Source organism: Felis catus, chromosome C1 (genome assembly GCF_018350175.1).
Source record: "Felis catus isolate Fca126 chromosome C1, F.catus_Fca126_mat1.0, whole genome shotgun sequence".
Taxonomy (NCBI): domain Eukaryota; kingdom Metazoa; phylum Chordata; class Mammalia; order Carnivora; family Felidae; genus Felis; species Felis catus.
In genome coordinates this window covers 24,410,936-24,657,738 of record NC_058375.1, presented here as the reverse complement: position 1 = coordinate 24,657,738, position 246,803 = coordinate 24,410,936, and the positions used below count along the sequence as shown (strand labels likewise).

Here is a 246,803-nt window from a genome sequence, read left to right as displayed (position 1 = left end):
GGAAATTTCCTTAACCTATCTGAGGCTTAGTCTCCTCAACTCTGAAATGGGGAGGATGACCACTGACAGACCAGGTTGCTGTGCAATACCCCAGCATCACTGGGGTCATTAAGAATCTTATTTTGTAAATGAAAAAAAAAAGGGGAGTAATTTTGGAATTACACTTGGAGCTGTGGACTACGCTAGCGTTATTTTGAGGGTTTGGACTGTGTTGTAAACAGCACCAGAGCCAGATCACTGGGGTCCCCGAACAGTCCTGGTAAGCCACTTACTAACTGTCCACTTTGGACATGTTGCTTTACCTCTCTGCCTTAATTTCTTTATTTGAAGTGATGATGATAGTACTTATAGGATTGTTAAGAAGATTAAGAAATATAAATAAAGGACGGCACATGACACATAGTAAATGCTCTGTGAGGGCTAGTATTATTACTTTGACGAGAATAATAAATGCTAACAGCTCCTTACTTTCCTCCTTATTAAAACAGTCCACAGTGTTTGGTTAGGGGGTGTCACCAGCCTAGAGACAACCCTGGTAGCCGGTGCCATTCTGCAAAGGTCGGTGTTTATGAAGAAGGGCAAAAAAGCCGCTTCTTTCTGCTTCTCCCCTCTCCTGTTTTCTCTTTCGACTTCATTTTCCTTCCTGCTTCTCTACGCCAAGTTTTTCCTGTTTTTCTTTCTTCCATATGTCAGTTGAGCATCCATTTTCAAAAGCTGTGCCCATCTCTTTATGCCAAACCAGTTGCCCTTCTGAGGCGCTCCCTTCCGCTCGTCCCTTCTGGGTTTCCTTGTAGCTCACAGCATTAAACACTCAAGGGTGTATCACAAGGAGAAGGAAGATGAGCCAGTTATTGGGTGTCTTTGTTTCTGCCTTTATCATTGTTCCCCTAGGCCCTCCAGAGCCCCTCTCAGGACCAGTGCAACTCACCATCACCAACCAGCTAAGTTTACATAACTCTCCAGTTCTGCCCTTTGATTTTTTACCCAGATTGTTTTTATAACTACTTTATTGAGATATAACTCTACCATACAGTTCACCCACTGAAAACGTACAATTCAGTGGTCTTTAGTATATTTTCACAGTTGTGCAGCTGTTGCCACAATCAATTTTAGAACATTTTCACCCTCCAAAAAACCCACTACTTTTTTAAGTACACTCCCCACCCTCCTGCCTCCTAGCCCTAGGCAACCACTAATCTACTTCCTGTTCTTTAGCTCTGTGTATTCTGTTGCCCAGATTCTTACCTCCCAATCCTGTCCTTTTTTGAAATAACTGGAAACTCACCTTTTAGAAGCTATTGGGACTCATCCCACCTGCTTGATCCCAACTTTCCTGGGTTCTCTGATTTCCAAAGAAATACTTAGACTGTGTTGTAAATATTTGGATACATTGCTGCATAAAGTCCCTTAAGTAAATATATGTAGTCACAGTTCTGCTTTATATACGTTTTTTTAAGTTTATTTATTTTGAGAGAGTGGAGGAGGGGCAGGGAGAGAGAGAATCCCAAGCAGACTCCGTGCTGTCAGCACAGAGCCTGACACAGGCCTTGATCCCATGAACAATGAGATCATGACCTGAGCTGAAATCAAGGGCCCACGCTAAACCGACTGGGCCACCCAGGTGCCCCTATACCTTTTTTAAACCTTCTTCTTTTTTTTTTTTTAATGCTTAAAAAAAATTTTTTTTTAACGTTAATTCATTTTTGAGAGATGGAGAGAGACAGAGTGTGTGCGGGGAGGGGCAGAGAGAAGGGGAGACACAGAATCTGAAGGAGGCTCTAGGCTCTGAGCTGTCAGCACAGAGCCCGATGCCAGGCTCCAACCCATGAACCATGAGATCATGACCTGAGCCGAAGTCAGATGCTTAGCCAACAGCCACCCAGGCGCCCCTGAACCTTCTATCTTTAGTGGTCTGTTTCAGTGACACTTAATCCAGGTTTTCCTGGATTCCAAAGCTCCGGGCGCCACGCTCCTTAGGAAGAGATCCTTAATGTCATGTTTTCATATCCAAATTCCATATTTCTTATTTCTATCTATAGCACCCTTCGCCTCCCACTCCCCAGACTGCAGCTGTCTTGGATTCCTCTTAGACTTCTATTCCCTGCACTCATTCCGTGGTTATATTGATGTCCTTTCCATTCGAGGCACAGCTCAAAGCCAGCTTTCCTTTTCTTTTTAAATCAGCACATTATTTGTCTGTTGGGATGAATGGCCATTTTTGTTATCTATATTCGTTTTTGTGTAAAAACAAACGTAATACTCGCCCCACCCAAATAATTTGTCTCAACTCCACCTAGGGATCCGTGTGTTTGGAGGAGGCTGCAAATGGTAGATGTTCAGGTATCTGTTGAACGGACAAATTGATACGATTCTGGCAGTTGGTACTTTTCTACCTCACATCATTATTGGCCGTACGTACGCCTCCCCACCTGGAATGTAGTGTTCCTCCACCCTTTTCATTTCATTCCTCTGCCTTGCACGTGACAGGGTTCCCTGAGTCATTATAAATGCCTAATCTCCCAATATATACTTAGAAGCAGGAGCCAGAGCCTCTGCTTCCAGTTCCGTCTGGAAACTTCCCGACTGTGGTCTTCCCTAAGCCTGTTTCTTCATCTACCATAATAGCACCTACCTCACAGGGCTGGACCGTTAAAACATTTGTTGTTCAATGCTTCTCTTAAAGAGTTATGACCCTCTAAAAAATTAAGGGAACGAACGAGGGACGAGGGGTGAAGAAATAGAAAGGGCAGGTACGCCGGATAAACTGGAGAACAGCAGCGAGGTCCCGGCTGAGTCTGACCAGCAGGGCGTTCTGGAGTGGCAGGGGTTTCGGCCAACAGCGGGCCCGGCTCCGCCCCACGTGTCTTTGCCTGGCCGCGATTGGCTTAGCTGCGGAAGCCTAAGACTCTCATTGGCCGCCAAGGCCTGTCTGTCCAAGCCACCTGACCGGCGTGCGCTGCGGCCTCGGTAGACTGTTCGTGTGTGAGGGTCCCGAACTGGCAAGCGGGGAAGCGCCTGGTCGCACACCTCGCAATAATGTAACCGGAAGTCGGGATCAAATGGACTAGCTGCCCCTGGCGTGGCCACGACTTTCGGCATGCACATGTGGGTGTGCCACCGCGCGGGCTCAAATCCCTGCTGGGACATCAGTCAGCGTGGCTTCGGAGTCAGTCATTCACCTTCTCAAGCCTCAATTTCCTCCTGAGACAGGGGAAACTGAAGGACTTCATAAAATCTGCGTTTCGTTCCTTTTCCTGCTCCTATTCTTGCTAGGACCTGCACCCCCACTTTACACATGTCTCATCGTGCAAATAGCATATGTCCTCGTAAGGGACAGGGAGTTCATGATTTCTTTAGAATAGATAGCATCTAAGGAAGGACCAAGTGAGAATAACCAGCGGAAGCTATCCTATGCGTATTCCAGACCACTGGCCTAGACAGTTCCAGGTCAAGAGCCCCTGGCTCCAAAGAATAACTCCTGGCCCTCCTCTTTGTTCTAGCTGGTTTCTGGATGCCTGCGAGGAGTATACACCAGATCACAATCCTCAATAAAAACCCCAGACCCCCAGCAAAGACGAGGCTCTCTCCTTTCTGAGTCTCCCACTGTACCTGCACTCTCTCCATACCTTCAATAAACTCTCTCACCTCCTGTTGGCTCCTGTTTGATTTCTACCCTTGCGTGCATCCAGGGACCCTCTTGACTGGTTCCCTGGGATCCCCTCTGGGTCCTCACCAGGGCTGCCAGCGTCACTTTCAGTCATAAACAGGGATGGTGCCAATGCCTACCTCAGAGGACTGGGATCCAGTAGGCACTCGGGAAATGGGGGCTCTTTAATCTGGTGCCCACTTTGCAGACATTTACGTTTTTCCCCTAGAATGTAGTCTTGGGGTGTCTGATAGGTCGCGGGCCTCTCCTGGGGTCTAGCTGCGGGACTCTGTGATAACTTTCCAGGAAAAGCATTTGTGGGAAAAAGCAGGACTGAAAAGGAAAAGGAAGGTTCGTACTACTCACTGCTGTACTCCTCCCTGAAAAGAAGATATAAAACCAAGCCGTTTACCCACCTGACTGCGAATAAATGTCGCTGATCGTTAGCAAGAAAAAACAGGGTTTCATTTTTTAACATGGTCCCCAAATGCTGGAGCCTTCTAGTGCTAATGCTTATAGGTGCCGCTTTTCAGGGTTGTGTTCCTCATGGATTTTTTTTCCTCCAGGGAAAAAAAAAAGTTTTAAGTCAATTCAAAAACGCAGCAAAAAGCACAGTATCTATTTCTATTTTGTTCCAGCATTTAACCTTTTGAACTAAGCAAAAAAGTGCCACTTCGTTATTGGATAACATTCTTTTTTTGTAGGGGACCAAGCAAGGGAGTGTGTGTATACTATACTGGTGAAGGGATATACCCATAGTGTTTGAATCGCAAACACAACCTTAAAGGTGGGAATGAGGATGATACTCTACTCAAGTCTTCTCATTAAAGAAAAAAAAATTTTTTTAATGGTAATACTTGAAGAATGAGGAAGAAAATTACTTTTGTTTCCTAATTTGTCTTTAGCCTTCTTTAAATAACACATCTTAGTATTGAATCCTACCTTTCCAGTATGACATTTAACTTGAATAAAAAATGATTTAATTCAATTCATTGATGGAATTCTAATGTGTAGCAGTTAAGTTCCATAGTGCTTAGAGAGTGTTCTGGTTCCTTCTTCAAAAACAAGACATAATTTCAAGATACCGTATTTCAGTCACATATTCCTAATGTAGTTTTTATTAATCTGAAGTACTGTGTGAATTCCCAGAATGCAATACCCATAATCAAATAAAACCCAAATGTATCCCAAAGTAAAAATGGACTAGTTTAAGACTACCCAATAATTTAGAGTGTTATTATTTGTCCTAATAAAAACTTTAAGGAAACATATACGGTATCTTGACATTTCACAAAAATTAATATCTTCCTTTCAGATAAGGTTGAGAACCAGTAAGCTGGAAGGTCAAATGGTTCAAATGCCCATTGAGGCAACTATAAGGACAGAGGGAAACCTTGAATAGGGGTCCTATTTTGCACAAAAGACACTGGGAAGATTTTTAAAAAATACCTCATCAAGGTCCCATCTGCCAAAGATTGTGATTTGCTTAGGCATCTGTGTTTTTATTTTTATTTATTTATTTATTTATTTATTTATTAACGTTTTTTTATTTATTTTTGAGACAGAGAGAGACAGAGCATGAAGGGGGGAGGGGCAGAGAGAGAAGGAGACACAGAATCGGAAGCAGTCTCCAGGCCCTGAGCCATCAGCCCAGAGCCCGACGCGGGGCTCGAACTCATGGACCGAGAGATCGTGGGCATCTGTGTTTTTAAAAGCTTCAGAAGTGGAGCGCCTGGGTGGTGCAGTTGGTTAAGCATCCGACTTCAGCTCAGGTCATGATCTCACTGCTCATGAGTTCAAGCCCTGTGCTGGGCTCTGTGCTGACAGCCTGGAGCCTGCTTCAGATTTTGCGTCCCCCACTCTTTCTCTGCCCCTCTCGGCTCATACTCTCTCTCTCAAAAATAAATAAACTTAAAAAAAATAAATAAATAAAAGCTCCACAAGTGATTCTAATATGCAGCCAAGGCTGAGAACCATGGTCTAGGCAGAAATGTTCCCCTTTCTCCCCTTAAGGGTTGAATAAATATAAATGTAAATGTAAATATAAAGTTACTCTTTAATGAAGAAACTTAAGTGGTTGTAAATAATATCAACAAGGGATTAAAAGATTTTCCCAATGGGAAAATCAAGCAACTATATAATGGATTTGTATATCTAGAAATCTGAAAGAGCAAAGCAGAGTATAATAAATTCCTAGATATACTTTATAAGCTGTATTCCATTTAACAATATTTGTAAATGATCTATCTAATCAAGTCTCAAGGTAAAGAGATGACTGGCATTATCCTGGTCACTGGTTTCCAATCTCAAGGTGGTAAGTATCCAATGGCTTTTGAAACGATGTGAAAAAAAAATAAAGAGATGGAGAAAAGTGTTTATCCTATTTCAGTATTGAAAAGCCGCGAAAAGTTAAGAGGCCCTTGGCTTCTGTTGTGTGTGGTTTATCACTTATTAACATATTTGACTTTTTGTTGGCATCAATACAAATTCTGTAGGGAAAAGACTAACATGTTTGAAGACGAAGTGTATAGATCCTCCGTGGATTTCATTTTCCTGGTCTATTCATGGCTCCATTAGCATGAATAGTTAAGAAACTCCTATATCAAAATAAAATATTAATTATACTTCACAATATATAAAGCCACTGGCTAAACAGTGCTGTTTCTGTGATAACCTGAATTTTATCATTAAAACTCTTATAACTAAAGTCACATCCTTTACATAATATTTATTCTGTATAGGATTTATCCACATACAATGACGTCAACTTTAAGACAATTGACTATTATTTGTAAAAGGCATCTTATAAAATCGAGTAATACACAACACACCTCAGTGAATTAAGCTGATATTCTAGGATTCAGAAAATCCGATCATTCTAGTTCCTATCTTTGCCATTGTTTCACTGGGTTGTCTTAGGGAGGTTGCTTTACTGTTCTGTGCCTCAATTTCTTTACCTTTCATGTGAGAGAACTGTCCTATTTCATAGATATGTAAAGAATAACATAAAAATCATTAAATACTTTGTAAATATAAAATGCTATATAAATGATAAATAGTAATACTGATCCACTCTAATATAAAATAACATAGAACTTTCCATGTATAATCTAAAGTTTGGTCCTCCAGTACCTATTATTATCAGCCTTCCCAGTTAAATTATCTTACACTATGTCACTTTTAGTGATTTTCCACAGTATTAAATTTCCATGGTATTAATTAATTTAGGATATATATGTATATATAGGATATATATGTATATATAGGATATATATATATATATATATCCAATATGAGTGGAAGTTTCGATATATCTTAGCATGACTTAGCAAAATAACTTTAATGAATTCAGTCTGAGCTCTTAAGTAACTGACACACCAAACTTTCTTCATCCATTAAGCAATGCCTTGGTGGCATAAAAGCAGTAACGGTGCTTGTTTTGATTTCATTAGTCAAAAATCCAATGTTGAAAAATTTGTTCTTCAAAAGACATGCTAACTATAGAAGGAATATTGTACCGATGAAGGCTGTGATCTGCTGCTCTAGGAGACCCCGTGATTACCAGTTCATCAGCACGGTAACAGAGGTAATGAAGTAAGACCGCAATGCTCAAAGGGAATTCAAAAAGTTCCCTGGTTCCAAGGTTTTCAGTACCGCACTCCTGAGCTCTGCAGAGGTGTCTGGTGAAAGGCTCACAGAGGGCTTTAACAAGAGCAGCTCTGATTTTAGGGTTTCGCCCACCTTAAATGGTGGGCTTCTCTCTGAAACAATTCATTTGAAGAAAGGGTTTCTTGGGTTTAAAAAAAAAAATCTTTTAAACCACCGATCTAGTCCATTTTGCCTCCTCCAGCCACTAGGCAAGACGGTGGTATTGCTTTATTTTGCAACACTTCTTCCCATCGCCACACACTCTTGAGGACCACACAGTTAGAAAGGCATTCACCAGCTGATAAACAGCATTACTGTAAGAGCAAACTTTGTTCTAACCAACTCCCGCTATTTTGCTAATATGAAAAAAAGAAAAAACCCTTGGCATAAATTAAGCTTACATTAAGAGATTACACCCCTATGTAACATTTCCCCACATTTAAAAGCCAAAGACTTTTGTTTTCTCAGAAACCATTACTGGACAGTCTCACTCTGGGAAAGAACTGGTCTTTAAAGTCTTCGATACATATGATACGATAACTGGAGTTATTATTTACAACTTACAAACATGTCACAAATGTTTTTCTTTTAGGATACTAAAATGGTAGGATAGATGAGCTGTCTAGTTTGATGAGCCTGATGGCTGTTTTGTGGGGATAGCTTGTTGCTTGTTATAAACAATGAGAAAGCATTATTTCAGATAAGGTGCTGGTGGCACCGTGTCCAGTGGACTTTGCTGACATTCATGCTGATGTTCGCATGCAGAAGAGAACAGCATAAAAGAACATTTAGATCACAGACTAAAGTGCATTAGAGCATACACATGCAAGCACTAATCATCCTCATGAATAAAGCTCCCATCACTCATTTTTCCTCTTGGTTCCAAGGACTAAAAAATCAGATAATAATTTTAAAAGATGCTACCATCTGGTGAGACTGGAGAATGACAAGTGTTCCCTCCCTCATTTGGATACAACTTCATTGTTAAGACTCCTGATTCAGGAACAGTCATGTTGGGAGCGCAATGAACTCAGTGCATACCCTCCAGTCTTGAAGCAAATGGAAATTTACCGCCAGGGGAATCTTGAAAAAAGTCTCAGCATTAAGTACCATAAAACAAAAACAAATGGTTAGTCATCTATTTATAAAAAAATGTTTTAGAAATTAACCATTTTAGCCCTCAACTTGCATCAAAGGACAATCACTAATGAAAGAATGAGAGAAAGAATAAAATGAAAAGGGTCATATTGACATATGTTATGACATTTAGAAATATAGTATAATTTGATAGAGAGCCTCTCTCAATCAAAATTAAATCAGATCAAGCTTGATTGTAATAACTTGCAGTGACCTTTAGTAAGGTCAAGTTTTTTTGGCATTTAGATTTTATCTCCAGAACTAAAATAATGCTTCTCCAATTTAACTGTACGTTTAGAATGTTTCCTAATTCATACAGGGGAGGAGTTGAAACTCACCTTTGTTTCCTTGGGGAAAAGTTTGTTTTGAAAAATTACATAAACAAGATAAGTAAAAATGCTTAAAGCATCTAAGAGAAGAATTGGTTCAAATAGTGTTATATATAAAATTTACATATAAATAACTTGACATTAAAAACATGTCAAAAGACACTGTAGGGACATTACTGAGCACTCTTGGATAATTCTAGTTCAAGTTATTATATGTTGTTAGAGATTATTAAATTCTTTCATGCTTTCTGATAGGCTTCTTTTTCTAATTACTGCAGATTGGTGAGGTTTGACTTTAATTCTCTGCCATTTCCAGAGACAATACAGGGAGAGACAGTTGGAAGAGGGCTGTGTAAAATCAAAACCTGTCCGTCACAAGTCCCAAAGCTTAAACTTTCTGACCTTAATTTCGTCATTTGCAAATCAGAGGCAATTAATATTTACCTTGCTGATTAAGTGAGAAAATGTGTGAGACAGCACTTTAAAAACAATAGAGCAGAAAAATAAATGTTAGAAATCATTCTTAAGAAGTGGTAACCTCCAATTTTCTTGTGTATCGTTTTTTGTTGTTTTTTTCTCCTGTAGAGAGGAAGAGGATTACATTGTCAGATCTTCACAAACTACCTTGACTTTTAGGCAGTATTAGTTCCTGCTTTACAAAATGAGGTCTGTATGTAATCTCTGGTCTGCCTCTACTTTAGGTTTTTGTTTTTTAAAAACAACACGGACTACGTAAGAGTAATTTTTAACTTCATGACAAAACATTCAAATATGAATCGTTTCAAATATTTTTGATTTGTCTTCTGCCATGATCCTAAAACAATATGTAGCATATAGGGATAATGATAGGTTGTTTTAGATCTGAAATTAATAGAAAGACTTATCAGTTCAGTCAGATTGGGTGCCAGACCCTTAAATGTGCTCTTACCTGGTTCCCTGTGAAAATTCAGTATTCATAGTTTGTGTTTTTGCAACACCTTGAAATTCTCTTACATAAGGTTTGCTTGTGGTAAATTTATTTAAAATATTTTCTTTGAGAAAAGTTTGCTAAGTAGATCTTCCAGTATTAAAAGGGGGGAAAAAAAAGAGGATTAATTGTTCATCCATCATGCCAACTCAAGCTAGGTCTTCCTTTCCGGTGCAGCAACATATTTTAGGGCAACAAAGTTCAGAATGGATACAATGACCTGTTTGGAAAGCATGCAAGTTATATTAGGTCATTACTTTTAAGTCAGTCTGATAAATTCGTTAACCAGACTCTGACCATGGAAAGAGAGATACAGGAAGTCAATGTAAGTTGCATACACGCCACAGCTCTGTGGGGTCACACGTCAGCTACCTAATGTTGGGTTTTATTTCCTTTTCTTCTTCTTCTTCACTATCATCAACCTGTTGTATGACCAGATCAGCAGACCCATCCTCTACAATCTCCACGTATGATCTATTCTCATCTTCACTCAAGTGCCATCTGGAATCCTTATCTCCATCTGATGGGGACATAAGATGCTGTTCAGCTTCCAAATCAATGGGGAGGCTGTCTATGCCAACTTCAGCAAGGCACTCGTTACAGAGTCTGTAGCGCCTGGTTCCTTCCTGGACCACTTGCCCTGTTAGATCAGTCACGTGGCGTTTGCATTTTCTGCAGATTAGTTTGCATGCCTGGTGAATCTGTGTAGAGATTTAAATAGCGATAAAAAAATGATTTTTCAAAAGCAGCATAGTTTGAGATCTCGGTACCAGTGCATAAACTTAAGATGTCCAAAACCAAGCACTAATATTAAAATTAACGTCTAATTATTAGAAAAAGATCACAGGTTTTGATGATAAACTGACGTCACAAAAAATACCAACTTTCTCTAAATGATGGCTATAACATTTTTATGATTAATATCACATGCTTAATAATTTCACATACCCCTTAATCCAACAATATTTTGATATCTAAGGTAACAAGTGACACCTTCCAGAATAATAATAATTGCAAACACCAAATATATCACATGTACTATTCTAAGGACTTTATATACCTTAATTTTGGTGAGGGAGAAACCTCTTGTTTTGTGTGTTAATTTATTATTATCAGCTAGAGAAAGAAAAATATATTGTCCCAAATTTAAGTTTATCGAAACATTTTTTTAAAAAAGATTTTATCTTTGGGGCACCTGGGTGGCTCATTTGCTTGAGCATCTAACTCTTGATTTTGGCTCAGGTCATGACCCCAGGTCATGATTTTTGGCTCAGGGTTGTGGGATTGAGCCCCACATCAGGCTCCACACTGAGCATGGAGCCTGCTTAAGATTCTCTCTCTCTCTCTCTCTCTCTCTCTCTCTCATTCTCTTTAAAATACAATAAAAAATATACAGGGTGCCTGGTGGCTTAGTCGGTTAAGTGTCTGACTCTTGATTTTGGCCTAGGTGATGATCTTACAGTTTGGGGGAGATCAAGCCCCAAGTTGGGCTCTGCACTGACAGCACAGAGCCTGCTTGGGATTCTCTCTCCCTTCCTCTCTCTCTGCCCCTCCCCTGCTTGCTCATGCTCTGTCAAAATAAATAAATAAACTTAAAACAATAAAAAAAAATAATAAAACTGGGGCACCTGGGTGACTGAGTCAGTTAAGTGTCCGATTTCAGCTCAGGTCACAATCTCAACGTTTGTGAATTCAAGCCCCTCGTCAGACTCTCTGCTATCAGTGCAGAGCCCGCTTTGGATCCTCTGTCTCTCTCTCTTTCTCTGCCCATCCCCCACACTCTCTCAAAAATAAAAAATGAGACATTAAAAAATATATATCTATATATATATCTATATCTCTATATACATACATATATGTGTGTATATGTGTGTGTATGTGTATGTGTGTGTATATATGTATATGTGTGTGTGTGTGTGTGTGTGTGTATATATATATATATATATATATATATATATATATATATATATAAATTTTATCTTTAAGTAATCTCTACACCCAACGTGGGGCCCAAATCCACAACCTTGAGACCAAGAGTTGCATCCTCCACTGACTGAGCCAGCCAGGATACATATTTTTAGATAGAAGGATCTCTTGTCACTTCTATTAATGAAAGATCCTTTAGAAAGAGGACTAGACCAGGAACTGGAAGGCTTGGGTTCTAGACCTGCTTTTGTCATTTATTAACCATGTATCTTGAAGCAAGTAACTGAAAACAATATAAACCTGCTTCCAGGGTGATAGTCAAAATATCTAACAACTAGCAAGGTAGAAGTACCACCCAAACAGAACAGAAGCCTGAAAATCACAATGGACATTGGTCCAAACAACAACATATGTCAAAACAACACAGGCTGCTATGTGTCAGCCTATTATTATCCCTGCTTCCTTCCTTAACAACTAGTGGGAATACAACTCGGGTTGTGAGAACCAAATGAGTTAATACGTGTGAAGCTGCTTTAGAAAAAAGTTGTAAGATGAGTAATTATATAATTATACTTATTAATAAGCAGATTTCTTTCTTTCTTTTTTATTTATTTTTGAGAGAGAGAGGGTGCAAGTGAGTGGCAGAGAGAGATGGTGAGAGAATCCCACAAGAGGCAGAGAGGGAGGGAGAGAGAGAGAGAGAGAGGGAGAGAGAGAGAAGTGGGGCTCACCTGAAGCAGGACCTGAACTCACGAACCGTGAGATCATGACTTAAGACGAAGTCAGATGCTTAACTGACTAAGCCACCCACATGCCCTAAATAACTTTCTTTAATAGCTGTCAGAGCAGAGATGATGGGTTCTACTCTAAAAATCACTATAATTAATATCATAATGTTGAATTAATATTTATGGCATATTCATTTAGATAAAATCAGAACACTATGGAAGTACACCACCAAACACAAATGGCCAAAAACCCCAAGAAAACTAATGCAGTGTGGTAAAATATCTAAGAAAATGTATAGGACTACAACTCAGTATAGTTATTATTTTCTACTTAACTCCTGACATATTAATCAGTAAACACTGAAAGTACACAATTTGAGTGTACCTTTGTTTCTCCTGAAATAGTAATGTTATGGGTATCATATGTGGTACTGTTTTTGTTAGAAAGTTCTGGCACAGATTCATGTTCATCCCCCATCCCTTCAATTCCAATATGATTATGAAGTCAAAGAAATGAAATAAAACATTATGTTAAAATTGAACATATCATCATGAATTAATTTTTTTTAACTTTTTTTTAAATGTTTTTATTTATTTTTGAGACAGAGAGAGAGACAGAGCACCAGCTGGGGAGGGGCAGAGAGAGAGGGAGACACAGAACCCGAAGCAGGCTCCAGGCTCCGAGCTGTGAGCACAGAGCCCTACGCGGGGCTCAAACCCACGAACTGTGAGATCATGACCTGAGCCGAAGTCGGACACTTAACCGACTGAGCCACCCAGGTGCCCCATGAATTCATTATTTTAAAAACATATATCTTCCATTTCTGTCCACTGAAATAATCTTTTTTTTTTAATGTTTATTTATTTTTGAGAGAGAGAACGAGCAGAGGAGGGGCAGAGAGAGAGGGGGACAGAGGATTCTGAGTGGGCTCTGCGCTGACAGCGGTGAGACCAATGTAGGACTCGAACTCATGTACTGTGAGATCATGACCTGAGCTGAAGTCAGACGCTCAGCCGAATGAGCCACCACAGTGCCCCTGTCCACTGAAATAATCTAAGGGGAATGACACCATAGTAACAATGAGCACCCCAGGTGTCCAAAGTTTGGTTTCTAATTTCATTCCCCATTAAAAGGAACCACAGGTCTTTTGAGAAATGGCTGATTCCAGTTTTGTGACAGGGAAAATACAAGTTGAGCCTAGGGAAATTTGGGGGCCAGAGAATAAGGCCACCTGGGATATTTAATGGACTTATGACAAAGGGACATAAGAACCAGTTCCAAGTCGTCCAACTGGACAAAACTGAAAATTTGAGTATCAAAAAGAATAATAATTGTTGTGGTCCCAAACACAATGAACCAATGAAAATTCATGAGACTGTAATGCTATTTAGAAAAAAAATAAAGCCAGAAAAAACTCATATTACCATTTGAAACTGCTATTTAATCAACTCTTTATTTTGAAAATTGATAATTAAAGGGAAAGAATTAAATATTTATCCTGTTTCTCCTGTAGTAACTGTATGTCAAAGTAACCAAGTAGTTCCAGGTGATGAGGGAAGGTTTTACTTTATAGAATTCTAGCTAATAATGTAGAAGAAATGATAAAATCAGTAAATCATACCACAAGTAAAATTAATAATTTGGGCAGAGTTTATCAACTGCTGTTAATCTCATTAAATGAATGCTTGATGAAGAATGGATATAGCATAGGGGCGCCTGGGTGGCGCAGTTGGTTAAGCGTCCGACTTCAGCCAGGTCATGATCTCGCAGTCCGTGAGTTCGAGCCCCGCGTCGGGCTCTGGGCTGATGGCTCGGAGCCTGGAGCCTGTTTCCGATTCTGTGTCTCCCTCTCTCTCTGCCCCTCCCCCGTTCATGCTCTGTCTCTCTCTGTCCCAAAAATAAATAAAAAATGTTGAAAAAAAAAAAAAAAAAAGAATGGATATAGCATAATGCCAAAATAGTTCCACATAGATTCCTTTCTAATCACGTGGTGGCATCTTTAACTGCTCAACGATGGGATCATGGTATCATTACCTAGCTTAGTGACCAATCTTTTTTTTTTTTTAATTTTTTTTTAACGTTTATTTATTTTTGAGACAGAGAGAGACAGAGCATGAATGGGGGAGGGGTAGAGAGAGAGGGAGACACAGAATCGGAAGGAGGCTCCAGGCTCTGAGCTGTCAGCCTGGAGCCCCACGCGAGGCTCGAACTCACGGACCGCGAGATCGTGACCTGAGCCGAAGTCGGACACTTAACCGACTGAGCCACCCAGGCGCCCCTCTTTTTTTTTTTTTTTTTTTTTAATTTTTTTTTAACGTTTATTTATTTTTGAGACAGAGAGAGACAGAGCATGAATGGGGAGGGGCAGAGAGAGAGGGAGACACAGAATGAGAAGCGGGCTCCAGGCTCCAAGCTGTCAGTACAGAGCCGGACGCGGGGCTCGAACTCACGGACCGCGAGATCATGACCTGAGCCAAAGTCGGACGCTCAACCAACTGAGCCACCCAGGTGCCCCGGAAAGTATTTTTCTTGAATCCATTAAGACTTTAGATAAAAATTCTAGTTTATAGAAAATTCAGGGGGGAGAGAGGAACAAACTAAATGACACCATGTGGAAGCAAGCAGAGAAATCAAGAGGTAGGTTATTTTATAAAACAATTATCTTGATATCTCAAGTAAGTCAGTGTTATGGAAATAAAAAGGGTGGCTGAGAGTACTATGCTCTCTTAAAAACATATTTAAGGGACTTAACAGTGAGATCCCTGGGTCCTGAATCGGATACTGGCTTGGAAAACCCAGCTATAAAAGGTATTGGGAGACTACAGGGAAATGCGAAATTGACCTGGATGTCAGATAAAAGTTTACTGAGATGGCAAGGTAGATTATTCATGAAAGAGAGCAGGCTACAAAATATCACAAGTAGTATGATCTAATTTAGTTAGAAACAACCCATATATATGCATGTGATAAAGTGTTAAGAAAGGTATATTTCGGTGGTGAAAATAAAGTCTTTTATTTTTCTTATTTTTACTTTGTTTAATACTTTTTCATTGCTTTAAATAATAAAAGGTTGTTTTTAATTTTAAAAAACCAGCTTCATAAGGTTAATGAAGGTAGAGATTTTGTCTGTTTTGCTCACTCACTGCTGGATACCTAGCACTGAGAAAAGGGGCTGGCGCATAGGTGCTCAGTATATACTTGCTGACTAATTATAAAGCAATGCATGAAGAAATTGCCTTAAGTGACCCACTGTCCTTTATTTATTATTATTTTATTTATTTATTTATTTTAACGTTTATTTATTTTTGAGACAGAGACAGAGCATGAACAGGGGAGGGTCAGAGAGAGAGAGGGAGACACAGAATCTGAAACAGGCTCCAGGTTCTGAGCTGTCAGCACCGAGCCCGATGCGGGGCTTGAACTCATGAACCGCGAGATCATGACCTGAGCTGAAGTCGGTATTTATTATTTTTTAAAGTTTATTTATTTATGTTGAGCGAGGGAGAGAGAGAGTGAGCACAGGGGAGAGGCAGAAAGAGAGGGAGAGAATCCCAAGCAGGGTCTGTGCTGTCAGCACAGAGCCCAATTTGGGGCTCAATCTCACAAACTGTGAGATCATGACCTGAGCCAAAATCCAGTTGGATACTTAACCAACTGAGGCACTCAGGTGCCCCAATCCACTGTCCTTTAAAGCTAAAAGGAGATCATATAAATGGAATAAAAGTATGAGTAATACAACAGATTTTGGAACACATTCTTGCCTCAAGATGAACAGCAGAGTAATTTTCCAATGTCCTTACCCTATTAACCCACCAGAGCACTGAACAGCAAATTCCCTGAGATTTCTGACTGCTGACAATCCTGTCCCTGGCTGGAAGTGGCTCAATCTCCCACCTTCCTCCCTTCCTTGAGGAGACTACAGATAAACTAGAGAGAGACTAAAAAGGGAGTATAGTGGACAGAGGTTGAACAGTAGAAACTAGACTGAGATCCTTTCAGAAAAGGATTCGAGAACCACTAGCAGAGGCTGAGTACCTGAAGTAGTGACTCTGACCTAGACGTTCAAATATCTTTGGTTTACATTGTCTTCGGCTCTTGAAAAGACCAGTATACAAAAACATATTAGATTTTAAATGAATTATAATATATATTCCAAAAAATAAATAAAAAAGAAAAAAGTAAAATGGATATTCAAAAGAATATCTCTTACTTCAAGGTCTCAAAGGAGAATAAAAAAATGTATATATATTATATATTAAATTATGCATCACGTGTAAAGGAAAACCATTAAGTTGGAAACATTTCCAATATGGTAGAGTTGTATGAAAAGATTTCCCGCAGTAAATGAGATTTAGTAAATCCTAAAGCAGATAAATGCACACATTTCTTAAGAAGTAAGATGATGAAAAATTATATACATACTGTTCGGAAATGGCTACTTAGATGGTCCAGCCTGCTAAATCTTTTCCCACAAGCTTGACACGGATAGGGCCTTTCTCCCGTATGGCAGCGAAGGTGGCGCTTGAGGTCTGCTTTCCGCTTCACCACGTGTGTGCAGTACGGGCACTTGAACCGCATCCTGGGCAGATCATCTGTCAGGAGACAGTTTGATTAAATTTCTGGAAAGTTCATCATAACAATTGTATAACACGAAGAATCCCAAAGGAGTTGGTGAGTCCCGTCTTCGAAAGGCAGGAGAAAAGGAGAAGGAAGAAATTGCATTTATTTCTTCTATTTCTTTTCCCTTTTTTTAATTTTAATTTTTTTATTTTGAGAGAGAGAGAGAGAGAGAGAGAGAGTGCAAGCAAGCAGGGGAGAGGCAGAGGGAGAGGGAGAGAGAGAATCTCAAGCAGGCTCCACACTCAGCACGGAGCTGGACTCGGGGCTCTATCCCACGACCCTGGGATCGTGACCTGAACGGAAATCAAGAGTCAGTGGGCCGCTTAACTGAACCATCCAGGCGCCCCAAGAAAGAAATTTTATTAAGACTAGATCATTAATGTGATCCTGAGTCCAGAACTGTAACTTCAGTATTTGATATATTTACAAAGTCAGGGTTAACTGACTCTCACCCTTATCTTTCTACTCAGTGTTGTAGAGTCACTAGATTTGAAATGTCAAAAGTGGTGCTGGATTTTAAAACTGGAGATACAATCCGAAGTAAAAGTATTTAATATTATAGCTTTTAAGTGACTTTTTTATTTACCTATTTTTATCCTCTTGCCTTTTCTTTTCATACACTTGTAGTACTTTTAAAGGTGAAAAAATGACAAGGATATTTAATTTTTTGTTTTAAAACTCATGTATTCAAAAGAAAAACGAAAAAAAAGGGCGCCTGGGTGGCTCAGTCGGTTAAGCATCTCACTTCAGCTCAGGTCATGATCTCACAGTTTGTGGGCTTGAGCCCTGTGTTGGGTTCTGTCCTGACGGCTCAGAGCCTGGAGCCTGCTTTGGATTCTGTGTCTCCCCCTCTCTGTCCCTCCCCTGCTGGCACTCTGTCTCTCTCTCTCTCTCTCTCTCTTAAAAAATAAATATTTTAAAAAAATGTTTTTAATAAAACTGTATTCAAGGGGTGCCTGGATGGCTTAGTCAGTAGAGCATGCAACTCTTGATCTCAGGGTCATGAGTTCAAGCCCCATGTGGGGCATAGAGATTACTAAAAGCAAAACAAAACGAAACAAAAACATATATATACATATATATATAAACTTTAAAAAAATAAATAAAACTCATGTATTCAAGATGTTAGTTATGATTGGAGGCAAATTTCATCAATTTAATAGCTGTTAAATTCAGCTGTTCATTACTGAAGTTAGGTTAACATAGCCTAGAATTACAGAAGTACAGAGCATAAACAGAGAAAAGATCAGTCTTTTGCTGTTTTAAAACTCAATAGAGATTTCTCATTTTTGCTCTGTTACCAGTATGCCTTGGTCAATGGTCAGAGCTCAGCAGGACGTTTAGTAAGCTCTGTAATAGGATAGAATTTCATGTCTTTTCAGGTTAGTACTACAGAAAAATGTGGTTAGTAAAGATCAATCCGGTTGCCTATTATTTTTTTTAATGTTTCTTTTCGAGAGAAAGCGAGCGAGCAGGGGAGGGGCAGAGAGAAGGGGTCAGAGGATCAGAAGCGGGCTCTGCACTGGCAGCAGTGAGCCCAACGCAGGGCTTGAACTCACAAACCTTGAGATCGTGACCTGAGCCAGTCAGACATTCAACCAACAGAGCCACCCAGGCGCCCCTTGGTTGCCTATTATTTTAAGGTATCTTATCTACAACTGAATTGTTTTTTTTTTTAAGTTTATTTATGTATTTAGAGAAAGAATGTGCATGTGAGTGAGCATGGGGGAGAGGCAGAGACAAAGGGACAGAGAATCTCAAGCAGGCTCCGTGCTGTCAGCATTGAACCTGATGATGCAGGGCTGGAACCCACAAACCGTGAGAAAATGACCTGAGCTGAAATCAAGAGTCAGATGCTTAACCACTGAGCCACCCAAGCACCCACAACCGAATTATTTTTAAAAATTTATGTGACAACCCAGGAAATGTGAATACTGACTGGCTATTTACTGATGTTAAGAAACTGTTAATTTTGTTTAGGTACAATTATAGTATTGTAGTGGGTTTTTTTAAAAGACTATATTTTAGGGACACTTTCTGAAATATTTACAGATGAAAACTTATGATGTGTTATATTTGCTTAAAAATAATAAAGGGAGGGATGCTTAGGTGGCTTAGTCAGTTAAGTGTCTGGCTCTTGATTTCGGCTCAGGTCGTGATCTCATGGTTTGTTTGTGAGATCAAGTCCTGCATTAGAGCCTGCTTGAGATTCTCTCTCTCCCTCTCTCTCTGCCTCGCCCCCACTCAGGCTTTCTCTCTCTCTCTCGCTCTCAAAATAAATAAACTTAAAAAAATAATACTAAAGGGAAGGGTGAGAAGTAGTGATCCAGATGAAACAAGATTGACCATGAGTCGGAAGTTGTTCAGACTGGGTAATGGGGTACATGGAGGTGAATTATGCTATTCTCTTTACTTTTTTATATGTTTGAAATTTTCCTAAATTAAAAAAATTTTTAAATATATAATCTGAATCTTATAATCAGTAGGAGTTTCATCTTATGATTTTCCTTTAAATTCACACGTAAACTATTAAACAAATTTGCTACTTGATTAATTGATTTGCTGCCTGATTATGACATGCATTTCTGGGGCACCTGGGTGGCTCAGTCAGTTGAGCTTCTGACTTTGGCTCAGGTCATGATCCCACAGTTCATGGGTTCGAGCTCCACGTCAGGCTCTGTGCTGACAGCTCAGAGCCTGGAACCTGCTTCTGATTCTGTGTCCCTCTCTCTGTGTCCCTCCCTTACTCACAGTCTGTCTCTCTCTCTCAAAAACAAATAAACATAAAAAAAAAATGACATGCATTTCTAATCCCTGTTCTCTATGGCAGGGAGGGGAGAATTACTGAAACCAACAACCTACATAATAATCTTTCTGCATTTTACTACTATCATAAAAATGAGATGTCTCATATTATTGTTGCATATAGGATTACAGTGTCAATGTTATGGGTTGTGTGTTAAGTTTGTTTTTTTTTTTTAATTATGTATTTATATCTCAATAAAATCAGATGTAGTTTCATTTTTGGTAGGTCTTGGGTCTGTGAACCTTTGTAAGTTCACATGGTTGCTCTGTTTAACTTTTCTCTATAAAAGTACTCCTCCCGAGTGAATACTCAGAAAAAAAATAACCTATTTAAAGTGAAGCTTTGCCCCTTAGGGATTTAAACCATTTAGAAGAGAGCTTTAAACACTTAACAGTGATCTAATCATCTGTTGACACAGGTTTGGAAATCGTGGGCTTTGCACCTCAGAGGTCTGTTAAGTTTTGACTATTCTCAAATTTAGCCAATATTATTTTTAGTTAAAAATTTAAATTTATGTCTTATACAATAAATTTCATTAGAGAAGTAGGACTTAAAAAAAACCTCTTGGTTTAACTGCCTGTAACACTTCAAAGTAAGGGCATGTTGAGATAGGACTGATTTGGATAGGAGTCTTAGAAACTCATTGAGAGGACTGATGCTTTTTTGGGGTACCTGGAAAGCTTCTGGATGTGACCTCAGATCCTGGACCATACGGATAGCCAACAGGAGTAGAGTCCATGTCAGCATCAACTTGTGCTTGTTCTTCCGACTGGGAAATGTGGCCGGAAGAATCCGATGTCCGAGCTTCTCGTTTGCTAGACTTATAATGAGCAACTTCAGAAGGCTGTGACAACCTCCAATGTTTGGACTTTTTAATGGAATCTTTCCTTTGTTCATGCTTGGCCAAAGGTTGTTGGGTGTTCCTTTGGGAGGCTGGATGGTAATTATACTTGCTCCAAGATTTCCCACTTATTATACCCGTTCCTTGATCTGGGCTTAGGTGAGAATGTGGAGAACCGCTTTCTTCTTGCCAGCTACCACTATAAAAGGAGGAACGTTCTATACCGTTAGAATTAGCATCTTTATCGGAGAGACTGAAATAGCGATCTTTTTCTTTCTCGCTAATGTCTAGTGAAGATTTAATAAAGGTCTTACATACACTAATGACATCAGTCATCTGAAGGAAGCTAGCAGCTGACATCACTTCTATGACATTCTGACCAGTGAGAGAGAGTTTGCCGGAATAGACGAAGTCCAGGATAACCGTAAAAGTGTCGGGGGAGAAAGCCTGAAATGTAGCTGTAGTGGGTTGACTGGTCTCCTTTGAATTCTGAGAAAGAAGCATTTTGAAATAGCCGCTGCTAGCAAATAATACATTTCGATGCGCTTTGAAGACCTTCCCTTCAACCAGAATGCTGCAATCACAAAAGACATCTTGCCTGCGCTGCTCGTTCAGTTGTTGCAGGAGGTGGGACTGGTGAGAGGAGATCTCCATGCTGGAGGGAAAAAGACACGTGGTTAACCGAAATGACACAGGCAACTGAAATAGCCATCAGAAACCTCTCTCTTGTTTCCACTGAAAAACGCTTTCTTAGAGAATACAGTCTCCAAAACACAGGAGATTACTTAGTACTGTGCTATTAGTTACGTGATTTGGGGACAATTATTTGTTCAGTCACCAACCTTTACTGAGTATCCTCTATGAATCAGGCTTTCTGCTATGTGCTGAACTGAACAGGCTTGCTTCCTGGGTTCATGCAGTGTTCAGTCTAGAGGGGGACCAGGAACTAAGCAAACACTCACGTGAAGTCACAAATGACTTGCCAAGGGCAAAGACAGAAAGACAATGTTGTGAGTAGAAGAGTAAGTCAGTCGAGACTGGGATGCAGAGGGTTGGGAACACCTCCCTGAGAAGTAATCTTTAGGCTGGGACCTCAAAGGTGAACAGGAATTAGCCAGGGGAAGAATGAGGGGAAAGATTACAGCTTCCAGCAAAATGGTGATCTAGAAAGGGCGGAAACTCTCCTGCCACAAATTTCTAGAGATGCTGGCTAAAATATAACCAAATGTTTTAAACATATGCCAGGGCTTGCAGGGAAATGAGAAATCCCTAGATGCCTGCAGTGGAGAAGGAGTAGAGCAGCAATATGGGCTCGGGTTTTGATCAGTAACAAGTAGGAACCCTCTAAGGACCACGACCTCAATGAAGAAAGACTAGTAAACTTTGCCCATAAATCCCTGGCAAAAAAACAAAGAAAGTTTGTCTTTGTGGGACTGGGGGGAAAAAAAAGTACCTAGGTGAGATACCAAACCTTTTGCTTTTTAATTTTTTTTAATGTTTAAGAGACAGAGAGCAGGGGAAGGGAAGAGAGAAAAGACAGACACAGAATCCAAAGCAGGCTCCAGGCTCTGAGGTGTCAGCACAGAGCCCAACGCAGGGCTCAAACTCACGACCCTTGAGATCATGACCTAAATCCAAGTCAGACATTTAACCGACTGAGCCACCCAGGCACCCCCAACCCTTTGCTTTTTGAGGTTCTGGAACCCAAATTGATTTTACCTGTTTGGTGTGGCAAACCACAAGGTAAAATTTTAATGTGAAAATTAGTCCTGGGCTGGTAGGGCCCGTTGGGCGCCTGGCAGAAGTAAATGCAAAACCGCTCAGGAGGGCTGCTCTCAGGAACCAAGCCAGGTGGGAAGTAAGCTCTGCTTATGCTGAACTCAAAGTCATTCCCTTCTTCATATAAAGTGGATAGTTTCCAATATTGGATCGTCATGGTGCCTAATACCTCTTATCTTAAAAAGAAACAAGCAAACAAAACCTCCCTTGGTTTCACAATCCACCTCTGGCTACTACTCATTTCTCTATAATGGTTTTAAATTTTGTTTTAAGTAAACTCTACACCACACATGGGGCTTGAACCCATGACCCTGCGATCAAGAGTCGTATGCCCTACTGGCTGAGCCAGCCAGGCGCCCCAGCTTACTACTCATTTCCCTGCTCCCTTCACACAAAATTCATTGAAAGCGTGTTTTGGTTTGCTCTTTTCACTTGCCGTCTTCACTTCTGTTCTCTATCAGGTTTCATCCCGATCCATCAGAATCATTTTTAAAAAGCTCACTAGTAACTTGCATGTCAAATCCAACGGTCATTCCTTTGTCCTCATTTTACTGAGGCAGTGGGTCCTTCTCTTCATCCTCAAACACTTTCTTCACTTGATGCTGGGACACCAGCTCCTCCATGCTTCTTCTCCTATCAGCCACTCCTTCTCAGTCTCCTTTGCTGGGTGTTCATTTTCCTAATCTCTCAGTGCCGGGGGATTCCGGACACGCTACCCTAAAATATGGCACCTTGGTGTATTGAATATTTTGAACTAAAGAAGTTTGGGAAAACAGCAGAAGCAGAAAGGTCACTCTGACACCCCCCCTCCCTTCTCCCCTGCAACAAAAATAACCCTACTGTGAGAGGTGCCCTCCCTATACCCAGAAGAAAGAGATTCCTTATCTCAGAAAACAAAGGGACGCTGAAAAGAATGTGAACAAACAGGCTTTGGCGAGTTTCCCCCGCTTACTAAATTTATCTCCTACTCCTTGACCTACCATAATCCTCCACGACTGTCCTGTCCGCTCTTCATCCAACCTAGCATAAAAATATACTCAGTGTCTGTTCCTTCCGGTCTTCATTTCCTTATGAAGGCTTCTGGGTCATGTAAAACTTACATTAAGTAATTTGTTTGCGTTCCTCGTGTTAACTTGCTTTTGTCAGTTTAACTTCCAGACCCAGCCAGGAAGACGGTCAAGGAAAAATTTTCCTCCCCTACAGCTGGAAGGTCCCAGGCCTCAGGGCTCAGACCTCTTCTCTACTTAACACTATTCTCTGGGTGAGCCCATCTGGTCTCATAGTTTTAAATACCATCTTTGAGCTTATGACTCACAAAAAAGCCTCCAAAGGCCTCCCCCACCATCCAGCCTCAAAGTTACGACCTCAAAGGCCCTGCGTGATGGGCACCTCTCGCGTCCAGGTGTCTCTCTGCCCTCATCTGCTCTGCTCTGTCCCTCACATGCCACATTCCAGCTACACAGGCCTCTGCCCATTCCTGAACATTCAAGGCATGTTCCTGCCGTGCAGCCCTTGTCTTGGCCATTCTATCTGCTTGGGGATTCTTCTCCCAGATATACACATAGCTCACATTCTCACATTTTCAGGTCTCTTTTCAAATGTCACCTTATCAGAGATCTTTCCTTTACCATCCTATATAATCACTCCCTTCTGTTCTCTGTCCCCTTGTTTACTGTTTTCTCCTACTAGAATTTAAGGTAAGAGAGCAGAGACTTGGCCTGCTTTACTTATGTATCCCCAGCTCCACACGATACGTGCTCAATCAGTGTTGCTGAATGAATGACTCAAAAATGTTAAAACATACAAGGGAATCATTCTTTATAAAGAAGAATCAGCAGGTGGAACAAACAGGAGAATAGGAACGCCAACAACTTTAGAAAATAAAAACCCAAGAGACTATTAAATAAGCCTTTTTAAGACGGTCGAAGAGATAAAAGAGAATAAAAAGTAGCAAATAGTCATGAGCATAGACGCTAGAGCCGGGTAGCTGGATTTGGAATTCTGGCTCCACTTAATAGCTGTATGAACCCAGGCAATTTATTTAACTTCTGTATCCATTTCCTTACCTGTAAAATGGAACAAAAAAAATAGCACTTCTTTCATAGGATTATTGTGAGGATTGAATGAGCTGAGGTACACAGAGCACTCCAAATTATATGTTGGACATGTAAAAAGTACTTCATAAATGTTAGCCATTCTCCTTTTACTTTTATTATTATCCACAAAAAAAGAAACCACTGGGGGGAGGGGCGGGAAGAAGAGGGAGGTCTGAGGGGGAACCAAATGGATTTAATATATGAAAAATACAATCAATGAAATTAAAACACCTCATGTTGCAAGATAGCGGCTGCCCCATCTCCAGCCTGATGTCCACATTCCTGGCAGGGAGAGGAAAAGACAAAAGACAATTACCAGCCCAGTTTGTCTTCTTTTTTTAATCGGGGCGGGGGCTGTGTGGAATGGCTTTCCTGGATGCCTCATCCAGGGGACTTACACTTGCAACGCAATGGCCAGAGCCCTGTCACTCCCATTAACGGTATATATCAATTACTACTTCTCATTTCTGTCAGAACTTAGTATTATACTTTTTAATTTTGTCAATCTTTCAAATATGCAATGGTATGTCATTGCTTTTATTTGTGTGGATCGTACGATTAATGTTTATTGACTGTGAGTCGGAGAATTTCTTGCTCATTACAGTGTTGTTAACTAACACTGTATAACAACTAACTACAAAAAACAATGCCATACGGTAAGTATTTATTTAGCTCACATGCCTGTGGGTTGGCTAATTTAGGCTGGACTTGTTAGGGCAGCTCTGTGATCTTGCCTGGGTCCACTCACATACCTAGGAGTCAGCTGATTTAGGTAGCTTGTCCAGGTTAGTTGTGTTATTACATGGTCTCATACCTTCCTCCTGGAACCAGTTGGCTGGCTTGGCCAATTTCATCTCGTGATAATGGCAAAGGTACAAAAGACCAAGTGGAAATATATGAGACCTCTTATGGCTTAGGCTTGCAAGTGGCACACTGTTACATCTACCAAATTCTAATAGTCTAAAGCAAATGCCATGGCCAAATCTAAAGTCAAGGGAAGAAATATCTCCTGCTGCGTGAGTGGGAAGAACTGTGAAGTCACACAGCAAAGGGTGTGAATATTGGCAGGGGATGATGAACAGGGGCAATAATGCTATCTACACAATAACCTTTCTTATTTTTCAAGTTGGGTTGTCTTTTTTTTATTTATTTATAGATATCCTTTAAATAGCCAACATACTAATCCTTCATTAGCTATATGCTTTGCAAGTATCTTCTCCCAGTCTGTGGTTTGACTTTTTAACTTCACTTAAGGTGGTTTTCATTAAAAAGAAGCTTTTAGGGGCACCTGGGTGGCTCAGTCGGTTAAGCGTCTCTTAATTTCGGCTCAGGTCATGATCTCACAGTTCATGGGTTCAAGCCCCGAGTCGGGCTCCACGCTGATAGTGCAATCCTGCGTGGGATTCTCTCTCTCTCTTTCTGTCCCTCCCATGCATGCTCTCTCTCAAAAAAAAAAAAAAAAAAAAAAGAAAAGAAAAGAAAAAAAAATTCCTGTTTCAAGGACATAAAGATATTTTTTAAAGTTCTGTTCTTCACTTTTAAGGCTTTAATCTATTTATTTTGCATGTGGTATTCTAATTTTTTTCATTCAGGTAACCAATTTTTCTGGCACTTTTTATTGAATAGTCTATCCTTTCCCCATTAATTTGTAATAGTATGTCTGTTATACATTTAGTTTACATAAATTCATGGTTCTATTTCTCAGCTCTTTGTTCAGTTCAGTTGGTCTACTTGTCTATCTCTGCAGTAATACTTCACAGTATTAATTGCCAAAACTTTAAAATGAATTCCCCCACCTAATTCATCAAATAACATTTAAAAAAAAAGTGTCTCTTTCTACTTCCATGTAAATATTAGGGTAAGTTTATCAAGTTTCACTAAAAAAAAAAAAATCCTATAAGCATTTATTTTGGAATTGAATTTATAGATTATGGGAAAACTCACATCTTTATGATATTGAGTCTTATCATCCAGGAACATAGTATAATTCTCCATTTATTTAGGCCTCTTTTTGTATTCTTCAGTAATGTTTCCTTCTTTTTTCTTTTTTTTTTTTAATGTTTATTTATTTTTGAGAGACAGAGAAAGAGAGAGCAAGCAGGGGAGGGGAGGGGAAGAAAGAGAGGGAGACACAGAATCTGAAGCATGCTCCAGGCTCCAAGCTGTCAGCACAGAGCCCGACTCAGGGCTTGAATTCACGAACCGTGAGATTATGACCTGAGCCAAAGTCGAACGCTTAACCGATTGAGTCACCCAGGAGCTCCCCCTTATTTTCTTTATTAAGATCTTGCATATTTTTTTCAGATTTATTTATATTGACTAAATGGAAATGCTCCTAAAATTTCAGCATTAAGACTGATGTTTAGTATAGGTGTTTGATGGTTACCCTTTTGTTTCCAACTTGCTAAAAATTTTTATCATAAATGAGTGCTAAATTTTATTAAATGCATATGTGGTATTTACATGTTTTTTTTTCTTTCTTAATCTGTATATTAGTTTCCTGAAGCTATTGTAATAAAGTACCATAAACTGGGTGACTTAACACAACAGAAGTTTATTATCTTGCAGTCTGGATGCTGGATATCTAAAACCAGGTGTCAGCAGCGCCATAATCCCTCTGAAACCTGTGAGGGAGGAATCCTTCTTTGCTTCTTCCTAGTGTCTAGTGACCCCAGGAGTTCTTTGGTTTGTGGCAGCAAAACCCCAATCTGTTTCCATCTTCACACGGCTGTCTTCTCCCTGTGTCTCTGTGTCTTCACAAGGAACTCTCTCCTTGTATCTTCACAATGTCTTCTTATAAGGACATTAGTCATTTTCTACAGCCATTTTTTAAAAGTAAGCGCTAGGCTTGACATGGGGTTTGAACTCACAACCCCGAGATCAAGAGTCACATGCTCTACCGACTGAGCCAGCCAGGAGCCCCAGACATTAGTCCTTTTTTTTTTTTTTATTAAAAAAATTTTTTTTAATGTTTATTTTTGAGAGAGAGAGACACACACACAGAGCGGGGAGAGGGGCAGAGAATCTGAAGCAGGCTCCAGGCTCTGATCTGGAGCGAAAGGACACAAAAGGACATTAGTCATTTAGGATTAAGGGCCCATCCTACTCCAATATGACCTCATCTTAACTGATTACCTGTGCAACAACTGTATTTCCAAATAAGATACTGCAGGTTGGCACTTAGACATATCTTTTGGGGGGAACACAATTCAAGCCACAACAATCATTAGTATATTACATTTTCTGGGTGTTGAATTATCTTTGCATTCCTGAGATACTTTAACCCAGTCTTTACTTTTGTTTTTCTACCGAATCAGAGACTTTTGAAAAGACAAATTTTCTGCTTTTTCAGCATAGTCTCCAATAATACTAAGTGAACTTAGTGGGTTGAATACTGTCCCCTCAAAATTCATGTCTACTTGAAAAAAAAAACAATTCATGTCTACCTGGAACCTCAGAATATAACCTTGTTTGGAAATAGGGTCTTTGCAGAAATAATTGGTTAAGACAAGGTCACTGGATTAGGGTCTCCTGTCCTTGTAAGAAGAGAAGAGGACACATAAATACAAAGAAGAAAAAAAAAAAAACAACCTTGTGAAATAACAGGTGGAGACTGGAGTCATGCAATACTAGTCAAGAAATACCTCCCCCAGAGGCTGGAAGGAGTCTCCTCTAGAGCCTTCAGAGGGAACACCTTGATTTCTGACTTCCAGCCTCCAGAACTGAGAGAATACATTTTGGTTGTTTTAAGCACCCCAGTTTGAGGTACTTCGTTAGAGCAGCCCTAGGTAACCAGCACACACTGCATGAAATTGCCAGGATTTAACCATTCTGACCAATAAAAATAGTTATTTCGTATAGTGGATCTAAACTCTTGATTTTAAATGAACTGATGAAAGGGAAAATATTTATTTCCGCATTAACAGAAGAAGCTGCAGCCCTTTAAAAGCTGTGATTTTAGGGGGGCCCGGGTAGCTCAGTTGGTTCAGCGTCTGACTTTGGCTCAGATCGTGATCTCTCAGTCCATGGGTTCGAGCCCTGTGTCAGGCTCTGGGCCGACAGCTCAGAGCCTGGAGCCTGCTTCGGATTCTGTGTCTCCCTCGCTCTCTGTCCCTCCCCCGCTTGCACTCTGTCTCTCAAAAAATGAATGTTAGAAAAAAAATATCTTTAATAAAAAAAAATTTAAAAATAAACGCTGTGATTTTAATTCTTTCAGTGATGTTTTCGTTTACCAGCCTGTTATACAACTTCCTTTCCATTTACTCCTTATTCTATTCTGACTTCTCCCTCTTATTTTTCTGGCAGTTGCTTCCCACAACTTTTCTTGAGAGGATCACCCCTTCATCTCTTTCAGTTCTTGTGGTTTGGGAGATATTGACTTGACTCATCACTCCAGAGGTCAACCTGTGACCTAGACCTGACAAATCGGGGCACTGCATTCCCATGGCCAGTTACTGGCTTGAGGATGGACACACCAAGCAAAGCAAGGACAGGAGGTTCAATCGAAGTGAATCCTAGAATTTTTACTGGAGCAACTGGAAAGAAGACCACTCCCGTGAGGACGTATCCCTGGAGTTATATATTGTAGATGTTCTTTCTGCCACCATGACAGAGCCTCCGTGAGAAAGGGCCAACGCTGAGGAAAGCAGAGCAGAGAAACAGAGAAAGGCCAGATCCCACTGACATCATTCTGTTTCCTAGGTTGGTAATTTTTTTTTTTTTCCTGTAAAGGGCCAGGCAGGAAATATTTCAGGGTTTGTGGGTATGAGATTATTATTTATAATAAATGTATGTTTTTGACTTTGCCAATGGTCCCTGGCTCATTGCTTCCCAAACCCTTGTAATTTCCTAAGCAATAAGAGAAATAAAAGCATCTTTTTAAAAAATGTTGATTTATTTATTTTGAGAGAGAGAGAGAGAGAGCACGTACATGAACGGGGAGGGGCAGAGACAGAGGGAGAGAGAATCCCAAGCAGGCTCCACGCTGTCAGTGCAGAGCCAGACGCAGGGCTCGATCTCACAAACCGTGATCATGACCTGAGATGAAATCAAGAGTTGAAGGCTTAACCAACTAAACCACCCAGGCGTCCCCAAGAGCATGTTTTGTTCTCATATTTGGTCTTTTATCCTCAGTTCCCGAAATCACTTCAGAGCCATAAAGGTGCCACGGGTGTCTTGCTGTTCACAAAAAAAAAAAAAACCTTTCAACAGCTGAGTTTATGTTAATGAGGTGACTCTTGGAAGTTCCCTAAGATGGTTGGGGGGGTTATGCCAGGAGAACCAACCATTACATTAGATTAATTAGACTAGAGGTTTGGAACTTTCAGTCCCTCCCCATGACTTCTGGGAAAGAGGGGAGGGGCTGGAAATTGAATCAAGCACCAACAGCCAATGATTTAATCAATCACATCTATGTAATGAAGCATCCATAAAACCCCGAAAGGACAGGGTTCTGAGAGCTTCCAGGTTGGTGAACCAGAATGCATCCACTTGTTGGCCCCAAGCTCCATGGGAAAGAAGTTCTTGCATTTGGAACCTTGCCCTATGTATCTCTTCATCTGGCTGTTCACCTGTATCCTTTAATATCTTTTGTAATAAACCGGTAATCTGTGAGTAAACTGGTTTCCTTAGTTCTGTGAGCCACTCTAGCAAACTATTCGAACCCAAGGAGGGGTCCTCCAGTCAGTCAGAAGCACAGGTAACAACCTGGACTAGTGATGGGCATCTGATGTGGGGGCCATCTTGCGGGACTGAGCCCTTAACCTGTGAATCTGATGCTCTCTCCAGGTAGACAGTGTCAGAACGGAGTTGGATTAGTCTTGGAGAATTGCTTGATTTGGGGCGGGAAACCCACACATCATAGTGGGGCTCTCTCTCACAACTCCTCAGCTTCACCGCTACATTACTCACTTCTGCCACTGTGGCACAAACGCAGCCATAGGCAACAGGAGAAGCAACGGGTAGGGTAGTGTTCTAATAAAGCTTTATTTACAGAAATAGCCACAGGCTGCTTTTTGCCAACCCCAGTCCTAGTCCCAGCAATGCCTTAAGCTATATCTATCCTTGGACTTTCCAGTTACCTGTCCCAATAGATGTCATTTTCCTTAGGCCAGCGTGAGCTGGCTTTCCTTTTACTTGTAACCAGAGAATCTCGCTTTACAAGTTATTTCTGAAGGTTCTGAATTCTTTGATCACTTTCTTCTAATTATTAGTGCAGCTTTTCTTTTAAAAAATGTTTTTTTAACATTTTGTTTATTTTTGAGAGAGAGACAGAGACAGAGACAGAGACAGAGCAGGAGCAGGGGGAGGAGCAGAGAGAGAGGGAGACACAGAATCCGAAGCAGGCTCCAAGCGCTGAGCCGTCAGCATAGAGCCCGATGTGGGGCTCAAACCCACAAACTGCAAAATCATGACCTGAGCCGAAGTCACACGCTTTAACCAACTGAGCCACCCAGGAGCCCCAGTGAAGCTTTTCTTTAAAATCTACTCCTGATTCTGAAAGGAATCAAAATTGATTTCATAGAGGAATGATTAATTGACCATCCAACACATTGTCAGTTCTTTTTCAGACATGAAAGTGTTTTATACAGTTTTAGTGAAAAGTTAATTCCGTGCAGGAAAAATGTTTTGTTTGTTTTTTTAGTTTAAATTTCAGTCAGATACTGCTTTCTTTTCTAGGCAACCTGTAGACGTTCTAAGTGAGCTTCAGTATCGTCACGTGTTGCAAACGGTAGTCCCTCTGTGCAAATTTAAACAGGCTCCTGAGAGTCGATAGGGAGTGAGAAGATGTTTAACAGTGAAAGCAAAGTAGAAAACTGTCTCCTGACTGGAGACATCTGAGCACTGCCTTTGACAAGTGGAAGGAGTAACAGAGGACCTCTGAGGGAGAAGGCTGAGGCCTGGCAGGATGACCAGCAGCAGACTGTGTCAAAGGGCAGTCATAAGACTATTCCCTTGGGGCGCCTGGGTGGCGCAGTCGGTTAAGCGTCCGACTTCAGCCAGGTCACGATCTCGCGGTCCGGGAGTTCGAGCCCCGCGTCGGGCTCTGGGCTGATGGCTCAGAGCCTGGAGCCTGTTTCCGATTCTGTGTCTCCCTCTCTCTCTGCCCCTCCCCCGTTCATGCTCTGTCTCTCTCTGTCCCAAAAATAAATAAAAAAAAAAAAAAGTTGAAAAAAAAATAAAAAAAAAAAAAAAATAAGACTATTCCCTAAAGTGAAATATCCCACGTTGGCGGCTGAATTCCCAGTGCCATGTTCTCCCGTCTTGAAAGGAGGCTCTAATTCCAAGATAGGATTAAGAATAAGTTTAAGAGCCTTAATGAAAAGACTCCGATAGATAAAAAGGAAAAGGCAATTCACACGCATGTGTGCGCACACACACACACACACACACACAGGACCACAACCAGGTAACAGGTGGCAGGGAGAGCAAGAGAACAATCAAGGGTGACCCCGAGGCCAATGGCGTGGTACTGGCAGAGTGGAGTTACCGTTTACTGAAATGGGGAAGACTAGGAAAGGAACCCGTCGGGGCTGGTCTCTGCAGCTCAAGTTTGGACATGGTAAGTTTAACATGTCCTGTTATCCATCCAACAAGAGAGAAAGGGTGGGCGGTTGGACATACAAGCAGAGTTGAGGAAATAGGTCCAGGCTGGGGATGGGAACTGGGAATCAGCATTTGAATGGTATTTAAAGTCATGAGACTAGATGTGATTACCAAAGGAGGCAGGCCACATAGAATAGAGGTGAGCCCCTGGCCCTCTGACATTTAGGGAATAGAAGGATAAGGATCAAGCAAAGATACCAGAGAAAAACCAGAAAGCCAGGAAGACATCCCGGAAGTGAAGAAAGTGCTTCAAGGAGAAGCACTGGATGGATCAGTAGTGTGTGTGTGTGTGTGTGTGCGTGTGTGTGTGTGTACACATGCACATGTGTGCATGTGTGCATATGTGGTGTGTGTGTGTGACGTGCATGTTTGCATATGTTGTATGTGCCTGTGTGTGTCTATGTGTGTGCACGTGTGTATCTGTGTCCCTGTGTTGGGGTGAGTTTCACAGAGAATGGGATGGAGGAGAGAGTACATACAACTCTTTCTGCAGAATTTTGCTGTGAAGTGAAAGGATAAGGCAGATAGTGATAGAAAGGGGAGGTGTCATAAAGACTGAAGAAGAATTTGAGTATTCTGGAAAGAAAAAATTCACTGAAGAGATAAATTTCCAGATAAGGCAGGGAGGGATGAGATTGAGAACACGTTAGAATGGTTATTGTTGAAAAGGATTAGTGAGGGGTAGGAGGACAGGATACCTTCTTCTTTGCAACAGAAAGAGATAATGAAAAAGTGTACAGGCCTCTAAAGGAAGATGATATCGGGGCTCATTTCCGATGCCTTTGATCTCTAAGTAAAATAGCATTATTTGTGAAAACGATGAGGATATGGGAAATTTGGTAGAATTACAGTAGTTCACATAAAAATGTATATCTGATGTTTAATCTACTCTGATTTACACTTTCCACTTAAATCACAAGATTAAAGTATAACAGCATGAGCCCAGCTTACAGCATAGTAATACTCAGCAAATATTTAAGGGATTTCTCCTGGTGAAACTGTTCCATGGATAGACTATAGCAACTGACAGGCAGGAGAAGCTGCCATTTTTCTTTAACCTACCCATCTATGGCTGAATACATTTGTTCTTTGCCCTTGTAAGTAAGCAGGGCCTTCATAACTAAGGCAACTGATTTTGGTTTTTGTACTGGTTATCTACCTATTGTTTTTAAGCCCCCAAACTGCCTTTTTATATTCTGCTCTGTTTGGCTTTTTTTTTTTTTAACTTTTTTAAAATTTATTTTTCAGAAACAGAGAGAGACAGAGAATGAGCAGGGGAGGAACAGAGATAGAGGGAGACACAGAATCTGAAGCAGGCTCCAGGCTCTGAGCTGTCAGCACAGAGCCCGACGCAGGGCTCGAACCCACGAACCGTGAGATCATGACCTGAGCCAAAGTCAGTTGCTTAACTGACTGAGCCACCCAGGTGCCCCTGTTTTTTTTTTTTTTTTTTTTTTTAATGTTTATTTATTCTTGAGAGAGAGAGACAGAGCATGAGCAGGGGAGGGGCAGAGAGAGAGGGAGACACAGAATCTGAAGCAGTCTCTGCACTTGCTCTCCCTGCCACATGTCTGTGCTGATGGCTCAGTAGGTTCTGAGCCATCAGTACAGAGCCTGATGCAGGGCTCAAACTCACACATCATGAGATCATGACCTGAGCCGAAGTCAGATGCTTAACTGCCTGAGCCATCCAGGAACCCCATATTCTGCTCTGTTCTGATGGGGCTGAGAGTCTGCAAACTACATTACCCAGTATCTCTCACCAGCTGGCTTCCTGCAGGATAGGTACAATGGGACTTGGAGGGCTGGAGGAAGAGGGGAACTCCCTGCTCTAGCTCTCACGGTTGCTGATGGTTGCTGTAGTAGCATCTGGGTGGCAGGATTCTGGACTACAGCAGCTCAGGCAGATGTGGAATCTTTCTGGTGGTTCCAGCTCTCATCGAAGTGTTACCTCTTCAGCAGATCCTGGACTGTGTCTCCAAAAGTGCAGCAGCAGGTATATGCTCAAGGGCTCCAGCAAGGGTATATGCTTCAAGGGACATTAGCAGCTTGTGATCCCTGAGTATCATTTCCTTCTTTTTGTTCTCCCAGCCCCCATCCTCATTTGTGCTCTCCCACACCTTCCCACACCTGTATAATTTCCAAAGTATCTTTGTCTGGAATATCTAGAATGGCATCTGTTTTCTGGATAGGACTCTTACTTTATAACCTGGGTAACAGAAAAGGTCCCAGGAAACAGAATCTCTAAAATAGGGTTTGGGGGTTGGTTTGCTGTTTTGAGCTTGAACAGAATAATGGCCTTATTGCCAATGAAAAACAGAAATACTGGTAATCCATGTCCTGTAGTGGCATTCTGATTACTTATCATCATTTGCTTCGGGTGAAGTCCTACTGAAGCCAACACTTTGGAGACTAAGTGGCTGCTCTATCTCACCATGACATTAGTAATGATGACTACAAGGACACATCAGGTGAGCTGCTTCTGACTGTACTGGAGCACTTACAGAAAGGAAATGACAAGCTCCAAGCTTTAAACTCAGCTTAGGGCGCCTGGGTGGGTCAGTTGGTTAAGCACCCGACTTCGGCTCAGGTCATGATCTCACGGTTTGTGGGTTTGAGCCCCACATTGGGCTCTCTGCTGTTAGCACGGAGCCCACATCAGATCCTCTGTCCCCTTCTCTCTCGCCCTCTCTCAAAAATAAATAAACATTTAATGGGGTGCCTGGGTAGCTCAGCTGGTTAAGCATCGGACTTCAGCTCAGATCATGATCAGGAGTTTGAGCCCCACGTTTGGCTCTGTGCTGACAGCTCTGAGCCTGGAGTCTGTTTTGGATTCTGTGTCTCCCTCTCTCCCTGCCCCTCTCCCTCTCTCTTTCCCTCTCTCTCTCTCAAAAATAAATATAAGCATTAAAAAAATTTTTTAAATAAACATTAAAAAAAATTTAAAACTCAGCTCAGGTCAACCATTAGAAAACCAGAGAACTTTGACAGGGACCTTAAAGGAACCTCTGTGAAGCCACAGGGTAGATATAGCTAAAAATCAGACACTAAATGTAATTGTGTGGGTTGTAAAATTGCAGCCTAAGTTGATTTTACATCTGACCAAGTCTCTTATATGATGGGTGCTGATTGTGAAGGAGACCCTGGGACTGGGAACATTTGAATAGATTCAGACACTCTGAAAACCTTGAACTTGTAAATTCCCATGAGTCTCCCTCGTCAGGAAGCAGCCTCTCCTTTGTCTGAGGAGACTAGCCTTCCCTTTCTCGAAGACTCTGTAATAACACACCAGAGGGAATTGTCCTACAAGAGGATGCCAATTTTCCTCCAAACACACCTCACCACCCCTTATTGCCACGGACCATAACCAGAATCAGCATTTCTCCCGGGGAATAATGAAAAAAATATCATATGGGAGGAGATAATTTATAAAACCAAAACTATTGCAAGGTTTTTCTAATTTACCTTGGCAAACACGGGAATATGTTTAGTGATGGATTCTGAGGGTTACCATGTTGAAACAGGCTGGATTTATTCCTAAGGCCGCACTGGATTTTATGTGTTAGTTCAAACACTTAGGAATGGCTCTAAAAATTTGTGTCAAGGGCAGACCACAACTTGAACTCAAGGGTGGACTATTTCCAATGAAGCTGAGATGCCAGAACTCCTGCCATAATGTGGAGGAAGAAACCCAGAGATCCAGATGACACTTCCTTCACTAAGAGAATGCAGCTGTCACCTATAGGATGGAAATGACAAAGGGAGATGTCTTCACTGAAATGGGGATGACGAGATCCCAGAGTGGCAAAGGCCAAGTGACAGTGGTTAAATGCCAGAGACGATGTGTACACAATTACCATATACACAGCAGGAGTGGGTCTTTGGTGATGGCTAGTTGACCATGTTGTCTCTAAGAATTATCCAGATGAACAGCTTCCTAAAGTGTTAAATTGACCTCTATCACCAAAAAGCCAACAAACAAAAGTAAAAACAAATAAACAGAAATTCTACGTCTCTTGAGCAAGAATCTGACCTGGTTTGCCTTACTGGGGGCATGACAGCCTGTCATGTATACCACAGACCTAAACCAATGTACAGAACTGGATCTGTTGAACCTTTGATCAGAGAAGGATACTACACGACCACGAGTACATACTGGAACATTTCCTCCCTGTCTTCCTCAAAGAGACCTGAAATAATGTCCTGATAAATGATGTCCTACTAAATGAATGTAAGTGAAACCACGTACTAGGATGACTGAAGACTGAGAAAGAGTAATATCTAGAGCTCCGAGGGATTGCTAGATATTGGTTCTGAATTGATGTTAATCTCTGGGTACCCAGAACAGCATCGTGACCCACCAGTGTAGGCAGGGGCTTATCAAGGTCAAGCGTTGTGATCTTTCCATTGGAACAAACTGGCATAGCAGCCAGCACCTGGGATACAGCTACTGACTTGGAGAGATGTTTTCGTCTCTACATGGATTAGCAAGAACATGAGCTGCAGTTTGCTCTTACCTGTCAGGGACAACAGTTCACACACTGACAATGTCGTCCTGACTGGACACAACAAGCAGAAAGCAGCAACCATCCTAGGTGTCTTAGTAGGACAGATGCATGCCAGAAGGTAGGAGACAAAGACCCTGAAGATTGAGGGTCCCGCCTCCTTGCTGAAATTTTTAGGGGTCAGATGATCTGCGACAAGTTAGGATTAGCCCAATATAAAGTGAAAGACAAACTGTTCTACCTTATGCCACCCACTACAGAAAGAGAGGCAAGTTGTAGGAATCTTTTGGTTTGGGAGCAACATTATGCCTCAGTCTAGGAGCTATTTCAACCTATATCTCCTGAGTAACTCACAAGATGGACAGTTTTAATTGTGGCCCAGAGCAAGGAAAGATTCTGCAGAAGGTCCAGGCTACAGTGCAAGTTGCTCTGTTACATAGGCCTTATGACACAGCAACTCCAGTGGTGTTAGAGGATGCTTTATGGCACCAATGGCCATCCCCAGTAGAGGAATTATGGCCCTTAGAATTTGGGAGAAAATTCAATACTTCTTGTATTAGTTAAGGTTCTCCAGAAAAAGAGAACCAATAGAATGCATACACACATACATACACACACACACACACACATATATAAACATACACATACACACACATATGTATATATAAGATTTATTATAAGGAATTGGCTCAAATGAGTCTAGAGGGTAACAAGTCCAATAATCTGCAGGTGGCAAGCTGGATGGAGTAGTTCCAGTCCAAGACTAAAGGCCTGAGAACCGGGGGAGCCAATGACGCAAGTTCCAGTTCAAAGGCTGGCAGGCTTGAGACCCAGGAAGAGCCAATGTTTCAGTTTGAGTCCAAAGGCAGGAAAAAACCCAGTGTACCGGCTCAAAGTAGTCAGGCAGGAAGAAATACTTTCTTACGTGGGAGAAGATCAGTCCTTTGATCTATTCAGGCCTTCCACTGACTGGATGAGGCCGACTCACGTTAGGGAGGGCAAACTGCTTGCTTTCCTATCAATTTCAATGTTAAATGCATCCAAAATCATTCTCACAGAATCACCCAGAATAATGTTTGACCAAATTACTGGGTACACTGTAGACCAGTCCAGCTGACACGTAAAATTAACCATCATACCTCTCCACCAAATAACTATTCTCCTTTTGAAAAAGAGCTTTTGGAATGCCACCAGGCCCTCTTATTAGAGCTTGATGCCTGACCATGGACATCAAGTGGGTATGCCTGAGTTGCCTATCATGGGTGTTCCTGACGTACCAAATTATACATTTGGGCATGTGCAGCAGCACTTCATACCAAGGTCAAATGTTACGTACAAGATTGAACTGAGCAGGTCCTGAATCCAGAAATAAGTTCATGAGCAGGGGGCCCATGCCACAGTTCCTACTCCTAGCACACTGCTGCTTTTCCACCACTCACACATATGGTTGTTGGGTTCCTAAACTAGCTGACTTAGGAAGAAAAAGTTGAAGCGTGGTTTATAGATGGTTCTGTGTAATATGCTGGCACCAGCTGGAAGTGGGTGGCAGAAACATCATAACTCCAATCAGGAGTGCCCCTGAAAGACGCTGGTAAGGAAAGTCTCCCCAGTGAGCATCTGGTGCTCCACTTTGCATGGCCAAAGAGATAGACACAGGCACAGGTTTTACCTTGATCCATGGACAATGGCTAACAAGTTGGCCAAACAATCAAGGATTTAGAAAGAATTGGATAGAAGGATTGGTGGCCATGTGAGGAAGAGGCATGGGGAAAAGGCAGGTGGATATACCTCTTGGAGCGGGCACAGAGTATAAAGTTTTAGAGCTCAGGTGAATGTTTACTAAAGGGTACCCACTTCAGAGGAGGCTTTCAGAAATCAAGTGGACAAGGCGACCTGTTCTGTGGCTGTCAGCTGGCCTCTTTCCCTGGCCGCCATGAAGCTTGCCATCTACTCTGCCACCCAGAAGCAGCTCGCCTGATAAAATGGCAGAATAACCAAGTGAATATTCCATTATGACCCCATCTGAGGGATGACAGCCTGAGAGATAGGGGTGCTATCCAAATGGATGTGGTTGGGGCGCCTGGGTGGTCCAGTCGGTTAAGCAGCTGACCCTTGATTTCAGTTCAGGTCATCATCTCATGGCTTGTGAGATCAAGCCCTAAGTCAGGCTTGGGCTCCATGCTGACAGCTCAGGGTCTGCTTCGGATTCTCTCTCTCCCTCTCTTCTCTGCCTCTCCCCCATTTGTGCGTGTGCACTCGCTTTCTCTCTCAAAATAAATAAATAAACTGAAAAAAAAAACTGCAAAATGGATGTGGAATATGCTCTTAACCACTGACCAATATATAATGCTATGTTTTCCCATGGCTAGAAATCAAGGGATGGGAGTGCTTTCACTTTTATCTCTAATAACCCATTTACAGAATTTCTGCTTTCTGTCCCTGCCAAGGTCTTAGCTCCCAAGACAGGAACACTTCTAGCAGGGAAACATCACATGATTTTAATAAATTTGATTATGACTGACCTAGAAAAGGAATTAACATCACCCATTTTGGAAGTGGGTGAGGACTTTTTTTTTTTTTTTTTTTTTTTGGTATGAAGGATAGTTACATATTGTAAAACAGACTCATGAATTTATTTAGAATTTTTTTTAATTTTTTTTTCAACGTTTATTTATTTTTGGGACAGAGAGAGACAGAGCATGAATGGGCGAGGGGCAGAGAGAGAGGGAGACACAGAATCGGAAACAGGTTCCAGGCTCCGAGCCATCAGCCCAGAGCCTGACGCGGGGCTCGAACTCACGGACCGCGAGATCGTGACCTGGCTGAAGTCGGACGCTCAACCGACTGCGACACCCAGGCACCCCTATTTGGAATTTTAAAGATGGGAAGAGTGATGTATATAGATGCCAAGTTGCCCAGAGGGCGGACTGTGCTGGTCATTTACATGTTGTCTCTCAGCTCAACACGTGCCCTGCTCTACTCTACTCTCTGATGGAATTGGAATTCTGCAAATGACATTTCCTGGGCTTCCTTCCTTGCAGCTGGCTTCCGGTTCAATTCTTTCAATAGGAAGCACGATAGGAGGTCAGTAAAAGGAAAAGAAGTTTCCTGTTTTACACTTGATCTTAGCCAAAAGGCCGAGAAGCAATAGAAATGTCCTGTTTTGGGGCAGTGGAAAGGCAGCAATGGCTAGTGGCTGCTGGCTGGTGTAGTGGCCTAGGGTTGGGTGATTCTGGACTCCACAGCCTTTCTATCCTTTGGTCTTTCCATCGCTGATAAAAGTGGCACCTGTTTGGCAGATCCAGAACTGACTGTGACAGCACCAACTACACAGCAGCCAGCACAGGCTCGTGGGCTCCGGGTCAGGGACACAGCAGCTTCTGATGTATGATTAGAATCCTTCTTGCTCCCTCTGGGCCCTCCTTTCCATTTGGCTGTTCTAGCCCTTCTAAGACTTTTGGAACCAATTTCATATATTAAATTCACTCTCTCTGAAATACCCAGAGTGGTTTCTGTTTTCCTGAGTAGACTCTGACTGATAACGTTTCTAGGACCAAAAATAGATAAATCAGCTGTCTAAGGAAAGGATCTATCCCAAGACTTTCCCTTCTGGACAAGTGACATACAATCTTTCCTCTCAGTGTCTCTCTTACCTTTTATTTCTTAGAAACAATTGTAGCCAATTAGAAACTGCATTTATTTTTGCTCTTAACTTCTTTAAGCAAAATTTTAAACGCTCCCCAAAGCAGAACAGATAATACAAGGGGAGCCTGGGTGGCTCAGTCGGTTAAGCATCCGACTTCGGCTCAGGTCATGATCTCACGGTTCGTGAGTTCAAGCCCCATGTCGGGCTCTGTGCTGACAGCTCAGAGCCTGGAGCCTGCTTCAGATTCTGTGTCTTTGTCTCTCTCTGACCCTTCCCTACTTGCACGCGCTCTGTCTCTCTCTAAAAAATAAATAAACATTAAAAAAGTAAAAAAAAAAAAAAGAATAGATAATAAAAGGAGTGCTCATATATGTACTATCCATCTTTAACACTGATCAGTTTTTCTAACTTTCTGTCTTCCCTCTGCCTCCACTCCCCCCCTCCCACCAATAGTTAAAAATAACATCACAGGCATTAAGTCATGTCACCCATAACTTTTCAGGTGTACTTTTTTACATGATCCTCCTTCCATGTCTGTTATTATACTCGGACTTCTGCCATCTTCTGTGTGCACAGCATGCCTCTCTTCCTCAGCGACCCCCTGAATGCATGACCAGACTGGTCAGTCTGAGTCCTCCTTTGGTTGTGTCATGGAAATTAGAGAATGAAGTTCTCACTAGAGGCCTTAAGAATCATAAAAACCTAGGATTACAAAAAGTTACCTTCAAGAAGTGAGAAACCCACCTGAGAGTGATGCTAACACAGAGGAAAGCCAGACAAAACTGTTTTGGAGACAGTCCTGGTGACATTATTCTAACTCCTAGACCCAGCTATGCCTAAAGCCAATACTCTATCTAGATTTTTAGTAACAAGAGTCAATAAATTTCCTTATCTACTGAAATTTGAGTTTTTATAATGTGATCAAGAATCATTTATTCCTAATTTGTGACACTTTCCAAGGCTGCAACTGTAGCCCATTCAAGAACAGTCTATTTAGGGGTGCCTGGGTAGCTCAGTCAGGTAAGCATCCAATTTCGGTTCAGGTCATGATCTCACGGTTCATGAATTCAAGCCCCGTGTCAGGCTCTGCACTGACAGTGTGGAGCCTGGAACCTGCTTCTGGTTCTGTGTCTCCCTCTCTCTCTGTCCCTCTCCCCTCATGCTCTGTCTCTGTCTCTGTCTCTCAAAAATAAATAAACATTAAAAAAAAAAAAAAAGAATAGTCTATTTAGCAGAGAGAGGGGAGCCTGGCTGGCTCAGCTGGTTAAGCATCAGATTCGGCTCAAGTCCTAATCTCAAGGTTTGTGGGATCGAGCCCTGCAGCGGGCCCTGCACTGAACATGGAGCCTACTTGGGATTCTCTCTGCCCCTCCCCCACTCACATGCTCTCTGTCTCTCTCGAAATAAATAAACATTAAAAAAAATTATCAGGGGTGCCTGGGTGGCTCAGTCGGTTAAGTGTTCAACTTCAGCTCAGGTCATGATCTCATGGTTCATGAGTTCAAGCCCCCACATCGGCTCTGTGCTGACAGCTCAGAGCCTGGAGCCTGCTTCAGATTCTATGTCTCCCTCTCTCTCTCTGCCCCTCCCCCACTCATGCTCTGTCTCTCTCTCTCTCAAAAATGAATAAACATTAAAATTTAAAAATAAATAGATAAATAAGCATTTAAAAAATGTTTTGTTTTTCCCTTCATACCCGCTGAAGTCCTGCTATCCCTATAGACAGAGTTTCCTTCAGCTTGGTTCGTTCATAGCTGTGAATCGTTTCTTTGCAGGCCACAATAACTTTTATGATGCCTTCCATGACGTCAGAAGTCTTCCACCAGTCTCTAATTAACAGCTGACAAGTTTTTTGAGGGTGTTTCCCTAACTCAAGCCACTGTAAAATATCCATTTCAAATCCCAAGTAATATTTGTGTTTAAAGTAACCTTAGCCTTAACACTTGCAGACCTGTGATAAGTCATTAGGGGTCAAAATCATTCAGCAACACATGAAATAATGACAGAAGGTGAGACCATGGCCTAGGAACACAAACAGATTAGTGAGGTCTCTCAGACTCAGGAACAGTCTGTTAAATCAGCTCTCATTAGTGCTACCTGTATTGAGCAGACTGAGCAGTTATTTTAAAAACGCATTACCGGGGCGCCTGGGTGGCGCAGTCGGTTAAGCGTCCGACTTCAGCCAGGTCACGATCTCGCGGTCCGTGAGTTCGAGCCCCGCATCAGGCTCTGGGCTGATGGCTCGGAGTCTGGAGCCTGTTTCCGATTCTGTGTCTCCCTCTCTCTCTGCCCCTCCCCCGTTCATGCTCTGTCTCTCTCTGTCCCCAAAATAAATAAAAAACGTTGAAAAAAAAAATTAAAAAAAAATCAAAAACGCATTACCTACAAAAAAAATAAATAAAAATAAAAATGCATTAACTACAATCCAGTACTGTATCAAATTTATAAATATGAATGTATTTAGAGGTGAAGAGCACTCTAATAAATTAATGTTCAAGGAGTTATGTCTCTAATGAAGTTTCTTCCACGTTTAATGTAATCCAGATTCTAGCTAATAGTGGGCTTCAAAATCCAGAAATTACTTTATAAAAAACAATGAATCACTTGGTTAGAGATTGGGGACTTTGCAGTCTCATTACATGCCCAAAGACCCAGCTGTTTCGGAGTTCTCGTATGACCGTGTCTCCAGAGCACAGGCAAACGAGAGCTACTAGGCTGAAAGAAACGGAACATACTTGGGGCTATGGCATACAACTGCCAAAACAACACACCTGGGAATATTGCTAGAAAAGCATCAAATCAATACCCAATTTTTCACTATCATATCCTGTCAGTTAAAATCTAATAAGTCCTCCATTCTCATCTGAAATGTGGTCATGGGGCATGACTTTACAACTTTTCGCTATTATAAATGATGCCACAGCAAATACGCTTGCACACAGATCCTTGAGCACTTGTGAAATAATCTGGTTTCCAGAAGTGGAGTTGCGGAGTGGGTACAGAGTACCTTCCCAAAACATTTTATCAATTTATATCTTCACCAACACCATTTGACAGTGTCTGTTTCCTCCAATACTTTCATTAACTCCAGACACTGTCCTTTTAAAGTCCTTTTCCATCTACCCTTGGGGAAAAATACCAGGGAAATATTAATAACATTATTTAACATTGGCCTGGAAGCACTAGCCAATGAATTAGGCAAGATAATTAAATATACAGTATGGATACTGGAAAGGATGAAACAGTTATAGATATTGCAGGTAATATTACGTATCTTCAATGCAAAAGTGGGGCACCTGGAAGGCTCAGTCCATTAAGAGTCCGACTCTCGATTTCAGCTCAGGTCATGATCTCAGGGTCATGGGATTGAGACCTGCATCAGGCTCCACACTGACTGCAGAGCCTGCTTAGGATTCTCTCTCTTCCTCTTTCTCTGCCCCTACCCCACTCATTCTCTCTCTTTCTAAAATTAAAAAAAAAATTAATGCAAAAGTAAAATTAGAAAACTATTTTCATGGATTTTTTCTTTATTTTAGAGAGAGAGAGAGAGAGAAATAACATGAGCGGAGGAGAGGGGCAGAGGGAGAGAGAGAGAATCTTAAGCAGGCTCCACATTGAATGCAGAGTCCAAAGTGGGGCTTGATGCCACAGTCCTGGGATCATGACCTGAGCCAAAATCTAGAGTCAGATGCTCAACTAACTGAGTCATCTAGGTGCCTCCAGAAAACTATTTTCTAGAGTAAAATTCTTGGGCTTTTGCCATGTTGGAGTAACTGGTACTACACTTGGCATTTTGCTATAAACAATTAGAAAACTGAATGAAATACATGCGAAAAATGTTTGCAGGCAATAAAAAATGGCAAAGTGGGACTATGATCCCTGAGAGAAGGGAATCAAATAAGGTCAGCTAATCACTTTGGCTCTCTGGATTGGGATACAGGGAAGGGAAATCAAAATGGACTGAACAGAGGTGTCTGCTGGCTCAGTTGATAGAGCATGTGACTCCTGATCTCAGGGTTGTGAGTTGGAGCCCCATGTTGGGCATGGAGCCTGTTCAATTAAAAAAAAAAAGTGGGGGGGCAGAGAGGGAAGGGCAGGGCACAGACTGAACAGAGTTAGTGTTCAGGAGGGCTGTGGTACCTGGAAATTATAGGGTAAAGTGACAGAGGAGGCAACTACACAGGCAAAGAGGTCAATAAATCTATACAGGAATATTCTACCTCTGTGCTGAACACTAATCCGTGCAGGTGTAGTGTGAAACTTCAGGAGTCTGAGTAAAGAACTACTGTGGGCAGAAAAATTCCCAGAGCTCATGAGGAGTTAGGAAACAATTGAGTTTTGACCAGCCCAAGTAAGAATTCCCTGCTGAACACCCAGGGCATTAAGTAGAGACCCCAGAACAGTAACACCTTAGTAGAAGAAATAACTTAACAGTATTCTAGAACTGCCCCCAAAGCTCAAAAACAGGCCTCAAATCATCAGACTGATCCCTTAACAACTAAACTATCAAGTAAACCAAAATTCGTAAGTCTTTAAAGACAACGAAATTCAGACACTCAAAAAACATTTACTTTGTTCATTTCACCAAAAATTATTAGACATATGAGAAAGAAAAAAAGAAGAAAAAAAAATCATGCTAATATCAGAAGAAATGTATGAACAACTAATCTTTGACAAAGCAGGAAATAATGTCCAATGGAATACAGACAGTCTCTTCAGTAAATGGTGCTGGGAAAACTGTACAGCAACATGCAGAAAAATGAACCTGGACCACTTTCTTACACCATACACAAAAATAAACTCAAAATGGATGAAAGACCTAAACGTAAGACAGGAAGCCATCAAAATCCTAGAGGAGAAAGCAGGCAAAAACCTCTTTGACCTCAGCTGCAGCAACTTCTTATTCAACACATCTCTGGAGGCAAGGGAACAAAAGCAAAAATGAACTATTGGGACCTCATCAAAATAAAAAGCTTGTGCACAGCAAAGGAAACAATCAGCAAAACTAAAAGGCAACCGACAGAATGGGAGAAGATATTTGCAAATGACGTATCAGATAAAGGGTTAATATCCAAAATCATAAAGAACTTACCAAACTCAACACCCAAAAAACAAATAATCCAGTGAAGAAATGGGCAAAAGACATGAATAGACACTTCTCCAAAGAAGACATCCAGATGGCCAACGGACACATGAAAAAATGCTCAACCTCACTCATCATCAGGGAAATAAAATCAAAACCACAATGAGATACCACCTCATGCCTGTCAGAATGGCTAACATTAACATAACAACTCAGGCAACAATAGATGTTGGCGAGGATGCAGGGAAAGAGAATCTCTTTTGCACTGCTAGTGAGAATGCAAACTGGTGCAGCCACTCTGGAAAACAGTTATGGAGATTCCTCAAAAAATTAAAAAGAGAACTATCCTACAACCCAGCAATTGCACTATTAGGTATTTACCCAAAGAATACAGGTATGCTGTTTCGAAGGGGCACATGCACCCCAATGTTCATAGCAGCCCTATCAACAATAGCCAAAGTATGGAAAGAGTCCAAGTGTCCATCGATGGATGAATGGATAAAGAAGATGTGGTATATATATATACAATGGAGCATTCCTTGGCAATCAAAAAGAATGAAATCTTGCCATTTGCAACTACGTGGATGGAACTAAAGGGTATTATGCTAAGCAAAATTAGTCAGAGAAAGACAAATATCATATGACTTCACTCATATGAAGACTTTAAGAGACAAAACAGATGAACATAAGGGAAGGGAAGCAAAAATAATATAAAAACAGGGAGGGGGACAAAACATAAGGGACTGTTAAATATAGCAAACAAACAGAGGGTTGCTGGAGGAGTTGTGGAAGGGGGGATGGGCTAAATGGGTAAGGGGCATTAAGGAATTTACTCCTGAAATCATTGTTGCACTATACGCTAACTTGGATGTAAATTAAAAGAAATAGTAATAGCAGGTTATGAATGGCAGAATAATCCATGAATGTGAAGACATAACAACAGGAATTATCAGATGTTTAAAAAAAAAAAGAGAGAGAGAAACTGACAAAAAAATGAACAGATCCTTAGTGACACGTGGAACAATATCAAATGGTCTAATATGTAATTGAAGTTCGGAAAAAGGTGGAGGCAGAAAAAATATTTGAAGAAAAGATGAGAAACAGAAATATACTTTACTGTACATCAGAAGTTGGCAAACAAGTAAATATTTTTTGCCAAAAGGCAAAAAAGACAAGATAGTAAATATTTTAGGTTTGGAGGCTAATGGTTTTTGTTGCAACAACGGAACTCTGCCACTGTAGCACAAAATATGCCATAAACAACATGTACATGAATGGCTGTAGTTTGACTTATAAAAGGAGACAGGGATCCAAACTTGACCCTAAGGCTGCAGTTTGCCAACCCCTGCTATATATGAAGTGGTATAATATGAGATGAGTAATAAGTAAAATGCATACTGTGATGAGGGAAAATGCATATACTGTAACCCCTAGAGCAACCACTAAATGTAAAACAAAGAGATTAAGCTAATAATTAATGTGAAGATAAAACAGAATACAAAAATTACTCAATATTCTTTATTGAGGCAGGATAAGGAAAAGTCAGGAAAATACAGGAAAGAAACAAAGACAGATCACATAAACAGAAAACAGAAGGATGGTGTATTTAAATCCAACTATGTTGATAATTATATTAAATGTAAATATTCTGAACTACACTTAAAAACATTATCAGACTGGATGAAAAATGACCAGTCAAATATATGCTGTCTATAGGAAATGCACTTTAAATATAAAGATACAGATGTTAAAAGTAAATAAATGTAGGGGTGCCTGGGTGGCTCAGTCGGTTAAGTGTCTGACTTTGGCTCAGGTCATGATCTCGCAGTCCATAGGTTCGAGCCCCACATCAGGCTCTGTGCTGACAGCCCAGAGCCGGAAGCCTGCTTCAGATTCTGTGTCTCCCTCTCTCCCTCTCTGCCCCTGCCTTGCTTGCACTCTGTCTCTCTCTCAAAAATAAATAAACATTAAAAAAAATTTTTTTAAGTAATCAATTGTTAAAAAAAAAGTAAATAACTGTAAAAAAGTATACCATAAGCACACTAATTATAAGAGAGCTGGAATGGTTATACTAATATCAGACAAAGTAGACTCAAGAAAATACCAGAGCTAAAAAGAAATTTTATAATTTAAAAAAATTAATGCACTGAGAAAATATAACCAAAAGTATGTATGCACCTAATAACAGGAGTTCAAAATATGGAAAGCAAAAACTGGCAGAAGTGAAATGTTGAAATTCATATTTATTATTGTATATTTCAACACTACTCTCTCAGTAATTGATAGAAGGAATAGCTGGAAACACTGATAAGGATATAAAATAAAAACACTGATAAGGATATATACTTGACCAACACTATCAACCAATTTGATCAAATTGACATTTATAGAACACTCTACAGAACAGCAGCAAAATACACATTCTTTTTAAGTGCATTTTGAACATTTACCAAATAGACTACAGACTTGGCCATAAAGCAATTTTTTAATATATTTAAAGATTGTAATCATACAGAGTATATTCTCTCCCAACATGGAATTAAATTAGACATCAATAGCAAATGAAAATCTCCCAAATTTTGGAAATTGAAGATTAAACTTTCAAATAACCTAGGGGTAAAAGAAATCATAAGCAATATTAGAAACTGTTTTGAACTGCATGAAAACACAACATATGAAAATTTCTCATTCGTAGTTAAAGCAGTGTTTAGAGGGAAATGTATAGCTTCAAATGCTTATATTAAAAAAGAAAAAAGATCTAATACCCAATGAGTTAAGTTTCTACCTAAGAAGCTAGAAACGGGAGATCAAATTAAACCCAACATAAGGAGAAGGAAGAAAATTAAATAAAGACAAGATCAGAAATAAATGAAATAGAAATTGAGTAAATGACAGAAGAAAATCAATGAAACCAAAAGCTAGTTCTCTATATCAATATCAATAAATTGATCACTAGCAATAAAACTGATACCAATATTAATTAAATTTATCAACTTCTAGTTTGACCAATTAAGAAAAAAAAGAGGGGTGCCAAGGTGGCTCAGTCAGTTAAGCATCCAGCTTTGGCCCAGGTCACGATCTCACAGTTTGTGAGTTCGAGCTCCCCATCAGGCTCTCTGATATCAGCGAAGAGCCAGGTTCAGATCCTCTCTCCCCCCTGCTCTGCTACCTCCCCACTCACATGCTTTCTCTCTCCCTCCCTCCCTCTCCCTCCCCCCCCCAAAAACAATTGAAAAAAAAAGAAAAAAATTACCAATAGCAGCAATAAAAAAAAGGAAACACCATTAAAGATCCTACAGACATTAAAAGAGCAAAAACAAAATACTATGAACAACTCTGTCAATAAATCCAACAATTTAGATAAAATGAACACATTTTTTTTTAATGTTTATCTTTGAGAGAGAGAGCGCACACACAAGTGAGCAGGGGAGGGGCAGGAGGGAGAATCTCAAGCAGGCTTTGCACTATCAGCACAGAGCCCAATGTGGGGCTCAAACTCACGAAGGGTGAGATCATGACCTGAGCTGAAATCAAGAGTGGGACACTCAACCAACTGAGCCACCTATGTGCTCCACGAACACATTTCTTAAGAGATATAAATATTCAAAACTGATACAGGAAAAAAAAATCTGAGTAGCCATGTATCAATTAAAGAAACTGAACATATATGGGAATGCAAGCTGGTGCAGCCACTCTGGAAAACAGTATGGAGGTTCCTCAAAAAACTAAAAATAGAACTACCCTACAACCCAGCAATTGCACTACTAGGCATTTATCCAAGGGATACAGGTACGCTGTTTCGAAGGGACACATGCACCCCCGTGTTTATAGCAGCACTATCAACAGTAGCCAAAGTATGGAAAGAGCCCGAATGTCCATCGATGGATGAATGGATAAAGAAGATGTGGTATATATATGTATGTATGTATACACACACACACACACACACACACACACACACACACACACACACACACAATGGAGTATTACTCGGCAATCAAAAAGAATGAAATCTTGCCATTTGCAACTACATGGATGGAACTGGAGGGTATTACGCTAAGTGAAATTAGTCAGAGAAAGACAAAAATCATATGACTTCACTCCTATGAGGACTTTAAGAGACAAAACAGATGAACATAAGAGAAGGGAAACAAAAATAATATAAAAACAGGGAGGGGGACAAAACAGAAGAGACTCATAAATATGGAGAACAAACTGAGGGTTACTGGAGGGGTTGTGGGAGGGGGGATGGGCTGAATGGGTAAGGGGCACTAAGAAATCTACTCCTGAAATCATTGTTGCACTATATGCTAATTTGGATGTAAATTTTAAAAAATAAAAAAGGAAATTAAAAAAAAAAAGAAGTCAACACATTAAAAAAAAAAGAAACTGAACATATAATATTAAAGAAATTGAAAATGTAATTGTAAAATCTGCCTACACAAAATAAACTGCAGGCCCACATGGCTTCAATGTTAAATTCTATTAGACATTTAAGTAAGACATAATACCCATCCTATACAAACACTCAGAAAGTATGGAGAGAGGAAAACTTTCCAACTCACTTTATGAGGCCAGTATTACTGGTACCTAAACCAAGACACCATAAGAAAAGAAAACTAGAAAACTACAGAATAATATCCTTTTTTTTTTTAATTTTTTTTTTCAACGTTTATTTATTTTTGGGACAGAGAGAGACAGAGCATGAACGGGGGAGGGGCAGAGAGAGAGGGAGACATAGAATCAGAAACAGGCTCCAGGCTCTGAGCCATCAGCCCAGAGCCTGACGCGGGGCTCGAACTCCCGGACCGCGAAATCGTGACCTGGCTGAAGTCGGACGCCTAACCGACTGCGCCACCCAGGCGCCCCCAGAATAATATCCTTTGTAAAAAGAGACACAAAAAATCCTTAACATTATATTAGCAAATCAAATATATAAAAAGACTGTAGCAACTAAGGGTTACTCCAGGAAGCCAATACAGTTAAACAGTTGAAAATCAATCAGCAAAATGCACCATATTAACAGAATAGATTATAAGCAGATGTAGAAAAAGCATTTGAAAAATTCAACACACACTCATGATAAAAACTCTAGTAAAACAAGAATAGAAGGGAACTTCCCCAGCCTAGTAAAAAGCATTTACAAAAAGCTAAAGACCAAATAAATGCTTTCTCCTCTAAGATAGGGAACAGGGCAAAGATTTGTGCTCTCACCACTTCTATTCAACATTGACCTGGAGGTCTTGGTCAATGTAATAAGATGAAAAAGAAATAAAAAAAGATGAAAAGGAAGAAAAAAAAACTGTTAGTGTTTACTCATTGTACAAATGAGTAAATCCCAAGAGAAATAATGTACACAGAAAATCCCCAGAGATCTGGGGTGTTTGAGTGGCTCAGCTGAGCATCCAACTCTTGATTTCAGCTCAGGTCACGATCTCACTGTTCATAAGTTCAAGACCCATGAGGGGTTCTGCACTGACAGCATGGTCCTGTTTGGAATTCTCCCTCTCTCTCTGCCTCTCCCCTTCCCCTGCTTGTGCACATGCACTCTCTCTCTCAAAATAAATAAAATAAACTTAAAAAAAAAAAAGATCTACAAGAGTCTTCTAGAACTAATAACTGAATTTAACAAGGTCACTGGATATAAGGTCAACATATAAAAATCATTTCTACTTCTATAAGTTAGTAATGAACAATTAGAAACTGAAATTTAAGGGGCGCCTGGGTGGCTCAGTGGGTTAAGCGGCCAACTTCGGCTCAGGTCATGATCTCGCGGTCTGTGAGTTCGAGCCCCGCGTCGGGCTCTGTGCTGACAGCTCAGAGCCTGGAGCCTGTTTCAGATTCTGTGTCTCCCTCTCTCTCTGACCCTCCCCCGTTCATGCTCTGTCTCTCTCTCTCTGTCTCAAAAAAAGTAAATAAACGTGAAAAAAAAAAAAAGAGACTGAAATTAAAAAAAACAATGCATTCATAAGAACATCAAAAACATGAAACACTTAGGGATCAATTTAATAAAATATATGCACACTGGAAATTACAAAATGGGTGAGAGAAATGCCAAAGATCTAAATAAATGGAGAGACAGGCTGTGCATATGAATTAGAAGACCAAAACATTAAATATGTCAATTTATTCAAATTAACCTATGGAATCAATGCAATCTCAATCAAAATCCAAAAAGGTTCTTTTTGTGGAAATTACCAAGCTCATTCTAAAACTAATAGAACATGAAATGGACCTAGAATAGCCAAAACAATGTTAAAAAGAGTAAAAGAGAACTTGCCTTACCAGATTTTAAGATTTAATATAACTATCCTGTAGTTATATTAAAGAGAATTATATTAAATTTAATTAAGAAGACAGTGTAATATTAACATTAGGATACACACAAAGATCAATGGAATAGCACAGAGTACAGAAATATGCACACAAATATATTACCAATGAAGCTTTTTAGTCAAGTTCATTTTATCAAAAATTTTAAAAGGCATCACAATAATTCAATGAGGAAATAATACTTTAATGAAACTTGACCCTTACTTAACACCAGACAAAATTTTTTTTAATGTTTATTTATTTTTGAGACAGAGACAGAGTGCGAGCAGGGGAGGGGCAGAGAGAGAGAGAGAGAGGGAGACCCAGAATCCACAGCGGGCTCCAGGCTCTGAGCTGTCAGCACAGAGCCTGATGCAGGGCTTGAACCCAAGTCGGACACTTAACCGACAGAGCCACCCAGGCGCTCCATAAATTTTAACTCAAAATGGATCACAAAACTAAATGTAAAGTTCAATTTCTAGAAGAAAACATAGGAGGAAAAGTTCAGGACCTTGGGGTAGGCAAAGATTTCTTAGCTCACAAAAAGCATGGGCCATAATGAAAAACTTGATGAATTCTGCTCTTTGAAAGTTACTATTAAGGAAATGAGAAGCCAAGCCAGGAATTAGGATAAAGTATTTGCAATACATATATCTGACAAAAGACATGTATCCAAAATATACAAAGACCTCAAAAAAAAAAAAGGGGGGGGGGTGGAGGCACCTGGTTGTCTCAGTCCATTGGCTTCTGACTTTGGCTCAGGTCATGATCTCACAGTCTGTGAGTTCGAGCCCCGCATCGGGCTCTGTGCTGACAGCTCAGAGCCTGGAGCCTGCTTCAGATTCTGTGTCTCCCTCTCTCTCTGACCCTCCCCCATTCATGCTCTGTCTCTCTCTGTCTCAAAAATAAATAAACATCAAAAAAAAAAAAAAAAAAAAAAAGAACTCAGTAAGACAAACTACATACATTTCCCAAAAGAAGATATACAAATTAGTACATGAAAAGATGTTTAACATCACTCTTCATACAGGAAATGCAAATTAAAACCACAATTAAATATCATTACACACATACTACAATGACTAAAACTAAAAAGATGGACAGTACCAAGTGTTGACAAGAATGTGGAGAAATTGGATCTCACCGCTGCCGGTGGGAATATGAAATGAGACAGTCACTGTTGGTTTTTGTTTTTTGTTTGTTTGTTTGTTTTAATTTTAGAGAGAGAGAGAGTATGCACAAGTAGGGGAGAGGGGGAGAGGGAGAGAGAAAGAGAGAGAAACAGAATCCTAAGCAGGCTCCATACTCAGAGTGAACCCTGACTCGGGGCTCAATCCCACAGCTCTAGGGTCATAACCTGAGGCGAAATCAAGAGTTGGACACTCAACTGACTGAGCCACCCAGGCACCTTGGGACAGTCACTTTGAAAAACTGCTTAGCAGTTCTAATAAAGTTATACCTACTTTTGAGCCAATGATTTCATTCTTAAGTATTTACCCACAAGAAATGAAAACATACATCCACAAAGAGACCTGTCCAAGAACTGTCATAGCAGCTTCATTCATACAAGTCCCCAAACTAGAAAGAAAACGTCCATCACTTGGTGAATAGCTAAATTGTGGTTCATCCGTACCATGGAATAGTACTGAGCAATAGAAAGGAACAAACCTCTGATACACACAATGGCATGAATGAATCTCAAAAGCATTAGCCTCAACAAAAGAAGCCAGACACAAAGGAGTACATATTGTGCAATTCCTGTTGCATGAAAGTCTAGAACAGGCAAAACTAATCCAGAGTGACAGAATTAGGAGATTAATAGTTGCCTGGGGTTGGGAGTGAGACAGACAGGAGGGTTTAACCACAAAAAGGCATAAGGGGGGGGGGGGGGAAGATTGAGGGAAATTTTGTGCGATAGAAATGTTCTTTATCTTACTTATGGGGACTGTTACACGTGAATATATGTCAAAGCTCATTGAACTGTACCCTTCAAATGGGTGCATTTTATTGTATGTAAATTACACCTTAATAAAGTCAACTGAACACAAAATCCCAGAAACCAAAGAATTTGGTAAGGTAACTAGTTATAAAATTAATACAGAAAAGTAAATAGCTAGTTTGCAGATGCAATGGAAGATCCCTTTCACGAAAATAATTGAAACTAAGTATTTTAATCAGAAGCATGCAGGAAGTTTGTCACAAAAATGGCAAAACCCTACCAAGGATTGTAAGTGAACACTTGAGTAAACAGACTACTGTATTCACTTCCTTGCTGGTCTCTGCTTTTTCCAAAGGGATCTACTCAAACCTAAGTCAGAGCATAGCATTCTTCTACTCAAAACCTCCAAAGGCTTCTATCTTACTAGGAAAGGAATCCAAAATCTTTTACCCTGATCTAAAAGGGTTGCAAGATTTTTTTTCCTCCTACCTCCATCCCCACCCCCAGCACCAACCTCATTGGTTTTGATGTTTCCCAATGTGCCAGTTCGCTGCTGGTGGCCCTTATCTCAGGAACACTCCTCACCTGGATCTTCACATAACTTGTTCCCCAACTTTATGCAAGTCTTTGCTTCAATGTCATGTTATCAGAGGTTATCTTAACAAGCCCATCTGCTGTATGGGGAGGAGTTCTACTGTATCGCTATAGCTCACCATAGCTCAGTGGCTGGTATCAGAGAAACTATGTCCTAGGAGGCATGGTTTAGAGACCAGGGGAAAGGATGCAAAGGGAACATGATGGCTGTCTTCCAATACTGAAGGCCAGTTATGTGGAAGAAGTAGAATTATTCTTTTAGTCACTCCAATAGACAAGTCCTCTGGACCAATCGCTAGAATGCGCTCCCCTAAAGGGTGGAGACTCTGTTTTGTTCACCCGAGCATCCCTAGTACAGAGCATAATGTCTGGCACACAGGTGTTCAATCAGTGTTTATTGAGTGAACGTTCAGTGTGGTTCTGAAAGCCAAAGTGGACCAAGGATGGGACTAAAGGGAGCCAGAGTTTAGCTCAATGTGAAGAACAGCTTTTGAAAAATGAGAACTTAATGGGATTTGTTGAGCTCAGGCATCCTGATCTAGTGCCTTCATACCTATATGCCAGCAAACTGAGGTGTGGTTAAGTACTAAGCCAACAGTACTTAAGTGGTTAAGTACTAAGCCAACAGTTATCATATTGCTTGTCTCAATCCATTAGTGGGTTTTGAAATCAATTTAGGATTTTATTTTATTTATTTTTTTAAAATTGTTTTTAATGTTTATTTTTGAGAGAAAGAGAGACAGAGCTCAAGCGGGGAAGGGGCAGAGAGAGAGGGAGACACAGAATTGGAAGCAGGCTCCAGGCTCTGAGCTGTCAGCCCAGAGCCCGATGTGGGGCTCGAACTCACGAACCATGAGATCATGACCTGAGCCAATGTCCGACACTCAACCAACTAAGCCACCCAGGCGCCCCCAATTTAGGATATTAAAGAACACAGAATAGAATTTAAAATATTAGGGCTTATTTCAAGTAGTAAGAATTCTTTCATGAGTTTTTTTTTGTTTCAGATAGAGAGAGAGAGTACTACACAGAATCACAAGTATGTGTGTACTGGGTCATGATGTAAAATACATTTCCTCCTGCGGGTTTGGTAAAACAAATAGAGAAGTAGTAGATTAGGCTGTTCAACAACAGAATTTGCCCCCTTGCAAAGTAATGAGTTCTATATTTCTGCTGTAGTAGAGGCTGAGTGTCCCTGTTTTAGGATGAATGCACTTGGGGAGAGGTGAGACTGCATAATTTCAGGAATTTATATTTTTTCTTTATATTTTTCCACATTTTCTGAAGTGATTATCTATCTTTTTTAAAGCAATTGCAAGTAGTTTTAAATAAAATATATATACAACATATTTGAAAACAGAAATTAGACATGTAAAAGAAATGAGATGATTTCTATACACTTAAATTTAACAACATTTGTTCTGGAATCCAGGGCAAAAACAAACAACAGGGAAAACAAATGATTTATCTAGTGTTCACATCACCCCCCCCCCCACCCCACCCCCAGTAAAAATGAGCATTTTTCTGCCACTGACTTCTAGGAGGAATTTGTCACATGAATCCTTATATAAGGACACTAAATGTCATCATAGAGAATATTTGGACTAATACAATAAACTTCCTAATTGGTCTCCTTGCCTTTTATCTTTCTCCCTTCAATCCACCCTGAAGTATGTTATCTTTCTGGATTCTGCTGCTTAAAATTCTTTAATAGCTCCTTCCTGCCTGCTGGATAAAATCCCTATTTCTATGAATGGATTTAATACTCTTTGGGACCCAGCTTCTGTCAGTCTCGGCATGCTTATCTCCTACCACCTACCTCGCCTCCCATCCTTCAGCTACGTGCCAATTCCCAGACACACAGTACCCTTCAGGCCGCCAAGCTTTTGTACATATTGTTCCTGTGCTACAATAAAACCATCCTTCTCAATCTGAGAAGCTCTCATTCCTCCTTCAGAGTCAGCTCAAACAGAGCCTCCCTTGGGGGCTTTCCTGGACTTCCCTGGGCTGATGTTAATTTCAACTTCCTCCACACTCCCTCCAATGTACCTTATACATGTACTTCGTGGCAAGTGCTGGATTGTATTGGTCTATCTTTTTTTTTTAATTTTTTTTTTTAACGTTTATTTATTTTTGAGACAGAGAGAGACAGAGCATGAACAGGGGAGGGGCAGAGAGAGAGGGAGACACAGAATCTGAAACAGGCTCCAGGCTCTGAGCTGTCAGCGCAGAGCCCGACGCGGGGCTTGAACTCAGCCTGTGAGATCATGACCTGAGCCGAAGTCGGACGCTTAACCAACCAAGCCACCCAGGCGCCCCTATTGGTCTATCTTAAGGTGCTTCCCTGCTACACTGTAACATCCATATGAGCAGAGATCATGTCTGTGTGTATGCCTGGCCTTAGTTTAATGTTTGTTATGTTGGAGGCATTTGATAAATATTCTCACCAGTGTCCTTACTGAACTAACAAAGATTCTTCATGCAACTTTCCCTATACGTTGCCTCTGAAGTCAAGGACATCTTATAATGAATTTAATGAAAACATTTCAATGCAAACTAAGCTAGTATGTTTTAGTACCTTGTTCTTTGGAATTTTATCTTGACATGGGGCTTAAGCTGATCAGCTATCACCCTTTTTTGTGTCTCCACTGTATACTCTATATAACTTTGTTGTGACATCCATAACATGGATACACAGATGCTGCAGAGACCAGCAAGGAAGTTAATACAGTTAATACACTAATTTGTGTATCTGTCTTTCCCTGTAAACTCTTTGAAGCCAGGTAGAGTCATACTCATTTTCTTTTCTTTTTAATTTTTTTAAATGTTTATTTATTTTTGAGAGACAGAGCGTGAGTGGGTGAGGGGCAGAGAGAGAGAGAGTGGGAGACCCAGAATCCAAAGCAGGCTCCAGGCTCTGAGCTGTCAGCACAGAGCCTGACATGAGGCTCAAACCCACGAGCTGTAAGACCATTACCTGAGCGGAAGTCAGACACTCAACTGACTGAGCCACCCAGGTGCCCCCTCATTTTCTTTTTTTTTTTAAATCTCTATTTTATGGTACAGCATCTGGTCCATAATCTGTACTCAGTAAAACCTTGTGGTGATAAAATATATCTATCTGTTTCAGTCTAAAACCTAGCATCTGAATAGAACGTTCCAGCAAAGCCAGCAAAAGAACAAGGATACCCACTAATACCACTATTATTTAACACTGTTCTGAAAGGTGTTAGCCAAGGCATTTAACTTGAGAAAGAAACTAGAGAAAGGACCACTGACAAGTAGGAGGTAAAATTATCATTATTTGCAAATATTATTACTGTATACCTGGGAAATACAACAGTCTCAACTGCAAAATGATCAAAAACAAGTAGAAGGGAAAGAGATTATAAAATTAATATTAGAAATCACTAACTTTCATATATACAAAAAGACACCCACATTAGGTAAGAGATATAATGGAATAAAAGACTCCCATTTACAATAGCATTAAAAATACGAAATACTAGGAATAAATTTAACAAGAAGTGCACAAGACTCATAATATGAAGAAAACACAGGACACAAAAGAAGACTATCGAAAGCCAAGCCTTTTGAATTGGAAGATTCGACATGTTAAGATGTCAGTTCTTCCTAAGACATTTTATAATAACATGAGCATCATAAAAACACCAGCAGGTTAGTTTAAGATCAATGCAAGTTGATGCTAAGGTTTTATGGAAAAATAAACACACAGGAATAGCTAGTTAAAATTCTGAAAAAAGAAGAACAAAGAGGGGGTGCCTGGGTGGCTCAGCTGGTTTAAGCATCCAACTTTAGCTCAGGTCATGATCTCACAGTTTGTGGGTTCAAGCCCCGCATCAGGCTCTGTGCTGACAGCTCAGAGCCTGGACCTTGCTTCAGATTCTGTGTCTCCCTCTCTCTCTGCCCTTGCCCCACTCACGCTCTGTCTCTCTCTCAAAAATAAATAAACATTACAAAAAAAGAATAAAGAGAAGGAGTTAGCACCAACATCTATTCAATTATATTATACTTCCTCGGTAAAGAAAACTGTGGTGAGGGAGATAAAGCAAAAGACCAGTGGAGTATATTTGGAACTCCAGAGTGCCTGGCTGGCTCAGTCGGTAGAGTGCGACTCTGGATCTCGGGGCTGTGAGTTTGAGCCCCACATTGGGTGTGGAGATTATTACAAGAATAAAATCTTTTTTTTTTTTTAATTTTTTTTTAACGTTTATTTATTTTTGAGACAGAGAGAGACAGAGCATGAACAGGGGAGGGGCAGAGAGAGAGGGAGACACAGAATCTGAAACAGGCTCCAGGCTCTGAGCTGTCAGCACAGAGCCCGACGCGGGACTCGAACTCACAGACCGTGAGATCATGACCTGAGCCGAAGTCGGACGCTTAACCGACCAAGCCACCCAGGCGCCTCAAAAATAAAATCTTTAAAAATTAAAAAAATCCAGACACACACCCTACTTCAGGTGGGAATTTAATAGACGATAAGCCTGTCATAAAAAACTGAGCAATTTAATAAATGGCACTGGGGCAATTTTAGATTTCCAGAAAAAAAAAATTAAAGTGGATTTACAATTCCCATCTCATACAAGTATAAGTTCCATATGGATCAAACATTTAAGTGTGAAAACAAAGCCATAAAAGTTCTAAGAGAAAATATGGAAGACTACACAGTGGGAAGGGCCTCTGACTCAAAATACAAAAGCCATAAAGACTGATAAAAAAAAAAAATTTTTTTTAAGTTTTATTTATTTATTTTGAGAGACAGAGATAGCATGAGTGGGGGAGAGGTAAAGAGAGAGGAAGAGAGAGAATCTCAAGCAGGCTCTCTACTGTCAGCGCAGAGCCCAATGCAGGGCTCAAACCCATGAAACCACGAAATCATGACCTGAGCCGAAACTGAGAGTTGGACGCTTAATTGACTGAGCCACCCAGGTGCTCCCCCCGCCAAATTTTTTTTTAAATAAAAGATTGATACATTTGATTACATAAAGATGAAACATGAATAGCAAAAAAATCATAATAAAAAATACCACAAGCAAAGGCATAAGGCATATGACAACATGGTAAAAGAGTCTATCAGAGAAAAGGGTCATCTCAATACACACCAAGCTTCTAAGAAATTGGCAAGTAAAAGAACAATAACCATGAGACAAAATGAGACAAAGGACAGTCCCCAGGAAAAGAAATATGAATGTCCCTTATCATATGAAAAGTATATTTAACCTTGGTCATAAAATATAAATGCACATTAAAACCTCACTGATGTATCATTTTTTTCCCCTCTCAAGGCAGCAATCCAATCCAAAAATGTGATAATATTTATAAAAATGTGGGAAAACAGGTACCCTCAATCATTACTGGTGGGAATGTAAATTAGTATGACCCCTTGGAGGTCAGTTTGGCAACAGCTCTCAAAATTACGAATGCGTATCTTTTCTGACCAAGCAATTTCACTTCTGGGGATTTATGCTACGGGGCCACTGGTACATAATCAGAAAGACACACATATATGGTTATTCACTGAAGAACCAACTGTGACAGTGAAGGGTTAGAAAAATATCCACGAATAAGGGATAGCTATATGGAAAGATGGCTATGACACATAGTTAAGTTTTGTAAAAAGCATAGTTATGTATATATATGTATATATATATATGTATATATATATGTATATGTATATATATACGTATATATATACATACATACATACACACACACACACACACACACACGGGAAAAAAATAAGCAGAGACTCTAAACAGATTAACAAGAAACGTAGAACAGTGGTTGCCAGTTGGAGTGGAAATGGAATCTGGGAGACAGGAAACAAGAATGGGAGGGAGATTTTATATGGTAAACTTTTAAATATTTTGAGGTTTGAGTATTAAAAATATATTCAAAAATAAAAAATTTTAAAGTCTGTCAAACATATGGGTGAAATATTAAGCATGAGTCTTACATTTAGCCAGATCTAGGTTGTAATTCAAGATTAAGATATTTTGGAAGTTCTCAGAGTTAAGGATATTCTGTGTCTGTACTTAAGTCAAGATGCATGTGCTAAATGAACAAGCATGGAAAGTCAAGAGGCTGTATTTCTGGGGGAGAGAGAGAAAAAGAACCCAGCCATTTCCAAGTGAAAGAACAGCTACTTTACTGGCAACTGTGGATCTGGTTAATGGCTTGAACACCGTGATGATGGCAGGAATGGGAAGGAAGGAAAAGATGAAAAATGCTTCAATGGGAAATAAATCCACGGGTCTTGATGGCTGATTGAAAAATCCTACTACAAATGTTCACTGCAGCCACCCAGATATTTTGTAACTTACTCAATTTGCCAGATTGTACCAGAGGGTACCACAATTTGTCATTGGCTGTGGAAGGCTAGAAAGCTATAAAGAGAACATGGGGATTCTTTTAAATTTTTTTTTTTAACGTTTATTTATTTTTGAGACAGAGAGAGACAGAGCATGAATGGGGGAGGGTCAGAGAGAGGGAGACACAGAATCTGAAACAGGATCCAGGCTCTGAGCTGTCAGCACAGAGCCCGACGCGGGGCTCAAACTCACGGACCACGAGATCATGACCTGAGCCAAAGTCAGCTGCTTAACCGACTGAGCCACCCAGGCGCCCCGAGAATGTGGGGATTCTTAAAGCCTGAGGGTTTGGTAGTATCACTAACAGAAATTAGGAAGTCAGGAAGAAGAACTTATTTACGGGACAAGGAATGGCTTTGGTTTTAAGTTCATCATGTTTGAGGTGAATGGGAAATCGGGAAGCGACGGCCATGGGGCCACTGGAAATGCCTATCTGAAGCTCAGGGGGTAAGTCAGACTTGAAGACAGAGAAGTGGAAGATCTCGGCAAACAGGGATGGAGGGGCTCACAGGAAACATGGGCTGAGATGAGAGCCTGGAGGGCTGCCCTCGTCTGTGGAGTAAGATGGGGAAGAGAAGCCAGTGTCACAGAGAATTACAGGGAGAATCGGGACAGCACTGCAACCGTGAGCCAAGGTGTGGAGTTTCAAGAAGCAGTGAAGGGGTCAACCCAACGGGAAGTAAAAAGGGCCACAGACAATAATAGCAGAAGCGCAATATATTGTCTTCTTTAATCCTCACACACAACAACCCATCAGGTAGGTGGTATTATTCTCCCCACAGAAAAGGGTATTAACCCAGACAGTGACTCCAAAGCTGCGGGATGTAATTTCTGAGCTATACTCCTGCCCAAGTGTCGGGGGAAGAGCTGAGAGATCTGACACTAGCTCTACTACTCAATTGGCTCTGTGTCCGTGGACTCTACCTTCACCTTTCTAGGCTTCATTTCCTTCTCTGCAAGTTGAGGGGATGGGCCTACATAATCTCCAGCTCTAATATAATATGAATCTTTGATTAAGGCAGAATGGAAGGTATACATACACAAGAGAGGCAATGGATTAAAAATTTAGCAATAAGTGAACAGGGAGACCCGGCCAAGAAAATCAGAATGCTGAATGTTTTATACAGTGACTTTTCAAGCAATAAATCCATCCTCTGACATATAAAATCTATAGTTACAAAATTCTACTTTCTGTCTATATATTTAAGTTAGATACAATATCAAGAATTAAAATTGTTCATACCTGCAAATTTATGAACGCTGCTCTTGAAACCCTGCTAAGTCAATTGAGTGGAGTAAAAAAGGGAAGGTTCCAAGTCAAAAACACTCTGTATATGAAGGTTTGTCCTGTAGAGAGAGCAAATAGCTATTTACAATGTACTTTTACATTATAAGAGACAGAAACATCTGCTAAGGTCCTTAAAAGATACTTATTGAAATAAATTACAGGGCAGCCCTTATCAGGTATCACTTTTGAGCACGTAAAAATAGATAATCGGCACAGATGATTAATTAATGGAAATAAATAAATTTGTATTTCTAACGGAAACCTTAATATTCAAATCTGCAAGAAGAGAGCTCTGATATTAAAATGTATTATGGCAACTTGAAAGCAGACACACTTTTTAACTGTGACAATAAAATAAACTTCTTTAGACAACAGCTGTTCGAAGGCAGGCCAGCAGATGAGATACTAAAACAGCAACACATGTCTTATTACCCTTTGCCTCCAAGTGGCCTAATATGATTTGCAAGAAAACCAAACATTAGAGCTTTAAAGATTCAACTTGAAAAACGCAACATTTCTGGAAAACCGTATGGTTGCGGGAAGTGGGGGAAAAAAACATGTTCAGAAAGCCCTACTATAGTCACCAGATCTTTTTTTTTTTTTTTTTTTAATTTATTTTTGGGACAGAGAGAGACAGAGCATGAACAGGGGAGGGGCAGAGAGAGAGGGAGACACAGAATCGGAAACAGGCTCCAGGCTCCGAGCCATCAGCCCAGAGCCTGACGCGGGGCTCGAACTCACGGACCGCGAGATCGTGACCTGGCTGAAGTTGGACGCTTAACCGACTGCGTCACCCAGGCGCCCCTACAGTCACCAGATCTTGTATAACTTACTCAATTTGCCAGATTATACCAGAGTGTAACACAATTTTTTTTCCTGCCCCTCAGGGTTCCCTGAGTGTACCGTAATTTGCAATATCAGTTGTAACAATGTTATAAAATGTTCAGTTTTTATTCTATTCCAAACCTTTTCCATTACCAAAAAAAAAAAATTTTTTTTTAAATCGGTTTATGTTTTTCATTGACCATGAAGTTTTGTTAATCAAAGAGAGTGTCAGGCTTGGTGTCCACAGGCAGTGGAAAATTAATTTGATGCTTTCTAAACCAATCAGTTAAGAATTCTTGCCAAAAAACTTTTGCCTAAAGTAATGGGATCACTTTTTAAGGTAATATGTCTTTTTTTTTTTTCTGATTATAAAGGTATTATATAATTACAGAAAATTTAGAAAATACAAGCCAGTAGAAAGGAAACAAACTGAAATAATTTTTAAATGAGTATCCTGAAAACACCACCAGAGAAAGAAGAACCGTTCAAATACATTTAAATTAGTAAAGCGATTGCACGTCAACTACCCACTCATGAGGAGGTCTGAATTCTGGCAACTTAAACCATTCAAAACATTGCTGCCTCGAGGCTTACAAAAATCTTTGAGGAGAAAACTGTAGTTGGGGGAACAAAATTATTAATTTTTGAAAACTCCTTCCTACACTAAAAGCTCACCTATCACCCAGCCCAGTGAGCTAGGAGGACACTCAGTAAAGGGACAAAGGGACTTCCTGTGATAGCTTTACTATTTCAACAAAGGTACTTAACAGCACACTAACTAGTACTGGGTCTGTACTGTGGAAAGCAAAAGTTGATTCTGTAGCTTTTAAAGAGCGCTGATTTCTTTTTTTCTCTTAAAAAAATTTTTTTTAGATTCTTTATGTATTTTTGAGAGACAGAGAGAGAGAGAGAGAAAGAAACAGCACGAGCGGGGGAAGGGCAGAAAGAGAGGGAGACACAGAATCGGAGGCAGGCTCCAGGCCCTGAGCTGACAGCACAGAGCCCTATGTGGGGCTTGAACTCACAAACCATGGGATCACGACCTGAGCCGAAGTTGGACGCTTAACCGACTCAGCCACCCAGGCGCCCCAAAGAGCACTGATTTCTGAATATAGTCTGTGCCCGAAACAGTTTTTACATATGGATAAAATATCGTTTTTAGGGCTAACCACCACGTTCTACCCTAACAGATATATATATGTATATATACATGTATATATACATGTATATATATATATATGTATATGCCCAACATGGGGCTTGAACTCACAACCCTGATATCAAGAGTCACATGCTCTACCGACTGAGCCACCCAAATGCCCCTACCCTAGCAGATATTAGTTTGTGTATTAACCTTCAGCATCCTTAATTACTTCCTTTTGGTAAATGAAAAAGTACATTTCCCAGACTCCTTTACAGTTGTTTCCCCATGTGAAATAGGGTCCATCCATCAGATGTTCTTCTACGAGATTTGGAAGGCAGAAATGAGGCGGGGACCATCTTTCTGCTGCTTAGGCATTAATGCTGGCAAGCACATTTATGGAAACACTGGATTTTCCTGCAGCAGCCTTCCAGTCTCCAGAGCGTCATTCATGGCTGTTTAGACATAAGTTGGGTGGAGACAACTGTCACCAGTTGGTGGGTGCTGAGGGGCAGTTTGGGGATAGCAATTTCTTGACCCTTGAACTGCAGCTAGCAATGTCATCTGGAACTCAGCAGTGCTGTGGCGGCCTCCTGATGCCCTCCCCTAAGGGACCTGGTTGGCAGTCTGGTTCTGGGAATGATTTCTGCAGGCCCAGCCTGGAGCCCATTCCTCCCGGCCTTTCCAGGGATTTTGTAAGCACTCAATTCCCTTTAGTAAACGAATTAAAACACTGGTGTGGTGTCTTTTTCCTGCAAAAGGGCCCAGATGGCATGCATATTAGGACATCGCTTGCCTCAAAATTTAAGCAGAAGGGTGAGTAGTCTGTCTGTGAGCAGCAGTACTGGGTAGTGTGCTCAGGGGTACAGGCTCTGGAATCAGACTATCCAGGTGCAAATTCTGGCTCTGCCACACACAACTAGATAACACAGGAAGTTAACTTCCTAGAGCCTCAGTTTCTCATTCTATAAAATGGAATAATAATAATAACACCTTCTACAGTTACAGGACAGAGTAAATGAGAAGATCATCTAAGTAAAGTGCTTACAACAGTGCCTGGCTTATAACAAGCCCTTGGCAGATGTCAGCTATGATTATAGTAATAATAATAAAATCACTATTATTAATTATGCAGACCACTTTAAAACACTTTTTTAACTGAGTTGAAAAAGTAAACAGTTTATAATTTTCCTGCCATACATTTTCTTGTGGCCCGTAAAATGCTAACTTATACAAAGGTGGACACAGAAAAAAATGTGACTGAGTCCATCATATTTGTACCCAAAGAAAGTGATCTCTCCAAAACCCCAGGGTACATGAAGATAGCAAAACTCCATTCTCACTGGGCAACTAGTTAAAGCTACTCTAACTAGCTATTGTAGACCTCGCCCTAAGGAAGAGCTATTCTTTAAAAACAATTGTTGCCATTTTCCCTTTCAAATGTTACCTCCTTAATTATGCTCTAGGAACCTGGGTGTTTGCTATTCAGAGTTTCTTCGGCTTCAGTTACCAGATCATTGACAAACTAAGATATTTAAAGTTACACCGTGGTGATTTCATATACACATACACTGTGAAAGGATTCCCTCCATCTAGTTAATTAACAAATCTGTCACCTCACATATCTGTCATTGATTTTGGGGGATGTTGGGGTTTGTTTTTGTTTTTGTTTTTGCTTTTTGGTGAGAACATTTAAGTTCTACTCTCACAGCAAATTTCAATTAGGCAATACAGTGTTATCAAGTATAGTCACCACATTAGACTACAGATCTTCAGACCTTATTCACCTTAGAGCTGAAAGTTCATGCCCTCTTACCAACCTCTCCCTATCTTCTCCACCCTCCAGCCCCTCACAACCACTTTTCTAGTCCATTTGTACAAGTTTCACTTTTTTTTTTTTTTTTGAGATTCCACATTTAAGTGATAACATGTAGGGGCGCCTGGATGGCTCAGTCAGTTGGGCGTCTGACTTCAGCTCAGGTCATGATCTCATGGTCCATGAGTTCGAGCCCCGCGTCGGCTCTCTGCTGAAAGCTCAGAGCCTAGAGCCTGCTTCCGATTCTGTGTCTCCCTCTCTCTGACCATCCCCCACTCACACTCTGTCTCACTCTCTCTCTCAAAAATAAATAAACATTTAAAAAAAAAACTTTAAGTGATAACATGTAGCATTAGTCTTTCTCTATCTGGCTTATTTTACTTACCATTAATGCCCTCTGGGTCCATCCATGCTGTTGCAAATGACAGGATTTCTTTCTTTTTCATGGCTGAATGTTATTCCATTTTACGTATCTGTATCTGTATCTATATCTATATCTACATTTATATCTCACATCTTCATACCCATACATTTGTTAACACTGAGCTTGTTTTGTCATTTAGATTTTTAAACTTATTACAGAGATTTCATGAGAATAGGATCTATACTCTCCATAAGATTTACAATCTGAAAGTTAAAATTTTAGTGTTTAGGGGCACCTGGGTGGCTCAGTCAGTTAAGCGTCTGACTTTGGCTTAGGTCACGATCTCACAGTTCGTGGGTTCGAGCCCTGCGTCGGGCTCCGTGCTGACAGCTCAGAGCCTGGAGCCTGTTTCGGATTCTGTGTCTCCCTCTCTCTACCCCTCGCCCACTCACACTGTCTCTCTCTCTCTCTCTCTCTCTCTCTCTCTCTCTAAAATAAACATTAAAAAATTTTTTTCTAATTTTAGTGTTTAGGCTTAGGATACTATTTTAATGTACATATTAAGAAAGTCTTAAAAAATAAAAAAAGGCCTTAGATAAAATTATGGCCTTGTTTGGTTTGCTAGTATCTTCTTTTTTTCTTTTTTTCAGAGAGAGAGAGAGTGCGAGTGGGGGAGAGGGGCAGAGAGAGAGAAATAATCTTTTTTTAAACATACTTCTTTCAATGTTTATTTATTTTTGAGAGAGAGACAGAGTGCAAGCAGGGCAGGGACAGAGAGAGAGGAAGACACAGAAGCTGAAGCAGGCTCCAAGCTCTGAGCTGTCAGCACAGAGCCCCACGCGGGGCTCAAACTCGCGGACTGTGAGATCATGACCTGAGCTGAAGTTGGATGCTTAACTGACTGAGTCCCCCAGGCGCCCCAAAAGATAATCTTAAGCAGGGCCCCATGCTTAGTGTGAAGCCCCGTGCAAGGCTTGATGCAGGGCTCGATTCCACAACACCGCCAGGATCATGACTTCAGACAAAATCAAGAGTCCCATGCTCAACTGACTGAACCACTCAGGCATCCCCCTCCCCACTTTTTTTTTTTTTTTTTTTTTTTTTTGGTTTGCTGGTATCTTCTGTTGATGGAAACTACACTATAGATGTAGATCTTGAAATAAAGCTTCTCCCAAATATCCTGGAACCATAAAAACCTTATGTTGCACCTTATCCAACAGAAGCAGTGAGACAGAGGGAACTGAAGCAGACACAAAGGTATCTGCTGTACCCACGATGGTTCAGATGCTGCTGAGATCCAAGGAAGGATTCAACAGCAGTGGAGACTTTCTGAAGGGTTAGGGAAAAAAAAAAAAAATGGAAAGAGAGCAACTTCAACCTTTGATTGAATACTTTCACCCTGTTCTGAACTCCACATAGCTCTATATGCTTTCTTCTCTAATTTTCTTAAAGCAAAACTTTTTTATTCTATTTTTATGAGAAGGAAAGATCCTCAAACCGAAAGGATAAATGTGTTTATTCAATACATATTTATTGAGCACCAACTCTTTGGCAGTCTCTCTCTGACTCTGGGAATACAAAGATGATGACACATCAAAGGTCAGTGCTCTGGAACACCACACTATCTATGGAGACAGAGAGTCAAAGAGAGAGACAGTGGGGAAGAAAGAAACTTTTTTTCATGTGTATTTATTTTTGAGAGAGACAGAGACAGAATGCGAGTGGGTTGGGGCAAAGAGAGAGGGAGGCACAGAATCTGAAGCAGGCTCCAGGCTCCGAGCTGTCCGCACAGAGCCCGACGCGGGGCTCGAACTCACAGACTGCGAGATCATGACCTGAGCCGAAGTTGGACGCTTAACCGACTGAGCCACCCAGGTGCCCCTTAAATTTTTTTTTTTAATGTTTGTATTTATTTTTGAGACAGAGCAAGACAGAGCGTTGAGCGGGGGAGGGGCAGAGAGAGAGGGAGACCCAGAATCCAAAGCAGGCTCCAGGCTCCGAGCTGTCAGCACAGAGCCGGACGCGGGGCTCTAACTCACAAGCTGTGAGATCATGACCTGAGCCAAAGTCGGACGCTCAACCGACTGAGCCACCCAGGCACCCCAAGAAAGAAACTTTTAAATGAAGTCACAACACAATGGAAAAAATACAGTAAAACCTTGGATTGCGAGTAACTTGTTCTGCCGGTGCTCTGCAAGATGAACAAACATTTCTAATAAATGTTAACTTGACAAGCGAGCGATGTCTTGCAATACAAGCAGTACCTGACGCTGAACATCCCATGATCACAACCGAATCAATGGTTCTCATCTCTCTCTTGCGCACTCTCTCTCTCTCACTGTGGGATTGTGGGTGATCATCTCCCATGCTCAGATGATTGGTCTCAGGCCGCAGTGTTTGACAGCAATCAGTGATTTTTCAGAACGTTGGGAGGTGTCCACAACAGGCACTCGTGTATTTTTTGTCACTTCAAAGCACCTATGGACCTTTGCTTTTCCATACAAAAGTAAGCTTAGGAATGCTTTGCTTCATTCTAGGTCAGGCTGCCTGCCGATATAGACCCTCTCCTCTGCTGCCTTATTGTCAGTTACATTAAATACAGTCGATGACAAGAGTTTATTAATACCGTACTGTAGTCAGCATCCGTGTGAGCGTATACAATGGCCCCCATGCAGAAGAAGGGTGAAAAGAAAGGCGGTGAGAAGAAGGAGGTGATTACGGTGGAAGTGAAGAAGGAAATCACTGAGAAGTACGAACGAGGTATGTGAGTGGCCAGAATTGCAAGATTTGATGTCTCTGGCTGCATCTCCTCTGCAGAAGAGGAGGAGAAAAAGGAGGAGGAATCCCTCACTTCAAATGAGATTAGGGAGATGTGTAAAACGTGGGAAACAGTGCAAAATTTTGTAGGAAAGCACTACCTGAATAAGGCAGTAGCAGTGGCAGTGATGAATCCGTTTAAAGACCACGCGATGTCACATTTCTGTGAAATCCTCAAACGGAGGCAAAAGCAAGTGTCACTGGATAGGTTCCTTGTTAAAGGTGCGTGAAAAGAAAAAGATTCCATTGAGCCAATAGATAGCAGTGATTCCGTCAGTGATAGTGAAAGTCGTCCTCCACCATAACCCTCCTCTCTCTTGTCTCTCTCACACCAGCCCTGAAGGTTTTCAGAGGTAAGTGCAGGTTAATTTGTTTATTTTTCTGTATATTTTGTACTTTCTTTATTATTTGGAGGAGGAGTAAAAGTTCATTCATGAAAAAGAGGACACAAAGGACATTCCAGATACAGCACCAAGGGCAAAGGCACAGGCAGGTATTCAACAGCATGCCTTCTTCGGGGATGATAAAAATGTTGCTGTGGCTACAGACTTAAGGCCTGTGGAGGGATAGTGGGAGATAAAAAGAGAAAAGCATGTAAGCACCAGATCCTGAAGCGCCTCCACTTTTGCAGGTTCGGGGCACTTTTGAAGGATTTTAAGAAGAGTGACATGATTATAGGCCTACCGGTGACTGTGTGACTTAGTCAAGCTACTTTACACATCAGTTTCTTCTTTGTAAATGAGGATATTGACTGTTAAGAGGCTCTAAGGAAGTCTGTTAAGAGGATTAAATAAGATAATAGCTAAGATAAATAAGACTCATGGAATAAGAAATAAATTAAGACAAATAGTAACAAGCACATAAAGATATGTTTAACATCATTGGCCATTAGGGAAATGCAAATCAAAATCACAGTGAGATACCACTTCACATCCACTAGGATCGCTACAATACACACACACACACACACACACACACACACACACACACACACACACGTGTTGGCCAGGATGTGGAGGAATCAGAACCTTCGGACACTAATGTGGGAATGTGAAATCATGCAGCCATTTTGGAAAGCAGTCTGGCAGTTCCTCAAATGATGAAACATAGGGTTACCATGGGACCCTGCAATCCCACGCCTAGGTATGTGCCCGAGAGAAATAAAAACATATGTCCCCACAGAAATCTGTATACAAATGTTTATAGCAGCATTATTCAGAATAGCTACAAGGTGGAAACCCAAATGTCCACCAAGGGGAAAATGGAATATGCATACAATGGAATGTTATTCAGCCTTAACAAGGTTTGGAGTACGGGTACATGCTTCCAATAGGGATGAACCTTGAAAACATGGGGTGCCTGGGTGGCTCAGTTGGTTAAGCCTCCGACTTCAGCTCAGGTCATGATTTCACGCTCTGTGGGTTAGTCCTGCATAAGGCTCTGTGCTGACAGCTCGGAGCCTGGAGCCTGCTTTGAATTGTGTCTCCCTCTCTCTCTGCCCCACCCCCGCTCACATTCTGGCTCTCTATCAAAAATAAATAAACATGAATGAATGAATGAATGAATGAATGAATGAATAAGGGGTGCCTGGGGGGCTCTGTCAGTTGAGCATCCCACTTCAGCTAAGGTCATGATCTCATAGTGCTCGTGGAACCAGGCCTTGGGCTCTGTGCTGACGACTCAGAGCCTGGAGCCTGTCTCAGATTATCTCCCTCCCTCCCTCCCTCCCTCCCTCTCTCTCTCTCTCTCTCTCTCTGTCCCTCCCCCCACTCATGCTCTCTCTCTCTCTCTCTCTCTCTCTCTCAAAAATAAATATATAAAAAAAAGAAAACATTATGCTAAATTAAAGAAGCCAATCACAAAAGACCACCTACTATAGGATTCAATTCCTATGCAAGTCCAGAATGGGAAGATCTAGAAGACAGAGTAGATAAGTGGTTGCCTGGGGCTAGGAGGAAGGGTTGTGGGGAGGGGGATGGGCTGAGTGGCCTTAGAGCGAAAGGGTAGAGGGTTTCCTTCTGAGGTGAAGAAAATGTTCTAAAATGGACTGTGGTGGCAGTTGTACATATCTATGAATAGACGAAAAATCATTGAATTTCACCCTTTAAATAGGTGAATTTTATGGTATACAAATTGAATTTCAATAAAGCTATTTTTAAAAATTACTTAATCCAATGACTCCACTCCTAGATATACACCCAAGATAAATACAAACATTTGTCCTCAAAAAAGCGTGCACACAGATGTTCACAGAGGCATTATTCATAATAGCTCAGACATAGAAACAACTCAAATGTCCATCAGCTGGTGAATGGAGAAGCAGAACGTGACACATCCATACAATAGAACATTATTAGGCCAAGAAAAGGCACAGAAGTACTGATACTTGCTACAACATCGGTGAACCTTAAAACCCTCTAGCCAAGTGAAAGGAGCTAGTCACAAAAGACCATATATTTTATGATTTTATTTATTTATTTATTTATTTATTTATTTATTTATTTATTTTATTATGATTGTATTTAAATGAAATGTCCAGGGGAGCCTGGGTGGCTCTGTCAGCTATCCTTCGCCTGGGGTCATGATCTTGCAGTCTGAGATTGAGCCCCATGTCAGGCTCTGTGCTGACAGCTCAGAGCCTGGAACCTGCTTCGGATTCTGTATCTCCCTCTCTCTGCCCCTCCCTCTCTCCCTCTCTCTCTCTCTCTCTCTCAAAAATAAATAAACGTTAAAAAAAATTTAATAAATGAAACGTCCAGGATGGGCAGATAGGGACAGGCCAGGTTAGTGGCTGTCACAGGTCTAGGGAGATACAGCAATGGAGAGTGATGGTTAATGGGTATGAGGTTTCTTTATACTATGGTGAAAATGTTCTGGAATTTGAGGGTGGCAATGGTTGTGCAACTCTATGAATACACTACAAACCGCTGAATTACATACACTTTAAAGGGTGAATTTTATGACCTGTAAGTTATACTTCAATAAAAATAGCTTGCGAGAGAGAGAGAGACAGAGAGAGAGAGAGACTCAAGCAGGCTCTTAGAGAGAGACAGAGAGAGACAGAGAGAGAGAGTGAGTGCAAGCAGGGGAGAGGGGCAGAGGAAGAGAGGGAATGAGGGAGGGAGGGAGGGAGAGGGAGAGAGAGAGAGAGAGAGACAGAGAGAGAGAGAGAGAGACTCAAGCAGGCTCTTGAGAGAGAGAGACAGACAGACAGAGTGAGCGCAAGCAGGGGAGAGAGGCAGAGGAAGAGAGGGAATGAGGGAGGGAGGGAGGGAGGGAGAGGGAGAGAGGGAGAGGGAGAGGGAGAGGGAGAGGGAGAGAGAGAGAGAGAGAGAGAGAGAGAGAGAGAGAGAGAGAGAGACTCAAGCAGGCTCCATGCTCAGAGCAGAGCCCAACTTGGGACTCAACCCGGGGCTCAATCCCACTACCCTGGGATCATGACCTGAGCCAAAAGCAAGAGTCCAACGCTCAACTGACTGAGACACCCAGGCACCCCCAAATGGCTAATATTTGAATGTTTACTTGGCACTGTGCTAAACACTATACACTTATTGCAGTCCTCACAACAGCCTCAAGCTGCGATCCATGATGCACACTGTATAAAGAAACTGAGGCATGCGGAAAATTTTTAAAAACTTCCAAGATTGCACAGGATCAAGTGAACAGAGACTGGAATTCTGGCTGACTGACCCTAAACCAACAACCCTGAGTTTTGCACTCTTCTGTCCAGAGAGTATGCACAAGACCCAGCCTGCAGCTGGGGCTCAATAAATATCAGGTATTATTGTTACAATGATTCCATTTGTATTACCAGAAGAAAACTTGAGAGGGCATGGAAGAGAAAAGGTGGGAGAGGCAGGCCCAGGGAGACCAATTTAAAAGCTTATCGCAATGGTCAAAGCAAGACATGGTAAAGGGACTACACTAAGACAGGCAGTAGAGACATAGGCAGGAGCAAAAACAGCAACTTTTACAGGACAATAGGAATTGTCCTATAAATTGGGTTCAGTTACAACTTGGTAATATTTACATCCACAGGACATTAACATAACCTACATTCATAACTATACTCACATCATTAAGAAAGCTTTAAGTTACTTTCAAAATATGTGATTCAGTCATGGAAATGGGTAATATGCTTCAAATTTTCTTCTCTTGGTAGATTGACTTTATAAATTGAAACAGCAAATTACTTTAATTCATGTGGGACATCCAAAATTCAACGAAATATTTTAGATATCTATAAAAGAGATAGAGCTAAATATCATAAAATCCTAAGAATATTAAAGAAATCTAGATTCCCAGTTGAAAGATCTTTAAACAGGTGAATGGAAAAGTCAATTACATGTTTTAGGAACCAAAGTTCAAATGTCCTTGGAATAGAAGGAAAAAACACATATTTTATGATTGAAGATTTAGGTAACAAGTACAGTGAATTAAGACTGTGGGCTAGACGACCATCTCTTTTAAGATATATAATCATTAATCTAGAATTTAGTGTGTCCATCAGGGTCACCAAAATAAATCTCATTAGCCTCCCTAGCAAAAATCCCTGAGTCAAAGAATTTGGGCTAACTAGCATGGTAATTGAATTCTTTGGTGAATGAACATCTTTCAACCCTGGTAAGATTTAAAATGAAGCATTAAAATGTTTAAGAAAATCAAAACCATAGCTGGAAAAGTCTCATTGAGAAGTTGGCATTTAAGTCCAAAGGAGGTGAGATAGTCATGTGGTATCTAAGGGAAGAGTGTTCCAGGCAGATGAATGAAGGGCGAAGGCTCTAAGAAGGAGCAGGCAAGGAGGACTGGAGGAACATTAAGGAGGGATGGAGAGAGCAATGAGAAATGGAGTCAGAAAGGAAGGGGAGATCGTGCGGCCAGAAAGACATCACGGGACCAACTTTTACAAGGCCTTGGCTTTTACTATGAGTAAGATGGGGAAGCACTGAAAATGGGGAGGCACTGACCAATTCTGAACAAAGAAGTGACAAAAACTTCCCTCGAGAGGATCAAAAACTTACACCAAATCCTTTAAATATTATAAACATATAATTATATCACTGAAAGGGCTAATCCTATTAAACAGAAACCCAGTTTTATTATAGGAAATAAGACTGAAATTATATAGGATGAATCAAGTATCAAGGGGTCGGAAATTTATATGACCTGGAAAGAGCCCAGGTTTTCAGGATGCCTTCTGCTGACATCTTAGAGTCTAACCTACCCAAGGGCTGGGGTTAGATTCTCCCTTCCCGTTTACCACTGGTGTGGCCAGGGAGATTCCCAGAAATAGACACCTGATCACCGGTTATCAGTGGAGAACTCTTGCTTCAGGGGTTCCACAAACCCACCCATATTTGCAGCTTGGGGAAGATAACCCTAGAGAGGAAGTTTGAGCCTTGGTTCTTCTGCTGAGGATTTTGGAGTTTTTTTTTTCTGATAAAGATCAATTAAGGTTTTTAGAGCAGGAAAGCAAAGTGACTGACTTGCTTTCCAGAAGACTCTGGAAGTGCCTTTAGGAGGGAATGAAGAACAAGAACAGGAGGCAAGGGCGTTGGGAGGCTGCCATCGTTCACCTTCTGGTTTAACGGTTACATTCTGCACATAACGCATTTCCTCATCTGGAAAGTATAATAACCATCGACCTAACTGGGTTGCTGTTTTATGTGAAATTAAGTGAAATAATTCATATAGGTGAAGGCACTCCATTTACTAAAGTTCCACAAATAGAAACGTTTATTGAGAACAGAATACTGACGTGTGTAGTTAGAAGCCCACTAGGTGGGAATCTACTGCTTCCAAAGACGTCTTAAATGAAAACTAACACAAAATGTTACATATCGATTATATCTTTTTTTTTTTTTTAAGAGAGAACGAAAACCTAACACTTCTTGGAAAGATGTGGAGTCTGCCTAGGAGCACAATCAATGCTAAACAAGCGCATTTGAAGGGGAAGGGGCCAAACCGCTAACTTACAAAAGAGGCAGTCTACACATGGGTAGAAGGTGCGTTTGTGCGGTTCCGTCATAAGCCAATAATTATGGCTCAATATGTGTTAGGTGTAGCAAGTCTGCCTTCGGTTCTGAGCCCGGATCTGTTGCATCACGACATAAAACCAAAGGATGGAAGCTGGAGGAGAAACTCGGACTACTGCCTAGGGAGCCACCTTCCCGAGGAAGCGCCCGGGACGCGGGGGAGCAGCTCCGGGACCCCGGCCCGCCCGCCCCCCGCCGCCCCATTGGGCGGGCCGCCCGTCACTCGCCCCGCAGCCCGAGTCCGGCCGGCCGCCGACCCTCCGGGAGTCCGCGGCGCCCGACGGCTCCACACACGCCGGGCACCGTCCCCGCGCCGCCTTCCCGCCGCCGCCGCCGCCGCCAGGAGGCTCCGCGCGCCTTCCCGCCTTTCCCCGCGCCGCGGTCGGGCCGGGCCCGGGCGGGCGGGCGGCGCGGCGGGCGCGGGCGGCGACGGCGCGGCCATTGTCCCGCAGCCCCTCCCGGGCGCGCAGGAGGGGCTGGCCGGGCGGGGCGGCCGGGCGGCCGCGGAGAAGGGCGGCCTCGGGGTCCCGAGCCGGTGCGCCCCGGCGCCGCCCGCCTCTCCTCGCGGGCCGCCGCCCCGAGGCCGGGGGCCCCCGCCGCCAGCCGCCCGCGCCGCCTTTGTGACCGTCCCCAGCCCCTCGGAACCGGCGCGCCGCCGCCGCCGCCGCCGCCGCCGCCGCTGCGCCCGGGGCTGCAAATGGCGCCCGCCCGCCTCTGCGCCTCCCGCCGCTCTCCCGGCCCGGGGACGTCTGGGGGCGCCGCGCCCGGGCCGCATCCCGCCGCCGCCCGCCCTCCGCCCGCAGCGAGGCTCGCGGCCCGTCCCGGCAGCCCCGACGCCCCGCCCGCCCTCCGCCCGCGCCGCGCGCAGCCACTTACCGCGGGCCGCGGCGCACCGGCGGGTCGCGCGCGCGGGCTCGGGGAGGATTCCTGGTCTTCGGCAGGGGAAATACCCACTTTCGAAGCCGCTCCTTTGCGCCCTAAAACAAGTAGCCCCAACGTGAGAGAAACAAAAGGTATTTGCTGACGTGGGCGTTGGACAGAAACGCCCGAGGGCTGGGGACACAATTAAAGGGGCAACGCACAGATTTCAGGCACCAACCAGCAGCTTCGCCCACTCCCCCTGCCCTAGCCTACACCCCGCTGCACCCTCCAGAGGCTCTGGGGTGCCCAGGTTCCCTGGCAGTTGACTACAGAACCATTATTTAGGCAGGAGCTTAAATTTTAAAATTGTACTTTACGTTGAGAAAGGCGCCTCCGGAGGGCAGAAGGGCTGGATTTCTAGGATCTGGAGAATTTGGTTTAGGAAAGAGGGAGGGATTTAGGCGTGCCCACAATTACTGTATAAGTACATGTGACATTATTGTACTTAAGTTTAGCAACGTCAAATATAAGCGATTTCCACGGAATTTTGCCCTTTATTGAGGCACTCGTTTTGGTCGGGGATAATCTTTTCTAAACCTCTACAGGTCGCAAGCATTTTATTTGAAGAGGAAAACCCAGAGAGTCTGAGATATGAGAAAATAATTCTCGCTTAAGTTCAGAGAAAATATAAAAGTAGTAAAAATGGCAGGTTTTGTGTTTTCCAATACAAAGATTCATTGGACATCAAGACTTTCCGAGGACGTATTTATGACCCTAAGTACAAACAGGTTAAATATTTGCTAAAAATCTTAAATAACTGAATTTTCACTGCAACCGCAGAAATATGATTTCTGCAGAAACATGAATTCTGTAGATTAGTTTCTAGTTCCTTATGCTGGGTCAGGTACTGACAAGCACCATGATGTAATAAAACTGGGGGGGAAATGTCAAAACCTTTAGTTTTTCGATGGCTTTCTCTCCTACGTGATAGTCATATCAGGCAAAGTTTATTGCCTTGGTTCCAACAACAATTAGCTATGCATTTTGAAGATCATATGTTCTATGAGAGGGATACAGAATATCCACAACCAACTCTTGACGTCACTAACCTATTACTCTAGAGGTGTTTTGCCATTTAGCTGCATATCCTCACATTCTGAACAGGTAAACGGAAACATGTTCAAAAAGGAGGGTTGGACGTACCCAAAGTACTCTGCAAGCATCCCCATTGAGAACTCGCCAAGAAAGACCTGGGCATTTTTATAGCAAAAGGTTTTATTTCAGCCTTCGTTCATTAAAACATGCCAAGGCATTCTACAAACTTGTTCCTCAAGAGAGCACGTCAGGTGGGTGATAAACTCTTTGTTCCAAGGAAGAAGTAATGGGAATTTTTTCCCCCTCACCTTCTTTCCCCCTCCTAGCTTCTGAAACTTGTTTATATATTTGGAGAATTCCTTACGTTATGATTAATTGGTGAGAGGTAGATTCTGCCTTCTGCAATAGAATCTGGAAGTGCCAGTGTCTTGCTCTCCCAGAATCCCTGCAGCTAGGACAATGCCCATGGACTACACTTTGATAATCAGATGCATGCACCAGGGGCTTTGAAGAGGGAGCTATGACACCAAGAAGCAGGAACCTCAAAGAAGCTTTTCGTGCAGTGGTAACAGCTACAGCAAGGTAGTATCTCCAGGTGCTGTCGTGGCAAGACTGTTAGTGGCAGCATCCACATTATCCAAGGTTAGTGCTCTCACTGGTGCCAGCTGCCATGTCTCTGCTTGCTGAGAGCAGTTGTTGGTATCCTCACCAGGCCAGCCCTGTGGTATGATTTGGCTATTGTTTCTGCCTGCTTAGTGTAGACTCCAGCCCCTGTGCTCTGCTCTGCCTGGAACTCTGGGAACTTTTAATCCATTCATTTCTGCTTAAATCAGCCAAGGCCAGTCTGTGTGCAACTAAGAACCCTGACTGGTACAAAATGTTAAGAAGGCATCTGGACATATGGCATAGAGCTTACTAGATACAATAGTTAGGGATAAAGTGTTGTCACTGATGTCACATGGATGGGAATTAGAACCATGGATCTGGATAGAGAGAGAATACACAGTGAGAAGAGAAGAAGAAGACTTAGAACCAACCTGCAGCCGCTTCATCACCCAATGGCTGGTTAGAGGAAGATGAAATTGCAAACGACACCAAGAAGCAACTAGAAAGGAAGGAAAAGGCCTGGGATAGGGTGGTGTCATAGAAACTAGGAGAAGAGTAACTCAAAAATGAAGAACTAAACAATAGTGTTAAATACTTCTCTTAGCAGTCTAAGAGAGGGGCGCCTGGGTGGCTCAGTCGCATAGGCGTCCAACTCTTGATCTCGGCTCAGGTCGCGATCTCACGGTTTGTGAGTTTGGGCCCCAAGTCAGACTCTGCGCTGACAGTGTGGAGCCTGCTTGGAAGTCTGTCTCCTTCTTTCTCTGCCCCTACCCACCTTGTGCTCTGTCTCTCTCAAAATAAATAAATGAGCTTAAAAAAAAAAAAAAACCCTGTCTAGGAAAGTGTCTATTAGATTTAATAACTTGGAGATCATTGACTTCAGAGACTTAAACTTGAAAGAAAGGAGTAAAATCCAGATAAGAGGAATAAGTAGGGGATTAAAAAAAAATAGAGATGATGAGAATAGACAACTCTAGAGAGAGCTGGGTTGAAAGGGTATGTTCCAGTGCCATGTAACAAGCCAACCCAAAACTCAATGGAATAAAAGAAAGCTATATCATCATGCTTACGGACGGATTCCACGGATCAAGAATTGGACAAGTGACAGCAAGGATAACCGGTCTGTGTTTCACGGTGTCTGGAGTCTCAGCTGGGAAGACACAAATGGCTAGGCGTGACTCAAACTGCTGGGAACTGGAATCATCTGGAGGGTTCTTCACGCACAGGCCTGGCACCAAGATTGGGATCACTTGAAAACTGGCTCTGCTAGGACTGCTACCTGGAGCACCTACGCATGGCCTCTCCATGCGGCTTGGGCTTTTCGCAGCATGGCGTCTGGGTTCTGAGAGGAAGTGTTCTCTCAAGAGAGCCTACCAAGGTGGAGTATCCAAGAGAACTAGGAAGGAGCTGTGTGATCTTTTATGCCTATCAACAGAAGTTACATTGCCTCACTTGCCATATTCCATTGGGAAAGGAGTCACAACCTACCAAGATTCAAGCGGAAAGGGACATAGCTGCTATCTCTTAACAGGAAGAATCTCAGAGAATTTGGGGACATGTTTTGAAACTACTGCAGGCAGGGGCTCCTGGGTGGCTCAATCAGTTAAGTGTCCAACTCTTTTTTTTTTTTTTAAGTTTTTTAAATGTTTATTTTATTTGTGAGAGAAAGAAAGCATGAGTAGGGTAGGGGCAGAGAAAGGGAGACACAGAATCTGAAGCAGGCTCCAGGCTCTGAGCTGTCAGCACAGAGCCCGACGTGGGGCTTGAACTCACGAACTGTGAGCTCATCACCTGAGCCACCCAGGCACCCATAAGTGTCCAACTCTTGATCTTGGCTCAGGTCATGAGTTCACAGTTCATGAGATTGAGCCCTGTGTTGGGCTGTGCGCTGACAGCCCGGAGCGTGCTTCGGATTCTGTGTCTCCCTCTCTCTCTGGTCCTTCCCAGCCTGTACTCGGTCTCTCTCAAAATAAATAAATAAACATTATAAAAAAAAAATCTATTATAGGGGCACCTGGGTGGCTCAGTCAGTTAAGCATCTGCCTTCTGCCCAGATCATGCATGATCTCATGGTTCGTGAGTTTGAGCCCTGCATCGGGTAAACGTGAGCCCTCATCGGATGAACATGAGCCCTGCTTCAGGTGAGCAAGAGCCCCTGCTTCAGTTGAGCCCCACTTCTCCCTCTCTGTCTCTCAAATAAATTAAGTAAGTAAGTAAGTAAATAAATAAATAAATAAATAAATAAATAAATAAATAAAACTATTAGCAAAGAGAGAGGGTATTAGCTAGAAGGCAATATGGTAAAAGACTTAAAAATAAATGTGTTTAAATGCTAATGGAAAGCGTGAAGACAAAAGAGATTAAATATACAAGAAGAATAACTAATAGTGGCTGAATTTGTGTAATTGAGGGAGAAAGAGATCAAAATCTCAAACAGAGGAGCAGCACCTAGATAGGAAAAGTGAAAACTCCACTATCTCCATTGGAGCTAGAGGGCAAGGACAAGAACATGGATAGTCATGGTGGTTTTAAAAATTTTTTTTATGTTTATTTTTGAGAGAGAGAAAACAGAGCATGAGCAAGGGAGGGCAGAGAGAGAGGGAACACAGATCAGAAGCAGGTTCCAGGCTCTGAGCTGTCAGCACAGAGCCCAACACAGGACTTGAACTCACAGACCATGAGATCATGACCTGAGCCAAAGTAAGACGCTTAACTAACTGAGCCACCCAGGTGCCCCTAGTCATGGTGATTTTTGAATGCTTACATATTCTTTGGCACTGTTCCCTTCAAGACGTTAATCCTAATTCCCCTCTGCATGAGTGTGAGCTGGACTTAGTGACTCACTTCTATAGAATAGAATAAAGTAGAAATGATAGTGTGTGATTTCAGAGTCTTGGTGATAAAAGCAAAACAGCTTCCTGCTTGTTCTTTCTCTGTCTTGGATCTGTTGTTCTGGGAGAAGCCAGTATCCTCAGGTGTCCATGGAGATGAACTGAGGCTTTCTGCCAACAGCCATGAGAGTATGCCACCTTGGAATGGATCCTCCAGCCCCAGACAAGCCTTCAGCAGACTGCAGTCCCAGCTAACAACTTGAGTGAAACCTTGCAAGAGACCCTGAGCCGGACCAACCAGCTAACCTGCTTCCAGATTCCTGACCCTCAGAAATCTTGTGAAGTAATTAATATTTGTCCTTTTAAGCCATTAAGTTGTGGGGGCAATTTGTTATGCAGCAATAGATAACTTATACACATTGTCGTACCTAAAAATGCTACCATAACAAAAACCTAAAAAATGTGACTTTGGAACTGGGCATTGGGGGAAAATGGAAGGACTTTGAAAGATGAGTGTTAATGAAACTTGACTCTTTCAAAAAATATTAGAGTCCTGATGGCCTTTGAGGAAGCTGCCAGTGAGGGCTTAAAGGAAAGCCATACAAATCTGATTGGACACTGAAAGAAAAGGGGTCCTTGTGATGTGTTGGCAGAAATTTAGCAGCACTATTGCCTGTAGTAAGGTGAAAAGTGGAAAATGTACCTAATAAATCAGGTAATCTAGCTAAGGAGATTCCCAAGCAGAATGTTGAAGGGGCTGCCTGGTCTCTTCTTGCCACTTGTAGTAAAATATGAAAGGAAAGAGATAAGGTAAAGGAAGGACTATTTGACAAAAGGAAGCCAGAACTTTCTGGTTTCCAGAACTTTCTGGAAAATTCCTAGCCTCTCCAGGTGGCAAATGGTGCTAAAATTAAGAAATGGCTTCTGAGCAAATATTAAATCCAGGAAAACACAGTCCAAAGGTGAAATGAAAGGAGTAACATTAAAATCCTTTGCCAAGATCTAAGAAAGATTGAAGGTATTACCTCAGAGTATTGTTCATTTAGATAAAAAGCCCTTTAAAGATTTAAGGATGCGACTCAGGGACCCTCATTTAAAGAGTTGGATTCCTTTTTAAGTTAGTTTATTTATTTATTTATTGAGAGAGAGAGAGAGAGAGAGAGAGAGAGAGAGAGAGAGAGAGAGAGCAAGCAGGGTAGGGGCAGAGAGAGAGAGGGAGAGAGAGAAACCCAAGCAGGCTGTGTTGTCAGTGCAGGAGCCCAACTCAGGGCTCAGTCCCATGAACCGTGAGCTCATGACCTGAGCCCCTCAAACAGTAGAATTCTAAGAAACTTAAGCTTATTGTTCCTCAACAGAAGCTCAAGGCAGAGAAGGGTTTATCTTGAAGAGCTTTGTGAGGATACCTTTTCTCTAGTGGAGTGAACTTCAAGAAGATTCGCGAGAGCCCCATGTTTTTCAGAAGTGTTTGGAAGAACGCTGCCCACTTGGACTGAAAGGATCAGAGGCAATACAAAATGAAAAGACACCTTCTGACCCCCAAAATTCTGCTGGTAGAATGCAATCTGTGAAAACTACATAGTTGCAGGGCGCCTGAGTGGCTCAGTTGGTTGGGCGGCCGACTTCGGCTCAGGTCATGATCTCGCGGTCGGTGAGTTCAATCCCCGCGTCGGGCTCTGTGCTGATAGCTCGGAGCCTGGAGCCTGTTTCAGATTCTGTGTCTCCCTCTCTCCGACCCTCCCCCATTCATGCTCTGTCTCTCTCTGTCTCAAAAATAAATAAACGTTAAAAAAAAATTTAAAGAAAACTACATAGTTGCAAATTGGAATTGTTTCCCATGCAAAAGGAAGGATGACTCAGAGGGCAGAATCAAGAGCCCAGAGAGTAGAACCAAGAGCCATGGATGATTAACCCCAGGCCTTGAGTTCTAATCAAGGAATTTCCAACATTTGTCCAGATAGATTTCAGAATTACTATGGACCAGTGATTGATTTGTGCCTGCATTTTCATCCCTTTTGAACAGGAATGTCCATAGTGCGTATCCCATATGTACCACGACTGCCAGTTGGGTAAGCATGAAACAGATAACTTTTCTCTTTAGTTCCTGGGTCTTCAGATCAAGAGGGACCATCTTCAAGGAGCTGTATTTAAGGAACTATACCCTTGGGAGTTACTGTAAGATGTGGATTCACATGAGAGACTGGATGACATGAAAATTTTACCTAATCCCTAAATATGAACAAGGGATTAATGGGCAGAAAGGAAGGGTATATATTTTCTGAATTGGGGTGATGGCTTATTGGTCATTGATTCATTGAATTAGATTTGGCTGAGAGTGACAATCTAAAATAACAATGGCTTCAACAAGACATAAGTTTATTTTTCTCTCACATAAAAAACCTGGAGGTGGATGATTCAAGGCTAGTATAGGAGCTCCATTCTATGAAGCCTTCAGGGAACCAAGCCTGTTACCAAGTTTCTGTTCCACCATACCTAGCTTGTGGCCCTCATGCTCCTATTCTAAAATGGACTGCCAACTCTCAAAGAAGATAGAGAAAAGGAGAAGAATGGGTAAAAGGCATATATTTGCTGTCACTTAAGGAAGATTGCTGGAATCTGCCACATCACACTTTCATTTACATCCCATTGGTCAGCGCTTAGTCACGTGGTCACATCTAGCTGCAAGAGAATCTGGGAAATACGGTCTTTACATGGGGTAGTAATATGTATAGTTAAACATTCTCTTACTAAGGAAGAAAGAGAGAAAAGATGTTGAGGGACCACTAACAATCTCCTAGAGTCAGTATTGTTACTTGTAGAGAGTGGAATCCACTCAGGGTACTTTAAACTGAAAGAGCTTTTTATTACACAACATTGTGCGATTTATGAATATCCCAGTGGGCCAGAGAATCATGCTTAGATGCTGAAAGTTCAGGACAACATCAACCATGAGAAACTCCCAACCACACCACGTGACTATTGTCATAGGACCCAAAATGCTGCCACCACCTAATACTATGACATTAGGAATAGACATTGAAATCTCTGCCAAGCTGCCCCAGAAGAACCAGCCCCTTCAAACTAGGCTTACAAGAATAGCTAATATACCCAGAGCCATGGCTTTTGCCTCACATTTCTCCTTTCCTCCATTTCAGTCTCACAAGGATGCATCTATTTGAAAAATAACTTCAGGGGAATCTGGGAAATGTAGTTTTTAGCTTTCCAGCCTATGCAGTATAGGAAGGACTACAAGAAGGGGATTGGAGAGTGTGTTAAATGAGCCAATACACAGTATATGCCACAGTCCATCATTTTGTATACTAGTTATCCGTACAAACTTACCATACTTAAATTTAAAAAAAAAAGTAACAAAATGTTCCCGCCTAATATAATTCAACTGTCATAGAAAAAAAATTCTCATTATCTCAGTGAAAGGGAATACCCAATGACTCATGAAGAACTACATCATTCTCTGAGAAATATTCATGTCTTATCCATTAAATCATAATATGATATTCTGTAACCAAGAAAGAAAATGTGTATAGTTACTACAGTCCTTGTTTCTAAAACTGGTCACAGGGAATAGCTGGCATTTATAATTTCCTTCCTCTCCTTCCTGTGTTATGTCCCATAATATGTTTTGTCTTTTATGATTTGTTTTTTACTTTAAGTCCTATTTTATTACATATTAGGATTATTGGCTTCTAGATTCTTTTGATTTGTATATGCCTGGCATAGCTTTTTCTTTTTTAATATCTTTTGGGGAGAGAGAGAGAGAGAGAGGGAGAGCAGGGGAGGGGCAGAGAGAGAGGGAGACACAGAATCCAGAGCAGGCTCCAGGCTCTGAGCTGTCAACACAGAGCCCGATGCAGGGTTTGAACTCACAAACCATAAGATCATGACCTGAGCCAAAATTGGATGCTTAACCTACTGAGCCACCCAGGCACCCCTGGCATAGCTTTTTCTATCCTATTTTCAACCTTTCCATTTCTTTTAAGTATATGCTTTGATAAATTATATTGTTGGATTTTTAAAAGCTAGTCTGAGAATTTCAGCCTTTTAGTTTTGAATTTAATGCAATTATTGTATTTGCAGTTAAGATTTACTTCTGTCATATTTTACATTTGCTTTATGTTTTATTCCTTTTATTCTATTTTTACTGTTCTTCTCTTTAGTCTTGGTTAGATTGAGTTTCCTTCTCCTGATTTAAAAGTTATATATTTATATTTTGTTCATGTTGTGGTTGTCTTTATTACCTATATTCATGTTTTTTACTCCTGTGAATAATTAAATGTATCAATATTTATTTCTTCACTTTAATAAGAAAGTACTTAAGCATATGCTCATCTCTCTTTTTTTTTCAGAGAATTGATATTATTTGTTATAGATGTGTTTTCTCTTTTCACCTTATTTGATACAACCCCTTTTCTTTAAAAACAAAGATAAACTTTACAAAAGTATTTGAATACTCTCTCTCTCTCTTTTTTTTTAAGTAAACTCTAGGCCCAACATGGGGCTTGAACTCAGGACCCCCAGATCGAGAGCCACATGCTGTACCGACTGAGCCAGCCAGGCACCCCAAAGCACTTGAACACTCATATTTCTCCAATCTCTTGGAGCATCTCTGGGATTTGTATCTCATCTCAAGTTCTTTCTTCAATACTATTTTCAATGTTTGTGTGGCAAAGCTTCCAAAGCATTGTGTACCGGAAAATATTTTTATCATGCTCTAACATTTGAATGACAATTTTACTGAATATAAAATTCTAGAATCAAAGTTCTCTCCCTGTGATACTATAAAACATATCGCTCTATTCTTATCTTGCATCCAGTGTTGCTGTTAGGTAGTATGATACCAACTCACTCTTTATCTTCCCATAGAATTCTTTTTTTTTTAACTTTTTAAAAAGTTTATTCATTTCTAAGAGACAGAGAGTGAGTGGGGGAGGGGCAGAGAGAGGGAGACACAGAATTCAAAGCAGGCTCCAGACTCTGAGCTGTCAGCACAGAGCCTGATGCGTCATGATGATTAACCAACTGAGCCACCCAGGCACCCCTCTTCCCATAGAATTCTTCTTTGACAATTCCCTTACAATTTTCTCTTGTCTTTGATATTCTTGCATTTTACATTTGATAGTCTTATATTTTGTTAAAATGTGTCTGAGTGTAGATTTTTGTCTTAATGCTCCTGTTCGGCACTCTATGGGTCCTTTTAGTCTAAGACCTTTCATCCTTCTTTAATTCTGGGAAGGTTACCTTCACTATTCAAAAAATAATTTATTCCTCTCCATGTTTTTTCGCCTGCCTTCTGGAACCCCTAATTTTTCAGATGTTGGCATTTTTATTCCTGTTCTCCATGTCTCTTGACTTCTTTTTATATTCCTTATCTTTTTGTCCTTTCTTGCTATCTTATGGAAAGTTCCTCAATATGATCTTGAAATTTACTAATTTTTCTTCAGTCACATCTATCCCTCTATTTATTCTATCTTTTGTGTTCTTTCTATTTTCAATTCTCATATTTCTTCTTGGTTCTTTTTTATGATTTCTCATTACCTCATATGTTAATATAATCTGTTCTCTAAGTATTTTTATCATCCTTATTTTAAATTTTTTATTTTATTCCAATAGTTCTTAGATTATATATATATATATATATATATATATATATGTGCTTGTGTGTGTGTGTGTGAAAGAGAGAGAGAGAGAGAGACAGAGAGACAGAGAGACAGAGAGATTCAGTTTATTGTTTCTCTCATACTGGTTGTATATTGGCTCATGAATTCATGTCCCCTGAAAGTATTGGCTATTGTGTTGGCTGATGAAGTGCTTCTCAAACTGTGTTGAAGAACCAGATTGTTTTTGTTTGTAGCGTCTTTATTATATGAAACTTCTTACATTTTTTCACTTACTTTCACTTTCTGTACTTATTACAGACTGGGGACATCAGTCTGTGAACCACACATTGACCAGTATTGTCCTAATGCACAGTGGAAATGGGTATTGGTTCAGAGTGATATATTGTATTAGCCTTTCCAACTACTCCCTTCTTTTATTCTGAGAGGATTATATGTCACCACCCATTGCTGTGTGATGTTCACTGCCTCTCCGGAGACAGAGTGCAGTTCCCGGACCCATTGTCTAGTTTGGTTTTGTGACTTGCCTGGGCCAACGGAGTATGAACAGTGACAGCATGCCAGTTCTGAGCAGGAGCATTAGGGCACATCATATGTTTCCACCAGTGCTCTTGTTCTTCTTCTCTGCCACATAAATATGTGACCCAGGGGCACCTGGGTGTCTCAGTCAGTTGGGCGTCCGACTCTTGGTTTCAGCTCAAGTCATGATCTCACAGTTTGTGGGTTCAAGCCCCGCATCAGGCTCTGCACTAGCAGCACAAATCCTACTTGGAATTCTCTCTCTCCCTCTCTCTCTCTCTGCTCCTCCCCTGCTCACATGCTCTCTCTCTCTCTTTCTCTAAATAAATAAATAAACATTTTAAAAAATAATGTGAGCCAAATAGGGGCTGCTTTTATAGCCCAACCTGGGTCCCAGAGTGAGGTACTTTGAACCATGGAAGCTGACCTATAATCACCAACTTGTAAAGACAGCAAAAAATATATGTTGGTGGTTGTAAACCAAGGGTTTGCAAACTACAGCCCATGGGCCAAATCCAATCTACTGTCTGTTTCTGTAAGGTCCATAAGCTAAGAATTTTTTTCATTTTTGAAAAGTTGAAAGGTACTATATGGCCCATAAGTCATATATTAATGAGACTTACACCAAAGGAACCAAGAACACACAATGGAGAAAGGGCCATCTCTTCAATAAATGGTATTGGGAAAACTAGACAGCAAAAGATTGAAACTGGACCATTATCTTCTATCATACACAAAAATTAACTCAAAATGAATTAAAGACTTCAATGTAAGACCTAAAACCATAACACTCCTAGATGAAACTGTAGGCTGTAAGCTCCTTGACATGGGACTTGGCAATGACTTTTTGGATTTGACCCCAAAGCCAAGGTGTCAAAAGCAAAAATAAACAACTGGGACAACATCAAACTAAAAAACTTCTGCACAGCAAAGAAAATGCTCAACAAAATAAAGACAACCTACTGAATGGGAGAAAATATTTGCAAATCATATATCTGATAAAGAATTAATATCCAAAATATATAATGAATTCATACAACTCAATAGCAAAACCAAAAACCAAAAATCAAAACCAGTCTGACAAAACCAAACCAATGGGCAGAGGATCTGAATAGAAATTTTTCCTAAAAAGGCACATGGGTGGCCAATGAGTACATGAAAAGGTGCTGAACATCCGTCACCACCAGAGAAATGCAAATCAAAACCACAATGAGACATCACCTCACTCCTGTTAGAATGACTGTTACCAGAAAGATAAGAAAACAGGTGTTGCTGAGGATGTGGAGACCAGGGAAAGTTTGTGCACGGCTGGTAGGAACGTAAACTGGTACAGGCACTGTGGAAAACAGTATGGATGTTCCTCAAAAAAACTAAAAATAGAACTACCATATGATCCAGCAATTCTGCTTTAGGATATTTATCCAAGGAAAACGAAAACACTAACTTGAGGAGACATATGCACCTCACGTTCATTATAGCATTGTTTACAATAGCCAAGGCATGGAAGCAACCTAAGTGTGTCCATGCACGGATGAATGGATAAAGAAAATGTGATGTGATACACACACACACACACACACACACACACACACACACACACACACACTGGAATATTATTCAGCCATCAAAAAGAAGGAAGTTTTGCCATTTGCAACAATCTGGATGGGCGTTGAGGACATAATGCTAAGTGAAATAAGAGAAAGACAAATACCATATGACCTCACCTATATGTGGAATCTAACAAAACAAAACAAACTCAAAGATACAGAAAACAGATCGGTGGTTGCCAGAGGTGGGAGGTGGGGTGGGGGGCAAAATGGGTGAAAGGGGTCAAAGGTTACGAACTTCAAGTTATGAAATAAGTCATGGGACTGTAGTGAACATGTGGTGACTGTTGTTAATCATACTGTGTATTTGAAAGTTGCTAAAAGCATAAACCTTAAAAGTTCTCAGCATGAGGAAAAAACATGTGTAACAGTGTGGTGATGGGTATTAACCAGACTTACTGAGGTGATCATTTTGCAATATACACAAATATCAAATCATTATGTTATCCACCTGAAACTAATATAATGTTATATGTGAAGTATATCTCAATAAAACATGATCAAAAGAAGGATGAGATTTGGGACATAAAAACCATATGAAGTTCAAATTTTAGATTCATAAAGTTTCATCAGAACGTAGACACTTACTTGTTTGCATATTGTCTACTGCTGCTTCCTTGCTCTAAGGGCATAACTGAGTCGCTGCAACAGACACCATATGTCCCACAAAGCCCCAAATATTTACTATCTGGCCCTTCACAGAAGAAGTTTGCCAGCCTCTGTTGGAAGCCACAGCGATTTTGAGGTCGGTTGTTACTGGAGCAAAAATGACTAATGTAGTCGAAATGAGTTTAAGGAGAGGGAAGGGAGTAGCTTCAGAGAAGGGAGTGCCAGGCACCACCAAACTGCTCTGGATCCTTCCCATTTGCTGTCACTGTGGACCGGCAGCCCTTCTGAGCTTTTACCTTTCAACTCCTTAGCACAAGCAGCATTGGGGTAAGGTATCCTCTTAGCTTGTAATTCCTTATCCTTGAGTATTTGGAGGAGAGGCTGGCAGAGAGAATGCTCACGTGCTGTAGTCGGTTCACCCCCATCTTTAATCCCCCAGCAGGACTTGGCAGCGCCCCCATATTAGTCTTTCAGTACTGGCAGCCTGGGTTTTTGCTCTCCGCACTGCAGCCTGAACCTGTTGGAAATATTTTTATTTCTTTGGGCACTACTCAAAGTTGTCAATCCTTTGGATTACTTGGTAGGTGGATCAGAGCAGTTGGAGAAGGTAGAGGGGAACATATGCATTCTGCTATGTTTTCCTAAATGAAAGAGAAAGAGTTGGGGTAAGAGCCAGGAATTTTGTGTACCCCACAGCCTATTTTATCTATGCTATAGACAGTAAGGAGCAAGCATTACCAATGTTCCATTTCTGGATGCAGCAACTATAAATTACGGATGCTTTGTTACACCCTTGAACTAGGGGAGGGGTGTTGCAGCAAAAACCTGGCTCAGGTATGGAATTGTTGTGAATATGAATATTATCTGTGGTGGGTGTCTTCATGAAAACTAGGTTGAAAATCTCTGGCCTGGAACTCTAAATGCAAACTACTTAAAGTGGCTCACGATGTCTTTCATGTTCCTTACCATTCTCTCCTGCCTCCTGTTCCCCAGCTTCAGGAAGCTACCAGTATGTAATGTGCTTCCTCTTGCCTCTGGACATGCTTTCTCCCCTCCATCTGGAGTATGCTACTCTGTACCTTCATTTGCCTGGAAAAGTATTTTCCTTCAAGATTCAGTTCAGACATCATCCATCCTGTGAAGCCTTATGATATATCCCATGAGGTAGGTCTTCCTTCCTCTCTGCTTCTGCATGGCCCTAACAAGCATGTCCATCATTGTTCTTACGTAATGTTTTCATAGCTTTTCCTTTGTCCATTTCTTTCGACTACTGAAAGAAGGTACTGTATCTTATCTTACTATGATCATCTTCATGTGTGTGGCCTGATATCAGCTGGTATCAATCAATGTCTCGTCAGGAGACAGCACACCATGAATTTAAGCATGGAAACTTTAGTATAGAGAATTCTATTTTTTTGAGAGAGAGTGAGAGAGTGGAGGAGAGAGGCAGAGGGAGAGAGAGAATCACAAGCAGGCTCCATGCCTGGTGTGGAGCCTGACACAGGGCTTGATCTCACAACTGTGAGATCATGACCTGAGCCGAAATCAAGAGTCAGACGCTTAACTGACTGAGCCAACCAGGCACCCCACTATAAAGAATTAATTTAATTGGGGAAAGGTATATATATATTTACACACAAAAAATTTTTTTTATTTACTTATATAAAGAGATTTATTATAAGGAATTGGCTTACATGATTATGAAGGTTGTCAAGTCCAAATCTGCACTGCAGGTCAGAAGGTTCAAGACCCTGGGGCTCCTGGGTGGCTCGGTCAGTTAAGCAACTTACTCTTGATTTTAACTCAGTTCATAATCTTGCAGTTCGTGGGTTCGAGCCCCATGTTGGACTCTGTGCTGATGGTGCAGAGCCTGCTTTGGATTCTCTCTCTCTCCTCCCCCCCCCCACCTCTCTCAAAAATAAATAAGCCTAAAAAAAAGAAGAAGGAGGAGGAGCAAGAGGAGGTTTGAGACCTAGAAGAGCCAATGTTCCATTTCCAGTTCAAAGGCAGTCTGCTGGTAAAGTCCCTGTTACTCAGAAAGGCCAGTCTTTTTGTTCTTCAACTGATTGGATAAGCCCCACCTACATTATAGAGGGTAATCTGCTTTACCCAAAGTTCACCAATTTAAATGTTACTCTCATCAAAAACTACCCTCTAAGTTGATTCAACACATAAAATGAACTATCACAGGTGATTATCTACTAAAAGGGTAAAAGAGAACTTCAAAGAAAACAGGAATAACTAGTGGCAAAACAACAGACAAACAAAAAACAAGAGTGCTAGCAAGGAACAAAATTACAAGACCCTCCCATCTCTCCTGCCAAGAAGGAGATTTAGATGACTGATGATTTCTCTGCAGCTCACTGGATGATAAAGTTCACTGAGGTGCCACAGGCCTGAACTGGAGGGTCAGAGACCACCCACCTACAGGCCAGTATAACTTGCTGTAATGTGAGCACCACTCCCCTGGTTTAGGATCAAGAACAAAGATAAACCAGAGCCAGAGCCCCTGCCTCTGCTATTGCAGTGTCTCTCCAGTGCCCTCTATTAACAAGGACTAACATTGTTCCAGCTGACAAAGAAGACATGCTTACAGGGTCCTTCTCTTTTCACCAAAAAAGGGCAAAGAAGGGTAGATTTAGACAATAATGTGATAAATTGCTACACTTAAGGAACAAATGCGTATTTTCTTTTTTAATTTTTTTTAACGTTTATTCATTTTTGAGAGAGAGAGACAGAGCATGAGCGGGGGAGGGACCGAGGGAGAGGGAGACAGAATTTGAAGCAGGCTCCAGTCTCTGAGCTGACAGCACAGAGCCCCACATGAGGCTTGAACCCACAACCATGAGATCATGACCTGAGCTGAAGTCAGACGCTTAACTGACTGAGTCACCCAGGAGCCCCCAAATGAATGTTTTAATCACCAAGAACTGTAACTAAGTAGGAGGATCATGTGTTGTCTGAGATAATCAAATGAGAAAAACTTATCAAAATTTAATAAGGAGGGGTGTGGGGCTTGTTACTGGAAGAAAAAGGGGAAATAGGCTGTAAGACTCCTGGTGACCAGGGAGATCAGAGACTAACAGAGAGCTAAGAGGACAAGATGGGCCGATTCCTGTGATGTTTTACTAACTCTTTAACAAATGTGATTATGTTACCCTTATCCCAGAAGTAGAAACCTGTACTTCATATGCTTACTATTCTAGTGACCATAAATCCATACCCATGCCACAATTCAGAACACATCATCACAATGAACTATTTTCCCAGTTTTGAATTTATTTCCCTAAGACTATTTACAAAGGAAATAAAAATTAAATCTCACTTTGTTTCATTTAATGTATTACTCCACCTAAAATAATATCTTATTTAAACATTGGTTCAGGTAATATTAAGCTAGCATTTCCCTTTTTTATGTTTATTTATTTATTTTGAGAGAGGGAGCATGAGTGAATGAGCAGGGAGGGGCAGAGAGAGACTGAGATTGGGGGGGGGGGGCTCGATCTCAGGAACCGTGAGATCATGACCTGAGCCGAAATCAAGAGTCGGTGGCTTAATTGGCTGAGCCACCCAGACGCCCCTAGGCTAACATTTCCATAATTCATTCTGTTTATCTCCCTACTATATTTGGCTACAAAATATTACACAAAGACTGTCACATTTTGATTTTGTTGTTTTTTTTAAATTACACAAGCAATTTGTGAATGCAGTCTTGTAAAAGATTTAAGCAATGCAGAAGTATACATGGCTAAAAGTGAAAGTCTTCGCTTACCAAGATCGGTTGGGCTGGATCCCAATTATGCATTTCCCCAGATGTGCTCAGTGGTCTTTTCTCTCACCGTTATTGAAGGCCCCTGAAACGATTGCCTGGTAGTAAGTACATTCCTCTAGTCTGCAAGGAGGAGGCCTGTCACGCTCCTAAGGCAGAGGAGAAATTGCCTTGGTGCTCTACTGGTTTATCCTGGAGGGCTTACCATGGGGACTACTCCTGGCCCCCCATGTTGCTCACAGGCATGACCCATTCTTGCCTTGGGCCTCAGAATCACCTTTGGGGCTTATCTGTTGCTGCTAAGACACAATATTCCATACAACCTACTCAACACCCATGCTTGCAGACTGGCTGGCCAGGCTGGTTCCAAAAATGTGGGGAGAGTTGATGCCTTTGGGGGTGAATGCTTTGTCTAGTGAAATACAGCAATGAGCACATAAATTCTTCTCCCTTCCTCCCCACCATGGACAGTTGAAAGATACAGTAGGTTTATACAGCATCTCTGATGACCTCTCTTGAGACCAAATAATCACTGGTGCTTGCTATAAAGCTGGGCCAGCTCAGTGATACATCTACATCTTTATTGTCTCCCTTCCCTGCCTTACTCTCTTTTGCCCCTCACTCCTGCTTCCCTAGAACTGCACTATCCCTGAAAGTGTTAGCACATAAGCTTTTGCCCTAGGCTTTGCTTTCTAGGGAACCAAGTTAAGATTCCAACCCTCTCATTCTACTTTCTTCCCCAAAGGTCACCATTGTTAATAGTTTAATATGTATCCTCTATTAATTTACTCACAGAAGTGAAGTTTTTGTTTTGCTTAGTTGTTTTACGTGCATATCATACTATACATTTCCTCTGAGGCTTGTTTTTTAACAATATGTTTTGGATATCTCTAATATTAGTATACACGTATTCAATCTCATTTTTTCCAAATGTTATAAACATTTTCAATCACACAACAAAGTTGGAAGAACTTTACAGTGAATGCCTGTGTACTCATGACCTAGACCCTAACATTAACGTTTTCTTAGACTTGCTTTATTTCATATCTGTCCATCCCTCACTTCCTTCACCCATTCATTTTCCTTTTTGATGGATCCAAAGTAAATTGCAGACATCAGTACACTTTCCCCTAAAAAAAGCATCATACATATAATTAATTAGCATTTAAAGTTTGCATACACATTTTCATTCAAGGTAAAATATATGTACAATGAGATGTACAAATCTTAAAGTCTACTTTTGCTGAGATTTTAAGATTTCATACATTTGTGTAATCAAACCCTCTGTGAAGACATAGAACATTATCATCACCCCAGCAAGTTCCCTCTTGCTCCCTTCCAGGTCAATTCCTGACCCTAATCTTCTATAGGCAGATAAGAAGAAATAAAATTTCTTCCAATTTTATTCCATAAAAGTTTAGTTTTACCTGTTGTAAAGTTTCATATAAGTGGAATTATAAAACATGTGTTCTTTTGTGTAAGGGTTGTTTCATTTGGCATAATATTTTTGAGATTCACCCATATTGTTACATGTAGTAGTGATTCCTTTCTATCATTGAATGATATTCCACTGCATGAATATAGAAGAGTTTATATATTTGTTCTCCTGTTGATGGGCCCTTGATCTGTCTCCAGGTTGTGGCTATTATGAATATGCACATTTTTGTATATCTTTTTATGTACATAACTTTTTTTTTATCTCAGGTTTTTTTTTTTTTTTTTATGTTTATTCTTGAGACAAAGAGAGTGAGCAGGGGAGGAGCAGAGAGAGAGGGAGACACAGAATCCAAAGCAGGCTCCAGGCTCTGAGCTGTCAGCACAGAGCCCGACACAGGGCTTGAACCCATGACCCGTGAGATCCTGACCTGAGCTGAAGTCGGATGCTTAACTGACGGAGCCACCCAGGTGCCCCTGCACATAACTTTTTTGATGTTTGAAATTCAAATAACTTTTATTTAAATTGAAAACAATTCTTTTTAAAAAAATATTTATTCTGAGAGGGGCCCCTGGGTGGCTCAGTTGGTTAAGCGACCAACTTCGGCTCAGGTCATGATCTCGCAATTTGTGAGTTTGAGCCCCGCATCGGGCTCTGTGCTGACAGCTCAGAGCCTGGAGCCTACTTCAGATTCTGTGTTTCCCCCTCTCTCTACCCCTCCCCTGCTCATGCTCTGTGTCTCTCTGTCTCTCAATAATAAACGCTAAAAAAATTTTTTTACAAATATTTATTCTGAGAGAGAGGAGAGGGAGAGCAGACACACATGCGAGTGGGGGAGAGGCAGATAGAGAGAATCCTAAGTAGGCTCTGTGCTGTCTGCACAGAGCCCCACACAGGGCTGGATCATGACCTGAGATCATGACCTGAGCTGAAATCAAGAGTTGGATACTTAACCGACTGAGCCACCCAGGTGACCCTAAATTGGAAAAAAAATTCTTAAAACTGCATTTAGAGTCAAAACCCTTTTGCTATGAAAATCATGAGTATTTCTAGGTAAGACAGAAATATCTCTAGGTTAACGAGATCAGATTTGACTTTGGACTTTGGACTGTTCTTTAAACAGATTATAAGGAGTGGAGGAAAAATAGGGTATTTACAGAAAATATCTACATAGGTGCTCAGCAGTACAAATTTGGTGACAGAAGAGACTTAAGTACATGTTGGCATCTAAGAAGCATTTTGCAAAGTGCTTAATTTCATTTTCTTAGATTTTAAGAATGCCTAAGATCCTTCTCCATCCTTGATCTTGGGAGCCAAATAGTACTTTAAATGTCCCATATCAGCAATTTTACATTCTACACCAAGGGATACATCTGCAGACATACTGGGTGTCACTGTAGGAGAGAGTGGAATGGCTTTGTAAAGAAGTTCAGGTACCAGTGCAAAAAGAAGTTAGCCAAACTAGCTCATTCGTCTCTATGGTAACAGCTTCCTCCTCTTTATCGACATTACTTGTGTGTGAAAACTTAGTATTTCTACTTCCTAGTACTCCATCTTTTGCACAGGAAATTACGACAGCATCTCCAATATGACTGAGATCTCCCTATATATGTGCACATTCACCAGAAGGCATATTTACTACACAGCTATACTCCTGTTCTAGAATTCCAAGTTGTTCAACACCTAAAGCCATTACCTTCATTTCAGAATCTGAAACCTTTTCTTTTCTTTTTTAATTTTTTTAATGTCTGTTTATTTTTGAGAGAGAAAGAGAGAGACAGAGTGTGAGCCAGGGAGGGGCAGAGAGAGAGGGAGACACAGAATCCAAAGCAGGCTCCAAGCTCTGATTGTCAGCACAGAGCCTGACGCGGGGCTGGAACTCACCAACCATGAGATCACGACCCGAGCCGAAGTCAGACGCCCAACCAACTGAACCACCCAGGCACCCCTGAAACCTTTTCTTGATTTGGAGTTTCAAATACTAGTGCCAGGGTGTCCGCATGATCTTCAGCTCTTAGTGAAATGATGTCTTCGTTGCCGGCACATTTTAGTATTTTGGACATGCTGGTGAGGTTCATGTCCATGGTCAAATTGCGGTGGCAGCGACACATGTGGAAGCCCACAGGCAGGGTGAGCTGCATCAGGGAGACGTGGGAGGAATCTGTGCTCGGCAGGTTTACGCCGCTCCTGCTTCTGTCCCAGGGGGCCTCCTTGATGAGATCCTTAAGCACCCCCAGCACCTTCTGCAGGATGGAGCCCTGAACCAGGTGCTCCTGAAACATGGTGGCAGAGTCTCAAGGACACAGCTACAGGCGGAGGTAAGGGAGGAAGTCATAGCTGGCTTTGTCGTCACGGGATAGGAGCGAGCTGGCAGACACAGGAACGAAAGCCTGAGACCCAGGAAGATCACTGCACATAAATTCCTATTTCTCTTTGAGTAGATACCTAAGAACAGAATTGCTGGTTCATGGGGTAGGTGTATGTTTAGTTTCATAAGCAAATATCACACTATTTTCCAAAGTGGCTGTACCATTTTACACTTCCACAAACAACGTACAGAGTGCCCATTACTACCCATTCTTGTCAACACTTAGTATTGTCAGTTTTATTCCTGTTAGGCATTGTGGTGGGTGTGTAGTGGCATGTCATTGTGGTGATCCCATTGTTTTTTACTTTTTTAGTGTTTATTTTTGAGAGAAACAGAGAGTGAGCAGGGGAGGGGCAGAGAGAGAGAGGGAGACACAGAATCCGAAGCAGGCTCCAGGCTCGGAGCTGTCAGCACAGAGCCCGATGCGGGCCCGAACTCATGAGCTGTGAGATCAGGACCTGAATGGAAGCCAGAGGCTTAACCAGCTGAGCCACACAGACATTCCCCTCCCCGCCTTTTTTTTGGTCTCATTGTTTTTAAGTGCTGCATAGTATTTCATGGTATATGTACACCATAACTTTATTGCCCATTCCCCTAACAAAGGTCATTAAAGTTGTTTCCAGTTTTTCCTGATACAAACAATGATGATGCACCGACAGGTATCCGCTCGTATGTCCAATTTGTAATGTGTCCACTTGGCTGGGCTGAATTATACTTCCCAGAATGTGCTTTCTTCTGTTTCCTTTAGAGCGGGCCATAGGGGAGATATGGGGGGATATTTGGAGGGCGGAAGGAAAGCAGCTGCCATTTTCTAGTTCATATACATAGTTGCTGATCTGCTGGCTTACCTCCTTGGAGGTGAAGCAGCAGCTGGACTTGAACTTCTCAACCTTCCCCTGGGTCCTCCATCAGCTTCTGCAACCCCTGAGCCAAGCGCTTGTGTTTTGCTCTGTGACAAAGGGCCCTAGCTTCTGCAGGACACCTGCATCAGCAAGACTGGAAGCAGTGAAAAGCTGGCGTGGGTTCCAGCCCATCTCCATGGGGTGCTAGCTCTTCGTTGCGGTTCAGCCTGCTTCTGATCTCCCCGTTTACATCCATCTCCCTTCCCCATGGCTTTCCCACATTCCTCTAAAAGAGATTTCCTAGAATAAGAGGTGCTAGGTCAAAGGGTGTGCATATTTAAATTGCTCACATAGTGACAAATTGCCCTCCAAAGAATTACCAATTTGCACTCTCATAAATAGTGCATGAGGGTGCTCATTTTCCTGCAACTTCATCAGAACTGGATATTATGAATCATTTTAATTGTGGCCAATCTGGTTGGTTAGAAAACTAATAACCATCTATGGTTTTGATTTGTATCCCTGTTTACCAGTGAGGCTGAACATCTTTGCATATGCCATTGGGTGTTTTATTTATTTCTTCTTCTATAAGTTCCCCCACAGCCTTTTTTTTTTTATTGAGATATTTGGGCTTCTTTTAAGGAGTTCTTTATGTGTTTTTGATATTCATCTTTTCTCTTTTCTTTGCCAAATATGTGACTCCATTCATTCTTATCTTTTAACTTTGTTTATAATATCTTTCACTCTACCAAAGATTTAATTTGATATGGTGAAACTTATCCATCCTTTTCTTTTATGGTCTCTGGGTTTTATGCTCTTCCTTAGAAAAGACTTCCTCACATCAAGAATATAAAATATCATCCTTTATTTTCCTTTAATACTTTCATAACTATCTCGTTATGTTTGGAATTCTAATTCATCTACATTTTATTTTAATGTGTAGGGTCTAATTTTTTCCCAATAAGTTATCCAGTTGTCCCAATGATGTTTATATAATAAATCATCTTTACCTTCTGGGTTTAAAAAAAAACACTTTTATCATACATTAAACTTACATACAGTCAAGAGTCTTTTTCTGGTTATGGTATTCTGTTCCGTTCATCTATTATCCATTGATGTGCTAATACCATACTGCTTTTAATGACTAGCTTTGTATTATACTTTACAGCGTTAATTTTATTTGATTTTTTTAGACAGAGAGAGGGTGCAAGTGATCGAGGGGCAGAGAGAGAGAGAGGGAAAGAGAAAGAATCCCATGAGGGACAAAAGGGAGAAAGAGAGAATCCTAAGAGGGCCAGAGAGAGAGACAGAGGGAGATGGAGACAGAGAGAGAGAAGTGGAGCTCACCGGAAGTGGGGCTCATGTTTTTGTTTATGTTTTTGTTTTTGTTTTTTTGTTTTATCTGAAGCAGGGCTCGTGCTCACCCAAAGCAAGGCTTGAGCTCACCCAAAGCGGGGCTTGAATTCATGAACTGTGAGATCATAATCTGAGCTGAAGTCAGATGCTTAACCAACTGAGCCACCCAGGCTCCCTACAGCATTAATTTTAAGTGGAATAACCTTTTTATTAAGGCTTAATAAGGTACATTTCTTTCTCTCCCATTTTGGCACTCGTTGTTACACTGAAATTAAAATGTATAATTTCAGCGGTGCCTGGTTGGCTCAGCGGTGCCTTGGTTAAGCGTCATGATCTCACGGTCTGTGAGATTGAGCCCCGCATCCGGCTCCACGCTGGGAGCATGGATTCTCTCGCTCTCTCTCTCTCAATACATAAATAAATAAACATTTTTTAAAAATTATAATTTCAGCAAAGTAACCTTGTACAAAAGCACCAAGAAAATGTTTACTATTGTCATTACTTCTTTGCATCAATCGTCTTTGGTTTATTGCCAGAATTGTGTGTTTTCCTAGCAGTCTACAGTGAATGGGCTTAAGACCAAAGTCCCTTATGGGTTGGGTTTTCTAGAAAGCAGATGCTGAGACAAAATTGGGAACATAAAAGAATTGGTGGGGAGTAACGCCTGTGAAGGAAAGGAAGCAGAAGCATTGGGAACCTCCAGAGCGGTCATTGCCCGGTGGAGGAGTCCCGTGTTTTGGCCAGGCTTCTGGAAAGCTGAAGCAGTTGAAGGCGCTAGCAATCAGAGGCTGTCAGCCAGTTCTTTCATGAAGGGGGACCTCTGTAGCACATCTCTCCCTGTCTGACATCACCTTTCTCAGCTCCATGGTGGTGAACTTGGGAGGCCTTGTAGTCATTCAACAAACATTGAGTAAGCACCGCCTGTGTACCAGGCACTAAGCTAGATACTTAGTGCTACAGAGATGACTGGAATATTTTCAGTGAGCTCTTTTTCTCAAATGAATCTCATTCCCTGCAGAGACAGCTCACCATCCAGCAAAAGAAAAGCTAGCGCTGCATGTGGAGTATTTTTTAAATTCATGAACTTTTATTCATCCATAATATAAGACGAAATATGCTAAGTGCAAAACACTCAAAAGCTCTAGAACCTAACACCAGATCTGGCAAATAGCAGGCATTGAACAAGTATTGTTGACTGAAAGCCTGTGAGAATTCAGAGGAGGAGAAACTCATTTTTTTTTTTCTGGGGAGCAGGTGTTTGTCACCTATCAACCAGTCAACAATACAATGTTTAAAAATAAGTTACAATTGGGGCACCTGGGTGGCTCATTCAGTTGGGCATTCACTCTCAGTCTCAAGCTCAGGTCATGATCTTAGGATCATGAGTTCAAGCCCCGTATTGGGCTCTGTGCTGGGCGTAAAGCCTACTTAAACAAATAGGTAAAAATAAAAATAAGCTAAAATCGATTTGCTGCCGCAAAGATTCAATAAAACTCAGGAAGTAGACAAAGATTGCGTTTTTAATTAAGTCCTCCCATTCTCCTGCCTTCTCCAAGCCCACCCACCCTTAATTTTCTTTCCTTCCTCCTAATCATCATTGAAGCTCCTTCCCTAACTCAGGGTGTCAGTCTCACTATTTCACTCTAACACTTCACAGTGATTTAAGAATGATTTTTAGAGGTGCCTGGATGGATGGCTCGGTCTGTTATGTGTCTGACTCTTGATTTTCGCTCAGGTCATGATCTCATGGTTTGTGAGTTCGAGTGCCATGTCTGGCTGTGTGTTGGCAGTGCAGAGCCTGCTTGGGATTCTCCCTCTCCCTCTCTCTCTCGTGCCCCTCACCTGCTCATGCACGCACACTCTCTCTCAAAATAAATAAATTTTTAAAAAAAGAATGACTTTTAAATTTCTGCAAATTTATCTGCACTTGAAAACAGGAGGTGTTCAAACACAAATCATTCTGTGACTGGTAGAGAGGGATGGAATCAGCACCCTTGCCAACCACTGGCACTGTCACCAACACCACCTCCTCCCTCCTGCGGAAATGTCCTTTCTTCCTTAGAAGTGAGAAATAGAGTATGTGCAATTAGCCTTACATTCTCCTCTTATTGCCCTTCCCCACTGGGGGCTCGAGACAGCTGGCTTCTGTGTACATTGTTGGACGGGTGGCTCAGCCCTCAGAGGATTGGTAGATGAGGTTGCTCACCCAAGGACAAGGCCCCCTGGATTCCACTGTGGGACAATTGTTTCTTTAAAGTGGTACAGGCAGGGGTTTCCAAGGGAGGTGGCTGCTGGTGAGTTTTCACCAGGGAATGAGTCTGGTGGGAATGTATCCACATTTTAATACTAGCATAGAGACAAAGCAATCTCACCTCCGTGGTCGCTCTCCCAGTGATCTCCACTGAAGTGCCCCTCCCCGCCCCCATAAGAGTCAGCTGGCTGAGGCTGAGTAGGCATAGGGACTCATGGCAAGGCCCACCCTGTGCTGACTTCCACAGTGACCTCTTAAAGGAAAAAGGAGAGAGACTGACTGCCTCAGAGGTTGTGTAGGAAAGGCTGGCTTCCCCACAGCACCGTGCTTTGGCACTTAGCAAGCTGTAGTCGAGTCCTTTTTTAATTTGTCTGTCCTTCCCACCAGACCGCAAGATACTTGGGGGCAGGGCTGTATGTCTTTCACCCAGTATCTCCAGCACGGAGAGGGACTCAGTAAACATTGGAAGAAAGAAGAGCGTTGAGGGCCCACCATGCAGAAAAATAAGGCATGGTTCCTGCCCTCATGGAGCAGGGATTTGGGGGACAGACAGTCCACTGGGACTGGGCTGTAAAGGAGAAGTAAGTCTTCACCAGAGTGGAGAAGTGTATATGTGGGTGTGTGGAGTGAGGAAGAGATAAGCGAGCAGAAGAAAACGTTAGCAAATGCAACATGAAAGGGAATGGCATTTTCAGGGAGTATTCCAGAAGATGCAAGTGAGAGGGCAAGGTCACTTTGAAGATGATGCCAGTTTGGCTGCATCAGCAAGACTATGACTCCCTTGAGTTAATATTTATAACTTTATGTTTACCTTTTCACTATGATTGTTTTAAGATTTTTTAAAAGTCTGACCATTTTAAGCAGCGTATGCTACTTGGTGGAAATATTCTACTATTTATTTGATGATAGCTGCTTGAGGGTGGAAACACTACCCTTACTTTTTTTTTCAGATCATGCTGTAGGGGCACCTGGTTGGCTCAGTCAGTGGAGCATGCGACTCTTGACCTTGGCGTGGTGAGTTCGAGCCCCATGTTGGGTGCAGAGATTACTTAAAAATAAAGTCTTTATAAAAAAAAAAAAAAAAAAGATCATGATCTAGACCCGTGCTGTCTGATTATGGTGGTCTCGAGCCACATGTGGCTGCTGAGCGCTTGAAATGTGGCTGGTCCAAACTAACGTGGCTTGTATGTGCAACACATACCAAATCCCTGAGCCTTAGTACAAAAAATGTAAAATATCTTATTAAGAATTTCTTATATTGATTACATATTGAGATTGTATTTTTAGCCCATTGAGTTAAATAAAATGGCAAACTAATAATATTAATTTTAATATTGATAATATCTAATCATTTTTAAATTAGTCTGCTAGAAATTTAAATTTTTTATTTTTTAATTAACATAGAATAAAATTCACTCTTTCTGGTGTACTGTTCCATGAGTTTTTTTTTTCTTAACGTTTATTTTATTTTTGAGACAGAGAGAGGCAGAGCATGAACAAGGGAGGGTCAGAGAGAGGGAGACACAGAATCTGAAACAGGCTCCAGGCTCCGAGCTGTCAGTACAGAGTCCGACGCGGGGCTCGAACTCACAGACTGCGAGATCATGACCTGAGCCGAAGTCGGCCGCTTAACCGACTGAGCCACCCAGGCTCCCCCTGTTCCATGAGTTTTGACAAAGGTGTAGAGTCATGGAACTAGCACCACAATCAAGATACAGAACAGTTCTCACACATCCCCAAGAAAACTCCCTTACGCTGAACCTTAGTAGTTAACCTTCCTCCTTCCCTGCCCCTGCCCCCTGGCAACCACCGATCTGTTTTCCATCTCTCTAGCTTTGTTTTTTTCCAGAATGGCACACAAATGGAATCCTATACTATGTAGTCTGTGTGTGTGTGTGTGTGTGTGTGTGTGTGTGTGTGTGTGTGAAAATATGAATATAGCATTAAATTTGCCATAAAGCCATTGGGTGGTAACTTTTTGAGTCTGGTTTCTCTCAACATAATTTGAGATTCATCCATGTTGTTGCATGTATGCGCTTCCTTTTTTACTGCTGAGCAGTATTCCATTGTATGAATATACCACCCATTTATCTATCCATAAGACAAAGAACATTGGGATTGTTTCCAGTTTGGGGTATTTATGCAAAAACCTGCTCTAAACATTCACATATGGATTTTTGTTTAAATGTTAAGTGCTTATTTTTCTTGGGTAAATACTTAGGAGTATTTACTCGGGGTAAATATGTGGGAGGATTTCTGGGTCATATGCTAGGTGTCCTTTCTGCATTACAAAATACTGCCAAGCTGTTTCCCAAAGTAGCTGTACCATTTTGCATTCCCACCAGCAACATGTGAGAGTTCCAGCGCTCCGTGTCCTTGCCAGTGCATGGTATTACCAGGTTTTGTTTGGGTTTGGGTTTTTGGCTTTGATTTTAGCCTTTCTAATAAGTGTGTGGTATGGTTTTACTTTGTATTGTGGTTTTAATTTGCATTTCCCTAATGACTAATACTGTTGAGCATCTTTTCCTGTGCTTATTTGCCATCCATATGTCTTTTTAGGTGAAGTTCACATCTTTTGCTCGTCTTAAAAAGTTGAATTGTTTTTTTCCGGATGAGTTTCCAAGACAGCTCTAGCCCTGCCTCCAGTCTATAGCGCCACCTCCGTGTTGAGATGTTATAGGTGTTGCCACCTTCTTTTTTGTGTGTTTTAAATCATGCAAGGGACTACCTGCAATCAACATCACAGAATTCCCGTGATCCAGTTATTCACCAGAATACACATTTTTTATTTAAAAAAATTTTTTTAATGTTTATTTTTAAGATGGCAGGGAGAAGGGTCAGAGAGAGAGGGAGACACAGAATCTGAAGTAGGCTCCAGGCTTTGAGCTGTCAGCACAAAGCCTGACGTGGGGTTTGAACCCACCAAATGTGAGATCATGACCTGAGCCAAAGTCTGACACTTAACCAACTGAGCCACCCAGGCGCCTCTGGAATACGTATTTGTTAATTAATTGGATGCTGACAAGCCTTGCTGAAAGCCTGGTTGATATGATTGCTCAGAGGGTCAAAAGAATGTGCTAATCACTTGTTCCTCTGGATTTTATAAGCTCTGTCTCTGAATCAAACTACACACTTAGACAATATGAGTTTATGACTTAGTGTCGTGTACTTGGATTTTATTAATGGTCCATATTTGAAACAGCCCTTGTGAATTCTATAAAACTGATGATAAAGAAGTTACCCCTTATTTTAAAAATTTACTTATTTTGAGATAGTGAGCATGTGCGAGAGCAGACAGGGGAGGGGCAGAGAGCGGGAGAGAGAGAGAGAATCTCAAGTCACCAACCGTGAGATCATGACCCGAGCTGAAGTCAGACGCTTAACCGACTGAGCCACACAGGCGCCCCTAAATTTATTTTTTTAATGTTTTTTTTATATTTATTTTTGAGACAGAGCATGAGTGGGAGAGGGGCAGAGAGAGCGCGAGACAGAATCTGAAGCAGGCTGCAGGCTCCAAGCTGTCAGCACAGAGCCCGATGCAGGGCTTGAACTCATGGACTGTGAGATCATGACCTGAACCGAAGTTGGACGCTCAACCAACTGAGCCACCCAGGTGCCCCATTAATATTCAGTTATACTAACTACCTTTACCCTTAATTACCCCTCTGCTCTCCGTGGCTTTTGTTATTTACACTGACTTAACGATCATATGTAAGGGCCTTTACTGAGAAGGTAGTGTTCCAGTTACCACTGCTGCACAACACCCATCTCAAATGTAGTGGTATAAAACAATCACTTTATCATGCCGACTGATTCTGTGCATCAGGAATTCTGAAAGAGCACACAGTAGGGGCTGCTCTTCTGCACTCCACCCTATCCTGAGCTTCGGCTGGGAGCTAGAAGGGGTGGGGCTGCAGGAATCCTTCTAAAGTGGCTTCCTCATTCACTTGGCTGAGCCTGGGCTGGAAAGGCTGAAGGCTAGGCTCAACTCAAACTGTCATTGCAGAGCACCTGTACACAGCCTCTCCATGTGGCTGGGCTTCTCACTGCATGGTGGCTGGGTTCCACGGGGGAGCAAACCCAGAAGGAAGGCATGTCTCAGGAATCAGCATTGCTAGACCGCTAAGTGGAAGGCGCGTGGCCTCTCCTAGCCTCAGAAATCACGCATCACTCTTGCCATACCCTATAGGGTGTAGCAGTCACAAACCCACCCAGATTCAAGGACAGAGTCCAAAGACCCATCTCTCGGTGGGAGAAGGATTAAAATAATTCCTTGCCACTTTCAAAAACTACAGACATAAATAATAAAAACAACAAACTCGTGGCTGTTTTTTGGTCAAAGAGATCTACATAGGCGGTTTCTCAGCATTTATCCCTGCTCAGACCCCATGGCTGGGGGTTGGCAGGGTGTGGAGGACAATGGTAGGAGAGGTCTCTTCAGCTCCCTAGGATCTTTCCACATTTGTTATGGAGCCATTTTAAAAATTCACCAAAGTTTCTGCAAAGCTAAGGGGAAAAGCTGGCTAAAATTAGATATATTACTAATTTGGTAGCAACAAGATTATCTTGGCCCTCAATAAGTTTTTAAAAGGGCATTTAAAAAGGTATTATCTTAGCCATGAAAGACATCTTTCTTTTAAATGACTAGTGAGAAGACACCTTTTCCACTGGTTGGAATTATAAATTCTGCAGATACCTGAAAACAGACACGTCTAAAAACCGTCCCTCTTCTTCTTCTTCCTCCTATTCCCTTCCCTTCCTGGATTCTTTAGAGGAAATTCCTTTATTAAGCACCTAAAATATGCTAAGTATTGTCACTCCCATAACATTTCAAAGCACAGATTTAGCAGCCAATTTAATAATGTGACTAAGATGCAATATTTCAGGGGTTGGCAAACTTTTTCTGGAAAGGACCAAATAATATTTTATGCTTGGTTGGGCAATACAGTCTCTTTTACAACTATTTAACTATGCTGTTGCAGCAAAAAGTAGCTATAGGCAATATATAAATGAATATGCATGACTGTGTTCCAATGAAACTTAATTTATGGACACTTAAATTTGAATTTCATACCAGGACGCCTGGGGGGTTCAGTGGGTTGGGGATCCAACTTCAGCTCAGGTCATGATCTTGCAGTTTGTGAGTTTGCGCCCCGCATCAGACTCTATGCTGACAGCTCAGAGCCTGGAGCCTGCTTCTGATTCTGTGTCTCCCTCTCTCTCTGCCCCTTCCCCGCTCATGCTCTGTCTCTGTCTCTCTCTCAAAAATAAATAAACATTATTAATTTAAAAACCAATTTTAGGGATGCCTGGGTGGCTCATTAGGTTGAGCATCCCGCTTCGGCTCAGGTTATGATCTCACAGTTTGTTGAGTTTGAGGTCTGTGTCGAGCTCTGTGCTGACATTGCGGAGCCTGGAGCCTGCTTCAGACTCCGTCTCCCTCTCTCTCTGCCCCTCCCCTGCTTGCACTCTGTCTCTCTGTCAAAAATAAATAAACATTTTTTTAAATTAAAATAAATACATAATAAAAACCAGTTTTAGGGGTGCCTGGCTGGCTCAGTCAGTAGAGCATATGATTTCTTGATCTCAGAGTTGTGAGTTCAAACCTCACCTTGGGGATAGAGTTTACTTAAAAAATATATTATAAATAAATAAATAAATAAAATGTAAAAACCAAGTTTAGCTTGTAGACAAAAACAAACAGTGGACCAGGTTTGGCCTGTGGGCTGACTTGCCTACCCATACAAAATTGAGTGAAAAACAGGATGCAAAATTGTATTTATAGTATGATTTCCATAACTCAAAAAAGGGGACTGACACATAAAGAAAAGACTGAGGGGCGCCTGGGTGGCGCAGTCGGTTAAGCGTCCGACTTCAGCCAGGTCACAATCTCACGGTCCGGGAGTTCGAGCCCCACGTCGGGCTCTGGGCTGATGGCTCAGAGCCTGGAGCCTGTTTCCGATTCTGTGTCTCCCTCTCTCTCTGCCCCTCCCCCGTTCATGCTCTGTCTCTCTCTGTCCCAAAAATAAATAAATGTTGAAAAAAAAATTAAAAAAAAAAAAGACTGAGAGTAAATCTACAAAACATGGTTGTATTTTTATGCCAAATTATGGTTGATTTTCCTTTATTTTTCGGTACTTTCAAATTTTATTGAAGGGAATATTTTACTTTAATAATGAAAATAACAATTTTTGAAAGAATAAATGTGGTAGTACCAGAAATAATGAAGAAGGAGAAAATTGCAGGCACACCTTGATTTATTGCGTTTCGCTTTATTGCACTTTCCAGGTATAGCATTTGTTACAAATTGAAGGTTTGTAGCAACCCTGCTTTGAGCAAATCTATCCTGCCATATTTCCAACAGCATTTGCTTATTTTGTGCCCTGTGTCACATTTTGGTAATTCTTGCAATATTTCAAACTTTCATTATTATTATATTTGTTATGGTGATCTGTGATCAGTGATTAGACCTGCTGAAAGAGATGATGGTTAGCATTTCTTAGCAATAAAGTATTGTACACTTTTCAGACTTAATGCTATTGCACACTTACTAGACTACAGCATAGTATAGACATAATTTTTTTTAACTTTTTTAATGTTTATTTATTTTGGAGACAGAGCATGAGCAGGGAAGGGGCAGAGAAAGAGGGAGACACAGAAACTGAAAACAGGCTCCAGGCTCAGAGCTGTCAGCACAGAACCCGATGCGGGGCTCGAACCCATGAACCGTGAGATCATGATCTGAGCCAAAGTTCAAACCCATGAACCGTGAGATCATGACCTGAGCCGAAGTTGGATGCTCAACCAACTGAGCCACTCAGGCGCCCCAGACATAATTTTTATATGCACTGGGAAACCAAAAAAAAAAAAAAAAAATTCATTTAACTTGATTTATTGTGATACTTTATTGCAGTGGTTTAGAAATGAACCTGCAATATCTCTGTGGTATACCTGTAGAATGAATCCTGTGGTATTGGACTGGACCTAGAATTACTTATGTATATATCAATCTGTATCTGTGTATCTACACCTAGGTGTCAATCTAGCTATCACAGTCTCTATGTAAATGTCCACTGAGAGATCATGAAAGCAGCAACATTTCAAAATCAATGAGCATACCCAGCATGATGATATCCATTTCTAAGTAAGAGCTCTCCACTAAAAGAACCAAAGCTACTTGGAGAAGTATCTGATTCCAGGACTGGGGCAAGGATAAAACACAAGGCGAGCCTGGAACATCTTGTGGGAGAAAGGAAGCGTTCAAGTAGACATGTCAAGTAGACACAGAAGCTGGGACATGTCAAGTAGACACAGAAGCTGGGACATGTCAAGTAGACACAGAAGCTGGCTGAATGGGCTTCCACTGGCCAAATCCGGAACTGAAGCATTAAAATAAATGACAGCAACAGATTCTAGCCCAATGGCTAAAACAGGAAACCGCGAGTCCACGTGGTATAAAAAAATAAATGAATATTAAAAGGCTTGATGAAAAATGGGCGATTGCTACAGTTTCAAATACCTCTGTATATAACACTTCATAATTTCAAAAGGGAAAAGTGTCACTGTACAGTGGGGAAGCATGTGGGACATCATCTTAATCAAGCATCCAAGTGAACAGCATCAGTAATGAGACAAATTGACGAAGCTGAAATTGAGTGCCACTTGATACGACGCGCTGAGAAGGACGCAGCATCACTTCTGTGATGGTCCTGCCAGAAATGCATAGCCTGGATCCAGGCAAGACTGGACACACAAAAGCAAACAGAGGGACAATCTCCACCTTAGCTGGGACCTCGTCACTCGCCGCGCAGCCGGAGCCCGGCCGGCCGCCGACCCTCTGGGAGTCCGCGGCGCCCGACGACTCCACACACGCCGGGCACCGTCCCCGCGCCGCCGCCAGGAGGCTCCGCGCGCCTTCCCACCTTTCCCAGCGCCGCGGTTGGGCCGGGCCCGGGCGGCGCGGCGGGCGCGGGCGGCGACGGCGCGGCCATTGTCTCGCAGCCCCTCCCGGGCGCACAGGAGGGGCGGCCGGGCGGCCGCGGAGAAGGGCGGCCTCTGGGTCCCGAGCCGGTGCGCCCCGGCGCTGCCCTCCTCTCCCCGCGGGCCGCCGCCCCGAGGCCGGGGCCCCCGCCGCCAGCCGCCCGCACCGCCTCTGTGACCGTCCCTAGCCCCTCGGAACCGGCGCGCCGCCGCCGCCGCCGCCGCTGCGCCCGGGGCTGCAAATGGCGCCCGCCCGCCTCTGCGCCTCCCGCCGCTCTCCCGGCCCGGGGACGTCTGGGGGCGCCGCTCCCGGGCCGCATCCCGCCGCCCTCCCTCCGCCAGCAGCCAGGCGCGCGGCCGGTCCTGGCAGCCCCGACGCCCCGCCCGCCCTCCGCGCGAACACCTCCGGGAACCCCAGAAACGCTAAGTAAATAGACGTTTTAAAAAAGATTGTGGTGAAGTACCCATAAAACCTATCATTTTAAGGACAACTCCTTGGTATTAAATGCATTCACAGTGTTGTGCAACTATCACCACTATTTAGTTCCAGAACTTTTCCCTCCACCTCAAAGGGAAAGCTGCATTGTCTCCCACCCAGCCCCTGGCAACCCCCACTGTTTTTTATTTTTTGTGGGTTTTTTTTTTTTTTGTCTCCGTGGATTTGTCTATTCCAGCCATTTTATGTAAGTGGAATTATACAATATGATGCCCTTTGTGGCTGGTTTCTCTCACCTAGCATAATGTTTTCAAGATTCATCCATGTTGTAGGCTGTATGAGAACCTCATTCCTTTTGATGCGTGAAGAATATCCCACCGCTTACATATGCTACATTTTGTTTATCCATTCATCAGTTGATGGACATTTGGGTGTTTCCACCTTCTGGCTATCGTGAATAGAGCTGCTGTGATCGTTTGTATGTATGTACAAGTTGTTGTATGAACACCTGTTTCCAAATTCAGTTCTTCTGAATATGTACAACTGAATTGACTTTTGCTGTCCTACTAATGGAAAAACTGTCCAGCCACCTGCAGGTTTCTCCTCATTGATTCTAGGAACTCCTGGAGGTATACAATGCCTGCTCTAGTAAAATTTCCTGTCTGCCTTGATTTTGTTCATATAGGAGGCATGTGGGCCAGGAGCACCTGGATGGCTCAGTTGGTTAAGCATCCAACTTTTGCTCAGGTCATGATCTCACAGTCGAGTTCAAGTCTGGCATCTGAGCTGAGCCTGGAGCTTGCTTTGGATTCTGTGTCTCCCTCTCTCTCTGCCCCTCCCCTGCTCACACTCTGGCTCACTCTCAGGAAATGAATAAAACACTAAAAAAAAAAATTTTTTTTTAAAAGGAGACACATGGGACAATATTTCTGCTCTCTCCAACGCCCCTTCCCAGAGAATCTGTCCCCTGTACTATCACCCAGCCCCAGCTTCCAAATAACACACTCCCCATCCCACCCTAACCTCTTGATTAGAACCCCCTGCTGCCTGACCCACGGTGCCATGTGACCCCATAAAACCCAGCTTTGCTGGGCAGAAATGGAGGTGTTTTCCTTTGGAGAATTTTACCTGAAGGACAGAGCAGTGGTCAGGTCAGGGCTGGGACAGCCATTTAGAGCTCAATGAATGGACAGAAGAAAGCTAATCCTCTAAGAGTGGCTGGGGAACTTCAAGCTTGGCAGAGAGAAGCAGCCAAGGAGTATAGACAAGGACCATGGGAGACCAGGAGCAGTCTCAGTCCTAACTTGCTAATTCCAGGTGATCTGCTGATTTCTTCCCCTAGGATGTTCATAAAATCCCTCATTTGAATCTTGAAACAAATCCTTTTAAAACTGCTTTCAAATTTTAGTTTACACCAGAACGCCCCTGGGATGATGCTGATGCTGATGGTTCTGGGACCACACATTGAGAACCATTACCTTCGGCTTGCTTGAATGCCTGTTCCTTGAAGCCAAAAGCACTCTGATGTCTGCGCTGAATCTGTAGGGGCTTGGAAAAGCTGAAATCCTGGCTGCCTGCAGTGCTCACCAATAGGGCCCGTCCAGCTGGATTTAACGTCTCTTGCCTTAGCTGTGCTAAGGATACACGAGGATAGAGGATGTGCAGAGTTGCGAAATACAGGGCAGTCAGTGCCCCCACCCTCCTGCTCTGCCCCATGCTTTTGGCGGGTGTTCAAGCAGTGCAGTCTGAGCTCCCAGCATCTCACCAAGATTTAAGATCATGCTCCTTTAGTTTCTGCCTATAGCTCTCGCGCTGCAGGCTCAGGCATACTTCCCTGGAGCTGAGCCAAGTGGCCATCTTTTCTCCTGGTCAGATATTTCCAGAGACTTCCCCCCAGAAAACTTCATATGGATCAGCTGTGTCCCTTCCCTGACCCTCATGCATATTAGATATGTTTAAATCTTAGTGATGTTCACAGATTGGTCCATACGTACCAGATAGGTTTAATCCTAGTGATGCCCACTATCCTATATGAGGTATAATAGACTATCTCTTGTGCCAACCAACATTTTAGATCACTGGTAGGCACACTCTGTAAAGTACCAGATAGTAACTATTTGGGGCTTTGCACATGAAAGATATGTGTCACAACCACTCAACTTTGCCACCATAGCACAAAAGCTGGCTTATACAATGTAGAAAGAAATGGGTGTGCCTGTGTTTCAATAAAACTTTATTTTGTTTGCAAAAAAACAGGCGGCAAGCAGGATTCGGCCCAACTTCTGTTTTAGATAGTACTTTTTTTTCTATTATTAAATGAAGTTAATGAGTCTTCAAACAGATGGAAAGTGTATTTACTGTTAGCAGTTATATATTGTTATGGGGACTCTTAAAAACTATAGGTTTTCTCAAGAGCTGGCAGTAAGCCCAGCCAATCTTAAATAAACCCAGCCTAAACATTTTCAAAAAATGTAAAATTATACCAATAGATAGCTAAAACTGAACCACTTTCCTATCTTTAAAGGATAAATATTTGACACTGTTGTTTAAGCAGAAATAATTTTCAAAACAAAAATATGCACGTCTTAAAGGTTTACATTAAAAATGGAATGTCGAGACAACAGAAACAAGAAGTTAGATCTATATTATATAGATTATATCCACCAATGTATTACTTTATTCTCTCTTATTTTTAGTTCTTTATATATAAAAAGTAAAAATAGCAAATCAACACATAACCCAGACAACAATGAATCATATAAACAGACTTAGTACATAGCCATTTTAACATAAAGACCAACTTGGTTCCAAAAAGCAGGTTTCCCACTCCTTAAAAAAGATCTCAGTTGCTGTTGTTTTAATGGTCAGAATCATTTCCAACTTCATCTTCTCTCTCAATTTTTTTTTTCTGATAGCAGTTTTGACAAGTGCCTTTGTAAGACTTGACGGCCAAAGATCAAGTCAGTTTTTATTTTCCTTCTAAGAGTTGTTGCAAAGTGTGTGACTGTAGAGCTCAGGGCTTAGAATGGTTGTGTCTTCTCTGATTTTTGTGTTGCCTGCCATTAGTTTTGCCTCTTTTTTTTAAATTTTTTTTTTTTAATGTTTATTTCTGAGACAGAGAGACAGAGCATGAGGTGGGGAGGGGCAGAGAGAGAGGGAGACAGAATCCGAAGCAGGCTCCAGGCTCTGAGCTGTCAGCACAGAGCCCGACGCGGGGCTCGAACTCACAGACTGTGAGATCGTGACCTGAGCCGAAGTCAGACGCTCAACCGACTGAGCCACCCAGGCGCCCCAGTTTTGCCTCTTATTGCGTTCTGCATTACTCACTCATCAAACAGTGGGCAGTCTTCTGTCACAGAATCTAGGTGTCCTGGCTTGGGATTCTCTGCCCAGAAACTGTCTCTTTTAAGGAAGTAATTGGTCCTATCACCAAGGGACAGAAAGGTGTGAAAAGATGTTTGATGGGAGCTGCTTCTGTTTAGAGTTCTATTTAACAGCTTTCTTTGTTTTCTTAACTAATATCTTATTCATAGAATTCCTCGTTAGAATTTCACGTAAAATAATTGCACTGAGAAAAAGTTAACTTTAAATTACGACGGTTTATTAACTCATTCATGTGAGGGGATCAATCCTCAATTCATTTCATTCATTCTACAACTGCCTTAACCATTTCAAACTTAGTCATTCCAACATTCCCAGTTATCTAACTTAGGTCAATTTTAAATTCTCCAAGTATAGAAAATAGTTAAATTACATTGGTTTCTGAAGACAAAATGAGCAATGAAGAAAACAAACAAACAAACCTTTTTCCTGAACCAGGGTAAGGCTGTTTCTATTATAAACTTGTCACTAGGGTGTCTCAATCTGATTTCACATAAATCCAAAGAAAAATTTAGTTTCAGTCTATTTCCTACTTAGTCTCAGGTTGATTTAACCAAGTCACAGATGATTTGCACTAATTTTAACCCCAAACTTGGTAAATATTTCATTAATAACCAAGATCACCGGTTCTACATATTTTTAGATCATAAAGTGGCTAATCTATTTTACAAATAACTATTATATATTGTCATGGACCTTTAAATAAAATTTGCTTTTGCAGAAAGTTTATTAAAATCCACTAAATCAGGGCACCTGGGTGGCTCAGTCAGTTGAACAACAGACTCTTGATCTCGGCTCAGGTCATGATCTCACAGTTCATGGGTTCAAGCCCCAAGATGGGGCTCTGCAGTAATGTTGTAGAGCCTGCTTGGGATTCTGTTTGTCCTATTCTCTGCCCCTCCCCCACTTAGTGCGTGTGTGTGTCTCTCTCTTTCTCAAAATAAATAAATAAACTTTAAAATTTTTTAATGTTTATTTATTTTTGAGAGAGAGAGGGAGAGTGTGAGCAAGGGAGGGGCAGAGAGAAAGGGAAACAGGATACAAAATGGGCTCTGCGCTGAGAGCAGAGAGCCCAACGTGGGGCTTGAACTCATGGACCATGAGATCATGACCTGAGCCAAAGTCAGGTGCTTAACCCCGACTGAGCCACCCAGGTGCCCCTAAATAAATAAACTTAAAAAAAAATTTGGGGGGGGGGTGCACCCGAGTGGCTCAGTTGGTTAAGCATCTGACTTCAGCTCAGGTCATGATCTCATGGTTTGTGAGTTCAAGCCCCACGTTGGGCTCTGTGTTCACAGCTCAGAGCCTGGAGCCTGCTTCAGATTCTGTGTCTCCCTCTCTCTCTCTGCCCCCACCCTCAAAAATAAATAAACATGAAAAAATTTTTTAAAAAAATTTTAATACGCTAACTCAAGAAATACCCAAATTCATTTTGTGTATACCATAATATTATATGTGCTGCTGATTTCAAATATGTGGTTTGTGGGGCGCCTGGGTGGCTCAGTCGGTTGGGCGTCCGACTTCAGCTCGTGTCACGATCTCGCGGTCCGTGGGTTCGAGCCCCGCGTCGGGTTCTGGGCTGATGGCTCGGAGCCTGGAGCCTGCTTCTGTTTCTGTGTCTCCCTCTCTCTCTGCCCCTCCCCTGTTCATGCTCTGTCTCTCTCTGTCTCAAAAATAAATAAACGTTAAAAATAAATAAATAAAATATGTGGTTTGTGTTTCAGATAAGATTGTTCTTGTGGGGGCTCCTGGGTGGCTCAGTCAGCTAAGCATCTGGCTCTTGATTTCAGCTCAGAATCGTGATCTCATGGTTTTATGAGTTTGAACCCATGCTGACAGTGCAGAACCTATTTGGGATTCTGTGTCTCCTTCTCTCTCTCTGCCCCTCCCTCACTTGTGCTGTCTCTCAAAATAAATAAATAAACTTAAAAAATATCTTTAATAAAAAATCTCTATTTAAAAAGTCAAATACATGATACATATTAAATAAGTGAGCAATAGGGGCGCCTGGGTGGCGCAGTCGGTTAAGCATCCGACTTCAGCCAGGTCACGATCTCGTGGTCCAGGAGTTCGAGCCCCGCGTCGGGCTCTGGGCTGATGGCTCAGAGCCTGGAGCCTGTTTCCGATTCTGTGTCTCCCTCTCTCTCTGCCCCTCCCCCGTTCATGCTCTGTCTCTCTCTGTCCCAAAAATAAATAAACGTTGAAAAAAAAAATTTTTTTTAAATAAAAAAATAAGTGAGCAATAAAGATTTTGATTTGCCCTGTGTGTGTGTGTGTGTGTGTGTGTGTGTGTGTGTTGATGGTGGTTTATGTTGTTCAGATATGTGTAGGTATTACAGGCACAGAAATTAAAGTAACTTCCCCATTCTCAGCATGTGATTTGCCCTCTTCCTGTCTAAGCATTACAAGAATGTAAGCCATGATCACACAGAGTCAGAGCATTTTCCTCTTCTGTGATTTTAGTCTGATGGGCACCCAAGGAAACTAATGCTATCTATGGATGGTCTTTGCTGCCTGCCCCAACATGTTTATTACCAGCATTGGCCTGGCAGGAACTGGTCTCTGACCCTAACTAGCTGTGTGGGAACTAGGGACTAGTCATTTCATCTCTCTGTAAAATAGAGTTAGACTATCCCTAAAGTCCTTTCTATTTTTCTAATTCTTTGATTGAATGGTTCTGTTCCATAGCTATCTGGTTTCCGGGGTATTAACTAGTTAACATGGCCAGCCAAGACCCAATCCAGACACAATGGGGCTCCTCCACATCTGTCACAGTGACAATACCTTGTTCTATCTTATCACACGGGATGAGGATAATGGGAAGTTATTTAGTGGTGGTGGTGGTGGTGGTGGTGGGAATGGTGGGAGTGGTGTTTGAATACGAAAACCATAGCATCTGATGCATATTTTCTAAAGAGTAGGATATTCTGAAATGCTTACAATATTTGTGCATCCCTTAATAAAACAAGTAATCTAGACATTGTTGATGTCTAAAGCCACCATGTTTGGAAAAGGCAGGAAGTGTCAGAAACTATTTAAAGTGTTGGGGTGCCTGGGGGACTCAATCGGTTCAGCATCTGACTTTGGCTCAGGTCATGATCCCATGGTTCGTGAGTTCGAGCCCCATGTCAGGCTCTGTGCTGACAGCTCAGAGCCTGGAGCCTGCTTCGGATTCTGTGTCTCCCTCTCTCTCTGCCCCTCCCCCACTCATGCTCTGTCTCTCGGTCTCAAAAACAGGTAAACATTAAAAAAAATTTTGTAGGGGCGCCTGGGTGGCGCAGTCGGTTAAGCGTCCGACTTCAGCCAGGTCACGATCTTGCGGTCCATGAGTTTGAGCCCCGCGTCAGGCTCTGGGCTGATGGCTCGGAGCCTGGAGCCTGTTTCCGATTCTGTGTCTCCCTCTCTCTCTGCCCCTCCCCCATTCATGCTCTGTCTCTCTCTGTCCCAAAAATAAATAAAAACGTTGAAAAAAAAATTAAAAAAAAAATTTTGTAGTGCTTATAAATTATATCCCAGAGACAGAAGTTTACCGGATGAGAAGGACCACAATAACAGTTGCTTACATGGGGCAGGTGTTCTACCCAAGCTCTCTCAGAGCCCCCAATGCATCCTTGCCCCACTGTCACACCTAGACCTATGTTGTAGCTGCTTAATTGCTAGTCCCCCTGACCACACACTGCAAATTCCTTGAGGGCAGGGAGTTTGTTCACTGGTGTACCCCTAGTGCCTGACATACAGCAAGGACTCCATGAATAATTGTTGGATAACTATTGCATAAATAGCCAGCTATCTCCACTTACTGATCTTCCAGAAGCAACAGAAGCAAGCAAGAGTAGTACCGTGTGGCAGCAATAAGAGGCATTGTTACCAAGAGCCTAGTGTTTGTGGTTGCCCGGAGGACATAGATTCCCATCAACGTGTGACTCATGGAATCCCCACAAACATCCATTCAATAATGTCCTTTTGGAATGTCCTACTATACCTGCCTACTATTAGCACCAAAGGATGTATGGCCTTTTCGTGGGACCATTTTGACAATTTACCCAACTCTTACTCATTCCTCAGAAAACTTGCCAACTGCGTGTTCACCACAAGCTGCTAAACACAAAGAATGAATACCCTTCAAGAGAAGAAAATGAGTTGGTGTCGGCTATATTTTAATAGGACATTCCTCTGGCTGCATGTTGTAGGAACTAGGTGGGGTATCTGCTGTGCAATTGCTCAGCATACTGCTTGGTAATGGATTAACAGGATCTTTTCCCCCTTCCATATGAGAATCTGACCTTTCGTTAACTTTCTAGCTCTGTTCCCCTGGCAGCCTAATGAATAGTGCATCACATATGTTGCTGGAATCATTACATATGGTAGAGCTGACCCCTAATTGGTAAACTGCATCCAGACTGGGAGAACTATAAATGCCTGAGAGGAAGCCACAGCTCTGGGCTTCCGTGAGCACAGTGACTCTTGGAACAGACATATCTCTTGAGGGGACCCTGGAAAATATGTCTATGGAGTGGTTATAACCGACACTTGCTCCCACGAGACAAGAGGCTTTGAGCCAGGATAGGTTCCATACATGCCTGATGTGGGTCCGTCTCCTTGCACTGAAGCTACGACACACAGAGAGTTGTAGGGACTCCCGTAGAAGAGCAACATCTAGTTCTGCCCTGCTGCTGAGCTGTGCTCCTCATCCCACATCCTTCTAAGTGACTCCGATGATACCAAGTGTAGCAGTTTCAGAGTATGAATGTTTCTAAATGCTCAGTTGAGCCTAAGTAGACCCCCGGAGGGCATCGTATACTACTTGTTCGTGTTTTGTTTTGTTTTGTTTCGTTTTGTTTTGTAGTGGATGCTCCACAGGGACTACCAGAGATGTGACACTGTGTGACATGGTTTTATGCTTCCAAAAGACTCGTGATCGTACCCTTCACTGTCTGCAGGATGGACAATCCATCTCCATTAGGTCACCAAGACATATATCTCAACTTGATGCCTTCCCTTAAAATCCCCAAGCTTGTTCCTACTGAACCTTCTCTACCCAAGCACACGGTCCCCACCCTAACCCCCCAATTTTTAACATGCTACTGACAAAGGTCCAAAAATCAAATGATATAAATTTGGATCAAATGGATATAAAATTGTTCCCTCAAACGAGAGTTGTGAATGAAGAATTGGGGGTAGTAAAATAATCTACCTGGAGGTCAGAGCAGGCGCTAGAAGTCCTCCAGTTATGAAGGTTCCATATCCTCTGATCACAATAGTGTGAGTTACTGTCACCTTTTAAAACTAGGGCATGTTAGGAACCAACCAAATTCCTCCTGCCAAAAACAAACAAACAAACAAACAAACAAACAAACAAACAAACAAACAAAAAAACCTTTTCATTTCTCCCTCTAGAAGCATTATCTGAAGAAAAGAATTCAATTTTTCCACACTACAATGAAACGTTTGAGGAGCACAGTCATATGTAGCAGAAATACTGAACAAAAATCCATGAAAACATTGTCCATCATAAGCAACTGAATCAAGTGCCCCTTTTTGGACTTGGAAGACAGCACAGCCACATGAAAGCACAAAGCAAGCTACAAGAGACGAACGACGACAGGAAGTACAGTGGTGCTGCTCAAAACAGAGCACAATAGGAACTTCTCACACACCCCAACCCTTTGCCCCTCCCACCCCATGACACTAGACTTCACAGAGGTCATTCTATTATCAATGCACAAGAAACACATAAAAAAACTTATAAGTCCAATGAACTCAGTTGACCAAAGGCCACTCCAGTCTTCCCACTGCCCTCAGAATCAGCACATGCAGCCATACACAAGGCTTTTTTCCCCAAGCAGTTTATCACAACATCAATTAATGACAACAACAAAAACCCATCGTGTATTCTGAACCCCCAGAATACTCAATTTCACAATATTTTGCAAACCACCAGGTCAGTAGTTTTCTCAAGGAATATTCCAAATGTAGTGACCACCAAAATATTTACATCAAAATGGCATCTGTCTACCAAATGACCAGAAGTCCCATTGCTCTATGTCATTTCTTAGTCTATTACAGATACAAGCCTCATTTACATTCCTTTCCAACCCTTGCTATGAAGGTCTGTCCCTTTCCCCCAAAAGAAACAACTTCCCATGGATGCCATTTTTAAATTCCATCACCAATAAGAATTCTGTTACTGTCCATGCAATGTATCTAACATAAGACAAATAATCTCTTTGTGAACTTGGATTGAATGTGCCAGAAAGACACTTGTTGGGATAAGAACTGGGTGTTGTATGGAAACCAATTTGACAATAAATTATATTAAAAAAAATAAGGAGGAGGAGGAAGAGGAGGGGGAGGAGGAGGGGGAGGAGGGGAAGAAGAGGGTGCCAGAAAGACGCAGATATAAAATAAATCATTAATGGTCTGTGTTGGACCCAACTATTAATTTACTTACAGAGATGTCACCAGCCCCATTAATTACACCCCAAAGACATTGTGCAATTATAAATATTGACCGCTGTGAACATAAATTTAAAACAGAGGATGTTTATGATTCGATAATCCAAATAAAGGGGTTATCTCCATTAAAAGTGATAGAACTCTGGGGCGCCTGGGTGGCGCAGTCGGTTAAGCGTCCGACTTCAGCCAGGTCACGATCCCACGGTCCGTGAGTTCGAGCCCCGCGTCAGGCTCTGGGCTGATGGCTCGGAGCCTGGAGCCTGTTTCCGATTCTGTGTCTCCCTCTCTCTCTGCCCCTCCCCCGTTCATGCTCTGTCTCTCTCTGTCCCAAAAATAAAAAAAAAAAATAAAAGTGATAGAACTCAGTGGTCCAGTTAGTACTAAAGTCAGCATACAAACTCGAAACAGCCAATTGGAAATGCAACAATCTGAGACATTACAGAAAGAATAATTTAAATATTAAGCTTCATGTTCCATTTTCCTCCCAGTAATTTTGCTACTGTAAAATGTAATAAGGGGCACCTGGGTGGCTCAGTAGGTTAAGCGTTCCACTCTGGATTTCGGCTCAGGTCATGATCTCACAGTTTGTCTGTGCTGACAGTACAGAGCCTGCTTGGGATTCTCTCTACCTCTCTCTGCCCCTTCCCTGCTCATGTGCATGCGTGCACTCTATCTCAAAATAAATAAATAAACTTAAAAAAAATAAAATAAAATAGGGGCACCTGGGTGGCTCAGTTGGTTAAGCGTCTGACTTCAGCTCAGGTCATGATTTCGCAGTCTGTGAGTTCAAGCCCCACATCAGGCTCTGTGATGACAGTTCAGAGCCTGGAGCCTGCTTCAGATTCTATGTCTCCCTCTCTCTCTGCCCTTCCTCTGCTCATGCTCAGTCTCTCTCTCTCTCGCAAAAAATAAATAAACATTAAAAAAAATAATAATAAAATAAAATGTGCTAAAATGACGAGAACCTAGTAATGGTTCTGGGAGTATGAATCAGATCAGAGTTTCTTCCTTTCTTTCTTCCTTTTCTTCCTTCCTTCCTTCCTACCTTCCTTCATTTCTATTTTAATGTTTACTTTTGAGAGACAGAGCTCTGTCAGCACAGAGCCTGACATGGGACTTGAACACATGAACCATGAGATCATGACCTGAGCCAAAGTTGGACGCTTAACCAACTGAGCCTCCCAGGCGCTCCTAGAATTTCTAAGTTTCTACATCACAAACCTAATCAGAGCTTAGGCAAGTTATGAACAATTTAGCCTCAGCTCCTGATTTTACTAATTCCACTCTTTTCCAAGACTTGTGGGAGCATGAGGGCCTACTAAATATTATGAAGGTAAAAGGTAACCTAAAACATAACACAAAATTAAGTTCACTCATTAAAGGTCATTTTAAAAATCCAACTTTATCTGATGGTAAGGTTCCTCAGCCTTGGTACTCCTGACATTTTGGAGTAGAAAATCCTTTGTTATAAGGGGCCATCCTATGCGTTGTAGGATGTTGAACACCAACCTCATCCGGCTGCCGGCAGTACCCTGCCCTGAGTTGTAACAGTTGAGGATGCCTCCAGACATTGCCAAATGTCCTCTGGGGGACAAAATCACCCACAGTTGAAAGTCACTGTCCTAAAGTGAAATTGCTAATGTAAATGTGTTTACTTTGGACCCAGCCATATGATTAAGTCATGGAGTCACTGAAGAGGTTGCTCTACCAAAGAAAGTGGGCACAGAAGTTGAACTGGGAGGTAGAAAAGTCACATTAAAACACCAGAGATAATTTAGGTGTGCCTGGCTGGCTCAGTTGGTGAGACATGCAACTCTCGATCTCAGAGTTGTGAGTTTGAGCCCCATGTTGGGTATGGAGATTACTTATAAATAAAATCTTTAAAAAAAAAAACCCATCAGAAATAACTTAAACAGAGCAAAAATATCAAACCTAACTCCTTGCAAAGTACACCTTCTACACAATTGATTAGGTTTCCCATTTGCGAAGATCCCTCCTTTTAAACAACAGCTAATATTTCCATTTCAGGTAAGAAAAGTGTTTCTGGTCCTTGATAATTTCTAGTCTTCAACTCTTGATCTAGAACAATAATTTGCAAGCTATCTGTGGTAAAAGACCAGTTTTGAGGTTTCCAACCTACTACAGGCCAACACATGGTCCTGCTGTGTAGATTGGTATCAAAGAATTCACAGACCAGCTGTCTGGGGGCCATAGTTCGAGTAATACCATTCTGGAGTTCTAACCTCTATTGAGAAGATGATTTAAGCACATTTTGAACTGTTCAATGACTAACATTCACAAGCCAATTTATGTTTTTTTTTTATTATTATTATTATTTTTGCTCAAGAGGCAGAAAGGTGATTTCACTACCTTTGGAAACACAAGTAGACTAAAATTAAAGGAAGAAAAGGGATTTCTTTTAAAAATCCATTTTGGAGGGTGTCTGGCTGGCTCTCAGGGTCATGAGTTCAAGCCCCACGTGGGGTGTGGAGTCTAATTAAAATAAATACATAAATAATTTTTAAAAATCTATCTTTAGGTCTTTATCTTTTTGTCTTATGTCTTTAATATGAGACAAAATTATGAAAGTGCCTTGAATATCCCTTAATCCCTAATATTTCCTGCTCTTCAGCCTTTTAAAGAAGTATAGCCTCTTCTGTTAGAATAACTGTGTTGGCTGCAAAGATTTTAAAAACCTGTTCTTCTACCAATCTTCTCTTTGCCTCCAGAGGATCTTTTAAAAGGTAAAAGATGTGTCTGACTCTTGATCTCAGCGCAGGTAATGACCCCATGGTTTGTGAGATCGAGCCCTGCATCAGGCTCTGGGCTAATATCCCGGAGCCTGCTTGGGATCCTTTCTCCCCTCTTTCTCTGCCCCTTCCCTCTACTCACTCTCTCTCTCTCAAAATAAATAAATAAACTTTAAAAGGCAAACGATTTAGAAATATAACTTGTTTATACAGGCTCACACTTTCCCTCCAATTAAAGTTCTATTCATAATCGAAGTAGAAGGCCGTCAGCAGGGGCTACATTTCCACATTACACAGCAGCGGCTCTTGAAAATGGCAGGAAAACACAGGGAAGGGGTTTGAGTTTCATCCAAATGACTTGTTTTATGATCACAAAACAGGTCATCTGTGTGTGCAGACCGGTCAGATCCCAAACTAAACAGGGAAACCACCCAGACTTGGGCTCACAGTCTCCTTTCTCAGGACTAACTTAAGGTTGAACTTAGCTGGGCAAGTCAGAGGGCCCAGGAGTCTCTCAGTTCATTGCCATGCTTGCGTGCACATAAATACTCCCAGCCATTAAAACTGAAGTCTTAGAAGTATCTTTACACTCATGGAGCCAAACAGCCCTGCCTGCCTTATATCAGTGAAGCTTTGTCTTTAAGACTTCACCAGAGGGGCTCCTGGGTGGCTCAGTTGTTTAAGCGCCTAACTTCGGTTCATGGGTTCAAGCCCCATGTGGGGCTCTGTGCTGACAGCTCGGAGCCTGGAGCCTGCTTCGGATTCTGTGTCTACCTCTTTCTCTGCCCCTCCCCCACTCGTGCTCTGTCCTTCTGTCTCTCAAAAATAAATAAATGTTAAAAAAAAAATACTTCACCAGAAAATTAAAATATGGAATCCATCAGGAGAAGCTTGGCAAAGGTAAGACTGATGTCAAAATATTTTTGCCTACATTTCCAGAGAAAAAAGCTGACAAAAAAAAAGGAATCTAGAGGAATGAGACAATTAAACGTCTCAAGCATGGGGACTTTCTTGTCTTTCTCCTAACCAGAGTTTGGGTGCACAACAGGAAAAATGGGAAGCCTTGGGGCAAGCATTAATTCACTCAGAATTAACTCAACAAAGCCCTCAGAAAGCAAGGGCATTCCACTAAGAAGTCATCAGTCCTTTGAGTCACAAAATCCAACCTTCACCGTGTAATGTAACAAAAATGTAACGATAGTAACAGTGAAAACATGTTCCTCTCGGGTTTCCATAAAATTGGACAGATGGTGGCTTTCGAACATAGAATGAGCAACAACAAATTCTAAAACCTCTCCCCCTACCCACCCCCAGAATTTCCCGCTACGTAAGTGTCTCTTGATCTGACAAGTTGGGCCGAATCTGCTGTCTGCCATCAGAATCATCTCCAGCGGGGTCATTTTCCTCACCAGACTCCACATAGATTGGCCAGTCATTGTCTGTGTCACTCTTTTCTTGGCTTTCGGACGAGGCCTCCACCAGGCTAAGATTGATGGGCATCAAATCGTCTTCATCATCGTGTGTGTCTGTAACACAGGTGCAGCTGTCACACAGCCCGAAGCGCCGCAGTCCCTGGGACAGGTGACTCGTGAAGGTTCTTCTGCAGCCCTTGCAGATGATTGGACGGTTGGATCTATGGACCTAAAATTACAAGCAGACACAGTAAACGTTCTCCTGCTTGCTCTCTCTGCCACAGCCTCAGCCTCACGACGGTGTTTCCACCCCAAGGCCATTGGATATGCGAGGAACGTGCCCACCCCCCATTGCCAAGGCCTCCGCTACTACTAATACCTTTGAAGGAACTCTTCGCTGATGCTCTGGGTCAGGTTAGGTCCCCAGCTATATATTCCCACCTATACTCCTTCCTTTGTTGATTTTCTAACAAATTATTGGTAAATTCACTAGACTATAAGCTCCAAGAAGGCAGGGACCATTCTCATTCATGTTCTCTGTCACATTTGTTACTATATCCCTATGTCCAGCATATAAAGAGCATTCAGGAAACTGATGGGGATTTTAAGCATGGCTTTTTCTGTACCTGGGACTATCTAGTTATTAGGGAGCAGACTTGTTAGATGGTATCTTCTCCATATGTGGCAGATGTCTCATTCTTAACTCTTCATTGATAAATACATTCCTTACCTAGGAGAAGCACTTTGCATACTAGAAAAAGGAACCTGATCTCCTACCCCATGCAGCAACTCCTCAGGGCAGCAGCCCCAGGGCCCCCCCTCCATATAAGGGACTATCTAATGTGTGCGCTATTCAGGAGCTCCAGCCTAAAGGAGCTCTGTGAACCAAAGCCTCTCCTGTAGAGACTCTGGATGCAGGATGGACACAAGAGGTAGAGACAGAGAGAAATGGTGGAGGACAAGGACCAACAGCACTATACCCAGCTTGCTGGAGCTGCCACTACATCCTGGCCAATGTCCCTGTCTTCCATGGGGTCTTCTGGGCTTCCTACACTCACCCCACAGCACTTGAGCCAACCAGAATATGTACATGACCTTTGCAACCTGATGGTGCCTTTGAATACCACGTCTTTAGGCTGCAGTAGACTGGACTTTGTATAATGTGGAAAGATAGAGGGAATGAGGATTCCAATCAATGAAACATCTTAGGGGCACCAGGGACCTGTTGCTGCCAAGACAGACTGGAGATATAAATTGAGGAGGAAAAAAGACAAACAAAAACTTAAGACCATGGAATGAAGCTACTTTCAGACAAGTGTGCTGGGGCCAGCCCTGAGAGCAGAGGCAGTCAGTAACTTTGTACTTATCTTAAGTCTGGATTCTTTCAAACCCATAATTCACATTCTATAAAATTCACCTTTTTTTTTTTTTTTTCTGAGAGAGAGAGAGAGGAGCAGGGGAGAGGGCAGAGGGAGAGTGAAAAAGAATCTTAATCAGGCTCCATGCACAGCATGGATCCCAACGTGGGACTCGATCCTATGGCCCTAGGATCATAACCTGAGTCAAAGTTAAGAGTCAGACACTCAACCAACTGAGCCACCCAGGTGCCCCGAAATTCACCTTTTTAAAGCAAACAATTCAATGGGTTTTAGTACACTCACAAGGTTGTGCAACTATCACCACCATCTAATTCCAGAACACTTTTTTAATGTTTATTTGTTTTTGAGAGAGAGAGCATGAGCTGGGGGAGGGCAGGTGGGATGGGCAGAGGGATGGGGTGGGCAGAGGATCCAAACCGGGCTCTGTGCTAACAGCAGAGAGCCCAATGCGGGGCTCGAACTCACAAACCGTGACCTGAACTGAAGTCGATGCCTAACCAACAGAGCCACCCAGGCACCGCTAATTCCAGAACATTTTCCTCACCCCAGAAAGAAACCGTGTGCCCATTAACTGTCACCCCGCTACCATCCGACACCCCTCTCGCCCCTACTAACCACTAATCTACTCTATATGCATGAATCTGCACATTTTGTATATTTCGTATAAATGAAATCATATAATACGTGGCCTTTTGTGACTGGCCTCTTTCAAGCAGCATAATGCTTTTAAGGTTCATCCATGTTGTAGCTGTATCAGAACTTCATTCCATTTTATGGCTGAATAAGGGTCCATTGTATGGATAGACCACAATTTCTTTATTCATTCATCAGTTGATGGACACTTGGGTTGTTTTCACTTTTTGGCTACTGTGAATAATGCTGTTGTGAACATTTGTGGGCATGTACTTTTTTGTGTGAATGCATGCTTTCAGTTCTCTTGGGTATATACCTTGATGTAGAATTGCTGGGACCTATGGCAATTTTATGCTTAACTTTTTAAAGAACCACCAAATTGTTTTGTACATTGGTTACACCATTTTACATTCCTATCTGCAGTGTATGAACATTCCAATTCCTCCACATCCTTGCCAACACTTTTTTTTTTTTTTTGATGCTAACAATTCTAGTATATTTGAAGTGGTATCTTACTGTGGCTCTGATTTGCATTTCCCTAATGACTAATGATGTTGAGCATCTTTTCATGTTCTTATTGGCCATATGTATCTCTTTGGAGAAATGTCTCTTCACATCCATTGTTTAATCTGGTTATTTGTTTTTTATTGTTAAATTGAAAGTGTTCTTTATATATTCTGGTTACTAGATTTTTAGCAGCTAAGCGGTTCACAAGTATTTTCTCCCTTTCTGTGGGTTGTCACATTCTTGATAGTGTCCTTTGAAGTCCAAACCCATTTTTATGTTTGATTTCCCAAAGACTGATTGCCTTGCTCAAAGATGATCTTAAATACATGCCTTCCTAAATGGCCTGAATGCCTTTTAGCTGGTGGGAATTAACCACTCACCTGGGAGATGGGCTCCCAGGGAGTAGCCAGTGGGAGGGGAGGTCACCTTGGTCTGGAGCCACCCACCTGTGGGTTTGCTGCCCACAGGTGGCCTTATGAAGGGCAGCATATACTTTCCCTATGTCCAGGTACTGGCATTAGGTGGGAAACTGAGGATACAGCTTTCTCACCTTTAGTATCACACTGGTGAGAACAGACCCACAATCCCCTGTCCAAGCCCCGCTGTTCTCTGCCTTATGACAACCATCCCTAACTAGGATCTAAACTTTCTTGAGTCTAAGAAAACTGGTCTGTAATCATATAAGTTTTAACTTTCTCTAAGTGCTACCAACCCAGCTTTAATTTAGTAGAAACATATGTTTAAAATTCTCTGAAAATAGTCCAGTGGACAAAGACACAGAAGACAAACTGTTTTGTTCGTTTTTTAAGGTTTCGTTTGTTTGTTTGTTGTTTTTTGTTTTTGGTTTTTTTTTTTTTTAGAGAGAAACAGAGACAGCGCCAGCAGGGGAGGGGCAGAGAGAGAGAGAGAGAGAGAGAGAGAGAGAGAGAATCCCAAGCAGGCTCTACACTATCAGCTCAGAGCCTGATGCAGGGCTCAAACTCACGAACTGTGAGATCATGACCCGAGCTGAAATCAAGAGTTGGACACTTAACTGACTGAGCCACCTAGGCGCCCCAAAAGACAGGCTGGTTTACCCTTACTTCAGACAGATGTCAGGAACCCCCTCCCCTGTGTCCCCCGCCGCCCTCACCACAGGAGACCTGCCAGTCCAGACACTTACGCTTAGGGCATGACTCCGCAGGTGCTCCTGTCGAGTGAACCGCTTGCCGCACGTCTCGCAGGGGTAGGGCCGCTCGCCTGTGTGTGAGCGGATGTGCCGCTTAAGGATGCCCTTCTGTTTGGCAGTGTAAGGGCAGAAAGGACACTTGTGGAGCTTGATGGGGACCACCAGCACATCACCTGGGGAACCAAATGGGTTGATTTAGCTGCACTGTAAGCAACAATGACACTGGCCACCCTCCGACAGGTGATCAGGAGCTGGGGAATTCCTCCAGCCCAGATTGAGAGGGAGGACATCAACTCTACCACCAGCCAACGGCAAGACACTGCAAATTCCAAGTCTTTGTCTGGCTCCCCATCAGCCGGAGGGTAAAGGATGGCAAGGAATGCCATACAGTTCTTACTGGCTTTCAACCTCTGTGGCTCAGTTAGAGATACAGCTTACATCACCACCTCAGTGGTGTCTTCCAGTGGATAGGTCGAAAAGCTTCCCAAAATAACAGTCAATCTGTTTGATTTCATTTTAAGACAATGCTGATTGAGACTTTGTCATGAACCGTATTGCATCCCCCCCAATTCATACATTGAAGCCCTAAACTACAGTGTGATTATATTTGGAGATAGGGAGGCAATTAAGGTTAAATGAGGTCATAAGGGTGGAGCCCTACCCTGATAGGACTGGTGTCCTTATAATTAGAGGAAGAGACACCAGAGATCTCACTCTCTCTCTGTTCATGCACAGAGGGAAGGCCACGTGAGGACCAGCAAGAAGGCAGGTGTCCGCCAGCCAGGAAGAAAAAACCCTGCCAGCACCTTGATCTTGGACTCTGAGCCTCCAGAACTGTGAGAAAACAAATTTCTGTTGTTTAAGCCACTCAGTCTGTCGTATTCTGCTGTGGCAGCCTGAACTGACTAACACAGACCTCCTCGATTGATCTCATGACCCCCAAAAGTTTGGAAACCTCTGTTATTGATGGATCACACCCCTGGATCAGGATCCATGTTCTCTCTCTCTCTCTGTCTCTCTCTGTCTCTCTCTCTCCCCTAGGATCCATGCTCTCTTTGACAGGAGCTCCTAAGAACAGCTTCCAGGCATGTGCAGAAATGGTGTGCTATGACACAGACCGTAAACTAGAATTCGTATTAACTCTACCTGAAATCATCAACTATCCAGGGATTCACTTAAATCGTTTTCCAACTTTTTTTCCCCATCTTACTTGTACAACCATTATGGTTGGCAACACAATTAATCCCCAGGTATAAAAACTGTTCAAGTTTCCCGAGTTACCCTTACTACAGTATTCCAAGATGGGTCCCCTCTATCCACGCCCTTCAGGACTTTTTGTAGACCTTGGCCATATCACGTCACATAGGAAGGCACTAGTGACTCAAGCTTTCCAGGCACCGAAGCCTGGGTTCAGGCCCCAGCTGTACCACTTACCAGCCGTGTGACCTTGGACATCTCACGTAACTTCTCTGCGCCTTACTTTACTCGTATGTAAAACACGGATGATAATAGTTCCCACCTTAAAGGATTATGGTAAGAATGAAATGAAGTAACACCTAAAGCACGGCACCTGGGACATGGTAAGGGCTCATAAATATCAGCCATTTTTGTCACCATCGTCAATAAACACAAACACCAAGTCCTTGGTGTCCTTACTGATGAAGCAGGCCAGGCTTCTGTGGTTTCTTTCAACACTGGAGTAACTCTTTTTCTCTGGGACCTTCTCGGGATACCTAGCTGGGCTTGGTCTCTTCCAAGGTGCTACCAAAAGTATGGCAAGCTGAACCACAGGTGAGAACCCGACATCATTCTACATAAGGGTGGAGATTTTCTCTGGTTTCTAGTTCCCGTCCGATAATGCCTAACACTCTTCATAATCTATAGTGAGTCCAAAGCGGTTTCCTAGAATAAAAGCAGCAGCTCGTGGCTCATCACTATATACATATGTTAGACTATTTTAGTTCTCATTGGTCACACTGGGGCTGAGATGCCAGTTTCCTGCTCCCTCCTCAGGGGTTGTGGAACCTTCTGGCCATCTATCCTCACCGGCCTGGTGTTATACTTTACCTTTCTTCTCAATTATCTACAAAAACATTAAGTAAAATGGGTCCAGTGTTAGTCGTTGGAAAAACCAATTGTTAACTATTTCTCCACCAGAAAAGTAAGAATTAGCACGCTCCCCTTCCCCTCTCATGATCCGATTTCACCAACACAAACGTTCATCTGAATGCCCAACACTGCGGTAACAAGGTCCATCATTACCAAGACACCGGTTTCCTCCCTCAAGAAGTTAAGTTTAGCAGGACAGAAAGACATGTGAACAAATTCATGCAATGTAATGTAACACATGCAAATTTCAAAGTGATGAAGAAGTATAGACAGGAAAGTAATGAATTCTCTCTAGGAGTTCAGAAAAGGATTTCACAGAAGAGTGATCTTTGAGCAAGATTCAAAAGAATTTTTTTTCATGTTTATTTATTTTTGAGAGAGAGACAGAGCACGAGTGAGGGGAGGGCAGAGAGAGACGGAGACACAGAATCCGAAGCAGGCTTCAGGCTTCGCGCTGTCAGCACGGAGCCCGACGCGGGGCTCGAACTCACCAACCTTGAGATTGTGACCTGAGCCGAAGTTGGATGCTTAACCAACTAAGCCACCGAGGCATCCCTCTTGGACTTTATTCTTTAAGCAGCTAGAATCTTAAGGAGGGAGAGTACATGGTCAGATCTGAGTTTTAAAAGCTCCCTCAGAGGGCAATGCAGGGGAAGGATTTAAGAGAGGCAAGATGAAAGGCAGGAAGAGAGGGGGAGAGGATGAGAGATGTCATGAATTAAAGCAGAGAAGTAAAGTTAACAGCATGCAGTGACCACATGGGGGAGGGGAGAGAAGGGAAAGAGAAGATTCAAAATGACACAGATTGTGGGTCCGTTGATTTGGTAGATGACAGTGGAATAAACTGAGGCAAGGAACACAGGAGAAAAGGCAGGTACTGGGACAATGAGGGGTTCGGTTTGGCTTTTACTGTGTTTGGGGCAGCCCCATAGCATCCATGGGGGAATATCTGGGTTAGACAGATACATCTGGAACTTAGGGAAAGAAGGGAAGAATACAGTTTTGCAAGTCTTCAGCAAGTTGGACCTGTTGCTTTAATTGAGACCTGGCTCTCCCCTGAACACCCTGCTTCCCTTACCCCATAACCCTGACACCTCTGGGTCGGAGGCGAGTAGGATCCTCCTTGTGCTTCACTGTCATCTCCAGACCACTGTCCCTCCCTCCATCTTCGAAAACCTTAAGATCTTTTGAAGCTCACACCATCGAGTGATAGTGATGAGAGAGCATGAGGTGGGCTAAGGACAAAATGCAAGCTAGCACACCCTCCTCCCCAGGTGGGACGTGGGTGATATTCCTTAGGCACTCCTGGCTGCCTAAGGACAAAGGAAATGGCCAACTGACAGAGATCACAGTCTTATAGGACATGGGTTTACAAATATCTTAGTAAATTGCAAGAAAAAGGCAATCTTATCCACAGCCTAATCTCCAGAAACCTATAGACTCCATTTCCTGGAGCCCCAACATCACCCCTCAATAGTGATGTGGGAAACAAAGGCAAGAAGGAAATGGCAGGTAAAATTGCATTCCTTATAACCTGCAGCCCATTGACAAATACTTGAGGCAAATACAGAGTATAACATTTCTCCAGGAAACCCTTACTGTCCTAATGTTAATGCCTTACTTAGAGGGAAAACAACCTTGGCTTGACGATAGCAAGGCCTCAGGTATCTTAGGAGTCTGCTTTAGCATGCCAAAGTCCCTCTGGAGGCCTCCTCCCAAACTCCATACTATAAAACCAGCCATTCTTCCAACCCCAGCGCAGCTCTTTCTGCCCACGGGTCCTGTCCCCAAGCTTTAATAAAATCACCTTTTGCACCAAAGACGTCTTCAAGACTTCCTTCTTGGCCGTCAGCTCCAGACCACCCTACCATCACCCCAAAACCTCATCAGTAGCATACCAACCTCTCCTTATCATAGTCATCTAGGAGCCCCGACGTCACCTCGTCATTCCATGGAGATTTGAGCACATTGCCTTCACAACATAACTCCTAGCGTAATTCTTGGTGTGAATACTGAAAATGACCCAACACCCTGGCCTCTCTGTTCCATGACCTCCTTTCCTCCTTGTCTTCTACCCCATGTCAGCTCCCCGGTCCTAGACCAAGAGTTCTCAACTTGACCTGCATATCAGAATCACCTGGGAAAGGGGTGCTTGGGTGGCTCAGTCAGTTAAGCATTCAACTCTTGATTTCGGCTCAGGTCACAATCTCAACAGTTTATGCGTTTGAGACCCATGTCGGGCTCCACGCTGACAGTGTGGAGCCTGCTTGGGATTCTCTGTCTCTCCCTCTCTCTCTGCCCTTCCCTCACTCGTGCTCTCTCTCAAATTAAATAAATAAACTTAAAAAAAAAAAGAATCACCTGGGAAACTTAAAAAATACTGATGTCCAATCTCTGTCCCAAGCATATCTTTTAAGTTTTTTTAATGTTTATTTATTTTGGGGACAGACAGAGCACGAGTTGGGGAGGGGCAGGAAGAGAGAGAGACACAGAATCCAAGCTCCAGGCTCCAGGCTCTGAGCTGTCAGCACAGAGCCAGATGTGGGCTCAAACTCACCAACCCTGAGATCATGACCTGGCCAAAGTCTGATGCTTAACTGACTGAGCTACCCAAGTGCCTCCCAAGCATATTTTTAAAGCACCCTGCTAGTGTATAGTTGGGAGCGGAATCATGGCCCCATACCAAGATATTGCCAATAACTGCATTTGCTCCACAGTCCACATTTCAAGCACTCCACTTCCCAGTCACCATCTCATATCTTTCCAGCTCACCCCCTAAGTGTCCTTTCTTGGCTGGGACCAAGCCATGGACTATGCTGCCATTTTACTGTCCTTCACCTCCTTGGATCCTCATGCCACTCCTTCCCCAGTTTAGTACCCACAATCCATCACTGAAATCACTCCTTCACATCCACCCTCAACTGCCTGAGTCCTGCCTCTCCCTCTATCTGTATTCCCCTGGTTAAACCTAAATTCTGGGTAAATACAAATCTATGCCTATTCCATACCTGAAACAAGGCAAGCTAACATCACTGGTGAAAAATAACACAACTGTGTGTTCTAGTCTCACTTCAAATCCATCTAACCATCACTCTCTGAGCACTAATATCAGAGCCCTTGGTTCTTCAGGGACTATTCCACACCCTCCCTCTGCTCAGCTCTCCACCCCCGCTGCCCCTTCCTTCCTTTCAGCCACCGTCCTTGCTGCTTTAACTGAGGAGAAGCAATCCGAAGAGAACCTCTACATGCTCCCAGCTACCCCCAAACTCTCCTGTGAACACATGTGGTCTGCTTTCACTCCTGTTCCTACGAACGAACTGTCCTTCCTCACATGCAGAGCCAGACTGTCCCTGCCATTTGTACAGGGACCTTGTCTGCCCTCGATCTATCAACTGCCCCTCTCTTCCACCATCAATTATCCTCCCCTCTCCTGGACTATTCCCATCGGCAAACGAACATGCTTTTAGATCCTCCACCTTAATAAAAACCTAGACCTCATATGGCCCTTTGGCTACTGATGCATTTCTCTGTCCCCTTCACAACAAAACTGCTTGAAAGAAGCATCAATACTCATTGTCTTCCCGTCTATATTCCCCAGCTCTGTTTCAGGGCGTTTGGTCTCTTGCTCCACTACTTCATCGACACTGCTCTTGTCAAACCCACCAAAGACCTCCCCAGTGATCAGTTTTCAATCCGCCTACGCACAGTACTATACATAGTCAATTTCTCCTTTTTCCTGAAACGCTTTCTCCTCCTGGCATCCATCACTCTCGATTTCCCTCCTACCTCACTGCCTGCCCCCTCTCAGTCTCCTTTACTGGTCTCTCCCTATTTTTCTGACCTTGACATGCTGGAGTTCCCCAGGGCTCAGTCCTTAAATCTCTTATCTTCTCCTTCTACACCTATAAGTTCACGGGATATATAGGTTTCAAATTCCATGGACCCATTAATGACTCCCAAATTTATATCTCAGCTCTGACTGCGCCCCCTAACCCGGAACTCCAGACATACAGATGCAACTGCTAACTGAGCATCTCCACTTGGATATCTGAGAGGCATCACAAACATAACATGTCTAAATCAACTGCTCAAGCTAAAAACCTTAGGGTCATCCTTGACTTCTGTCTTTCTCATACCACTCACATAAGCCATTAGCACATCCGGTTCGTTCTACCTTGAGAGACAGTCCAGTCTTATCCAAGAAGACCACTACCCAAAGGGATCCTTTTTTTAAAAATTTTTTTAAATGTTTATTCATTTTTGAAAGACAGAGAGACAGAGCACAAGCAGGGGTACGGCAGAGAGAGAGGGGGACACAGAATCTGAAGCAGGCTCCAGGCTCTGAGCTGTCAGCACAGAGCCTGACTCAGGGCTTGAACTCACAAACTGCGAGATCGTGACCTGAGCCGAAGTTGGACGCTCAACCGACTGAGCCACCCGAGCGCCCCGGATCCTTTTAATATATGTCATTTCAAGTCACTCTTGGCTGAGAACTTCTAGTGGTATCCCTTCTTGGAGTAAGACCCAAAGGTCTTCTCGTGGCCCTCAGGGCCCTAGCTGATCCGTGCTCACCCAAATTCTCTGACCTCATCCTCCAGCACCCTCTGCCTCGCCCACCCCACTCCAGCCTCCACAGCACCCTGCTGTTCACCCGACAAGTGTGACCTGCACTTTGCACCTTGCTCTTCCCTCTGCCCAGAATGTTCTTCTCCCTGATTTACCTGCACAATTTGCTCTCTTCCTCCCTCGTGGCTTCTGCTCAAAAGCAACTTGTTAGAAAGGCCTTCCTTGTCAACACTAAACAAAATAGCATCCCCTTCACTCTCTGTCAACTTTTCCCCTGCTTTTGTTCTCTTCATATTATACACTTGTTTATATGTTTGTTGTCTGTCTCCCTGCCTTGGAACATCAGCTCCATGAGGACAAGGACTACCTTTTGTTCATGCTGATGAACAGTGTCTGGCATATAGTCAGTGCTCAATAAATATCTGTTAAAGGATTGAATGAATGGACACACAGATCAGTGGGACAGAATAGAGAGCCCAGAAATAAACCTACACTTACATGGTCAATTAATCTAGGAAAAAGGAGGCAAGAATATACGAATGGGGAAAAGACAGTCTCTTCAATAAACAATGCTGGGGAAACTGGACAGCTACAGGCACAAGAATGAAACCAGACCACTTTCTTATACCATACACAAATGTAAACTCAAAATGGATTGAAGACCTAAATGTAAAACCTGAAACCATAAAAATTCTAGAAGCAAGCACAAGCAGTAATTGCTCTGACATCGGCCACAGCAACATTTTTCTAGATATGTCTCCTGAGGCAAGAGGGAAAAAAGCAAAAATACACTATTGGCACTACATAAAAATAACAAGCTTTTGCACAGCAAAGGAAACCATCAACAAAACAAAAAGGCAACCTACTGAATGGAAGAAGATATTTGCAACTGATAAATCTGAGAAGGGGTTAATATCCAAAATATATGAAGGACTTACACGATTCAACACCATAAAAACAGTATGATTTAAAAAATGGGCAGAGGACCTGAGTAGACATTTTTCTACAGAAGACATACAGATGGCCAACAGACACATGAAAGATGCTTAACGTCACTAATCATCAGGGAAATGCAAATCAAAATCACAACGAGATATCACCTTTATTTATACTTGTCAGAATGGCTAGAATCAAAAAGAAATAACAAGCGCTGAAAAGGATGTGGAGAAAAAGGAACTCGTGTGCACTGTTGGTGGGAATATAAATTGGTACAGCCACTGTGGAAAACAGTATGGAGGTCTCTCAAATTCCACTACTGGGTATTTACCCAAAGGAAACAAAAACACTAATTTGAGGGCACCTGGGTGGCTCAGTCAGTTAAGCATTTGACTCTTGATTTCGGCTCAGGTCATGATCTCCCGGTTGGTGAGTTTGAGCCCTGCATCAGGCTCTATGCTGACAGCACGGAGACTGCTTGGGATTCGCGCTCTCTCTCTCTCTCACTCTCTCCTTCCCTGTTCCTCCCTTGCTCGTGTTTTCTCTCTCTCTCAAAATAAATAAGCTTAAGAAAACCATTAATTTAAATATTTTTGTTTTTTCAAGGTTTATTTATTTTTGGGACAGAGAGAGACAGAGCATGAACGGGGGAGGGGCAGAGAGAGAGGGAGACACAGAATCGGAAACAGGCTCCAGGCTCTGAGCCATCAGCCCAGAGCCCGACGCGGGGCTCGAACTCACGGACCGCGAGATCGTGACCTGGCTGAAGTCGGACGCTTAACCGACTGCGCCACCCAGGCACCCCAGAAAACCATTAATTTGAAAAGATGCATACACCCCTATGTCTATTGCAGCATTATTTACAATAGCCAAGATATGGAAACAACCTGTGTCCATCAATAGATGAATGGATAAAGAAGATGTGATATAAACGTGGTGCATATGCACACTTGCGTGTGCACGCGTGCACACACACACACACAGACACACACACACACACACACTGGGATATTCCTCAGCCACAGAAAAGAATAAGATCATGTCATTTGCCACTAGATGCATGGACCTAGAGAGTATAATGCTAAGTGAAATAAGTCAGACTGAGAAACACAAGCACCATATTATTTCACTCATCCATGGAACCTAAAAAAACAAATAAATGAATAAGCAAACAAAAAGCAGAATCAGACCTATAAATACAGAGAACAAACTGATGAGTTAATTAATTAGTTAGCAGCAATGATAAGATGTTGAAGAAGCAAGCCAATGATGGAGAACTGGCCACACTGGCATTAAATGACCCCGTGATGAGACTGGAAAGGAATGGGCAGAGGTTAAGAGCAATGGGTACCCACAGTGTCAGAAACCAGAGGAAGAAAGAATTTCAAGAAGGAAAGAAAGGGCAGAGTCAACTACTGAGAGAGGCCAAGTAAGGTAACACTTGAAAATCGCTCACTGGATTGACTCTAGCAAATCTATGACCGGTTCTCCTGCTTCTGGACTACTGTGAAAATCACACCTCCATCTGTCTTCCAGCCCTGGTGACTTTTCATCATGTGATGCCAATTACACACATCCCATCTCCTCTAAGACACCCTCAGTTCTTTGAGGGCTGGATCCATGTCTGACTTATCTTCGAATCTTCACCAGGAAGGTACTCAAAATATTTGAGCAAATAAGTGAACGACCAAACAAATCAGTTCTACTCTGTGCCTTGGCATTTGGAATAAATTTACCCAGGAGCCGTGTGAACGGAATCGAAACCTGGCAGACAACAGGCATGGCCAGGGTTAGGGGGTGCTGCGTTGCCACAGCACCTTGTAGTTGGAAACCTAGCTTTACAGACTGAGGGACTGGACTTGAATGAAGATGGCATAGAGCTGAAGACTATTTCTTGATACTTGTGCTTATGGGCAGAGGGCTTGAAAGATAAAACCATGGCACTGACATCCGTGTGCTGCCTTCAGAGTTTGTTTCAATGAAATGAAGCCAGCCCAGGTTGCTAGGTTTAGCTCTGCCACTTACCAGCTCTGCATTCTCAGGAAATTCACCAAACCCTGTGGGTCTTGGTTTCTCCACACTCATCTGCCAAACCCATGAGGGTCTAATGGATGTGAAAGGGTGGTCACCGTCTGTGAAGCGCTATCATGCACGGAAATGAGATTTCAACCCATTCCCACAGTGTGTTCACTGAAAACAGCCACTACCTTCTAAATGCTGGTTAAGCCAGTGTCCCTGAGGATCAGAAAGAGCATTTTCAAGTTTCCAAGCCTAGTTTTAATCAGACATAAGAGCGTTCTTGCTTTAAAAAATGAAATTAAACATCTCAAGACAGCCACTTAGTAACAAATAAAAGCAGCTGATCTCCCTTATCTAAAATACTTTCACTGCTCAGTATTGAAGGGTGAATTTAAATTGGGATTCATTAATTTCTTGGCTTGAGGTTCTGGAAGCTATAGGGTACTTTCATCAGTAAGGTAGCGGCCAAATCTATTTCTCTCTCCAAGACACTTTACAACACAATTACCCCACCTGTTCAGGAGAGTTAGTCATGTTAACTCATCTCTCAGAATGTTCAGGGGAACAACCAAGTTCTCTTAAAACACAAAAGCCTACAAAAGTAAAATATTTGATATAAAAGCTAGTTTAAGGTTGATGATTTAATTAAAACACACACATCTTTAGATGTATCAACATTAAATTTGTTTTAATTTGTTTTAATATTTATTTGTTTTTGAGAGAGACAGAGACAGAGTGCAAGCAGGGGAGGGGCAGAGAGAGGGAGACACAGACTCCGAAACAGGCTCCAGGCTCTAAGCTGTCAGCACAGAGCCCAAGTCAGGGCTCAAACCCACAAACTGTGAGGTCACGACCTGAGCCGAAGTCAGACGCTTAACCGACTGAGCCACCCAGGCGCCCCTTAAATATTTTTTTAAAAGCCTACCAAAGGATATAAGAAATTTACTCACATAAAGCCAAATGCCGACTCATTTTAGATATTCTCAAGTAGATGCACCATCGACCAAAACTGCCTGTCTACTATGTGCCAGGCACCAAGGTTAACACAGAGAAGAATAAATTTCTTAGAATATGTTCTCGTACATGAGAAAAAATTCTGAAAACCTTCTCATTTGGTCCTCAATGCTGTGAGAAAGGCAAGGCAGGGATGATTATCTCCAGAACAAAATGGGTTCAAAGAGATTTACTGATTTAACGGAAGCCCCACTGCTGGTTAGTAAAAGACAGTAGATTTTTTCCCACGTCTTCAAACTGCCCTCAACACCCTTATACTCTAGTTGTAGAGGTAAAATAGTAACACACAGGAAGAGACAATGCCCTGCACACAGCAGGTGCTCAAACTAACACCTACTGGTGGTGGTGGTGATAATGTGGTGGTGATGACAGTGGTGGAGATGGTGGTGATGACAGCAGTGACAATGGCAATGCTGACGATCATGGTGATGGGAGCCAGTAAGGCACAGGTGCGCGTGCTAAGTGACCGGCAGAGATGCTGACGGCGAATGGAGCTCACCTGAGTCCTCTCCATACCAGTCAGTCTGGACATCCATCACGGCACTCATGGCTCCTCCCGCACCCTCTGGTCTTCCCTCCAAACTTCGAGAGAAGTGATGGTCCACGTCACCTTTGCCCTGGACGGCACCGTTGCGCAGGAGTGCCTCCAGGAACTGCTTCACGTGGTAGTTACCGTAAGCCAAGTCGATGGCCTGGCCACCGGGCAAACCCTCGTCCATGTGGGCCAGGCTGAGTGGGGTGGCATACGGCTGCAGCTGTTCGCCCAACTCCACCTCCACCTCGTCGGCATCAAACTCCACCTTGGGCTCTATCTGTTTGGGCAGAATAGAGAGGTCACTGTCAGCGGGGCCACTGCCCTGGCCGTCCTTCGCCGCCAGTTCCAGGGGGTGGCAGCCTCTGCAGTCACTGCGAGGGGGCTCTCTTGGACAGTCCACCCTCTCCTCTCCCTCGGCCGGAGAGGGGACCACGCTCTTGGTGTCACAGGAGGTCCCTTCCCTGCCTGAACTGGGGCTTCCGCCGTCCACCTGATGAGCCGCCACCGCCGCCGCGGCCGCCGCCGCCACCGCTGCAGCCACGGCAGCCTCCTTCTCCATCTTCCGGCAGATATCAAGGGACGACCTGATGTAGGCCTTGCAGAAGTTCACCACGTCGTTCATCTGCAGGTAGCTGGCCGCCGACATGACTTCAATCACGTTGTCCCCGCACAAATCCAGCTTCCCAGAGTACAGGAAGTCTAAGATGGTGGAGAAGGCATCGGAGGTGACTATGTCCAGGGAGGCGGTGCTGTGCCGCCCGCTGTCCTGGATGTAGTGAATGAGCAGGGCTCGGAAGTAGCCGCTGTTGGCAAACAAAATGTTCCTGTGGGCCTTGAAGATCCGCCCTTCCACGATGATGCTGCAGTCACAGAAAAAGTCCCTCTTTCGCTGTTCATTCAACTCCCCCAAGAGCTTGGCATGATAGGACTGCATCTCCATGTCTCCACCAGCTGCTGCTGCTCTGGAGTAGCCTGAATCTCTGCCAAGATTGTTTTTTTGAAGTTAATTCACCAATTACTTTTTCCTTTTGTTTTAAAGTTTATTTTTGAGAGAGAGAGAGTGAGAAAGCATGAACGGGGAGGGACAGAAAGAGAGGGAGAGAGAAAATCCCAACTGTGCTAACAGCACAGAGAGGGGCTCGATCTCATGAATCATGAGATCAGGACCTGAGCCAATATTAAGAGTCAGACACTGGGGCGCCTGGGTGGCTCAGGTGGTTAAGCGCCCGACTTCGGCCCAGGTCATGATCTTGTGGTTTGTGGGTTTGAGCCCCATGTTGTGGGTTTGAGCCCCACATCGGGCTCTATACTGACAGTTTAGAGCCTGGAGCCTGTTTCAAATTCTGTGTCCCCCATCTCTCCCTGCCCCTCCCCCCCAAAATAAAATAAACATTTAAAAAAAATTTTAAAGACTCAAAATATAGATAACACCCAAATCTAAGACTTATAGTTCAGTCCTGATACGGAACTCAGAGACCATACTTACCAGTCTGGGCACACACCTATTACTACTTTATGGAAGCATTTGGTGGGCTAGCCAGCATACATTCATCATTCTTATGGTTTTGGTAGTTTTTCTGGCTTTGATAGAACCACCCTTCCCCCATTCTTCGCCAATGTGTTTTGAATTTTTTTTAATTTTTTAACCTTTATTTATTTTTGAGAGAGAGAGAGAGAGAGCGTGCGATTGGAAGAGGGGCACAGAGAGAGGGAGACACAGAATCCAAAGCAGGCTCTAGGCTCTGAGCCATCAGCACAGAGCCTGATGTGGGGCTCGAACTCATGAGCGGTGGGATCATGATCTGAGCCAAGGTCAGATGCTTAACTGACTGAGGCACCCAGGTACTCCATTGGCCAATGTGTTTTGCATCAAGCTGGCCCCATCCCCAGGCTCTAGATCTAATAGAGGCCACCACAATCAACGTGTCCCACCTTCTGACCACAGTGATTAGCTGAGAGATGGCCATGTGGCTTGGTCAGAGCAATGAAAAGCAATGAAATGTTTACTGGGGCACCCAAAGAAGAGCACTCTCTACTCAGTGGGCATGTGGATGTCAAAGATGCTGCCTCACAGGGGTGCCTGGGTGGCTCAGTCGGTTGAGCGTCCGACTTCAGCTCAGGTCATGATCTCGCGGTTTGTGAGTTCGAGCCCCGTGTCGGGCTCTGTGCTGACAGCTCGGAGCCTGAAGCCTGCTTCCTGAGTCTGTGTCTCCCTCTCTCTCTCTGCCCCTCCCCTGCTCATGCTCTGTCTCTCTCTGTCTCAAAAATAAATAAGAACATTAAAAAAAAATTTTTTTTAAGATGCTGCCTCACCACCAAGGGAACCGCCCAACAAAGATGACAGTTCAGTTCAGACAGGAACAACAGGTGCCCCGGGGACACCATCTGGGCCCCAACTCATGCTGTGCCAGAGGCCAGTTAAGTCCCTTTTTGCCTTAGCTGGTCTGAGTTGGGTTTTCTATCTCTTGCAACTGAGAGACTCTTAACGGATTGACTCCACTATCCTTGGTCCACTCCTCCAAACTTTAGGTCCTGGCCCTCATTGGTTAGGGGACTAAAAGCCTTGGAAGGTACAAGCCACATCTTACTTCATTTGCTATCCCCCGTAACACCTGGCAGAGTGCTTTGGACAAAGTAGGTTCGGTAAGTAGAAAGGAATACTCCTTTCTTAACTGCTAAGTAGAGCAGGTATAAATCAAGTTTACAATCCTTCTGCTACTAAGAAAGACAGATGCTGACCTTCCCCGAGCTCTCTCTCTTCCATCTTTTCCCATCACACAAACCACAGAGCCAACCTGCAACAGCACTCCAGCCTGGTCTTAAGGGTCAACCTGCTTCAAGTTAACACACTCCTTGCTTGCTGACTTAAGGCCCTTGATCTGTAACAGAACTAATTTACTTTCTTTTAAGACTTGCGGACCACTGGCCTTGGGGAATGAAGGACCAGAACTTTCCTAGGCCACAAAGGCCAGCAAGTCTGTTTGAAGCCACCTCAGCTTTCTGATTAGCCCAGAAACACTGAGCAAAATGTTTTTCTTCTTTAAGGTCACGCAAATGACTTTGCTGACCTCGCTTTACACATCTGCAAACCTTGCCCTCCTTTCCAGAAAGAACAGAGTGCTCTTGCACAACCCCCGGGTAACCAGGAACCAGACGTTCTTGCACAACCTCTGAGCACTGAGATAATTCTGTAGCTGGCATCATCAAGTCCTCACACAATCAAGAAATGTCAAAGACCATGGGACTCCGTTAACTGATTAAATCGCTTTAAAAATCCCTGGGTCAGGCAGAAGCCTCGGTGTTGGCTTTTGGACAAGAGTCCGCCTTCTCCCCAGGTCCCTGGGCTTCTGAACAAAACTCACATTCTTTTTCAGTCAAAACTCATCTCTTGAGTATTGGCCTTTAGAGCAACAAGCAGCAGAACTTCGGTTTCCGTAACAATCCATTGACTACCCCTTTTCCGTATTGACCCACTGAGCACAGGGAAGTTTCTAGAACCAAGTCCATCATCCCTCTACTGGAGTCACAAAAGGCCTGGTTAGAGCTGCCAACCACAACTCACAACTCCTTAGTGCTCTTCCTTTCTACAAATGCAATGCCACAATACCCTAACCAGCCAAAAACCAGGCACTTTCTCCCCACAAAAAGGGCTCTTCCATTGGCAAAATTGATTCCCCATAGTCTGTGTACTAACTACACGGACTATACTCAATAAAGACCCACAAGAACCTTATTAACTGGCAGTTCACACTTACTTTATACATATTTATAACAAGTGATGCATTTCACTTGTTTCAGTTTAGAAACTAGACAACCAATTAGGGAGAGAAGTAGAGAGGATCCTCTATAAGATAGTAAACTGACAAAAGTGAGAGTTGACAGCTAGGAAAAGGTAAAAAATGTTTCTTAAAAAAATAGACCCAGGAATTTTTTCAAAACATCAGCCTGAGGCCATTTAGCTAAGCAACATTAAATGCTCCTACATATTCAAAATGGCCTTAGGACAGCACTAAATTATAGCTCAGGGCTATAAGTGATGGGCTTAAGTCCTCAAGAAGATTCTTATCTGTTTATATTCATTTTAAAGTCAAGGAAGTTATATCATAATTTCTGGAATTTTTTCATCCAAAGTAGTTAAAATTAACATTTGCTTCAGAAAGGAAGAAAACCGTTAGATATCTGCAAAATTCTACGATTCCCAAATAAATCAACCCTGAAAGTTGTCACAGGACTAAGGCTTCACTGTCATTCCCACCTCTTCTGACTTTTCCAACCAAGCCTTCCCAGCAGTTCCTGCTGCTGCCTTTGGCAATCAAAATACGAAGGGAGGGGCACCTGGGTGGCTCAGGTCTTGATCTCACAAGGTTCATGAGTTTGAGCCCTGAATCCGGCTCTACGCTGACAGTGCAGAGCCTGCTTTGGATCCTCTGTCTCCCTCTCTCTGTCCCTTCCTGACTCACACGCATTGGTGCACACTCTCTTTCTCTCTCTCTCAAAATAAATTAAAAAAAAAAAAACTTAAAAAAAATATAAATGGGGTGCCTGGGTGGCTCAGCTGGTTAAGGGTCCAACTCTTGATCTCAGCTCAGGTCATCAGGTCATGATCTCATGGGTTCATGAGATTGAGCCCTGCCTCAGGCTCTGCCACAGCTCAGGGCCTGCTTGGAATTCTCTCTCTCTCTCTCTCTGCTCCTTCCCTGCTCATGCTCTCTCTCTCTCTCTCTCTCTCTCTCTCTCTCTCTGTCTCTCAAAATAAATAAATCAACTTTAAAGAAAAAGAAAAACTATGAAGGAAAAATCAAGATATAGGAAAATACAACATTTCAATACCATAGTTTACTCCCTTCCTCAGAACTGAAAGAAAACCTATCAGACTGGTAACATCACATTTTTCAACTGTCATGTGCTAATATCCACGGGTGATGCAGATGTAACTTGGAACACCATTCTAGAGAGGAATTTTGCAATATTTATTAAAACTTAAAATGCACACTTCTTTTGTCCCAGAAATATCAATATAAAAATTTACCCTTTCGGATGGGTTGCCAAAAAATATCAAATTACAAGTTCAGAGATGTCCATTCACCAGGCTTTTATACGAGCACAAAAGTATAAAGAATGTCCAACAGGGGACAAGTTAAATAAATGAGGTGCAATCACACAGGGGAATACTATGCAGCCACGTTTTTAATGAGCCAGAGTTGTGTGTGTTCGTTATGGATAGGTCATCAAGGTATATTGAGAGAAAAAGACAAGAAGCAAAACAAAATGTACCGTACAATTCCATCTGTATAAACATGATTTTTTTCAATGTAGGGTTACACAAGCAAGAGTTAATAGCAGACACCCTTGAGAAGAGAGATTAAGGCTAAGAAGTATGTGAAGGGATCTCCACTTTTCATTTTCAACCTGTTAGAATGTTTCACTAAGTGCATGTACTACTTTCATTTTTTTCTTTTTAAACAAAGGGGGTAAAGGAGGAAGGGCAGAGGAATAAGGAGTTGGCCAATCAGGGAGATAAACCGGTGTAGGCCCAACACTTCTTAGCTGAAGAACAGTTTTATCGACAGGGCACTTCCATCTTTCACTGGAAGATGCTCCTTTCCAGCGACAGTACCCCAAACCCATTTCCTTTGGCTTTCTCTCTGCAAATAATCCAGATTCTGTCCGGTCGTGTCAATACTCCTTAACTTGGCAAAGGTCTGTCCACAACCCTTTCCCCAACCCTGTATTTGGCATATACTGTGGAAATCCTTATTCATATCACTTGCCTTTGGTGCCCTGCAACCGTGGGACAGGCTGAGGATCACTACCTCTCCTTGGAAAGAAGCTCTCTGGATCTACTGCTGTCAGAAGTACATTTAGCCTCACGGGTTAGGGGAACCCCCAGCCCTCTGACTGTTGCAATTCAATTCAACAGTTACTGGTCACATACAAGGAAGGTGCCAGGAATAGAAAAATGAGCCAAGTACACCGTGCGTGTCCTCCGGGAGAGAGCAGATGCCAACACGACTCTCTACAGCACACTCCCACGTTCCCCTAGGGAATGCTACCCAGATCACATGACTGCCTTCACCCTGGCACCCAAACCAGCCTTGAATTCCACCCGCCGACTGCCAAGACTCCTTCAGTCTCACCAACCTGAGAATAATGAAAACCTGCTCACCCATTGCTAGCATTTACTGAACACCACTCTTCATGAAGCACTGTAGACAGTACTTTACAAGCATCAATTAACTTTTACCTCACAATAACCCAATGCAGTAGATATCATTGTTATACCCTCTTTTTTTAGGGGAGGGAATTGAAGTTCAGATTTATAGCTAACATGTGCAAGTCAGGACTGAAACCAAAATTGGTTTGATTCCAGGGCTGACATTCTTAACCGCTATGCCAACCTGACTCCCCATAGGGTTGAGGAAGTCACTCCTCTCCCAACGCATGGAGGGAAGGGGAACGACACGGGAGAAGAGTTTCCATTTTCACAGAAAAAAATTCAGGGTCAACTGCACCTTGGGTTCACCCGCTAAACTGTTCCCAAGACAAGGGGATCTCCACCCCTTCCCCACCTTCCAAAGACAGACGACCCTGCGCAGATCACCGGAACCAGTTCCTGGACCGGTCTTTGGCTCCTGAGGGTGGGAAACAGGGGCCCTACCCGTCTCGTTGCCTCCTGCAGACAAAGTGACCATCGCTGCGGTGGGCATTGCCCCAACCTGGCCGAGCCCTCGCGTCCCAGCACCATCGCAATGGGAGGGCGCCAGGACCACCCGGCTGGACGACGCGGCGAGACAGCCCAATACCAAGGAAAGGGGGACAGCTGCCGCCGCGCCGACGCTCCCCACTCTGGAGGGAGGGAAGGGTCGGTCATCCAGCTCAGGTTTGGGTGGCGGGAGGTCTCGGGAGCAGCCAGGGCCGGGAGGTCCGAGGGAGGCCGACCAAGAGGGAGCTCTCTGCCCGCTCCCTCCACCCAAGGCGGACCTCCTGGGGCGCCCCGAATGTTCCCCAAACCAATGAAAGAGGTAGCGCGAACCCGCTTCTCGACTCTCACCTTTCAGCGGGATCCAGCCTTGCGGCCGAGCTACCGCACAGCGACACGCCCCTCTTTCATTCACCTGTCGCCCCCTCCGTGAGAAGCGAGGCAGCTGACCAATCACAGGGCTCCTAGGCTCAGGAAGGCGGACCCTTCGACCAGCGGGTTAGTCAATGGCGCCCGAGCCCCCTCCTGAGGCTGCGCTCTGATGGCGCCAGTCCTCGCGCGGTGACGGGAGTTGTGGTCTCAGCGTTCGTTTCTCCAGCAAAGATATAGTGGACAAAACTACAAGTCCCGAGATGCCAAAAGGGGCAAGAACGGACACTAGCAGAAGGCTGGAGCTCTGTTCGGTCTTCTGAGTCCCACTCGAGGGACCTGCGAAGTGTCGGCGTCTTTGTCCGGAGAGCTGAAAACACGACGTGCATATTAAAGTCGCCCGGAGAATGAGAGCTCTGACCTATCAGTCCGCACACATTTTACTTGCCGGCGCTTCGCAGAAATTCTGGAAAGAGTGGAATGGTTTCATGTACTCAACAGGTTTTTAACGAACACCCCGACACCCTCTTCCCTTGAAAAGCTTTCAGGGTCATGTATGCAAGTGAAACAGTTAAATAGCGGTACCCGGTGCTCAGGAACAGTACTGACATGTTGTGGGACAGCTGTGAACAAGACAAACCAGCTTGCCATTCTCGCGGAGCTCAGTTCTCATAGTGGGTGTATCAGTTTGTGAGCGCTGCTGTGTCAAAACACTACAGGCCGCCTTAAACAGCAGAAATTCATTGTCTCCAATTTCTGGAGGCTGGAAGTCAAGGTGTGGGCAGGGTTGGTTCCTTCCGAGGGTTCTGGAGGATCTGTCCCAGGCCTCTCTCCTGGACTTGTAGCTGGCCCTCTTCATGTTCACCCGCGCTCTCCCTATATATATATCTGTGTGTAGATTTCCCCGTTATATAAAGTCCCTAGTCATAGTGAATTAGGGGTTCACTCTACCCCAGTACAACTTCGACTCAACAAATGAGTGCATTTGCAATAACCCTGTTTTCCAAATAAGGTCATATTCTGAGGTGCTGGGGGTTAGGACTTCAGCACACGAATGGGGGCGGCGGGGGGGGGGGTGGGGAGTGCAGACAGAGTCCAACTCATAACAAGGGGAGATGGCTAATAAACAAACAAAAAAACTAAAAAAAGGAAATATATGAAGTGCATGGCAAAGAATTAAAACAGGTAGACGATCCAACAAAGTGATTTGGTGGCTATGAGGGGCTGAAGGTCAAGGATGGCTTCTCTCAGTTGGCAACCTTCCAGCTGCCATGCTCAGGTTAAACAGATGAGCAATGCAGGCAGGGAAAGAGCTAGTAGGAAGGTTCTAAAAACAGATTGGGATGTGCCTAAGAAATAGGAGGACAGCCACCGGGGTAAGGGAGTGAGAGATAGGCAAACCAGCTTAACCGGTGTACCAACTGTGCAGGTCACACAGAGCTCTGCACTCAGAAAGCTCTACACTTGAAACTAGAAATAGATGGTGGTTGTACATCGTTGTGAATACACTAAATGCCACTGACTTGTATACTTTTAAATGACTGAATGTATATTGGGTGGATTTTACCTTAATTAAAAAAAAAAAAAAGTGTGGAGGGGACACCTGGGTGGCTCAGTTAGTTAAGCGTCTGACTTTGACTCTTGATCTTGGCTCAGGTCATGATCTCCTGGTTCATGGGTTCGAGCCCTGCATCAGGCTGTGCGCTCTGCACTGATAGTGGAGCCTGCTTGAGATTTTCTCTCCCCCCACCTCTCTCTGCCTTTCCTATTTTCGGACTCTCTTTCTCTCTCTCAAAATAAATCGATAAACTTTTTTAAAAAAATGTGGAGAGAAAGTGATCATGGGGATTATCAGTTAATTCAGTAAATCAGTTAAGTGTAGGTTAATTAAGAGAAGTTCTTCTAATAAATTTAATCTAGATTATGAGACGGGATTGAATTTCTTAGCAAGAACATAGTATTGTCTGCTGAGCTCCAAGGAAGTGTTCCCTCCTCCTTTACATGAAAAATTCCATCCTTCCTTAATTGATAAGATTGAACCTTCATTGCTGAAGAATACTTAAGTTCCTTCTTGCCCTTTGGCCAGAACCAAAGCCCAAGCATAACACGTCCTGGAGGATGAAAAGCAGACAAAAACTAGGGAAAGGGAGGCCTGCCCAAAGAAAACAATCGCAGGAATCTGCTATTTTATTTGATGAAAAAGCAAGGGACTATTTATGGAGGTGAATTTGGAGGGTACTTAAATAAGGAAAGCCTGAATATGATTTCAGACCAAAATGAATTTATTGGTTTGAATATATTCACTGGAGATTCTGCATCCAGGGAGCTTCCTCTGATGGCTGGCAGCTGTTATTCTAACAATTGAAGTGTTGGTTTATGCAAAACTGGATACAATACTGACCTGTCATTCATTTGTATGACAGTGGAAATCTTTTGCCATAAAGCAGAGGAATACATCCAAAGATCTCAGGAGTCAGGATGATTTATTGAATCTGTCTGTGCATCTTGCTGATCAACCCAATAATTATATTCCTTGAAAAGACCCAGAATTCACCTCCTTTACCAAAGCCAGAGGACAATTGATGAAGGAAGTGCCAAAATCATTAAAAGGCACTTTACTGACCATCCTCTCTAAGCCAGGAATGATGGCGGATGGGTCTATAATTGAAATGTACTCTCACTTCAGGAGGAGGAGTCTGGAATGATACAGCCCAAGTGGTGGCAGTTACCCAACAAATACAAAATGGGAAGTGTTACTAATAAGCAGCAGGGTTGGCATGAAATCAGAGTGGTTTGATCCACAGAGATTTTTGGAAACAACTAACGAATCAGGGACAGTCTACTAAATTCCCATTTAATTTTTATAACAGTAACAGAAAAAAAAAAATACTTCCATGCCCAGTGAACAAAGGCCTATCTTGATGCAATAAACAATTTTGTTCTAATTATTTTTTTGAGATAGAGATAAAGTGAGATAGAGAGAAGGAGAGAGAGAATCCCAAGGAGGCTTCACACTGTTAGTGCAGACCCGATGTAGGGCTCAAACTCATAAACCGTGAGATCATGACCTGAGCCAAAGTTGGACATTTAACCGGCTGAGCCACCCAGGCGCCCCAAAAGACAGTTTTGATTTTTCATCCAATGTCCATACTTGAGTAGGTTCAGGTGTGTCGACCACTGAATAAAAAGAAAGTTAGGGGCGCCTGGGTGGCTCAGTTGGTTAGGCAACTGACTTCGGCTCAGGTCATGATCTCACAGTTTGTGAGTTCGAGCCCCGCGTCAGGCTCTGTGCTGACTGCTTGCTCAGAGCCTGAAGCCTACTTCGGAGTCTGTGTCTTCACCTCTCTCTACCTCTCCCCTGCTCACACTCTGTGTTTCTGTCTCTCAATAATAAATAAATGTTAAAAAAAAATTTTTTTAAAGAAAGTTAAAGACCCTTAAGGAAAGACCCAACAATAACCTGCAGGACCATACCATGAGTTTTTCTCCAAAGAATTTGTACTCAAATATTCAAACCTTTTGGGAACAATCAGACAATGGCCACACAAATTCCTGGACACCCAGGATGCTTCTGCGCTGCACTAGAGTGTGGGCTTTACAGAAATGTATGAATCAATGTCTAATCAGGAAAACAGATACCACCCTACATATTTAAAGCAGAGAAGACTTTAATGCAGGGGGTTGGTCACAAAGACATTGGATATACTGAAGAATGTGGGAGAGAGAGAGCATTATCCAGAGCCCAGGAAATTGCTACTGCCCTTGGGCTGTAGCCTACAACCCCACACTCCCTACCGACAATGCTGGAGGACCCAGTGCTGTCAAAGCCAAGGTACCTCCTGAAGCAGAAAGGTTTCTCCCTTCCTCCCACCTTTAAATATAACCAAGTGCCAGGGCACCTGGGTGGCTCAGTTGGTTGAGCGTCCGTATTCAGCTCAGGTCATGATCTCACGGTTTGTGAGTTCGAGCCCCGTGTCAGGCTCTGGGCTGACAGCTCAGAGCCTGGAGCCTGCTTCAGATTCTGTGTCTCCCCGACTCTTGGTGCCTCCCCTGCTCATGCTCTGTCTCTCTCTGTCTCTCAATAATAAGTAAACGTTAAAAAAAATTAAATATAACCAAGTGCCTCCCATTGGCACAACCTAACTGGGACACAGCTATCAATGGACTTTGGGAATTTGGGAAATGTAGTTTGCAAGATTCTGGCCCTGGCAGTCCAAGGGAGATCACAGTGGGACAGATAAGAGGCTAGGCACCTAGAGAAAATATGAAGTATAGAGAGACTGGTTATAAATGGAGTTTTGACCAAAGTCCACTCAAGGATAGATCCAGCTCCTAAATCCATCTGCTAGTTTTTCCTCATTTGTATAATTAGACTAAATATCTTAAAGGGGCACCTAGGTAGCTCAGTCAGTTGAGCGACCGACTTCAGCCCAGGTCATGATCTCATCATTTGTGAGTTTGAGCCCCACATTGGGCTTGCTGCTATTAGGGCAGAGCCTGCTTCAGATCCTCTGTCCCTCTCTCTCTCTATCCCTCCCCCACTTGTGCTTTCTCAAGCAAATAAATAAACATTTAAAAAAAAGAATAAATATCTTAAACTACTGGCAGAATCCTGCATTGGCACTCAGGCCATAGGTTGGTTAACAGCTTTTATTATTGGAAAAACAAAGTGCAAGTCATTGAAGTTCCTGATTCCCATAAAATGTAAATTGAAATAAAAGAGCTTTGAGAGCATCACAAAGATTAATGCCACCATTAAAGACTTAAAATATGCGGAGATGATGATTTCTGTCACATTTATATCGGTGTCCTGGGGCGCCTGGGTGGCTCAGTCGGTTAAGCATCCGACTGTGGCTCAGGTCATGATCTTGTGGTCCGTGAGTTCAAGTCCCCGGTCGGGCTCTGTGCTGACAGCTCAGAGCCTGGAGCCTGTTTCAGATTCTGTGTCTCCCTCTCTCTCTGACCCTCCCCCATTCATGCTCTGTCTCTCCCTGTCTCAAAAATAAATAAACATTAAAAAATATATATATATAAAACAAAGACACAGATATATATATATATAAACATTAAACATACATATATGTGTTTATATATATAACAAAGACACAGATATATATATAAACATTAAAAATATATGTATATATATAACAAAGACACAGATATATATAGATATATATATATATCTATATATATATAGAAACTGGAACTGGAAAAGTCAGATAGTCTTGAAGAAGGCAGAAGAATATTGTAAACTTAATCAAATGGTGACCCCATTGGGAACTGGAAAAGTCAGATAGTCTTGAAGAAGGCAGAAGAATATTGTAAACTTAATCAAATGGTGACCCCAATTGCAAATGCTGTTTCAGATGTGGCTTTGGGGAGGACAGATATCAGTACAACCTCCAGAACTTGATCAGGCCAATGCATTTTTCTCCACTATGACAAAGAATATACGAGAAACAATTAGCTTTATAGTCCTGCCTCAGAGAAAAGCCCACCTGCTGGTCTATGCCCTAATTTAGTCTGCAGGAGCCTTGACCCTACCGTATTCAGTCAGTCCCGTGCGAAAAGCCAGAAGCTGCTCCTGGTCTTTCAAACAGATCTCGCTTGCCAGCAGCCACAGCTGCAGAGAGATGGTTTCTGCCTTAGTTCTGCTTTCCCAAGTCTCCTGTGGGTGCATCTACTTGAAGGAATTGGATTTACATCAGAACCTCCGCTGCAAGGGAGCCTGGGAAGTGTTTTTAGCTTTACACCTCCTCAGATAGAAGGAGGACGGAATAGAGGTCAAGATTCCATTCCAAGTTTCTGTCACTTCATCCCACAGGCTCTCATACTGGTGGCCCGCGATACTGATAGAACCAAAAAAAAAAAAGAGAAAGTAGCAGGTGCCAAAGGGTGGAAGATAAATCCAGTGAAAATATAGCGCCCTGCCACTTCATTAAAATTCTGGGTGTCACATATTTTGAGACACTTCAGGACATTCCCTCCAAAGCAAAGGACAGGTTGCTGCACTTTGGACTTCCCACCTCTTAGACGGAGCCCTAGGGTTTGATGGGTCATTTGGGATTTTGGAAGCACCACCTGGTGCACTGACTGCTCCTACCCATTTGCCAGTCTCCAGCTGTGAGTAAGGCACAGAGGGGGAGAGGGCAGAAGAGGCCTCCCGACCTGGTCCAGGCCATACAGTGCACATAGTTCAGGCTTTCAGCCCTGATCGTTCAGAGTGCCTGAGGCAAATCAGAGTGCTCCCTGAGGCCTACCACAGACACTGATAGAAGGTCGCTGTAAACAGGCCCTCAGGGCTTGGAGACAAAGCCATGCTTCATTCATAAGTGAGCATTTTTCTTTTGAGAAATAGCTCCCGGGTTTTCGCTGCGCTCCGGCAGACTGCACACTTGACCAAAGGGCACCCCAGGTGACCTTGTAACCTGAGCTGCCCCCCAATGAACTGCCATCTGACCCCTCTGCCCAGCAGTTCCCTCGGGGAAAGGGTCCATATAGAAGCAGGTTGTTCTCAAGGAGATTGCTTGAGAGACTTGGGAACAAAAGGATGGGGACAGAGGAGCAAGGATAGACCTGCTGGAGTGGTCCCAGACCAGTAGAATGTTCCCAGCTATGTGAGTGAGTACAACAAGGCTCCACTGTGAAGGGGAAATTATTAGAGCCTGGTTTTCTGATGACAGATTCTGAAACAGCAAGAAGTGGCCCCGAGGGATAGTGGAGAAGGAGATCCCTCAGCAGGGCAGGACTGTAAGCAGCATGTCTCATTACCCACTTTGCCTGGAAGAAAAGATGGCCCGAGGTGAGGACCTGTACCAGTTCATGGGCAATGACTAATGATTTGAACAGCTGAAAGTCTTACAAGATTGGAAGTTCATGACAAAGAGGCTTGGGAAAGATGAATTTCTTAGCATGGTCCCAGATCATGAGACAGAAGGTATGCCATACAAATAGTCACCATGGGCCTCAACTATGGGGGAAGCTTTGAATAGCAAATAGAATGTTCTGTGGATGTTAACCAGATGGCCTTTTCCCCCAGCCAGTGCAGCTCTTGTTCCATAGGTTCATTGAAAAAGGACCATGATGACCGGAGTGGAGACTAACTGCATGGGCTAAAGAAGACGGACATTTCCATCTGTGGACTTAATACGCAGTCTTGTTATCTCACAAAATATTGTTTCTAACCATGGAAATCACTTTGCAAGACAAGAAGTGGGAAACTGAGCAGGGGGTACCCGCAGGATTCATTGGTCTTACCACGTGCTCCATTAGTCAGCATTCTACCATGATGGAAAGGCCTCCTGAAGGTCCACGTAAGGTCCCAGCTGTAGACACTTCATGAACTAGAGAGCCATCCACAGGATACAGTAATGCTCTGAACCAGGGTACGTACTGTTTCTCCTTTAGCCAGAGAGCAGTTCGAGGACCAAGGGGCTGGATGTAGGAGTGGCTCTCTCACAATGAAACCGTTTTACACACTCAAACATTCTTTGCTTCTTGGCCTCATGACTATACGGAGGAGAGGTGTGTTAAAAGCCTGTAGTGTCTGAGGGACGAATGCCTCCACCAAGTGACACAGTTTTCCCACCAAACTGGAAGTTGAAACTGCCACCCAACCATTTTGAACGCTTCATGCTCCTGAACAGACAAGCAAAAAAGAAATCAAGGTATTTTCTGGGGTGACAGTGTCTGGCTATCAAGGGGAAATAGGTTGTTACCACACAGAGGGGGCAAGGAGGCTTAGTGAAAGACTTACCTGTATTCTCGAATGATCCTATTCCTAGTACAAATCCTGTGATCAGAGTCACAGCAAGACTGCTGCAGTTCCATACAAGAGGGTCCCCCGGGGCACAGATCTCTCGGGAATCAAAGCTTGAGTCTCTTCTGTGAGCTAAGAACCTGGCTGTCCCTTACTGACTGAAAGCAGAAGAAACCTGAAATAGATATAGTGAAGAAGCAAAGCCATAAATACAACATCGGGCTTAAAATGGGTTATGGAGGCGACAATTATGGCCTCTACTTGAACTTCCCTCCTTGATGTGTCTATTCACACATTTTAGATATTTCGTCTTCTCCCTTTCCCCTACTATTGTCTCCAGGTGGTTGTGTAGGGATTATTAACTTCACCATTAGTCACAGAGTGCAGATTTTTGAGAAGGGAACTTGAGAAAGCTAGAGAAGGAACATCAAGGCATTGGGGTTCCTTCCTTGGGGAGTAAGGTTGTGTGTTTTTTTAATTTTTAAAAAATGTTTATTCATTTTTGAGAGAGAGAGACAGAGCGGGACTGGGGGAAGGACAGTGGTGGGAGGGACACAGAATCCAAAGCAGGCTCCAGGCTCCGAGTTGTCAGCACAGAGCCCGACATGGGCTCAAACCTACGAACTGTGAGAACTGTCAGCTGATGTCAGATGCTTAACCGACTTAGCCACCCAGGCACTCAGGGGGTTTTTAATTACAGGAGTGATAGCTGCTTTCTGCTAATCGGGAAGCAAGTGTAAATTTGGGACACAGGGTGTATGTATTTGGCTGCAAGTGGGGTAGATATGACAGTTAATGTTTGGGCCCCCCACATGGCAGGGGAGGAAAAACTTTCCCTCAGCCATCCTAGGTTCCATAGTTGGGTCTATGAAATAGACTGATAACAGATAAATAGGAGAAAAGGAATACATATTTATTCACTTTTAATATTACATGCAGGTAGGGATCACAGTGGGAGGAAAAAGGAAATACCCCAAAAAAGCAGTAGGATTCGGAGGTTATATACCACCTTAACAGGGAAGGAGAGGGGAGGGGTAGGCCACTTAGGGGAGAGAATAAATGAAGGGCTCTTAGAAGAAAACAGGGGAGATATGATGGTTTGCCACAAAGTGTGTCTGGATGTCACTTCTAGAAGTGGTGTCAACTTCTAGTCTCTCCTGTAAAAAAGTCAATCTTTCCTGGTTGATGAAGCTCCAGGGGAGAGGATTTTAGACAACTGAGTTCCTTTTGAAGGATCTGTCATTGAGCAGAGAGGGGGAATTCAGAGAAAGCCTCTCCCCAGATTTGTTGTTTTTTCAGGTGCAAGGTTCAAAATAATCAGTACACCAAAGCATCATATTTTGTGCTGGCATTTCCTGAATTCCTAAAGGGTCCAACCCCAGTCTCCCTTTTGGGAAAAATTCTCACTGTCTGTTGTTATAGTAAGAAGGAAATGCCAGTTTTCACCTCCTACAGCTGTGACCTTCTATAGGGGCAGAGAGGGCTAGATCTTTCCTCTTTCTACTCTTAAGGTACAGCTAGGGAGCAGGCTTCTGATGTACAAGTCTCAAAAACAACACTGAAGATGGCTGGAAAGACCACTATTATATTTATTATTATTATTATTATTATTATTATTATTATTATTATTATTTTCTCAATGCAGGACAGAGGCACAGAAAGGGAATGTGGCTGGCTTCCCTGAGTCAAACCACAGTGCCACCTTCAGGAGTCCTGGGGACAGCCATCCCAGGAGTCAAAGTCATCAACTCCTCTGTGGCAACATCCTTAGTTCTTTGTACCACAATAATCTACCTCCTGGGTGGTTGTAAGAGTTACATGAGGGGTGCCTGGATGGCTCAGTCAGTTGACCATCTGACTCTTGATTTCGGCTCCAGTCATGATCTCGTGGTTCATGGGATCGAGCCCCATGTCGGGTCTGCACTGGCAGCTTGGGGGCTCCTTGGGATTCTCTCCCTCTCTCTGTCCCTCCTCTGCTTGTGCATGCTCTCTCTTTCTCTCTCTCTCTAATAAACATTTTAAAACACACCAAAAAAACTTTAAAAAAAAAAGTTACATGGGACAACAGTGCCCAGCACACAAAGAATGTCCCTTTTTTGTAAATTATAAAGTGATACACTAAGTATGGGAGGATGGAGAGAAGAGAGCTTTGCTCAAGACCACATGGCACAGCACATTAGGAGTCCAACCAGGGTGTACTGGTAAAAGTTTAACTGGCTTCAGCTGGGGAGTGGGGGACGAACATGATTTGTGGTGTTTGTAGATTTTGATGACATGAACACTCTGACCTTCGTCAATTTTTTTAAGTTTATTTATTTATTTTGAGAGAGAGAGAGAGAGAGAGAGAGAGTGTGTGTGTGTGTGTGTGTGCATGCAAGTGGGGTGGGGCAGAGAGAGAGAGAGAGAGAGAGAGAATCTGTCAGTGCAGAATCTGATGTGCGGCTCAAACTCACAAACCGTGAGATCATGACCTGAGCCGAAGTCAGATGCTTAATACACTGAGCCACCCAGGCACCCCTGACTTCTGTCAATTTTTAACTACCAGTGTGACATCACTGAATGCAAAGTTGGCAAGAAACCTGAACCAAGAAGCACACCACTATATAGTATTTTCACCATATAGGCACAATAAACATAAGTCACTTCAAAAGCATAAGTGTTCATGAAATAACTATAATTAAATATATATAAGTTATATATAAATTTAAGTATATATAAAAATATAAATATATTTGAAGAAGACACACAAAAAATGGAAAAATATTCCATGTTCATGGATTGGAAGAACAAATATTGTTAAAATGTCGATACTACCCAAAGCAATCTACGTATTCAATGCAATATCTATCAAAATAACACTAGCATCCTTCACAGAGCTAGAACAAACAATCCTAAAATATATATGGAACCAGAAAAGACCCCAAATAGCCAAAGCAATCCTGAAAAAGAAAACCAAAGGGGAGGCATCACAATCCCAGACTTCAAGATGTGTTACAAAGCTGTAATCATCAAGACGGTATGGTACTGACACAAAAACAGACACTTGGATCAATGGACCAGAATAGAGAACCCGGAAATGGACACACAAATGTCATGGCCATCTAATCTTTGACAAGCCAGGAAAGAATATCCAATGGAATAAAGACAGTCTCTTCAGCAAATGGTGCTGGGGAAACTAGACAGCGACATGCAGAAAAATGAATCTGGACCACTTTCTTACACCATACACAAAAATAAACTCAAAATGGATGAAAGACCTAAACATACGACCAGAAGCCGTCACAAAAGACATGAATAGACACTTCTCCAAAGAAGACATCCAGATGGCCAACTGACACATGAAAAAATGCTCAACATCACTCATCATCAGGGAAATAAAATCAAAACCACAATGAGACACCACCTCACACCTGTCAGAATGGCTAACATGAACAACTCAGGCAACAACAGATTGCCTGATTGGCGAGGATGCAGAGAAAGAGGATCTCTTTTGCACTGCTGGTGGGAATGCAAACTGGTGCAGCCACTCTGGAAAATAGTATGGAGGTTCCTCAAAAAATTAAAAATAGAACTACCCTACAACCCAGCAATTGCACTACTAGGTATTTATCGAAGGGATACAGGTATGCTGTTTTGAAGGGACACATGCACCCCAATGTTTATAGCAGCACTATCTACAATAGCCAAAGTATGGAAAGAGTCCAAATGTCCATCGATGGATGAATGGATAAAGAAGATGTGGTATATATAGACAATGGAGTATTACTCAGCAATCAAAAAGAATGAAATCTTGCCATTTGCAACTACGTGGATGGAACTAGAGATTATGCTAAGCGAAATTAGTCAGTCAGAGAAAGACAAATATCATATGACTTCATTCATATGAGGACTTTAAGATCCAAAACAGATGAACATAAGAGAAGGGAAGCAAAAATAATATAAAAACAGGGAAGGGGGACAAAAACATAAGAGACTCTTAAATATGGAGAGCAAACAGAGGGTTACTAGAGGAGTTGTGGGGGTGTGTGGGCTAAATGGGTAAGGGGCATTAAGGAATCTACTCCTGAGATCATTGTTGCACTATATGCTAACTAATTGTGACTAATCTTGTCACGGGTAGGGATAGCAGAGCTGGCCCTGGGGGCACAAGCCCATAATGTGCCAGTGCTGGTCTGCTGTGAAACATACAAGTTCTGCGAGCATGTGCAGACTGATGCCTTTGTCTCTAATGAACTAGATGACCCTGACGATCTGCTGTGGGAGTGAGGAGAACATGTGGTCATAGCTAACTGGCAGAACCACCCGTCCCTATGGTTGTCGATTCTGGTCTATGATGTGACACCCCCACACCCCCAGAACTGGTGGATCACAGAGCTGGGGATGATTCCTTGCAGTTCTGTACCTGTTCTACAAGTCAAGAGTAGTGACCAGTGAGTGGGGGAACACAGGGTCAATATATGACATATGCCCTAAAAATCAATCAATCAATCAATAAAAATAATTATATAGTGATGAGTTTGGGGTATTCATTACCTTTGGTTTTATATAACTTATTTCATATACTTTTTATATCATTTAATTTTTATAATGGCTGTGTCCAACAATCAGCTCATAAAATTCCTAAAATTTTTTAATTAAAATTTTTTTTAATGTTTATTATTTGAGAAAGAGACAGAGAGCAAGCAGGGGAGGGGCCGAGAGAGAGGGAGACACAGAATCGGAAGCAGGCTCCAGGCTCTGAGCTGCCAGCATAGAGCCTGATGCGGGGCTCGAACCCACAGAGCACGAGATCATGACCTGAGCTGAAGTCAGCCGCCCAACCAACTGAGCCACCCAGGTGCCCCAAAACTCCTAAGTTTTTTTTAAGTTTATTTATTTTGAGAGAGAGAGAGAGAGCAAGCAGGGGAGGGGCAAAGAAAGAGGGAGACAGAGAATCCCAAGCAGGCTCCTCGCTGTCAGCTCAGAGCCTGACTCTGGGGCCAATCTCTCGCAAACCATGAGATAATGACCTGAGCTGAAATCAAGAGTCAGTTGCTTCACTGACTGAGCCACCCAGGCACCCCTAAAATTGCTAAAATTTTAACAGTCAGCTCTAGAAGACTGAACCAGAACCATTCTGCATGCTTTTAGGCATGCGATATGCTGCCTCTAGCAGCAACTTCGGCATTTTTATTTTCCACTGGGCCCCACAAATTATGTAGTGGGTCTGCTGCCAACACTGTGCTGGAATCTCCAGTGCAGACCCAGGGTGGATTTTGGAGACTTCACCTCCCAGAATCATCTGGGGCCCATCTGCCTTCCATAGAAGAAACCAAGCTTCTCCAGAGGAGCCAGAGGGAATCCTAAGACTGCCCCCTTCCGTGCCTCCTGGAGACGGAGAGCCAGCTTCACCTGAATGAGTCCACAGCACCACCTGGTGGTACCTGGGTGTCAGGCCTTCCTGGGAGCCAAAGCCGGGAAGATCCTGGGACAAGAAATCATCAGCCAAGAGGGGTCCAGCAGGGCAGAAGGGGCAAGCTGAGGGCAAAGGGGCAAGCTGAGGGCAAAGTACAGGCTAACAGCAGCCCTCCCACCCCCTGTGCAGGTGGGATATGTGTGATATTCCTTAGACACTCCTGACTGCCTAACAACAGAAAAGAACAATCTTATCAATAGCTGATCTCCAGAAATCTACAGACTCCATTTTCTGGAGACCTAATATCACCCTCATCAAGATGTAAGGGGGTTTAAGTGCTTGCCATGGTGATGTGGGAAACTAAGGCAAATGAAAAATTAAATTCCCTTACTGCCTACAGCCCATTGACTAGTCCTTGAAACGGCAGAGTGACCTCCCTCTAGGAGCTCAGCTGCCTGCATGAAATTTTGCTACGGGCAAAAGGGAATTTTGCCTTAACATTATCCTAACCTCCCAGGATCCTGCCAGTCTCCTTAAACACAAAAAAAATTCCTTTACAAACCTCCTTTATCTTTAACCCCCAAGTATATGTTGGCAATTATACTCCAGGCTTATGGCCATTAAAAAAAAATGTTTTTTAATTTTTCAATTTTAATTTTTTTTAATTTTTAAACATTAAAAAAAATTTTTTTTTAATATATGGTATGTCAGATGGTGGTAAGTGGTGTGGAGAAAAAATTTAAGCATGGGAGAGGAATGGGAATGTGGGGGTGCAAGTTGCAACTTTAAATGTGGTCAGAGTGGGTAAAAGCTGATATTTAAAAAAAAAAATTTTGGGGGGGGCGCCTGGGTGGCGCAGTCGGTTGAGCGTCCGACTTCAGCCAGGTCACGATCTCGCGGTCCGTGAGTTCGAGTCCCGCATCCGGCTCTGGGCTGACGGCTCAGAGCCTGGAGCCTGTTTCCGATTCTGTGTCTCCCTCTCTCTCTGCCCCTCCCCTGTTCATGCTCTGTCTCTCTCTGTCCCAAAAAAAATAAATGAATGTTGAAAAAAAAAATTAAAAAAAAATTTTTTAATGTTTATTTAGTTTTGGTAGAGAAAGAGACAGAGCATGAGCGGGGGAAGGACAGAGAGAGAGGGAGACACAGAATCGGAAACAGGCTCCAGGCTCTGAGCCGTCAGCACAGAGCCCGACGCGGGGCTCGAACTCACGGACCGCGAGATCATGACCCAAGCCAAAGTCGGATGCTCAACCAACTGAGCCACCCAGGCGCCCCCAAAGATGATATTTGAGTCAAGATTTGAAGGAGGTGAAGCAAATGGGTATTTGGGGTAAGAGCTTTCTTTCTTTTTCTTTCTTTCTTTCTCTCTCTCTTTCTCTTTCTTTCTTTCTTTCTTTCTTTCTCTTCCTTCCTTCCTTTTTTGTTTATTTTTGAGACAGAGTGAGTAGGGGAGGAGCAGAGGGAAAGGGAGACAGAGAATCCCAAGCAGGTTCCACACTGTCAACACAGAGCCCAACGCAGCCCATGAAAGCCCATGAATCATGAGATCATAACCTGAGCAGAAATCAAGAGCAGGACCACCCAGGCCCCCCGGGATAAGGTCATTCTAAGCAGAGGGAACAAGAAGTTCAAAGGTTCTGAGTCAGGAGAGTGCTGGCAACTTTGAAGGAACAGCAAAATGGCCAATATGGGGGAGGCGCCTGGATGGCAAAGTCGGTTGAGCATCTCACTTCAGCTCAGGTCATGATTTCACAGTTCGTGTTCGAGCTCCACACGGGGCTCTGTGCTGACAGCTCAGAGCCTAGAGCCTGCTTTGGTTCTGTGTCTCCCTCTCTCTCTGCCCCTCCCCTGCTCATGCTCCGTCTCTTGCGCGCTCTCGCTCTCTCTCAAAAATAAACAAACATTAAAAAAAAATTTATTTTAATGGCCAATATGGTGGTGCCTGGGTCGCTCAGTCAGTTAAGGGTCTGATGTCATCTTAGGTGCCCCGTGTTGGGGCTTTCTGCTGTTAGCACAGAGCCCGCTTCATATTTATTCTCTGTCCCGCTCTCTCTCTGCTCCTCCCCCACTTCCCCACTTGCACTCTCTCTCTTTCTCTAAATAAATAAATAAACAAACAAACAAACAAACTTTAAAAAAAACGGCCAGTGTGACCAGAACAGGGTGATTAAAGGGGCCAGCAGTTTGAGGGCAGATCAACTACCTAGGGCCTTGAAGGAGATTGTGAGGACTTAGCAGCTTTTCCTCTGAATACAGTAAATAGATACTGGAGAATTTTGAGCAGAGGGGGATCACGATCTGACTTATAAATTTTTTAATGTGAGAAAACACATGGAACGTAAAACTTACAATGTAACTATTTTCAACTAAACAGTTCAGTGGCATTAAGGACATTCACACTGTTGCACACCCAAAACCGTCATCCATCTCAGGAACCTTTTTATTTTACCACACTGCAACTCTGAACCCACCATTAAACAAGAACTCCCCATCCCTCCTCCCTCTAGCCCCTTGTATCCACCACTCTACTTTTTGCTTCTGTGAATTGTGACTACTCCATATGTTATATGAGTAGAATCATACAATACTCATCCTTTTGTGACTGGCTTATTTCACATGACATAATGTCTTCAGGATTCATCCACATTTTAGCCTGTCAGAATTTCCTTCCTTTTTAAGGCTGAATAACATTCCCTTGTAAGTATACACCACATTTCATTTATCCATTCATCTGTCAATGAACACTTGAGTTTCTTATACCTCTGGGCTACTGAGAAAACGCAGCTGTGAATACTGGTGTACAAATATCTGTTAGAATTCCTGCTTTCAATTCTTTTGGGTATATACCAAGAAAGTGGAATTGCTGGATCATATGGTAATTCTGTGTTTTTTTTGCAGGAATCACCGTGTTGTTTTCCACAGCAGCTGCACCATTTTACATTCCCACTCTCTTATATTTTTTAAGAGATTACTTTCAGGATGAATTAAGGCTATACGAGAGGAAGGCAAGAATGGATACAGAGATATCAGTTAAAAAGCTCTTGAATTTATCCAGGTGAGAAACATAATGGCTGGGACTTACACAGCAGCAGTGGAGGTGGTGAGAAGTGACAGGATTCTGGTGTTGTTTCAAAGGTAAAGCTGGGGCGCCTGGGTGGATCTGTCAGATAAGCATCCCGCTTTGGCTCAGGCCATGATATCGCGGTTCAGTTCGTGAGCTGGAGCCCGTGCTGCGCTGACAGCTCAGAGCCTGGACCCTGCTTGGGATTCTGTGTCTCCCTTGCTCTCTGCCCCTCCCCCGCTCACACTCAGTGTCTCTCTTTCTCAAAAATAAATAAACATTTTTTTTTTTTTTAATTTAAAGGTAAAGCCAACTAGATTTGCTGAGGAATTAGCTCAGGTCATGATCTCCCAGTTTCATGAGTTCAAGCCCTGCGTGGGGCTCTGTGCTGGCAGTGAGGCGTCCGCTTGGGATTCTCTCTTTCCCTACCCCCCGCCCCTCCCCCACTCACTCTGTCTCTGCCTCTCTCTAAATTAGTTAATTAAAATCGCGAGACTTGATGATATCATCTGGTGAATGATTACAGACATCGAAAAGGGGAAGGTCAAGGACTAAGTCCTTGGACATTCCAGCGACAAGAGGTCAGTGAAAAAACAGTAGAGAACACAGAAAAGGAGATGCCAGCAAGGTAAGAGGAAAGTCAGGAGGGCATGGTGTCCTGGAGCCAAGTGAAGAAAGTAAAAGTTTTAAAAGGTAGATGGGGTGCCTGGGTGGCTCAGTCAGTTAAGTCTCCAACTTTGGCTCCGGTCATGATCTCACGGTTTGGGAGTTCGCCTCTGCGTCTGGCTCTGCGTTGACAACTCAGGGCCTGGAGCCTCCTTTGGATTCTGTGCCTCCCTCTCTCTCTGCCCCTCCCCCACTCACACTCCATCTCTCTCTCTCTCTCTCAAAAATAAACATTAAAAAAAAACTTTTAATAAAATAAAAAGTAGGAAGGTGATCAACTGTGTCAAGTAAGATGCTAATGGTCCAAATACGAATTGAAAATTGGCCATGGCTCTTAACATCTTAACAAAAGTTAGGTCAACTTATTGTGGGGAGGCAAAAACCTGACTGAAGTGAATTCAAGAGAGATTGGGAAGAGAGGGGAGTTGAAGACAGCGCGGGTGGGCAAGTCTTATAGGAGTTTTGCTGTAAAGGGAATTAGGGAATGGGTGTCGGGTCAAGAGACGGTTGACATTTATTTCCAAGCTTTTAATGTGGGAGAAATACCATGTATGACGACAGGAACAATCATGTAAAGAGAAAAAACGGAATGGCTGGTGGGGGAATTACTAAAGCTACGCCCCTAAACAGACAAGAGGCCATGGGATTTGACAGGTAGCAGATGCAGAAAGTTTCTGTCTCTGTCTCCCTTTCACAAGCCAATCCACATTCAGCTCCAGTTCAAAAAGTTCTGATTTGGGCTATCAAAAGTTGAGATAGGTGAATGAATGTGTGTCTATCTCCCTAACGTCCTCAGAGCCCCTCGAGAAGCCTCATGGAAGTTAACTGGGATGAAATTTTCTCCACACACCTGCAGACCGTAGCCCAGGGCTCCGCTCTGCGCTTGTTGGATTAGCCCGAAGAGACCCCAAGCAGCTGTTACGCGGCTTGTTTCATAAAGGGGGGGTGGTCCTAGACCTGAGCTCTAGGGTCCAGACTTTCGAGCTCCAGCCCCGCTGCCTCCCTTTCTCCGCTCCGCTCCCGCGCCTTCGCGGTCCAGCTAGAGGGACGAACGTGGCCCTTAGCAGCCACCGTATCCGATGTACGTTGATTAAAAAGTAGTTGTGGTGGGGGGGGGGGGTAGGGCTACCGCTGGGGAGTGGACCCTGAGAACCGAACTGAGTGAGGATTGGGCCAAGAGTCCAGAGGCGGAGTTGAAGGGCGAATTGTAGACGGACACTGGACGGAGCTCAAGGAGGCGGGGCCCAGTAGTGGACCGGAGCGGAGATTGGGCTGGGGGCGGTGTCAGCGCGAGGATTGGGCCGAGCGCTCCGGGGCGGTGCCTGAGGGGGCGGTGCCGTGTCGGAAGTCAGAGGTCAGTAAATAGTGGTGATGTCATGCGGGCAAGATGGCGGAAGGGTGAGCCCGTCATCCTGCTCTCCGGCGTTGGGGCCTGAATTCTCTGAGGGCCGGGGTGCTGGGTCAGGGTCCCCGTGGGGAGCAGGAGGCCAGCGCGCGAGTGGACGGAACTGAAAAGGCGGGGTGGAGTCGCAGTGTGAGGGGGGTGGGGAAACGGTCTGCCAAGTCTCGGCCCGCGGACCACATCTCAGGGGGAAACTGAGACCCGATCGTTGCGCGGGCAAGAGTCGCACCGCAGGGCCGCCAGATGTGTCTGTCTTCCACAGGGAGGACGTGGGATGGTGGCGGAGCTGGCTGCAGCAGAGCTACCAGGCAGTCAAGGAGAAGGTAAGCCGGGCCGGCGCCCTTCCTCCGGCAGGGCCTCGCTCCGCCTCACTGCAACCAGGTCCGAGCGGCCCCGCCCGACCTACGTGGGCGCCAGGCCTTCGAGATGAGGCCCACCGAGCTCTACTGTTATACCTTATCGGTGTAAGGGAGGACTGACCCCGACTCAGGCCAGTGTGACAGTCGCCACGGTGAAATACATGTTGGTTTAAAGGCTGGCGCGACCCTTTTGTAGGAATCCATAGGAAGAGCAGTTTATTCCAGCTCCGGAAATTCACAGCTTCGTAGAAGAGAGAAGAAGAACTCTAGCGATAGAAACTTAACTGCTCTAGTCATTCGGGTATTAGAATGGCACAGCCAGCACTCTGTGACAGGTCCTGAGGATAAGCTGCAATCCTGGGCCTCACGAAGCTCGGTCTAGCAGGGAGGCAGCAATCCCTGTGGGATGAGTGAGGCTCTGCTCCACCAATGGACAATGCTGTTGTGTGTTTCTGTTCCCTTCCGTGCTAGTTTGTCCAAGCGGGCCCCAGTGAATTGTGGAAAAAAGTTAATTACCGTTTACCTCAGGGAATTGGGGTGAGTCCTGCTTCAGGGCAGACTCGGGAGGCTTCTGATTCTGGTTAAATCAGTCCTCTACTCTGGGAGCATTTTAATACCTCCTTTAGCCTATGCAGTCCTGGACAGCCTCTCAGCTACAGCCTAGCAAATGCCCTGAGTTGTTTACGTTGTTGATCAGCACGAGGAGAATTTCACAAGGAAGTTCAATTGAAGAGACCTCAAAGAAGGTCACTTCCATTGAGCGATCTCTTGGAAGGAGAGTCTGACGTTCATTCAGCAGGTGTGCGAGGGGCTCCTGTGTGTTTCTCTCAAGGCTGGTCTTACCATAACTCATGAAAAATACATAGTTGGTTAGCTTTCTATCTTCGTTCTTGGGGAACTGCCAGTTTGAAGCAGGGGTGTGGACGTTGTTTCTGCCTTTGACAGTTACCCCATTCAGAAAGAGGACTTAATCTCCCTCTTAGCTGCTTACTGTTAGACCAAGTTGAGCAAGTTATTTAACCTTTCTAGGCCTCAGTTCCTCATCTGCAAAATGGGAGTACTGATTATACCTACCTGATAGTGTTGTAAGGATTGAGTGATAATGTGTAAAGCACCAAGGACAATGCTCAGCACACAGTAAATAGTATATAAGCTGGAGTTATTTTTATTAAGTCCTGAGGAGGGTGATGGGGAAATCCCTTAAACACCACCCATCCATTTTTACCTCCATTTTTTTTTTTTTTTTTCTTGGTCTTGCAGTGCTTTCCTGGCCTTGCCTCCTTCCCCCTTCCCATCCTGGCTCCATCTGGACCACTCAATTCCCAGGACCCTCAGTTCCCTTGCACCCCTTAGCGTACTGCCCTAGAGACAAGTTTGAGATGGTGCTATAATCTACCTTCCTGTGCATCTTCCCTCATCCTATAGTGTACGTGTGTGCTTGCATTTACCCACAGACAGCGATAGAGAAAGTCATATTGCTCTTTGGCCCAACCACAGATTCACCAACCTTACTCAGGCCTGAGCAACACCCAGCAAGCTTTTCCAGTCTCTGATATGCTTTTCTTCCCCCTTGCCTTCAGAAACTTTCCCCAGACCTAACTCTTCCTCAAGTCCACTGTTCAACTGCTTCTTCTTTTACCTCTGGGAGACAACCTCATCTCCTACTGTTTATAATTTGAGATCAACAGCGTGATCTCTCATGACTCTGTCCCCATCCCTGCAGCTACCACATACAAGCTTATCTGTAAACACAGTCAGCTTCACCTACCACTTGCCAAATCCAGTGGGTGGTTTTCAGCCCTTATCTTCCTGGACCTTTCTGCTGCACTTGACACTAGTGATCACTCCCTCTTTCTTGAAACTCTACTCCTTTGGCTTTGTGGCATGCTTCTCTCTCAGTTCTCCACATCTCCAGGCTTTTCTTTCCCGACTGTCTCATGACTTCCCCTTTCTGCGCCTTAAAAGTGTAGTGTTTGAGGGGTCTTGTCCTCCGCTCACTGCTCTGTTCACTCTACAAACGCTTCCTGGGTGACCTCCTCCATTTCCATGATGGAGTGACTCCTAGTCCTTTACTCTGAACTTTAGTGTTTGAGAATAGCTGCTGATGGACAGCTATCCAGACACACCACACATGCTACAGGACCGAAATCATTGTCATCACCCTCTCTCTAAGCGGGCTTCCCCTTTGGCATTTTCCCCCTCAGCTGGCAGCCCTGCATCCACCCAGGCACCTAGTTTAGCAGCCAGTGGCCCTTCCTTGACTCTTTTTTGCCCTCAGTCAACACATCCATTTAATCACCAAATCTACCTTTTTTGACGAATATTTCTTGAACCAGTCCCATCCTTTCATCCCGACCAGCACTGTCCTTATTCATATTCTGTTTTCTTTTCCGGACTATTGCAGCAGCAGCCTCCTGACTGGTTTTCCTCTGTCTTCTACTCTTGTCACTTTTGGACCCGTCCATGGCACTCCATGCCAGTGACTGGAGTGACCTGTGAAAAAGGCAAAGCTCATCATGTCCCACCTCCTTCAAACCCTTGGTGGCTCCCCATTACCCTCAGGGCTGACCAGGCCCTCCATAGTTGCCCCTGGCAACCTCTCCAGCTTTATTCCAAACCAGTTTTGCTTTACCTTTTATGTTCATTAGGACTGAAATGCACATGGGCTTTGGTAAGCCTTATGCCCTACTGTGCCCCAGGCAGGCTTCCTTTGCTGATTCCTGCTCATTCTTTAGGGCTCAGTCCAGGCTTCCCTTCACCAAGTCTTTCCAACTTCCTGATAATACACTGGTCACCACTCTGCCCTTGTGTATCAACACTGTTATATGAACATTTTGCCAGTAGACTACGGTCTTCTTGAGGGCAGGCACCATGTCTGTTCATATTTGTCCCCTCAGAGCTCACAGTCTAGTGACAGCCGTTTATCAAATGATCATGCTAATGGTTATTTAATTAAAATTGCTCCGGTACATGTAAATTTAACAAGCAAATTTAAGCACCTGCTCTATGCCGCGTTCTGTGTCACATACTGGGAAAGCATCAGTGAACAAAAAACACGGGTTCTGTGCTCAGGGAACTCAGTTTATCCAGGAAGCTAGACTTGGAACAGGTAATCGTAATCTACAGTATGACAAACGTTAGAGAACATTCAGGTGCCCTGGGAACATGAAGCAGGGACCCAACCTAATCTGAGGTGGCATCAGGGAAGCTTCTCCAGGGAAGTGACATTTAAGCATAGATCTGAAGGAGAAACCAGAATTAACCAGTTGAAGGGGGTTATTTGTTGTGTTTTTTTCACTTATTTGTTTGGAAGAGTTAGAACCATATGTTCTAATACCATGAAGGTAAGGAAGATGCTAGAGCATCTGAGAAACGTGTGGAAAGCCAACTAGAGCTCAGTGAGGGACGCAGTGGTAGAGGATGAGGGCCAGAGATGAGATTATATGGGCCTTGTAAGTGAAGGGAAAAATGGTATACTTGCTCATAGGACACTATGGGCACTGTAGAATGTAAAGCAGGGGCAACCTGGTCTGTTCTGACTTCCAAAGCTCCCAGCAGTGTCACAAGGAGAAGGCAGTAGAGGTATCTGATACAACCTGCGAGGAGTCCATTCGACAGAGCAGGCTGGCCTGGACCAGGATGGAGAATGGCAGAGTGGATGGAGATAGAAAATAAATGGCCCCTCCACTCCAATTACAGAGTCCTGAGTCTGAAAGGGAGACATGATTCCGACTCCCAGAGAAGCTTCTTGCTGATAGATGAGACTACCCCATTTCATCCCAGGCTGATGAAAACCAGAAAAAAGTCACCAGAACCCTCAAAAATGCAAAAAAAAAAAAAAAAAAAAAATTCAGGTGACTCTCCATGTGCAAAATGAGGGGGCTTGCCAGGGGAGTACAGAGGTAGTTTGGGAAGGTACCCCAGAGTGGGTAAGGATGAAACAAAGCAGGGCAAGACTCAGACCAGGGCCGAGGGCCTGCTCTCTCAAACCTGGTCTGAGTGCAGGGTGAGCAGCAGGTCGGTCTGACAGAAGCAAATATTCATTCTGCCCGAAGGATCTCTATGGATGAATAGAACCCTAGAATGGTAGAAGCAAGACTTCGGAGGCAATCCAATCCAGTATTTCTCTCAACACCCCCTTTGTGGAATGTAAAAACCACACACCTTTTTTCTGGTATTAAATTGCCAAGAATCGCTCATAAACGCTTTCTCAATTATTAATGTCACTAGTACAACATGTTTATTTAGTTTTTCAGACAAATAATTTCACATACTGCCTCATATTTCAACTGAACTTCCCTGTAATAAAAAATAAATAAAAATAGAAACACTTTCCCTTGATAAAAAAAAAAATCACACACCTTTTCTTCAGGTTACTTGAAATTTGAAACAAATGTCATGACTTAAAGGATTTCAGAGCAATGCATCGGAGTCTGTTTCGTTTCCGGACTGTGTGCACTCCCTTCCCCAGTCTGCTCTTGAACCACCGATTTAGTGTACCTCCCTCAGGACAAACCTGAAACTAGATGAGAGTTACTTGTGGCCACAGAGCTTATAAAGGTCAGGGCTGAGTCTCATCCCGATTCTCAGAGCTGCAGGGAGTCCCTTTGTACTCTCTGCTGTTCGGTAATCCCAGGTCATGGGATTGGGACAGGCAATCATTGTTTCTGTGCTGAGGCTTCCCATGTCACTTGAGGTTTCCATGTGTCTGTCTGGGATAGAAGCAGCCCCGGGAACAGGAACAAAGGGTAGTGGAGCCAGCTGGCTCTGTCATCCCTCTCTTGTCTTCCCCGTAGTCCTCCGAAGCCTTGGAGTTCATGAAGCGAGACCTGACAGAGTTCACCCAGGTGGTCCAGCATGACACGGCCTGCACCATTGCAGCCACGGCCAGTGTGGTCAAGGAGAAGCTAGCTGTGAGTACTCCCTTCACGCTCTGAGTGACTGTCCTTCACAGCCTGATACCCCAACCTTTCTACTATTAAGTGATTGTTTTTCCCCCATAGGCTCCCACTTTGAAAGAATTATGTCTGTCAAGCAAACAAGCTATATAGAATAAGTATTAATAAGCTCTCCCATTTCTGTATTGTTTTAGCAAATGTTTTCCTTCTGGCAAAGTCATTCACTGTAGACAGTTTAGAAAATACATGTAAGTAAAAGAAAAAGAAAGACCTAGTTCCATCTCCCAGAGGTAACGACTGTTAATATTTGGGGAGTATGTTCCTCGTTCTTTTTCACTTTGTCCACTTTCTTTTTCAAAACTGGAATCAACTGAATATCACGGTTTATAACCTACTTTCTGGCTTAATCATTGCAAACCTCACTCTCCAGCATCATAAACGGCTTGTTATTTTGTTCTGTAGGTTTAACCAGTTCCTAGTTTCCTATTTCATTTTTTTCGGGTACTGGATAAACAGAGCTACAGTAAACATTCTGATTGCTAAATCTTTGTCCTTCATATTTTCTTTATAATAAAATACTAGAAGGGATCATCCGGTGAGTACAGTTGTAGGCCTTTTAATATTTATTGCAAAACTACCCTCCAGAAAGGTTGTGCCAACTTCTATTCTTACGGGCCCTGTTTTTATTAATCAAAGATGCGTGGCAGAATCTTCTTGTGAGATAGGATTTAGATTCTAAAGTGAGTGTGAAAAGTGAAAATAGTGTATGGTTGGCTATCCCTGCAAAGCTCAAGCTTCCGATGAAGTATAATATATAGGTTTTGCATGAACAGTTTCTCCTTTAGTATTGGGGAAATTGCACTTTCTTCATCTGATCTCCATCTGAATCAGTTGCCTTGAGATTAGAAGCCATGTTATGAAAAACATGTTTTGGAGTTCTTTTAGCCAACCTTAATTTTGTTGACTCCTCTTGTAAAATACTGTCTGCGGGCTAATCACGGCTACTCATGAGCATGAGCAGGAGTGACAGATAGTAATCCTGCTGAACTGCTAGGGTCCAGCCAGCAGCAGAGACATCACTCATTTTTTCCGTTTATTTATTCCTTTTTAAAATTTTATTTTTATTTTTTTTAAAGTTTACTTTGAAAGAGAGCACAAGTGAGGGAGGAACAGAGAGAGAGAATCCCAAGCAGGCTCTGCACTGTCAGCACAGAGCTCAATGTGGGGCTTGAACTCACAAACTGTGAGATCGTGACCTGAGCTGAAATCAAGAGTTGGACGCTTAACTGACTGAGCCACCCCAGCTCCTCTTTTTCTTTTCTTTTCTTTTCTTTTCTTTTCTTTTCTTTTCTTTTCTTTTCTTTTCTTTTCTTTCCTTTCCTTTCCTTTCCTTTCCTTTCCTTTTCTTTTCTTTTTTCTTTTCTTTCTTTCTTTTTTCTCTCTTTTTCTTTTCTTTCTCTCTTTCTCTTTCTTTTCTTTCTCTCTTTCTTTCTTTTCTTTCTCTCTCTCTTTCTCTCTCTCTTTCTCTCTCTCTCTTTCTCTCTCTCTCTCTTTCTCTCTCTCTTTCTTTCTTTCTTTAGTGTTTATGTATTTTTGAGAGAGACATCCAGCAAGCAGGGGAGGGGCAGAGAGAGAGTGGGAGAGAGAGAATCTCAACCAGGCTCCTCACTGTCAGTTCAGAGCCTGATGTGGGGCTCCATCTCAGGAACCGTGACATCATGACCTGAGCCAAAATCAACAGTCGGTCGCTTAACCAACTCAGCCACCCAGGTGGCTATTTATTCCTTTTTTTTCATTTGACAAATATGATTGTATATCTGTGCTAGCATGTGCCAGGCATGCTGATAGATTCCGGGTGTAAAATGCTTGGATAGCCTAATCAGGAGTAAATGCTATGGTTTCCGCGAGGTTTTTAGAGCCTGGCCCTGTCAGCATCCTATTTCTGCTTGTTCAAGGATATCCCGGCCAGTGTGGCTCAAGCTTGGTGTCTCACTTGCCCCTTCTAGACAATGCATACGTTGGCCCTCAGCTGATCCCAGGTTTGCGTCTAGGCAAGGATATGTGTTCTCACCCTGCCCATATGTCCCCGGTCTTTCATAGAGAATGTTCTACTTCCTGAGCAACAATGATGATGACATTGTGATATTACAGTACTGCTAGTTAGTAGATGTTTGTTTTATGCCAGGCTTGTACATGCCTGATCTTTTTTATTTTTCACAGCAGCCCTCTGAAGGAAGTCTGTTTGTCCTAATTTTACAGATCAGGAAGCTGACTCAGAGGGGGTTAGGTCTCCAAAACTAGTACCTTTGCCACCACTCCACCCACAGGTCCCCTTCCCCACAGAGTATGTACAGCATGCATCCTATCCTGCCCATTTTTTTAAATGTTTATTTATTTATTTTGAGAGAGAGAGAGCAAGTGAGCGTGAGCAGCAGAGGGGCATAGAGAGAGGGAGACAGAGAGTCCCAAGCAGGCTCTTTGCTGTCAGCGCAGAGCCCACCTCAGGACTCGGTCCCACGCACTGAGAGATCGTGACCTGAGCCGAAATCCAGGGTCGGATGCTCAACCAACTGAGCCATCCGAGCATCCCCTCTCCTGCCAGTTTTTGATCACTATGACTAGCCTTGAAATTTTGATGAAACAGCCAGTCAGGGAGTTCTGCTCTGACTATGTAGGCCTACTGGGGTCCTGTTCCACACCCTCTTCTGGTGTCTGGGGACCCTGGCTACTTCTGTCCTTCTCCAACCTCAGAGATGGGGTAAGAGGCCACGAGCACTTCCCTGGTCCCTACACAGGGATGCTTTACCCCTGATGCTTCCTTTGCCCCTGACGCTTTACCCCTCAGTAGCCCAAACTCTAACTTGCAGCCTGCTCCTGGGCCACTTGTTTCCTCTTCTGCTTCTCTCTGCAGACTGAAGGCTCCTCGGGGGCAACAGAGAAGATGAAGAAGGGGTTGTCTGACTTCCTAGGGGTGATCTCCGACACCTTCGCTCCCTCACCAGACAAGACCATAGACTGCGATGTCATCACCCTGATGGGCACACCCTCTGGCACAGCTGAGCCCTATGATGGCACCAAGGTATTCATTAGCAGCCTCCCCTGCAGGTGCCTAACAGCACTAGATGCCATCTTCCAATGTGCACTCATAAAAGCAGTATGTGTTCAGGCCAGAAAATAAGTATATGTGTATATACTGGAGAATAGTACTAATCAAGAAGATAATTATCGCTAAATCCATAATCCCATCACTGAAAGAGAACCACTTATTTCTTGTTTGGCTATAACCTTTCATTTCTTTTTGTTTACAAACATTGGTAAAGATAGTTTGAACTCTTTCGTTTTAACAAAAAAAGCACTTTATACATCGAATTTTATAACCTGCTGTAAAAACATATATAAAAAATATCAGCATCTTTCTTACCATCCTTTTAATTATTTACATTCTTGCAAGTGAACAGAGCATAATTATTCCAGTCATTTCTGTAGTGCTGCTCTTGGGGAGTCCTTTCAGCTTTCAGCCTTGATAAGGAATGCTGTACAGGTATGATCTTCTCCCCGTTTGGGTTAAGGCTGATTTCCAGTGGGAATCAACGTGTGGGGGGAGGATGTCTTCAAAGCACTTAGATCAACAACAGTGGTAGCGTATTTCTTCCACATTTTATCTTCTCACATTACTTCTTCACGGTTCATGGAGTGTTTTCTCCTAAATTCACAGCGTGATGTCACAGCAGGTTGGCATTGAATTTCCTTTCCAAACCTACTGATTTGTCAAGCATATCTGCCAGCTCTAGTATCAATACCACCACTTAGTGGACATTTGAGTGGGAGTGTGAAATTTCCTAAATTGTAGGATTTTAAATTCTAACAGCTGTAAGTCACCAAAGCCACTTGCTGAAGCTCTAACGCAGACAGCTGGCCTTTGCTCCACGTAACATTGAGGAGGGGAGGTGGGGTCTTCTGTTGACCAGCTAAAGTTTGCCACTCCTGTGGCCTTACCGGGAACATGGCAGATAATTCACTCGGCAGACTGGCTATGGAATTAAGAAATTCTTGGGGCGCCTGCGTGGCTCAGTCGGTTGAGCGTCCGACTTTGGCTCGGGACCTGGTCTCAAGGTTCGTGAGTTTGAGCCCCGTGTCATGCTCTGTGCTGACGGCTCAGAGCCTGAAGCCTGCTTCCGATCCTGTGTCTTCTTCCTCTCTCTCTGCCCCTCCCCCACTCATGCTCTGTCTTTCTCTGCCTCTCAAAAATAAACGTAATAAAAAAAAAAAGAAAGAAGTTCTTGATGAATGCTTTTAATTTGGGGAGATACATTATTTCAAATTTTGCCCATGAATTTGGACTTTATTAGTGTATTTGCACTAATGCTTTTCAGGTTTCACACAATTCAAAAGCATTTTATACATACAAGTTTATAGCCTGCTTACACTGTGTCTTAATTCTCCAGGTGGAATACTAGGGGAGACCATTTTTCCAGGAGCCTCAGTTTTTCACTCCTAGCCCAGTATTCCCCTTTCTAGCCATGGGCAAGCTGACAGGTGCCCTGTGGGGTCTGGCAGCCAGCAGGGGAGAGGCTGGGTTGAGGCTGATTTCCAAATGGGAATAAATGTACAGGGGAGTGATCAGTCTCTGAGCACCTAAATCAACAACAATGGTAGACTATGCTGTCAGAGAGGGGGTGCTTTCTCCACCTAGCACTCCAGAATTTCTGTTCTTTATTTCTTACAGGCTCGCCTCTACAGCCTGCAGTCAGACCCGGCAACCTACTGCAATGAACCAGATGGTGAGGGGGTAGCGGTGAGGGGGAGGCTTGCAGGGAAGGGAGACCACGGGAATCTGGGATGAGCACCCTGTTGGTCTCTACTAGCAGTGGCCCAGCACCTCCTGTGTGGAGAGACCAGAGTGGGACTAGAGTGTACCTTATGTGTGGTAGGATGGGTTGACAGTCCCTTTTCCTCCCTGAACCCAGACTGTGTTCATCTCTGCAGTCTGCAGAGACTGCTCCGCTCCCTCATTCTCAGCTTAGGCTCCATCCCAGCCCTGCTGCCCTGCCTGCCTTCTCTTTGGCGCTTATTTGCCAAGCCCCTCTCATGCAGCAAGCCCCAGGCTGGGAACTGGAGCTCAGAAATTAGTCAAACCCTCACCCCAGTGCAGACCTCCAGGAACCTGCTGTTAAGAAAGAGAGACAGGAAACAATGAATAAAGCAAGGATAGTAGAGGTAGGGGCAGTAGGAACCCAGAAGGGAAGCACCCGGTGCAACCTGGGGAACCTAGGATGTGACACTTACGTTGAGTTTTTAAGGATAAATTAGAAGTAAACTAGTTTGGGGGGGCGCCTGGCTGGCTTAGTTGGTGGAGGTTGCCACGCTTGATCTCAGGGTTATGAGTTCAAGCCCCACATTGGGCGTGGAGCCTACTTTAAAAAGAAAAACAAGTAGACTAATTTTATTTTTAGCAGTGGGGGAAGGTGTTCAAGCATGGCAGTAGGACATTTTAAGGTCCTGCATTTGAGAAGTCTAGATTAAGGGGTGCATGTGAGGGAGGGATGGCAATGAGAGCTGCTGGTGGGGGCCGGACTGGAAGGGCTTTGGGTGCCAGACCATGCAGTTTGAATTTTTGTCCTAAAAGGCTCAAAGTAGTGGTTCTTAACTTTTTTTTTAGTCACAAAGGCCTTTAAAAATCTGTTGAAAAGGACAGGCCCTCTCTTCACAAAATTTTATTTATTTACTTACTTACTTACTTACTTAGAGCACAAGCAGGGGAGAGGGGCAGAAGGGGCGGGGGGGGGGGGTGTGCGCAGAGAGAGAAAGAGAGAGAGAATCCCAAACAAGTTCTCCATTCAGTGCAGAGCCTGGGCTCGATCCCATGACCCAAACTGAAAGCAAGAGTCGGACGCTTAACCAACTGAGCTGCCCAGGCACCCTCTCCACAAAATTTTATAATGCCATATGGGAGGTCTTTGACCCTCTGTGAAGCCCATGCTTGGACCCTAGCTTAAAAAGCCCTCCCTCCAGGGGAACCTGGCTGGCTCAGTCAGTGAAGCAAATGACTCTTGATCTCACGGTCGTGAGTGCGAGCCCCACATTGGGTATAGAGTTTACTTAATAAAAATAATAATAAAAAATTAAAAATAAATAAAAAGCCCTCCCTAGAGAACTACTGAAAGGTTTTAAAGCCTGAGGTGATCAGATTTTATTTTGTTTTATTTTATTTTATTTTATTATTTTATTTTATTTTATTTTATTTTATTTTATTTTATTTTAATTTTGTAAAAGAGCCATCAAGCATAGACAAAGATGGGCAGACTGGGTAGGAGGCTTGGCAGGAATCCCCACGTCAGAGGTAAGTCCAGAACCCAGGGAGTGGCAGGTGGAATGAAGAATGAGGTGTGGAAGACACCGAGGAGGTGGAACCCAGGGCGATCAGATAAAGGAGGAGTCCAGGACAGCACCCAGGGTTCTGGTGGATAACTAGGTGGGACAGTTTAGGGATGGAAGAAAATGAGCACGCGTTGCATTTGCTGCACCTGAGCTGATAGAAGTTTCCAGAGGACACCTGGACCCCTGGCTCTGGAGCCCAGAAGGGTAGCCTGGGCTGCAAAGACAGATTGAGGAGTTGTTGGGGGAGGGAGAGGTTAAAACTTGTGGCTTAGTAGAGGTTATCTTAGGAGAAAATAGAGAATGGGAAGACATAAGGAGAGGAAAAAAGAGGAGCCACTGAAGACTCACATGGAACAACTGGAAAGGTGGGAGGGGAATCATAGAAGACTGAGAAGCCAGAAGAGAAGAGGGCGTCACGAGGACGACAGTGGCTCCCAGGGTCAGAAGCCGGACTGGTCACACGAGAGAGGGCAGAGAAGTAGCCTTTATTTTTGTTTTTTAAGTTTATTTATTTTTGAGAGAGAAAGCGTGTGTGTGCATGCAGGAGTGGGGAGGAAAGAGGGAGAGAAAAAATCTCAAGCAGGCCCCATGCTGTCAGCATGGAGCCTGACAGGGGGCTAAATCCCACAGACTGTGAGGTCATGACCTGAACCAAAATCAAGAGTCAGACGTTCAACTGACTGAGCCAGCCAGGTGCCCCAGGAAGTAGCCTTTAGACTGGCAACATGGGGGTCCCTGGGGACCTGAGAACAGTTTCGGAGAGGAGGGCGTTCGGTAGCCAAGTGCAACGGGCTAAAAAGCAAGCAGCATGAGAACGTGCAGATAGTAGCCCGTTCTAGAGATCGCTTAAATGCTATGCCGCGATACCAGTGGGGCCTACCCACCCCTTCACCCTTCCCGACCCCCCACCTTTGGCCAAATGGCTTTGAAAAAAAACCTTAAGCTTTCCTCACTGCCCGTGTCCAGGCTTAGATATGTTTTCTGTAGGCCCGGTGTTCTTTCTCCAGACCCAAAAAACTGACCATCAGTGTCTGTCCCTCTGCAGGGCCCCCGGAATTGTTTGACGCCTGGCTTTCCCAGTTCTGCTTGGAGGAGAAGAAGGGGGAGATCTCAGAGCTCCTTGTAGGCAGCCCCTCCATCCGGGCCCTCTACACCAAGATGGTGAGGGCCCAGCTGGCAGGACTTTACCCAGCTTCAGCTTGAGGTGTCAGGAGGTGGGAGGCACATATCTAGCTAGAGTCACTGCAGTTACCTGGCCCAGAGAGCAGCCTGAGACCCTCTAGAGCCAGGCCAGCCAGGTCCTGAGCCAAGACTCTACATGGGCAAAGCTGATTCGCCAGGCTTCTGGCAATCAGGGGAAAAATGGAAGGGCCAGCAAAACCTGATGGGAATTCTTTTCTCTCTCCTTGGCCAAGCTAGGCCAGGAAAGTGGGTCTGGGGATGGAAGGGTGTTAAGTGCTCTGAGGAAAACCGCTCAGCCACGGAGCCACATCTTAAATCCAGAGCAGCTGGGAGCAGGCTGATAAGGCTGGGGACACAGACCGTACACAACCACGCCCAAAGTCTCATCTCCACTGTCCCCTCCCTCCAGGTCCCAGCAGCTGTTTCCCATTCAGAATTCTGGCATCGGTATTTCTATAAAGTCCATCAACTAGAGCAGGTATGCTGGCCTGGCCCGGGGAGGTCCACTCAGCCCTTGGGGAAGTAGACTGGATTTTGTTGAGGGAAGAAGGGGCACAAGGTACCAAGAGTTCTGGGGTCAGGGCCGGGGTCTGGGGAGAGTGAGCCCTGACTGCTTCTGGCCATCTCCCCCACACTCAGGAGCAGGCCCGGAGGGATGCCCTGAAGCAACGGGCAGAACAGAGCATCTCTGAAGAGCCTGGCTGGGAGGAGGAAGAAGGTAAGAGATATTGAAAGGTGATGGGCAAGTAACAGGTCCTGTGCTGCCTGTAGGGACCATCTGGCCATCTCTGAACACCGGAGAGACCTGGCATGCAGGGAAGCGTAGGGCATGTATACGGCGCTTGTCCATGCTAAGGATAGGCTGAACTAAAAAGGAAAAGTTTGCCTGGGCTGGCGGAATTCCCGGTTTAGGTAAGGAAATCACATGTGTCAGTAGCAACAGATTCCCCTGCCAGCCTATGGGCCAGCCACTTCACAGTCACCTAGGAGGCTTATCAGAATTCAAGATTCCCTTCCCCCCATTCTAAATGAGACTCTGGGGATGTGGCCAAAGTTGTACTTTAAAAAAATTTGGGGGGGGGGGTGGGGCACCTGGGTGGCTCCGTCAGTTAAACACCGACTTCGGCTCAGGTCATGATCTCACGGTTCGTGAGTTTGAGCCCCGTGTCGGACTCTGTGCTGATAGCTCAGAGCCTGGAGCCTGCTTCAGATTCTGTGTCTCCCTCTCTCTCTGCCCCTTCTCCACTCGTGCCCTCTCTCTCTCCGTCTCTCAAAAATAAATAAACATTAAATTTTTAAAAAAATTTTTGATGTTTATTTTTGAGAGAGAGAGAGGGAGAGAACGTGAGTGGGGGAGGGGCAGAGAAGGGGAGGGGACAGAGGATCCAAAGTGGGCTCCATGCTGACAGCAGAGAGCCTGACGCAGGGCTGGAACTCATGAACTGTGAGATCATGACCCTAAGCCGAAGTCAGATTCTTAACAGGCTGAGCCACCCAGGCGCCCCCAAACTTGCATTTTTAACGAGCTCCCCTGGTAATGGTTCGTGCCTAGCCAGGTTTGGGAACCACTCGCTTAAGAGCTCAGCCTCCTCTACCTGGTAACTCAACTTTGGATAGTATGTTGGAGCCACCTGTGTGCTATTAACACATTTATTAAGTGGGGGTAAGTTAAAGAAAAGTTCAGTGTCTTGCCCGAGATCATACACTGAGGATAGAGCAGAGCCCAGCCTGAGCCCAGAACTGACTGTCAAGTCTTAGCTTTCGAATCTATAATACCGTCTTGGGCTGTGCTGCCAGAAGCCGAGTGTCCACAAGACATATGCTAGGCCTCAGCGTAGGAGAGACTTTGACCAGCAGGAAGTATCTGCAGAGGAACCGTGATGGGGAAAGGGTGAGGAAACTGCACCCTTTAGTCTTGATCGGAGTAAGCTTTGGTGCGAACCTGAGAGCTCTTCAGAGCTCCAAGGTTGTCTTGGGGCTGACCGGGGTACATAGCCCTCTTTCCTGTTCTCTCTCAACAGAGGAGCTTGTGAGCGACTCACCCACCTCTGCAAAAGAGGCAAAGGTTCCTGTGGCCAAAACCTCCACATCCCCTGAAGGAGGACCTGGCCCCCTGAGCCCCTGTGAAGAGAATCTGATGACTCCGGCCGAGCCTCCAACAGAGGTGACTCCCTCAGAGAGCAGTGAGAGCATCTCCCCCGTGACCCAGATCGCCAAACCTGCCACTGCAGCTGAGGCACCCGTGTTGCCCAAGGACCTGTCCCAGAAGCTGCTAGAGGCATCTTTGGAGGAACAGGGCCTGGCTGTGGATGTGGGTGAGACTGGACCCCCGCCCCCAGCTCAGTTCAAGCCCCACACCCCTGCTGGCCGCCCCAGTGGCCCAGAGCCTAGGCCTCCAGCCAGAGTAGAGACTCTGAGGGAGGAGGTACTCACAGACTTACGGGTGTTTGAGCTGAACTCGGACAGTGGGAAGTCTACGCCCTCTAACAATGGAAAGAAAGGTAAGTCGAGGCCAAAATCCCAGGGAGCAGGGGGGAGGGGGACAAGCAAGAGTTGTTACCCCATAAGGCAGACTTGTCTCTTTAGGATCCCAGAAGCATTTGTGGTGCCAGTTTCCTCACCCTTTCATTTGTGATACTGATGATGGTGACAGCTGCTATCTGTTGAGTATTTATTACCTTATTTCATCCAAGGTGTACATATGCTCTGAAATAAGAGTGCATCTTACAATCGTTGGAGTCTTAGGTCCAACAGAATAAGGTTTATGCCATGTCCTGGGCTTAGTGTGTTATATTGCATTTAATTTCTCATTTCATCTCACAGCCCAGTCAGGTCGGTATTATTGCCTTCTTTTATAGATGAAGAAAACGAGGCTCAGAAATGTTAAGTAACTTGCTCAAATTCACATGGCCAGGAAGTGGCAGGCCCAGATTCAGGCCCAGGTCTCTGACTCAGAGCCTATGCCCGTAACTACCACACTGTCCGTTTGGACAATTAAGCCTTACCCTGGGTTGGAAATCCCTGTGTCATTGATTGTCAGGGGTCCTCACCCTTTTTGACCTCAGGAAAGTCATTTAGCCTCCCTAAGCTTATCCCATTATTAGGAGCATGAAATCCATAAAACTTAACACGTACAGTTTAAAAAAGAATTAAATGAATCCTCATGAACTTGCTGTGACCCAGCTTAAGTTTTAAAGCTTTAGTTTCTTATCTGTATAGTGAAATTTGAGACTGGAGACTCTGACTTTTTGTCAAAGGGGAAGGAAAGGACAGTAAGAGCTCTGGGGTTGACTGTTTTGCCACATCCAGAATCCCTCTTCAGAGATAGCTGATTGTCAGCAGGGCCTCTCCTGAAACACACACACAGTACCAGTCAGCCACGAAACTTGCCCAGCAGGTGAGCCCTGGCCTGCTGGTGCTGAGAGACTGGTTTGCTGCAGTGGAAGGGAAACTGGCCCCACCACACCCCTCCCCTTGCTCCCTGATGGAAACCACAGGGTTTCCAGTTTCCAACACAATGCTTTCCTTCTGGCTCTGATTCAGTGAGGTCATCCATTGAGCTCCTACCTACTCTTTATGAGACACTGAGGAGGGAGGGGCAAAAGCTGCAGTCTTTATGATGAAACATGAAGCTGTATGGGGCAGGCTTGATGCTGGAGGAGTTCAGAGAAAGAAGGAAGGCTCCAGGCATCAGCGGTTGGTTTACTGAGGGGACAGGCATTGTATAGGAGAGGTGAAGAGTTGAGGGCAGCTGCGGGGCTCAGGGGCCTACAAAGTCCAGATAGCAGAGGCCATGGGCAGGAGAAGTGGTGAGTAAAGCCCACTTTGCTGTATTATCTCCCAGGAGAGGGAGGAATAAGAAGGGTAGATGGGTTAACTCAGAAGCAGAACTTAAGAACTTAAAATCTTAGCCAAACTTGGAACGTTGGACTCGGTGCCATAAAGTGGCAGGGCGTGCTGCTCACATTAGATGCCTGACCTGTACGAAGAGCCTCACGTACAGAGGCTAAGGGCTCAGACTCTGGGGTTTGAACAGTTCTGGGTTCAAATGCCAACCTTGCTCCTAAGCCATGTGACTTCAGAAAAGTTACTGATCTTCTCTAAGCCCCATTTATTCCTCTACAAATTGGGGGTAATTGTTCCACAATAGGTCCTCAATCAGGGAAGAAATATGAGTAGAGCCCTGCTTTGGGGAAATGATGATGATAAGAGGTACTATCTCTGAGCACTTTCTATATGTCTGTATCACTCTGTGCTAACACTGGATATGCATATCACTTAGTCCTCACAGAAGCCCAAGAGAGGTCTGTGTGAGTTCCCGCCCCCCTCCCCTTTTTTTTTACTGGTAGGAAACTTGAGATCAACCACCCACTCACTAAGTATTTACAAAAGCATGAAAAAGTACTTTGGGAAAGTGGAAGAGTAGGTGAGGGACCCAACAGGTGGTATGGAGTTGCTGGCTGGGTGGTACTAAGGGCCCGTTTGAGATAGCAGTCATGAATTTTAAGAGACACCAGTCAGCACTGGTGTACTTTTGTCCAGCTACAGTCAGTAGCCTAGGTGCAGGCACAGAATAGATGGGGAGCTGGATTTAACCAGGGTTCAAGTTTAGCCAGGGGAAATCGGTAGAGGAAAAGAAGAAAGTCCACAAGTATATGCAAAAAAGTGATCAGAATTGTGGCTCATGGAATTGGAGCTGGGAAAGGGAAGGAGAGACAGTGAAACAGTTGGATTAAAGAGCCATAGGCTCCAGGGCACCTGGGTGGCTCAGTTGGTTAAGTGTCCGACTTTGGCTCACTCAGGTCATGATCTCATGGCCCGTGAGTTTGAGCCCGATATTGAGCCCCGCATCGGGCTCTGTGCTGACAGCTCAGAGCCTAGAGCCTGCTTCCGATTCTCTGTCTCCCTCTCTCTCTGCCCCTCCCCCCTCACACTCTGTTCCTCTCTCTCCTTCAAAAATAAATATAAAAAAATTTTTTGTTTTATTAAAAAAAAAAATACCGTAGGCTCCATTGGGAATTGGGCTGTGGGAGAGCAGGGTCAGAAAAAATGAGTGGTGGGTTGAAATGGGACAAAATGAGATTACGGGGGAGCTGTGGCATAAGCTCTTCATTGCTCTGCTCTGCTGCCTCTGACACTCGGGGGTTTGCAGGAGGGCTGGGTTATCGCTGCTGAAGACCCACCACAAGCAGTCACTTAGTCGGGAGAAGATGGGGCCTTGGACTGACAGGAGGACAGTGGGAACAGAGTAGAGAGAGTGAATCTTAAAAAGAAATAATGAAGGCTTGGAGACGGTGAGTGACTCCGTTTTTCTCTTAGGTCTACATCTTAGATGACGTAAGAGAGGCTTGGTCTCTGGACACAGCAGAGTCTCTTGGGGTAGGCCACACAGTCTCCCACAGTCCAGGGGCAGTGGGGCAATCGTTGTCCTTGCAGAGCTGCTTCCCACCTGCATTTTGACCCAAGAGCCATTTAATCTAAGAGCCTGGACTTACCCAGCTCAGGTTCCCTCAGCAGGAGGAGGGGAAGGAGAGACTGAGACAGGCCTATGGCCTGCAAACCAGAAGGTGCCCTGGGCTGAAGGCCCTCCTTCACCAATGACTGACTTGAGAGTGGCTTTTGCCTCCATTTCTTCTCTGGGGAAGCAGACATCCAATTAAACAGAAGAAAATGAGCTGAGTGACAACACTGTGAGGTTAGTAATCACCTGAAAACTCCCCTTTCTTAAAAAAACAAGCAAACTCCATCAGGAAATCTTAAATTGTTTTGGCATAGTTCAGTTCTCCGCCACATGCACAGTGTAATGGAGATGTTAGTACTCTTGTGTGAGAGGACAAGGTGGTGGGAGGAGGCACATGGCAGAGACAGCCCTGGTTCTCATCTCTGCCACTCAAAGCCTTCATTTTGTCACCTGAAAACTGGGACTGTTAATACCCACCTCAGAGGGTGGGTGTGAGGTGCTCCAAAACTGTAAGCTGATACTCTGTTTTCCACCCCTGGAAGGACTGCCCTAACATTTAAAGCCTGAAAAAGAGGGCAACCTGAGGTTAGGGAAAGCGGTCATGGCCATGGCCACACCTCTGAAATGAGGAATCAGCCATAACTCACAGGAAGCCAACACTGACAGCCAGCCAGGTGTGTGCCGCCAAAATGTCCTGAAGGCATAGAGAGACTTGGATGCGGAGTCCGAAGAACCTGGTCTCAGTTGCCAGTCTGCCCTGGCTAGCCGTGGGACCACGTGCAAAATTACTGAACTCTGAGACCGTGCCTTTAACGGCCCCCATTTGTTAAATCCCCACTATGTGTATGTGTGTTACGTGCACTTCACATCGACACTTCTAATCTTAACACTGTTGGATCTCAAACTGCAGGCCCAGGCCTACAAAGAATCACCCGGGTATCTATTTATAATGCAGAGTTCTGGGCCACCACTTAGACGTTCAGAATCTGAGTGAGGGGGAAGGGGAGGCAGGTATCTGCATAATAAGCTCCTCCTGTGGTTCTCTGCAAAGAGGGTGGTTTTATCCTTGTTTTATAAATAGACTGAAGCCCAAAATAACTTACCCAAGACTACACAATAGATAAAAAAAAAAGTAAAGATTCCATCCAGGTCTACAGGGCTCCAGAGACCCAGGATGCTTGTGGCCAGGAAGTGAGAACAGAGCAAGACCCCTTATAAGGAACACAGAGGCAGTGCTTAGGGGAGGTCTCAGAGCCTGGGTGCCTGGTGAGGAGCAAGCTGTACAAGAAACAAGGACGTGTTTACAGGTCGTGCCATTGGGAGATCAGGGACCTACTTTTTTTAAATATGCTTTTAATAGACAAAAAAAGTTACAAAGTAGTATGTGTTCATTATAGGAAAAAAAAAAAAATACCAAGAAAATTACCCCATGACCTCATCACCTGGAGGTAACTATTGTTAGTATTTTTGTGGGTATTTTACACATCTTTTCTCTGTGTACGAGCATCTGTGAGCATATTTTTTTTTAATGCTTATTTATTTTTGAGAGAGGAAGAGAGAGCATGAGTGGGGGAGGGGCAGAGAGAGAGAGAGAGAGAGAGAAAGACACAGAATCCGAAGCAGGCTCCAGGTTCTAAGCTGTCAGCACAGAGCCCGATGCAGGGCTCGAACCCACAAACCGCGAGATCATGACCTGAGCTGAAGTCGGATGCTCAACCGAGTCACCCCAGGTGCCCCTTTGAGCATATTTTTTTAATGGACTTATAATACATATACTTTTTTTCTGCATATTCTTTTTTAAAAAACTCTTTTTGTAGTTTTCTTCTTAGTAATAACCTTCACATGGACATTTTTTTATGTTCCCTCTAAGAAGTCCTACCCAAGTAACGAATGTTTAGAGCAGTGACTGCTAACCTTAGCAGGCATCAGAATCACCCAGAGCAGGGATGAGTAGACTTTTTTGTATAGGGCCAGATCACAAATATTTTAGGCTTTGGGGGCATACAGTCTGTTAGAACTACTCAGCTCTGCTGTTGTAGCAGGAAAGCAGCCATAGGCGATATGTAAACAAGTGGCAAGGGCTGTGTTCCAAAGCTGAATTTCCAAAAACAGGCAGTAGGCTGGATTTGGTCCATGGGCCGTAGTTTGCCAACCCTGGTTTAGAAAAGGGTCCGTGAACATCTGTTGGGTGCAAACTCTGTATTCCAGGCACTGGGCATTCCTAAGGAAGGAAAACAAAGAACCCTGCCCTCAGGGAGCTCACATTCTAGTTCCTCTGTTATTGACAATAAGCATATTAAGTCTAATGATGTAATATGTTCGAAAGTGATAAATGCAATGGAAAAAAGAATAAAGAGAGCAGAGTGCGGAAGTGGGTTGCAGTTTAAAGCGGGATGGTCAGGGCAGGCCACATTTAGATGGTAGGATTTGAGCAAAGGCGTGAAGGAGGTGAGGAAGTTGGCCTGTGGATGTCTGAGGAGAGAGTTCTAAGTACAAGGAACAGCCCATGCGAAGGCCCTAAAGCAGGAATGTGTCTGGTGTGTTTCAGGAGTAGCGAGGTCAGTGTAGGTAGCGTGGAGTGAGTGAAGAGGAAGAGGTTCATTGTTTATGTCTTCTAGAAGATTTCTGTGGCTCCTGGGATCCTCTGGGCCAGAGTGCTTCTTCACTATTTAGTAACTTACTTTTCCTCACTTAATAGTTTTAGATTATTTTGCCATGCATATAAATGCTCTACAGCCTAACATTTAAAAGCCACATAATGTTCCATCATGTGACTATACCATTTATTTACTTTTGTAATTCCCTGTCAGTGGACTCTCAGGTTTATTTATTTATTTATTTATTTATTTATTTATTTATTTATTTACTTACTTACTTACTTACTTACTTACTTACTTATTTTTTAGATGTTTTTATTTATTTTTGAGAGAGAGACAGAGCATGAGTGGGGAAGGGGCAGTGAGAGAGAGAGAGAGAGGGAGACACAGAATCAGAAGCAGGCTGCAGGCTCTGAGATGTCAGCACAGAGCCCAATGCCAGGCTCGAACCTGCAAACCGTGAGATCATGACGCAAGCCGAAGTCGGACGCTTAACCGACTGAGCCACCCTGGTGCCCCAGGTTTTTTTTAATTTTCATCACTATAACCGCACTACAGTGAACATCCCTTTGGCTAAATCTTTTACTGAATCCAAGATTTTTCCTTAGAATGGATTCCTAAAAGTGGAATCACTGAGCCAGAGTGACAACAGAATGTGAGAGCTTTGATGTATGTTTGCCAGGCCCTTTTGAAGAGTGCCATAACCCCCAGCTACAACCTGCTCATACGTACCCCTTCCCACCTTTGACACTGTGGATCATGGTTCCAGGCTCAAGCACAGACATCAGTGAGGACTGGGAGAAGGACTTTGACTTGGACATGACTGAAGAAGAAGTACAGATGGCACTCTCCAAAGTGGATGCCTCTGGGGAGGTGAGTAGGCCTGGCTGGCCACAGGGAAGCAAGCCCAATGATCCCAGTGTTTGAGGACTCCTCCCATCAAGTGCAACTGTCCCCTCAGGGCGGATCCCTGTTCCTGAGATGGCAGCTTCAGGCCCTGAATGGTTTCCGTCAGCAGGCTCTGTTTCCCCTCAGTCCCAGGGTAGATGGTGAGAGAGTACCTGACATTAGCTCTGCATCAGAGTCACCTGAGGAACTACTAAAAAATGTAGACTCCAAACCCTGCCCCAGATCTTCTGATTCATGATTCCCAGGGATGGGACCTGAACAGATAGATTCCTGGCCTTGGAGACAAAAGATAGTGTGATCTAGGGCGAGTCACTTAGCCTGAGCCTCTGTTTTCCCATCGAAAACAGAATTGATCTTAGAAGCACATAAGCTGTGAGAGGTAATGCATGTAGACATGTTAGGCATCGTGCCTGGGACATGCGAGCTCTCAGTGAATGTTACTGAAGCCACCACAAAACCCAGTCCAGTTAGAAGCTCAGAGGCCTTATTACTCTAACTCTTCGTTACCTGCCAAAATCAAGAAGGAGTCATTTTTGAATGAAAGGCAGGGAAAAAAGCTCTCACAGCTAAGTGGCAAGAGTGAGGCTCCAGCCCAGACATATAACATTCAAGTCAGTGTTACTCCCACTGTTACACAAGAATCACATGATTTCTTCTATCATGTAGCTCATAAACCTGCTGTAAAGAGGTAAACAGATTAGAAAGATAGGCAGGGCCTCGTTTTTCATCTGGGGAAACTGAAGCCTGGGGAGAGGTAGAGACCTACCCATGAGTACTTTGCTTCTATGACCTCACTATACCCAGGGTAGAGAAGGCCCATGATCCCCTATCATGTCACAGGGGCTTAATGCCTTCTGGGTCTTTGCGACCCTCTGTAAAACCTGGCCACCATGTACCCAGGCAGTCATTCTACAACCCATCATACCAGGGATCAGCTGACAGCAGGCTGATAGAAAGTTCCCTGGAGAGACTTCAGCTGAAGTTAGGGCACTGGAGCCCCTGATGAAGACCCTGTGAGCACCTGCAGTACAGTGCCACCTTGCTTCTGATCACGGGGCCACTCTCAAGTTTTCCTTAAGGGATTGACTGAGTTGGTTCCTGGAAGCAGGATGTCCCCTCCCAGTGTCCAGTGTTGGCTGATGGAAGCATTTCCTTTGGGTCTGGAATGATCAGAGCAGCAGCCCCACCACTCGGACACAGGGCAGCTCTGCTCCCAGACATGTTCCTTAAGACAGTGGTTCACTCTCCTAGGGGGCAAGGTGTGGCCCAAGGGGTGGGGGGCGGGGTGTGCAGGGAGTTGGGGGAGGATGTTTAGGGGAGGGCTGTCTGGAAATGGGGGCAGCAAGGGGAGGCTGGGTCCGGGCTTGACTCAGAGGAGTAAATATGTGTTTGTGCTCTCCGTTATCCCCTCCTGTCCGCAGCTGGAAGATGTAGAGTGGGAGGACTGGGAATGAGGGGCCAGAGCGCGCAGCTCCCCCACTCACAGAACCTCCCACCCCCTCGCTCACCTCAGCCCAGCCCTGGAAGACACTGACTGAGAATGTCCCCCCAATGGCTTCTGTCAACCAGACCTCTGGGTGGCTCTTTACTGGTCTTTTGGGCCTCTGCTTACATCTGGGAAGGGGCTCACTGAATCCAAACCAGGAACTCTGACTTGTGCCAACCATAGGATGACTCAAAGGGGAGGAGCCCTACCCCCCTCACCAGAAGAGCCTACATTTCTCTGCTGAACGCCCACTGTTCTTGGGGACTCTTGCTGGGAAGTCCCAAGGGGTAACTCTAGCCCTTCTATCTGTGCAGGACCTAGGTACCAGTCTCTTGGAGGAAGCTGAGAGAACACTCTGTCCACCCAAAAGTAGGCAAGGAGGGCCATCCCACCTGTCCTAGCTAGACAGGGATGGCAAGCACATTTTGGTTCCTATCCCAGTGAGTGAGAGGCATTCGTCTCTGGGAAATTTGCCTCTCTTGGGAATCTCCCCTTCCCAGGCATTTTCCATTCCCAGAAAGGTTCCTTGTGGTTCCAAATCTAGAGACCAAACCCCAAGTTCCCACCTCTTCCCTTTCGTCCAGCCCAGGCTGGTATGTCCCCAATGCCTCTCCCAGGGCTTCTTCATGTCAGATGCACCCAAGTCCTTAGCCCAGCTGTGCCACCTGCAAGAGTCTGCTCTTGCATTTCTTCCCCTCCCCAAGAAGGGAGGGGGTCACTTCAGGCCCTTCTGTGCATTGCCTGGCGGGATACCTTGTCCAACCAGCTACCCACCTCGACCCCCCTGTAGCTTAGGACACAAGCCAGCTACCGGCGGTACAGAGCAGCGATCAAAGCTGAGTCCTTACAACTCTGGTAAGCCCAACTTCTCCACCTCAGCCCTTCTGCTGCTTGAAGGGATATGCTGGGGGTGAACTTCTTGAGACTCTTATCAGGCTTCTGCAAAAGCTCTTCTTCCTGAAGACAGACCCGGTCTTTGTGGCTCTCACCCTTTGCTCTGGTAAAGCTATTCCTCTCTTGGAGGACTGAGGGGCTGCAGGAATCCCTGGAGACCCTGGTGCTTCATGATGCTGCTCTGGTGATTCTTGTACATAATCTGGTGTATTCACCAATGATTTAAAGGGATTGTGGTCAGGTACGCCAAGAGAGTGGTGGTCAGTTCCACTTGAAACCTTCAGTGAGGGGGGTGGGATGGAGAGAATCTTTTTTTTTTTTTTTTTTTTTGATGGGATGGGGTTTTTCTCTTTGTAATTATTTCTTTAGTTTAATTAACTTTTTGGTTGTTTGTGCAATATTATATATTTTAAATTATAATGCATCTCCCCAGAGTATTTTGTAGCCAGGGAAAGAAAAAAGGAAAACAAACAAACAAAAAAAAAAGATTCTAACAGCTGTTAGTTTTGTAATTAAAAAAGAAAGAAAAAAGAACTTTGTCCTGAACCTTTTCCAGACTTGCCGTTAACAGCATTAAAGAGATTCAACAGAAGCTGGAAGGTGTCTGGGGGTCCGTTCTTGTCCCCAACAGCAGTTGCCCTGGAGCCGGGGCGGGATGAACACAGTGCGCAGGGTGGCTTTCTGCTTGGAGCCCGGGGAAGGGGCAGGGATGGTGGAAGTTGGGGGGAAGTCTGGGTCCTGAGGAAACCCCTGGTCCTCATCTCAGACAGCTTAGACTTTGGGATGAGGCAGGGATAGGGCTCCCAACAGGCCTCTTACCAAGACAAGGAGTCAAGAGACCACTTCTGCATTCCCAACGCTTCTGCTTTTATTCGGAAAGGAAGTTGCAGCAACAGTGGTTCCAGCTGCTCTTGGTCATTTTTCTCCTCTCCTCCCCCTGTACGTGTATGATTCTGGGGTCTGTTTTTAATTAACTTTAGTTAAAACGCCTGTGTGCAAATCACTTGCTAGCTGTAATAAAAGGGAAGTCTGAATGAGACCCTGTGGTTCCACGAAGATATTTCAAGGGAAAGAGAGAGAGAAGGCCAGGGAAGGTGTAGGTAAGTTTTAGGACACAAGTAAACTTAAAGTGTAAAATATATATCACCATTTTAGAAGCACGTTTTTGGGTTTGCTTTCTCCCCCTGCTTTATTGGGGAGGACTTGCCATTGCTTTTATCAAGTGCTTGCTAGCCATGGATGCCAACTAACTTCTTCGATTGAAGGCCGGAGGATCATGTCTGGTTCCAGGAGCCGCTTGAGCAGGTCCTGGCATTCGGCTGAGATGCCCAGATGAGTGGGGAAAGACACCCCCTTCTGCTGCTGCCACAGCATCTTGGGGATGTCTGTGTCGTCAAAAGGTAGGCTGGCACAGAGCATGACGTACAGGACCACGCCCATACTCCAGACGTCGCCCTTCTTGCTATCATGAGGAATACCCTGCAGCACCTCGGGGGCGGCGTAGGCTGTGCTGCCGCAGAACGTCTGGCTCAGCTCTCGACGTGACTTGGGCAACACCTTAGCGAAGCCAAAGTCAGTCAGCTTCAGGTTGAAGCCCTGCAACAAGGCGTTCTCACACTTGAGGTCCCGGTGGGCCACACCACAGCCATGGCAGTAGCGGATGGCCTCGACCATTTGACGGAAGAGGGCCTTGGCCTGGCTCTCGGGAAGTGGCCCCCCGTTCAGCACACAGTCAAAGACGTCCCCGCCTTCAGCCAGCTCCATCACCAGGTAGATTTTCCCATCAGCAGACTCCAGCATCTCATACACCTGGATGATGTTCTTGTGGTCCAGGGTACGGACAATCTGGAGCTCCCGAGGCAGGAATCTCTGGATAAATTCTGAGGAAACAAAGAGAAAAGAGATGGGATCTCAAGTCCAGGAGGGCATAACCCTTCACTCCTGTCCCCTCCTTCCAGTTTCTCCGCCCAGCATGTCTGGGTCTTGTGCCTTGGTTCCCATTAACAGTCTTAAATGTCTAGCTACTTGGACGTTGCAAAGAATGTTCACTGCTATTATTTTTGTAGTTAACATATTATTCAAAGGAACTACTCCAGGCCATCCTCAAGGACTGTTGTGAACCACCTGTGAGACCATGGATATCAAAGTGCTTCGGGGATTTTTAGAAAAAACCACTGAATCTCAGTTATGAGGCCTGATTTGCCATCTCCTCACACCCCTGCCTCCTGACCCACGGTTCTTCCCATGAGCCCGGTCTTCCTTTTTCCCATCCCTAACTGCATTGGCAACAGCTCCTGCCCTCCACCAGCCCAGGCCATGGTCTCTCTGCCTGTCTCTGTCCCCCTCCTAGAACAGGGAAGGCCGGCAGGCTGGGCTTCTGGTTCTAAGGACCCTTCACTAACTGCCACTTAAATTTTGGGTTTTGGAGGGTGTGATGTTCCTGGACTCACAGCATCCTTTTGTTCCCCGCTGACCTCCACCAGAGCCACAAACTCTTGGGATTCCTTGATTGCAGACTAAAGGGGAGGTGGGGATGTTCCTTCCCACTGGTGGAAGTGTCCACCCACCTCAACCAGCCCTCCCTTTCTCCAAAGGGGCCCCAGCTCACCTTCCGGCCCTCCCATCTTGTCTATAATTTTAATTGCCACTTTTGTTTGGTGTTTTTTGGAAAATGCTTCTTTGACTTTTGAGTAGGTCCCTTCCCCAATGGTCTTGCCCAGCTGGTACCCATTGGAGAGCAGAAAGTCCTCCATGCTGTCTAGCGCCTCCTTCCTTCCTGTCACCCTCTCAGCTCATGCTGCCTCTGTGAGGCAGCTCTACTCCACCATCGCCCTTGGCCTGCTCCTTTTCCCCCCAAGGACTTCATCCGCAGCCGTCCCCACGCTAGAACATTCTCCGTCTGGACACAGCAGCCACGGGTGGTGGGGAGGGAGAGGACCAGACATTTTAAAACTCCGGCCCAATTGTGATGTAAATGCTGTGTGACCCTTTGGCCAAAATGGGCAGAGCCCTTACCTGTCCTCACCATCACCACTACCAAATCCAGTATGGGCTAAGTCCCTGCTGCGCCCCCGCCCCCGCGCCAGGCCGGGAGTCGCAGCCCGCCCGGGGGCGCCCCGGGACGTCTGCGCGTCTCCAGGGATGACGGGCTCCTTTTCCTGGACGCCGCCTCGTGGCTGCTTGCCGCCGCCTCCTGCGCCCGGATCGGACTGCGGGGAACCTGCCCGACCCAGTGCCGAGGCGCCATGGCAAAGGCCCTCCAGCCCGGGCTCGCTGCGGCGCGGAGTGCCGGGCAGCCCAAGACGGCTGGAGGTTCCCGACGGGAGGAACGGGCTCTGTGAGGTCAGCGCGCCGCGGCCCGCATCACAATGCAGCCCGCCCCCTCGACGCCCGGGCCGTGGCGCGCCGCAGACACCTGCCGGGCTCCGCCTGGACCGGAGCGTCCTCCCGCGGCCAGGGGTCGGGCAGCTGCTTCCAGCCTGGGACCGGCCTCGGCCTCCGGCAGGTGAGCAACGGCCCAGGGGGCGGGCGCGGGCAGAGGGCGCCCGGCGGTCCGGGAGCGGCCTGACCGCCACTGCCCGCGCAGAGCGCCCCGGGGCCTGGACATGAGTGCCCAGGAGCCCTCGCAGGGTCGGAGATTCCCCATTGAGGCCGGAGACTCCCCTGGCCTTGCCGCTGCCCCCGAGTCCCAGGACAGCCCGGAGCCGGTAGCCACGGAGCACAACCCGGTCAGGTGAGACCGGCGCCCTCCCGCGACCCCCTCCGCCGCCCCCGCCCTCTCCGCCGCGCGAAGCTCCCGGCGGCCCGAATCCACTTTCCCTCCCCAGGTCCCCGCCCCCCGCGTCGGGGCCCCGCAGCCTCGCCGGAACCCCTTCGGCGGGGCCCGGGTGCACTCCCTGAGCGCGCTGCCAGCAGCATCGGCCGGGTCCCGCTTTCCCCAGGCCGCTTCGACGCTGCCCGGGCTGCCACTGCCTGACACTGTTGCACGTGCCCATCGACGTCTACCTGGCCATGGGCGGGAGCCCACGGGCCCGCGCCACCTGAGGGCGCCTGCGCACGGCGGCTCCCCGGGAGCCGGGCGGGACGAGGCCCGCCGCGGGCCACCACGCTGAGGTCGCGCGCGCGGAGCACGAGACAATGATGCACATTTTAAAATAAAAGAATGATGCACATTTTAATAAAGCACAGCATAAACTGTTCTTTCCACTCCAGGCTGGCCGTGTATGTCTATCCCGTCGATCGGCCCGCAAATTGCTCTGCCCCATCCAATGGCACCTTCCTTTCGGCTGTCTCCTCCCTTTGACCTAGCCGTAGAGGTCCGCCCTCCCAGTCCGCGCCAAGCCTTTCCCCCATTTCTTACAGGTCCTGACCCCTTCCAGGGCAACCTTACCCCCTGCCGTCGTCCTTCTCATCCCTCTCCTTGGTTCTCCATTGAAATTGGCATAGCCGTGCTGCGTTCTGGGGGTCCCGAGAAGCTCTGGACTGGAGAGGTTGGACAGACAACTTAGAATAAAGAGAATGGCCGCCCACACTAGGCCCATTTAAAAAATTTTTTTTCAACGTTTATTTATTTTTGGGACAGAGAGAGACAGAGCATGAACGGGGGAGGGGCAGAGAGAGAGGGAGACACAGAATTGGAAACAGGCTCCAGGCTCTGAGCCATCAGCCCAGAGCCTGACGCGGGGCTCGAACTCACGGAGTGCGAGATCGTGACCTGGCTGAATTCGGACGCCTAACCGACTGCGCCACCCAGGCGCCCCCACACTAGGCCCATTTAATTCTCCCAAAATGGAATTAGATTTTGCTACCTGCTGTTCTGTGACCCTGGGCACCTCTGGCTTTGTTGGAGGGATTAGGGGCCTCCTAGGCCATCTAGAGCTTTGATTTCTCCTAGGAGAGGTGGGACCAGAAAAAGGGAAAGAAATCGTTTGAAAGACTTTGATTTCTGGGAGCCTGGGTGGCTCAGTCCGTTGAGCATCGGACTTTGGCAGGTCACGATCCCATAGCTTGCGGGTTCTAGACTCACATCAGGCTGTGCTGACAGCTTGGAGCCTGCTTCGGATTCTGTGTCTCCTTCTCTCTCTCTGCCCCTCCCCTGCTTGTGCTCTGTGTGTCTCTCAAAAATAAATAAACATTTAAAAAAGAAGAACTCTAGGAACCATAGCAATTTTTTTTTTTTAAAGAAAGACTTTGATTTCTCATTTCTATTTTATAGGTGAGGGAACTGAGCCTTGAGAGACTTTCCCAGGGTTCCCCCAGATGATAGGTGGATAGGCTAGCACACTCCTCAGTATCCTCTGACTTAATACTCTAAAATTTACATCCATGGGGAGGGTGGGGGGAAGAGGGGGTCCCTGACCCAAGGCTGCCTGGAAGTGTGACATTGAACTGAACAAGTATTTTCCACTTTCCAATTTTGTTTTAATGAGCCTGGATTATTTTAATATTGGAAAAAATATACGTAACCCAAAAGTCAGGTTCAGTCTCCTGCCCCCTGAAATCAAAGTACAAATGACTTAACACCCCTACTCCACATGGGGTAGAAGTCCCAGTCCTCCCTAGAGCACTTCAGAATTCCACAGTCACCCAAAAGGACCACCATTTTCGATCTCCACACAATTTCTCTCCCAGGCAGTCCCAAATGTAGGAGACTTATTACAAGAGAACAGGATGTCAGTATATTACACACCTGAAACTAAGTACACTGTAGGTTAACTAACTGGAATTTAAATTAAAACTTAAAAAAAATGTAAATACATTATTATTTTTTGAAATTTAATTTATTTTGAGAGAGAGAGAGCACAGATGGAACAGAGAGAGAGCGGGAGAGAGAGAATCCCAAACAGACTCTGCACCAACCAGCACAGAACCCGATGCGGAGTTCGAACCCATGAACCATGATGAGATCATGACCTGAGCCAAAGTCGGATGCTTAACGGACTGAGCCACCCAGGTGCCCCTAAAAAAGATATACATTAGAAAAAATAATAGTAATAAAGAGGAGAGAATGTTTGCCAAGAAAGGGTCTACTTCGAAGTGAGGACTTTAGACTTGACCGTCCACTGCCTGGTCCTTCAAACACCCTAGTTCTTAAAAGCCCTTCCATGCCTCTCTTTCTCTTTCACCCACCAGGAGCATCCTTGGCTTCAGGCCACAGTGCTGGTTTCACTCTCCCCTTTATTCCTCTCCTCCTCCACCCTTAATTCCTAGAGAGCCCCCAGGGCTCTCAATACTCTCTATTAAGTGGAGTAATCCAGCTGTTTCCATCCCCAACAAACTCCAGGCAGGCCCTACTCAGCCTAACAACCCGGGCTGCGGCTCTGCAGAAAAAGGGCCTTCTTCCCTGGAAACAGTACGCCTCCTCCTTAGGAGGCCACTGTAAGTTTAGAGAGAAAAAAATTATGGCCTCTGTATTGATAAGGTCTCTCCTTTGCAGGCAACTAAAGTTAACTTATGCCAAAAAGGAATGGATTGTTTCAAGTGGCTGGGGAAGGATATAAGCTTTCCACATACCTAAGCTTAAAGGAAGAACTGTAGGAACCAGGATGTTGGCTGGGCCCACTAGGACTGCCCCCTTTTGTTCCTCTCTAATCCCTGATTATCTCCTCTGGGCAGGAAACATGGCTGCTGCTGTTTGGAAATCTGCAATTGGAAGGGAGAGTGCTTTCTCCCAGTCTCAGTTTACCTGACCTTGGGAAGGGCAGTGATTGGCCCTTCTTAAACCACATGCACACTCCTTTGGCCAGTTACCATTATCAGGGAAACGGGAGATAATAACTGATGAGCTGGGCCAGCCATGAGCCTACCCTGGAGTTAGAAGCATGGCCGGCCAGGTGACTGAGAGCATCACCAGAAAATAATGGGCAGAGATGGAGAAAAATTCCAGGAGCAGAGAGAGCTTACGCAAAGTAAGCTCAGGTATACCTGGAGGAAAAGAAGCCTGAAAAGAAGAGATAGAGGGTGGCGGGAGCCAGGGTGACAACTCCGTTCTGTGGCATTGAGGAGCCTTGGACAGTGTGACCAGGAGTCAGGCCACCGGGTTCTAGCTCAGGCCCTGCCCCTCACTCGGCCAATACAAATCTACCAGCCAGGCCTGTGCAGGGCACTGGGGATTCAGAGTGAACTTGAAGGACACAGATACTGGCCCTTTTGGAACTCACATAGCCTAGCAGGTGGAAAGCCTCACTCAGGCAAGTCCCTTCTTCACTGGCTTAAAAAAAAAAAAAAAAGAAAGAAAGCGGGTGGGGAGTGCCTGGCTGGCTCAGTCCCTCTTGATCTTGGGGTTGTAAATTCAAGCCCCACGCTGAGTGTAGAGATTATTTAAATAAATAAATAAACTTTAATTTTACCAAAAAGGCACCAATGGATCTCTATGGACTTTGCCAGCCCCAAGACGCTAAATCCTTCCTATTTTCCCTTCTCCCGTCTTCTCGATCCTCCTTTCCTTTAAAAAAGATTTGCTGGGGCGCCTGGGTGGCTCAGGTCACGATCTCACTGTCCGTGGGTTCGAGCCCTGCGTCGGGCTCTGTGCTGACTGCTCAGAGCCTGGAGCCTGTTTCAGATTCTGTGTCTCCCTCTCTCTCTGGCCCTCCCCCGTTCATGCTCTGTCTCTCTCTGTCTCAAAAATAAATAAATGTTAAAAAAATAAAAATAAATAAAAATAAAAAAGGTTTGCTGCCAGCCACCCCTCATATATGAGTGATGCAAAGATTTCAAACACGTACCTTGCAGATGGGCCAGACCCTGGGGCTGGTTAGCTCCACTAGGTGGAGGGAACTTCTCTGGCAAAGGTCTGGAGGCAGGAAAGCAGACGGTGAGTTCCAGGAAGTCAGTTCAGTCAGCTTCTAGCAACACCTACCTCTCTGGGCTACACCAGGTGCTAAGAACCAGGCTTGATTCTGACAGATGCCTGGCCCTTGCAGAGTTCAGAATTCAGGGGATCCAGTGATGAGTTAACACAAGACAAGCTGGATCAAGGAGGCCTTGAATTTGAGCTTTTTTTCTGTAGCTGACAAGGGAGCATGACAGGTTCCATCCTGAGTCACTTCCCTCTCCTATTTCTCTTCTTTTCCATCCTGTTCTCTGTTTCTTCCTCCCTGACCTCCCTGCTCCGCCCCCCACCCCGCCGCCTCCAGAAAAGCCACTGGCCTAAATTCTAGTCTTAGAGTTGAGTCTTGGCTCTGCCATTTACTAGCTGTGCAAACTTAGGCTAGTTACGTAGCCTTTCAGAGTCTCCATTTCCAAATCTGTAAAATGGGGTTAATGACACCTGCTGGAAGGTTTCACGCATGTACAGCACCAGGCAGGAACCTCTGGCACAGGTAGCACTTGAACAAGAGAGGCTGCTGCTGCTGCTGCTGCCCCTACCTCTGGCTCCAAGGGGCAGCAGAGAGCCAAGCCAGTCATGTCCCCAGGGGCTGGGCCATGTCCAGCCTTGGAGAGGACTGGGGAATCCCTTTTCGCTTTCCTCTGCCAACTTCCCAGCAGTTCTGCTCATGAACTTAGGAACTTGGTCGGGGGACATTTCCAGGGGAATCCCCAGGCAGAAAAGGGAGAGCTGCCTCCTTCACCCTCGAGGGTAAAGCCGTCCCTAGACCCCAAAGCAGGACCCCGAGAGATTCCAACTTTATTCTCTGGGCCCAAGGAATAGGGAGGCATCTGGGGAAAGGGGCATGCTCGAATCACTGCTTCCCCTGACTCGCCTCTCAGGCGCCCTATTAGCTAGCCCCTCCCTAAAGGAACCCCTTTTAGAAGGAGGGGGCGAAGTACAGATGGACCCCCAGGTTACCATGGAGATGGCAGGGAAAAGGTTGCTGTATCGTCATGGCAACAATTGACGTCAGTACTACCATTTCCCGTTGCTTGATATGGGGGGGAGGGGGGTAGCCACCCCAACCACAAGCAAATACCCCACAAAGCCTCCTCCCCTTACTGAGCCGATCAACCAGGGGGTCGACAGGCTTAATATAGCACAGAGTTAAAAGCAGTGTCTGATGTCAGTCAAACTTTGGTTCAAATCCTCATTCTGCCTCTGTTAGCTGTGGGAATTTGAGCAAGTTCCTTAAGCTCTGGAAGTCTCATCGTACAAGGGGGATGAAGGAGTTATGTGCCTCCAAGGGTTACTGTGAGGACTGCATGGGATCACGCAGGTAATGGGCATTCGGCCAGCTCGTGGTTGGTGCACCCTGACATTAGGGGCTGTTGAGTCTCAGGTACCCATTAATGGATGTGGCACTTCAGATATAGAAGCACAGCCCCTAGAGAGCCTAGAGAGGATTTCCGAGGACTGGGCCCCTGCGTCCGAGCATCTCAGAATTGGGGGGTCTCAAGGTGGAGCAGAGACAGTGGAATTTCCAGACTCTGAGGAAACCCCAGATGCCACTTTCCTGAAACCCCATCACATCCGGGCTCTGACCCAACTTCCCCTTTCTCCTCCCCTCTGCCTCCTCCAAGGCCTTCTCAGCAGCCTTCTACCTCTTGGGCCTCGATCTGGTCTTCGAGAGAAAAGGACGGACGAAGACACATGGAAAGCACTAGACACGCCTCAGCAATTCACATAACGCTCTTCCCACCTTTCAGCACGCTGTTCCTTCTGCCTGGAATAGCCTCCCTCCCAACCCCACTTACCCTTCAGACATCCACCAATCGTCACTTCTCAAGGAAGCCTCCTCTGACCACCTGTCCTTCCCCTCTCATAGCACCTGCTTATCTGTTCCTTGATGCCTGACGAATGTCTGTTTTCTCCCATCACACTGTGGATTCACTGAGGGCAGGGGCGGTGTCGTGTTCATCCTGACATCCCAGGGGGTTAGAATGGCCAGGCTCAGGAGTTTGTAGGATGTCTGCAGATTAGACTAGCTAGTGAATGCTCGGTAAGTCCATAGGGGAGAGGCCCCAGTGCTGTGTGGAGAAGGAACAGAACCAGCTAGGAGACCCAGAATGGTTCCCCCAGTGAATCTCAGATGAGCAGCCGTTACCCAGGCAAGGACATGGAGGTGGGAAATGTCCCCGGCACTGTGATTGGTGCATGCCAAGGGTGAGCTTGGTGCTGAAGACACTGTCCAGAGGGACGTACTCATGTTTTGGAGATACAACGCTGGCTGCTTTGTGGGGAACAGGCCACATAAAGGGATAGAGAGTAGCAACAGGGAGACGAGTCAGGAGGCTGCCGTGTCCTCCCAGGTGAAAGGCAACGGTGTTGGACCAGGCATTCATTAGCAATGGAAATAGAAGCAATGGGATTTTTTAAATGCGAGGGCCCCCGGGTGGCTCAGTCATTAGGCATCTGACTCTTGACTTCAGCTCAGGTCATGATCTCACAGTTTGTGAGTTCGAGCCCATCAGGGTCTGCACTGACAGCCTGCTCAAGATTCTCTCCTTTCTCAAAATAAATACATAAGCTTGAACATAAAATAAAATGTTCTGGAGAGGACAGGATTTCATAGCTGCTTAAATATGAAAGAGAGAAGAGCCTAGGAAAAAAAACCCAGATTTTTGGTCCTGACGACCAAGAAAATGACCAAGCTAAGGAACATAGGAGGGAAGGCAGGTATGGGGCATGTTTCCTGCGAGGTGGGGCACCTGGGGGGAGGGGGAGGGGGAGGGGGAAGCGATGTCCAGGAGACAGGTGTAGGGCAGAGAAGACAGATCAGAGCTCAAAGAGAGAAGTGAGTCTCTGACATGGGTGGACACCCAAGGCATGGGAACCAATGAGATCCCCTTGGGACCTGATTAGGCAGTAAGCAAAGGATGAGAAATTTGCCATGTGGCAGCAACCAGTAAGACGGCAAGAAAATCAAGAGTGCACAGTGTCCAGAAAAACAAGAACACGAAAGTATTTCAAGTAGGAGGGAGTATTTGTATTGAAGTCAGCCACTGCGAAAGGGTCAAGTCAGATAAAGACTCACGAGCATCCCTCGAATTTAGCAACAAGAAGGTCAGTGGTGACCTTGACGAGCGAGCGTTTCTGGGGAATGGTGGGGGAGGAAGCCAGATTGCAGGGGCTGAGTGAGGAAGTGGAAACAGCGTGTGTACACAACTCTTTCAAGAATGTTGGCTGTGAAGCGGAGCTGGAGAAGGACATGGGGTTGAAGGAGGGCTTTCTTCTTTTTCAAAGATAGGAAAGACTAGAGCCTGTTTGTTTGCTGCTGGGAAGGAGCCATCAGGGAGGGAGAGGTTGGAGATGGAGAAAAGAGGAAGGGAGAAAGGCAGGGAAGATTCCCTAAGGGAGGAAAAATCCCCAAATATGGCTGCACAGTTGGGGGGCAAGTCAGGGCCTGTACTGGGCCCTGGGGGCTCGGAACAGCTGCCCACTCTCCCCAGCAGCCAGTGTGAGTCACTGGGGGGGAAATAGCCCAAACTGGCAGTGTGGGAAAGGGAGCTGGGCCAGCACGTTCCTCAGGATCCCCAGGGGGTCGGGGAGCAGGGCCCAGCCTGGGCTCTGAGCCCTGAGCTCTGAGCCCTGAACCCCATGCTCTGACCAGAACAAGGGCACAGAGGAGCTGCCTCACCCTTTGGAGGGGTAGGCAGAGTAGTATGAGGCCTGGGTTTTTCTTTTGGCTTTTTTCTGCCACTCTCTGAACCTCAGTTTCCCCTCCCAAAAGAGTGTGTTAGACCAGATCGAGAGCTTTTAACTTTTTGGGGGGAGGCGGGGGGGGGGGAGGAGATGCTGTCACAGATCCTTTCTAAATTCTTCCCAGAAATATATGTGTATTTGGAACTTTGAGACAGTTTAGGGGGTCCTGGATCCCCAGAAGTTCATTCATAGAATGTCTCCAGATAAGAACCCTGAACTAGTGTTGGTTGAGGAGCCTTCTGCCTCTGATATTTGAAAGTGCCCTGGAGCAAGGGAAAAGGCTCTCATAAGGGTCATGGGAGGCAGAGGTAGAGGACTCAAGCCTGGGAGCAGGGCCACGTTTTGAGGTGCGGGTTCTGCCTGAGCATGCCATCAGGGGTCTGCCTGGGTGGCATGGGCACAGTTTAACTGGCAGCTGACCTTACTGCCATCCGCCCCCTCTTGCTGCTTCTGCCCTTCTGTCCTCGGTCCTGGGGGGGATGGGGTGGGGAGGAGAGTCTCGGGAGATCCTGGGTATCTGGTGCCTGGCCCCCTCCCACCAAAGCAGCTGGTGAAGTCAGACCATAGACCAGACCCCACCCGCCCGAGGGGGCTGGTGCTGCCCCCACCCTGCTCTGCCAGCTGACGCCTCCTGCTAAAAACAGCCGTCCCGGGGGGACTATGGGCTTTCAGGCCTCCCCCTCCACCCCCGGCAGGTATTTAAGAGGCCGAAGCAGGGCCAGGCGGGCTGGACGCCATGCTATTCACCGAGACTGCCTACTTCGTAGTGAATTTTCTTCTGTCCCGGTGAGGGGGCCCCGGGGAGGGCGCTGGCGGGATAAAGGGGTCTGGTCCCGCAGCCGGGGGAGGAGGCGTCCAGGCCTGAGTGCCCCGATGCAACCCCTCCAATGTCCCTCCCCGTCCCTCTAAAGTGTCGACCAAGAGTGACTCTGACCCACGCCCCGCCGCGTCTGATCCGAGGCGGCTCCCTTCTCCTCGCCCGTAGTGCTCTGGGGTGACGGCTGCCCCGTTTCCCCCCGCAGACGGCCCCGGGCCACGCCCCCGCACCGCCTGGACCAGGAGTTGTGTTTCTGGGGCTGCCGGGGCCCGGCCTTGCCGGCGCCTGCCTCCCGCCGCAGCCTGGGCGACTACTGGCTGAGCCCGCAGCGTCGCCGCCCGCCGGGCGCCGCCTGGCGCTGGCCAGCGCGGAACCTGCTGCTGCTGCCGGGGGCCACCGGCCTGGCAGACGTACCCTCGGCGCGCTGGCCCAGCTGCTACAGCGCGCGCCCGCGCCTCACGTGAGCGCGCGGGGCGGGGCCGAGGCCCTGGGGGGGTGGGGCGGGGGCGGGGGGCGGGTGGGAGGTGGGGCCTGAGCGAAGGAGCGGATCCCCAGAGCCCAGGGCCTGTCAGGGGTTGGATAGGCTGGGCTTGACGGTGCCTGGGAGCGGGAGGAGGGGGCGGCACTGAGTCGGAAGGGCGGGGCCTGAGGCTGCTGAGAGCCGAGGGAAGGGGCGGGGCTATGCGGAATGGGTGTAGACCCGGAGGGAGGCGGAGCCTTGCCCCTATCCTGTCTGTCCAATTTTCCCTCCCTCCAGATGGAAGCACCGATGGCAGAATATTAACTATCAATTTCTGGGCAAGAGGAAGAGACATCTAGTTCCCCTGCGCCCGTGAGAGCCGGTGAGGGGCGGGGCCAAGAGAGGGCGCGGCCGATAGGGGCGGGACCCCTGGGGAAAGCGGTTCCAGAGGCGGGGCCTAGCGGTGAGGTGGGGGAAGAGCAAGGTGTGAGCACCTAGTGGGTCCCCAGCAGCCGCTCCCTCCCAGGCTCCAGGACCTGGAGGGGTTGAGCCACGATGCGAAGGGCCCCTAGGGCGGCTGTGGGACTCTGCGGGGTTACCCATCCGTTCCTTTCTCTACCACAAACAGTTTTTTTAAAAGATTGACGGATCTGGGGCCCCTGGCTGGCTCAGTCACTGGAGCGTGTGACTCTTGATCTCTGGGTTCCAGCCCCACACTGGGTATAGAGGTTACTTAAATATATATATATATATATATATATATATATATATTTACTTATATATGTATTTATGTAAAAAATATATATATATACAGAATCTAAAAGGTTGATGGATTTGACTATTAAAATTTCTGTTCATCAAAAGGCACCTAAAAATGTAAAATAGGCAGGGGCGCCTGCGTGGCTCTGTCTGTCGGTTGCGCGTGGGTCTCTTGATTTCTGCTCCAGTCATGATCTCTATGTTCAGTGAGATCGAACCCTGTGTCCGTCTCTGCACTGACAGCGTGGAGCCAGTTGGAGTTTCTCTCTCCCTCTCTCTCTCTCTCTCTCTGCCCTTCACCTGCTCACTTGCTCTCTCTCTCTCAAAATAAATAAACTTAATTTTTTTAAATGTTTATTTGTTTTTGAGAGAGAGGGAGCATGAGCAAGGGAGGGACAGAGAGAGAGGCGGCACAGAGGATCCAAAGCAGGCTCTGTGCTGACTGCAGCTAGCCCGATGTGGGGCTCGAACTCAGAACAGCGGGTTTATGACCTGAGCCAGAGTCGGAGTCGGGCACTTAAGCAACTGAGCCACCCAGGCACCGCTCAAAATAAATTAATTTAAAAAAGGGTAAAATACACCGAGGGGCACCTGACTGGCTCAGTCAGCAGAGTATGCAACTCTTGATCTCAAGCTCATGAATTGGACTCCCACGTTAGGCATAGAGACTACTTGAAAACAATAGTAATAATAACAAAGGTAAAACAGCATTCCAAACAAGTCTCCTGCCTAGCAACCTAAGAGAAAGGGAAGCTCTGGTTGCCTTGAAGGCACCGTCCTGGCAGTCATCCTATGATGCGCATCTCTGAATATCTGTGTCCACCGCTGAGCGTGGTTCCGTTTCTCTGGGTACCCATCTCTGATCTCTATGTCCATTCATTTATTCAACAAATACTTATCAAGGGCCTATTTTAGTTTGTGCCAGGTGTATATTCCGAGTCATCGGGTAGAAGGAACTACTGAAGTCCCTGCCCTCATGGGGCTTACATTCTGGTGAGAGAGACCGACAATAAAAAGAAGTCAGAGATAAACAGTGTGCTGTGCTTGAGAAGAACAAGCTGGGCCAGCTGCTTTATATGGAATGAGCAGGGACTTTGTCTTATCTAGAACAGTGCCTGACTCATAATTGGGGCTCAGTAAATGGTTTTTTTGTTTTTATTTTTGTTTTGTTTGTTTTTTGGGGGGCTCAGTAAATGTTGAATGAATGCATGGGTTGGTCTGAGAAGGTAACTCTCAATCAAGGTGTGAAGGATGAGGGTCAGCCACTCCAGACCCTGGGAAGAGTGTTCTGAGCAGGGGGAACAGCCTACGTTCAGTGGGTGGCCCCTTGCCTCTGGCTGTCTGCCCTGGAGTCTCCCTGTTTGCTGTGTCTCTGTTTCTCTTTGCTGTCTCCGTGATCTTGGGAATCGAAGGGCAGGTTTAAACAGCGGCCCTCCAGGGTCTCTGGAAGTGAGGTCACTGCCGATCTGATTCACCCCCTGGACTCTGACCTAACTAGCCTGGCCTGGCCATTCCCCCTGGAAGCAGGCCCTCCCCGTGGCCGCCTGAGTCCCACAGCCTCTGGCTCCTTCCCAGAGTAGCATCCTGTAACCCGGCAGGAAGTCCCTCATGCTATCTAACCACAGTCCTGCCGAGGGAGCCCCGGCCCTTCCTCTCATTCTGCCTTGCAGGCAGAGGAGTCCTGCCTGGACAGAGAACCCAGTAAAGACCTAACACAGTGGGAATAAAAACCCTCCTGCAGCCCCAGGGAGGCGAACCTCAGAGGGGCCGAGTGATAACTCATCTCAGAAGCCTCTGCCACAGCCATTTTTCTCACTGAGTCCTTCAACACCCCATTTTACAGACGGAAATTCCGGCAGGCCCAGAGAGGAAAACGGGGCAGAACTGGGACCAGAACCCAGATCTCTTGTCAAAATAGTAATAATCGTAACAACAAATCCGTATTGCTCATTTACTCTCTGCCAGGTACTATGTTGAAACTTGGCGTGAGTTTTCTTTTTTAAGACTTTTCACAAACCTACAAGGCGGATACCATTATTATTTCCATTATCCTCAGAGGAGGAGACTGAGGCTCAGGGCCGTCACGTGACTTGCCCAAGGACACCCAGAGTGTTGGTGGCAGAGCTGCGTGTGACACCAGGCAGTGTGGAGTGCCCAGGTACGCACCCTGCGCCCCGGGGCCCCAGAGGAGTGTCACGGATGTCTGTTTTCCAGGGATCTGGGGAGACAGGCTTCAGGTTCATCACATGATTGTCCCAAGGCTGACTGGTGCCGAGCCACGATGAGCAGGAAGATGTCCTGGGAACAATGCACAGTCCCATGTCCCTCTCTGTGCGTGAAAGTTCTCTACGTTTGCCTTCTCCCCTGGGATCTCCATGTTTCTGCCCCTCACTGCCCAAATAAAGCAGTTTTCACCTCTCTCTGGCTCTCTCTACTTTGGGCATGATCATTTCAGTTCTCCCCACCCATACACACTGAATTAGACTGAACCCACAGGGCTGGGAGGGCCTCTGCAGTCACTCCTGACCCTTCCCCTGCCCCCGGATCCCCCCGAGCCCCCTCCGTGGCACAGACTAGATGAACCAGACCTGGCTCCTGTGGTCCAGACTCTCACAGTGCCATAGCTAGAGAAAGACAGACACATATGCCAGCTCAGTAAAGTGCTGCAGGAGGGTGACATTAGTTTGTCTGGGGCACAGTGAGTCCTCCGATGGATCGGGAAAGACTTCAGGACGGCTTCCTCGAGCTAAATCTTAACAGGTAGGCAGGCACTGGGTAGGCACACACAGGGAACAGCACTCCAGGCAGAGTGGGCACCACAGAGGAAGTTTCCTTCATATACAGGCTGAAATGGTCATCCTGCTGAGGGAACTGTGAGACTGGCAGCCGGTGGGCTCAGCCTAAAATGAGGCTAACTGGGCCTGGAGCGTCAAAGACCTTGAACGCCAAGACAAAGGGGTTGGACATTCTCCAGGAGGAGGTTGAGAGCCAAGGACAGGTTTAAAGCAAAGGAGGGACATGGTTGCCTCATGGCATCTCCAGGTCTAGGCCCCCCCTCCCTGAGTCTCAGGGTAGTGAGAATGAGTAGTCTCTGGTGAATGAGTAGTCTCTGACCCTCAACTAGGTCCAAGGCCTCAGGGCACCTGTCCCTGTGCTTCCCCTCACACACTCTCCTGGCTCCTACCTGAGACTGAGGCCAAGAGTGGATCCTGCCCGGCCTCAGAGGGTGCTGATGGCTGGAGGAGGGAGTCTTTGGGCTGCTATCCTAACTCATCCACTCACGGTCAACAGCAGCTCCCTTCCCAACCCCATGAGACCCACATATGGCCCATCCCATGCCCTTGGTGGGGGCCTCAGTCATGTAAACAGGTAACTACAGGGCAGCCCCACTCTAGCTCCCCAAAGGAGCAGGCTCCTAGAACCATCTCCCTTCCTCCTCCAGCCCCTCTCCCTCCACATGGGACCCAGTCCCGGTCTCTAGTGCTCCCTGCTCCCTGACTGTCTCTGGATATTGTCTTCTCCTCCTGCCCTCTGGCCTCACCTAGTTCCGGCCACTATCACTTTCATCTGGATCAGTCTCTTCCTGGTTTTCTCACCAACAACTCTGTCCCATCTACACTACCAGAGTCTGTTTTCCTGTTTTGTATGTCCTTGTGGGTCATCCAGGTTGAGCTCCAGGGGTATCTGGAGTTCTGGAGAGATCTACTAGAGACAGAGATTTCGGTCATCAGCATATAGACTTTCTCTCTCTCTCTCTTTCTCTTTCTCTCTCTCTCTCTCTCTCTCTCTCTCTCACCCACACACACACACACACACACACACACACACACACATTTCTGTCTAGACCCATGGATCCTAACGACATCCCAAAGTCACCTCGCCTCAACCTGTCCCAAACTGACCTCTCTGTTCCCAAGCGTACCCACTGCTCCTCCTCTAAGCTTCCATGGACCGCTTGGCACCTCCTTCCCCTCATTTGTCCAAGCTGGACCTTCAGGGCCATGCTCCGTCCTTCCTCCTCAGGGGTTCACTCTCTCAATTCTTAGTCCTTCCCTAAGTCCTGCCCTTTTGCCCCCTGAACGCCACCCATACCTCTCTCCCTCTATCTTCCTCCACCCTCTAGCAGCATTTGACATGGTGGGTCACTCACTGCTTTTGGAAACCATTGTTTCCCTCAGCATTCAGGACACCCCTGCTCCTGGACCTCTTCCTTTCTCACTGACCATCAGCTGAATGTCCCTGCCGGCTCCCCTCCCAGAGTCTAAATGTTGGTGAGTCTCTGGAGTTGTCTTCTTGAGCCACTCCTCTCTGGTGAATCATGTGCCTTCAAATTTGGGACACCCCCAAATTCTTAAGTGTAGGCTCATGGACCCATTAACTGCTAGCCTGATGTCTCCATGGGGACTCTAATGGGCATCTCAAACATTAACTCCAAGGCTACACTCGTAAGCCCCAGCACTGAGAATGGGCCCAGCTCCGGAAATGCTGGCGTTGGCTGACACTGCCCAGGCCCCCACTGGCTCTTGCTTGGGTGACTGCAACCACCCAGTGCTTCCCTGCTGCACGGCAGGGAGGACCATCCAAGCAGAGCGACTGCCTGCGTAAAGGCAGGAAGGAGAGCAGGGTTATGGCTCGGAGGAAAGTCCAGAGTGCACCATGGGCATCAGATAGCGAAGACCTTACGTATAAGGTGTAGACATCCCGAGGGCAGTAGGAAGCCACAGAAAGGGTTTAAAGCCAAAGGGACATACTTGATTTGACATTTCTTTCAGTCCTTCGTGCCTTCCTTCACACATCTACTCCATCAACCAATAAATATTTACTGAGCAGCCTCTATTGGAAAGTGACCCGGAGACAGAAGAGAACAGCCAGAGAGGCTGGACTTGGGACAGAGACACAAACAAGGAGCTGATGAAATGCTGTAGGCCCAGGCACAGGTGAGAAGGACCACAGCTGTGGGGGTGGAGGAGAGCAGATGATGACCTGAGGTGGGAGGCTGGGTTCCTGGCTTGGGCAACAGAGTAGGGGGACCCTCGGCCCACAGGGGCTCTATTCCATAGGGTATGTGGTGGGGAGAGCCCTCTCTTCCTCCTGCGGAACGTGGAAGTCCTCAGGAGTGGTTTGATCTGGGTTTCTGGGCTTTAAGAGAAGAGTAAAAATTCAGGAAGTAGAGAAGTGGAGAGAGGCATTCTAGGCTGAGGGAACAGCATGTTCAAAGGCCCTGAGGGGAGAGAAGCTTGATACTCTGAGGAGCTGAAAAGCCAGTAGAGTTGAAGTTCAGTGAGCCAGAGAAAAAGTCCCGCGGGGGGTGGGGGGGGGGGTGCGGCATGACCTGGAGCACTCGGGGAGGCTCACCAGGATATCAGACCTCCCTGGGCAGACAGGAAGGAAGGAGAATTTGCGAAGGGACTAGGAGGGGACGGACAGATGAAGTGTGTATTGGAGGGGGGCTTTCTAGCATGTCTTTCTGGGAAAAGTCACTAAGAGGAGGTCCCACTGGGATACTTCTGAGGTGCAAGAGGAGAGGGAGAGAATCCTCTGGGTTCTGGGGAGACTCCGTTGCCATGTAAGGAATTGATCGAGCCAAATAAATTTCCCTCTGCATAAGTCAGCATCCTTAGAACAGCCCTCTACCACCTGTCCCAGAAGAAAGTTGGTGGAGGGGACACAAGGTCATCTCAGGGAGCTCTTGGACTCCTGCCTCCTCTCCCTAGGCCCAGGGAATGGGCACACTGGTGAATGCCACGTATGGGCCACGCCCTTGGCCAGGATTTCACTCAACTGCACCTACGAATATTGCTGGATGCTCCCCCTGTGCTCTGCGCCCCAGGTGCTCGGTTTTAAGGGCCTCACTTGGTGGCCGTAGCTCATTTACCTCACAGGAACCCCAAGACATGGCTATTATCATCCCCGCTTTACAGACGAGGACACTGAGGCTCCGAGAGGGCCTGCAGCCACACCGCAAGGACGCGACGCTTCATCACTGCAACTGCCTCAACACAAAAACACCTCGCTGAACCCTGGCCACAGCCTGAAGTGACACCCAGGGTCCTCATTTTACAGAGTGTGCACTGGGAGGCCTGGGGAGGGGAGGGACTCGTCTGGGGTCACAAAGCTGCAGGGTGGGTCCAGATCATTTGGAGGAAGAGGTTGGATGGGAGAAGTGAGGGGTCTGAGCAGTGTGGAGAGGAAGGGGTGGCACTGGGGACTGGACTAGGACAGGCTTTCAGTTTCCCTTTGAAAGGACTTCCCCTGAGTGGGGAATTTTGATTGGAAAGTTGTAAGCAACCCACACTCCACTGGTTTGGCTGCCTCTTCCCCAGTGGCACCCAGGATCTGAAAAGAAACTGAAAGTTGGGAAGAGGGGAGGGAAGGGGGAAGGGAGAGGCTAGGGCAGTTCAGAGCAACCGGGTTGAATTTCTGGTGACCTCATCAAGCCTGGGGGAGATAGGCAGGTGAGCCGATGACACGCCGCATGGCTATTGGGGAAATTGAGCCCCGGAGAGACAGCTCTGATAGTGACTGGGCCCTGGCCATGTTACACAACCACCCCACCCCAGTCCCACACACGCACGCACGCATGCACACACATGCACGTGTGTGCTCGCGCACACACGCGCACGCACGTTCACAGAGACCAAGGCAAGAGGGAGGGGAAGGAAGGAATAAAAGGGCTGAGCGGCCTAAAATGTTGAATCTTTGGAATCCAGGTCCCTGTGATTTGGTGACCGGTGGGATGGTGGGTCCTAGGGAAGCGCCCCTGAGGTGCCTCAGTATCCAGACTCAGGTTCAAGGCTCGTGATTGGCAGGGAGGCTGCAGACCTGGGTCCCGCTGACAACCGAACCAGATCCCAGGGTACCCAGGATGCTGGGGAGTCGAGTCCCTGGGGTGCTGAGCCTGTGGCTGCCTTGCCTCTCCCTGCTGACATCCTAATTGTGCCTCACAAACCCGAAGCATCAGAAGCTTTTATGAATGCCTCTGGCTGAACCTAGCACTGCCATGCTCCTCTGAGATCCTGAGAGCCACTTTCTGCTGGTTCTGACCTCCTCCTCTGCTGCTCCCATAAACACCCCGCCTCCCTGGGTTTCCTCCTCTGTAAACAGGAACAATGAGGGTACACATCTCACCAGGTCATGAGCTAAGGTATGGAAAGCAGTTGGCACGGGGCTTGGCGTACAACAGGGGTGTAAGCAATGCTAGCAGCTATGAGTATTATTGGTGGTGGTCATTCCTGCCTTTTCAAGGATCTCCAGGATTCTGTCCTCGGGGGTGTTTCCTCTCCCTCTCTGTTGGCTCCTTCCCAGTCTCCTTCCCAGGGCCCCACCCCATCACCTGCCCCTCCAACGACAGTGCTCCTCGCTGCCTGGGCACTTCCTGGGTGATCTCATGCGCTGCTTGGCTCTGTTTACCTTCATCTCACAGCATCCAGAGGCCCAGATTTCCTGGGGTCAGTTCTGACTTAAAACCTTCTCTGTCCGTTGTCCCTGAAAGGTCACTCGCCAGACTTTGGGCCCTGGCCTTTGGCTCAGGAAACATGATCCGATAGCATGTCTATGTGCTGCCTCCTGGATGTGCCCCTGAATGTTCCCTGGGCACCTGAGACTCAACAAAGCTCAATTCAGCAAGCCCCGCCCCCCCAGCCCAAGTTCTCTTTCCCTCCGTTTTCCTGTCTCAGTCAACAGATCCACTTTGCCAGCTGTCACCCACATCAGAAATGCAGGCGACAACATTATCCCTCCCTTCTCCCTACCCCAGCCCTGCAGCCGGCCAGCCCCTGAGTCCTAGGGATCCTGTCTCCAAACCTTGCTCCAGACTAGGCCTGTCGCTCCATCCACACCTTCACACAAACCGTTTGCTGTTCCCATTTTGTTCTGTTCCAAACTCTACCTCCATCCCTGGCCCGTGCACATGCCCCTCCTTCGTGAAGCCTCCAGCCTCCTTAGCTGACCCCGGTCTGGCTCTTTTTCTCCCTTTAAGGCACTGCCTGCCTCTTCCCCTGGACGGGAAACCCCTGAGGGCAAGGGCTCGGCGTGACTCACAGCTGGTGGAGGAACTCTAGTGTTTGTGAGTATGAATCATGGAGTCCAACCTGTCACTGTACAGACTGGCAAACTGAGGCCTAAGGAGGTTCCAGAGCAGGAGGAGGCTGATCTGGGGCAAAACTACGGTCTGTGGGTCCAGCTGACGTCCCCCCAGAAGGAGACGGGGTGACTGGCGCTGGGAACCGGGCCGTATCAAGTCACCCTTGCTGAGGTCTCCACTGGGACGTAGCCATTCTCTGATGTCTCTTCCCCCCTCCAGGCCTGTGCAAGTGCTGCCCCCCCTCCCCCCGCCCATGCTAGGAAGGCCCATCCCCCACCTCCGACTAGCTATTGCCCACTCACCCCTCACCTGGCATCTCACCGGATCCCCACCACAGGGTCCCCGCGGAGACCTCAAGTGTACCCAATCCTCCTTTATAGGGCCGTGTTCTCTTCTGCCCTCCTCCCACCCTTCAGCCCCACCCCGTGGCTCTCCTGAGGTCCCAGGCTCCCTGCCAAGGAAACTCATTCCCTTCCATCCAGGGAGGCTAGGAGCATCTCAGGCCAGGGCAGGGGGCTGAGGCCTCACTGGACAGCTGGGACGGATGAGGGATGTGTTTTCACATATGGGGTTCTAGTCTCTACAGCTGCCTTTCCCCCGTCCATTCCAGAGTCCCCCTGTCCTTCCCACTGCTCCTCTCCCTGCCTCTGTGCTGGCAAAAGCCCATACCTCGAAGGCTCTGACCACCACGGCCTCAGCGATCAAACGGAGGCACACACAGCCACCCACGGGGACAGGCACAGAAACGCCAACAGCTACTTTTTCATCCACACTCACGTTCTCTCACACGGCCGCACACCCTCATAGGTGTACACCCAATCTCAGTCAGACTCAGTCACCAACGCGCAATCTGGACAGACGGGCACACACCCAGAAAGTCTCAGAGTCGCCAAGAGTCACCAAGTCTCTCTCTCCCTCTAAATACCCACGGCCCAACAAAGATGCAGGCTCACACAACCACAAACGTGCACACCTGGTCACACACACACACAGTCACAAAGTCTCTCACACACAGATACAGAGCAATACACAGTCACACACAGAGAGAAACAGACACACACAGTTGCACACAGGCCCCTGGAGACACAGAACAATGGGCGCATTGTCTGGGCTGGCAGCAGCTGGGGAGGAAGGAGCCACAGTGTGGACGGAGGAGGCCGTGGGGGCTCCGCACACCGCCCCCCGCTCACTCCCACAGCATCCTAAGCTTCTTCCCTCTTCCAGAAGCCAGACCCTGCGGGGACCTGGATTTACTGAGGGATTGGGCTCCCGGACGACCCTTCCTCGGACTCCAGCAATGTCTTGGAGGAGAGGCAGAGCTCCCTGTGGGCCTGGCTCCCTCTGGGGCTCTGGGAACTCAGGGTCCTTCAGAGAGCCCTTTGCTCTCTCCTCCTGGGTTTGCCTCTCAGCCCCTCAGCGCAGCGCCCCGGAAATCGGGAGCTTTGGGATCTGCTCTTCACCCCTGACCCCAACCCCTCCAGGACTCGCACACCCTCCATCTGAGCCCTGCCAGCCGGTGCGGGCAGCGCCTGGCAGCATTGTGGGTTCCCTATTGTGGTCGAGACAGAGACGCAGGTCACGGAGTCCATTCCTTAGTGGCAGTGGGTGGAGAAGGCACTGTTCTGTCAGTGAACTTCAGCGGGGCAGGATGCCCCTCCCAGCCCAAGGCTGGTTCCTTCTGACCTCCCACTTCGGCCAGGCAGTCCCAGATTTGAATGGACGACTTCTCCAGGGGTTTCCGTACAGCCCCCACCTCATTTTAGTGGGTCTTTCCAAATCCTTTCTCACCCTCAGTTACCGGTATCTGCTGTGTGTCCTTGGGCGCATCACTTTCTCTTTCTGAACCTGGGTGTCCCCGTCTGGAAAATGAGGAGGGGTGTTGAAGCAGTTGAGAGTATTCTGTGGCCTCAGAGTGGGGGGGGGGGGCGGGGGGGTCTAGGGGAGTGAGTGCTGAGTGTCATGTCACCTCAGCCCTCCTCCGCCCCTTTGTGGTCAGATCTGTGGGGAGTTCCTGATTTCTCAGGCCCTGCGGTGTCTCCACACCTCACAGCCTCAGGCCTCCCAGGAGGCCATACCAGTAGGAGGGAGGGAGGGACGTGCTGAGCTGTCCAGGGCACAGCCTTGCTTTTGCAACACTTTGCTTCCTCCAGCCCCCATCCCTTTCCTCCTGGGGGCTGAGGGCAGGCAACCGGACACACACATCCGGGGCCAGTCAGGACTCGGGGGTTCCCACAGACCTGTCCATACCAGGGGAAGGGGAAGTGGCAGGGGACTAGAGCTGGAGGGTCTCCACCCCCTGCACCCCGCCTCTCTCTCCAGGCTCCCTCACTCTCCGGCTGGGTAGGGGGCCAGGCTGGGCAGTCTTGGGGCTGTCCTCAAGGGGCTGTCCCAGGAGCCTTGCTGATGTGCCACCCCTCCACTGCAGTGTTTGTTAAATTCCTGGGGTTCCTCTGCCTGCTCCGGGAGGCTCCCTAATACGGGGGAGCAGAGGTGGGGGGAGAGCATCTGACAGGTCAGACAGGTTATGCCAATGTCTCTGAGCCTCAGACTCTCCAGCTTTCAGGTGGGGATGGAGATGCCCTTCAAGGTCGCAGGACCACCCTAATCGGAACTTTGTAATGGGTCCAGGCTGGGGGCAGGAGAGACCAAGGGTGAGTTTGTGGGGGCTTCGTGTGTGACTGGCTGCGAAGGGAAGGGGGGGGGGGAGTTGAGGGACGCATCTTACCAGTCTTGACCAGAGGGACTCCGCGGCGGGCCAGACCCCCCAGGCTGACCGGGACCGGCAGGCAGGGACGTGGGTGGGACCTCTGACGGGTCTCCGGGCCTGAGGGGGCGCAGATCCCAGCGCCGGGCCCTGCGGCTTCTATGACCACATTCTCCGGAGCATAACTCAGGACCAAACCTCTAACGAGTCTGGGCATGTGAGCCCTTCGAAGAGTTCTAGGGGGAGACTGACAGGGGCTGTCAGTGCAGGACCAAGGTGTTGGGACCACTCCAGTTGCCGAGGCGTCCACTCGGACGGGTGGGTGGTGACAGGATTGCTCTCCCTTTCCTCTAGGAGCCCCCCCCCCGCCCAGCTCGCCGAAAGACCCGCCTCTCCCCTACCCACGCTGGACCCCACCTGCCCTGGTAGGCGAGTAGGCTGGGGGTACCAGACCGCCGGCGTCGCCCACTGCGCAAGTGGGGCCCGGGACCTGAGCCCGCCTCTGCTCCTCGATTGGGCGCTTATTTAAATGTCCGGCCCCGCCCCGAGCTGGGGCGCATATATAAGGCAGCTCGGCGGGCGGCGGGCGGCATTCTGGCGCGGAGCTGAGCGGCGGCGGGCGCAGCTAGCGGGTCGGGCGCGGAGAGGGGGGTGCAGCTCGGTTTCCCCCCCGATACCCCTCCCCCTCAGGCGCGAGCCCCACCCCTCCGCCGGCCAGGCCGACCCGGCTGAACTATCCCCTGCGGCGCGAGCCCGGGGCGGCTCCGGGCGCCCCCCAGCAGACCCCCCCCCCCCCATCATGGGCAGCCAGAGCTCCAAGGCTCCCCGGGGCGACGTGACCGCCGAGGAGGCAGCAGGCTCTTCCCCTGCTAAGGCCAACGGACAGGTGGGTGCACTCGGAACGGCCCGACCCGGCCCCCTCCTCCCTCACTTCGCCCCCTTTGGGGCCCTGGGCCGGGGCCGCGCGCTTTGTCCGGCCCGGGACACGCGGCGCCCCCTCCCCCGCCCGGTCCCTTTGTTCTCGGCGCCGCAGCCCCCGCGGGCGAAGCGAGGGGAGGGGCGGGGAGGGGGCGCCGGCCCGGCCCCGCTGCCTTCTTTGTTCGCGGCCCCGGCCCCCGGCGCTGCCCCCCGGCCGCCCCGAGTGCCGCGCGAGGAACAAAGGCGCTGCCGGGCCGCGCCAAGGGGGCGCCCAGGGGCCGCGGGGCGGGCGCCCGGGGGGGAGGGCACTCCACCCTTAGACCCGATCTCGGTGGCTCACGGCCTTCTTTTTGGCGGCGGTGGGGGGGGGGGTGGGTGGGAATCGAGATGGGAGAGCCTAGGGTGGGTGGGGGGCCGTTTACACAAAGCAGGAGGCTGGGAAAATGGGCCGTCCAGGTGCGGAGAAGAGCGCCCTGGGGCGGCTTCCCGCCCGTTGTCGGCTTGCTGGGCTCGCTCGCCCGCCCGCCGGGGATCGGCGGCCTCGAGCGGGTCTGCGCCGAATGGAGAGCGCGCCCCGGGGGAGGTGGGTGGGGGGCCACGGGACCCCAGCGCCTCCTGCCGGCCGCGGCCTCTGCGCGCTCGGCCCCCGCTCGCTCGTGAGGGCAGGAGGGAGATGTTTGACGGGATCCCGGTGGGGGTGAAGCTACAGCCAACCTCCCGGGTTGCAGAATAGTCGGGGTCCCATTGCCTGGAAGGGGTCAGGGGCGGGCTGGGGGAGGTGGGGTAGAGCCCCGGCCCTCATTGCTGTCTCCTCTGCCCTGCAGGAGAATGGCCACGTGAAAAGCAATGGAGACTTATCCCCCAAGGGTGAAGGGGAATCGCCCCCCGTGAACGGAACAGAGGAGGCAGCAGGGGCCACTGGCGATGCCATCGAGCCAGCACCCCCTAGCCAGGGCGCTGAGGTCAAGGGGGATGCCCCCGCCAAGGAGACCCCCAAGAAGAAGAAGAAATTCTCTTTCAAGAAGCCTTTCAAATTGAGTGGTCTGTCCTTCAAGAGAAATCGGAAGGAGGGTGGGGGTGATTCTTCTGCCTCCTCACCTACAGAGGAAGAGCAGGAGCAGGGGGAGATCGGTGCCTGCAGCGAGGAAGGCACAGCCCAGGAAGGGAAGGCTGTTGCCACCCCCGAGAGCCAGGAGCCCCAGGCCAAGGGGGCAGAGGCTAGTGCTGCCTCCAAGGGAGGAGACACAGAAGAGGCAGGGCCCCAGGCTGCAGAGCCATCCACTCCCTCGGGGCCGGAGAGTGGCCCTACACCCGCCAGCGAGCAGAATGAGTAGCTGGGTGGGGGCAGGTGGGTGATCTCTAAGCTGCAAAAACTGTGCTGTCCTTGTGAGGTCACTGCCTGGACCTGGTGCCCTGGCTGCCTTCCTGTGCCCAGAAAGGAAGGGGCTGTTGCCCCCTCCCCGCCACGTTCCCTCTCCTTTTCCCTCCTGTGGATTCTCCCATCGTCCATTTGGCCTTCCTCTTAAGGCCAGTTGAAGATGGTCCCTTGCAGTTTCCCAAGTTAGGTTAGTGATGTGAAATGCTCCTGCCCCTGGCCCTACCTCTCCTGTCCCCACCCCTGCAGAAGGCAATTGCTGGTTTTCTTCCCCAATTCTTTTCCAAGTAGGTTTTGTTTACTCTATTCCCCAAATCCCTGAGCCAGATGTGGGGTGCCTACACTCCCAAACCCTGAGTGTCCAGCCTTCCTCCTCCCCCCCACCCCTGTTGAGTTTTTAGTCTCTTGTGCTGTGCCTAGTGGCACCTGGGCTGGGGAGGACACTGCCCCTGTCTAGGTTTTTATAAATGTCTTACTCAAGTTCAAACCTCCAGCTTGTGAATCGACTGTGTCTCTTTTTTGACTTGGTAAGCAAGTATTAGGCTTTGGGGTGGGGGGGAGGTCTGTAATGTGAAACAACTTCTTGTTGTCTTTTTTTTCCCCCTCCCATTGTTGTAAATAACTTTTAATGGCCAAACCCCAGATTTGTACTTTTTTTTTTTTTTTCTAACTGCTAAAACCATTCTCTTCCACCTGGTTTTACTGTAACATTTGGAAAAGGAATAAATGTCGTCCCTTTAGTAGTGCTTTTTAATGAGTGGTCTTCTGGGAGTAGGGTGAGAAGACTGGTTAACCTCAACCCTTGAGGGAGGGATTAGGTGAGGGGTAAGATTGTGGGGCTGTCTTGTTGTTCAGGAGGGTTGCCCAGATTCTCATGGACACCAGAAGGACAGGGAAGTGGAGTTGAAATCAACCCAGGGATACTGCTAGGAGACAAGCTCAGGAGGATGTAGAAATGTACCATTTTATTACAAAGATTCTCACAAAAATTAAAATAGTATCTCAAAAAGGAAACTAGACTACCAATCTCCACCTGCAGAACTGGGCGAGGATAGAGGGCAGGCAGTGTGAGTTTCTTGGCTCACAGGGGGCCAGTGGGAAGGTATGATAACAGAACCAATCTAAAAATGGCTGATATTACCTTAAGGAGCCTGACAGGGGGTCCCTCAAGATCTAGCCACTCCTAGAATGCCCAGTAAGGACACCTTTCCAAAGCCACTAAGCAGGCACTTAACATTTCAGGATTTTGTCCTATGGCTTCTTAAGAATATGCTTTCCAGACCCAGCACCCTTTATGGTTCAAAATTAAGAAGTGGGAAAGGATGGGTGGCAAGGCAGCCACTAGAAAAGCTCACTCCTAACACATGCCCTGGGCTCAGGGCCCTGGTTCCTGTCTAGTCCCTGGGGATATTTATATTTAATATATTTTTATATAAATACACAGAGAGATAGAAAATATAAAATCTGAGCGGTTGTGGGAGAAAGGTGGGAAACTTGGCAGGAAGCCACAACTGGAGAGGTCTGCTCAGGCCAACTTGACCTCCTCCTTGACCCTGTGGAGAGAGCAGAGACTGGCATGAGATCATGCACCCCAGAGGCCTTGAGGCAAAAATATGGGGACAATGATTTCTATAGGACCCTAGCTGCCCAGGTGACTGCTGAGAGCTGGGGCTTCCTAGCTCTGCCTAGAACTGCAGAGATGGACTGGTCCCTGAAAGAGGTCTTTGTAAGCCGCACCAGCTGTCCCTGCGCCTTCCCTCGGCATAGCGGACAAAAGGGCTGGTGCTCCAATGCCAGGGAGATGGCTGACAGCTCCTTCCTCACCCTTTGGCTTCTTGCTTCTCCTCCTTGGTTTTCTCCTCTTCTGTGACTTCTAGAACATAAGAGTGTAGGGATGGTGAAGGGATCCCTTCCAGAAAGACCCACGGAATTTTCACTTACCTGAAACCCCTTCCCCAACACTGCAGCTTAGTGGACATACTAAAGAGAGAAAAGCCCATCCCAGGCCCTCCCATTGAGCCCTGTGGAGAACAAACAGGTTGGACCGGTTTCCTGGCCTGCTAGAGCCTGAACCCAGTGGGCGGAGGCAGCCCCCTGGGAAACTGGGGTGAAGTGCTGGGAAAAGGGCTTGGGTGGTATGTGAGAGCCACACTCCTGACCAAGGGGAGCCCAGGCATGTCCCTGGCTCTGGAGCCTGGCAGGGCTCAATCAGCCACTGGAGATGACAAATCGAGTTTCATTCTTTTGTGGGCCCTGCCACTTCTGGGAGCTGAGACAGCCCCACAGAAGGCAGGGCCTGAGTCAGCTCCCTCCTCCCAGTGCCCTACATAGATTCATCCTCCTCTGGGGCCTGGGGCTCAAGACCCAAGTCCAGATGCAACCCAAACCCACCTTTCTTCTCTTCTGGATCTTTCTCTTTTTCATCCTCAGTTTTGACTCTCTTGGCTTTTTTGAAGTTGGAAGAGTTCTTGCGACCGCCTTCTCCCTCTTCATCAGAGTCCGAGAACTCTTCCTCACAGGCGATTCGTTTGTCAGAGGAACAGACTGGGAAGCAATGGGAAATAATGGGTGAGAGAGCAGGAGATTATCTTTACCTCAGGACCTGTGCCCAGTGCCTCCCTGTGTGTCCAAGAGACACCAAGGGAAGGGGTGACCAAGAAGAAAGGAAGGAAACTCAGACTCCCTAAACTGTCCCAACTACCAGAACTTGGGTTTCTCAACAAGTGGGTAGCTTGAGAGGAAAGTGGAACCAAGAACAGTGGTGGGAAGTCAGCTACCTACTGAGTGGGAAATTACAGGCCCCTGGGTCTGGGTCTTACTCGAGATGCGCTTGTCAGGGTCTTCTTCGTCCTCGTCGCCACTCTCCTCTGGAATGGCATCCTCAGGAATCACCTGCATTTGGACCCCAGGTGCGTGGGGCAGCATTCGCAGGTTCTCAAACAGTCGCTGTCTATGGCCAATGGTAGAGAGGGTGGCTGGCGCTGGTTAGGGACAAACCAGAGCCTGGAATGTTCAATCAGGGTGTGTCTGGGGAATATACTCACTTGATCTTCTCCAGGTACTCATTGGTGTTCTGGTTGGTCATATTGGAAGGACTGATGTGAAGTTTGAAATCTGGTCCAAAGTATTCAAAGTAGTCGTTGTATGGAAGCTCTAATTGGGGGCAGGAGATAAGAGTCAAAGACCTGGCTACCATGGGACCCTGAGAAAAGCATTTGTAGGTTTATCTGGAACTGCCAGCCCAACCATCAAACTGAGAAGAATGCCTCTGAGACAGGGTGAGACCTGAGTGCTTATCGGGTTTCAGTCTTTTTAATGCCATTCTCCAGTGTCTACACCTCACCCCCCACTGAGGAGAAGGCACAAGCTCATGGTTTAGAAAAATTTAGGCAATGCTCGTTGGGAGCACCTCTTCACTCACTACCCCAGTTACCCTACAGAGTAGAAATTCCAAAGCTATAAATAACCACTGATCATTATGTCTAGACCAGAAGTGGGAAGGAGGGGCGGCAGGGTCAAAAAAGGACTCAGGAAAAAGCGATGGTCTGACAATCACAAGAAGATAGGGAAGAGAATCAATGCCCAGTATCAGAAGAGGAGAGGCCACATGGCCAATGCGGAAGGGGTTATAAACTCTAGGACACATGAGCTCTGGCTCTGCCCAGCCCAACCTGGCCCAGGGCTATTACCATTTGGGATCTCCGTGTCCAGAGCCACGGCTGTTTCATACGTCCAGCAGCGGGCCACGTTACGGATGGTATAACCGCCTCCTCCCAGCATCAGCATAGGCAGGTTGAAGCTCTTCACAAACTCTACACACTTGGCGTGCCCTTGGTGGGAGAAAGGGGTGCTGGGTTACAGGAGCGCCTGGCAGAACCCTGCCCACCCATCCCTATGCTACCTGGTCTCACCTTTGATGGTCAGGTTGAAGCAACCTAACCGATCCCCAGATAGGGAGTCAGAGCCACACTGTAAGACAACTGCACTGGGTTGGAACATCTCCATTACTTTGGACATGACCTAAAAGGACACATCCTGGTCACCACCAGCTTCAAGAAAAGCTATGTGATGTTAGGGGCTGCAAAGGGTGGGCTGCAGTACTTCTTCCGTTTCCTGTATTTATTCCTACATTTCCACTCTCCCTCGTGCGGGGTGGAAGGAGGAAGTATCAGTCTGGAGTTCTTGTTTCCCTATTTAGGATTTCAGTTTTTCAATTTAGGAGGCTCTCCAAGAGGCTTCTTCTAGCTCTAGTAATGCTGCACCTAGAACAGCCTCACCTTCCCCTCAGTCTTCCGCTTCTTTCACTACCCAACCTCCAGTGCCCCTTCTTCTGACCCTTGGCTTCATCTGCCCTGCTCCTTCAGTCTTTTGAGACTTTGAGCCTCCTATTGTGAGGGAGTGCTCACCTTCACCTTTCCCATTCTCACAAGACTTTGATGACGTTACCTAGGACAAAGATCATACCTTGGACTTCTCTGTCACCCCTACTGCAAGGCCTACAGTAGGCACTTGACTACCTAACCTTATTAGGTTAATACTCCAGTAATGGTTCCTTGTGGATTGCAGGTGAAGATTTAACTCCTCAGCTTGGCATCCAAGACCCCCATATACATTTCCCACGTCCTTCAACACTCTTCCCACCCATCATACTGACCTACATACAGCTATGTACTGTCCCCCCCGCTGAATGCCATCCCTGCCCTCCGGCCTCCACCTCCTTCTTCACATAGCAACTCCTCATTTTTCAAAGTCCAGCTCAAATGTCGCCACCTCTGTGAAATCCTCTTTGACTACCCTCTCCCCAACCCAGGCAGCGGTTTGTCTCCCCTTCCTCTGTTCATCCTGCAAAACAGATGACCACACACTGTTGTGTGTGTGCCTGCCTCCCACGATGTAGACTGTGAGGTCTTTAAGGGCATGATTCATGTCTTAGATACTCTTGTATCCAACAGAGGGCCTGACCCACAGAAGGCATCAATAAATATTTGGATGAATTTTGTTCCTCTAGCTGACCACACAGCATAACAATCCAGGGTCAAAACACAGCTCATTTCCCAACCAGCTTCTCAGTGGCGAGAGGTCCCTGAGGTATGCTGGGGGTACTTTGCTACCCATCCCTTAGACTAATCCCATTGGTAGCCCGGGTGGTGGATAAGCCACTTACCGGCTTGAAAATGGCCTCATAGGACTCGTCATCGATCCCATCTCGGAGCGGGTAGTTAACAGCGTAATACTTGCCTTTGCCAGCCCCAATATCCTAATCAAGAGGGACATTAAAGTAAACTGAAAGATGAAGCTAGGAAGAAGTTCAAGGACAGGGGCTGGGAGGCTAAGGAAAGAGGCAGTATTCGAAGAGAGACAATTGGGATCCATGAGGTGGGCCAGGGACAGAGCAGGGGCACCTTGGTTAATACCATTCCCCTCACTGGCAAGTCTAGCTCACGTTTCTGGACACACCACTGAGCCTGCGCCCAGGCTGAGAACTGTTTATGGAGCCAGAGATGGAATACCCTACCCCAGAGCACAAGACCTCCATCTTTGGGTTGGGTTAGAGCTGCTGGTAGTTGGGTCACAGAACTAACACCCACCCTGGGATGACCTTTTCCTCTCCAGAGAAGGTAGAAGAAAGACCATTTATTATGCTGGCCACAGCAAACATGAATTAGTGCCACTTTTTCACCAGAGGGCTAGTGCACGGCAAAGGGTTGGTTTCATATTCATGCTAATAGAAGCAGATACAACAGTTCAGTGAGTTAGTTTCCAAGGACTTTTATCCTGAGGTCTACAGATGGGCTTCAGTAAGGGGAGGTGTCTTTAATTAACTATTCAGTATCAGATACAAAAGATTCCTTATGCTTTCCTGGTGACAGAGTCCATAGCTTTCAGTCAGATGATCAAAGGGGAAGATTAAGAACCCTTGAGATGGTCCATAAGGGTCTCAATTCCTAGCCCATGAGAGAGAACCTGATGTCTCTAGCCTAAAATTCAAATTGTTTGGGGCATCTGAATAGTGCAGTGTAACTTAGCTGTGGCCAGGAGGGGCTTGCAATGAGTCATGAGACCCCTATCCCTCCCAACCCTTTGTGTCTCATCATTCCCTTCCTCCAGAATAAGGGAGGGAAGACCAGGGCAGGTACCCTAGGCTGGGGTATGGCATTCTGAATGGCAGAAGGGGCAGGAAGTGGTTTCTGGTGACATGAGATAGGAGAGTTAGAGCTGGCAGCTAGGGGTGAGCTGGCTGGCCCCTGAAGGGAGTTCTCACCCGTAGGTCCCCAGTTCCCGGGAAGTACTCTCCGTATTTATGAAAGGACACAGTCATGACCCGGTCTGTGGTATAGAAGGCCTCTTCCACGCCATCGCCGTGGTGAATATCAATGTCAATATACAGCACCCTCTGGTGATACCTAGGATCAGAAGGGGGTCAGGGGTCTGGCGGCTCTCTGGGAGTGGGACGCGCCAAGGGCGCCAGGTCCCAGCTTACCGGGCTGGCTGCCTCCCTCAGGTATCTCTAAGCACCAGAGACGTGGAAACTGGCTGAAGGAAGGTGGAAGAGCGGCAGGGTGTCTCCAGAGGCCTGACCAAGCCGACCAAGTCCGATCTTCCTACTCTACAGCCAGGCTCAACTCCAGCCACACAGGGACACTGGAGGCAGGATCTGAGCAGCACCTGCCCCTGATCTTGCCGTGGGCTCAAATCAAACCGGGACCCCGTCAAAGAGAGGATGGCCAGCCAGAGACACTCACTGAACACATCCTAGCCAGCACACCGCTAGGAAAAGCAAACTAGGGAGGCAAGCCCAGGGGGAGAGGGAAGTGGGAACCTGGCCTAAGGTGCTCCTCCAAGAGACAAGGCCAGGCAGGCATACTTTAGCAGTTCCAGGATGGCCAAGACGATATCATTGACGTAACAGAAGCCAGATGCCTCAGACTTCTTTGCATGATGCAGGCCCCCAGCCCAATTCACAGCGATGTCCGTCTGCTGCTTATTAAGTTTCACAGCACTTGCTGGGTGTGAAAGAGAGAACACAAGACTGTTAGCAAGCCATTCTCCCCCTTTCCCCAAGAAGCCCAGGAAACCTGGTGAGAGGTAGAACCTGCCTACTCAATCGCTGGACTGTTCTCTCCCTCCCTCCCTATTCTAACAGGGAGTAAATATGACATTGGCTGGCTACTCTAAGCAACTTTTTTCCAAACTGAAGGTGGAAACCCATCAGTAGGCCTTAAAATTGATTTAGTGGGTCATGATTAGTGTGTGTGTGTGTGTGTGTGTGTGTGTGTGTGTATACACACAATTTTAAACAAAACAGACTAGAATAAAATAACAATAAAGGAAGTTGCTCTTCTGTGAAACTGGCTTCAGAATGACAGTGTGTGTGTACAACCTGGATTGCAAGAGTAAATGTATTTCTTACCATGGTTCATGGTCAAAAAATGATGAAGATACTAAAGGAACTAGAAGCTCAAAGCACAAACAAGCCCAAGAAGTGAGAGAAATATACACTTGTGTATGCAGGTGCATTTGTGGCATGTAACTTTAACAGCAATAAAGACACAGAACAGGCCAAATGATCCAAGAGGGGCCAATTATATCAACTGACGTTGGTCCATAACATGGCATAATCCTGAAGCCACTAGAAATCATGCTATAGACTACCAAAGAAATCTTAAAGATTTACTAAATAAAAAATTCAGACACAAAACTATATACACGTGACACTTTTTATAAAATATGGATGTATATGTTATATCCAGATATATACTAACAAAAAAGAATGCATATACAAACACCAAAATGGTAGTAATGATTATCTTTGGACAGTATGATTGTAGGTAATTTTTTCCTGTGTACATCTTTGTTTCCTGAGGTTATATTGAGAGGCAGGGGGAAGGGGAGAAGAGACCAAACAATGATCATAGGAAAATATATATTTGTTAAAAAAGGGTTTAGAGTAACCCTGGAGGTAGTCTAGAAGTTAATAATGGAAGTGGGAGATACGTGAGGAGTATTTCTGACCTCTAAAGGTAATTACCATGCTCTTTTGTAAGACACAGATGATGACACTTCCCATTTTTATAGCACTTTGCAGTTTGCAAATTGCTTCTATGTACAGCATCTCAACAACCCCACGAGGTCTGCAGGGAATTCCAGTATGTAAGATCTCTGGGTAGGAGAGGACAGTCAAGGACACCTGTCAGTACCATGTCAGAGACTGAACCTGGGCTGGGACTGAACCAGAAGGATATTTTAAAGACCTAAGGTAAAAACTCACAAGACCATTTTATGGGGTCACAGATCAGCCCTACTAGGATAGTGGCCTAAAAGGCAGACCTCACTAATACAACCCAGCACTGCCCTCCAGGAGGGAGGTATATTCCTTACCCACAGAGCCACCAGTAGATAACTGACAGAACTCAAACAGGCCATCAAATACCGGACAGTCCTCACCAACGTTGACTTGAAAGACAGAAGGGAAAAGTTAGTTTCCACAATTCCTTTAGTTTTTTGTTTACATATTTATGAGCTCATGGGAAAAAACAAAGAATTTGGATTCAGAAGGCTTGGGTTCTAGTCCAGGCTCTACTACTTACTGGCTTTGTGATTGGGTCAAGTCATTTAACTTCTTAGAGCTTTGGCTTATTATCTTTAATTTTTTTTTTAATGTTTTATTTATTTTTAAGACAGAGAGAGAGACAGAGCATGAGCAGGGGAGGGGCAGAGAAAGAGGGAGACACAGAATCCGAAACAGGCTCCAGGCTCTGAGCTGTCAGCACAAAGCCTGATGCGGGGCTCGAACTCACAAACCGCGAGATCATGACCTGAGCCGAAGTCGGACACTTAACCGACTGAGCCACCCAGGTGCCCCTGGCTTATTATCTTTAACAAGCAATCATGATATCCACCTCACCTAAATGTTGAGAAGATTAACAGAAATCTTATGTGGGGAAGAATATAGCAAGTAAGTACTTGAACAAACAGATACGAAGAATTAAGTGAGCTGCCAAGGTTGTATAACAAGACAATGGCAGCACCAGAATCAGAGTCCAGGTGTCTTGACCCACACAGTGTAGTGCTCTTTCTACTACACCTACAAGTGACAACTGGAGTAAGGTTATTTCAGGCCTAACGGGGAAAAAGTACAAACTAACACATAATGAGGAAATGCATGCAAATAGTAATGCAAACAAACTGAAAGACAGGAAGGGAAGCACACCTGAGGGCTGTAGTCACGGAGCTAGAGAGGAACCTTAGGGCTCCAAGTCATCTCTCACAGAGAAGGAAAGTACTGAGACATCAACGAGACACAGGAAACTAGAGGCAGGGGTAGGCTAGATCCTTATTCTCTTGCCCTAGCCTTCCTACTACATCCACTGCTATCAACTGGGATTCCCAAAGTAGAGCAAGGAGAAGCCCTAGAATGAGGCGGGTAGCAGAGCCCAGCTCGGACTGTGTAACCTTCTGAGAGACAGCTGAAGCTCAAAGTCTGCAATAACCATGAGCGTTACCAACTCTGGCACTGCCCTAAGCTTGGGAGGGTGCCCTGCCAAGACAAGTGCTCTGAGGAAGTGTGGCCTGCATAACGGGGTGAGGAGTAGTAGGTGGCGCTCACCCCCACTTCCCGGGTAAACACTGGGAGGCTGTGTCAATAAGAACTTTGGTCCCTGGGGCCAAGCTATTTATCCACTGGCAACCGAATGCCTCCTCCAGTTGTTTCGTCTTTCATTGGGTTTGGCCTGCCTAGGTTTCTAGAGTTTTGTTTATACTCTCATGTGGGATATGTTTTATTTATTATTATTATTTCTTTTTAAGTACACTCTAAGAGCAATATGGGGCTTGAACTCAAGACTCCAAGATCAAGAGTTGCATGCTCTACTGAATGAGCCAGCCAGGCACCCCACAAAATGGTTATTTTAGATATGACAAAAAAATATTTCCCTTCAGGCCCCAAACCAACATGTGGCTCAAGTGTCCAGCCCATTATTCCCAGTTCAACAAGCTGTGTGATTGGAAATGGAAAGGGGGGAAATGGAGACCCTCACCTGGACTAATTTGTAAGACTAGGGAGGACTCTTGTATGGGTTCTCCTCTTCCTATCACAAATACTTTTCTTATTCTTAGGGTGGCATTATACTGAAAAGAACAATACTGGGTGAGAGATGAGAGAGCGGAGGAAGGTGGAGAAGGTGGTAAAAAACACCCTGCAGAAAGATGCATGGGATTAACAGGGGTTTCAGGAGAGGTGGTGGTGTAATGGGGTGGACTGGGGAGTAGGACAGAAAGGATGTGTGACCAAGGGGAGGTGTCCAGGGGGGGTTCAACTGTATTGGCAGCGTTTTGTTTCCTAGAAAGAAAGGTTGGTAGGGGCACGTGGGTGGGTCAGTTAGTTAAGTGTCTGACTTCAACTCAGGTCATGATCTTGCGGTCTGTGGGTTTGAGCCCCCCACATTGGGCTCTGTGCTGACAGCTCAGAGCCTGGAGCCTGCTTCAGATTCTGTCTCCCTCTCTATCTGCCCTTCCCCTGCTCATGCTCTGTCCCCCTCTCTCAAAAATAAATAAACTTAAGAAAAAAAAGGCGGGGTGCCTGAGTGGCTCAGTCAGTTGAGCATCCAGCTCCAGCTCAGGTCATGATCTCACAGTCCGTGAATTCGAGCCCCGCGTCAGGCTCTGTGCTGACATCTCAGAGCCTGGAGCCTGCTTTGGATTATGTGTCTCCCACTCTCCGCACCTCCTCAGCTCACACTCAGTCTCTCTCTCAAAAAAAAAAAAATATTAAAACAAAATAGAAAGAAAGAAAGAAAGGGAGGAAGGAAGGTAGGTAGGTAGGTAGGTAGTAGGTACATGGATGTACATTCTATTATTTTTTTATACGTTTTGTGTGTCTGAAATATTTTACATGCAACATATTTAAAAATACTATAGAATCAGGAAGAGACAAGTTCCATTCTCCATTCTACCACTACCTTGTTAGGAGACCCTGGAAAATTCAGTTTATACATCTATAAAAAAGATGACAATGACAATGTCTTCAAATTTCACCACCATAATTCCCTTTTATCATTTTCCACCACGTTTCACATTCTGATAATCTGGCAAAAAAAAAAAAAACCATTGCACTTATTCATGTTTGAATCCATCTTATTTTTTATTCACTGTTATTTTTTAATTTTCTTAAATATTTATTTATTTTGAAAGAGAGGGAGAGAGCATGCGTGCATGCACATGAGCAGGGGAGGGACAGAGAGAGAGAGGAAAAGAGAGAATCCCAAGCGGGCTGTGCACTGGCAGTACAGAGCCTGACACGGGGCTCAATCCCAAAAACTGTGAGACCATGATCCGAGCCAAAATCAAAAGTTGGACACTTGGGGTGCCCGGGTAGCTCAGTTGGTTAAGCGTCCGACTTTGGCTCAGGTGATGATCTCGTGGTTCATGAGTTCAAGCCCCACATGGGGCTCTCTGCTGGCAGCACAGAGCCTGCTTCAGGTCCTCTTTCTCCCTCTCCCTCTGCCCTTCTCCCCCCCACCCAAATAAACAAACAAGCAAACAAACAAAAGAGTCAGAAGCTTAACCAACTAAGCCACCCAGGCACCCTTTTATTTATTATTATTTTTAATAAGGCCTCAGCCCAATAAGCCACGAACTCCCTGGCAGGCCAAGGCTGGCTGCCAGGGGACCAACTGCAAATGGGCAGGCTGAGTCAGGCTGTCAGGAAGCCCACTGCTCATCATGTTCCCATTTTAACTAATTAAAATATTAGATCAGAACTTCTGATCAAAGTTCTCAAAGTCTCAAAATGACCACAAAATGTTTATTACATCCTAGCCAAGAGCAAGGAAACCTAACTTATTTAGTCTTATTACATGTATAACTTCCTAGCTTAGGTGTTGGTAAATACAAAAAAAAAAAAGAGCTCAGCTCACACATCGCTGTTATTGTTTCTGAAGATACCCCTGGTTATGCAGCACTTCACTAAGTGACATCTTTCTATAACCCTGTAAATCAAGTCAGTAAGGTACCTTAAGTCCATAGAGAACCTCATCCTTCCTAACCCATCTTCAATGAGAGAAAATCCCAGACCTAATTTTTTAATGCACAATCTTAGAATGCTAGTTTCAGGAAAACTGGAGCAAACTGGAAGTCAGACCCAAACCTGGGCACTCCTGAGGGCGTAATATTTTATGTCTGCCTTGACAGATTGGAAAATGATGAAAATAATAAGTCATCACAGCAAAAGTTACTATTCATTGACAGTCAGTGCTTCATTGACAGTGCTATCTCACCTATCCCCGACAACCTCCACTATGAAATAAGCACTATTGTCTTCCTTTTAAAGAAGAGAAAACAAGGCTCAGAGAGGCTAGAGGACTTGCTTAAGAACACACAGTTAAGTGGTAGAGCTAAGGGATTCAAACCAAGACATCAAAACTCATTCTCTTGGAGTGCCTGGGTGGCTCAGTCAATAAGCATCCGACTTTGGCTCAGGTCATGATCTCACGGTTTATGGGTTTGAGCCCCACATCAGGCTTTGTGCTGACAGCTTGGAGCCTGGAGCCTGCTTCAGATTCTGTGTCTCCCTTTCTTTCTGCCCCTTTCCCACTGGCACTCTCCTCTCTCTCAAAAATAAATAAACATTAAAAAAAATTTTAAACAGGGGTGCCTGGGTGGCTCAGTTGGTTAAGCATCTGACTTCAGTTCAGGTCATGATCTCATGGTCCATGAGTCTGAGCCCTGCATCAGGCTCTGTGCTGACAGCTCAGAGCCTGGAGCCTGTTTCAGATTCTGTGTCTCCCTCTCTCTCTGACCCTCCCCCGTTCATGCTCTGTCTCTGTCTCAAAAATAAATAAATGTTAAAAAAAATTAAAAAAAAAATTTTTTTAAACAAAAAATAACTCATTTTCTTGCCTCAATACCAAGCTGCTTCTCTAATGAGAGTCCTCTTTGCTGACAGTGGAGCCTGATCACTGGCCTTGATAGGTTATGAAAAGCTCTAAAGCCATCTAGAGCAAAGAAAGGAATTTGTCTCATCTTGGAAGGAAATAAGATCCTGCCAATTCAAAGAGCAAATACTGCACTTACAGGGGCAGCAGCTCCTGGAGTTGTGGGTGGTAATAATACTTTAAAAAAGGCCTCTGTAAAAACAAAAACAAAAACAAAAACCTATAGGGGCACCTGGGTGGCTCGGTCGGTTAAAGTCGTCCGACTTTGACTCAGGTCATGATTCACAGTTCATGAGTTTGAGCCCCGCATCAGACTCTGCTGACAGCACAGAGCCTGGAGCCTGCTTCAGGTTCTGTGTCTCCCTCTCTCTCTGCTCCTCCCCCACTCGCTCTCTGTGTGTGTCTCTCTCTCAAAAATAAATAAATATTTAAAAATTTTAAATAAAAAAATAAAAAAGGTCTCTGTGGTTCTGTAATCATTACAACTGCACAACTATTATAACAAATAAACTTTCTGTCTTGGGAATCAGACTACCTTGTGGCCAGTAGTAACAAGTGCCACAGATTTGCTGATATTTCCAAATAAACTGTTACAAGCTAATTAAAACTTCTGGACAATGCTGTTTCATTGTTTTATTATATGAGATATTAGGTGCTAAGAGATAATTTCTAAAATAACACAGGGAGAAGTCAGATATAAGTTTTTTCCAAATTTAAACACATTTTCTCCCATAGCTAAAATAAGCCTCATTAATTCCTACAAACTGAGCGTAGCTTCCGAGATGACACCTGTTTCAAGTCTCAGGAAGCAGGGGTAGAATCACCTCAACTCAAAGATTACATCATCTAGAATCTGTCCTAAGTGGCCCCTCGATTCTCAATTAATACAAAGTGAGAGCAGTTACAGTTGTACGGGATGACATCCAGTCCATTTTACGAAAGAAAAATCTGAGGGGAAGTGACCAGCCTGGTCAGTTTGGAGTCAGAGCTGGGACTTCTATCTCTGTCTCCCTCTCCTACGTCAGTGCGTTTTCCATCACAACAATTACGGTTTTCTTGGCATATTGTTGTGAACCTAACTAGACAAAGATCAAACACTATTCTTTACAATCAAGAAACAAGGAAAGCTAGACTGGAGAAAAGAGCTGCACTTTGGCATCCTTGGAAGGCAGGGGAAATGAAGTATGGGATGAATGGGAGATACAAGGGAAGGCAGGGTAAGCCTCTGCAACTGAAGGGCAGATCCAACTGGGGCCTTGAGAGTAAGGAGGGAACAGAATGGACTTACATCTCTGCATCTGTTTGCTGTACTCAGACATGTTATCTGGGCGGATGGAGCGCAAGAATTTAATGTAGTCGTCACTGTGGTACTTGGTCATCTCCTCAGCATTGGCCTTGTGAGGGCGCTAGAGGGAAGAGGGGAGAAAGGACATGTTATTCCAGACCCAAGCCACTCTTCACTTAGTCTACTTTGAACACTAAGAGAAGAGCCACCCAGCATTGAGCTAGGCAAGGAATTACTGATTAGATTAATGCCTCAGGAAACTTGCGATCTAATTAGGCATATAGGATTATCAAAGGAGATTCAGTATCAAAAAACAGAACTGCAACTCAAGCTCTGTTACTTGGGCAAGTCTACCTTGTGAGCCTCAATTTTCTCACTTACTAAATAGAGGCAACAACTTCTACCTAACAGTGTGAGAATTGGAGGAGATAGTTAAATCTCTTTGTAAATTGTGAAATGCTTACAAACTCTTATTTCTTTTTAAATAGTTATGGTCCAAAAGGCTCCAAGAGTTTAAGAAAAAGAGGTGACTAACAATAACTGAAATAGATAGGAAATCTTTTATAAATCATCATCACAACAATTCTCATCACATCCTCCCCACTGAACCTTCCTTGACATGGTCATTTCCTGATTATCCCAACATTCTGAGTCCTCTTTCCCTCTTTTTAAAAAGTCTCTTTTCTTCCTCTCATCCCTTAAAGGTAGGTCTTCTTCGAAGATGACCCTCTGCTCTTCCAATTATGAATATCTTTATAGTTTATAAAGCATTTTCAATACACATATAACATTGTTTACCCTGTGCCAGGCACTGTATGTGATTTTGTGATCCTTACAACAACCTCTTAAACTCCATACTATTATTATCCTCACTCTGCTCACAGGGAGGTTAAGTAATTTGCCCAAAGCTACACAGTTGGTAAACTGGGATAGAAACCCAGAGGTCGGGCTCCAGGCACTATTTGGTGCTTGTTTAATCCTCGGTACAAGGCAGAATGTAAGACTAAAAGGTGGATACTGTTTTATATACCACACTCATAGTGAAAGAAGCAAGACTTGGCTCCAAATACTAAGTTGTTTGTTTGCTTATGTTTATTTATTTTTGAGAGAGAAAGAGACAGAGTATGAGCAGGGGAGGGGCAGAGAGAGAGGGAGACAGAATCCAAAGCAAGGTCCAGGCTCTGAGCTGTCAGCACAGAGCCCGATGCCAGGCACAAACTGTGAGATCATGACCCGGACTGAAGTCAGATGCTCAACTGACTGAGCCACCCAGGAGCCCCCGAAGTTGTTTTTATTGTATTAAGCCTTTTACTCTCATGGCAATGTTGTAGATGGAGCTTTAACTCTACCTTCTATATAGATGCCTGCCCAGACTCACTCCATCTTGATTTCTGTTCTGAGCTCCAGATTCACAATTCCAACAACCTCCCAGCCAGCTCCACCTGTGAATCCTAGAGGCACTTCAAATTCAACTGGATCTAACAACTTATAGAGAGGCATTCATATTTAACTTCCAGACTTCTCTTTTAATATTCTTGTTAATGACACCAATATCCACTCAGGTTGAGAAACTAATTATAATTCTTAACAACACCCTTTCTTGACTTTCATTTCAATCCACAGCCCATCCCTTTCATTACACCTCCTCCATAATCTTGACTGCATCCACTGCTTTATTTCTCCTATGCTCTCCTTTCCCAGGGTTCCTATTCTCACCTCCAACTACCCAATTGTTTAAGACAGAAGCCACCCCTTGATTCCATGTTCCTCATGTACTACATTCAACAAGGACAAAGCCCATCTCAAAAGCTACCTCTTTTACAAAGTAAAGGCAAATCTTGCTTTAAGAACCTATCTTCATCCCAGGCCACAAAGTTCCAAAAAATATGACCGCAGAGTCAAAAATTACAAAACATGCAAGGAAACAAAGCACTACGAGTGAGAGCTCACAGAAACAACAGGTAGTAGAAAGAGATCTACAGAGACCCTGGATATATGTCTAAATAAAAAAGAACTGCACTACATTTCTCTATACCAGTAAACAACCTAAATATAAAAATTTTAAAAGATAGTTTATGATAGCATTAAAAAGAAGTACTTGGAGGGGAGCCTGGGTGGCTCAGTCAGTTGAGCAAGAGACTCTTGATTTTAGCTCAGGTCATGATCTCATGGATTGTGAATTCAAGCCCCACATGGGGCATTGCACTGGCAGTGCAAAGCCTGCTTGGGATTCTCTGTCTCCCTCTTTACCCCTCCTCCCCTGTGCGCACTCGCGCGCGCGCTCTCTCTCTCTCTCTCTCTCTCTCTCTCAAAAATAAACATTAAAAACAAAATTTTTGTAATTACTTTGAAAAAATTTCTAGGGGTGCCTGGGTGACTCAGTCAGTTAAGCATCCAACTTTGGTTTGGGTATGATCTTACAGTTTGTGAGTTCAAGCCTGCATTGGGCTCTCTGATGACAGCACAGAGCCTGCTTCTGATACCCTGTCCCTGACTCTCTCTGCCCCTCCCCTGTGCGTGCATGTGCTCTTGAGCTCTCTCTCCCCAAAATAAGTAAACATTAAAAAAAAAATCTAGGGGGCCTGGGTGGCTCAGTCGAGTGTCCAACTTCCACTTAGGTCATGATCTCACAGTTCCTGAGATCAAGTCCCGCCTCAGGCTCTGTGCTGACAGGGCACAGCCTGCTTGGGATTCTCTGTCTCCTTCTCTCTCTGCCCCTCCTTGCGTGCTCTCCCTCCCTCTAAAAAACAGACAAGACGTAAATAAAATAAAATAAAAAATAAAATAAAAGGACCCAAGTAAATGGAAACATGCCATGTTCACTGATGCAAAGGCTAAATATTCTCAAAATATCAATTCTCCCTAAGATGGTATAAAGATTCACGGGTGCCTGGCTGGCTCAGTCAGAGGACCATGCAACTCTTGATCTCAAAGTTTTAAGTGTGAACCCCACATAGGATGTAGACAGTACTTAAATAAATAAAAAACTTAAAAACAAAACAAAAAAGATGATGTAAAGATTCAATAAAATTACAACCAAAATCCCAGCACTTGATGAGTTCTAAAATTTATATAGAAGTTCAAAGGGCTCCTGGGTGACTCAGCTGGTTAAGCGTCTGACTTCAGCTCAGGTCATGATCTCATGTCTCAGTTCACGAGTTCGAACTCTGCATCAGGCTCTCTGCTGTTAGCACAGAGCCCGCTTTGGATCCTCTGTCTGCCCCCCTCTTTCTGCCTCTCCCCTGCTCACGTTCTCTCTCCCTCTCTCTCAAATAAGTAAAACATTAAAAATAAATAAACATTAAAAAAAGAATACTGCCATTTAAATAAATAAATATTAAAAAAAGAAAAGAAGCATAAAGGGCAAATAGCAAGTCAGTTGTTTTTTTTTTTAAGAACAAAGTGGGAGGACTTGTGCTACTAGATGTCAAAACTTACTGAAGAGCTATCACAATTAAGCACTGGGTACTGGCATATGCGTCAATAAACAGACCAAGTCAACAGAACACAGGCCCAAAAACAGACCCATACACAATGCCTGGCACAAAGCAGGTGCTTAATAAGTATTTGCGGAATGAAAAAATTTCAGTGGATTCTTACTTCAAACTATATTTAAAAATCGATTCTATTTTATTTTTTTAACTTACATCCAAGTTAGTTAGCATATAGTGCAACAATGATTTCAGAAGTAGATTCTTTAGTGCCCCTTACTCATTTAGCCCATCCCCCCTCCCACAACCCCTCCAGTAACCCTCTGTTTGTTCTCCATATTTAAGAGTCTCTTATGTTTTTGTCCCCCTCCCTGTTTTTATATTATTTTTGCTACCCTTCCCTTGTGTTCATCTGTTTTGTGTCTTAAAAGTCCTCATATGAGTGAAGTCATATGATATTTGTCTTTCTCTGACTAATTTCGCTTAGCATAATACCCTCTAGTTCCATCCACGTAGTTGCAAATGGCAAGATTTCATTCTTTTTGATTGCTAAAACTCCACTGTATATACCTACCACATCTTCTTTATGCATTCATCCATCAATGGACATAAAAATCTATTCTACATATAGTAAATACATGTGAAGGCAAACCTATAAAGCTTTTATTTTTATTTTTATTTTTATTTTTTAAGTAAGCTCTATGCCCAACACGGGGCTTGAACTCATGACCCTGAGATCAAGAGTCGCCTGCTCTTCTGACTGAGCCAGCCAGACACCCCAAGGTAAGGATTTCTTAAAACACAAAAAGCACTTATAAAGGAAATAATATAACTATATTAAAATCAAGAATCTCTGTTCATTAAAGATACTTTAGAGTGAAAAGACAAAACCAAAACAGAAGATATTTGGAGCAATGTATGGCCACTGGACTATCTATACCAGAAAAAAGAACTACTACAAACTGGTAAGAAAAAGAAAGCCAAACAACCAAAAAGAGAAAAATGGGCAAAGGAAAAAACATTTCACAGTAGAGGACACACAAATAGTTAATAAACATATGAAGAGATACTCAGTTTCACTGGTTATTAGTGAAATGCAAATCAAGATCACAATCACATACTGTTCACACTCATTTAGTTGGCAAAATTTAAAGTCTAATTCCAGGGGCGCCTGGGTGGCTCAGTTGGTTAGGCGGCCAACTTCGGCTCAGGTCATGATCTCGCAGTCCGTGAGTTCGAGCCCCGCATCGGGCTCTGTGCTGACAGCTCAGACCCTGGAGCCTGTTTCAGATTCTGTGTCTCTCTCTCTCTGACCCTCCCCCGTTCATTCTCTGTCTCTCTCTGTCTCAAAAATAAAATAAACGTTAAAAAAAAATTTTAAAAATAATAAAAAAATAAAGTCTAATTCCAAGTATAGGAAAGGATATGAATCAAGGTATCTCTCATACATTGCCAGTGGGACTATAAATTCATTTGACCACAATGAAAAGCAACAAGGCATTTAATATTCACATACCCTACAGTCCAGCAATTCTAGTACTAGAGAAACAGCCAAAATTTTTGCATGTATGAACTGAGACATGTACAAGAATATTTAAAGTGCTGCTCACAACATTAAAAAACTAGACACAAATTAAGAATGGAAAAACAGATAAACTGAAGTATAATGACAATAAGATATTATTCATCAGAGAAAAGTGGAAGAACTAAAGCTATATGCAAGGTGGATGGATTTTCATAACATAATATTGTGTGATAAAAGCAAGGCACAGGGGGCACCTGGCTGGCTCAGTTGGGAGAACGTATGACTTGATCACAGGGTCAGGAGTTCAAGCCCCACACTGGGTATAGAGATTACTAAAAATAAATAAATAAATAAACTTAAAAAAAGAAAAAAAAAAACCAAGCAAGTCCCAGAAGATTACATAGTATGACACCTTTTTTTTTTTAATTTATTTGTGAAAGAGAGACAGAGTGCGACTGGGGGAGGCGCAGAATCTGAAGCAGGTTCTAGGCTCTGAGCTGTCAGCAGAGCCCAACGCAGGGCTCAAACTCACAGACCGCAAGATCAGGACCTAAGCCGAAGTTGGATGCTTAACCAACCAAGCCACACAGGTGCCCCAGTATGACACCTTTTTTAAAAAGTTCAAAAACAAGTAAATAATTACTATATATTGTTTAGGCATATATACACAGGATAAACATTTAAAAAAATTTTTTTAACATTTATTTATTATTGAGACAGAGAGACACAGAGCATGAGCAGGGGAGGGCCAGAGAGAGGGAGACACAGAAAAGAAAGCAGACTCCAGGCTCTGAACTGTCAGCACAGAGCCCGATGCGGGGCTTGAACCCACAAACTACAAGATCATGACCTGAAGTCGGTCACCCAACCAACTGAGCCACCCAGGCGCCCCAGGATAAACATTTTTTTTTTTAAAGCAAGAGTATAATAAACACAAAATTTAGAAGAGTGATTGGGGTGTAGGAATATGGATATTCATAGCACTATGAAAATATTTAAGTTAATGAATAAACAGTAAAATATGTATTTCAAAAAGACCAAAAATGGACCTTCTTTTGATGCTTATGAGCCAAGGATAATGTTGATCTCAATTCTGTGTATCTAAGGCCCAATCAAAACAAAAACAAAAACAGAACAAATAAGAAAATGGATAAAAGGCTTGAATAGGGACTTCAATAAGGAAAACTGAATGACCAATAAACATACAGAAAAATCCTCAATCTCCCTAGTAAACAGGGAAATACTAATCAAAACCATAGTAAGTATCATTTCACACCAACCTAAACAGACAAAAAAATTAAATATGACAATATTAAGTGTTGGCAAGGACTGAGAGCAACTTTAATTCTACACTGGTGGCAACTGAAAACCATTTTAACATTATCTAATAAGGGTAAATATGTGCATATGTCCTATATGCACTATATTCTTTCAGTGAAAATAAGTCCTATATTCTTTCAGTGAAAGAATATATTATATTCTGTACTATATTCTTTCAGTGAAAATAAGTCTAGCTACATCCATCAACATGTATGACTCTCAGGAACATGTTGAACAAAAAAGGCAAGTAAGTCACATAATAATACTGTATGATTCCATTTACATTAATATTCAAACACGTAAAACTAAAACATGTATCATTTAAGAATACGTACTGGCAAAATTATTTTTTTTTTTTTTTTTAACGTTTATTTATTTTTGAGACAGAGAGAGAGAGACAGAGTATGAATGGGGGAGGGCCAGAGAGAGAGGGAGACAGAATCTGAAACAGGCTCCAGGCTCTGAGCTGTCAGCACAGAGCCCGATGCGGGGCTCGAACTCACTGGCCACGAGATCATGACCTGAGCGAAGTCGGACGCTCAACGGAGCCACTCAGGCCCCCCTGGCAAAATTATTTTTAAAAAACAAGGAAATAGGGGTGCCTGGATGGCCCAGTTCGTTGAGCATCTGACTCTGCATTTTGGCTCGGGTTATTTCGGCTCAGGTTGTGCGATCAAGCTCCAGTTGGGACTCTGCAGGGAGCATGGAGCCTGCTTAAGATTCTCTCTCTGTCCCCCACCCCTCTCCCCTGCTTGCACACGCGCTCTCTCTAAAATAACAAAAATTTGGGGCGCCTGGGTGGTGCAGTCGGTTAAGCGTCCGACTTCAGCCAGGTCACGATCTCGCGGTCCGTGAGTTCGAGCCCCACGTCGGGCTCTGGGCTGATGGCTCAGAGCCTGGAGCCTGTTTCCGATTCTGTGTCTCCCTCTCTCTCTGCCCCTCCCCCGTTCATGCTCTGTCTCTCTCTGTCCCAAAAATAAATAAATAAACGTTGAAAAAAAAATTAAAAAAAAAAATTAAATAACAAAAATTTTAAATAAATAAATAAATAAATAAATAAACAAATAAATAAATAAAAGCAAGGAAATAATAAGTCCCAAATTCAGGACAGAGGTTAACTCTGGGGAAGAAGAAAGTAGACAGGATCAGGGAAGAGCATATAGGGGCTTTAGCAGTCATGGCAATGTTTGTTTTCTTAAACTAGGTGGTATTAAGTGAATTGTGATTCTTTATACCTTCCACATATTTTATAAAAATTTTTTCATATCTACTCAATATTTTATAAAAACATTTTTAAAAAAAAGCACAAAAGAACAGAAGGCGATGAATAAGAAGCCTGGGAATATACAAAATTAGCATCCAAGGCAAGGAAGAGAGCAGAATTGTTGATTATGTAAATAAGAAGGTTCCTGGATGAAAAATGAGGATGTAGATTCTGGGAGAGATTAATTAGATGTGTGGAGGCAGAATTGGGGGAGGGACCAACTGTGTGAAAGACTTCAACATGTCTCCTTCAGGTACAGAGATGGAATACAGAAACTGCTTTCCCCCCCCCCCCTTTAAAGATTTTGTTTTTAAGTTATCTCTGCACCCACTGTAGGGCTCAAACTTACAATCCCAAGATCAAGAGGTGCATTCTCTACTGACTGAGCCAGCCAGGTGCCCCAGAATACAACAACTTCTGTAAGAAGTCTAAGGAGCTTCTTCTAGGATTGACCCAAAAAGCCATCAATTTCAGGACATATACTAAAATGGCTATCTGTGCTTTGGGAAAAGAAAACTAGGATCACAGCACAGAGAAGTCTAGAAGGGATGAACCGTTGGGGGAAGAAGACTGAAGAAGATTCATACTCAGTGGCCAAAGAAGGAAACAGATCACACTAAAGAGAGCAAGTCTAGATTTTTAAGAAAGAGATTATACTGGAATTTTGTTTTACAAGTTTACAATAAGAACACCACACAGATGAAGTAATTTCCAGTAAGATATTATTTATTATCTCTATGACAGCCACTGTTAGATGCTTCCCAAAGAGCCATTCTCTACCTTCTTGTTAACAGATCTCAATTTGGTTGGGTGTTAATGTACTCAGCCGAAGGGATCAAATGTGATTAGTCTAAGCCAATTGCCGGTGAATAGTCTAAGGATGGCAAATGACCCAATGAGATTTAAAGGGAGATCTGTTGGGAAACTTCTAGGAAGGGTTTTGCTATTTAATAAAAAGGGGAGGGGTGTGTGTGGAAATAGTAGAAAATGATCCATTTTGCCTGTTTCCTTCCTCTTTGGATTCTGTCATATGAAGACATGGTACTTGGAGCTAAGACAGCCATCATGTGATTTCAAGGCAAAAAACAAAAGGATAAAATCAAATAAACTAAGGATGATTGAGCAGAAGGATAAACAGAATAAGCCTGGGTCCCTGATGACATCACCAAAAAATCTTGAGACATTCTACCTCTAGGCTTCTTGTTAAAATGCTGCTTGGGAAGAGGGAATAGGACAAATTAACAGATAAAGACTCTGGAACCAGATATATCTGAGTTGGAGTCTTAGTTCATGTGATTTTGTGATCTTGAACCTGTTAATTATCCTCTCTGACCTTGTTTTCTCATCTATAAATTAAGGCTGCTATATGGATTACACGAAATAACAAGTGGCTCTGGCTTAGAACTAGCAATCTTCAATAAATGTTAGTTTATTTTTCCTCTCACTTGAAGATAGGATCCATTTTTTAGTATCTCAATATCACTCATGGAGGTTAATATAGTCCCTGGGGTATGACAAGTACTCAACAAAAATCTGTTGAATGAAAGAAAGAGGGCTTGAGGTGACTTGAAGATGAGTAAGATATGACTGGCAGATTAAATACTCCTCCCAATCAGGATGGGGTGGAAAGAGGCAGAATCTGATCTGGCTGACTTGGAGGGTTCTGAGAGGGGAGTAGCAGGAAAGGAGACAAGTCATGGCCAGATTAGCATGGTATACACGTGCAAGAGGCATCTCCGGAAGGTCTTGGTGCTTGCTATTCCACGTTTAGGTATCCTCTCTTTATCTAAATGTTAGTCTCCTCCCTAGAGTCCCTCAAAACCTCTGCTACCTTTTTTATGTTTTTCATTCCCAGCTGCCTTTCACACCTGAAAAAGCTCTCTGGTCCCAAGGTCCGTCTGCTCCTCTGTCTCCCTTCCCTCCTTGCTTCCTCAGCTGCCTCCAGTGGCTCTGGGGACATAACATGGCCATCTGAGACAGAAGACTCATCTTCTTTCAGTCTCTGGAATGGTGAGGAAGGATACTGCTGTTGCTAGGATACTTAAGCTGCCGGCACAGACTTCAACCACAGACTCTTAGGCTCTAACCATAAGGCAACACGAGTCCTCAGCCCTTTTTGATTTTCTCATTTGGATCGTTGCAACAGCCTCCTAACTGGCTTCCCTCCTTCTAAAATGCATGCCTGGGGGCCCCTGGCTGGTTCAGTTGGTGGAGTAGGAGACTCTTGATCTTGTGATTGTGAGATCGAGCCCCATGGCAGGTATAAACATTAAAAAAAAACTTAAGGGCGCCTGGGTGGCTCAGTCGGTTGAGTGTCCGACTTCGGCTCGGGTCATGATCTCGCGGTTTGTGAGTTCGAGCCCCGTGTCGAGCTCTGTGCTGACGGCTCAGAGCCTGGAGCCTGCTTCGGATTCTGTGTCCCCCTCTCTCTCCACCCCACTCCTGCTTGTGCTCTGTCTCTCTCTGTCTTTCAAAAATGAATAAACATTAAAATAAATAAATACATACATACATACATACATACATACATACATACAAACTTAAAAAAATAAAATAAAACAAAATCCATTACTTTTTCCTCACTGCCTCCAGAAGAGGTTCAAACTGGGAACCTTTGGACCAAATTTAGTCCACAGATGTACTGATGTGTTTTTGTTTGAACATGTTTTAAAAAACAAAAAACAAAACCAAAAAACCAACTTGGGTCAATATTTGAAACCCAGGCAATTTTACATAATAATGTGGATTTCCAGCTTCTCTTTAAAAACTTGTAGATGGGCAAAAATCAGCTGGAACTGAGTCAAGAAGTTAGACAGTCTAGGGGAGCCTGAGTGGCTCAGTCGGTTAAGCATCCAACTTCGGCTCAGGTCATGATCTCACGGTTCGTGGGTTCCAGCCCTGCGTTGGGCTCTGTGCTGACAACTCAGAGCCTGGAGCCTGCTTCCGATTCTGTGTCTCCCTCTCTCTCTGCCCCTCCCCTGCTTGCACTCTGTCTCTTTCTCTCTCTCTCTCAAAAGTAAACAAACATTAAAAAAAAATTTTTTTTAAAGAACTTAGATAGTCCATGCTCTCCAGTAACGCCCAGTAGAGACTTGGGCGTCTAGTTCAACACAATCCCCATTTCAACATTGGATTTTTTGACTCTTGCCCGTCAGAGCTGCTTGTCACGTAGCACAGCACATCCAATCCTTTCTGGCCTCTCCAGTTCTAGGTCCCCTCACTCATACCTGTGAACTTTACACTACAGTACTACTTGCGCATCGAACTACTTGTAGCAGTTCCCCAACACATCATATTGTCCTCACCTCTTTTTGCCTTTTGTCTATGCTTTTCCCTTGGTCTAGAATGTCGGTCTCCTCCTGAACTCCAGGCTAAATTCTATTCAGTCTCTAAAATTGTGCTCAGATATCACCTCTAGAAAACATTCCAAGGCTCCCTTCCTCCTTCACTCTTTATTATCTCTGCATCTTGTACATTTTTTAATTATTGCACTTATAATAGACTGTAGTACAACTTATTTGTATACATGTCAGTCTCCAGCACTGGAGTGAACCCTTTAAAAACAGAAATCTCTATCATTTACAGTGTCTGCCACATAATAGCCACTCAACACATTTGATGAATGAGTAGTTGAGAAAATGAGATGAATAACTATGACCAGAGCTGATGAGGTTAGAGAGGGGTAGGGCTCCCAGTAACTCACATATATTTCCATTTTTCGATAGAGACCATAGTTAAGTAGCAAATTGTGAGTCATGCGGATTCGGTGAGGCTTCATTGGGTGGCCTTGTCCATAATAGTAATTTCCAACATCCCCTGAAGAAAAAAGAGTGACAGTTTCAGTGACACAGTTCGACATACACTCCCAAGAGAATCCAGGAATCTTTATAACTATCTCCTAGTCAAATTCTTTTTCTCTTTCGTTCTAGTCTCCAAGATTCTACCCAGCTTGAGGAAGGGTAACTCCAAAATTTAAAAAAAAAGCAAGCAGGGACGCCTGGGTGGCTTAGTCAGTTAAGCATCCAACTCTTGATTTTGGCTCAGGTCATGATCTCATGGTTCGTGAGTTTGAGCTCTGAGTTGGGCTCTGGGCTGACAGCACATAGCCTGCTTGGGATTCTCTTGCTCTCCCTCTCTCTCTGCCCCTCCCCTCCATGTGTGCGTGCTCTAAATAAACATTAAAAAAAAAAAAAGCAGAGGACCCTGGTGAGGTCAGCATTTAAGGATGTTAAGTCTAGTCCACAGGAACTAGACAGTGTAAGGGGTTCATTCCAAAGCTACTCGGGAATAACAGGCAGTGAGTGACTCACCCCACTATATATCTCCAAAGAATTCACTCCCACAACAGAAAAATAACCGTTAGTACTCAGAATTATTATAAGTCACAGTTCACCTTTATCATGCTGTGACACTTTATGGAGTCAAAGCACATTTACATTAGTTTTCTTACTGGATCTTCACAATAACCCCATAAAATAGTTAGAACAGGAAGTATTATTCTAATTTTATAAATAAGAAAACTAAGTTCTTATCATCTCTTGCTTCATCTATAGCAAAAGACTTCTAATTGATTCCTCTGCCTTCAATTCAAACTATCTACTACAACGACCAGTTATTTTTCTAATACACAGCTTTCATAACATCATTCCTCTGCTCAAAAAATCCTGAATGGCTCCCCATCTCCTACAGGATAAAGAACAACTTCACTAGCCTGGCATTCAACCCACAACACTCTCCCTCTCCCTCCCTTTCTCCCTCTCGCAGTTCTCCGCTCCAAAGTGGAATAGGCAAACTATGACCCTTGAGCCAAATACAATTGGCTGCCTGTTTTTTGTAAATAAAATTTTACTGGAACACAGCCATGCCCATTAGTTTAAATATTGTCTATGGCTGCTTTCACATTATAATAACAGAGCTGAGTAAATAGTTGCCACAGAGACCCACCCATATGGCACACGAAGTGAAAAATATTTACTATTTGGCCCTTTACAGAAAATTTGCCAATCTCTGTTCTAAACACACTAGATTATTATCAGCATCCTGAACATGGCATTCACCTTCACACCCAAGTAGCCTTTGTTCAGACTGTTCCTTTGACCTGGATTGTCCTTCCTTTTCTGATGATCCTCATACAACAAAGCCCAGCTTAAGTGCCAAACATATTCCTGATCAAAATAAATGGTCCTTTCCTCTGTATACAATTTGTATATATCACTTAACAAATTTTGTTTTGTATCTGAATTACTTACATATCTATTTTTATCTATTCATTTATTTTGAGAGAGGGAGAGAGCGCACGCGCACAAGAGCAGAAGAGGGGCACAGAGGGAAAGAGAGTCCGAAGCAAGCTCCAAGATCAGTGGGAAGCCTGATGTGGGGCTCAATCCCATGACCATGAGATCACAACCCGAGCTGAACTCAAGAGTTAGACACTTAGAACTAACTGAAGCCACCCAGGTGTCCCCTTACATATCTATTTATATTCCTAAGACTGGCTGCTCCTTGAAGACAAGGACAAATATGCCCTGTACATCACAGAAGCTGAATAAAGATTCAAGGAACTGAACTCAGTGAGATTCAGAGAGGTTAAGTGCCTGCTCAGGATCACACAACCAATAACTGATCCAGGGGTCGACTCTTCTGACTCCAAATTCAGTATCCTAAAAGCTACATTGGGTTTACCAGACACTTACTTCAATTTGCACTTAAACCAGAGGGCTCTGTGAATCTACTTGCCACAAAGTTCCTGGAACAAATATTCCAGAAATCAAGTGGGGGCGCCTGGCTGGCTCAGTTGCTAGAGCATGCGATTCTTGATCTCAGGGTTGTGAGGTCAAGCCCCATCTTGGGCACAGAGCTTACTATAAAAAAATGAAAAAACTGGGGTGCCTGGGTGGCTCAGTCAGTTAAGCATCTGACTTTGGCTCAGGTCATAATCTCACAGTTCTTGAGTTCGAGCCCCACGTCAGGCTCTCTGCTATCAGCACAGAGCCCATTTTGGATCCTCTGTCTCCCTCTCTCTTTGCCCTTCCTCTCTGCTTGTGCATGCTCTCTCTCTCTCAAAATAAATAAACCCAAGAAAAAAAAATTTTTAATGAAAAAGTTAAAAGCCAAAAAACAGCACAAAAATCAAGTGAACTGCACACCCAAGGATACATCTCTCTCGCCTTAGAAGTCCATCAAGACGAGGCAGATCTTTGAGCACCAGTGAAAAGAAGGTCCCAACCTCTTATGCACTGTGATTTGGTGGCACGAGTAACAGAATTCATTCCAGGGAGCAATGCATTGTGGGAAATGCCACCAATAGTATCCAAGCCACACTCCAATACTCTTGGTCATAGACATGGCCTGGGACAATGGGAAACTTCTAAACAGTTGGATATTTAGGATCTCACCCTCTTCTCTGTCTTTTTATTAGACTACTTTTTAGAACAATTTTAGATTTACAGAAAAATTGCAAAGATAGAGTTCTCAGATACCTCATAGGCAGTTTCCCCTATTATTAGCATTCTACATGATAAAATAAGAAGTATTTGTTACAGTTAATGAACCAATATTGATACAGTGTCATTAACTAAAAAGAAGCCCATGCTTTATTCAAATTTTCTTAGTTTTCCTTAGTTTTTGCTTAATGTCCTTTTACCCTCTTCTCTTAATCTTAGGCAGGCCTCTGAGGGCAGGAACTGTGCTCTTAGCCAGAGCCGCAAGGCAGAGTACAGTATTTGATGGCATTCAACTGGGACCCTTGTCCCATAGAGACAGACTTTGAGATGCAGTAGCAGAGGAGGCAGGCAGAAAATTTTGCTCCCAGAGACCCTCAGACAAGCTTATCAGCTATGAGGATTGACAGAATAGGTTTTCAAGGCATTGGCTGAGACATCCAGATGCAGACCCAATTTGAAGGCAGTCAGTAACATGACCATTACTGTTACATAATTAGATCACGGCTTATCCAGGTCTCTGGCCTGGGCCTTGATCCCCAGCAACTCCTCTGCCTATCAAACCTGAATTCAGCCAAGGCTTAGACTTGGGGGACGAAGATAACTTATCTAGAAGGCTAGGGGAGTACCTGAGGGTGGGGCCCAGACACCATCCTTTTCTTAACAGCTTTTAATCCAGTTGCTAAGAGACTTTTAAAAGAAATAATCATTTTCCTTTAGATACTACCTTTAAACTTGTGGAAAGCTTCTCCCATTGTTCTCAAAGTTTTTCAGTTTTATAGGAGAGTGACCTGAGGCCTGCAAAGGTAAAGTGACTTGCCCAATACTGCAAAGCTTCTGAGGGGCAGAACCAAGTCTGAGTCCCAAGCTAGTGACCTCACTGCAAAACTCACAAGCGGTTTCTCAAGGAGTAAGAAATCTCTCTTGCCTAAAAACTGCAGTCTTTCCACTTTTTCTCTTTTTAAACTAATGGTGGAGAGATCATAAAACAGTGCAAACCGATACAGCTACAAAGTCGCAGGCTCCAGCCCCAAATAGGCCCTCACCACTGCCCAGCAACTCTTCCAAATTTATTTTCCTACCTCCCTCTTTCACAACAGCTACTTCACAGCTATCTCTCTCAAGATTCCTACTCTACCAACTACCCTCCCCCCACTCACAGGAAAAGAAATAATCTATTACCTCATCTTGAAAACTCCAACTTTCTCTTCATCAAACTTGCCTACATTTGAACTTTTCCTTGCCTCTCATCATGAAGAAACTTCCCCCTGAAGGCTAGTGTCCATACCTGTGCTCTGGTTTCCATCTCACCTGGTCTCTTCAGGAACCTCCATCATTACCCATCCCTCTCTTTCCTGTATCTTCAACCCCTCCCCCTGGCTATTTACCATTCAAATTTTGAATATGCTCAACTCTCAGCCACTACATCCCCCTGTATCAACAACCCTCTCTCTCTGCCCCAACCAAGCTTCCTTTGAAAAGGGTTCAATCTTGGGGCACCTCGGTGGCTCAGTCGGTTAAGCGGCCAACTTCAGCTCAGGTCATGATCTCACGGTCCGTGGGTTCGAGCCCCGCGTCAGGCTCTGTGCTGACAGCTCAGAGCCTGGAGCCTGTTTCAGATTCTGTGTCTCCCTCTCTCTGACCCTCCCCCGTTAATGCTCTGTCTCTCTCTGTCTCAAAAATAAATAAATGTTAAAAAAAAAATTAAAAAAAAAAAAAAAAAAGAAAAGGGTTCAATCTGATGTCTTCTCTTCACCCATCCATTCATTCTTCAATCTACCGCAATCTCACTTCAGTTCCAAACTGTACACACAAAACAGTTCTTGCCAACACTTGGCCACTCCTTCCATCTTTTGGCTACTGTAACCCAAGACTTTCTGGTTCACTTACATTCCCTCTGTACAATTTAATCGGCAAGTATTTATTGACAGCCTACTCTGAGCTAGGCATTGTTCTGGGGGCTGAGCATACAGAGCTAGACAAGACATGGTCTCTTTCCCTAAGGAGATTACTGTCTAAGAAGAACGAACAAGTAAATGGGCAATTCCAACACACAGTGACAAGTGCTACGACAGGGGAATACAGAGCATGAAGGGCACTAGACTTTTCCTCAGTGCATGTCCTTAGAATTCCACTCTGATCTTCTTCTCTTCCCACGCTATACAACTTCTTGGGTGATTGCATCCTCTTCCATAACTAAAATTACCATCTGCATGCTGACAACTACCAAAAATCTCTATCTTCTCATTTTTGTCTTCTAAATGGCCAACCTGGGGGCACCTGGGTGGCTCAGTTGGTTAAGCGTCAGGCGTCGGCTAAGGCTATGATCTCACGGCTAGTGAGTTCAAGCCCTGCATTGGGCTCTGTGCTGACAGCTCAGAGCCTGAAGCCTGCCTCAGATTCTTGTCTCCTTCTCTCTCTGCCCAGCCCCTGCTCGCACTCTGCCTCTCTCTCTCTCAAAATTAATTGAAAAAAATAAAAATAAAAATGGCGACCTGAATGGCCAACTGCCTACTGGATGCCTCTACTTGGATATCCCCTAGTAGGGATAGCCCTCAAAAAATACTTCTTAAAAAAAACCCCAAACCCAAAGTTATTAACTGACATAACCTTCTCCAAACACTCAACATCAAACTGCCCAACCCAGAAGTTTGGGATCCTTGCCGTCTTCCTTACCCGTACACTGGCGAATTCAATTTCGTCTCAGAGTGATAGGTCTGAGGTATAAAACTGATGATGTCACAACCTGCATAAAACTTCAATGATTCACAAGTGCACTCACAATAAAGTCCAACTTCCTTAAGACAGTGTGTCCAGCCCTTCATGATCTGGTCCCCAGATCATGAGGTTCAAGCCTCATCACTTGCAACCTTTCCCTCCACCCTATTTCCTGACCTTCTACACTCTGCCCTCAAACCTATGCCTCAGCCATGCTGTACACACACCTGCTTTCAAAAATGCTGTCCTCTCTCTTACCTCTAAACTTACTGTCACCTTTGCCTTCCCGGAGCTTGGCTAATAACTCCTGTTCTTCGGGTCCAAGATGGCACCTCCCTCCCTGACTCCCCAGGCTGGGCTGAGTGCCTCTCCTCTGTGCTCCCAAAACACTCTGAGCTTTCCTTTATCCCAGCATGACACTGGAGAGCAGTTCCCTGCCACTGTCTATCTCCCCTTCCAGACTGAGAAGAAGATAGGAAGTGACCTGATCAGCCCCATGGTCCCAGCAGCTAATCATCCCCAGTACAGAGTAAGCTGCTCCATAGGCTTTTGTTAAATGAAAAAGTCTGTTTTAACAGGTTGCGACTTTCTCCTTCCAAGCCCAGGGGCCCCATTTCCCAGCAGCAACTGCAGGCCCAGCTCAGAGACTGGGGGAGGGGAGGCTGGTGACAGGAGGTGGGGACTCCGCAGGACTCTCACCAAAAAGGATGAGGAAGCAAAGGGGCAGAGGAAGACTTTTGTATTCTCAGCAGGCAAATAGATCGTTGCACACTTCTCCACCAGATCCTGCCTCCCCGCTCAGACTCAGCCTCCCCTCCAGGAGTCCCACTAAAACTCTCCCCATAAAGCTTCCTGAGGATTCCCCCCTTCTCCGCCCCTCGCCACCAAGTTACCCCAAGCTTCTCCAGACGACCCCCGCTCGGCCTCAGCCTCTTCCCTCGGCCTCGACTTCCCTTCCTTTCCTCTGAGCCTCCTCCCTCAGTCTCGACCTCCTGCTCTCAGCCTCCTCCCTCACCCTGACCTCTTTCCTCTGAGCCTCCTCCCTCAGCCTCGACCTCCTGCTCTCAGCCTCCTCCCTCACCCTGACCGCTTTCCTCTGAGCCTCCTCCCTCAGTCTCGACCTCCTTCCTCTCAGCCTCCTCTCTCAGCCTCGACCTCCTCGCAGCCTCCTCTCTCAGCCTTTCCCCAACGCCTCAGCCTCTCCCAGCCTCCCCGCTCACATCTCCTCAGCCTCCCTCTCCTGGATCCGGCCCGGCGCGGCCCCGCCCCCGCCCCCGCCACGCGCACGGAGCTCACCGTCGTAGTAGTAACAGACTTTCCTCCGGGTGCCCTGAGTCTGCGCCATTTTGCTCGGCTCCCGTCCCTCCCGTCAGTCGGTCCGTCCGGCCTCCCGCCCGCGGCTCGGCTCAGCGTCCGACCCAGGGGAGGAGGGGGCGGGCCTCCAACCCGCTCCGCCCGTCCCCTCCCGGGCTCACCTATAGCCGCGCAGCCCGGGCACGGCTCCAGCCAATCAGCGTGCGCAAGGACGGCCCGGAACTCGGCTGGGGGCAAGGGCAGCCCTGAGAGGCAGCCGAGGGCCCCCTGGGCCTGTACCAAGGTCTGCGACAGGGGGGTGGGGGAAACTGCCCGGGGACCGTACCATTAGTCCCGGGGGAGGAAAGCAGATCCGTACACTCCACGGTCCCATTTCGGTGTTGGAAGCGTGCCTGGAGGTCAGAAGCCAACTTTGTAATTT

General features: G+C 44.9%; 7 protein-coding genes, 1 long non-coding RNA gene and 1 pseudogene across 22 annotated transcripts; 4 read left to right on the top strand and 5 right to left on the bottom strand.

Moving 5' to 3' along the window:
• Window positions 1-6,359: 6,359 nt before the first annotated feature.
• On the bottom strand, window positions 6,360-75,901 carry ZBTB8A (zinc finger and BTB domain containing 8A). 3 transcript variants are annotated; one of them, XR_006584133.1, is made up of 6 exons: window positions 75,763-75,901; window positions 61,844-61,947; window positions 20,481-21,304; window positions 16,805-16,974; window positions 9,689-10,428; window positions 6,360-9,339 (listed from the first exon to the last, which is right to left on the bottom strand). XR_006584133.1 is itself a non-coding variant. In XM_023258418.2 (5 exons), exons 3-5 carry the CDS (start codon window positions 21,301-21,303, stop codon window positions 10,096-10,098), a joined length of 1,326 nt encoding a protein of 441 aa, XP_023114186.1. In that variant the 5' UTR covers window position 21,304; window positions 61,844-61,947; window positions 75,763-75,901; the 3' UTR covers window positions 6,360-10,095. The 3 variants fall into 3 exon arrangements, 2 of the variants coding, with proteins under 2 accessions (XP_023114186.1, XP_023114188.1); XM_023258418.2 differs by having other exon boundaries at window positions 6,360-10,428; XM_023258420.2 differs by lacking the exon at window positions 61,844-61,947 and having other exon boundaries at window positions 6,360-10,428; window positions 75,763-75,857.
• Window positions 75,902-95,129: 19,228 nt separating this feature from the next.
• On the bottom strand, window positions 95,130-96,130 carry LOC101082252 (annotated as a pseudogene).
• A 24,171-nt stretch (window positions 96,131-120,301) lies between these two features.
• ZBTB8B (zinc finger and BTB domain containing 8B) lies at window positions 120,302-162,884 on the bottom strand. Of its 4 annotated transcripts, XM_045035479.1 has the most exons (8): window positions 162,747-162,879; window positions 161,252-161,329; window positions 152,772-152,949; window positions 152,273-152,653; window positions 144,998-145,481; window positions 137,911-138,926; window positions 126,762-126,940; window positions 120,302-123,309 (listed from the first exon to the last, which is right to left on the bottom strand). In XM_045035479.1, the coding sequence occupies exons 6-8, from the start codon at window positions 138,884-138,886 to the stop codon at window positions 122,992-122,994; spliced, it is 1,473 nt and encodes a 490-aa protein (XP_044891414.1). In that variant the 5' UTR covers window positions 138,887-138,926; window positions 144,998-145,481; window positions 152,273-152,653; window positions 152,772-152,949; window positions 161,252-161,329; window positions 162,747-162,879; the 3' UTR covers window positions 120,302-122,991. The 4 variants fall into 4 exon arrangements, with proteins under 4 accessions (XP_044891414.1, XP_044891415.1, XP_023114182.1 ...); XM_045035480.1 differs by lacking the exon at window positions 161,252-161,329 and having other exon boundaries at window positions 162,747-162,884; XM_023258414.2 differs by lacking the exon at window positions 162,747-162,879 and having other exon boundaries at window positions 161,252-161,431.
• On the top strand, window positions 162,882-188,054 carry BSDC1 (BSD domain containing 1). 6 transcript variants are annotated; one of them, XM_045035482.1, is made up of 11 exons: window positions 162,882-162,977; window positions 163,561-163,621; window positions 168,454-168,570; window positions 171,467-171,634; window positions 173,282-173,336; window positions 175,979-176,094; window positions 176,525-176,593; window positions 176,755-176,833; window positions 178,137-178,616; window positions 184,856-185,046; window positions 186,504-188,054. In XM_045035482.1, coding segments are annotated over exons 1-11 (1,371 nt in total). In that variant the 5' UTR covers window positions 162,882-162,975; the 3' UTR covers window positions 186,537-188,054. The 6 variants fall into 6 exon arrangements, with proteins under 6 accessions (XP_044891417.1, XP_044891419.1, XP_003989866.1 ...); XM_045035484.1 differs by lacking the exon at window positions 162,882-162,977 and adding an exon at window positions 163,114-163,250; XM_003989817.5 differs by lacking the exon at window positions 162,882-162,977 and adding an exon at window positions 163,250-163,294 and having other exon boundaries at window positions 184,943-185,046.
• Window positions 188,055-188,620: 566 nt separating this feature from the next.
• Window positions 188,621-190,643, bottom strand: TSSK3 (testis specific serine kinase 3). Of its 2 annotated transcripts, none has more exons than XM_019836597.2 (2): window positions 190,478-190,643; window positions 188,621-189,342 (listed from the first exon to the last, which is right to left on the bottom strand). In XM_019836597.2, exons 1-2 carry the CDS (start codon window positions 190,488-190,490, stop codon window positions 188,681-188,683), a joined length of 675 nt encoding a protein of 224 aa, XP_019692156.1. In that variant the 5' UTR covers window positions 190,491-190,643; the 3' UTR covers window positions 188,621-188,680. The 2 variants fall into 2 exon arrangements, with proteins under 2 accessions (XP_019692156.1, XP_003989869.1); XM_003989820.5 differs by having other exon boundaries at window positions 190,071-190,566.
• Window positions 190,644-190,676: 33 nt separating this feature from the next.
• On the top strand, window positions 190,677-191,668 carry FAM229A (family with sequence similarity 229 member A). The gene is made up of 3 exons (XM_023258412.2): window positions 190,677-190,967; window positions 191,049-191,195; window positions 191,404-191,668. The coding sequence occupies exons 1-3, from the start codon at window positions 190,831-190,833 to the stop codon at window positions 191,504-191,506; spliced, it is 387 nt and encodes a 128-aa protein (XP_023114180.1). The 5' UTR covers window positions 190,677-190,830; the 3' UTR covers window positions 191,507-191,668.
• Window positions 191,669-207,254: 15,586 nt separating this feature from the next.
• On the top strand, window positions 207,255-211,808 carry LOC123379552. The gene is made up of 3 exons (XR_006584131.1): window positions 207,255-207,528; window positions 209,052-209,138; window positions 211,713-211,808. It is a non-coding gene; the product is annotated as an uncharacterized LOC123379552 (long non-coding RNA).
• A 686-nt stretch (window positions 211,809-212,494) lies between these two features.
• Window positions 212,495-214,893, top strand: MARCKSL1 (MARCKS like 1). Its single transcript, XM_023258411.2, has 2 exons — window positions 212,495-212,746; window positions 213,603-214,893. Exons 1-2 carry the CDS (start codon window positions 212,660-212,662, stop codon window positions 214,110-214,112), a joined length of 597 nt encoding a protein of 198 aa, XP_023114179.2. The 5' UTR covers window positions 212,495-212,659; the 3' UTR covers window positions 214,113-214,893.
• Window positions 214,894-215,092: 199 nt separating this feature from the next.
• HDAC1 (histone deacetylase 1) lies at window positions 215,093-246,522 on the bottom strand. 4 transcript variants are annotated; one of them, XM_003989815.4, is made up of 14 exons: window positions 246,365-246,522; window positions 239,614-239,726; window positions 228,374-228,491; window positions 222,533-222,607; window positions 221,019-221,157; window positions 220,416-220,557; window positions 219,318-219,410; window positions 218,065-218,173; window positions 217,843-217,983; window positions 217,198-217,306; window positions 216,973-217,103; window positions 216,545-216,697; window positions 215,978-216,026; window positions 215,093-215,706 (listed from the first exon to the last, which is right to left on the bottom strand). In XM_003989815.4, exons 1-14 carry the CDS (start codon window positions 246,411-246,413, stop codon window positions 215,679-215,681), a joined length of 1,449 nt encoding a protein of 482 aa, XP_003989864.1. In that variant the 5' UTR covers window positions 246,414-246,522; the 3' UTR covers window positions 215,093-215,678. The 4 variants fall into 4 exon arrangements, 3 of the variants coding, with proteins under 3 accessions (XP_003989864.1, XP_019692151.1, XP_023114177.1); XR_002160658.2 differs by having other exon boundaries at window positions 215,541-215,706; window positions 215,891-216,026; XM_019836592.3 differs by lacking the exon at window positions 215,978-216,026.
• Between the last annotated feature and the right edge of the window lie 281 nt (window positions 246,523-246,803).

What these genes read in the sequence shown, in the direction of transcription:
- ZBTB8B (XM_045035480.1), bottom strand. Translation starts at nt 138,886, where the DNA reads ATGGAGATGCAGTCCTATCATGCCAAGCTCTTGGGGGAGTTGAATGAA. An exon ending in CTGGTATGGAGAGGACTCAG is followed by an intron (nt 126,941 to 137,910) that starts GTGAGCTCCATT and finishes TTGGTTCCCCAG; the next exon opens with GTGATGTGCTGGTGGTCCCC. An exon ending in TGCGGAGTCATGCCCTAAGC is followed by an intron (nt 123,310 to 126,761) that starts GTAAGTGTCTGG and finishes TTGTAATTTTAG; the next exon opens with GTCCATAGATCCAACCGTCC.
- HDAC1 (XM_019836592.3), bottom strand. Translation starts at nt 246,413, where the DNA reads ATGGCGCAGACTCAGGGCACCCGGAGGAAAGTCTGTTACTACTACGAC. An exon ending in ATCGAAAAATGGAAATATAT is followed by an intron (nt 228,492 to 239,613) that starts GTGAGTTACTGG and finishes TCTTCCCTCTAG; the next exon opens with CGCCCTCACAAGGCCAATGC. An exon ending in ATCTACTGGTGGCTCTGTGG is followed by an intron (nt 221,158 to 222,532) that starts GTAAGGAATATA and finishes TTTCACACCCAG; the next exon opens with CAAGTGCTGTGAAACTTAAT.
- ZBTB8A (XM_023258418.2), bottom strand. Translation starts at nt 21,303, where the DNA reads ATGGAGATCTCCTCTCACCAGTCCCACCTCCTGCAACAACTGAACGAG. An exon ending in CACATCCAGAAGCTTTCCAG is followed by an intron (nt 16,975 to 20,480) that starts GTACCCCAAAAA and finishes GTCTCCTGACAG; the next exon opens with ATGATCTGCCCAGGATGCGG. An exon ending in TAAGTAGCCATTTCCGAACA is followed by an intron (nt 10,429 to 16,804) that starts GTATGTATATAA and finishes ATCTCTACACAG; the next exon opens with ATTCACCAGGCATGCAAACT.
- FAM229A (XM_023258412.2), top strand. Translation starts at nt 190,831, where the DNA reads ATGCAGCCCGCCCCCTCGACGCCCGGGCCGTGGCGCGCCGCAGACACC. An exon ending in CCGGCCTCGGCCTCCGGCAG is followed by an intron (nt 190,968 to 191,048) that starts GTGAGCAACGGC and finishes CTGCCCGCGCAG; the next exon opens with AGCGCCCCGGGGCCTGGACA. An exon ending in ACGGAGCACAACCCGGTCAG is followed by an intron (nt 191,196 to 191,403) that starts GTGAGACCGGCG and finishes CGCTTTCCCCAG; the next exon opens with GCCGCTTCGACGCTGCCCGG.
- TSSK3 (XM_003989820.5), bottom strand. Translation starts at nt 190,215, where the DNA reads ATGGAGGACTTTCTGCTCTCCAATGGGTACCAGCTGGGCAAGACCATT. An exon ending in CAAGATGGGAGGGCCGGAAG is followed by an intron (nt 189,343 to 190,070) that starts GTGAGCTGGGGC and finishes TTGTTTCCTCAG; the next exon opens with AATTTATCCAGAGATTCCTG.
- BSDC1 (XM_045035481.1), top strand. An exon ending in AGCCCTATGATGGCACCAAG is followed by an intron (nt 171,635 to 173,281) that starts GTATTCATTAGC and finishes TATTTCTTACAG; the next exon opens with GCTCGCCTCTACAGCCTGCA. An exon ending in CTACTGCAATGAACCAGATG is followed by an intron (nt 173,337 to 175,978) that starts GTGAGGGGGTAG and finishes GTCCCTCTGCAG; the next exon opens with GGCCCCCGGAATTGTTTGAC.
- MARCKSL1 (XM_023258411.2), top strand. Translation starts at nt 212,660, where the DNA reads ATGGGCAGCCAGAGCTCCAAGGCTCCCCGGGGCGACGTGACCGCCGAG. An exon ending in CTGCTAAGGCCAACGGACAG is followed by an intron (nt 212,747 to 213,602) that starts GTGGGTGCACTC and finishes TCTGCCCTGCAG; the next exon opens with GAGAATGGCCACGTGAAAAG.